Raw genomic sequence first — 287,297 nt, 5'->3', positions numbered from 1 at the left:
GGTTTCCATCCAATTTGCGATAGATTTTCATGTAAATATAATAAAATGTGCATTAAACAATATGCGCATTTTCCCACCAGAGATACTGTATGTTTCCATCAAATGGACTTATTGCGGATAAAAGGCTGTGCGTGATCACGTAGTGCACTTTTACGGATAAAGTCCCAATACCAAATGAAAAATACAAGTTAAATGGGTTTCCATCTCATTATCAACCCTACTGATGGTTTTGTCACAAAAACGGTTGCGTTATTTAGCAAATGTGCCCACTCTGGTCTTGACACGTAAGTTCCTCCCAACAGCTGACAGATACAGTGCGGGTAGGCTACCTACATTGTGAGATTATTATGGATAAGAGCGATATTATTTTGTATTTGTCAAACGACAGCCAAGCATGGATCCAGAATAAGACCCTCAGTATTTATTGGAAAGGAGCATCAAGTCCCTTCCCTTGCACATTCACCAACCTGTGAAGTTCATCATCATTGATCTGTAGCCTAATAAACGGCATGCTTTCCCAAGTTGTACTCCAAGTTTACTCCGATATGATGGTCATTATATCAATATTTGCGTATAAAGACTTTTCCACCGCCATTTCTCGCACAATTCATTTTACAGACACAAAAAGATACCACGATGTCGAATTAACAAATTGCCCTCAGCGTTTATAAAATTGGACTGGCATTTCCTGTTTCCATCAGACCAGACTTTTTCATGCGTTAGGTAATTCATCCGCATGGAATGGATGGATTGAAACGTGGTTTGAGATTTCATTCAAATTAACTCAAATTGCCATTTTACTGTTGTCAGTGTCGTTTTTAATCATTTACATTTTTACATTTAAGTCATTTAGCTGACGCTCTTATCCAGAGCGACTTACAAATTGGAAAGTTCATACATATTCATCCTGGTCCCCCCGTGGGGAATGAACCCACAACCCTGGCGTTGCAAGCGCCATGCTCTACCAACTGAGCCACACGGGACCAAATCAACTCTCTTGTAATTTTACACTTATCTGTGTTGTTTTCAATTAACAATCAACTCCGTCAGAGAAAATAGTTCTGTCGGTTTACTTGCTTTGAGTTATTAGGGTGTAAAGTCTTTGTTGCATATTTCTTAATGTGTCATATTACGGTGGCTTGCAATGTGATATCCAATCTCTGTTGGAATCAAGGAATTTTACATGACCCACAACTTGCATTCAGAATGCCTGTCAAAGTAGGAGAAGGAATTTTTAATGACTCATTTTACTGACTCGAGAGTCACACAAAGAAATGCGTACTAAATTCTCCCTCGCCCTCCATTTGGCAAATCTGATCAGAACTCTATCCTCCTGATTTCTGTTAACAAGCAAAAACTCAAACATGAAGTACCAGTGACGCGCTCAATACGGAAATGGTCAGAGCACAGATAGAATAATGAGACAGATATTTCACGGGACGAATAAATGTGAATCATCCGTTCAGCGTTTCCACTCACTACCAAATATGGTAGTGAGAAGAAGCCCACTGGCCGGCAGTGGGAGAAGATGGAACGAGATGGATTTTAACTGACATTCTGCACATTTTCACGCAGTCTCCTCTGAACAGTTGATGTTGAGATGTGTCTGTTACTTGAACTCTGTGAAGCATTTATTTGGGCTGCAATCTGAGGTGCAGTTAACTCTAATGAACTTATCCTCTGCAGCAGAGGTAACTCTGGGTCTTCCTTTCTTGTGGCAGTCCTCATGAGAGCCAGTTTGATCATAGCACTTGATAGTTTTTGTGACTGCACAACTGATTGTCTCAAAGCGCATTAAGAAGGAAAGAAGTTCCACAAATTAACTGACAACGTGCGAGTTTCAAGTTTGGGGAAGATCATTTTCACCATAACAATGCACCTTTATAATAATAGCATTACTTGCATAATCGCATTTGTGGTCACTTTTGATAATAGTGTGTCACGCCCTGAACTTAGAGAGCCTTTTCTTGTCTCTATTTTGGTTTGGTCAGGGTGTGATTGGGGTGGGCATTCTATGCTTTGTTTTCTATGTTTCTTTATTTCTATGTTTTGGCCGGGTATGGTTCTCAATCAGGGACAGCTGTCTATCGTTGTCTCTGATTGGGAATCATACTTAGGTAGCCCTTTTCCCCTCCTTTCAGTGTGGGTAGTTATCTTTGTTAGTGGCACTATAGCCCTGTAAGCTTCACAGTTGTTTTTCGTTTGTTGTTTTGTTGGCGACATTTACTAAAATAAAAGGAAAATGTACGCTTACCACGCTGCACTTTGGTCCACTTCTTTCGACGGCCGTGACAGAACTACCCACCACCAAAGGACAAAGCAGCGTGGCCAGGAGGAGCAGGGATCCTGGGCCCGGGAGAAGAGAGAATGGAGGACATCTTGGACATGAGAGGAGGTCATGACAGGGAACAAGACCCTGCCATGTAAACGACTTCGCTACCAGGAGGAACGACTTCGCTACCAGGAGTCACGGCAACGAGCAGGCACGAGAGGCAGCCCCCAAAATGTTTTTTTGGGGGGCACACGAGGAGATTGGCTGAGACAGGTTGGAGACCTGAGCCAACTCCCCGTGCTTACCGGAGGGGGAGTGCGCGTTCATAGCCCGGTGCGCTATATTCCAGCTCCCCGCATTGGACGGGCTAGAGTGAGCATCCAGCCAGGACGGATGGTGCCGGCTCAGTGCATCTGGCCTCCAGTGCGTCTCTACGGCCCAGGATATCCTGCGCCTGATATCCCCCACATCTGCAGAGTGAAAATAACCATCCAGCCAGGACGGATTGTGCAGGCTCTACGCTCGAGACCTCCAGTGCGCCTCCACGGCCCAGTGTATCCTGTGCCTGCCCCCAGAACCAGGCCTCCTGTATGTCTCCCCAGCCTGGTGAGTACTGTGCCTGCTCCCAGACCCATAGCCTCCTGTATGTCTTCCCAGCCTGGTAAGCCCAGTGGCAGCTCCACGCACCAGGCTGCCAGTACGTCTCCTCAGTCCGTTGAGACCTGTTCCGGCTCCACGGAGGAAGCCTCCAGTGATGATCCAGGGCACGAAGCCTCCAATGATAATCCATGGCACGAAGCCTCCAGTGATGATCCATGGCACGAAGCCTCCAGTGATGATCTATGGCACGAAGCCTCCAGTGATGATCCATGGCACGAAGCCTCCAGCGATGATCCATGGCACGAAGCCTCCAGCGATGATCCATGGCACGAAGCCTCCAGCGATGATCCATGGCACGAAGCCTCCAGCGATGATCCATGGCACGAAGCCTCCAGCGACGATCCATGGCACGAAGCCTCCAGCGACGATCCATGGCACGAAGCCTCCAACGACGGTCTCCAGTCCGGAGCCTCCAGCGACGGTCCCCATTCGGGGCCCGCTACGTGGGTTCCCAATCCGGGGCCCGCAACTAGGGGGGGGGGGGGGGGGGGGTACTGTCACACCCTGACCTTAGAGAGCCTATTTATGTCTCTATTTTGGTTTGGTCAGGGTGGGATTTCTATGATTCTTTATTTCTATGTTTTGGCCGGGTATGGTTGTTTTTCGTTTGTTGTTTTGTTGGCGACATTTACTAAAATAAAAGGAAAATGTACGCTCACCACGCTGCACTTTGGTCCACTTCTTACGACGGCCGTGACATAGTGTTTTCCCGCTAATGGAACATTTGCGCATAGCCTACTACCATGTGTGCATTGCTGCATTTATAATGTGAAGAAATAGCCTAATAATTTCAATAATTTCATCAACATTTCAAGCTAAACGTTCTGATCTGTTGCATCAGCCTCATTGCGTAAAAAATGTTTTTGATGCTAGTGGTTGTATTAATTTGGGATCTATCGCATCCCACAACTGTCCCAGAGTATGTTTGGAATATTTAGTTCTCGCAGAGAATAGAATAGGTAAACTTTTGTACTATGGGTTTTTGCTGTTCGTTAGGTCTACTCATCTTGTTGGCTGATGAAAAGTAAATGTGGACATTTCTTCCAATATCTTCAACATGCGCCTCGGAATTGGACAAGGATGCGCGCAGTTGCGTCCCGGATGTGTCTGTCTTCACTTGTAGCCTGTGAGAAAGACCTGATCATGTGACGGAGAGCCATGTGAGTGAGAGGTGCTTAGGAGAATGCAGCACGCGGGAGAAGGGAATTATAGTTATTATATTCAGTCCAAGGGCACGTAGGCCACTGGCCTGCAAAAGGCATTGATCTTTTTAGGGGGCATTACGGCCACACAAAGGGAATGCCGCTGGAAAATTCAAGGCATTATCAAATGCTTGTCAAATTGTGAATGAGAGACTGATGCAGTGTGTACAGTCTGCACAAAAAAACAAAGCAGAGCTCATGCCTTTCATGCTACTTTTTTCAAATCATCATTAGAGTCGCATCATGTAGCCTTTGAATGTATTAAAAATCAAACATACAGCCAACATTTGTATCACAACTAAAGTTAAATAAATAACACAAAATTAAGTATATAGGAGTACCTGATTCGTTGTTAACCGCTCAACAAAGAATAGTCCCATGTTCGCACTCCCTCAAATCGTTTGGAGAAAATATCCTTTCTATTTTATTCTGTTTTGTTCAATTGTATTCTTCACACTATAAAATAATACCACAGAATTCTAAGCAAATTGTGTCTGCTAAATGAACTACTGTAGCCTACAGCCATATGGTATAGCCAGATCAGGACCTAACAAAAGGACAACTCAGACTATTCTATGCTGTTCTTCTGAAATAGATTACATTTTCTTCATATCATGTTTCTTAAGACCTCTCTAAAATAAATAATGGATTTATTGTAAAGGTTTAGGCTGTATTACATAGATCTATTAAACTTTTTAAAATGTGTATGTTCCAAAGGTCTGCATCAGTGGCTTGTAGGCTATGTGTGGAAGCCAGAAGATGCTAAATGTGTTTATGTTAGTTTACAGTCAATTACCTTGAGACTGCCAGTTATTTGCTTGGCAATCAGCTGTTGACGAAATTTCGCGACTTCCCCAGCCCCAACAGATCCACAGATGATGCAACCTGTATTGCACTGCCCTTTGTATTCTCAGTGTATATACCTCAATTACCTCGTACCCCTGTACATCAACTCGGTACTGGTACCCCATGTACAGTTGAAGTCAGAAGTTTACATACACCTTAGCCAAATACATTTAAACTCAGTTTCTCACAATTCCTGACATTTAATCCTAGTAAAAATTCCCTGTCTTAGGTCAGTTAGGATCACCACTTTATTTTAAGAATGTGAAATGTCAGAATAATAGTAGAGAGAATGATTTATTTCAGCTTTTATTTCTTTCATCACATTCCCAGTGGGTCAGAAGTTTACATACACTCAATTAGTATTTGGTAGCATTGCCTTTAAATTGTTTAACTTGGGTCAAACGTTTCAGGTAGCCTTCCACAATCTTCCCACAATAAGTTGGGTGAATCTTAGCCCATTCCCACAACAGAGCTGATGTAACTGAGTCAGGTTCGTAGGCCTCCTTGCTCGCACACGCTTTTTCAGTTCTGCCCACAAATTTCCTATAGGATTGAGGTCAGGGCTTTGTGATGGCCATTCCAATACCTTGACTTTGTTGTCCTTAAGCCATTTTGCCACAACTTTGGAAGTATGCTTGGGGTCATTGTCCATTTGGAAGACCCATTTGCGACCAAGATTTATATTCCTCACTGATGTCTTGAGATGTTGCTTCAATATATCCACTTATTTTTCTTTCAGCATGATGCCATCTATTTTGTGAAGTGCACCAGTCCCTCCTGCAGCAAAGCACCCCCACAACATTATGCTGCCACCCCTGTGCTTCAAGGTTGGGATGGTGTTCTTTGGCTTGCAAGCGTTCCCCTTTTTCCTCCAAACATAACAATGGTCATTATGGCCAAATAGTTCTATTTTTGTTTCATCAGACCAGAGGACATTTCTCAAAAAAGTATGATATTTGTCCCCATGTGCAGTTGCAAACCGTAGTCTGGCTTTTTATGGCGGTTTTGGAGCAGTGGCTTCTTCCTTGCTGAGCGGCCTTTCAAGTTATGTCGATATAGGACTCGTTTTACTGTAGATACTTATGTGTCCGTTTCCTCCAGAACCTTCACAAGGTCCTTTGCTGTTGTTCTGGGATTGATTTGCACTTTTCGCACCAAAGTATGTTCATCTCTAGGAGACAGAACGCGTCTCCTTCCTGAGTGGTATGACGGCTGCGTGGTCCCATGGTGTTTATACTTGCGTACTATTGTTTGTACAGATGAACGCGGTACCTTTAGGCATTTGGAAATTGCTCCCAAGGATGAACCAGACTTGTGGATGTCTACAATTTATTTTCTGAGGTCTTGGCTGATTTCTTTTGATTTTCCCATGATGTCAAGCAATGGGGCACTGGGTTTGAAGGTAGGCCTTCCACAGGTACACCTCCAATTGACTCAAATTATGTGAATTACCCCGTCAGAAGCTTCTAAAGCCATGACATAATTTTCTGAAATTTCCAAGCTGTTTAAAGGCACAGTCAACTTAGTGTTTGTAAACTTCTGACCCACTGGAATTGTGATACAGTGAATTATAAGTGAAATAATCTGTCTGTAAACAATTGTTGGAAAAATTACTTGTGTCATGCAGAAAGTAGATGTCCTACCCAAAACTATAGTTTGTTAACAAGTAATTTGTGGAGTGGTTGAAAAACAAGTTTTAATGACTCCAACCTAAGTGTATGTAAACTTCCGACCTCAACTGTATATAGCCAAGTTATTGTTACCCATTGTGTCCTACGGCAGGATTGATACACACTTCTACGACTCAGCGGCTCGAGAGATTTGCTCCGACCAACAACTGTCTGTCATATATTTGCGCAGGAAAATAGATCATGCTGCGGGCAGCATCGAGAAGACAAATACATGTTTAAACCTGATCATTGATTGCATGATGCAAGATTTAATGTAATTAATTGATTGTTGAATGTTGTGATGAACACAGCTCTGTAGAAGCAAAACATACACAGCCTCTGCTCAACAAACTGAAACTCGAATCGTTGGGGGGCTGCAGTTCGCAAACGATATTGTGCTTATCACCCTTATGGCAGTCAATCAATGCATTGTGATAAGAGTCGTTCACAATCTAGACCCCGTTTCTAATGTATCAAGATATAATCTTATTTTCATGCCAAGAAATCAACAAAATGTAGCCTACATTGTTTAAAGACATACACTGGCACTTTGGTGACTAAGAAAGTATTTTTTAAACCTCTCGCTGTGGGCTGGATGTGTCAATGTGTAGTTCATACATGTATAATCTATGAGCAGAATTACTGTTTTACCTCAATTAGCCACAAAATCCCTATTTTGAAGCAGTTTTCTATTTTGAAACAGTTTTCTTGAAGCTGTGCCGTACCATTTTCCCTACATTTCCCCCCATGTGGGCCAGCCCCGTTGCAATTCGAGTTCTAGCCAATGAGCTTCAGCCACTTGCATTTGAGTGACAGCTACAGAAGAGGCCTGCCCAGCATTATCCAATGAGGTTGCAGGGCTGGGCCAATGGCTCAGTGGACACAGCGAGAGAGAGCGGGAGGGAGGGAGGGAGGGCGATGACGTAGTGCACATATCTCCACGTATGTGACATAGTATGCAATTTTCGGGGACCACTTTTGGCTCGTGAATGCTACTTCAGAACTACTGGTTCAAAAGTATACAAAAGTACAGGATAATCTCTTTAAAGCACATTAAGGTAGACTTTTACAAGTCTCAGTCGCAAATGACAGCTCCAATAAGCCCCCTACTGTATGATGAATAAGAAGAGACCGTGAGGCTTGTAGAATCATCTCTTTCGAGTTTTCATTTCATCATTCACCGGTAGGGGGTCCCGCGTGCCCTGGGGGAGGGGAATTAATGAATAACAAAATGAGTTGAAAGGTCTGTTTTTTGACCGAACGAGTCGAAAAGATCCAAGTCAGTAAAAAGAACTGAACTTCCCATCACTAGTAGGAAAATATTATTATTGGAGACTACCTACATCACGTCAACTGGAACTACCATCTCAGTAACGGGTGCAATAAATCCAACCACTTACATATTGGATTAGTTAAGAAAAATGTATGCTACTTAATTATCTTTGTATAGTATAAGATAAAAACAATCAATGTCCTGTACATGTGAAAACATAGATATTCAAAAATTATTCTCAAAATCAACCGACAACAGATCATGCTGGGAAATATGACAATAAGGCCCCTCCTATAGATTTAACTCCCTGTCTCTGGTTACTCTTAACGGAGTAAAAAGTAGTACTCTGTTCCAATCAACACCAGTTATCAACACAAATTATTTTAAAGGTTAAGATAACTCCAGTAGAGTCAATTCAAAACTGACATTTTAAACAATATGATTTCAACTGTCCTTGATGTACTGCGTGGATAGACTGGGGTGCGCTGGACGTGCTGGGTACGCTGGACGTGCTGGGGTGCGCTGGACGTGCTGGGGTGCGCTGGACGTGCTGGGGTGCGCTGGACGTGCTGGGGTGCGCTGGACGTGCTGGGGTGCGCTGGACGTGCTGGGGTGCACTGGACGTGCTGGGGTGCGCTGGACGTGCTGGGGTGCGCCGGACGTGCTGGGTACGCCGGACGTGCTGGGTACGCCGGACGTGCTGGGTACGCCGGACGTGCTGGGTACGCCGGACGTGCTGGGTACGCTGGAGGTGCGCTGGATGTGTTGGATGTGCTGGGGTCTGGTCATGTGTCCCAAATGGGACTGTATTTCCTTTATACTGCACTACTTTACAAACAATGATAGGGAATAGGATACCATTAGTCACTGTCACTAGCCGGCTACCACCCGGCACTCTACCCTGCACCTTAGAGACTGCTGCCCTCCGTACATAGAGTCATTGAACACCGGTCACTTTAATAGTGTTTACTTACTGTTTTATCCACTTTATATGTATACTGTATTCTAGTCAAGGCTCATCCTATATAACTACTGCTGTACACACCTTTTCTATTCACATACTGTCTATACACACAAATCACATACAGTGCCTTCAGAAAGTATTCACACCCCTTTACTTTTTCCACATTTTGTTGAGTTACAGGCTGAATTTCAAATCTATTAACTTTAGATTTTTTTGTCACTGGCCTACGAACAATACCCCATAATGTCAAAGTCAATAAGTATTCAAACCCTTTGTTATGGCAAGCTTAAATAAAATCAGGAGTAAAAATGTGCTTGCATGGACTGTGTGCAGAAATAGGGTTTAACATTATTTTGTAATGACTGCCTCATCTCTGTACCCCACACATACAATTGTCTGAAGGTCCTTCAGTCGAGCAGTGCATTTCAAACACATATTCAACCACAAAGATCAGGGAGGTTTTCCAATGCCTCACAAAGGGTAACTATTGGTAGATGGTAAAACAAAACAAAAGCAGACATTGAATATCCCTTTGAGTATGGTGAAGTTATTAATTACACTTTGGATGGTGTATCAATACACCCAGTCGCTACAAAGATGTCACGCTGGTATAAATTATTCGGGAAACAGGTGCAGGAATGCGTAATAGTTTTTTTTTTACTGTGCCCCAAATTTCGGCGTGCCGTGTATAGGCACGGGGACGAAGACCAAACAAACAAGTAACAAAAACACAGGGTTGAAAACCAAACAAAAGAGCGAGGAGAACCTCGAATAAATAACACGAGCGCACAATGATTATCGCACGGGACGAGACCTGTAGTCATCTGCGCAATCCACAAGCGCACGAAAGCCCAAAACACACAGCACAGGTACTTACACGCACCAATGGACATAGTAACAATAATCGACCGGACAATGGTGAACAAAGGGCACATATATACAAATACAATCAGTGGGAATAGGGGCCAGGTGTGCGCAATGAAAGTTCCAGAGGGATCCGTGACAAAAGATACAAGCGTCCTTCCTAACTCAGTTGCGGCAGAGGAAGGAAATTGCTCAGCGATTTCATCATGAGGCCAATGATGACTTTAAAACAGTTACAGAGTTTAATGGCTGTGACAGGAGAAAACTGAGGATGGATCAACAACATTGTAGTTACTCCAAAATACTAACCTAATTAACAGAGTGAAAATAAGGATCCTGTTTGCAACAAGGCACTAAAGTAATACTGCAAAAAATGTGGTAAAGTAATTAACTTTTTGTTCTAAATACAAAGTGTTATTTTGGGGGGAAATCCAACACAACCCATTACTGAGTACCACTCTCCAAAGTATTGGCTCAGGGGTGTGAATACTTATGTAAATGTTATATTTCTGTATTTCATTTTCAACAGATTTACAAACATTTCTAAAAGCATGTTTTCACTTTGTCATCATGGGGTATTGTGTGTAGATGGGTGAGCACATTTCTTTATGTAATCAATTTTGAAAGGCTGTAAAACAACAAAATGTGGAATAAGTGAAGGAGTATGAATACTTTCTGAAGGCATTGTATGTTGATTATGATATCATTGTGGTGGTGATAACTGTCCACAACTGTTTTACAAGTACCAGCTCTGATACCAGAACTGATAGCAGTATAAGTACAAGACACACATAGTGTCTGAGGTAGTAATAACACGGTCCCACCTGTTATCAAATAAAAAGGATCCAACCGATGCATTCCCCCAAAACACTGCTCCGACACTATCCCAAGAAGAAACCCCAATGAAACAAAGAGAACGAGAACGCAAAGAAAAGTGCAGACGCATCCAGCTCCGGAGCAATTACCCATGAAGCAACTTCTCAGCTCTCTGTGTCAGGCATGTCACAAAGTTATGGCAGGAGCAGAAAATATGCGGATTTAAACAAACGATTTTAATCAAGGCTGCGAGCGGCCGAGCCGGGCTGGGTGTCAGCCTTGATTTATTACCAGTAGACTATTAATGCACCACGAGGTGAGGGGGTCGCTGGCAGAGGAATAAAGGGATGGGGAGAGAGAGGGAGGGGTGGGGTGGGGGTAGAGGAGAGTGGGGGGAGGGAGGAAGGAGAGAAAGAGAGAGAGAGGGAGCGGGAAAGAGAGAGCGCGAGGGAGGGAGCGAGAAAGAGGGAGAGAGAGAGGGAGAGATTTTCAGGCCACAAAGAAACTATTGAACATGTAAACGCTCCTGTCTTTCTTTCTTCCCTTCATTCTCTCTCTCTTTTCCTCCCTCCCTCCCACCACCCACGTCTTCACGGTCTGACAGGGTGAGGAAGGAGGAGAGACAGACGAGAGGGAGGGAGAGGGATGGAAATTAAGGAATGGAGTCTGTTTTGTGTGTGTGTGTGATTTGTCAAGGATTATTGGTGTTCTTGTGTGAGTGTACGTGAATGTGTGTGTGTTCATCTGTCTCTACAATGAACATTAAAGGTAGACCTACTGTATGGGATTTAATACTTTAATACAACTGTGTGTGTGTGTGTGTGTGTGTGTGTGTGTGTGTGTGTGTGTGTGTGTGTGTGTGTGTGTGTGTGTGTGTGTGTGTGTGTGTGTGTGTGTGTGTGTGTGTGTGTGTGTGTGTGTGTGTTTCTGGGAAGTGAGTGCTCCTTTAGCAGGTGTTCCTTACTTGGTTGGATGTGTATGTTGAGCCCTCTGTGTGAGAGAGCTGAATAAGGCTGTTCTTCTCTCACCTCTTTATGGCTCTTTCACTTTATCCCCCCCCCCCCCCCCCCTCTCTCTCTCTCTCTCTTTCCTTCTCCATCTCTCTTTCATTCAGTGTACTATATAGGATTGGGTATAAGTTGCCACAGCCTCAGCCTTTTTGACATGGACACAGTGCTGAGCAGTGATGGAAAAAGTACCCAATTGTCATACTTGAGTAAAAGTAAAGATACCTTATTAGAAAATGACTCAAGTGAAAGGGAAAGTCACCCAGTGAAAAGGTACTTAAGTAAAAGTCTAAAAGTATTTGGTTTTAAATATAAGTATCAAAAGTAAATGTAATTGCTAAAACATACTTAAGTATCAAATGTAAAAGCATAAAAAAATTCTAATTCATATATTAAGCAAACCAGACGCCACCATCTTCTAGTTTTTTTAATTTACCGATAGCCAGGGGCATACTCCAACTCTCAGCAATCATTTACAAACGAAGCATGTGTGTTTAGTGAATCCGCCAGATCAGAGGCAGTAGGGATGACCAGGGATGTTCTCTTGATAAGTGTGTGAATTGGACCATTTTCCTGTCCTGCTAAGCATTCAAAATGTAACGGGTACTTTTGGGTGTCAATGAAAATATATGGAGTAAAAGGTATTTTCAAGGAATGTAGTGAAGTAAACGTAAATGTAGTCAAAAATATAAATAGTAAAGTAAAGTACAAATACCCCCAAAAACTGCTTAATTAGTACTTTATTGTATTTTTACTTAAGTACTTTACACCACTGGTGCTGAGTGAGCGTGATTGTGTTTCAGGCTTTGAGGAGGGAGCTTTTCACTGACCTGACAGGAGGAATCAACCCTCTTTATATATATATATATATATGCACGCACGCACGCACGCACGCACGCACGCACGCACGCACGCACGCACGCACGCACGCACACACACACACACACACACACACACACACACACACACACACACACACACACTTATACTTGAAACATGAAAAGTGTATCATTAAGACATGTACAGTCAGAGTTATCCTACATTCCTCTTTGCATCATTTCTATCTGACAGCTAACATTTGTATAATAAGGATCGGACCCTTTTTTTTCAATTTTCGTCAAAAATGACATACCCAAATCTAAGTGCCTGTAGCTCAGGACCTGATGCAAGGATATGCATATTATTGATACCATTTTAAAGGAAACACGTTGAAGTTTGTGGAAATGTGAAATTAATGTAGGAGAATATAACACATTAGATCTGGTAAAAGATAATACAAAGAAAAAAACATGTGTTTTTGAATTGCAAGAGAAAGGCCAAAATGTAATATTCCGGTTAGGCACAATTTAGATTTTGGCCACTAGATGGCATCAGTGTATGTGCAAAGTTTTAGACTGATTCAATGAACCATTGTATTTCTGTTCAAAATGTTGTATCAAGACTGCTCGCTCCTGTAGAGGATAACCTTTGCTCTGCCTTTCTGCCTGGGATTTCTTTGCTAAAATATGTCTTGAAATGAAATGTTCATCAGGGGGGAATTCCGACCTGAGTTAAGGCATGTAAATGGAAAGTAATTCCCTTTTTATGCACTTTTCTCTCTATGTGTATTCACCCGCTATTCTTTGGGGGTGGAGATCAAAGAAATTAAGGTGTGGCAGAGGTGTGTCTACAGATACACCATATTCTGACCTTGACTTAATTCCTTCATAATTCCAACACCTTTACGCACAATGAATAAGGTCAAGCAACCTGTTGGTTCCAAGTTGAAAAAGCATCTACTTTTCTGGGAGGGGGGATAGAAATAATAGCATTCTGGCTTCCCGAGTGGCGCAGTGGCGGGCAGGGCGCCTGCAGGTTGACTTCGGTCGTCAGTGCTTGAGGCGTCTCTCGGCCCGTCAGGCTCGCCCAGTTGGGACGCCGTGTGGCGCCCCTAGAGGGGGGGTACTGTCACGCCTGCTCCAGTTCTCCCTCTCCTGCGCTCGATTGCGCCATACTGCCTATCATTACGCACACCTATCCCCTTCATTACGCGCACCTGCACCTCATTGGACCCACCTGAACTCTATCGTTATTTGATTGCCTCCACTTTATCTGTCTGTTTCCTCTGTTTGATCCCTGTGTCTGTACTGATGCCGTTACTTTGTCCCCTGTCCAGACGCTGTTCCTGTCCTGTTTCATGTCCGTTATGTATTAAATGTTCTCCCTGTACCTGCTTCCTGTGTCCAGCGTCGATCCTTACAGTAGGCTTATGTATCCACTGTATGATATTCATATTTTATATATACAGTACCAGTCAAAAGTTTGGACACACGTACTCAATCCAAGGGTACTTCTTTATTTTTACTATTTTCTACAGTAAAGTGAAGACATCAAAACTATGAAATAACACATATGGATCATGTAGTAACCAAAAACGTGTTAAACAAATCAAAATATATTTTATATTTGAGATTCTTCAAAGTAGCCACCCTTTGCCTTGATGACAGTTTTGCACACTCTTGGCATTCTCTCAACCAGCTTTACCTGGAATGCTTGGAACAGTCTTGAAGGAGTTCCCACATATGTTGAGCATTTTTTGGCTGCTTTTCCTTTACTCTGCGGTCCAACTCATCCCAAACCATCTCAATTTGGTTGAGGTCGGGTGATTGTGGAGTCCAGGTCGTCTGATGCAGCACTCCATCACTCTCCTTCTTGGTCAAATAGCCCTTACAGAATGAATTAAACCACCATTTTCTTAAATTCTAACTAAAAGGTGCACCGTATTTAATGTTTTCGACAATTTCAGACCACTAAACAGCTATTGATTTAAAACGACAGAGAGCAAGTCGCGAAGAAAACAGGAGCTGCCTCCACTACTTCAACTTCAACATCATCAAATCACCTCTGCTTAGTCTAATACAGGGACAACCAAAAACAATTTAGTCCAATCAATTTAAGCTTAATATGATGTGGCTGTCCATGGTTGTGATTTGTGTGTGTGTGTGTGTGTGTGTGTGTGTGTGTGTGTGTGTGTGTGTGTGTGTGTGTGTGTGTGTGTGTGTGTGTGTGTGTGTGTGTGTGTGTGTGTGTGTGTGTGTGTGTGTGTGTGTGTGTGTGTGTGTGTGTGTGTGTGTGTGTGTGTGTGTGTGTGTGTGTGTGTGTGTGCATGCGCATTTATGCAAGTAAAAAAAAAGACTCACCCTACTTGTAGAGAAATGCCAATGACATCCTCCTCTCTTTCATGTTGACAAAGCCGTCTGTCACTCTGTCCTACAGTACACACTTTTTTTTTTTTGTCCTAGACTACCTGGCTAAAATGCTTGCTCGCTAGCCTAACTTCCACTCATGGGCAACGTTAGCTAGTTAACATTAGCCTTCTACATCTAGCTACATATTGAACTTCCATCCTCTTAGGCCAGGGGCACATCAATGTATGAGTTATTGGTTGGATCAGAATCGCCGTTATAATCATTGGCCAGTACAGAGAATTAAGTAAAACCACAAGTCCAAATCCCTATCTCCATCCATGGCTAATTTAGGAAAGGGACAATTTTAGCTAGCTAGCTAGCCACCGGAGGACAAGAACACAACGAGACGCAACAATTCAAGTTTTTCTGTCAGTGACGCATGCTCTCAACGGGATTTGATAAGAGTGACGTCAAAATCCAGGCTGGCTTCCCTTGACACTTTTTTGTTTTGGTGTGCCAGGACCATTCACAGTTGAGCTCGCTCAGTTTAGCTCAACGCTGATTGGCACATTTTTAATACTTCTTTTAAATCAAGGGAGGCCAGATGCTCGCTGGCTTCCCTTGCCTTTAATGCTACGGACGGAAACCGTGTCACACTCATTTGGACCAGAAAGTATCAGATAGATGGCCTACCCGTAGAGAGACAGAGGGGCGCTATTTTGATCACTCGGATGCTTTCTTCTGTAAAATACATTCAGCCTCTTGCTAATTGAAGGAAAATTATGAAACACAGAGAGACGAAAGATAAAATAATGTTTTTTTTAATGGTACATTTTTGCGGGAAGCCTAGCTTCTCTTGGCATCCATGAATACACTCCACTGCCCACAAAGTAAGTCTGAATACCAAATACTGAAACGTGCGTAGGAAAGGCATGAGTAGGAAAGGCATGAATTCCTAAATCAGGATCGGGCCCTAAGCAGGTAAAGACTCTAAACTTTTTTATTACTATTCACAACCCTAAATAATATACAAGATAAGCACCAATTGGTGCTGAAAGGAGATGAATATGCATGTATTTAGGCCTACATGGCTTTCTTTCATTGATCCCTAATATTCTGAACCGTTCTCTCCATATATTCAAGTCTGACGAGAAAATACAAATTAAGCTTAGATAAATGTACTGAAAACCCTATTGAATGAAAACTCCAAGAGAAAATATTTTGGCCAGCAAGTAGGAGGGTTTTCAGAAGTTGAATGACATTGATTCAGCACCCGCAAGGGAACCACGCCTGGTGGTAAGTCTGAATACCAGCGTAGGAAAGGCGTGCATAAGAAAAGCCCCAGGAGCATAGCAAGAACAGATGAATGGTTGTGTGTGTTTTTGCATGCTTGCGCAGGTGTGTGTGTGTATATCTGTGTCTATAGATAGTAAATTTCAGTGGGTTGGTCCGATGACCATCTTCCCTGAAACCCTCTGCTGAGCGATCAGCCACAGATTCCTGTCACGACGGGAACAAGCCCGGCCCATACCGTGTCTCCATGAGACTGTCAATCATTTGGTCACCTGTCAGGGCACCTGACACCAGCCTGAGCCCAGAATGTCTCCATCAGCCCCTCATCCCCCTCTCCCTCTCTTCCCTCATCTCATCGCCTACTCTCTCCATCCCTCTCTCAGCCCTTGTCTGGCCAATTCCTTACTGGTCAGCAACAGACAAGAAAAATGTGCGGGGTTTCAGTAGTGTGTGTGGCATGCATGTGTGTGTGTGTGTGTGTGTGTACGTGTGTGGTTTGAGCTTGTGTATTTGTGTTTGGGTCAGTGAATGAGGACTGAAGTGAGCTTGTTTTGATCCTCTCTCATCACCAGTTTGGCAGCTCGCTCTGTCTGTCTGTCTCCCTCTCCTTCTTTCTTCTTCTCTCTCTCCCTCTCCATCTCTCTGTCACTTGTCTCTCAAAGACAGATGAGAAGCTGTCATCCTGTGAAGAGGTGTCTGTTGTGTGTGTGTGTGTGTGTGTGTGTGTGTGTGTGTGTGTGTGTGTGTGTGTGTGTGTGTGTGTGTGTGTGTGTGTGTGTGTGTGTGTGTGTGTGTGTGTGTGTGTGTGTGTGTGTGTGTGTGTGTGTGTGTGTGTGTGTGTGCCTGCATGTGTGTCTGTGCATATGTGAGTGTGTTTGTGTGTATGTTTGTGTGTCTGTTCAGCTGTGTGTGGCTGAATCAATCAGAGTTCAAACAAGGTGGAAACATGCATTGATAAGGCAGTTAATGAAGTGATTGACAGGATCAATGCAGACCTCTGGGGGACAATGAGTTCCATTGTGTGTGTGCATGTGTGTGTGCGTGCTGCAGGCATGTGCACAGATAGGGGTCTAGGGGTGCCTGAGCACCTGCCCGTTTGCCTTCCTATGAGAAACGTACCCTTTCAGATTGGTGGGATTTTATAATGAATACATTTTTATTTTGCTTTTAGTCTCTTTTCTCTCCTGTTATTTTACATTTAAATAATTGGCTAACAAATATATTAAAATATATCCCTCCACGCTCCTCTACCCCCATGCGAGCGCACACTGCACTCATCCTGCTGCTGCAGGCAGAAGCTACCGGCGCTGAGCGGTAGTATGATTATTGGCTGCTTTTTGAGTTGCATGTGGTCTTTCACGGTCAGGGACAGGGAAGGGTTTAATTCAACTGTTTGTTCGTAGGCCTACGAGGCAGTTGTTAGCAGCAGAACAAACTCCAATCACAGGTAAAAAGTAGCTCGATTGTTTCAACTGCATAGTTTCCAGTTAGATCGCTAACAAGGATATTTACATCATCTACATTCGCTATGATCCGCTGATAGCCCACCCTTCTTTCCCTTCTCTGTGAGCAAAAGGCTACGTAGTGTTAACTGCTCCCTCCACTCCCTCATCCATCACATCGACAGCACAATGAAACAATGATGTCACCCCACTGCATAGGGCCTTCCAACTTGTTTATGTCTTATAGTCTGAGGAATGTCAAGCAGGAAGAGTAGACTGTAATGTAATGATTGATTTATATATATTTTATATCTGAGTGATTGAAGACTACTACATACTACTCCGACAGTACATATCCACAAACACTCTTCAGCCAGCAATGATATCAGAGAATCATAGTCAATTCTCTGCTGTTTGGTAGGTTAAATGCTGTTTGCAGAATTGTTAGGGGACAAAACATGGATTAGTGTACCTGCAATTTCTTTCAGCAATGGCCACACACACTGTGCTCAGAATTAGGTTTGGCACTGACAAGATACCGTAGACCTTGAATCTCTTGAACTTCTCGTCCCGTAAGGACACAGGGCACGTTATGAATATGTATCACATGTATACATAGCTAGTGGATTATCATCTATCTACCGCTCTCTCTCGACCTCCCCGGCCCTTCGCTCCTAGTCCCTCTGTCTTCCTCTCTTCCCTCTCTCCTCTCAGCTGTTCAAATATTACCCTTCTATTTATACTCTGCTTGGGGAAATATTTACCCATGGCTGTTGGAGCAGAAGGGTATGAATGGGCATCATTTCAGCTTGTCAAATTAGCCGCCCCTCACTGCCTGCTAATGTCTCTGTAATTGGAATGCTGGCAGGGACGGCGGTCTGCTTGCTCTGCTCCGTACCGCGCTGTGTTGTCATGTGGGTCACGTGTTGGTAATGCTGCTAGCTGCTGGGAGGTGGTGGTGCAGAGATAGGCTGCCTGCACCACGGGTGGTGATGTTATGCCATTGTTTTGGGCCACGTTGGTAACTGTTGTCATGTAGCTAGGCCTGTTGTGTTGTGTCGTGTTCTATGGGGCTATTTATGGATATTGAGTTGGATGGTAATCCGGCAAAGACTGACAATGTGTTGTCATCAAAACTTAGCAGGCAGATGTTAGTGCTTATGTGATGAGAAGCTGAAATGCTGGAGTGGGAAGGACATACACGCCATAATATCACAGTCAACAAATATTGAGCCACAACACTGAATCAAGATGGCAACACAATAGAAACACATACTGTAGCATTTCTCCTTAGGTGAGGTATAAAGTGGAGAGAGAGAGCGAGAGACAGGTAGGGAGAGAATAGGGTGAGAGAGAGGGAGGAGAGAAGAAAGGCAGCCGGGCTGATATTGATCTTCTGGCAAAGAGATTGATAGAGCAATAAAGAGCTGCAGAGAGGAGAGGAGAGACGAGAAGAGGGGAGAGGGGAGGAGGGCGGGGAAGACGGGAAGGTGAGAGGGAGGATTGGAGGGCAAGAGATGGATGGATGGACGTCTGGCTCACCGGCATTAATAAGTAAGGGGAGAGAGGGAGGGAAAGAGAGATGGAGGGAGAGAAAGAGACGATACATTACTGTGAAAAATGGAGGTGGTGTTGATGAGGTGGCCAGAGAGTGACATCATTTTAGAGGTTAGAGTGCAGACGCCTCCAGTTCTTAATTGGGTCAAGGAGAGGAGAACGAGAGAGCGAGGGACAGGTCTGAACGATGGATTAGTATGTGGAGGTAGTGAGAAAGGGGAAAGGAGAGAAGGGAGAAGAGAGGGGGGGAGGGAAAGAACAAGAAAGAGAGGGAGAGAGAGGGCTCACTGATTGGATTTTATATCGTGCTTGGTTTTTCTTAGGGTCCATGCGTTACACAGTAGCCAGCTCAGACACCAAAGGTGACCCCCAGCTGCCTAATGGCACAATACATATTCTATAATGAAGTCACCACCAGGGCCCCACCATGCCTGAACTGTGTATCTCTGCTGCTCTTTCTCTCTCTCAAGCACACACACACATGCATACGAACACGCACGCATGCACGCACCCACACACCCACGCACACACCCACACACACAAACCCCAGTACGCAGGGAAACACACACCTAAATTACCTTGGGTGATGCATAAAGCTTTCACGCAACACTGAGTAGGAAAATAGTTACAGTAAGTGATGCAAGAGAAGCGGGTGTTTGGAGGATATATTGGCACAGGTGTTGTTAGGCCCGAGACAAAGTCAAGGCAAACCGTGTCAATATATCCTCCAAACACCGGCTTCGAGGGCATTATCACTTTTATACAACAGGTTACCAAATCATTAAAATAATGATTGACATATTTTCATTAAAAAGTTATTTTGATTAATTTATTAATACCGTTTCAGACTTCCACGAGATATAGTCCCGTTGTCTAAGGTTACCACCCAGTCGTTCGACCCAGTCGTTCGTTATAAATGTTCCATATCCCATATCGTTCTTATCCCTTGCTTGCTAGCTAGCCAACTACGGCTAACTTACAGTCACGTTAAACAGTGTAGCCAGAATAACAGGAAAGTAGCTGCATTTGCATTTGTTTAAGCTGTTTTCTAGTGACATTTATTTGGATACATCCATAACAATGAGCTAATGATGCGTGATTTCGCCTTGCATAGAAAATGTGCTTTCTAGTCAGGACACTGTCGTTCAGAGGAGCTAGCCAACAACACAGCTAACACAATCACTTCAAACTGAAGCGGGAAAAACAGCAAACTAGCTGCACATTTCGTTTGATCTGTTTTCTATTTCTTTGCACATATCCATACAAATGATGCCAGCTGATTCATGATTTCGACTGGCTGAGAAAGGCTGCCTGCCTGTCTGTCTCGTCCTGACTCCCGACATGTTCATTACTATGGGACAACTGGCGATCGAATTTCAATATTGAAACAACGTTGCAAATGTTCGAGAGGCAGACAGCAAGGTTTATACAAATCTCCGCTGTTGAAAATCAAAGTCTAAAAGAAATGTGAGGTTATGTCTAGATGCTTTTTAAAGTGGAGAACAACTTTATACATTTCCTGGCTGGGCTGATGAGACGCGCAGAGGATCAATGTCATAGCTTTAGCCGGTGGTAACTTGTGGAATAGACACCGGCTGGAATGTGATTTTAACCAATCAGCATCCAGGATTAGACCCACAGGACTCATTCAGAGAGAGGCCATTTTACATCTCCTACTCCTATTCAATTAAGATAGTTTTCTACCCCTCACTCTGTCTCTCTCTAGTTTTATCATGTGGAGCAGCAGGTGTAATTTAATAAGAGGTGTGTACAGAGTGAATATGTCAGAGTGTGTGGTGCGTGTGTGTGTGCCTCGTGCGTGTGTATGAGCAGAGGACAGACGCTATCATTACAGAGAGGGTGTGGTGGTGACACATGATGCATTGCCCAGGCAGCATTGATCTGGCCTCTGCAATGGTGAGGTGTCTGGGTAAGCCTTACAGATGGAGTGTTTGTTTGTTTGTTTGTGTGTGTGTGTGTGTGTGTGTGTGTGTGTGTGTGTGTGTGTGTGTGTGTGTGTGTGTGTGTGTGTGTGTGTGTGTGTGTGTGTGTGTGTGTGTGTGTGTGTGTGTGTGTGTGTGTGTGTGTGTGTGTGTGTGTGTGTGTGTGTGTGTGATGTATGGGTGCGTGGCATGGCGGCCGGGCACAGCCATCACTCAGGTACGGAGGACTAATGGAGGGGACGAGGCAGACAGCCGCTGATGGATGGCCTGTCCCAGCACACACAAACACACACACAACGCAACTCCACAGTGGCACTCATCAGATAACAGCACTAATGTCTGACCTCCTTAACTCAGCACATGCCCTTCACCTGGAGAGAGAGAGTGAGGGAGAGGGAGTTAGGGGGAGACAGAGAGGGGGGACAGGGATAGAGAGAGAGAGAGAGAGAGAGAGAGAGAGAGAGAGAGAGAGAGAGAGAGAGAGAGAGAGAGAGAGAGAGAGAGAGAGAGAGAGAGAGAGAGAGAGAGAGAGAGAGAGAGAGAGAGAGAGAGAGAGAGAGAGAGAGAGAGAGAGAGAGAGAGAGAGAGAGAGAGAGAGAGAGAGAGAGAGAGAGGGAGTGACTTTTATTCATGAGAGCTTTACACAGCATCTATGGGTATTAACCCTTTTTGCCTTGTATTTTCCCCTTAGAGTGGAAGCAGTGCAACTAAAATGTGTATTTCTGTGTTGTTGGCACACCTAAAAGTCTGCCAATAGGATCTCAGTTCCCCTTTTGCATCACCACAGATTCTAAACATGATGGACTCACAAGCACACACACAACTAGTATCGCACCAACAGGCATACATACATACACACGATGCATAGAACAAACAGATATACGCACATGCAAAACACACTCTCAAAAAAATAGTCTCACACACACACACACACACACACACACACACACACACACACACACACACACACACACACACACACACACACACACACACACACACACACACACACACACACCCACACACACACACACACACACACACACACACACACACACACACACACACACACACACACACACACACACACACACACCTGCGCACACAGCGAGTGAACCCACATGTGTTTCATATTGCTGTAGCCGCAATACATGGCTTCCTTCACTCTCCATTAGGTTCCATCTGAATGAAATGCTCAGAGACATTAAGGTGATGTTACAGGCCAATAAAGTATTTAAAGACCCCTGGGGCTGGCCGTGCAGGGGGCTGCAGGGAGGGGAGAGGACAGGGGAATGCTGGGGGGAGAGAGGACAGGGGACTGCAGGGAGGGGAGAGGACAGGGGACTGCAGGGAGGGGAGAGGACAGGGGACTGCAGGGAGGGGAGAGGACAGGGGAATGCTGGGGGGAGAGAGGACAGGGGACTGCAGGGAGGGGAGAGGACAGGGGACTGCAGGGAGGGGAGAGGACAGGGAACTGGAGGGAGGGGAGAGGACAGGGGACTGCAGGGAGGGGAGAGGACAGGGGAATGCTGGGGGGAGAGACGACAGGGGAGGCTGGGGGGGAGAGGTGGCACAAAACAGACCTCCCCTCCCTCTGTTATATAGGCACAATAGGCCTTAACACACAACACAGTAGGCCTTAACAACACGACACAGTAGGCCTTAACAACACGACAGAGTAGGCTTAACAACACGACACAGTAGGCCTTAACAACATGACACAGCAGGCCTTAACAACACGACACAGCAGGCCTAAACAACACGACAGAGTAGGCTTAACAACACGACACAGTAGTCCTTAACACACGACACAGTAGGCCTTAACAACACGACAGAGTAGGCTTAACAACACGACACAGTAGGCCTTAACACAAGACACAGTAGTCCTTAACAACACGACACAGTAGGCCTTAACAACACGACACAGTAGAATTCAACAACAAGACACAGTAGACCTACTCAACACAACAAGACACAGTAGACCTTAACAACACGACACAGTAGGCCTTAACAACACGACACAGTAGACCTACTCAACACAACACGACACAGTAGACCTAAACAACACAACATGACACAGCAAGCCTAAACAACGCAACACAACAAAGTAGGCCTACACAACACAACACGACACAGAAGGTCCTACAGAACACAACATGACACAGTAGAGCTTAACAACACGACAGAGTAGGCTTAACAACACGACACAGTAGGCCTTAACATACGACACAGTAGGGCCTTAACATGTGGCACAGTAGGCCTTAACAACACGACACAGTAGGCCTTAACAACACGACAGAGTAGGCTTAACAACTTGACACAGTAGGCCTTAACACACGACACAGTAGGCTTAACAACACGACACAGCAGGCCTTAAAAACACAACAGAGTAGGCTTAAGATAACGACACAGCAGGCCTTAACACACAACACAGTAGGCTTAACAACACGACACAGAAGGCCTTAACAACACGACACAGCAGGCCTTAACAACACGACACAGCAGGCCTTAACAACACGACACAGCAGGCCTTAACAACACGACAGAGTAGGCCTTAACAACACAACACAGTAGGCTTCAACAACAAGACACAGTAAACCTACTCAACACAACAATACACAGTAGACCTTAACAACACCACACGGTAGGCCTTAACACACGACACAACAGGCCTTAACAACACGACAGAGCAGGCCTTAACAACACGACACAGCAGGCCTTAACAACACGACACAGTAGGCCTTAACAACACAACACAGTAGACTTCAACAACACGACACAGTAGGCTTCAACAACAAGACACACTAGACCTACTCAACACAACAAGACACAGTAGACCTTAACAACACGACACAGTAGGCCTTAACAACACGACACAGTAGACCTACTCAACACAACACGACACAGTAGGCCTAAACAACACAACATGACACAGCAGGCCTAAACAACGCAACACAACAAAGTAGGTCTACACAACACAACATGACACAGTAGGCCTTAACAACACGACAGAGTAGGTTTAACAACACGAAACAGTAGGCCTTAACACACAACACAGTAGGCCTTAACAACACAACACAGTAGGCCTTAACACACGACACAGTAGGGACCTAACAACACGACAGAGTAGGCTTAACAACACGACACAGTAGGACCTTAACAACACGACACAGTAGGCTTAACAACACGACACAGTAGGCCTTAATACACAACACAGTAGGCCTTAACAACACGACACAGCAGGGCTTAACAACACGACACAGCAGACCTTAACAACACGACACAGCAGGCCTTAACAACACGACACAGTAGGCCTACTCAACACAACAAGACACAGTAGACCTTAACAACATGACACAGTAGGCCTTAACAACACGATACAGTAGACCTACTCAACACAACACAACACAGTAGGCCTAAACAACACAACATGACACAGTAGACCGAAACAACGCAACACAACCAAGTAGGCCTACACAACACAACACGACACAGAAGGGCCTACAGAACACAACATGACACAGTAGAGCTTAACAACACGACAGAGTAGGCCTTAACAACACAACACAGTAGGCCTTAACATACGACACAGTAGGGCCTTAACACGTGAAACAGTAGGCCTTAACAACACGACACAGTAGGCCTTAACACGCGACAGAGTAGGCTTAACAACATGACACAGTAGGCCTTAACAACACGACACAGTAGGCCTTAACACGCGACAGAGTAGGCTTAACAACATGACACAGTAGGCCTTAACACACGACACAGTAGGCTTAACAACACGACACAGCAGGCCTTAACAACACAACACAGTAGACCTACTCAACACAACAAGACACAGTAGACATACTCAACACAACACGACACAGTAGGCCTACACTACACAACACGACACAAAAGGTCCTACAGAACATAACACGACACAGTAGACCTTAACAACACGACAGAGTAGGCTTAACAACACGACACAGTAGGCCTTAACACACGACACAGTAGGCCTTAACACGTGGCACAGTAGGCCTTAACAACACAACACAGTAGGCCTTAACACACGACACAGTAGTCTTAACAACACGACAGAGTAGGCTTAACAACACGACACAGTAGGCCTTAACACACGACACAGTAGGCCTTAACACGTGGCACAGTAGGCCTTAACAACACGACACAGTAGGCCTTAACACACGACACAGTAGGCTTAACAACACGACACAGTAGGCCTTAACAACACGACACAGTAGGACTTAAAAACACAACAGAGTAGGCTTAACAACACGTCACAGTAGGCCTTAACACACGACACAGCAGGCCTTAACAACACGTCACAGCAGGCCTTAACAACACGACACAGCAGGCCTTAACAACACGACACAGCAGGCCTTAACAACACAACACAGTAGGCTTCAACAACAAGACACAGTAAACCTACTCAACACAACAAGACACAGTAGACCTTAACAACACGACACAGTAGGCCTTAACAACACGACACAGTAGACCTACTCAACACAACACAAAACAGTAGGCCTAAACAACGCATTACGACAAAGTAGGCCTACACAACACAACACAGAAGGTCCCACAGAACACAACACGACACAGTAGGCATAACAACACGCCACAGTAGGCCTTAACACACGACTTGGTAGGCCTTAACACATGACACAGTAGGCCTTAACAACACGACATTAACAACACGACACAGTAGGCCTCAACAACACGACAGAGTTGGCTTAACACACGACACAGTAGACCCTAACAACACAGCAGAGTAGGCTTAACAACACGACACAACACACTAGGTCTACACGACACGACAAAGTAGGCCAACTCAAAACAACACAACACAGTAGGTCTAAACAACACAAGCCCCCTCTTAAAGACATCAACCCTCAGCGCAAGAAGGGGTTTTTACTTTAATGAGTCCAAACACATTAAGAATGTATTGAGGCTTGGTAGACTAGAGGAGTTGGAGGAGAAGGATGGATATTTGTCTGGTGCTATTGATTTCTCACAAGCTTTTATTGCATCTCAGCGACGGGCTAATGCCCCCAGATCCTGCTACACTGTGAATTATTAAACACACTGTTTTGTTTTGTGTCAGCTGCAAAGTAATTCGAGATTTGTGACGCTGATATCTGATGATGTGGTATGGGAGTAAAGTGTTTATTCTCGGGAATTGGACTGACGTAGACGATGATGAGAGGTCGGCATCGCTGGCTGCTAATGTGGTAAGTCAATATCAAGTTTGGGAGAAGTCAGCAGGCCTGCGTCCCAAATGGCACTGTATTCCCTACAGTGCACTACATTTGACCAGATCCTAATAGGTCCTGGTCAAAAGTAGTACACTAAATAGAATAGGGTGTCATTTGGGACACCGATAAGGACAGTGATATTGCTGCTTAGTGGCTGGACACGTTCCAACATTGTCCTGGTGTCGCAGGCTTCATCTATAACCTGACAGATATGAGTAACCTGAGAGAATGTGGGATGACAGATTCACCCCTCATATCGTACAGTATCATGGAGCGCGCGATGGGTGTAAAAAAAGAACACAAAATGAAGCAAGAAACACAACTGAGTGAAATAGAGTGACCGCAAAAAGATATGGAGAAGAAGATAAAAGAGGTAGAGAGAGAGAGAGAGAGAGAGAGAACCGGAGAGGAGTTAAGATTCAGGGCCTCACGGCGGCAGAGGGAGCTATCATTACCATACATCAGGAAAATAAATGAGGCTTTCAGCGGGCCGTAATAAGAGTTTGATAAATCATCAGGCCAGAATTAACTAGACGTCAAAACAATGTGAGCAGGCTGATGGATGGGGGAGGAGGGGCTGATGGCACAGATTAGTCTGGCTGGGACTGGGCAGGACCGACCGGGCGAGGAGGGGAGTGAAGGGGTGAGAGCCTGACAAGGTCGAGTGAGGTGGGGTGAGGATGGATGGGGTGGGTGGGAGCACAAGGACATAGGGGTGTTTTTGGCAGCCATGCAAGCTTTATAGAACAGAATAGGTTGTAAGGAGAGGAATACAGAGCGGGTTAGTAGAATGAGTTCAGAGAGAAATAGAGGAGAGGACATTTGTTTTGAAGCTCTACATTCCAGACTTTTGTCATTCCTTTGTCATCCAGACGATGTAGGTCAGATTTGAGACTCCACGGTGATTGTAGTACACAGCAGCTGATTGTATACTGTAGCACTAGACAACCCCTTGATTATTCCATACTCAATGCTGTTACGTTGTGTCCAAGTGATTTGTCACAGGACAGGAGAGTGATTTGGTGTGTGTGTGTGTGTGTGCGTGTGTGTTGGGGGTTGGTTATCAGGCTTCTGATCATGAGACTGGTTAACACTGTAGTAGCCATTACATGAGGGCGGTGTGTCACAGCTTGTGCCACGTCCTCTCTCTCTCTCGTTCCCTCTCTATCCTTCCCTAGCCGACTGGGGGGAGCTTTAATTGCGCAACGCTGACCTTTCCTGAGTCGCCGTGACAACCCTGTCGCCAGCAACGGGAGGTGACGGTGGCCCGATTAGTGGTGACAGTGCCGGGCGGGCGGCACCCGGGCATGGCTAATTGGGCCCCATCATCCTCAGCGCTAGTTAGAGAGGAGAGGAGACCAGAGCATTGCCAGGCTCCAGGGGGAGCCGTGTCCACTCTCACTCTCCTCAATTCCTGCCTGCTTGCTCTGACTGTGTGTGTGTGGGGGGAGGAGGGGAGTGTGTGTGTGTGTGTGTGTGTGTGTGTGTGTGTGTGTGTGTGTGTGTGTGTGTGTGTGTGTGTGTGTGTGTGTGTGTGTGTGTGTGTGTGTGTGTGTGGGGGGGGGGGGGGGGGAGGGGGGGAGGGGAGTTTGTGTGTGTGTGTGTGTGTGTTAGTGATGCACGGGTTGACTCATAACCGCAGTCCCCGAGGTTATATCCTCAGGGCCGGGCGGGTTTAGAGTCATGAAATACTGTGTGGATGGAGGGCGGGTGGGTAGCGGGTGGGTTGCATAAAGAGAAACAATGCAAAATCCATAAATGTAAAATTCTTGTGCAATTTATATCCACCATATAGGCTACATTGAGGTTTTTTTCTTTCATTATTTGTATCTGCCGTTAGTGCGTCACCTAAGCCTAAGAGAAAAGCTGTGAAACGCTGCGAGTTGAAGTTGAAGTAGTCTAATGTTTGGGAAGGATTTGGTGAAGTGTTAAAAGAGGACGATAGCAGTTCCGGCTATGTTATATGTGATTATTGTGAGGCACTATACCCATTTGACAGTCACAAGACTTCAACATGACACGTCAAGGGAACTGTACTGTTCAGATGGGTTAAATGGAACAGTAGCCGAACTGACATCTGGACACTGGATAACAATAACTCCTGCAGGATGAAGCATTTCTTGCAGTAAAATTATACACCAAATGTACATTTTGACTCGGGAACGGGAGGGGAGAAATATGATTTCTTTATTTGAGAGAATGAATGCTTTCTTTATCAGCATCTTAAAAGCTGATAGTATTTCAGCCATATAAAATATGCATCCAAGCCGAACTGAGAAGCTGCGTGTATCTAATTGTTGACGAACAAATACCCTACCAAAATATCAGAAATTATAAGCAGAAACAAAGGCCTATCTAGAAAGGCCTGTCAAAAAATAGATTCGCTATAGAGCTATAGATTTGACTATAGAGCGCATTTTCTATATTTGCGGGTTACGGTCGGGTGCGGGTCTCAGACTTTCACTTCATCACATACTATAGTCGGGCGGACGCACACAGGTTATTAGCAATTGCGAGGAGGTGCGGGTGAACAAACAGCTGACCCGCTTATCACTAGTGTGTTAGTTCAGTAGGAGAGGGCCTAACTGGAATGGAGCTAGATTGAACAGAACGAGGCACAATGATGACATGACGCTCAGAAGATAATTATGTCCCACACTCTCTCTCCCTGCCCTACCGCCTGGTGACATCTCTCTGTGTGCAGCTGACGGGGACGTGGCCTGGGGCCTGAAGCTGGGCAGGAGGATGGAGAACGGAGGATGTGTACTCAGACCTGCAGTCACTGGGCAGACGGCCCTGCCCCTACACTTTTATTTTAAAAAGGTGCTACCTGGAACCAAAGAGGGTTGTCCCATGGGGACAGCCCAAGAACCCATTTGGAACCATGTTTTCTAAGAGTGTAGGCCTGGATGGGCCCTCAGCCTACCCAAAACTGGAACTGTGTACAACTGTACGATGTCTATCTTTACCATTGTATGTGTACAGCCGGTCTGCACACTGTTTCTACAGACTGTGTGTTGTCTACAGTGAAGACTCAGTCTGTCTTGTACTAGGTTTTCTTGTCATGTCTGTCCATACTGGGATTTACTCTGGGTGGATGTGCTTCAGTGTAAAGCCTTCCTCAGCTTACTTACTTAATGAGCTATGATGAATAATAGTCAGAGTCAGATCTAGCCTGTCCATTCTGTCAGTCTGTACGTCTGTCTATCTGTCTGTCCGTCCATTTGAAGATTATCCAGTCAGTCAATCTGTCTGTCTGTCTGTCCATTTGAAGATTATCCAGTCAGTCAATCTGTCTGTCTGTCTATCTGTCCGTCCATTTGAAGATTATCCAGTCAGTCAATCTGTCTGTCTGTCCGTCCATTTGAACATTATCCAGTCAGTCAATCTGTCTGTCTGTCCATTTGAACATTATCCAGTCAGTCAGTAAGTCCACCTGAGGCCCCCATCTAGGAGAGATGTTTTCTCAAAACATATGTGTCTCCAATTCAGGCTCTTCATTTCAGGCCAAAACAAAGTGTGCTTTGCATTCTGATTTAATCCATACCAACCAACCACGCTGCTGGGGGACTAATCCCTGGAAACCATCTAAACATGTGGTTTAAGGGAATTGGATAAGACCCCCACCCTTGACCTACGGTACATCCCAAATGGCACCTAGTTCTCTATATAGTGCACTACTTCTGATCCAAGCCCGATGGGGTGAAAGTAGTGCACTATAAAAGGGAATAGGGTACCATTTGTGAGGTAACTTTATTATTAGGATAAATAATTAGACTTCAGTATGACGTTTAAGTGGTTGAATGACAAGCGGTGGTTCTAATGGTCCCCATCTGTTGCAGTAATGAAGCCACTCGTCTGAATGAGGTATTTTAATTAAATGTACTGTATTAGCCTTGATATGTTGCTTATCAGCAGTCACAGTCGTTATGCAAATGTAATAAAGATTGGCGTGCAGCTTTGTAATTAACAACAGAGATGTTAGCAACTGGCTTCCAGCTAAGTTCCCTTCAAGTGTTCAAACGAGAGAGAAAGAAAATGAGGTCCCCTCATCTGAAATCCTACCCCCTCTTATGGGCACTCTTCCTCTGAAGTGTTTAGACATGCTACATACTTTTGTACTACATCATTGTACAATCTATGTCTTCTGAGATACAATCTAACTAATACAATTGTACAATCTATGTCTTCTGAGATATAATCTAGCTACTGTTGACCAAACCCATTCCGTACAAATTTGCGCAACCGCAGCATCCAAACGAGGCTGCAATGAAAACTAACGGGACTGTAGTGACTGTGTTGGCATCACAATCTGGGGTGTGAACTACGTTTCTATTCCAGCGTTGATTGACATGATGTTGGCCCAATATTATTGGAGAAAAGTTGAAAAAACGGACCCCTCTGACGCTGTACGTTAAATTGTGACGTGTCATGGCGTAACGTTACAGCAGGCATAATGCAACTCTGTCTGTGTCGTACAGCCTCTCTCCACCAGGTGTAGCGCTTCTCTGCCAGATTAAAAATAAGAAAGGAACAGGGAATAGGTAAGGGGAGGATACCTAGTCAATTGTACAACTGAATGGATTCATTTTTTTGCGTTATCGCTGCAAGCCAACATGACTATCAAAAGCCGCGACAGCCTCTGTTAATTTCTGAAGATAACTTTAGCGCCGCCCTAAAACCCTGAATCAAATTCGATGTAATGACACATTATATAAACTCTTTATAGTTTTTATTTACATTTTAGAGGTGATAAGTTGGACCGATCGGATGAAAAAAGCCATTTCCCCACACGGCTTATCTCCCCCTTACCCTATCATGCAGTAGGTTTCTCTTCCCCAACCGTCATTTAAAAAAAAGACCCGATGGAACTCATTGCCTTCTTCAATCATGCAAAGACGGGCAGCATGAAGGTCTCGTCATTGATTTTGCTGGAAAGTGGAGAAATTGATATTGGAAGTATTACATTTTTTGGGCGCTAAAATAAGGGAAATTGTACGTTACAGCGCGATGTACAAACGTGCGTTTGCTAACTATAATACAATTGTACAATCTTATGTCCCCTTCTCATGTCGTCTTCTATTGTTGTACTCGTCTTATGTTCAGAAGTAGCTAGTGATGTTGAGAGAAATCTAATATGTGGGGGAAAAGCTGGAGTGAAGACAACACAATTCTGCCATCTCTGTTACATCTCTACTCTGACATGCCTTTCTTCAGGGGGGGGGGGGGGGGGGGCAGTATGTGGGCGGGCTGTGTGCCTCTCTCTGACCCTGCGGTCATTAATCTCACTCCCTGTCAGGGTAATAGACACTGATGGACGGGTCAGTGTTTGCCCACTACACGCACGCACGCACACACACACACACACACACACACACTCTGGCACCTCTCGCTGCTGACAGCTTCAAACCCACACACATACTCATTCAGTTACTCATTCACAGCGGCTGACAGACTTAAAAGGACCCATTCAATGAACGGTCCTGAACCTGCCCTGTGTGTGTGCGTGCATGTGTTATACTCTCTGTAGAAGCCGCAGCACTACCCAGTCACCTCTTACCCCCTCTGCTGTTCACTCACAGCATATCTGTCTGTTTGTCAAATTATATACTGCCAGAGACCAGTTACAATGAAGCCATAGAGACTTAAAATGTACCTGAATCTCAGGGATATGCACACAGTTAACGTGCAATTCAGCTGAGATCAAATCCAGTGTATGTTTAGAATGAGTTACAAATTGTGCACACACACGCACACACACACACAGTCTTTCTGTTCAAATTGGGTAAAAACAGCTCCTCTGCTCCCTCTAAGCTGTCCTTCCCTCCCTTCTCCCCCTCTTGTCCAGCCAGCTCAGGCCCTCCACATTTCCAAGCAATTACTTCATGTTGATTTAGCTGTCATTGGGGGCATGTGTTTTAACATGATTTATAGACTGCAGCCCGGTGCCAGTTGACTCGCGATAAATTTAACAATATTGAAAAAGGCTCATTTGCTTAGCATTACATTAGAGGATAGATGATTTCTACACAAAGTCATGTAAATGAGTTTTAAGAGGGCCCATCACTCATCATGTCATGTAGCCAATCCCATTATTATTTATGACTATAATTGCCCCATGTTTCCTCAGGCCAAAGCGTACAACTCGTGTGTGGTGACAGCTCCACTCTGGCACAGGCTGAGGGATAGTGTGTGTATGTGTGTTCCTGCATGCATGTGTGTATTTTCTCTTCATTTTGCAAGCAGTATGGAGCTTTCTGTTGACTGTGTGTGTATGCCAGAACAAAAAAAGAGAACCTTGCTGTGAGTTGAATGTCCACTGTGTTATCTTCAGGCACAGGCTGTCACTTTCAATCTAAACAGCATGGTGACAGTTTCAACCAATTAGAAAATTAACCTCTCTCTGGAGAAAAATACCCATCGACCCAGCAGTCACTGGTGTGTCTGTGTATGTGTGTGTGTGTGCGTTTGTGAGTTTGTGTGTGTTCGCGCATGTGTGTGTGTGCATGAGTGCGTTAGTGTGATTGTGTGTGTTGGCGCATATGTGTGTGTGTGCATGTGTGCATGCTTGTGTGTAGGCCTACGTGTGTGTGTGCGCGTGCGTGCGTATCTGGCTAGGCGGAAGGAGCCAGTGCTCTCTATGTTATCTAATGGAGCTCCATATCAGGAGGTGAAGCTGATTGGACCAACCTCTTTACACAGATACAACCCTTCTCACATACACTGCTGTCATACACACTTAGACCCAACACACACACTAGCACACTTGCAAATCTTAAAATGGTGTTGAACGTAAATTCTTCAGTATACAGTAATGTACTCCATGTCTATGTACCATATACCTCATTCATTCTGAGATCAACTCTGACTATGAGAACACAGCTGAGGCTGGCCCATTGCATCGTGCACTTGCTCAGATATGTCATAACACTGCTACTTACATGTGCCTCTGTCAAACATGTCAGCCCCAAACCATAACAAAGATAAAGGGCTGCTTTTATAGCCCGGCCCAAGTGTGTGTTGACATTGCAGCTGAGGCATTATTTGATTGGCACAGTGATCTGCACGTCTATGCCAATTACATTGTAATCTGGCTTTATAGAGGCCGTGGCTCTATCATGGTCTAGAGCTGGGGGGTAGAGGGGCGAGGGGTAGAGGGATAGAGGGCAGGGCACAGAGATAATGAGAGAAAAGCCTAAGGGATTCAAGCACTGTCTGGCAGAGCTACTAGACCCTAAGGCTGCCTGGTTAACTCTGTGTAAGGGCATTGGAGTTCACCAGTCTTAATAGATCCTTGTATTATTGCAGTTCACAAGTCAAATACATAACTTTTGTATTGTACTGGATATCTGTATGCTTTCATGACAGTACTAAGCCATTGCATTTATCAGGCGCCAAAAACCAAGGGACAAATATTGACAGCACAGTCCCTGCAGAGAGAATACACTATCGGGTATATCCATGGTAAAATGTGTGCAAAACAAAAGCCATTGACTTCAAAGTTTAACTAACCACACAACTCAACGCACAAGGACTAGTTTGAATAATTTACACAGAAAATTTCACAAAAACACATTTACTGGAATAACTGTGCAGATGCAATGTTTGGTAACAGAATAATGGTAAAATCTCCTTCCGTTTTTTATGCTACCACGTTTCCCAAAAACTGTTATATATCTGCTCTGAAATTAAGATTCAAAGATGTCTGCAGAAAGAATGGGGTGTCAGCTATGACATGACACCGTGAGTTTAATTTTTTTTATTTTGGTTATTGAATTGAACTACAGTAGGTGAAGTAAGGATTTTCAATGCGACCCTGTGCATGTGACTAAATGAAAATCTAATCTAATCTAGAGTAGAGATCAGTACAGTAGATATGTTCAGTACATTACATTATACTGTACTCTAGTGTGCTCTATTGCAGGGGTTTGCAAAGGTACTAAGGGAGGGGATATTTTTATGTGAAAATTGATAGCTACAACTAGGGTTGCAAAAGGTTGGAAACTTTGAAATTTTCCATGGGAAGTTAAGCCCGGGAATTTGGGGAATTTTGCTTAAATTCATCCAAAAAGTTAGCTTCTAACAGTGAACCTTTTTTGTGGGATACACATAAGGCAATTCTAGGTCTTGTGGCATATTTTGGTTAAACTATCCCCAATTCAATGGAATTGCAACCCTCTGCATGCACAGTGCATTCTTCCATCACATGTGCAGTGCACTCTTCCATCACATGTACAGCTGATTCTCAAGATCTTGCACACTAATGAGATGCTATTGAGCCCACACTACTACACCGTCTGAGCCAAGGACTACATGCTTTCTGGTAAGTTTTGATTATAATACAGGGTGGGGTGAATATATTTTATATGACATACATTATTTTTTGTTAACTAGTAAATAGTAGCTTACAGCAAAGTGAGTTTAAATAATTTTGAACTTGTTGACAATTTCTGCTAGTTAGTTTAGCTTTTTTGTGGGTTTTAGCTTGCTTGAGCCTGCTAACTGAGGAGTGTTAATTCACCTGTTTCCATACATGTTTCATTTTAAAACATTTATCTTACAAAGGAGTTGTTTAATCTAACTGCTGAACTATTTATCTGTACATGGAATTGTATTAGTTTTTTTTTACTCATTTGTTTCTAATCTTTAGAGGACAATGCCACGGGCACTATCTGATGTGTGGAGACATTTCACTGCAGCTAATGTAGAAGGTGAAGTTGTGTACATTTGCAAATACTGTGCCAAATGATATGTGAAGAATGCAACAAAGATGCAGAATCATCTGGCCAAGTGCATAAAGTTCCCTCAGTGCTCACAACAAGCAACCTCTGACAAGGTCCCTCTACTTCTATTCGAGGTGAAAATGATGAATCAGACACCTTATCGATAGCAACAGCTCATGGTCCTCCTGAAATCAGATTTTATTTTTCCTTAATGGAGGAACGTAGTCAGAGAAATGCTGATGAATGTCTTGCTCGAGCTGTGTATGCAATTGGTTCACCTCTGTTGCTCACAGGCAATGTGTATTGGAAGAGATTTCTGAATATTCGTCGCCCAGCATACACCCCTCCAACCAGACATGCATTATCTACTAATTTACTGGATGCAGAGTTCAACGGAGTTCAAGTGAAGGTCAAGCAAATCATAGAGAAAGCAGACTGTATTGCAATCATCTCTGATGGGTGGTCGAATGTTTGTGGGCAAGGAATAATTAACTATATCATCTCCATCCCTCAACCAGTATTATACAAGAGCACAGACACAAGGGACAACAGACCCACCGGTCTCTACATTGCAGATGAGCTGAAGGCAGTCATCAATGACCTTGGACCACAGAAGGTATTTGCACTGGTGACAGACAATGCTGCGAACATGAAGGCTGCTTGGTCTAAAGTGGAGGAGTCCTACCCTCACATCACACCCATTGGCTGTGCTGCTCATTCATTGACTCTGCTCCTCAAGGACATCATGGCACTGAAAACAATGGATACATTCTACAAGAGAGCCAACGAAATGGTTAGGTATGTGAAGGGTCATCAAGTTATAGCAGCAATCTACCTCACCAAGCAAAGTGAGAAGAATAAGAGCACCACATTGAAGCTGCCCAGCAACGCCCGTTGGGGTGGTGGTGTCATCATGTTTGATGACAACACTGGAGAGGAAGGAGGGGAAGGAGTCTCTCCAAGAAATCATATCACAGTCTGCCGATATAGACAGCCCCATCAAGAGGATCCTCCTGGATGATGTATTTTGGGAGAGAGTGGTAAGCAGCCTGAAACTCCTGAAACCTATAGCAATAGCCATCGCACGGATTGAGGGAGACAGTGCCATCCTGTCTGATGTTCAGACTCTGCTTGCAGATGTAAGAGAAGAAATCCGTACTGCCCTGCCCACTTCGCTGTTACTCCAAGCAGATGAAACTGCAGTTTTGAAATACATCAAAAAGCGTGAAGACCTCTGCCTGAAGCCCATACATGCCACAACATACATGTTGGGCCCCAAGTATGGAAGAGCATCCTGTCTGGTGCAGAGATCAACAAGGCCTATGGTGTCATCACTACCTTGTCCTAGATGAGGGCAAGGTTCTTGGCAGTCTGGCAAAGTACACTTCCAAGCATGGGCTTTGGGATGGAGATGGAATATGGCAGTCATGCCAACATATCTCATCAGCAATGTAACGCTTGTCGTGGTTGGAATGAGGTGAGGACCAAAGCGCAGCGTGGTAAGTGTCCATATTCAATTTAATAACTGAACACTAAGAATACAAAAATAACAACGTGAATGATACAAAACGAAAACGAAACAGTCCCGTATGGTGAAAACACAGACACAGGAAACAACCACCCACAAAACACAAAGGAAAACAGGCTACCTAAATATGGCTCCCAATCAGAGACAACGACTGACACCTGCCTCTGATTGGGAACCATACTAGGCCAAACACATAGAAATATAACCATAGAACAAAACATAGAAAAACAACATAGAATGCCCACCCCAACTCACGCCCTGACCAAACTAAAATAAAGACATAACAAAGGAACTAAGGTCAGAACGTGACAAGCAACCTTTTAATGTTATCTCTATTTAACTAGGCAAGTCAGTTAAGAACAAATTCTTATTTTCAATGACAGCCTAGGAACAGTGGGTTAACTGTCTTGTTCATGGGCAGAACGACAGATTTTTACCTTGTCAGCTCAGGGGTTCGATCTTGCAACCTTTCTGTTACTAGTCCAAAACTCTGTTTCCTCCATCATCCTCCAAATGCCACCAACATCAGCCGCCTCAAAGCGCAATTGGTCCTTGTTTGGGAACACACACACCAAAGCACACAACAGGCTGACCAATACAAGGGTTGAAAAATTGGTGGCCATCTGGGTAAATTTGAGGCTTTTTGAACCTGACAATGAGCCATCTTCAACAAGGTTGGAAAGTGACAGTGAAGATGAAGCCTCAGAGTCTGATGTTCAAGAGGTGGACATTGAGGAGGTCCAGGGAGAAGACATGGAAGCCTGAGAGGAAGACAACCAAAGCTTTCGTTTCTAGACTATCATTTTACAGATCAATGTTGAAAACGTTTTTGGGAGATGCGATGGATTATTGGGGATCATTCAATATTCCCTTTCTTTTGTTGTTCAGTGAAATCATCCCATCTAAAGAGTCAACTCATTTAATTAAAGTTCAATTCGTAACTAAATTGTTTTTTTTATTTCTATTGGAAGGATTGAATCATTTGCAATTATGTCTACTTATGATAAGGTAAAAGGTTTATGTTTCTGTCTCCATATGATATGATAAATATATCCAATGCAAAAAACATCTACATTTAAATGGTATTAATATGAATTTGCATATATTCCCATAATTCCCACGGAAAGTTTCCACCTCTGAATATTCCCCAAAATGTGCAACCCTAGCAAAAACACAATACCATTGTGGAAACCATTTTCATGTGTCTGCGTCCAGTATGAAGGAAGTTAGAGGTAGTTTCATGAGCCAATGCTAACTAGTTTAGCACAATGACTGGAAGTCTACAGGAACAGTTAGCATTCTAGCTGTTCCTGTTAATCCGACTCTGGGGAAGTAGATAAATGGCTTCATTGCCAAAATCTCAAACTATCCCTTTAATAAGGAATATTTTATATACACTGAGTGTACAAAACATTAGGAACACCTTCCCCTTTTCCCCCTCAGAACAGCTTCAATTTGTCGAGGCATGGACTCTACAAGGTGTCGAAAACGTTTCACAGGGATGCTGGCCCATGTTGACTCCTTCCCATAGTTGTGTCAAGTTGGCTGGATGTCCTTTGGGTGTTGGACCATTCTTGATACACATGGGAAACTGTTGAGTGAAAAACCCAGCATCATTGCAGTACTTTACACAAGCCGGTGTGCCTGGCACCTACTACTATACCCCGTTCAAAGGCACTTATGTCTGGGTCGCAAGTTTGCCAGGACAGGGGTCCCTGGGCAAAAAAAGTTTGAAAACCCCTGCTCTACTGTACTGTACTGTACTTTTCTTTACTCTACTGTACTGTACTGTCCAAACTTGTGAAACGAAGTCTATGATTGGTTCAGATTTGGTCCGGCCAGGGCGGACTGACCAAATTTCAACAATCAAATTTTCAACAATGTCCATGGACGTCCGATGTTGGTCGGTGCTCAGTTGGTGAGGATGCAATTTACAGTAAGTGGAAAGAGGGTAGGTGGTAGGTGTCATAGTAGGTGTCAGTAAGAGTCAGAAGAGGCAGCATTAACTGTAGAGAGAGTGGCAGAGAGCGAGAGAGAGAGGGAGAGATAAGGCTGGTCCTGGCCATTCTGCCACCCTAAGCGAGACAAAAAAATACGTATTTTCCAGACGTTGACGTTAGGTTCAATTTAGGTTCTAACTGAAAGGTGGAAATATGTATTTTCCAGACGTTGAAATCAGGTTCATTTTCGGTTCTGAATGAAAGTTGGAAAGATGTCATATTTATAGACATCTATGTTAGGGCCAAATTAAGGCTGGTCCAGACCGGACAAAATCTGAACCACACCTAGACGTCCTATGATTGGTTCAGATTTGTTCTGGATTGGACCAAAAACCAACGTCAATGGACATGGAAATCAAGGCCGGTCCGGACTGCACAAAAAAAAAAACTCCAGTTCGGACAGGACCAAAGAAAGGATGTCCAAAAGACGTCGGCTCGTGCTTACTGGGGTGTAGCCTATCATGTCAGCCGCAATGGCATTTAATGAATGCCCATCCATGTGGTATGCCCACCATTTGTAAAACAGGCCGTTGCATTGGCTTTATTAGTACTGATTCCTGTAACTAATACATTTGGCTACTTAAAGCTCTGAATATCAGCTCCCCAACTTAATCAGCAGGAGTTATCCTGAGCCTATTTGCAATGTGTTTACACATCGGGAAATGCATAGTATGATCAGCTCATAAAAAATGTACAAATACAAACTTGAAACCACTGATTATGAACATTTAGCCCACGGGATGAAACTCCTGGACAGCAGTTGTGAGTAGCCTGATTGTCCATTCCATATTGGTCATTTTACTTTGACCTGTACTGTTTTTAGGTTGTTGTTTGTCAGCATATTTTTTATTTGTTTGGGCGCCATTTAGGTTAGGCTATATGATCAGAGAAACCTGCATGATGTAAAAAGTTTCCATCTCAATACATTGTGATGCATTTTGTCTCCAGCCAGTGGGCTACAGAAAAGGTCACACACTCTTCTACCTTATGCTATATCTGCTACATGATTTACATTAGATAATTTTTTTGACTGAAAAAAAATGTTGGTGGGGTTCCGTAGTGATGCGCCTCTTCAACAGCACCCTGGAGAGGCATGCTGGGAATGGACAAGATACATATTTTGCATCCCTGCCTTTGACAAAGTGGGCACTGCTTATCACAGGGTGGCATCAGCGCTCACTTAAAAAGCCCATATGCCACTGGTTGAGAGAAACTGTCATTGTTTTTGGGCAGAATTATGTGAGGTTTTATGTGTTGTTGGAGGTGCATCTTGGTCAGTTTAGCTAAAAAATTGCCGCCCTCGTCAATCTGCCGCCATAGGCGCCGCATAATCCTGTCAAATAAGTGGGCCGGCCCTGGGGAGAGTGAGAGGTTGTCCAGACTGTTTTTACAGTCAGCAGATGACTTAAAGAGAAAAACAACTGTTACGAGCTGAACATAAAAGTATGCCAGTGGAAGGGAGAACAGTAGCAAGCGACCTAATTGTGGTTTGTTAACTACAATGATTTCCCATTGGAACTAATTAGATTTCAGTAATTAATTACGCTACAGTTTTTTGGGTGATTCCATTACCAATTTGGTAACAGAATTACGAGTTTAATTCACTTAATAATTCATAAACAAACTTGATATCAGTAAAAACACTATAACTAATTGGTAAGTCTATCTTTACTTTTTACTTCTGTGAACTTTCTTTATCCTCCCTCCTCATGAGGGAGAGAGATTAGAAAAATTCTTAAAGACATGTACGTTTTGCCCCATACGGGAAAAAATGATATTTCAAATATAATTTTAGATACATTTTTTATAATACATTTAAAATTGGCCAAATGCATTTAAAAAAAAAATGTATTTAACACATTTTAGATATATTCCAACATACATTTGTCACGAACGGGCTCAAAGCCCGTAACAAAAGGGAGACAACATGGAGATAAGGAATAACAAAATATATTTATTAACTAAGGTAACCTAAATGCAATTAACAATGGTGTGTGTAATCAGTAATCAGTAGTGTAAGTGAGTGTTTTGCTTGCATAAATGTGATAATGCAGGGTGTTGAAAGGTGCTAAAGCAAACAACCAAAAGGCCACAAAAATACCACAACAAAATCTATGAAGGTGTCTGCATGGAGAGAGTCTCCTCGATGATTGTGGAAGAGGTCTATTTATCCTGGGACACACCCGGGCCCAGGTGTTTCCCATGTAGCTGACGACCCTCCCAACTCCGCCTACCGGCATCCTAATAAGGAGGCAAGAGCAAAGAGAGAATATGGCAGACAGAGTGGGAGGGTCGTCACACATTATGGAATGTATTTCAAATGTATATACATGAATATAATTTATTTCAAAATACATTTTGAAATACATAAAAAACTGTATTTTTGAATACATTTTCACATGTAGTTATCAATATATTTGGTAAATATATTTGAAAATGTATTTGGAAAAATTTTGTCAAAAATACTCCAACATGCATTTAATTGTATTTTGTAATAAATATATGTTTTTATTCAAATGTTTCACAAATAGAAAAAGAAATCACAAATTATAATGTAACAAAATAGTCTTAGCAATTTTTATTTATTTTTTATTTCACCTTTATTTAACCAGGTAGGCTAGTTGAGAACAAGTTCTCATTTACAATGGCAACCTGGCCAAGATAAAGCAAAGCAGTGCAACACAAACAACCACAGAGCTACACATGGAATAAACAAACATGCAGTCAATAATACAATAGAAAAAGTCTATATACAGTGTGTGCAAATGAGGTAGGATAACGGAGGTAAGGCAATAAATAGGCCAAAATTATAAACTTGGATTAGCTAACACATCGTGCCATTGGAACACAGGAGTGATGGTTGCTGATAATGGGCCTCTGTACGCCTATGTAGATATTCCATAAAAAAATCTGCCATTTCCAGCTACAATAGTCATTTACAACATTAACAATGTCTACACTGTATTTCTGATCAATTTTATGTTATTTTAATGGACTTTTTTTTTTTTCTTTCAAAAACAAAGACATTTCTAAGTGACCCCAAACTTTTGAACGGAAGTGTATATACAGTGGGGAGAACAAGTATTTGATACACTGCCGATTTTGCAGGTTTTCCTACTTACAAAGCATGTAGAGGTCTGTAATTTTTATCATAGGTACACTTCAACTGTGAGAGACGGAATCTAAAACAAAAATCCAGAAAATCACATTGTATGATTTTTAAGTAAATCATTTGCATTTTATTGCATGACATAAGTATTTGATCACCTACCAACCAGTAAGAATTCCGGCTCTCACAGACCTGTTAGTTTTTCTTTAAGAAGCCCTCCTGTTCTCCACTCATTACCTGTATTAACTGCACCTGTTTGAACTCGTTACCTGTATAAAAGACACCTGTCCACACACTCAATCAAACAGACTCCAACCTCTCCACAATGGCCAAGACCAGAGAGCTGTGTAAGGACATCAAGGCTAAAATTGTAGACCTGCACAAGGCTGGGATGGGCTACAGGACAATAGGCAAGCAGCTTGGTGAGAAGGCAACAACTGTTGGCGCAATTATTAGAAAATAGAAGAAAATAGAAGAAGTTCAAGATGATGGTCAATCACCCTCGGTCTGGGCCTCCATGCAAGATCTCACCTCGTGGGGCATCAATGATCATGAGGAAGGTGAGGGATCAGCCCAGAACTACACGGCAGGACCTGGTCAATGACCTGAAGAGAGCTGGGACCACAGTCTCAAAGAAAACCATTAGTAACACACTACGCCGTCATGGATTAAAATCCTGCAGCGCACACAAGGTCCCCCTGCTCAAGCAGGCGCATGTCCAGGCCCGTCTGAAGTTTGCCAATGACCATCTGGATGATCCAGAGGAGGAATGGGAGAAGGTCATGTGGTCTGATGATTCAAAAATAGAGCTTTTTGGTCTAAACTCCACTCGCCGTGTTTGGAGGAAGAAGAAGGATGAGTACAACCCCAAGAACACCATCCCAACCGTGAAGCATGGAGGTGGAAACATCATTCTTTGGGGATGCTTTTCTGCAAAGGGGACAGGACGACTGCACCGTATTGAGGGGAGGATGGATGGGGCCATGTATTGCGAGATCTTAGCCAACAACCTCCTTCCCTCAGTAAGAGCATTGATGATGGGTCGTGGCTGGGTCTTCCAGCATGACAACGACCCGAAACACACAGCCAGGGCAACTAAGGAGTGGCTCCGTAAGAAGTATCTCAAGGTCCTGGAGTGGCCTAGCCAGTCTCCAGACCTGAACCCAATAGAAAATCTTTGGAGGGAGCTGAAAGTCCGTATTGCCCAGCGACAGCCCCGAAACCTGAAGGATCTGGAGAAGGTCTGTATGGAGGAGTGGGCCAAAATCCCTGCTGCAGTGTGTGCAAACCTGGTCAAGAACTACAGGAAACGTATGATCTCTGTAATTGCAAACAAAGGATTCAGTACCAAATATTAAGTTCTGCTTTTCTGATGTATCAAATACTTATGTCATGCAATAAAATGCTAATTAATTACTTAAAAATCATACAATGTGATTTTCGGGATTTTTGTTTTAGATTCCGTCTCTCACAGTTGAAGTGTACCTATGATAAAAATTACAGACCTCTACATGCTTTGTAAGTAGGAAAACCTGCAAAATCGGCAGTGTATCAAATACTTGTTCTCCCCACTGTATATATATATATATATATATATATAAATATAGGACAAAACACACATCACAACAAGAGAGACAACGCAATACTACACAAAGAGAGACCTAAGACAACAATATAGCAAGGCAGCAACACATGACAACACAGCTTGGTAGCAACACAACATGATAACATCATGGTAGCAACACAACATGGTAGCAACACAAAACATGGTACAAACATTATTGGGCACAGACAACAGCACAAAGGGCAAGAAGGTACAGACAACAATACATCACGCAAAGCAGTCACAACTGTCAGTAAGTGTCCATGATTGAGTCTTCGAAAGAAGATATTGAGATAAAACTGTCCAGTTTGAGTGTTTGTTGCAGCTCGTTCCAGTCGCTAGCTGCATCGAACTGAAAAGACGAGCAACCCAGGGATGTGTGTGCTCTGGGGACCTTTAACAAAATGTAACTGGCAGAACGGGTGTTGTATGTGGAGGATGAGGGTTGCAGTAGATATCTCAGATAGGGGGGAGTGAGGCCTAAGAGGGTTTCATAAATAAGTATCAAACAGTGGGTCTTGCGTCGGGTATACAGAGATGACCAGTTTACAGAGGAGTATAGAGTGCAGTGATGTGTCCTATAAGGAGCATTGGTGGAAAATCTGATGGCCGAATGGTAAAGAACATCTAGCCGTCCGAGAGTGCCCTTACCTGCCGATCTATAAATTATGTCTCCGTAATCTAGCATGGGTAGTATCGTCATCTGATTCAGGGTTAGTTTGGCAGCTGGGGTGAAAGACGAGCAATTACGACAAAGCCTAGATTTAACTTTAGCCTGCAGCTTTCATATGTGCTGAGAGAAGGACAGTGTACCATTTAGCCATACTCCCAGTACTTGTATGAGGTGACTACCTCAAGCTCTAAACCCTCAGAGGTAGTAATCACACCTGTGGGGAGAGGGGCACATATTGAGATAAAACTGTCCAGTTTGAGTGTTTGTTGCAGCTCGTTCCAGTCGCTAGCTGCATCGAACTGAAAAGACGAGCAACCCAGGGATGTGTGTGCTCTGGGGACCTTTAACAAAATGTAACTGGCAGAACGGGTGTTGTATGTGGAGGATGAGGGTTGCAGTAGATATCTCAGATAGGGGGGAGTGAGGCCTAAGAGGGTTTCATAAATAAGTATCAAACAGTGGGTCTTGCGTCGGGTATACAGAGATGACCAGTTTACAGAGGAGTATAGAGTGCAGTGATGTGTCCTATAAGGAGCATTGGTGGAAAATCTGATGGCCGAATGGTAAAGAACATCTAGCCGTCCGAGAGTGCCCTTACCTGCCGATCTATAAATTATGTCTCCGTAATCTAGCATGGGTAGTATCGTCATCTGATTCAGGGTTAGTTTGGCAGCTGGGGTGAAAGACGAGCAATTCAGACAAAGCCTAGATTTAACTTTAGCCTGCAGCTTTCATATGTGCTGAGAGAAGGACAGTGTACCATTTAGCCATACTCCCAGTACTTGTATGAGGTGACTACCTCAAGCTCTAAACCCTCAGAGGTAGTAATCACACCTGTGGGGAGAGGGGCACTCTTCTTACCAAACCACATGACATTTGTTTTGGAGGTGTTCAGAACAAGGTTAAGGGTAGAGAAAGCTTGTTGGACACTAAGAAAGCTTTGTTGTAGAGCATTTAACACAAAATCCGGGGAGGGGCCAGCTGAGTATAAGACTGTATCATCTGCATATAAATGTATGAGAGAGCTTCCTACTGCCTGAGCTATGTTGTTGATGTAAATTGAGAAGAGCATGGGGCCTAGGATTGAGGCTTGGGGTACTCCCATGGTGACAGGCAGTGGCTGAGACAGCATATGTTCTGACTTTATGTCTCTTTGAGACAGGTAATTAGAAAACCAGGCCAAAGTCCCCTCAGAGACACCAATACTTCTTAGCTGGCCGACAAGAATGGAATAGACTACCGTTTCAAAAGCTTTGGCCAAGTCAATTAAAAAAGCAGCACAACATTGCTTAGAATCAAGGGCAATGGTGACATCATTGAGGACATTTAAGGTTGCAGTGACACATCCATAACCTGAGCGGAAACCAGATTGCATACCAGAGAGAATACTATAGACATCAAGAAAGCCAGTCAGTTGATTATTGACAAGTTTTTCCAACACTTTTGATAAACAAGGCAAAAGAGAAATAGGCCTATAACAGTTAGGATCAGCTTGATCTCCCCCTTTAAATAAAGGATGAACCATGGCTGCCTTCCAAGCAATGGGAACCTCCCCAGTGAGGAGAGACAGGTTAAAAAGGTCGGAGATAGGCTTGGCGATGATAGGGGCAGCAACCTTAAAGAAGAAAGGGTCTAAACCAGGGGTGTCAAACATACGGCCCGCGGGCCGGAACCGGCCCCCAAGGAGGTTCGATCAGGCCCGCAGGATAATTTGAAAGTGGAAAAAATGCATAAAAGACATGGAATTAATATTTTTAATTCGCTGCAATTCATGGATTATCCGCTAAGGGGCGCACTCTTTCCATCAGAGTAGAAGACAAGCCGCATCACTGAGACAGACTGAAAACAGCAGACGGTATCAATGCGCCATCTGCTGCTTGTTACGACGTTGTTAATACCTTGGTCTCTACCTCTCCGCTACACCCTCATTAGCCAAAATGTCGTTATCCAAACGGAGAAAAGTAGATAAGGAGTGTAGAATTTTCAAAGAAAAATGGACCACGTCCTATTTATTTACAGAGATGCACGGAAAACCTTCGTGCTTGGTGTGTTTGCAACAAGTTTCGGTATTGAAGGAATATAATATTCGACGCCACTACGAGACTCATCACAGCGAAAAATATGACGGCTTGCAAGGACAACTGAGAAGAGATAAGATTAACGAATTGCTGGCGGGTCTGAGGAAACAGCAGTCAACTTTCATCCAGAGCCGAGAAGTCAGTGAAGCAGCGGTAAAAGCCAGCTACCTAATTGCTAGCGAAATAGCATTAGCATCGAAGCCGTATTCCGACGGTGACTTTGTTAAACGATGCATGATGAAGGTGGCTGAACTTGTGCAAACGAGAGTGTCCAATCAGGCCCGCGTGTGGTTTGAGTAAAAAATAAAATGAACTCAGTATACTTTAAAATGACTCAAATCAAATTGAAACAAACAATTTGTAGATTGTGCCCAGCTCGCTAATAATCACCAGAATGAAAGCTAGACATAGAAAATTCCCAGAACGATGGATAGAGAACAATTCAGTTTCCAATTTTGATGTAGAGGAAATGCAACAAATTTTCAATGCGGCCCTCCGGACCTCACTGAAGACCGAATGCGGCCCCCAGGGCAAGATGAGTTTGACACCCCTGCTCTACAGTCTAAACCCTGTCTAAGACCCTTTAAGCTACACTATGCACATGGACACCCCTTCACATTATTGAATTCGGCTATTTCAGCCACACCCGTTGCTGACACCCGAGTGCGCTCCAAGCTCATCAGTAAGCTCGGGGCCATGGGTTTGAACCCCACCCTGTGAAACTGGGTCTTGGACTTTCTGAAGAGCCGACCTCAGGTGGCAAAGGTAGGCAGCAACACCTCGCCACGCTGATCCTCAACACAGGGGCCCCACAAGGGTCTGTGCTCAGCCCCCTCCTGTACTCCCTGTTCACCCATGACTGCGTGGCCAAACACATCTCCAACTCAATCATTTAGACTCTAAACCATCTGACCCAGATGTTTTTTGCGGATCAAGTTTCAAGGAGCTCCTTTAGCACCTTGGACTCAGTGACTGCCTGCAGGGAGAAACTTTGTAGCAGGCAGGGGTAAAAGAGGGAGAAGCATCAGGGATAGTCGCATTAGAAGGTGTGGGAGATGAGGAAATGTTGGATGGGCAAGGAGGCATGGCTGTGTCAAATAGGAAACCTGACTTAATGAAGTGGTGATCAAAGAGCTCAGCCATGTGCTTCTTGTCAGTAACAACCACATCATGAACATTAAGGGACATGGGCAGCTGTTAGGAGGAGGGTTTATTCTCCAGGTCTTTAACCGTTTTCCAGAACTTCTTGGGCTGAGACCCACAGAGAGAGAACTGCTCCTTAAAGTAACTAACTTTGGCCTTCTGGATAGCCTGAGTGCACTTATTTCTAATTTGCCTGAACGAGAGCCAGTCAGCCTGAGTGTGTGTGCCAAGCCTATTGCCAAATGCAATTCTTGAGGTGGAGTAATTGCAAGGTCACGGTCGAAACAAGGGGCTGAACCTGTTTTTAATTCTCACATGCACTTATGTCAGTCTCATTAAGACTGAAGAAATGGCCTTGTACAAGCTTAACCTTTCATGACAGAACACAACATAATAAATTAACTGGCATGGCAATCCGTCTCATAATCTGCTGCTCGAAAATGAATGTGTTTACATCCCCTGCTATATTGTGGATCAAGAGTTACCGGTCAAACAGAACACATTGGGGGTTCTTTTATGAAAGCATCTCTAACATAATCTAGGTAGAGTCAGGCATTCCCCACGGCAGCGGTCTAGGCTCCTTACTTTTTTCAATCTTTACTAATGACCTGCCACTGGCACTGAGTAAAAGCCTGTGTGTCTATGTATGTTGATGACTCAACACTGTAAACGTCAGCTACCACAGCAAAACTTAACAAAACGTTTACAATACAAAACATACACATACTGTACAAACCACAACATGACAACTCAATGTCAATAAAGACTTGCTAAAGTGCTGAAATTTGGCACCCTCTGTAACTTCTAGGAAGATGTTAACCCACTAACCTCAAAAAATAATCAAAGTTTTCACCATCATTGTAAAGCCCTAGTTATTTTGTTGCTTTGACAAAGTTATTTATGAAGATTATCATTTATTTCATGATTCGTGATTCATTTACGTTGGTCCCTCATTTTAAGGTCAACTCTGTTGCTTGAACGGAACTCTTGTTTTAATATGGTGATCCTAATCCTTTAAAAATATTTATTTCAAAAGAAACATTGGACATCTAATAGTCAAATCATAGTGTAAAAGCAGGTGAGCTGGTTCTACTCTTTTTGGCCATTTTCTGGTGGAAAACTAAGCGCGTCGAGCATAACACGTCTACCCTGTTGACATGGTATAAATAGAAAGGCTAGAAATGTTTCAACAATTGAACAATTACATTCAATTGCCCCTCCCTGTTGCACACAGCAAGCTTCCATTCTCCCTGTCTCAAGGGAGATTCATGGCTGATTTAACTAGTAATTACCAGTTGGAGGGCCATTCAAGTGGATTTTTCACCGATGTGGTAAATTCCGACTTGGTTATGAATGCACCATAAAACCGCTAACCATCCACTGTAGGGCCATGTAATACCACTCCTCACTGGGCACACACAGGTTGAATAAACGTTGTTTCCACATTATTTCAACGAAATTACATTGAACCAACGTGGAATACATTGAATTGACGTCTGTGCCCAGTGGGTCATTGGAAGCACAAGACCTAGACCTACACTTTGACATATTGTGGAGCGTTGTTCGATTGATAGTTTTTGTTTAAATTGATCAAATCAAAAATACAATTCATAAAAACAGCCTAATGCCCACTCTCCCGATTTTTGACATTATTTAATTAAGCTGAAGAGAGCCACTTACTATAGTAAAAATATATAGAGTACCAGTCAAAAGTTTGGACACACCTACTTTATTTTTTACTGTTTTCTACATTGTAGAATAATAGTGAAGACATCAAAACCATGAAATAACACATATGGAATCATGTAGTAACCAAAAAAGTTTTAAACAAATCAAAATATATTTTGGAATTTGGATTCTTCAAAGTAGCCACCCTTTGCCTTGATGACAGTTTTGCACACTGTTGGAATTCTCTCAACCAGCTTCATGAGGTAGTCACCTGGAATGCATTTCAATTAACAGGTGTGCCTTGTTAAAAGCTCATTTGTGGAATTGCTTTCCTTATTAATGCGTTTGAGCCAATCAGTTGTGTTGTGACAAGGTAGGGGTGGTATACAGAAGATAGCCCTATTTGGTAAAAGATCAAGTCCATACGATGGCAAGAACAGCTCGAATAAACAAAGAGAAACGACAGTCCATCATTACTTTAAGACATGATGGTCAGTCAATCCAGAAGTTTTGGCTTGGTGGCCAAAGGAATTATCTCCATGGATCAATAAGTAAAAAGTAATTCAAGAACCCAAATTAGGAACCACTTTGGCCACCCTTGTAATAGCCATGCATTTCTGGAATATTGTCAGGCATTACATGCATTTGAGCAAAGATTAATGTGCATGCATTTTAAGGCATCATATACATTTAGCAAAGATGCAAATGTATCTACATATATATGAAATACATTTTACTTGACATTAAATATATTGAGATTATTTTTCTTTCCGTATGGGTGGTAACGTAATAAGGTAACATTTTACTTGGCACCCAGCGTCATAAAACCTTATGACACAGTCATAACTATATCATAATATGACATAACAGCTGACATAATGTGTCATAACCTGTCATAATATGGTCATAACACTGTCACAGCCCATATATTTACACCTGTTGTGACATATATTGCTTTATTTTATGGCAGGTTATGACACCTACATAGGAGTGTTAAAACTCACATTTATTATTTTTTCCCTGCCAAGAAGTTTCCTTCATTTTAAAGTTTGTTTCTTAAGTCCCTTGTTGTTGTTGTAATTCAGTCTTTACAGTCGTGTTTTTTTTCATCATATTTTAAATAACTTGCAGAAAACACACTTTATGAAACTGTCAAGAAGCATTATGACCATCATAATCATATAAACCAGAAAAGCCAATCACGTACATGCCCTTATGTCAGTCATCAGTCAAAAAGAGGGTGTCTGGTCCTGCTCCTAAAATCTGCTCCCACATTCATCCCAGTTATCAGCTACAGAGCATTGGGGTAGGTGCAAGTCTGATATCAATTTGTGCATAATTACAATGATAATGTAATATAGTCCAAAAAAAATAAAAATTACATAACATAAACATACTGTGACAAGTAGGCTATGGTGTAATGGAATGTTTAGCGTTGTGTGGTAGGTTTTGTGGGTTTTGACACTCTTGTGTAGGTGTCATAACCAGCCATAAAATAACTACCATGGTAGGTTTTGTGGGTTTTCATACTCTTACTGTATGTAGGTATCATAACCAGCCATAAAATAATGCAATATAAATTATGTCACAACAGGTCTAAATATATGTGTCATGACAGTGTTATGACCATATTATGACAGGTTTTGAAAAGTTATGTCAGCTGTTATGACATGGTTATGACTCTGTCATAAGTGTTGACACTGGGTGTCAAGTAAAGTGTTACCCGGAATTACAAGGCACAAGGCAATGTTTCTTAAACTTACAGAATGTAAATCATTTCTCCAAAACTAAATATGTGTTGATATTAGTTGGCAGGGGTCTTCAACATTATTGGTCAGGGATGCAAACTGGTGAGGGCCCAAGAAGGTGACAGTGTTTTGTTTTTGTTGCACTGAAACATGCAAAAAATCCCTGCTAGGGGGAAATGCAGGTTAACTAATTAAACAACAAAGAATATGATCTACATGATCAGTCTCTGTGTGTAAAATAAAATAAGTGGTTAACGTGAACCTACCACACAGCTAAAAATGTAAAGAAAGCAATCCAATGTTATTTGTTGCCTAGACTTTACTGCAAATGACACTCAAGTCTTGAGAGAAAACAATACACTAATATTGCAGTTAGCCATGACAGCCTTTATAATAGAACGCTTGTGACCACACACATATAAATATTGCACTTGGGAAAACAACATCTTAAAGTAGAAATGAATGAAACAAACAGGCATTCTATTTTCCTCTATTATAGTGGCCACTATAGTAGACATCGATCAAGCGCACAAGGCTACATGTGTGCAAAATATATTTCACTGAGTAAAATATTAAATAATCCCCCTCACTCACAAGTGTTTCTGTCAAGTTCAACACAACAAAAGCAATATCTTTGGGCTACACTGCACATTATTACATTGTACACTTTCTGCCTGTGGACATCTCTTCTACAATGTGTCAGCAGAGCATGATACCCTTTGTTGGCATAATTGATCTCTTTCAGGCACCTCAAACTTTCCAAATGCCAGTTGTTTTTCGGTTACAGCTCATGAAGTACCTTCATCACCCTCCGAGGTCAGGCTCTCACCTACCTCTTCATTATCCTCCAGGGGACACACTGCTGTAACTGGCAAACTGCCTTTCCACTCTCTACTGTCCAGAGCACACGCTGATGCTGTAACTAGCAAATTGTTTGTCTCTTCAGTCGCATGCTGCATTCTGTTGTTATGTGAATGATTGGCTGAGCCTTGGATACCCCAGTATTGCTCTAAACGCACATCACTAGTTTGCTTACAGCCAGTAGTGCATCCGTGTATTGGTGTACAGTGATCCCTCGCCACTTCGCGGTTCACTTATCGCGGATTCGCTATTTCGCGGATTTTCATAATGCATTTTTTTTTTTTTTTTGGTGCATTGTGCTCTGCATTCTGATTCGCTAAAAACTCACTCCCGCTTCTTGTATCAAAACATGCTACGAATTGTGCTATCATTTTGTCGTCTCGTGCAGTTATGTGTACGTACATAAAACAGCTTGGCAAATTTACATTAAGTTGGCCAGGAAGGAAGGAAGGACTAACGCTTGGTCGCTTAGCAACCATGGTGCGAATGGCCACTGAACTTAAGCGAGTAGCTGAGGAATGGGACCCTTTGATGAGCCGTTCATTACAGTTCTCCAACGTAATCGATGGTGGCATGTCGGTGTACAAGGATCTTTTTGCAAAGAAGAAAAAAGAGCGACAACAGCTGCCTATCACTATGTTCTTCTCCCGAACAAACACACCTGCACCGCGGGCTTCAGAAGAAGAGAACACTGCAGAGCGCAGTCAGGATGCAGCGGCCCAGTCTGAAGAGCAGTGAAACGGCCTACACGTGAGTCACTGTATTTGTATACATGTAATAGTTGCTAATTGTAAAAAAAAAAAAAGTTTTCTATTTCGCGGATTTCACTTATCGCGGGTCATTTTCGGAACGTAACCCCCGCGATAAACGAGGGATTACTGTATTTCTAATACCTGAAGACTTTTTGATTGAACCTTTATTTAACTAGGCAAGTCAGTTAAGAACAAATTCTTATTTACAATGACGGCCTAGGAACAGTGGGTTAGCTGCCTTGTTCAGGGGCAGAACCACAAATTTTCACCTAGTCAGCTCGGGGATTCGATCTAGCAACCTTTCGGTTACTGGCCCAACGCTCTAACCACTAGGCTACCTGCCGCCCCCTTACACAACATCTAAGACCTCTTTTCCATCTGACCAGAAATCAAAGCCTTGCATATTGAACATTTTTGAAGATTGAAAATAGTAGAAAATGTTTATATGGCTTCATTTTTCAGAAGAATTGACTCTTAGCTTTCATTTGACACCCAATTTGACATGCTCCTATGAACTTCACGTTGGTGCCCGTGGGTCATTTTACATGGAAATACCCTATATCATCCCCATCTATTTTCCTTCCTCCAAATGAAATGTCTCTCTCTCCATCTCTCCACTCCACCTTTATTCTCTCTGTCTCTTTCTCTTTCTCTCTCTTCCTCCAGTTTTTCCTCTCTCCCCTGCTCGCCTCCCTGCCGGAGCTTTTGTTTTTTAACAGATTAATTATTGACTTAAACAGGGCCAATTAATCAGCAAGTAATGGGGCTGCTGGGAGGCCCGTGAGAGAGAGACCATGCACACACAGCCCTCCTCAATCACTCCCACATTAACACCACAGAGATGGGGGAGGGAGGGATGGTGAGGAGAGTAAAAGGAGGGTGAAAAGAGAAAGTGAGGGGTAGGGGACATAAAAAATAGAGAGAGGGATGGAGTCTGGTAAAAGTTGGAAGCTCAGTTGGTAGAGCTTGGCACTTGTAAGCATGGCACACGCATGACGAAATTGCTTTAATGGCGCCGGAGAGGATGGCAGACGTTTCACGGGCTCCTGACCAATTGTGCTATTTTGTGTGTTTTTTTTGCACTGATCCTAACCTTTTATTTTTTACATAATGTTTCGGCCATTGTTTCATATGACCGAAAAGAGCTTCTGGACATCAAAAGAGTAATTACTAACCTCAATTTGGATGAGGAGTTTCGATTTCAAAGAATCGGAGGCGAGGGACATACTGCTCATCCCAGACCAGGCCCAAATCCCTGTCACTCGGTGGAGCCGGCGCTATAGGGATATCTAACGAGAATGCAACAGCGAGTGGATAAGTTGCCATTACCCTCTGTTCTATTGGTGAACGGGCAATCACTGGACAATGAACAGGATGAGCTCCGTTCAAGACTATCCTATCAACGTGATCTGAAGAACTCTCATATCGTATGTTTCACAGAGTCGTGGCTGAACAAGGACATGGAAAATATAAACCTAGTTGGTTTTTCTATACATCGGCAGGACAGAACAGCTCCGTCCAATAAGCAGAGGGGGGTAAATCTAGCTGGTTTTTCTATACATCGGCAGGACAGAACAGCGCCGTCCGATAAGCAGAGGGGGGTAAATCTAGCTGGTTTTTCTATACATCGGCAGGACAGAACAGCGCCGTCCGATAAGCAGAGGGGGGTAAATCTAGCTGGTTTTTCTATACATCGGCAGGACAGAACAGCGCCGTCCGATAAGCAGAGGGGGGTAAATCTAGCTGGTTTTTCTATACATCGGCAGGACAGAACAGCGCCGTCCGATAAGCAGAGGGGGGTAAATCTAGCTGGTTTTTCTATACATCGGCAGGACAGAACAGCGCCGTCCGATAAGCAGAGGGGGGTAAATCTAGCTGGTTTTTCTATACATCGGCAGGACAGAAAAGCTCCGTCCGATAAGTAGAGGTGGGTAAATCTAGCTGGTTTTTCTATACATCGGCAGGACAGAACAGCTCCGTCCGATAAGCAGAGGGGGGTAAATCTAGCTGGTTTTTCAATACATCGGCGGGACAGAACAGCTCCGTCCGATAAGCAGAGGGGGGTAAATCTAGCTGGTTTTTCAATACATCGGCAGGACAGAACAGCTCCGTCCGATAAGCAGAGGGGGGTAAATCTAGCTGGTTTTTCAATACATCGGCAGGACAGAACAGCGCCGTCCGATAAGCAGAGGGGGGTAAATCTAGCTGGTTTTTCTATACATCGGCAGGACAGAAAAGCTCCGTCCGATAAGTAGAGGTGGGTAAATCTAGCTGGTTTTTCTATACATCGGCAGGACAGAACAGCTCCGTCCGATAAGCAGAGGGGGGTAAATCTAGCTGGTTTTTCAATACATCGGCGGGACAGAACAGCTCCGTCCGATAAGCAGAGGGGGGTAAATCTAGCTGGTTTTTCAATACATCGGCAGGACAGAACAGCTCCGTCCGATAAGCAGAGGGGGGTAAATCTAGCTGGTTTTTCTATACATCGGCAGGACAGAACAACTCCGTCCGATAAGCAGAGGGGAGGGGGGTGTGTCTCTTTGACAACAACAGTTGGTGCGCAGTCTCTAACATTAACCCTCTACAGTCTAAACCCTGTCTAAGACCCTTTAAGCTACACTATGCACATGGACACCCCTTCACATTATTGAATTCGGCTATTTCAGCCACACCCGTTGCTGACACCCGAGTGCGCTCCAAGCTCATCAGTAAGCTCGGGGCCATGGGTTTGAACCCCACCCTGTGAAACTGGGTCTTGGACTTTCTGAAGAGCCGACCTCAGGTGGCAAAGGTAGGCAGCAACACCTCGCCACGCTGATCCTCAACACAGGGGCCCCACAAGGGTCTGTGCTCAGCCCCCTCCTGTACTCCCTGTTCACCCATGACTGCGTGGCCAAACACATCTCCAACTCAATCATCAAGTTAGCTGACAACACAACAGTGGTAGGCCTGATTACCAACAGCGATGAGACATTCTACAGGGAGGAGGTGAGAGCCCTGGCAATGTGGTGCCAGTAAAATAACCTCTCCCTCAAAGTCAACAAAACGAAGGAACTAATCGTGGACTTCAGAAGACAGCAGAGACAGCACGCCCCCATCGACATAGACTGGGCTGCAGTGGAGAGGGTGAAAAGCTATACGTTTCCCGGCATGCACATCACTGACAACCTAAAATTGTCTATTCAAACAGACAGTGTGGTTCACAGGTGCAACAGCTTCCAATCTCAAGAGGCTGAATAAATTCAGCTTGTCCCCTAAGACCCTCACATACTTCTACAGATGCACCATTTTTTTATGTATTTATTTATTTAACCTTAATTTAACTAGGCAAATCAGTTAAGAACAAATTCTTATTTACAATGACGGCCTACCGGGGAACAGTGGGTGCAACTGCCTTGTTCAGGGGCAGAATGACCTTGTCAGCTCGGGGATTCGATTCAGAAACTTTCCGGTTACTGGCTCAATGCTCTAACCACTAGGCTACCTGCCGCCCCAGAATTGAGAGTATTGAGAGCATCCTGTCGGTCTGTATCACCCAAGCCACAACCTGTTCACCCCGCTACCATCTAGAAGCCAGAGACAGTAGAGGTGCATCAAAGCGGGGACCGAAAGACTGAAACACAGCTTCAACCTACAGGCCATCAGACTGTTATCAGTCCAATACCCTGCACTGAAACTAATTCACTGTTACTAGCCGGCTATCACCCGGTACTCTACCCTGCACCTTAGAGACTGCTGCCCCATGTACAGTACATGGTCATTGAACACTGGTCAGTTTAATAATGTTTCCATGCTGTTTTACCCACTTCATATGCATTTGTATTCTAGTCAAGGCTCATCCTATATAACTACTGCTGTACACACCTGTTCTATTCATATACTGTCTGTACACACCATTATATACATACAGTTCATTTCAGAAAGTATTCAGACCCTTTAAATTTTCCACATTTTGTTACGTTACAGCCGTATTCTAAAATGTATTAAATTGTTTTCCCCCCCAATCAATCTACACACAATACCCTATAATGACAAAGCAAAAACAGGTTTTTAGATTTTTTTTCAAATATATACAAAATTAAAAACTGAAATATCTTTGGCATCAACTACAGCCTCAAGTCTTCTTGGGTATGACGCTACAAGCTTGGCACACCTGTATTTGGGTAGTTTCTTCCATTCTTCTCTGCAGATCCTCTCAAGCTCTGTCAGGTTAGCTGGGGAGCGTCGCTGCACAGCCATTTTCAGGTCTCTCCAGAGATGTTTGACCGGGTTCAAGTCTGGGCTCTGGCTGGGCCACTCCTGCATTCAGAGACTTGTCCCGAAGCCACTCCTGAATTGTCTTGGCTGTTTGCTTAGGGTCGTTGTCCTGTTTGAAGGTGAACCTTCGCCCCAGTCAGAGATACTGAGCGCTCTGGAGCAGGTTTTCACCAAGGATCTCTCTGTACTTTGCTCCATTCATCTTTCCCTCGATCCTGACTAGTCTCCCAGTCCCTGACGCTGAAAAACATCCCCACGGCATGATGCTGCCACCACCATGCTTCACCCTATGGATGGTGCCAGGTTTCCTCCAGACGTGACGCTTGGCATTCAGGCCAAGGAGTTCAATCTTGGTTTCATCAGAACAGAGAATCTTGTTTCTCATGGTCTGAGAGTCCTTTAGGTGCTTTTTGGCAAACTCCACGCGGGCTGTCATGTGCCTTTTACTGAGAAGTGGCTTCCGTCTGGCCACTCTACCATAAAGGCCTGATTGGTGGAGTGCTGCAGAGTTGGTTGTCCTTCTGGAAGGTTATCTCATCTCCACAGAGGGACTCTGGAGCTCTGTCAGAGTGACCATCAGGTTCATGGTCACCTCCCTGACCAAGGCCCTTCTCCCCCGATTGCTCAGTTTGGCCGGGTGGCCAGCTCTAGCAAGTCTTCGTGGTTCCAAACTTCTTCCATTTAAGAATGATGGAATCCACTGTGTTCTTGGGGATCTTCAATGCTGCAGACATTTTTTTGTACCCTTCCCCAGATCTGTTTCCTTCGACACAATCCTGTCTCGGAGCTCTACTGACAATTCCTTTGACCTCATGGCTCTTTTTTTCTTTAACATTCACTGTCAGCTGTGGGACCTTATATTAACAGGTGTGTGCCTTTCCAAATCATGTCCAATCAATTGAATTAACCACAGATGGACTCCAATCAAGTTGTAGAAACATCTCAAGGATTGTCCATAGCTTATGCCTACCCATACCATAACCTCACCGCCACCATGGGGCACTCTGTTCACAACGTTGACATCAGCAAATCGCTCGCCCACACAACGCCATACACGCTGTCTGCCATCTGCCCGGTACAGTTGAAGCCGGAATTCATCCGTGAAGAGCACACTTCTCCAGCATGCCAGAGACAATCAAAGGTGAGCATTTGCCCACTGAAGTCGGTTACGACGCTGAACTGCAGTCAGTTTTAATCAGCTTCTTGATATGCTACACCTGTCAGGTAGGTGGATTATCTTGACAAAGGAGAAATGCTCACTAACAGGGATGTAAACAATTTTTTTGCACAACATTTGAAAGAAATAAGCTTTTTGTGCATATGGAACATTTCTGGGATGTTTATATTTTTGTTCAGTATATTTAAATTCTGGACTCTTGACATTTTTCGTTCTGATATTTCTTAATATTTGTTTTTTATTCTGGGGGGATTTGTGTGTGTTGTTTTGTATTGTTAGATAATACTGCACTGTTGGAAGTAGAAACATAAGCATTTCGCTGCATCTGCGATAACATCTGCAAAATATGTGTACGCAACCAACAACATTTGATTTGATACATAGACCACACATAACACACATACATAGACCACACATACAGGAAGTGAATTGAAAACTGCCCTTGTTTAATTTTCAGAGAAGTTTCCAATTCTTTCTGAATTGATTGAATTGATAACTGAATTTACCGTAACCCTGATCACATAAATCACATAGGGACCACACAAGACCATGTAGACAGGATGGCTTGTCAGATAACACTGCCAGCCTGTGGCGGAGGGCATTTGTGTGTGTGTGTGGTCTGATCTGATCTGATCTTGTCTGGTGTCCAGTCAGACAGACAGGGTTCTCTCTCTGTGTGTCTGACTGGGTCCCAGTGTTTCGTGTCTGGGTCAGATGAGATCACACACCCGGCTGTGTCAAACACCCAAACACAGCATGCCAGGGATCAGGACGACATCACAACAGCACAGATAACAACTTCCCTGAGCCCTCCACTCAGACTTACACACCAGTCAACACACAGCCCGGAGCAACACGACTTACAGCTAGGCCAGCAGCTTTCCCAAACTAGGGGTCGCGCCTGGTTTGAAAATGGGGTTGCAAGAGAAACTAGCTTGGTTTATAGAACCTGGGTTACGTCAGTAACCTCCGGTAGCCGCTAGATGCGGTTGAAATAAACAGAGAGGTCTCTGTTTTCTTCCAACAAATGTGGCTCTATCTTTTGAACCGTTCAAGATACAAAATGTTATGACCCCATCACTGACCCCTGAATATTATGACCTCATCTGTTTCCCTCTAAAATGTCCATAAGCCTCATTAGAACACAGTGGACAAGACAAGGCACTAAATCAGACTGGGGGGAAAAGAACATCATCAATGATGATGTTCTTTTCTACACAGAAGATCATACAACATTATTGCCTGCGGATCTTCGGAACTTCCCAATAGCTTTCTGCTGCATTTCAGTCACTTCAAAGCATACTTGAAGTACTGTCAGACTGATTTGTAATATACTGTCAAATCAAAATTGTATTAGTCACAAGCGCTGAATACATCAGGTGTTGACCTTACAGTGAAATGCTTACTTACGAGCCCCTAACCAACAATGCAGTTTAAAAGAAAAAGAGAAATATGAATAAGAATAAGAAATAAAAGAAACAAGTAATTAAAGAGCAGCAGTAAAATAACAACAGTAAGACTATATTCTCTCCAAAACTCTTGAACGTGCCGTCCTTGGCCAGCTCTCCTGCTATCTCTCTCAGAATGACCTTCTTGATCCAAATCAGTCAGGTTTCAAGACTAGTCATTCAACTGAGACTGCTCTTCTCTGTGTCACGGAGGCGCTCCGCACTGCTAAAGCTAACTCTCTCTCCTCTGCTCTCATCCTTCTAGACCTATCGGCTGCCTTTGATACTGTGAACCATCAGATCCTCCTCTCCACCCTCTCCGAGCTGGGCATCTCCGGCGCGGCCCACGCTTGGATTGCGTCCTACCTGACAGGTCGCTCCTACCAGGTGGCGTGGCGAGAATCTGTCTCCGCACCACGTGCTCTCACCACTGGTGTCCCCCAGGGCTCTGTTCTAGGCCCTCTCCTATTCTCGCTATACACCAAGTCACTTGGCTCTGTCATATCCTCACATGGTCTCTCCTATCATTGCTATGCAGACGACACACAATTAATCTTCTCCTTTCCCCCCTCTGATAACCAGGTGGTGAATCGCATCTCTGCATGTCTGGCAGACATATCAGTGTGGATGACGGATCACCACCTCAAGCTGAACCTCGGCAAGACGGAGCTGCTCTTCCTCCCGGGGAAGGACTGCCCGTTCCATGATCTCGCCATCACGGTTGACAACTCCATTGTGTCCTCCTCCCAGAGTGCTAAGAACCTTGGCGTGATCCTGGACAACACCCTGTCGTTCTCAACTAACATCAAGGCGGTGACCCGTTCCTGTAGGTTCATGCTCTACAACATTCGCAGAGTACGACCCTGCCTCACGCAGGAAGCGCCGCAGGTCCTAATCCAGGCACTTGTCATCTCCCGTCTGGATTACTGCAACTCGCTGTTGGCTGGGCTCCCTGCCTGTGCCATTAAACCCCTACAACTCATCCAGAACGCCGCAGCCCGTCTGGTGTTCAACTTTCCCAAGTTCTCTCACGTCACCCCGCTCCTCCGCTCTCTCCACTGGCTTCCAGTTGAAGCTCGCATCCGCTACAAGACCATGGTGCTTGCCTACGGAGCTGTGAGGGGAACGGCACCTCCGTACCTTCAGGCTCTGATCAGGCCCTACACCCAAACAAGGGCACTGCGTTCATCCACCTCTGGCCTGCTCGCCTCCCTACCTCTGAGGAAGTACAGTTCCCGCTCAGCCCAGTCAAAACTGTTCGCTGCTCTGGCACCCCAATGGTGGAACAAACTCCCTCACGACGCCAGGTCAGCGGAGTCAATCACCACCTTCCGGAGACACCTGAAACCCCACCTCTTTAAGGAATACCTAGGATAGGATAAAGTAATCCTTCTAACCCCCCCCCCCCCTTAAAAGAGTTAGATGCACTATTGTAAAGTGGTTGTTCCACTGGATATCATAAGGTGAATGCACCAATTTGTAAGTCGCTCTGGATAAGAGCGTCTGCTAAATGACTTAAATGTAAATGTAAATGTATATACAGGGGGGTACCGGTACAGAGTCAATGTGCGAGGGCACCGGTTAGTTGAGGTAATTGAGGTAATATGTACATGTAAGTACAGTTATTAAAGTGACTATGCATAGATGATAACAACAGAGAGTAGCAGGGGGGGGGGGGGGGGGGGCAATGCAAATAGTCTGGGTAGCCATTTGATTAGATGTTCAGGAGTCTTGTGGCTTGGGGGTAGAAGCTGTTAAGAAGCCTCTTGGACCTAGACTGGGCCGCTTGCCGTGCGGTAGCAGGGAGAACAGTCTATGACTTGGGTGGCTGGAGTCTTTGACAATTTTTAGGGCCTTCCTCTGACACCGCCTGGTATAGAGGTCCTGGATGGCAAGAAGCTTTGCCCCAGTGATGTACTGGGCTGTACGCACTACCCTTGGTAGTGCCTTGCGATCGGAGGCCAAGCAGTTGCCATATCAGGCAGTGATGCAACCAGTCAGGATGCGCTCGATGGTGCAGCTGTAGGACATTTTGAGGATCTGAGGACCCTTGCCAAATCTTTTCAGTCTCCTGAGGGGGAATAGGTTTTCTTGTGCCCTCTTCACGACTGTCTTGGTGTGCTTGAACCATGTTAGTTTGTTGGTGATGTGGACACCAAGGAACTTGAAGCTCTCAACCTACTCCACTACAGCCCTCTCAATGAGAATGGGGGTAACTCGGTCCTATTTTTCCTGTAGTCCACAATCATCTCCTTTGTCTTGATCACATTGAGGGAGTGGTTGTTGTCCTGGCACCACATGTCCAGGTCTCTGACCTCCTCCCTGTAAGCTGTCTCGTCGTTGTCGGTGATCAGGCCTACCACTGTTGTGTCATCTGCAAACTTAATGATGGTGTTGGAGTCGTGCCTGGCCGTGCAGTCGTGAGTGAACAGGGAGTACAGGAGGGGACTGAGCACACACCCCTGAGGGGCCCCTGTGTTGAGGATCAGCGTGGCGAATGTGTTGTTGCCTACTCCTACCACCTGGGGGTGGCCTGTCAGGAAGTCCAGGATCCATTTGCATAGGGAGGTGTTTAGTCCCAGGGTCCTTAGCTTAGTGATGAGCTTTGAGGGCACTATGGTGTTGAACGCTAAGCTGTAGTCAATGAATGGACTAAGTGAGCCTGAATTTGGATTTTTGAACTAAACGCGCAAACAAAAAGGAGGTATTTGGACATAAATGATGGACTTTATCGAACAAAACAAACATTTATTGTGGAACTGGGATTCCTGGGAGTGCATTCTGATGAAGATCATCAAAGGTAAGTGAATATTTCTAATACTATTTCTGACTTCTGTTACTTCACAACATGGCGGGTACCTGTATGGCTTGTTTTGGTGTCTGAGCGCCGTACTCAGATTATTGCATGGTGTGCTTTTTCTGTAAAGTTTTTTTGAAATCTGACACAACGGTTGCATTAAGGAGAAGTTTATCTAAAGTTCCATGCATAACACTTGTATTTTCATCAACATTTATGATGAGTATTTCTGTAAATTGATGTGGCTCTCTGCAAAATCATCGGATGTTTTGGAGGCAAAACATTACTGAACATAACGTGCCAATGTAAACTAAGATTTTTGGATATAAATATGAACTTTATCGAACAAAACATACATGTATTGTGTAACATGAAGTCCTATGAGTGTCATCTGATGAAGATCATCAAAGGTTAGTGATTAAGTTTATCTCTAGATCTGCTTTTTGTGACTCCTCTCTTTGGCTGGAAAAATGGCTGTGTTTTTCTGTGACTAGGTACTGACCTAACATAATCAGATGGTGTGCTTTCGTCGTAAAGCCTTTTTGAAATCGGACACTGTGTTGGGATAAACAACAAGTTTATCTTTAAAATGGTGTAAAAAACTTGTATGTTTGAGGAATTTTAATTATGAGATTTCTGTTGTTTGAATTTGGCGCCCTGCACTTTCACTGGCTGTTGTCAAGTCGGTCCCGTTAACGGGATCTCAGCCGATCTCAGCCGGAACAGCTGGTGCTCTCATGCGTGTTTCAGCATTATTTACAGTAGTTTAGCTGGTAGGCTCGTGTCACTGGGCAGCTCTCGGCTGTGCTTCCCTTTGTAGTCTGTAATGGTTTGCAAGCCCTGCCACATCTGTCGAGCGTCAGAGTCAGTGTAGTACGATTCGATCTTAGTCCTGTATTGATGCTTTGCCTGTTTGATGGTTCGTCGGAGGGCATTTCTTATAAGCTTCCGGGTTAGATTCCCGCTCCTTGAAAGAAGCAGCTCTAGCCTTTAGCTCAGTGTGGATGTTGCCTGTAATCCATGGCTTCTGGTTGGGGTATGTACGTACGGTCACTGTGGGGACGACGTCATCGATGCACTTATTGATGAAGCCAATGACTGATATGGTGTACTCCTCAATGCCATCGGAGGAATCCCGGAACATATTCCAGTCTGTGCTAACAAAACAGTCCTGTAGCTTAGCATCTGCTTCATCTGACCACTTTCTTATTGATCGAGTCACTAGTGCTACTCCGGCCCCTTTTCTCTGCCTTCTCTTCACGCAAATGACGGGGATCTGGGCCTGTTCCCGAGAAAGCAGTATGTCATTCACGTCGGGCTCGTCGGACTTGTTAAAAGGAAAAAAAAGGATTCTGACAGTTCGTGGTGAGTAATCGTAGTTCTGATGTCCAGAAGTTATTTTCGGTCATAAGAGACGGTAGCAGCAACATTATGTACAAAATAAGTAAAAAAAAAAAAAGTTACCATCAACGCAAAGAAACGAACAAAAAAAACAATTGGATAGTAACACGTAAAACGTCAACCTTCTTCTCCGGCGCCATTGATTACATCACTTTTTTTGCATGGTGGGGTCGCACAATTGTTTTATATCAAAATGGGGTCAAAAAAGTTTGGGAACCCCTGATCTCGGCCTACTTTATTGTCCCACAAAGAGAAATTGGTTTGCGACAGTTTAAAAAAGACATGACAACAGCAAATACATATCAGAGTGAGTATTTAACAGAACTCATAGCCATGACAGAAAGCTTGAAGGTTAGTATGGCTAAAATCTTAATTTGAGCCGGTTTGCTACAGAAAGAAAATAGTCCTGCAGCAACAGAATATTCAAATTATTATGTAGATTAAAATGAATGGACATTTTTGTAGGGGTTGATAGATTTTTTTGTTAGGGCAAATCAAGACTGAAATTTCAAAGTGCAAATTACAAACTTTTGAAAACTTTTTAAAACTCCCTTTGCAGGAAAATTCTGGGCAACAATAGAGTGATCAAATTAAAATCCTACATCTGTATGCTACTTTTCATGAAAGATAACTTCTAGGATCAGTTTCCTGGAGCCAGATGAAGCCAGGCTATAGAACTGTCAATGGAGCTCCCCATTAAGCATGCTTTTTAGTCCAGGAGTATAGGCCTAATCTCAGCCTGACAAACCGGTCCCTAGTGCCTGATTGCATCTTGCATACTGAATACATGGGATTTTGGGTGAATATGTCAATAATGATCACAGTATCTCATGTATTACTGGGGAAGGGTCATACAAGATGCACCGTTGCTCTCATCTCACTTTGACTATGTCAGGCACACATTATAGTCTCATTCTGTGAGATTGACTTATCTGAGCCACGTTGGTAAAGGCTTTACAAATACCACCGACATGTGTCAATCACTAGAATTGGACTATCAGGCAACTGCATGTCAAATAATAATCCTTCCGCCAAGATACCGTCACGCTGGAGTAAAATAGCCACTTAATATGCTGTCCATCAATCTCTATCTCCGTCTATCCTCTACTCCTCTCATCCTCCTCTCTCTCTCCCAGACAGTCCATGACAACTAGCAGATGAAATAGCCTCTGAAAAGTTTTTATTTTTCCTGCTGATTCAGTCTAAGGACTGCCACAGAAATACAAATAGGCCTAGCTAGTAAGAAGTTCACATCACACACTTTCTCATCACTCACACTCCTAATGCACTTCTGTCAGACTCAGCAGTAACTCTGTCTGTACAAGGGACGATCAACGCCTTGATAATCAATCAAAACCCTGAACCACAACCCAGGACAAGAAAGGGCTGTGAAAACTAGAATACTAAACTCTGTGTATTCAACTGCAGCAAAGCAAGCCTGTCGAGCCTCAGCTACAGTTTATATGCAAAACACCTCCTCTCCAAAACCCAGAGATCTTTGTGTCTGGTGGAGTCTGTCTGTAGTGTTTTGTTATGGACAGGGGCTGGAGACAAGGTTAAACTTGAGAGAGAACTCTAAAGACAAAGAGACACAGAGAGAATGAATGACACAGAGCCTTCGTTCATGGAGCTATTGTCCTTGGTGCAGCTCTCGCTCATGTGCCCTTCCCACTCTCCCTCCTGGCCTCTGTGTGTGTGTGTGTGTGTGTGTGTGTGTGTGTGTGTGTGTGTGTGTGTGTGTGTGTGTGTGTGTGTGTGTGTGTGTGTGTGTGTGTGTGTGTGTGTGTGTGTGTGTGTGTGTAACAGAGTGAGATGTGTGTGTGTGTGGGTGAGCTCTGTGGGTGATACCTTATCTGTCCTCATGCTCAATTATCCATCCGTCCTCTTTCTCCCCGTCCTCTCTTTCTCCCCGTTCTCCCTGTCACCCCCCCCCCCCCTCGCTCTGTGTTCCCTCTATTCTGAGTTATGACAGGGTTGAACGAATATACAGTATCTCTTCATACATCTTCATTAACAGACACACAAACAGCACACTTTCCTTCCCAGTCTGTCCCCCCTCTCTGTGTGTGTCAGTCAGTCAGTCAGGGATTGTTAAGTGAGTACAGACATAGTCTAGATGTGTATATTCATTTCCCCGTTGACAGAATGCTTGACTCAGTGTACTCCTGTCCTGGCTGCCTGGGCCTCATGCCCTCTACGCTGACAGACGTAGGAGGCATGTATCCCAAATGGCACCCTATTCCCTAAATAGTGACTACTTCTGGGCCCTGGTCAAAAGTAGTGTACTAGATAACGAATAGGGTGCCATTTGTGACGCTTCCACAGACCACAGGCAGCGACACGTCTCCTCATCTCTCTATATCTCTCCGTGTCCAGCCAGCCGTCACTCTCTGCCACACACTGTGTGTGTGTGTATGTGTGTGACGTGCCTATGTACACTGTGTGACTGTTTTTTGTTGTGTCACTCACTGCGGCAGTAGGAAATGGAGCTGAGAAGACTGATCCCGTCTCCTGATAGGGGGTGACTGACAGGACAGGACAGGACAGGACGAGGGGGGTAGAGGAGGTGATGTGGCGCCCCTGGCAGACTGATTGGGCAGGTAGCAACATGTGGACTTCATTCCCATAATCCACCTGGAGATCTGAGCTCTGACTGCTCCACTTACACACACACACACACACACACACATGCAGACAAAACCAAGGTCTTCACGTCACTGTGTCCAACCACAAAACACTCAGACACACAGAAAACATCCAGGCAGAGAATATCCATATAAAACACCTAGACAACATCCAATAGAACATTCACTTTAACTAAAGACTACTAGAGGCTCCAGAGAACAGAGCACATAAATGCAATGCTAACATTAAGTATATTGCCTAGAGAACACAGAATACTCAAGAACAGCACTTCATAAGCCAGTGTGGTTTTCTGTAAGGCAGAGAGGCCATGTCCTTCCGACTGCTCCAGTAGTGTTATAACTGAAGGTAGAGAGACTGAAGGTGGAGAGACTGAAGGTGGAAAGAATGATGTGTGCAGGGGAAAGAGGGGGAAGGCAACAGCAGGAAGCAAGCTCCTCTCTAGTCCCCCTGGCCCGCTCCGTTCCCCCCTCTCACAACTGTGTGTGTGGGTAATGTCGAGTGACACGTGTAAGCGGGCGCTGTCAGCCCTGTGTATGTCACCCTGAGTGGCAGTGCTACTGAGGTCCAGCGACAGGCAGGCAGGCAGGCACACACACACACACACACACACACAGAGAGAGAGACACCATTCTATACTATCGTTTCACTGGGATATACACTCTTAGAAAAAAAGGTGCTATCTAGAACCTTAAAGGGTGCTTCAGCTGTCCCCATTAGGGAACCCTTCAAATAAAAATGTTTGGTTCCAGGTAGAACCCTTTTGGGTTCCATATAGAACCATTTCTACAGAAGGGTTCTACCAGGAACCAAAAAGGGTTTCCTATGAGGAAAGCCAAAGAACCTTTTTGGAATCCTGCTATATGTATCTGCTATACATTACACACACCACCAATACATTCACACCCACGCAACCCTATTTTCCTATTCAACATAGACACACACTCCTAGACACACTGCAAATACAAATGAACTCAAAAATGCATAGGCACACTCACAAATGAAAACCCACTGCTCACACAAACAGCACTCTCTCGCAGGTACACACTTGCATGCTACATGGACCCGTAACATAGCTGGGACTGTTCTGTTGCTGCATGGACCTTGCTACATGGACCCGTAACATAGCTGGGACTGTTCTGTTGCTGCATGGCTGAGCAGTGTGTGTCAATGTTTCTTTCTGACGACTGTGTGTTCTGGGAACAGCATCTGTGTTGTCATCGGCCACTCTCTCACACTCTTTTCTCTTTCCCTTTTATCACCGTCCAGCTCTCTCTCTATATATATATCTCAGTCTCTCTGTTTCAGCACAGTACAGCCATAAAACTGTCAACAGCTCATCTAGAGCAGAGTGAGGAAAAACTCAAGCATGAAGCACTGTCAGAAATATCCCCTTTCTGGCATGGATTTGCACATCTCATTTTTCTGAGTGACAAAGTATATAAACATGCTTGGAGGAGCTGGGGCTGGCTTGGCAAGTGATCCTCACTACTCTGGTTTAGTTGGGTGGAGGAGTAGGGATTTGAACATTACTGTTTGATCTACAGGGTCCACAATCTCTTCTGGTGGTGATGAACGATGAGTCAAGTCAGATGGAGGGATTTTCATTTGCAACGCTATACAGTCTATGATAATTTGGGGTTAGCCAGAGGCAGCTTTTGTCCTACATACACGTAAAGTTCTCTGAAGACTGTGTGTGTGTTTTTGCAGACAGACAGGTGTGTGTGTGTGTGAGCCCAGACAGGAAGTGGGTCAGCCTGAGCGGAGCGGCAGACGACTGGTGTCCTTCAGCGTCTCATTTTCTCCTCCTCCTGGGCAGGCAGGCAGTGGTGACAGGTGACTGATGGGGTGACACACACCTGTCAGTGCTTAGTCTCCCCGCACTGACAGACACTGACAGGAACGCCACCACCACAAACACACACACACACTGACTGGGACGCCACGAGACAAACACACACGCGAACTCAGAGACACACACAGCTCTTGAACCAACTCAAGTACAGCACAGTGTGTGTGTAGAAAAACTTGCCGCAGTTCACCGAAGTTTAAATATAGTTCTATTTTTGCATGTTGACTTAAACAAACCATAAACAAACAAACCATTGGGGCGGCAGGTAGCCTAGTGGTTAGAGCGTTGGAATAATAACCGAAAGGTTGCAAGATCAAATCCCCGAGCTGACAAGGTAAAAAACTGTCGTTCTGCCCCTGAACAAGGCAGTTAACCCACTGTTCCTAGGCCGTCATTGAAAATAAGAATTTGTTCTTAACTGACTTGCCTAGTTAAATAAAGGGGTATAATAAACCATACATGTCAACCTAAAGCTACATTATAAAAACATGTCACCATCCCTATGCAAACAATAATAGCCATTATCAAACACTGCCATGTCTCCTACTGTACGGCATTGATATTCATAACCAGTACAGTATAGAAGAAACACTCACAATACAGGTTGTAAATCATCTCTCATCTAAACTACCACCATTGTGCCCTTGAGCAAGGCACTCCCAGTGTGTTTGCTTGTTGGTGTGGTTGGGTACTGTGTCAGCAAAAAGAAGAATTTCCATTCAAAGATGTATAAAGACTTTATTAAGAGATTTACGTAAATCAAATTGATCGTGTTCCGTTTGGAGTAATTCATCTTGTGGTGTCCAAGCAGAGGGCGGGGGTGTAGCGGAGGTTCATAGGCGGTGACTGATGGTCTTGGCTCTCCTCAGGGTGAGCAGGTGACTCTGGTGGAAGGGTACGGAGCAGAAGACTCTGTCTGAAGGCAACAACGGGAGCTCTGCTGACGGGTTGGTGATTACAAACCTGCAGAGACAGTGGTACAGTAAGTGTGTGCCAACAGCAGAGGGAAGAGCAGCAGCATAAGTAGTGTACCTCTTCATGGAGGGGTTGGGAGGGTCCAGCAGGCGATACAGCCCAAAACACAGGATCTCCAACGAGTCCAGAGCCTGGCAGAACAACTCCTTGAAGTCCTCACACTGCAGAGGATATGGATGATAGGGAATCACTAGGACGTTTGTGTAGGTGGGCCTGTTTCTAGAACCGATGCACTGTGGGTTAGTGTGTGTGTGTCTATATGCACTGAGGGTACAAAGCATTAGGAACACCTTCCTAATTTTGAGTTGTCGTCCCCCCCCCCCCCCCCTTTTCCCTCAGAACAGCTTCAATTCGTCGGGGCATGGACTCTACGAGGTGTCGAAAGCATTCCACAGGGATACTGGCCCATGTCGACTCCAATGCTTCCCACAGTTGTGTCAAGTTGGCTGGATGTTCTTTTGGGTGGTGCACCATTCTTGATCCGCACGGGAAACGGTTGAGCCCTCTACTACTAAACCCCAGTTCAAAGGCACTCTTTTGTCTTAGCCATTTTTTATTTAACTAGGCAAGTCATTCCCCCTCTGAATGGCCCACATGCACAAACAATGTCTCCATTGTCTCAAGGCTTACAAAATACTACTTTAACCTGTCTCCTCTCCTTAATCGACACTGATTGAAGTGGATTTAAGTGACATCAATAAGGAATCATAGCTTTCACCTGGATTTACCTGGTCAATCTATGTCAGAGAAAGAGCAACTGTTCCTAATGTTTTGTACACTCAGTGTAGATGTGTGTCCATATAGGTGTATACTGCATGAACAAAAGTATGTGGACCCCTGCTCATTCAACATCTCATTCCAAAATCATGGGCATTAACATGGACTTGGTCCCCCGTTTGCTGCTATAACATCGTCTTCTCTTCTGGGAAGGCTTTCCACTAGATGTTGGAACATTGCTGCGGGGGCTTGCTTCCATTCAGCCACATGAACATTAGTGAGGTCGGGCACTAATGTTGGGCGATTAGGCTTGGCTCACAGTCGGCGTTCCAATTCATCCCAAAGGTGTTCGATGGGGTTGAGGTCAGGGCTCTGTGCAGGCCAGTCAAGTTCTTCCAAACCAATCTCGACAAACCATTTCTGTATGGACCTCGCTTTGTGCAAAGGGGTATTGTCATGCTGAAACAGTAAAGGGCCTTCCCTAAACTGTTGCCACAAAGTTGGAAGCACAGATTCGTCTAGAATGTCATTGTATGCTGAAGCGTTAAGATTTTCCTTCACTGGAACCAAGGGGCCTCATCACGACTCAGGATAAGACCCAGATGTGGATAGTACGATTCTCTGAATATTTATTATAACAAAGGGGGCCGGCAAAAGGCAGGTCGTTGGCAGGCAGAGGTTTGTAAACCAGGTCAGAGTCAGGCAGGTACAGGACGGCAGGCGGGCACAGGGTCAGGACAGGCAGAAGGTCAGAACCGGGAAGACTAAAAAACAACAGGAAAAACAGGAATCACGCTGGTATGACCTGACAAGACAAGACGAACTGCCAACAGACAAACAGAAAATGCAGGTATAAATACAGGAGACAAGGAGACAGGAGACAATGAGGAAAATGGGGGGTACCTGGTGGGGGGTGGAGACAAGCACAAGACAGATCAGGGGGTGACAGGCCTAGCCAAACCATGAACCGAAGCAGTCCTGTTCTCGTGTGAGCTTGTGTGACCTACCACTTTGTGCCTGAGCCGTTGTTGTTCCTAAACGTTTCCACTTCACAATAACAGCACTTACAGTTGACCAGGGCAGCTCTAGCAGGGCACAAATTTGACAAACTTACATGTTGGAAAGGTGGCACGTTGAAAGTCATTGACTTCTTCAGTATGGGCCATTCTACTGCCAATGTTTGGCTATGGATATTGCATGGCTGTGTGCTCGATTTTATACACCTGTCAGCAATGGGTGCAGTTGAAATCGCCAAATCCACAAATTTGAAGTGTCCACATACTTTTGTATATATAGTGTATGTCTGTGTGTGTTAGTAGTAGAAACTCACAGCGAGGCTGCAGAGGGGCTCATCTTGCAGTGCCAGCTGTGCCAGTTTGGAGCGTTGGCGCAGCGCCCACATCTTCATGGACATCTCCCCTCCCCGCAGCTGGTTGTCCTCTGCCAGCTGGGCCTCCAGTAAGGGGGTGTCGCCACCCGTCACCAGCGTACAGATCAGACCAGGCACGTTGGCGTTGAAGTACGTCTACACACCACACAGACAGACAACAGACAGGCAACCACTTAGAGGTAAGGTCAGATCAGGTTAGTTATTGGTTATGTTAGCTAACCCTCAGCTCACAGTGACACTGTGTGTTCTACCCAAGGCCAATAACTAGAAATAGAGTTCCCCCACCCTGTTAAAATATACAGGCAGTTTTTCAGGTTAGTTGACTGGTTAGCTAGCTATCTTGGGGAGGCTATCAATCGTCCACCATCTTTGGTGCTCCAAATGCATGATCTTATAGCATTAAGAAGAGAATAATGGATAAAGTAAAACATAAGTGGTATTACATTTACATTTAAGTCATTTAGCAGACGCTCTTATCCAGAGCGACTTACAAATTGGTGCATTCACCTTATGATATCCAGTGGAACAACCACTTTACAATAGTGCATCTAACTCTTTTAAGGGGGGGGGGGGGGTTAGAAGGATTACTTTATCCTATCCTAGGTATTCCTTAAAGAGGTGGGGTTTCAGGTGTCTCCGGAAGGTGGTGATTGACTCCGCTGACCTGGCGTCGTGAGGGAGTTTGTTCCACCATTGGGGTGCCAGAGCAGCGAACAGTTTTGACTGGGCTGAGCGGGAACTGTACTTCCTCAGAGGTAGGGAGGCGAGCAGGCCAGAGGTGGATGAACGCAGTGCCCTTGTTTGGGTGTAGGGCCTGATCAGAGCCTGAAGGTACGGAGTTGCCGTTCCCCTCACAGCTCCGTAGGCAAGCACCATGGTCTTGTAGCGGATGCGAGCTTCAACTGGAAGCCAGTGGAGAGAGCGGAGGAGCGGGGTGACGTGAGAGAACTTGGGAAAGTTGAACACCAGACGGGCTGCGGCGTTCTGGATGAGTTGTAGGGGTTTAATGGCACAGGCAGGGAGCCCAGCCAACAGCGAGTTGCAGTAATCCAGACGGGAGATGACAAGTGCCTGGATTAGGACCTGCGCCGCTTCCTGCATGAGGCAGGGTCGTACTCTGCGAATGTTGTAGAGCATGAACCTACAGGAACGGGTCACCGCCTTGATGTTAGTTGAGAACGACAGGGTGTTGTCCAGGATCACGCCAAGGTTCTTAGCACTCTGGGAGGAGGACACAATGGAGTTGTCAACCGTGATGGCGAGATCATGGAACGGGCAGTCCTTCCCCGGGAGGAAGAGCAGCTCCGTCTTGCCGAGGTTCAGCTTGAGGTGGTGATCCGTCATCCACACTGATATGTCTGCCAGACATGCAGAGATGCGATTCACCACCTGGTTATCAGAGGGGGGAAAGGAGAAGATTAATTGTGTGTCGTCTGCATAGCAATGATAGGAGAGACCATGTGAGGATATGACAGAGCCAAGTGACTTGGTGTATAGCGAGAATAGGAGAGGGCCTAGAACAGAGCCCTGGGGGACACCAGTGGTGAGAGCACGTGGTGCGGAGACAGATTCTCGCCACGCCACCTGGTAGGAGCGACCTGTCAGGTAGGACGCAATCCAAGCGTGGGCCGCGCCGGAGATGCCCAGCTCGGAGAGGGTGGAGAGGAGGATCTGATGGTTCACAGTATCAAAGGCAGCCGATAGGTCTAGAAGGATGAGAGCAGAGGAGAGAGAGTTAGCTTTAGCAGTGCGGAGCGCCTCCGTGACACAGAGAAGAGCAGTCTCAGTTGAATGACTAGTCTTGAAACCTGACTGATTTGGATCAAGAAGGTCATTCTGAGAGAGATAGCAGGAGAGCTGGCCAAGGACGGCACGTTCAAGAGTTTTGGAGAGAAAAGAAAGAAGGGATACTGGTCTGTAGTTGTTGACATCGGAGGGATCGAGTGTAGGTTTTTTCAGAAGGGGTGCAACTCTCGCTCTCTTGAAGACGGAAGGGACGTAGCCAGCGGTCAAGGATGAGTTGATGAGCGAGGTGAGGTAAGGGAGAAGGTCTCCAGAAATGGTCTGGAGAAGAGAGGAGGGGATAGGGTCAAGCGGGCAGGTTGTTGGGCGGCCGGCCGTCACAAGACGCGAGATTTCATCTGGAGAGAGAGGGGAGAAAGAGGTCAAAGCCAAGGGTCGGGCAGTGTGAGCAGAACCAGCGGTGTCGTTTGACTTAGCCAACGAGGATCGGATGTCGTCGACCTTCTTTTCAAAATGGTTGACGAAGTCATCAGCAGAGAGGGAGGAGGGGGGAGGAGGGGGAGGAGGATTCAGGAGGGAGGAGAAGGTGGCAAAGAGCTTCCTAGGGTTAGAGGCAGATGCTTGGAATTTAGAGTGGTAGAAATTGGCTTTAGCAGCAGAGACAGAAGAGGAGAATGTAGAGAGGAGGGAGTGAAAGGATGCCAGGTCCGCAGGGAGGCGAGTTTTCCTCCATTTCCGCTCGGCTGCCCGGAGCCCTGTTGGTATCATGCGTCCCAATGGTAATAATACTTTCAAGCCATGAATTATAGCACTATTATAAGCAACTAAGTAGTACAACTATTGATGAATTACTATTGCTATGGATTGAATGCTTTCCAAATGGCTATGGCTATGCCTATGGAGAGCTGGTCAAAAATAGTGCACTATATAGGAAATAGGGTGCAACTTAGTACTCGGCCGTTGTGTTCTGTTCTGTCTACTCACGGCTGCCATGAGAGAGTCCAGTAGGTTGACAGAGAATACGGAGCCTACAGAGAAGGCCTGGCTCAGGGTCAGGCTGGAGGAGTCCTCTTGGCTGTCCGCCTCATTCACAAAGCACACGTTAGAGCTGTTCACTGGGGGAGAAAGGGACTAGTTAGTAGCCTAATTACAGTACAGTCAGTATAGAGGTCAGTGAAAGTTTCTGATTGGTCTAAAAGTTTTTGTTTAAACAGGGATCGCTGTGAATAATAATACTGTACTTTAATTATTATTTTTTTAATCAATTGTCACCATTCACCTATAACTACATGGTATTTCCTGGTTTTCTCTGACCATGTGACCAGACCAGGAATGTCAGAAAAATAAATCCTGTCCCTGTTTTGATGTAGCAAAGCACAAGGGATTGAAATAGGCACAATACCCAGCTCTACCAGCAGAGGGACAGTGGTGCCGGCGCTGTGTGCAGGGGTGACCTCAGCCTTCTCGGGTATCGTAGGGACGTGGGAAAAGTCTAGTGTGTCTGCACAACACAACACATAACACACTGTTACAATGGCACACGCTGAACACGGCAACTACAGAAGCATAAATCAGTGATACACATCTATACCCTTTTGACTTTACATTTTGGTCATTTTAGCAGACGCTCTTATAGTCAGTCAGTGTAATCAACTAAGGTAAAACCTTCAAACGAATGGGATTCCCAAAAGCATTTGCATAACATGATTGGTAAAACAGTGATTATTTTGTCACTAAACACGTGAACATTTCAGGTATTAGTGTGTATTACTAGGACATTATGCACCAATGTCCCCTACAAAAAAATAACCCAACCTCAACACACACACACACACACACACACACACACACACACACACACACACACACACACACACACACACACACACACACACACACACACACACACACACACACACACACACACACACACACACACACACACTCCTGTAGTGCAGATAAACAGTCATTGATTGGCAGCCCAGGCGGGTCGGTCCAGCCACTGTATGGCTCCAGTGAGACAGCATGCCTTAATTATGGATTAATTGTGTCATTAACACATTCTGCTGTTGGCGACACATTGAGCCTGTCAAGGTTAATTACTGGAACATGTTTATTTTCTGTCAGCTTCTATGGCAGGCTGTCGCGTACACACACACACACACACACACACACACACACACACACATACACGCACGCGCACACACACACACACACACACAGAAACGCTGAGGTTCACACACATACACGCCATTCGCTCACACAATTCCCGGAACACTTCTGCTCAGCCTTCAGGACTTTCCCTCAGCCCCTGTCTGTCTGTCTGACCACAATCTGTATGGTGCTCATACCACGGACATGACACACACACTCTTCACAGACAATATAAACACACACACACACACAATCTCTCCTCTCACACTGACAGTCCAGCCTCGAGCCAAGCCAACTAATCGAATATTAAAGCAGTCAACAAACATTTAACAGTAACATTCTCCCAGCCCCCTGAACATTCTCCATGAACATCTCTGGTCCCTCTCACTGACCGTGGCTCGGACCACGGTTATGACCACCAAACCCATGACCAAGCTCCAGCCCCTGTCCGTGGCCGTGACTTTGAGTGTGACTGAGTGTGCAGCGTGGGCCTGGCTCGGAGCTGAAGCGGATGTGGTAGAGGTTGACACAGAAGTGGATGGTCTCCTTATCCTGCATGGAGGGCTCAATGTCGCTGGAGCTGGACAGAGAGCTGAGGACCACCACCATGGCACAGCGCTCCACCCTCAACGCACGCAGGTCTGCCCCACACAGAGGAGAGCCCTGGGGGAGAGAGTGGGGAGGGGGGAGACGGAATGAGAATAGGGATGGGGTGAGGGGACAGGGGGAGTCAGGCAAGGCTAGAGGACTGATACGTTCTATAGTCCTAGACACCTCTTCTACCTAGTTAGTCTCTTTACTAGGTCTTCTAGCGAATAGAGTATCCTGACCAGTGGAGGCTGGTGGGAGAAGCTACAGGAGGACGCGCTCATTGTAATGACTGGAATGGAATTAATGGAATGGTATCAAGCACATCAAACATATGGACCCCCCCCCCCCGTTCCATTTATTCCATTCCAGCCATTGCAATAAGCCTGTCCTCCTATAGCTCATACCACCAGCCTCCTCTGATCCTGACCTATGCCTGTCGTGTATGTCAGCAAAAAGTCAAGTTTCTGTAGAATAATGGATAGATTTCAGATCTATGATAGAGTATTCCCACATGTCCAGAGACTCACAGGCAGGAAGTAGATGTTGGGGAAGTATTGTATGTTGGCCCACTCCCTGCTGAAGTAGTGTGGGTCTCCCAGGAAGACGACCGTCCTCAGCTCTGGGGCCGTCAGGCTGCTGGCCCTCAGCGGCATCATGAAGTCCCCCAGGCCCAGCAGGCTGGAGCCCCCGTCCCCAAAGACACACACCACCACGTGGTCCTGCAGTGCCAGGGTACTGGCACTCTGTCTGGTCTGAGGAGGATACACACAGACACAGACAAATGCATGACTGGTGATGTTTATTATGTTATTATTACATGCATGTACTCTAGCTGGATAGGTACAAGTAAGCTAGTGCCAGTGTGTGAGACAGTAAGTGTGTTCCTAATAGTGCTGAGCAATTAGTACTTTTTGAGGACGGTTCGGTTTCGGTTCGATTCTTAGAAAATGATCACGGTTTTTGATTTCGGCTTAAAAAAAAAAAAACATTTTGAAAAATGTACATTCCAAAGCCAAATATAGTGAACATTCAATTGCCAAAACATTGAAAATATTCCATTGTCTCCGTCAGGTCCACATTGTGTAGACATCAACAGAAAAATATGAAATTATTTCATAGTAATTTCAGTTGGGTAAATTACTATTTTATTTGATGACTTGATGATGATTTTTAAAGTGACCATCTCACCTCTGTTCAGTCAGTAGCAGCCATTCAGCCAGCCAGACAACATTATCTCTGTGCACCCCAAACTGTAGTGTCTTCAGTCATCCTATTCAGCTAGTCTAGCCTGCTTAAATATGCTGCAGAGCTGTCTGATCAAATCATTTTGCTAGTAGACAACACACACTTTCAGGAATCAATCAAATCAAATGTATTTATAAAGCCATTTTTACATCAGCAGATGTCACAAAGTCCTATACAGAAACCCAGCCTAAAACCCCAAACTGCAAGCAATGCAGATGTAGAAGCACTGTTTCTATCCCTCTCTCTCTTCTTGTTGTGTTGTGTACGTTCCTCTCTCATGCAGGCTAGTGTCCGAGACAGAAATAACAGGCGCAATGGATTATGGTCATTGTAGTTAATTAACGCGTTTCTGCGCTGAACTAGGTTGAATATTTGCTTAATGAAAACTACAACTCCCTTCAGCCCAGAGTTGCACATAGTTCTTGACTTGATTTCTCTCGTGAATTATTTGATTTCTCTCTAGAGAAACGGCACGTTGGGCTCACACAAAAAATAAACGAAATGGAATTCAAGTAATTGAGCCGACGTCTGTCAATTAGTTGTTTCATAACCGGAAGAAAAAATATATGTTAATCGCTCACCATTAGTGCCTAATTGCCTATCTGTCCATGTCCCAGTCTTACCAGTGAGATGTCCTTCAGGGGAACAGGTGGGCACCAGTGGAACAGTCCTGTAGAGTCCAGCCCCACCTCCTGCTGCTCCTCCTGCTGCTGCTGCTGCTCCCACACACACTCCCTCTCTCGAAGAGTCTCTCCCTCTGGGCTACAGCAGAGGACACACACACACACACAAACAAACACAAGCCTCAGAGAGTGTAGGGAAGAAAGGGTGGAGGGAGAGAAGACAGGAGAGGCACACACAGACTCATGCATAAAGACATATTACATACACACTGTCCAACCACTCTGGATGTCAAGAGCACAAAAGGGAAAATGAAAGGTATTCACTTGGGTAGTGGAATCACAGATAAAAAGGGTGGTGACGAGACCGGATAGACGGAGAGAGATAAAGAAAGAGAGGGAGACAGGAGTGAGAGGGATGGTGGGGAAGAGAGAGGAAAGAGAGACAGAGATATAAAGAGAGAGAGAGCAGGGAACTACAATTTATTTAATCTGTATTCTGCTCACTAACTCACCTTCTGACCGTGCTCTCTCCTCCCCCCTCTCTCCTCCTCCCTCTCTGTCCTCCCTCTCTGTCCTCTGACAGGATCTCCCAATATTAATGCCCAGAATGGGTTGAGTGAGGCGGCTGGGGAGCCGGCCCATTAATCAGCCTGTCAATCCCAGCCTGCTATTCCACTGTGCTCAGCTGTCCAGGACATAGCCTGCCCGCCCGCCCGCACCAGGCAGCCTCCACTAATGACAGTGCGATATATCGTGGTGAGTTTTAAATTAAGTATTTGTCTCAGCATGTTCAAAACAAACATATTCCTGTGTAGAAGGCTGTGATTTCTCACCTGAAGGGCAGAACTCCCAGTGATGGACGTCTGAAGCCTAGACTCATGGCGGAGGTGTTAGATGAGACTGATGGGACACACACACACACACGCACGCACATGACACGCACAGATGAGAAACACACGGGTGAGAGACAGTCTTGCGGGTCAGACACACCCATAGGTGACAGACAGGCTCATAAGAGACATAGAAGGGTGACAGACAGCCATTCTGAGTCTCTGCTCGGCGTGAAAATGTGTAATGAGGCGAACAGGACAGACAGAGGCGCTTGGTGCTTTCTACTAACATAGGTCCTAAAGAAAAGACAGATTTTTCAGCCCAGTGGAGAAAAGTGGGATGAGGACTCCCCCTAGTGGAGGAGTTAGAGACTGCACCATCTCTGCACCTCTCAACATGCCGTCTCAGTTGCTTTGCTTCTTGTGAAACTGAGGTTAGTACTAAAAAGGTCTGCGAGTGTAAAAAGGCTTGTCTTGGTCATTGCATTGTTGCCGTACCATCTTTCTGCTCAGTGCACCTGCAGGGTCTCATCCTGGGCAAATCCTTGATGTCTCTGTGACACACAGAGCAGTACATACTCGCCCTGACAAACACACAGGTACGCAAAAATGACTAAGGTGAATACTCCCACTCCCTACATACAGAAGTATTTGAGTCAAGGCTCTAGTTTATGAACTAATATTAGAGTGGCACAGTACCTTCTGGCATCACTGGCATTGCTGGCTATGAGGAAACCCAGAGTCCACAGCTTTATTTTGATGTGACTGGGAGGATTCACCAACACACTGAGAAACAACAAAACAACTTTAACAGGTAGGCCGCAGCCCATCCACAGAACAACAGTTAATATGTAAAATATTCAAATACCTGTAAGCATTATAAAAATGACTGTCTACTACTACTACTGCCGCCTCTACCACTGCTACAACTACCACAGATAGAACAATGAAACAGATATTTTACTGTATAAATGTGAAGCATCTGCTTGGCATTTCCACTCACTACTAAATATGGTAGTTTTTTTTTTTTTAATTGCGTTGTTAAGAAGGACTGCAAAGGCGAATTGAGTTATTGCACATGCGCACTTCACTAAGTAGGCGTTCCCTAACGGAAATATGCAGATAATGCTAGAACGTGCCAATAGGATCTCGCTAGCTCATGCTTGGCTCTACCCCCCTCCTTGCATGTTCTGCCCACTATGGCTCATTTTCTCCCATTTGAAACAACTGGCTGTGGTCAATCTTGGTTTAGTTCTGAAAATCTTTGCTGCTGCTGCTACTACTACTACTGCTACTGCTGCTGCTGCTACTACAGGAAGAGTGGAGATCCTTAATAAATACAAATACTACTACTACTACTACAGGAAGAGTGGGGACCCCTAATAAATATAAAATACTACTGCTGCTGCTACGACTACTACTACTGTTGCTACTACTACTGTTACTACTACTACTACAGGAAGAGTGGAGATCCTTAATAAATACAAATACTACTGCTGCTGCTACTACTACTACTGTTACTACTGCTGCTACTACTACTGTTACTCCTACTACTACTACTACTACAGGAAGAGTGGAGATCCTTAATAAATACAAATACTACTACTGCTACTAGTTACTTACTTGAAATCTTGGTCTCCGCTCTGATACTCAATCCCAATCAACAGCAACCTCAGCTTCAGGAAACATAGCCTGACACACAGACAGGCAGACAGGCACACAAGCAGACAGGCACACAGGCAGACAGGCACACAGGCAGACAGACAGAGAGAGATCATGTTTGTTTGTAGTAATAGAACACTGATTAGTCTCTCTGTAGCAGACTGACAAACTGACTTGCTGGCCTGAGCGAAGGACATCCCTATGAAGGAGGGGGACAGGTGCTCTGTGTAGATCTCATTGTAGAGGCCCTCTCTGTACAGGTTCTGCCAGGTGTCTCCATCCTGCTGTAAAACAAAATGGCAACAGAGATTCAGTAGCAACAGAGATACCTGATAAAAAGTACAGCACTGTGATGGAGTCTAGTATAACAGTTAAAGCTCCTGACTTCGGACCACATACTCCCTGGCGACAGGGGTTGGCGCCATGTCTCTCGGCCAAGCCTGTCTGTGCCCCCATCTCCCTCTCTGCTCTGCTTTCAAAAATAATTTCAAATACTTAGTAAGGGATCAGAATAGTGCACTTTATTGTTGACGTACCTCGATCTCACTCTGCATGGTGAACAGGTTGGTCAACAGCGTGGAGAGGCCAGGCACCAGGCAGCTCTGAGACATGAAACCCAGTTTGAGCTCTGCCAGGCAGATCACTGCATCACCTCGACTCCAGTCCCAGTTAGGCACGTTCTGCAGGAATGCCTTGGGAGCACACACATAAGTGCATACACACACACATGACACATCATCTAGCAACAATAGCCATACTTGTTTGTAAGATGTATATAGGCATCGGGGACAGGCAGCCTACCTTACTGTTGTGCTTCAGCATCTGAACTATAATCCTGGTGTTGGGACAATACTGTTTGATGGAGATCACCCTGACAGAGGACAAACACACTCTTAAAACATGTTGTTTTGTCTTATTATTTATCTTTAGCTGTGTGTCAGAAAGGATAACAAGGGAGAGAGCAGGTGAACGTGTGTGTGTGCGCGCGTGTGAATGTCTAGCTATGTGTGCATGCACCTGAGCCCTCCCTACCTCATGAGATTGGCAGCGTCCTCCTTATGCTGGTCTGAGGTGAACCTGTCACAGATGATCAGGCAAGCTCCTGCTTTATGCATCTACACACAGAGGATAGCATCAAGCCAGTACTACCATGTACCACAGTCACTAAACCATCATTACTCTGCATCCCTGTGTACCTCCTGTACCCTTCCCAGTTGTACGTGGTAAGCAGAGGCTAGCCAGTAACTTCTAGCCACTGTGGTGACGTGTTACCTTCCTGAGATCTAAGAGCCAACAGTCGCTCCAGGAGGAACAAGCTAGCTTCTTGCTCGAGATTCCACAACTGTGTACAGCTGGCTTGGAGTACAAATGCTAATGTTAGCATCCGACTGCTAGATGGTAGTATGTCCAGTAGCACACTCAGTCAAGTCGAAGAGTTTGTCTGGACAAAAATGATTACAAAACCATTGTGTGGTGTCCCCACTATTGGTGTGTGTTATAATATTTGTGCACACTAACTTGTTGTATCAAAACAGTTGCGTCAAATGTGTTGTACGTCCATTATCCAAACTGAGTTTGTACTTGGCTCCAGTACCTTAACTCTTTCCAGGTCTCTCCTCTGCATCACTGAGCCCTGGTAGAAGGTGACCTTCAGGAACCACCTCAGGAAGAACGCCTCCAGCTCCTGGTTAGGACGGAAGCTGGAAAAGTCAGAGATAGCAGTGTCTGAAACGGGACCCTAATCCCTATGTGGTGCACAACATTTGACGAGGGCCAAGGTTGGGCTCAAAGGTAACGCTGTGACTCACTTTCCCAGGAAGAGCACCTTGACGTCGACCTCTCCCCTGTCCTCATGTAGAAAATCTTTCATGAAGGCAGAGGCGCTGCTCAGAGTGATGTGACCACACACAACCACATGGCTAGCGGGCACGCGCACACACACGCGCACACACACACACACACACACACACACACACACACACACACACACACACACACACACACACACACACACACACACACACACACACACACACACACACACACACACACACACACACACACACACACACACACACACACACACACACACACACACACACACACACACACACACACACAGGGAGGAACATTAACATAGATCGTTCTTGTTCTAAGAAGCATTATATCAGATATACGGAGGATTTAGTCATTTTTGTTTAGGTCCAGTATATATTATCATGTTGTGTGACATAAAGATGTACCTTGTAGCTGCTACTACACCAACTGTTTTATTTTGGTCATCTCCCATAAACTGTAGAAAGATGACTCACGTCTTGCCTGAGACACCCGTGAAGCTACCATCAAACCTCTTCCTGTTGATGATGATCTGAACCACCTCTGGGACAAAGTTGGCAAACAGACCCTGAGAGAGACAGAGAGACATGATGTGTATCTAAATCACATCCTCAATGGACCACTGACAGTGACTGCATCCCAAATGGCACCATATTCCCTATGAAGTGCACTACTTTTGACCAGAACCCTATGGGCCCTGTTCAAAAGTAGTGCACTATATAAGGCAGGGATGGGCAACTTTGAAAAAAATCTGTAGTTTGCGGGTCTGCGTACCTACATCCATACCCAGATATGCAGTCAGAGCCAGACCTAGCCTTTTGGGTGCCCTAAGCAAAATCCCCAAAATGTTAGCTGACATGGGCTAATTTGTTTATTTTTGGAAATTTATCCACAGGCCTACAAAATGGGGGGCCACGGGCCGCATCCCTGATATAGGGGGATTGGGTGCCATTCGGGAAGCAGACAGTAGCTTTCATGGATTGGATTTCCATAGCACTTTCCTATGCTTAAAGACGCTTTACATTGTATGGGGGGAGTCAATACTGTCTTATGAGATTTACCAGTCCAATAAAGATGAAGATGATGACGAAGAGGCGTCCCAGGGTCGTCCTCAACTCCACGTCACCATAGCCCACCGTTGACATGGTAACAACCAGGAAGTAAACACACTCAAAGTAGTGGAGAGGTTGGGGGTTGGAGAAGTCCAGCCAGGGGTCACCTGAGTTCTCCAGCTGCAGCAAGACCAGGTCTCATGAGAGAGATTGGTTAAAGTTGAGATCTGCATAAGGTGAAACAGTGCCACTGGTCGCCCCAGGCCATTTGTTATAGTTTTGTTTATGAAACGGAGGAGATGAGCATCCAGCATTGTGGTAAAAAAAAAAAATCTGAGTACACACTCTACTATTCTATCGCGCGTTCAATGATGTCCAACATAATTTTTGCTGTTGAAGTATTGTCTTTGTTGTTATATCGCAAACAAACATTGCAGTTTCACCGCTACGGATTCCAGCTTTAATGTTAGCAGAATTACTCATTTTAGTATTAGATGAATTACTCATAAAAACACATTTACAACATTAGTGCAATAGTGCCTCAACTGTCTATCAAAATGGTTTGCTTATTTCTCTATGAATGTAAAGAGTGTGGAGAGAACCAAGACATGAATGGAAATGACACAAACACACCAGGTGGATGAAACCAGCTGAGGTCAGCAGTGTGCCTGTTAGGATGGCAACCAGGCGGGAGAGTTTCAGAGTGGTGCTGGGAATACAGAGTGACAGAAAATGTGAGCTGGGGCTGAGAGAATGGGAGTGAGAGAATGTGTGAGAGAGAGAATGTGTGTGAGAGAAAGTTCAATTGTATTAACAGGCAGACATGCATTTAAAACAAGTCACATTGCTTGTATCTCATACATGCTGAAAATGTGAAAGTCAATGGACATCCTACTTTTCATCCCTGTTCCGGCCTCTATTTGATGCACATTTGATGGCAATTGCACATTGTAAATATGGTACTGGAACGGACCCTGTATATAGTATTCTTAATTACTTTATCATTTTCTTCTTATTTATAGATCGTGTGTGTTTTTGTTGTACCTTATTTTTAGTATTACATCGTTATTGATTACTGCATTGTTGGGGTTAGAGCTTGCAAGAAAGACATTTCACTGTACTTGTGCATGTGACATTTAAACTTTAAACTTGATGTAGATGTACCGTATGTGTTGCTGTGTTACCTGTTGCTGTTGAAGACGTTGAGAATCTGCAGAACGACTGGTAACTCCAGTATGTGCAGAGCTCTGATGAACCTCAGACCTGGGCCAGATATACAAAATAATATATTAGCTTATAGGGTTGCAAAATTCCAGTAAATCTTCCAAATGGTGTTTCTGGAAAACCTGGGAATTATAGGAAAGTTACCAAAATCTTGCAACACTAAGCAACACTAACTTTTAGGAAAGTTACCAAAATCTTGCAACACTCAGTTTGAAAAAGAAAAAATACAATAATAATAATAATAATGAAAAGCTTATATTGGTTATTAAAACCAATATTGGGAGAGATTTTGAACATCCCATCCCATGTTGCTTTAAATTACCCATAACTTTGATGGCGTATAAGTGTGTAGGCCAACTGTATGTGGGTCGTTCCACCAATTCGGTGCCTTTAGAGAAGTGTATAAAAAAACAACAACTTTCATTTCAACTAATTTTAACATTTTGTCATAATGCCTATATTCAACAAGTTTTCCCATCTCAAGAGGTTAAATAAAAAATTAAAAATACTATAGTAAGTGCCAAATAAAGTTACAGGGTTGACTGTAACCGGTTGCCGATTTCATCATTAATCAGCCATAAATCCCATTGTGACAGGGCGAATGGAAGCTTGTTGTGTGCAACAGGGAGTGGAAATTGAATTGCAAGCTTCACAAAAAAAAGGTAATTGTAAAAAAAAAAAAAAATCTAGCCTATCTATGGGTAACTGGATTGACATGTTATGCTCGACCAACTCATTATTTTACCACAAAATGGACAAAAAGAGTAGAACCAGCTAACCTCCTTTTACACTATGTTTTGCCTATTAGATGTTCAAAGTTTATTTTGAAAAAAATATTGTAAAAGGAATTATTTCACCAAATTAAAATGAGAGTTCAGTTCACGTAACAGGGTTGACCTTAAAATGAGGGGCCAACGTAAATGAATCACTAATGACATTAAATAAATAATAATCTTCAGAGATTACTTTGTCAAGCAAACAAAATAACTAGGGCTTTACGGCGGTGAAAACTTGGGAGAAATGTTGGGGTTAAGTGGGTTAGAATCTTCCTAGAAGTGACAGAGGGTGCAAAGCGGGAATGGTCAAAATGCTGAATTTTGGCACTTTAGCAAGTATGTCAGAGGAGGCTGGTGGGGGGAGCTATAGGTGGACAGGCTAATGGTGATGGCTGGAATGGAATAATGGAAAGGTATCAAACATAGAGAAACCATATGTTTGATTATATTCCATTGTTCCTTTCCAGCCATTACAATGAGCCTGTCCTCATATAGCTCATCCCACCAGCCTCCTCTGGTCTTTATTTATATAAAAAAAATCTGATTAATTGAATTCTCCATGTGGTCTATTTTAAAAAGCACTTCATTTAATATACAGTAACAGGCTTTCAAAATGCAATATTGGTTAAATACAATTTATAGTTAAAATATCAGAGGCACAAAAGGCACTCTTTGTGGAATGACCCATGTATGAGCGTCTTACCCAGCCAGGCTCGACGGGAAAACAGGGTAACTAAGGAAGGAGTGATGGTGAAAAAATCCACCAGGGATCTCAAGTCAACCCAAACCGTCAGCTTATCCTGGGCCGCCAAAAACTGGTGAACAATGACACACAGGAAAGACAGAGTAATGCACACTGCTTTGTCTAAACCCATAATGTATGACATTATTTTGTATGTGTCCTATTGGCTAACTGCCTCACCCTGAGCCCAAAATACAGAAGGTGGCAGATGTTGAAGCTCAAATCAATGAGGAAAGCTATGCTGTATTCTTTCATGCAGGACTCTACTGGGCTGAGAGGAGCGGGATAAGACATTTTAGTTTCCCTCTGGCTCTTTGTCTTGGACCTTTCTAGTGAACAAACAAAACTTTGTTTTGATCCCATCACCATGATATCATGATGCAACTCACTCAGTAGAGAGGATGATATAGGTCAGGATGGAGCCAATGTTGAAACAGAATATCAGCACCATCTGTTGAGGAAGGAAAGCGTGAGAAACACAATAGCAGGACTGAAGAAGAAAAACATAAGAGTACTCTTCCTGCATGTCTTGTGACTTACTAGGACTTTGCCAGGCAGATGTTGAGCCGATATCACAGAGAACGCCCATTCCTTCAAGGCATTCCTCAGATTGAAATCTGTCTGCACACTAATGCTCTGCAACATCACAATAACAAGACAAGACTCTACCTGTTCATAGGCCGGCACAGTACACACCAGATTGACATGTGGTCACACTGTAGATGTAGGCTTACATAACTCTCCCTTCGTCATCCCTCTACTCTCTTCCTCTCCACCTTTTCCCCTCACCTGTCTGTGTGCCCAGCGCTGTCGTCGGGGTCTGAAAATCCCAATGCTATTGAACCCTCTGTGAGCAACCTTCCAGAGCAGCAGGGCCAGCAGCCCCCCCAGGAAGACAGACAGGGAGGAGAGGAGGAAGGCCCACCACAGCCTGTGCCCCCGGTAGAGGCAGTGGGTGTGGGAAATGGGAGTGTAAGTGTGGGGGATCTTCATGGCCATGGGGATGTGCCAGTGAATGTGCGGGGCAAAGGTGGGCGGGGTGGTGTAGGTGTAAATGGAGGCAGTCACCATCAGTTTTGCATTTCCTTTTGAGGCCAAGAAAAATGTGTTAGTCTAACTTGGCCTGTGTTATAGTGGAATTAATGGTTGTTCCATCTACTAGCTAGCTGTCAGTTACATTGTGGTATCCCTATGATGGCATCACATCATTGGTAAAGAAAATAAACCATTACATTACATACAAGTGTCAGTAAACTCCCTAATCAGCAGATGCCAATTTGTATGTTTTTGTGATCGACATAATGGCTAACTAACGTTACTGTAGGTTACGAACGTTAGCTAGTTAGCTAACGATAGTTAGCTGGCTATTACACAGATAGCTAATTTAGCTAACTCGAATAGGATTCTGTGGTTAAAAGTCTAATTTTAAGGTCCCACATAACTACAAGATATGAAGTATTTAGCTGCAAAATCTGATAACAATCCTAAATTGACAAGAATTGTAATTCAATTTGTGATCATCAGATAGCTAGCTACCTGAAAGGCAAGGCTTGTCTTCATCAAACCAGCCCGCGAGGATCGGTGGGCGTGGTTCATAACAAGGGTTCCGAATGATGATTGGTGGACAGTACAACCAAATATGAATCATAGTATGCAGAACAGGCAATGTGGTTGGTAGATCCAAGCCCGAGCTAGTGAGATCCTTTTGGCGCGTTCTAGCATATTTGCACACGCTTACTTTGTGAAGTGCGTGTGTGAAATAACTCGTTGTCGTTCTTTCGCTCCAAACCTTTGACAGAGTAAAGTCTACAAAACGTAGTCCACTCTGCCAAAGTTTAGGAGAGCAAGAACGACAACGAGTTTTCACATAACATATTTTAGTTTTGGTAACTGAAAACTGTATTGAGATAAGAGAACATTAGCACAATGTCGCCCAAAATCTCTCACGCTCCATCTTGGTTTCACTAGTTACCATGGCCACAAAGGGTGTGTTCGTAAATTCACTCTGGAGTGCGCTCTGGGCGTTCGTGTCCATTCGTACATTCAGGGCGTTTCGCTCTCGGAGCGCACACTGGACGCTCTGGCCAAGGAGTATGGTTGATCCGATGAGAGAACTCACTATTTTGCTCGCCATAGCAGAGCTGGTTAGGCTATTACCATGTAATGTTTGCTGCTGGCAACAATTTAATAACGTTTTTTTTGCCGACGTTTACTGACACTGGTCATATTCGATAGGTGTCGCTGTTTGGTGTTTGTATATTCATCAGTTGTTCTGCGCTCTGGCACACTGATGAGAGTGCTCTGAAATCAGTAGATCGCCTGAGTGAATTTACAAAGCCACCCAGTCTGTCGCTATATCCTAAAAATGTATTTAAACAAAAATGAGCCGTTTTGTCTTCATTTAGGCTTCGGTTAGTCATAAGGTTAGCAGTGTGGCTAAGGTTCGGTTTAAAATCACATTTTATGAATATAAAGTGTATAAATATTTTTCCAATCTTCACTGAATCACATTGGACACAGAAAATTGTTTATTTTGCACATCAGCATTTTAATTGGACAATGCAAGAACAGATATAGTAGCAGAAACATTACCAAACCCCCAGAGGAGAACACTTTTCAAAACTAAAAAGGTCAGAAATTGTCTGTAGACTGCCTAATCTGAATGATATTGTGTCCGTTCAAAGCAATCAATTCTAAGGCAACACAATGGGTCTGGTATTAAAACATGTCCACATTTCTGATTAGCATTTCTGGTTCAGGTTTTTCCATAAAAAATACTGATCTTACTTCATAGAAAATGGCAGAAAACTAAATTTATGCACAGAATTAGTATTCAAAGTCAAAATTGAGTTAATTTATGCACTGCATAGCAATGCCCTTTTCCCTTCCCAGAAGTCCATGCATCACTGTGCCAGTTACCATGGGTATGCAGTTACCATGGGTAGTAGTGTTGCTACTAACAATGTTTCATTTCTTCAGTTAACAAAACAAAAAGCACCAAACTCCCATTGTGAACATTTGCATTTTCCTTTATACAGTTTGAAATATATGTATGGTTATTTACACATGAAGCAAGTTGAGGCCTTCCAAAAGAAATACAGGGGAAAAATTGAATGCAAAAAGAAATTCTTGGAATAATTTTTAAAAAATGGAATACTGTGCAATATGTCTGCCCTTACAGAAAAAAAAGCAGTGGCATCTATCCCTGCAATTGGTTTAATTGAAATCAAAATGAGAGAAGAAAAACAGATCCATTTTGATTACTTCCATTACTTTTTACATGATTCATTGCATCAAACTCAAAATGGAACATTTATCTTAAAAAAAATAAAAATAATCACAACCACGTTATGTTGACTGTTCAAGAGTCCTTATGAAAATGGTAGCAGTTCGAGACACTAAACAAACCAACAAATGCGCAAATCCAAGTGTCTCCTTAACAATTATATTACATTTACAGTTCACTTAAAATGGTACCGTCCTGCCCATGTAGTCTGTCTAACACAAGGGCAGCATAATACCTGTGTAGTTTATTCCAGTTCTCCATGGCTCCCCTTAACCTCCCATGAAATCAGTTTCATTGGCTTTAGTAGAGGTCAACTTCCACTTCAAATTCCATGTACCAACAAGTCTTAGTCTGCCACAAGTGGATGGGATATAACACAGATCCCGGTGATGCTCCAGTAGCCAGTAAAGAGTTGACTATCCCCCTATCAGTGTGTGGGGTATCCAGTGGCTCCCATACCGGCCTGGTTTGCTAACGTACTCCCATTCAATCCCTGTGTAGCTTCCATAACCCCACCGTTACTGAGGGCACTCACACCTGTCCACCCAGCACTGGCCGGTAAGTGACTGCAAACGGGAAAGAGAGAAAACGCCAGCAGGTTAGAAAAGAGGCGGCGACAGGGGCAAGACAGAGGCTTTGTCTCAAATGGTACCCTATTCCCTTTATAGTACACAACATTTGTCCAGGGACCAGGTAAAAAGTAGTGGACTTATATAGGGGATATTGTGCCATTTGGGACACAACCATAGAACACACCAAACTGAGCAAGAGCCAGCTGAGGAGAGGATGAAAGAACAAAGGTCAGGGTGTGTCGGAGGATAAACCAAAATCTAAGACAGCAGAGAATATGGTAGGAATTGAAAATGGTAGGAATTGAAAATGGTAACAGGGCGAAGATATGGTACTTGTGGGTATGCGGACAGAGCATAGGCTCAGTGTATAAAATTTGTCGCAATCCACTGCGGTGGAGATTTACTTAAAATAAATACATGTCTTTTGACTCCTAACATCCCAAACAAAGCTGCTGAAATTGGTTAATGTTGCAGAGCGCGGCTGAAGCAGGACCATCTATCTGCATTTAAATTTGGCCGTGGAGTTGAATTTCACACTTTTTCCCTGAATCCTGAACCACTGCAAAGGGAAAAACATTTATAATTTCATGCCTAAACCCCATTCATGACTTTTGTTATTCCTAGTCAAATCTTTAGCAACATCCATTATGCAACAAATACCTGAATGGAAAAGTTAGCATTTGGTCAGTCAGCACATTGTGTATTGAAAACAGTAACAGATAAGCTCAATATAGTAACAAGTAGGAGAACATGTAGCTCAGGCTGAGATTTATTTTAGGATTAAACTTCAACTATTGTTCATGGTAGCCTACTATATCATAATATTTTCATGGTCTCTCAAACAAAATCAGACATTTACATACAAATAAAATGTAAGTACAGTGCCACTGTAAAATATTCACATCCCTTGATTTATTTCACATTGTTGTTACAACCTTAATTAAAAATTGAATAAATTGATTACTTTTTTACCCATCTACACACAATACACCATAATGACAAGTTGAAAACATGTTTTTAGAATTTTTTGCAAATGTATAGAAAATGAATGAAAATATTGCATTTACATAAGTATTCACACCCCTTTGCTATGACACTTCAAATAGATAGAATTGTGATGAGGCCTATATCTGGGGAAGGGTATAAAGCAATTTCTACAGTGTTGAAAGTTTCCAAGAGCACAGTGGTCTCCATTATTGGGAAATTGAAAAAAACAGACTCTGGCTAGAGTTCGCCGTCTGACCAAATGGTCAAGGACCTTAGTCTGGGAGGTAACCAAGAACCCAATGACGACTGACAGAACTACAGATCTCCTTGGCTGAGATGGAAGAACCTGCCACGACAACAGTCTCCACAGCACTTCCCCAATCTGGGCTTTATGGGAGTAACCCGACAGAAGCCAGTCCCGAGAAAAATGCACGACTGGAGATTGCAAAAAGGCATGTGAAAAGAGATCATAAACCCGACAGAAGACTTTGTGGTCTGAAGAGACAAAAATTGGACTGAATGCAAAACGTCATGTCTGGAGAAAACCAGGCAGAGCTCATTACCCGTCTCACACCATCAATACCGTGAAGGATGGTGGGGGCAGCATCATGCAATGGGGGACACTTTTCAGCAGCAGGACCTGGGAGCAATGTTCCCTCAAAAAGATTTCAGCACTGAGCAAATTTCAGGTCTGTTGAGGGAAAACTTCAAAGTTGTGAAAATTCTGGTGCACGTTTAATGTGAACACAGAGGCTGTAGCCGCTTTAAGTTAAAACTAAGTGTTCAAGTAGGCTTCCGTGGCTATTTGATTATAATGTAAGCCTACCATAAACAATGGAAAATGCATCCCATAACATTTTAACATGGAAATAGCTGTTCTATTGTTCAGCCTATAGTAGCAGCCAGCCTACATTCCATAACTTTGGGGGGGAAAAACATGCACGGCTAGACATTAAACCTGTTCATCCACTATTCCTTCAGACAAGGTGGTGACTGAAAATGTGTTTGATGCAAGAAACCACTTTACAAAATAAAACACATCATTATTTCCATACCATTATTACAGAGAATCAGACAAATTATGCCATCCTCTGCCAAATTGGCAACTTAGCTTATTCAAGCCGGTCTCAAAATACAACACTGTATTTTAAGACAAAAGAAAAGTCCTTTACCTGACTCGTTTTTCAAAGATGACTAAAAACGCACGTTTTGTGCTCTCGTAGGAAGCAATAAATCTCCCATTGCTGACTACATATTATCTAGAACTTGGCTAATAACTCACTAACTAACAAAGGATATGAACAAATGTGCACGTCGCTACATGTAGCTCTCGCTTTGATCTCAAAAAAGGGCATTTACTCACGACCGCACATGCTGTTAACAGTCCAGTTCCAAGAGAACGGCACAGATCCATATATGGCAATAATGTATTTTCATATAGCCCTACTGCAGCAGATTGGTTATGGCGCAGCGGCCTGTGTAGATCACGGGCCTGAGTTGTGCCTGTTAATGCAATAGAATCCTACTCCAATGTGTTCGGCCAACAACAAAATCTCTTGCATAGTTCGCTTTGTTTCAGTATGTTGCATTGAAAGTGGCTAATAGCGTTGATTCGATCACAATTCCCACAGTAAAGGGAAATGTTGAGTGTTAACAGGGAAAACTCCCTAAAGTTGAGTTAAATTTAATCTGGTGCTTTTTTGTGCAGGCAGATATTTTTTCTGTGTGGCAGTCCCGTGGGAGGGAACATCAACTGGAAAGGATAGAGGGAACAATTAATGGAGCCAAATACAGGCAAATCGCCGATGAGAACCTGCTTCAGAGTGCAAACAACTTTTAACTGTGGCGAAGATTTGTTCCAACAGGACAATGACCCTAAGCATATAGCCAAAGCAACTCTGGAATGGTTTCAGAACAAGAATGTTATTGAGTGGCCCAGCCAAAGCCCAGACTTGAATCCCATTGAAAATCTGTTGAATGACTTGAAGATTGCGGTTCACCGCCACTCCCCATCTAACTTAAGCGCTTGAGAAAATCTGCAAGGAATGGGCAAAAGACATACCCAAGACAACTCAGCTGTAATTGATGCCAAAGGTGTTTCTACAAAGTATAGACTCAGGGGTGTGAACACTTATGTAAATTGGATTTCTGTATTTCAATGAATTAGCTTTATTTTTCATATAAAAAAAAAGAAAATGTGCATAAACATTATAGGGTATTTATTGTGTGCAGATGGTTGAGAGAAAAAGCGTATTCAATTTTGAATTCAGGCTGTAACATAATGTGGAATAAGTCAAGGGGTATGAATACTTCATGAAGGCAATATATAATTGCAATTTCTATACAAGGACTTCTATTTCCAAAACTAAAACTTTTAACAAATGAATGGTTCATTAGATTAGATTTAAAAAAAACAATCATATTACATAACTGCTGTGATATACTCTGTTTCTGTTGCTATACAAGCAGTTAAAACAGGATTATTGTCTTATGCAGCACTCAAACCCCATTATCAATTTGAGACAAGAAAATGACTAGTGATATTTCAAATGTAGCTATAATCTAAACAAATTCATACTACACCCCATTTCTAGTAGCAATGTACTTAAACTCTTCAGGAGAAAAAATTATATTCAAATTTGGATGGCAAATGAAAGTTCATACAGCAACAACAAAACAAAAAATATGCATGAACAAACAAAAGATGACATGGCACAACAAAAAAATGAATAAAGTGGATGTAACAATGGCACAATAAAATGATGTATCCCTCTGCACTGGGAGAAGCTTCAGAGGGCAGGAGGTCCCGTTTGTGTTTCAACAATCCCACTTTACTCACTGTCTGGGACTATTTAGTTCATTGAGTAGACACTCATATCGGGGACAAGCCCAATTCAATCCAGAACTGTGGCCATTTTGAAAGTCCAAAAAGGGCATTCATTAGTGCTCTTTTTTTTTTTTTTTTAATGGATGAAAATGCTGTTATCTTGACCAATAAATCAAATCAACTATATTTTTTTAATGTGTTTTGTCATTGTCCTCGTAAGCTGGATACGGTGGAGAGGGGAGGTTGAAAGACATTATGGCTCCTTCCTTCTCCTGGCCAGAGCTGCAGGCAACTGAGCTGGAGCCTAGCTGCCCTTGGGAAGCCCAAGGAAACTCAAAAGACTCAGCTGCAGCCCTGGTTGCTGGAAGAGAAGGGAGCCCTGCTGATGTCCTTATGTACTTACTTAAAACCCTGCTGGTTCCAGGCCTGGGCCTGGCCGTAAACCCCATAGGTGGGTACCTGCCACCCATTGGGGACGTACTGGCCAATCTGCTGGGCATTGCCGTACCACTGGGCATACTGGCCGTAGGGCTGGGCCGCAAAGCCCACTTTGTTCTGTCATAAGGGAGAGATGACAACAGTGTAAGAGTGTGTGTTTAAGTGGTGTCGATAAGGGGGAAGCCTCTGGATGTGGTTTCATACCTGGGGAACTTGTTGCACCTGCTGCATAGGACTCATCATGTCTGTGGTCTCTTTACCCCAATAACACTTCACCATATGGCCCTCTATCGAAGTCCCATTCACAGACACAATGGCATGGGCTGCTCCCTCGTGAGAGGTAAACCTGCACAAAGGAGAGGCGTCAAAATACCGATTGCAAGGTACTGAGAAACATACGCAGAAATTATATTTCAAGGATACTAAATGTTTGTCAGAGGTCTGTTTAGTGATTTGATCATGACATACCGCACAAAAGAGTATCCTTTGTCTGGGAACACACGGATTTCCATGATTTGTCCAAAGGGGGAGAATGTCTGTCTCATCAATTGTTCTAGAAAAAAGGAGGGAGACATGTCAAAGACCTGTGTTTGTTTCTCTCACACACTAGAAAGTGACCACTTCAATAACAGACTACTGACCTGTTAGACCGGTGCCGACTCCTCCACAGTACACAGTGCAGTTACTGGGGCTGGACTGGTTCACAACCTCATCAAAGGACAGATGCTTCGTGTTTGCTTTTGGAAACAGGGGAATTTAGAGTGACTAAATGCATTGCCATTCAACAAAAGAGGATCCGAGGGACATAAAATATAGTAAAATGTATATAATTTTTATCTGCACTTAACCAGTTTTAGAGGACAAAATAGATGTAAAAAAAATTATGGTAAGATAAAACCAACCATTTCTACTCAATGGCTGGAAAGCCTATCTTGTCTGGACTCACTTTCATAGGTGGTTTTAGGAGCAGGGGGCTTTCTAGTGGCCCAGTTGGTCCTGATCTGTCTTCCGCCTAGCCATTGACCACCCATCTGCTGAATGGCGTTCTCTGCATCCTGTTGGTTGCAACAGATATATTAAATCACATGACCCAGCGACACACCCAAATACAAAAGGATAATGTTATGACTACATATACAGGAACCCCTTCAGTTATGAGTTATGACTAAATCCTCTATGGAAGTGATTTCATCCAGCTATAACGCTTACCCACTTGTTGAAGAAAGAGACAAAGCCATAGCCTTTAGACTTCCCTGTCGCCACATCTTTGACCACGCGAGCATCCCTGAGGAGAAACACACTATTTACTCAATATGAAGAAGGAGTAATGTAACCATACAAACTACTGTCTGATATGTCCTAAAGAGTAATGTGTTATATCAAGCCATCCAATGTATTATTATTATTAACTCATGAGTGACTTACTAATCTTGTGAGATCGACAGAGCACATAAACATTAATGAGGTACTTACGATATCCTCCCAAATGGACCAAAGGCCGCTTTTACATCATCTGTGGTGATTTCGGGGCTGAGGTCTCCGACAAAGACATGGAAATGATCTGTTGGGAGGACAGGAGATACGACTACTGTGACTCCTTGCTGAAAGCAGCACTTTCTGAAGAAATCAAGAATTGCCTTGTTTTTATTTCGAGGGGGGAGGGGCTTTATGGTCTTCCACACCATAGAGATATGGAAGTCTCCGGATAACAGCATCTGCTAATTGACTAAAATGTCAATTTAAAATTACCACATTCTCAGAGGAACCCTCACTAAGGTTTTCTATGGAACTGACTGAAAAGGTAGCTAGGCACTTACTGCTTGTGTCTTTTTTCTGACTGCTTGGCGTTGTGGCCCAGTTGACTTTAACCTCCTAAAGAGAGAAGGGAAGAGAGAAAACAAGCCAGGTAGGGTACGTTTATGTCATTTAGATACAGTATTACTACCTCAGTTTGTGTGGTGCTTTGTGTGTGAAAGAAATGAGCCAGCCATGACCAAACACAGTGTGAATCTCTGAATGCAGTGATGAGCAGAAAACAGAACACCTGAGCACTCAAACTGGAACATAAACGGAATAAAAGGTCCAAGTAACAAAGGACTTACAAACCAGTGACATTATCAACTTGTATTACTCTTCAAATGGTCCTTCATTACCTGTTGAGGATAACATAATTTGCACTGAATATATTTCTGCTGAGGTTAGGACCTATATTTGTTGTGAAGCTGTGGGTCTGGAAAAGGTACAGAAATTGTTTTAGTTGGCTATTGCACAGCTACTGTGGATTCCTTTGGATAAGGAAAGGGCCCATTTCCCTTGAAAAGATAGTGGTTTTCCAAAATAAAACAGTGATCGGTCAAGAACATATTTTAAATCTCTAAGCTATAGTCAAATCAACCACTAAGAGAGAATGCACTTGATGTCCATACAACAGACCTAGCCCACTCCATATCTGAAGAAACGGAATCAGACATTATACATGGACATGTCAGGTAATCAGCATTGCAACCAACTATGCAGGTTAGGTCATTATTTTAAATCAGATCACACATCTATTAGTCTCATTTACTCTGGGGATGTACTTACTGCTGGACGGGAAATCGAAATAAGCCATCCTCACTTTACAAAGCAATTCATAACTTTGCCATTTCAACTTCGGTGAGATAGTCGCTGCCGACTCAGATAATGCTCTCATAATTTAGGCCTACTGGTTGGTCAAACTTCTGCAACAACCCACCCATCTCAACTCACCCTTTAGATACGATAGCTTACCTTACCCATAATTTTACGTCCATTCATGGCAGCCAGTGATGCGGCAGCATGCCTGTGCTCATAGAACTCCACAAAGCAGTATGGGTCATTGCCTGCAGTCTGTAAGAGGACAACAAGAGTTAGGCTACAAAGAGTCCAAAGCATTGTCTGTCAACCACATGTACATATCAGACAGTTAACATCACCATAAACATCTTTCGATTAAGAGTGAACGTTTTAACAAAATTGGGATAGTTAACAAAAAATCCCTAACCGAAAACAAATGCTGTAAGGTTAGATATACACCTTTCAAATTATTTTCCACAAATATAAAGCACTCTGCACGTCCGATGTTAAGTTGGGAAAATGCCCTGTATGGCAATACATTTAGGCGGTGAAATGTAAACTTTGTGACGTGGAACAGAGGCACAGCAATGGTAGTACAGGTGCAATATTTAACCATCTGAAAAGGGTGAGTGCCAAACATTTGCTGACAGCAGCACAGGCCCCGAACAGACAAGACAGCTTCGCACAAAATAAGTGCAATAAGGTACGGAGTGAGAATATCACAGCTCTGACTACATAAATGATTGCAGTTCAAATGCAGCCATTGTCAATGGTTGAGGGTGTTGGCTTCAATAACCGATGGCATATCTAGAACAAGACCACAACATGGAATGTGGAAAAACCATGATGGCCTGGGTAGAGAAATCGTATCACGATTGCTCTGCAAGAACAAAGCGTGAGCTCTCAAACCCCATAGGTGGCGTTAAGAAGAGATTGTTGGACATCTGAACATGCTGTCATACATCATTGCAATGAGTCAATTACATTGATGATCAATTATATTGATGAGAAGTGGGACATGAATTCGCTTGTACTGACCACTAAAAACATTGAGAAGCACACAGCCATAGAGATTAAGGACACATCTGTGCCATTCTAGCATCTGTAAAATCATGGGCAGTGCCATTGAGGCTATAGCCCATAGGAAACCCCACCCAGTTGACTACTTTGCAGGGGTTGGAACCTTCCCCCCCCATTACACTGTTACGACCAGCAAAAAATAAAAATTCTGAACTAGTTCGAACCCAAAAAAAGCACTGGTTTATATCATTCCCTTGTAAACATGTTTGTTTTCTTTACATTTAGTTCGACATTAAATTACTTCAATCAGTGAGGATAGAACAGCTTGCTATATAGCAGGTAAGCTATTTTATCTGTGTAGGAAAAGTAGTTAAAAGCTAAATTGTATTTTGCCAAAAGAGAATGGTTTAATCGTATTGAAAGACAAATGCACTGTGCTGCCAGTCACTATAGACAGACCAGTTTAGGGCGTGATATGAGACATTTTATGGGTGGAAAGAAAGCGAGAGGGTGGAGGAGGCTTGGCGAGCTGGGCATCTTGTTATGAGATGCTTGTTATGAGATGCCTGGGCATCTTGTTATGAGATGCCTGGGCATCTTGTTATGAGATGCCTGGGCATCTTGTTATGAGATGCCTGGGCATCTTGTTATGAGGCCCATAGAATTATACCTAAGGAGGAGCGGCTTGTATGGGAGAACATTGAATGTCTGATGGCTTAACGTTGGACCAGACAAACAATAGGTAGCTAACAAGCTTGTGTGTGCCGAGCAACACGAGGTAAAAACACATCTTACCTTCTTGTAGTTAGTAAATCCAATGTGAAACGTGATATAGTATGATTAACTAGGATTAAACATTTTAAACAATTCTCTAATTAAACATCTCCCTAATTTCTGGATCACACTTGTAACATAAGTAGGGAAAGTAGCCTACAAACACACTGACAAAGATCGAGCTGGAAGGCAGGTGCTGGAATATGTTTGAGTGACGGAGTGAAGGCTTTGCATAGGTGCTTTGTTGCGATTTTTGTGGGACTGGGAGGAGAAAAGAAATGCCCGAAACCATAGAAGAACGTTATTAACCGGTTCCCATACTTTTAAAATAACAGTTCTGTTCCGGGAACAGTATAGATCACACTTTCGTTTGATTCTGTCCCTAAAATGATTGTTATTTTCTGGTATTCGGTCTGGTTCCGTGAACCAGTTCCAAACCCTGTTACTTTGACTACTTTAAAATGGAGGAAGCATGGTGGAAGCCCTCCATAGAGCCCCACGGTGGAGGGAGGTGTCATAACACCCATAAAACCTAGCAGTCAAACAGGGAAATATTTCCAATCGTTTTCCCACCACTCATTTTTCCCATAGATTTAATAAACGCTTAAAATAAGGACTGTGTTTTGAGTAGGCTTACCCTGGCGTGACGTTTTGATAATCATGTAAATCTCAGACAAGGTGACTTATCAATATATTTGGCTCTATTTACTTTGATGCTAATTAGCATTTTGGGATCTAAGTAGACATCATGCAAGACTACAAATCCCTGCAAGCTCCTGCATGTCATCTCTAGCTGGCACCTTTGCTAACAGGTACATTTAAAGAAATGTAACCAATTTAATAATTACTATTACCTTTGCCTTGTTCGGAAGTCTCGTCCATATCATTTGTAGTTCTTTACGATAGCCACATTAGCAGCTAATTAGCCTTTAATTTGTTGGGAGGTAAATACAGGTGAGTATATTGATAAGTCACCTTGTCCGGAGAAAGATGTACATAAACTCAGCAAAAGAAACGTCCCCTTTTCAGGACCCTGTCATTCAACGATAATTTGTAAAACCCAAATATCTTCACAGATCTTCATTGTAAAGGGTTTAAACACTGTTTCCCATGCTTGTTCAGGGTTTATGAACCATACACCATTAATGAACATGCACCTGTGGAACGGTCGTTAAGACACTAACAGCTGACAGAAGGTAGGCAATTAAGGTCACAGTTATGAAAACTTAGGGCACTAAAGAGGCCTTTCTAAGGACTCTGAAAAACACCAAAAAGAAAGATACCCAGGGTCCCTGCTCATCTGCGTGAACATGCCTTAGGCATGCTGCAAGGAGGCATGAGGTCTGCAGATGTGGCCAGGGCAATAAATTGCATTGTACGCCTAAGACAACGCTACAAGGAGACAGGACGGACAGCTGATCGTCCTCGCAGTGGCAGACCACGTGTAACACCACCTGCACAGGATCGGAACATCCGAACATCACACCTGCGGGACAAGTACAGGATGGCAACAGTTACACCAGGAACTGCCCGAGTTACACCAGGAACGCACAATCCCTCCATCGGTGCTCAAGCCACAATAGGCTGAGAGAGGCTGAACTGAGGGCTTGTAGGCTTGTTGTAAGGCAGGTCCTCACCAGACATCACCGGCAACAACGTAGGCACAAACCCACCGTCGCTGGACCAGACAGGACTGGCAAAAAGTGCTCTTCACTGACGAGTCGCGGTTTTGTCTCACCAGAGGTGATGGTCGGATTCGCGTTTATCGCCGAAGGAATGAGCATTAGACTGAGGCCTGTACTCTGGAGCGGGATCGATTTGGAGGGTCCGTCATGGTCTGGGGCGGTGTCTCACAGCATCATCGGACTGAGCTTGTTGTCATTGCAGGGAATCTCAACGCTGTGCGTTACAGGGAAGACATCCTCCTCCCTCGTGGCACCCTTCCTGCAGGCTCATCCTGACATGACCCTCCAGCATGACAATGCCACCAGCCATACTGCTCATTCTGTGCATGATATCCTGCAAGACAAGAATGTCAGTGTTCTGCCATGGCCAGCGAAGTGCCTGTATCTCAATCCCATTGAGCATGTCTGGGACCTGTTGGATAGGAGGGTGAGGGCCAGGGCCATTCCCCCCAGAAATGTCCGGGAACTTGCAGGTGCCTTGGTGGAAGAGTGGGGTAACATCTCACAGCAAGAACTGGCATGAGGAGATGCACTGCAGTACTTATGGCAGCTGGTGGCCACACCAGATACTGACGTTTACTTTTGATTTTGACCCCCCTTTGTTCAGGGACACATTATTCAATCTGTTAGTCACATGTCTGCGGAACTTGTTCAGTTTGTGTCTTAGTTGTTCAATCTTGTTATGTTCATACAAATATTTACACGTTAAGATTACTGAAAATAAACGCCGTTGACAGTGAGGACGTTTTTTGTTGTTGCTGAGTTTAGTCATCAAAACATCACGCCAGGGTAAGCCTAGACAAAACACAGCCCTTAAGTGTTTCTAAAATCCCGTATTGGAAAAATTAAATGGTTGAAAAACTATTGTAATCATTTCCCTGTTTGACTGCTAGGTTATGGGTATCATGACTCACACTGTCATACTTATGGCACTGCCCATGCCAAAACAGCCTTTTGGCCACTAGAGGCCTCTATCATTCTCTAAGCACACAGCAGAGAACCTAAAACGGAATAACCTTTTAACGTGCAAGTCGTCCCCAGGTCAAGTATGCAGACATTTGCACACCTCCAGTTAGAACCAGCACAAAACTCTTTCCCCCTGGCGCATTTTCCGATTAGTGCATGCATTGCTTTCATTGTCATTTTCCTTACTAATAACTTTGGACATGATTGCGTTCCTAGCTAAGTGCCTAATTATGCTATCATTAGTGTATATCGTGTTGTTTCTTCTGTAGCACACCGTATGTATGGAGCATAATGTATTCTGCATGCACTTCTTTATAGCCACGTACACATATGGTACTAATTTCATAACCTATATGGTGTTATACTCAATTGCGCTCATGTAGCTAGCAACATTCTATAAACTCTGTAAAACAATGCTAACGGCATCAGAGAAGTATTAAGTTTGTGTTGTATCCTTTGAAGCTGCCCTGGCCTTATGACCATGGCATGGGTTTTCTGCCCTGCCCCCTTGTGGAGCTCTTCGGTTACAGTTTCTTACGGTTATATTATTCATAATTGTAATTGTCAATGCAACTTATTTTTTATAGCAGTTACCTTACTTAAAATGGTTTTGTTATATCCTGATATTGTATCCTAGTAATTCCTCTTTATTCTGTACTTTCAGAAACCACACACAGTATTGAACATAATTTGCCAACATCATAACTGGAGTTGGACATCTGTCTTGCCTGAAGAATGAGGACATTTTGTATTCTAGCAACATACTGTTTGGAGAGGGAGTAAAGAGGATGAGGAGTGGGGAGGTGGGGGAGATATTTTAAATATAATTGCAGAACAGCATTTGATTCATTTGTGAACTGTATGTCCCCAGTTCACCTGGCCGTGCTGCTGTAAACTGACATTTACTCCTGAGGTGCTGACCTGTTGCACCCTCGACAACTACTATGATTGTTATTATTTGACCATGCAGGTCATTTATGAACATCTTAGCCATGTCCTATTATAATCTCCACCTGGCACAGCCAGAAGAGGACTGCCCCCCCCTCATAGCCTGGTTCCTCTCTAGGTTTCATCCTAGGTTTTGGCCTTCCTAGGGAGTTTTTCCTAACCACCGTGCTTCTACACCTGCATTGCTTGCTGTTTGGGCTTTTAGGCTGGGTTTCTGTAGAGAATTTTGAGATATCAGCTGATGTAAGAAGGGCTATATAAATACATTTGATTTGAAAAAAACATGTTCAATAATCTTCTCACTTGTTAGCTGGTGGTGAACTATGTGGCCATTGAAAATAGCAGTGTCGATCAGATGGAAATTCTCATACCAATTGGGGGGTTTTAAGAGTGCATGCCACAAAGCTGTTTATCATATCCACCTTATCCAGTACCCCCGTTTTGCAATTATAGTCAAGCACATTGTCTGGTTTGATCTTTCTCTCTCCCATCAGGTGGTCCACCTTCGCTGTGGCTCCCTCTTCCCCTGTAACTCCAAGGCCTAGCGATTGGTGTCCTCCACTATGTCCCTGTCAGAAACAGCTTGAAGCACTCTGCTTCAGAGGGAGATGGCAAGAGACTTTGCACTCCAGACTGGGACTCAACGCCAACAGCAGGGACAGGAGGGGTGAAATGGCTGGTAGCCTTCCAACTACCGCAGACCTCTAATACTTCACCACTACCAGCATCTTAAGAGGGACCTGGGACTTTGTCGGTGGTCAGGGTTCTCAATGGCCACAAGGTTGGGGGCAGCTCCTCACTGTCAGAATCTGATACCTCAGAATAACTGTCAGAATTTACAAAAATCTCCTGAGTTTCCACATTTGTGAGTTGTCTCCTTTTGAAAGGCATTGCTAATGCTACAGCTTAGCCCACTAGGTACATACATAACACTGAATGGTGTCACGTGAGTGTCGGGGGTGATGTGATTGGTTGCCAGTGTGGTGAAACTGATGACTTATTTACACAGATTGACTGTTTACATAATATGGTTAGAATTATTAACATGGCAAGATAGAACTAACACAGTAGGTTATGAAAATTAACGTAGGAAGTTAAGAGAACAAGGTTAAGGAAAGAGTTAGGCTTAGTTACAGTCAACAACTGTTGCCCCCGACGCGACCACTAGATAGAGATGTTTGTCGGCCTAACTATTCTATCTAGCCACAGTGGTAGAAACGTAAACAAACCATCTGTGACAACAAATCAACACTATCATAATACAGGCACAGACCATTTGTATCAATTAATCACTATCAGAAAAAGGTTTGTGTGGTAATAATTTATTTACTGTTTTATTCACATTTTGAAGTACTGGTGACATATCATACATTATGCAAGAATCAGAATGCAATGGACACATACTCACTGGTCAGTTTATTAGGTACACCCATTAGTAAGGGGTCAGACCCCCATTTGGTCGTCTGCTGCAATAGCCCATCAGTGACAAGGATCGACGAGTTGTGCGTTCCGAGATGCTTTTTCTGCACCGTTCCTTGTCTGTTCGTGGCCCACCTGTTAGCTCGTACGATTCTTGCCATTCTCCTGCGACCAATCATCAACGAGTTGTTTTCGCCCACAGGACTGCCGCTGGCGATGTTTTGTTTGTCACAACATTCTCAGTAAACTATAGACACTGTCGTTCGTGAAAAGCCCAGTAGAGGGCATACGTTTCTGAGATACTGGATCAAGCGCATCTGGTACAGACGATCAAACCACGCTTAGGTCACTTGTTTTTCCCCATTCTAACATTCAATTGAACAGTAACTGAATGCCTCTGCCTGCTTTATATAGCAAGCCATGGCCATGTGACTGTCTGCAGGAGCGATCCGTTTTCGTGAACGGGGTGGTGTACCTGATAAACCGTCCAGTGAGTGTATGATTTGTGCAAAATATTTTTGGGAAGGTTGGACTGATTATGATGAGCTAATGCTAAACTATTTGCTGGCTGTGTGTGGAACAATGTTTGTTTACATCATTCAATCCATTCTGGGTGTCACGTAAACGTCTGTCAGACCAAAGATGCTACGTTAATGGAAGTAACTGATGGTAGACCACACCCCCCCCTTCAATACGCATTCTGAAAACAGACCCAACTCATCACCTCTCATCTTTGGTTGACGCAGAAAAAACAAACATTGCGGCACACACAAACTACCCGCCGTCGGATTACTTTCGATGTTTAGAAAGTCTTTTACTCAATTATTTAAGTCACTGGTGAGCTCACCCGTGATGTGATGAATTGTAAATAGTAACTGGTTTCTATCAGCCGAAAGCTGCTAAATATGACCGCTTCTGTTAGCTCACTACTCAGAGATAGTACTACATTTCCAGATTTGGATGAGAATTTTGTTATGCTGCTTCTACTTCTGTGGATGTCTGAACATTGCATCCAAAAATAAACTGCTCACATTGAGGACATAACGTTGTAAAGACTTTGTGCTAAATATGTCAGTAAGAAAAACATTATGGCCAGCTCGAACGCTAACTGTTGAGTTAATCGTAACTAACTTTCTAATGAAGTGTTCTAATTACACTGGTTTGAGTATATGCTGCAGGGACTACTGTAGAATGATCACACCTGTGTGTTCATACACATCAAAGGGATAACTACGTTACTGAGTGGGTGGGGGACAGCAGGAGATATAACTTCATTGCCTCCCTAGTGGTCATATGGAATAGGATGCAATCTGACCATATTGTTGATTGTTAATTCACATGGAATTTAATACATTTTTCATATCATTTTAATGGAAAAAAACAAAAATTGCATTTTAAACATTAAATTTGTCACATCCATAATATCAAAATCATACAAATCGCAATCTCTCACTTGGGTCCAGGACCCAGGGATACTCACATCAACAATCATTTTACAGCTCTTGCAGGGGCCGATCTGTGTGAAAACCTGTAGGATGAGGGGCTCAGTGACATCCCTGGACAGGTTCCCTACATACCTGGAGTAGAGGGGAAAAGACAAGCACTTGTGACCAGAAAACTACAACTTCCAGCAAGTTTACTTTGTCCAGGGAAGCAAAGGTTTAGGGTGATATGCAGTGGTGTACAGTACTTAAGTAAAAATACTTTAAAAAGTACTACTTAAGTAGTTTTAGAAATCTGCACCTTACCATTTGACAACTTTTACTCCACTACATTCACTAAAGAAAAGAATGTACTTTTTACTCCTTACATTTTCGCTGACACCCAAAAGTACTCGTTAGATTTTGAATGCTTAGCAGGATGTGAAAATTGTCTAATTCAAGCACTTAACAAGACAACATCCCTGGTTATCCCTACTGCCTCTGACCTGGCAGATGCACTGCACACAAATGCTTCATTTGTAAATGATGTCTGACTTGTGTGCCGTTGGCTATCCGTAAATTAAAAAAATAAGAAAGTTGTGCCTTCTGGGTTGCTTAATATAAGGAATTTGAAATGATTAGAATACTTTGAATTTTACTTAAGTACTATTTTACTGGGTGACTTTCACTTTTACTTGAGTAAAAGTATAAATACCTTAATATAAAGTTACTCAAGTATGACAATTGGGTAATTTGGTGGTATGGCTGCACTTAGCTACACTAGCTAGACAGTTACACTGAGTTATATAAGTTAACCTTCTCTAACACTTGTGTTTGAAGCATGGTTTTTCAAGTTCTGGCCTTCCCACTAAACTGAAAGCTACTTGTTGTCTGACTGTCGTTGACGTGGCCATCTTCCTCCCCAGAGGCTGGTAGAAAGGCATGCATTTTATTTTATAAAATAACAGTGGCGGCCTTGATTTAGCAGCGGCAGTACACCACTGCTAAATGCATATAGGGGAAACCCTTCGCTAGATAGGCCACCTAGCTAGCCATCATATTAAACTAATAATCAGTTCATAACATACGGATAAAACGCAATACTAGGAAAATTGACTAACGTCACAGGTTCGTGGATGAGACGTCTGTCTCTGCATACTGTACTTGTAATTTGCCACTCTGTTAGCCAACAATGCTTGCTTCTCTGCCAAACCGGTACATGTAACTAGTAACACAGTAGTTCGTAGCTAGCTAGAATTTCTGAAATGGACAAGTGAACCATGGCTACACTTAACTCACTACCACGTTATTTTTATGATCAAGTAATGAACTAACTAGTTAACACAATATCTAGCTAACCAATGTATTTGGTGAGACAACGTAACGTTAGCTAGCAGCTAACGTTACCTAGCTTGTTTGCCTAGCTATGTGTTCTGAGAAGGCTCGAGCGATGGACTGACATGATTGATTTGTACCATCAACTTTCTCTTAGTTAATGGTCACACCGTGACAGTCGACAAGACATGAGTACATAGACGTTTTTAAATGCTGGAGTATACTTTCTTTGTAGTCCCATTTGAAGTAGCTAGCTAACGTTACTGGATTGATATGGCTAACTAGCCCGTGTTAGCTACTTACAGGGTTTTGGGCTGTTCGTCGTCCATCATCATCATCATGTTTTCGTAGGTCGTGCCCTGGGTGAGTAATCCGTGTAGCTATGGTATTTTGAGTAATGCGCACACACTTTCAAAATATGTGACCTTTTGGATAATGCTCATGTAGACTTAAACAAGTTGTTATAAAAGGCGCACAAATCAACCCAGTCGCTGACCGCACACTAACAATTAGCTTGTATGAACAATGGTTGTACAACCGAAGAGGAAGATGGCGGAAAATCAGGGGATGTCCACCACCGTCGCATGCGCAATGAATGGACCATAATTAAATAATTTGTTTCACATTTCAGCAGCAGCAGACGTCAGTCAATAAACCACTAATACTAATCATATTTCAAAACAATCTCTGCGATTAATCTTTAGTTTTAGAATAATGACGACATTTTAATGAACAAAAAGAACACACGTCTGGGAAACCCACGTGACTGATCACAATTTGGCAACGTTTAGCTCGGACCTTTGGAAATGTTTGCTTTGCTTTCGTGCGGAATAAAAGCAAACACATAGGTAACGGTTGACAAATTACTCAATCCATACCTTTTTCAAAAGGATAAGGAGTTTGGCGAGAGAAAAAAATGTGCGCCGCCCGGGAATCGAACCCGGGTCGAAAGAATGGGAATCTTCCATGATACCATTACACCAGCGGCGCAGATGATTTGTTATGAACATCCAAGGATCATAATGATGAGATACATGATTTCATAATTCAAATGATCACTTATGTGTTTGTTGCATATTAGCTTTTATTTATTGTAAAACATTGTAGAAAAAACAAATAGGAAGGAATATACCTATACTTCAGAATAAATAGGCCTACCCCATGTAAAAACGTACAGAATGGTTACCTGGAGGGTCATGCTTTTTTAATTTCAGTCAATCTAGTCTAGTTAAATAAAGGTTAAATAACAAATAAAAATAAATTGATAAGTGTGTGAATTGGACAATTCTCCTGTCCTGTTAAGCATAAAAAATGTAACGAATACTTTTGGGTGTCATGGAAAATGTATGGAGTAAAAACTAAATTATTTTCTTTAGGAATGTAGTGAAGTAGAAGTAGTCAAAAATATAAATAGTAAAGTAAAGTACAGTTACTATCACGTTTGAAGGTAAGACCCAGGTGCAGACAATGTCAAAGTAACAAAAGTTTATTAATTAGAACACGGGCAGGCAAAGGTCAGGCAGAGGTCAGTAATCCAGAGTAATGGGGCAAAAGTACCGGAGGGCAGGCTCAGGTCAGGCAGAGGTCGGTAATTCAGAGTAGAGGGTAAAGGTACAGGACGGCAGGCAGGCAGAAAGGACAAAACCGGGAAAACTAGAAAACAGGAATATAGACAAGGCAGGAGCAAGGGGGAAAACGCTGGTAGGTTTGAGGAACAAAACGAACTGGCAACAGACATACAGATAACACAGATATATATATATACACAGGGGATAATGGGGAAGATGGGCGATACCTGGAGGAGGGTGGAGACAATCACAAAGACAGGTGAAACAGATCAGGGCGTGACAGATGTCCCTAGCGGAGACCCAGCACCTCTCCTTCGGGCCATAACCCTCCTAGTCAACCAGGTACTGGAATCCCCTGCCCCGGGGTCGAACCTTCAGGAGACGCCTCACCATGTACGCCGGTTGGCCGTCGAAGAGATGGGGGAGAGGGGTGGGCCTGGAAACAGGTAGGAAGTAGAAGGAGGGTACGGGGCAACAGAGGACAAACAGCAGAGGGGCTAATGATCTTGGAGCAGAGGGGAAAAGTCTCGGCTACCGGAGGTGTAGCCGCGTGGCTATAGCAGCATGCCAGCGCATCTGGCTTGACCTTCTTTGATACCAGTCAGGGCTGCGGAAGCGAAGTGGTCCGGGACTTACTGAACCCCTCCCAGAGGTCCTGGTACTCCGCGGGGCTGGCGGAGAGATCCGGGGGAAATTCCAAGCACCCAGGAAGACATCCCGAGGCAGGCAGAGCTAACTTCAGGCAATGAGTGTGGCAGAACGGACTCCAGCCCACGATGGCACCAGTAGACCAGTCAATAGAGGGATTGTGTCACCGGAGCCAAGAGAATCCCAATACCACGGAAACCTGTGGACACTCAACCAGCAGGAATTGGATTGTCTCGCTGTGGTTCCCCGACACTCGTAGGTTGACTTGGTGGTCTGGTGGGTGAGCCGGCCTATAGAGCGCCCGTCCAGTGCTTTAACACCCATGGGAATGGAGAGGGGTTGAGTGGGGATGCCCAGCTCGGATGCCAGAGTAACGTCCATAAGACTCACATCTGACATTATGGAGAACATTCCTCTGTCTTAAGAATCATGGCATTGGAACAACTGTCCATTACACCTTACTATTGCATAAGCTTTGGGGAGGGGTTATCTTTAGAGAAAAGTTGTCTCTTATGACTGCCTTAAGTGATTTGGTTCTGGGTGCTGAGATTAGAGAAAAGGGAAGAGCATGCAGAAGCAACTAACCAATATTTATATTGTATTGTATATGGTGTCCGAATGTAATACTCAGAGGCAGCACCATGGTGTCCGAAATACTTCCTGTGCATGACTTTTGTTGTGTTTATTATAATATTGAGGCCCTGTACGTTAACACCATCACAAGTTCGTAAAGTTTGTGTGGAAGAGGAGGAAAAATGGTTGTTATTCATCCATAATGATAAGCCACCAAGTTTAGATAACCTAGATGGGAAACTATTGAGAATAGCAGCGGACTGTATTGCCACCCCTATTTACTATGTCTTTAACCAAAGCCTAAAGGAGTGTGTGTGTCCACAGGCGTGGAAGGAAACTAAAGTAATTCTACTGTCTAAAAATAGTAAAGCACTCTTAGCTGGCTCTTACAGACGCCAAATCAGTTTGCTCTTAGTAACTGATGGAGTGAATTGTGTTTGAACAAATGCAATGCTATTTTTTAAAGAACAAGTTAATAACTGACTTTCAGCATGCATATAGGGAAGGGCACTCAACTTGTACTGCACTGACTCAGATAACTAATGATTGGCTAAAATAATGGATAATAAGATGATAGGTGGAGCTGTACTGTTTCAGTGTAGCCTTGCTGTTATTGATCATCATTTGTTATTGAAAACACTCACTTGTTATGGGTTTACATCACCTGCCATCACATGGTTGGAGAGTTACTTTTCCATTATAACTCAGAGAGTATTCTTCAATGGAAGCTTTTCTAACATCAGATATGTACATTGCGGTATTCCTCAGGGCAGTTTCCTTGGGCTGTTACTCTTCTCTATTTTTACAAATTATTTGCCACCAGAAATTAAAATTACTATGTATGCTGATGATTGCACACTCTACACATCAGCACCTACAGCCGGTGAGCTCACTGAGACTCTTAGCAAGGAGTTACAGTCAGTGTCAGAATGGGTAATTAACAATAAACTGGTCTTAAATACAGTACCAGTCAAAAGTTTGGACGCACCTACTCATTCCAGGGTTTTTCTTTATTTTTACTATTTCCTACATTGTAGAATAATAGTGAAGACATCAAAACTATGACATAACACATATGGAATCATGTAGTAACCAAAAAAGTGTGAAACAAATCAAAATATATTTTAGATTCTATATTGTGCACTACTTTTAACGAAAGCCCTATCAACATTTGTGACTGTAAAGGAAATAGGGTGCCATTCGGGATGCATCCTAATTGTAAGGTAGTTCCCGACCAAGTGCATAGTAGAGAACAGTGAGAGTACAAAGGAAAATAATGTAATATTGGTTAGTCTTACATTTCCCACAATGTAAGGGATTTGGTAGTGGAGTGTGTGGCTCAAACTTTTCATGGTTTTGTCTACATTAACATAGTGTGAGAGAAATGAGCTGTTAATAGAGGGATCATCATATTCAAATAATCACATTTAAGGCTGTTAAAAACTGTTTTTAATGCAATTTAATAGTGGAATTGAAAACCTACCTGATCTTGTACTTGAATCTGTGCCTGAAATTCACTACTCGATTAAGGTACCTTACAGATAATTGTATGTGTGGGGTACAGAGATTGGATACTCATTCCAGAATTATGTCTATAAAAAATGTCTATAAACCAAATTCCCAAATTGATATTATGGGGTATTGTGTCTAGATCAGACACAAAATCAAAATTTAGTCGATTTTAAATTCAGGCTGTAACACAACAAAATTTGGAAAAAGTTAAGGCGTGTGAATACTTTCTGAAGGCACTGTACCTGACCAATATTGAAAACTCAATGCCCCTTTTGCAAAAAATATTTGCTGAATACTCAAATGTCAGGAAGTAAAATTATTGTGAATAATAATAATAGGAAAAATACAAAAATAACTTACGGATCTACAGCAATCCTTTAAGTGAACCAATAAAAATATTTAAAACTTAGGATGCTTAATAAGTGACAAAACAACAAATAGATAAACAACTTCATGCATTGCAACTTATAAAATAAAGGTTAAATAAAATGTAAAAAAATAGAAAAGTACAGTACATTGTTCATTGTCCTACGGTTCTTCAATACAAAAACATACAGTATATTGTTCATTGTGCTATGGGTCTTCAATAGACTTACTGTATATTGTTCATTGTGTTATGGTTCTTCACTAAAAACATACAGTATATTGTTTATTGTGCTATGGTTCTTCAATGGAGACTTACCGTATATTGTTTATTGTGCTATGGTTCTTCGAGACTTACTGTATATTGTTCGTTGTGCTATGGTTATTCAATAGAAACTCACAGTATATTGTTCATTGTGCTTTGGTTCCAAGCTGTTTAATGGCACAGTCAACTTAGTGTATGTAAACTCCTGACCCACTGGAATTGTGAGACAGTGAATTATAAGTGAAATAATCTGTTATCAATTGTTGGAAAAATGATTTGTCATGCACAAAGTAGATGTCCTAACCGACTTGCCAAAACTATAGTTTGTTAACAAGAAATTTGTGGAGTGGTTGAAAAACAAGTTTTAATGACTCCAACCTAAGTGTATGTAAACTTCCGACTTCAACTGTATAGTCACCCTTTCAAGCTGCTACTAGCTTTCACGGTTCCTAAGGCCAAAACTGAAATAGGATAAATATAATTTTCCTATAACGCTCCTTGGTCTGGGAACGAGCTGCAAAAGACTTTAAAACTGGAGGAGAGGGTATCAATTGTTGAGTTTAAAGCTCTGATAGAGAAATGTTTTTGAATTGTATTTTGCCCTTTGTATATACTGTACACACTGACTACTTCCTGCAGACCTCTTGGCCAGGTTCCTCTCGCAAAAGAGGTTTCTAACCACAAATGGTATTTTCCTGGTTAAATTAAGGTAAAAAAATACAAAATAACACACACACAGATTTGCTGCTCCTATATATTATATACCAGCAGTAATTGCCCATCGTAGTTGAAGTTCAGCAGGCCCCGTCTGCCATTGTCAGGTATTATTTCAAGCCATTTAGGTTAACTGACCAATTCTGAGCACTCTGATTGAATCCATCCAAGAACTACAATAAATGAGAGAAGCACACAGGCACATAAATAACGGTCATAGGCAGTATAGTTCATTCAATGCCAATATACTGTAATGAAAGGTAGGCTACAGTAGTAACAGTGCCTTAGATATAAAAAAATCCCCCAGTGTATTTTTTACAGAAAACAAAATATGACACAATGTCAAATTGAGCAACACTGCTAGCATTGAGGAAGTCCTCCAGATCAAATTGCTGCTCCATGCGCATGCTAGGGAACAACGACTGTCATCTCGTACAGCCACTGAAACAAAGAGCACAGACAGGGAGGTATGCATGAGTACACCCAGAAACAGTGTACAAAAGCTGTAATCCAGTTTAAAGGGCTGAGACACCTTGTGACTGTGACTGAATATCATTGTGGAATGTGGGGGCAGTAAAACAGAAAAGTACAGATGCTCTTAGAGCAGCAATAGAGAGGTCACTGGTATATTGCTGAGGTGCTGGGCTGAATTTAGTGGGTATTAAAGCTGGTCTCTTCAACTGCTGTTGAAGTTTTGACTGATGTTGAGGCTGCTGAAAATATCCTTCTGCTGGTCTAAGAACTGTGATAGAAACAACAGCAGGGGACAGAATCATTTGAATTAGTTGGGATGTGTATTTATTAATTTACCTATGGGTAAATAGGTTTTTACAATAGCCAAGTCCCTAAAGATTCCCTATGCACAGATATTTCCCATTCGCCATCACTCACCTCAAAGATCTGTCCATGGGTCCAGCTCTGGCAGCCCAGGGTGTGGGCCTTCCCCCCATAAAACAACCAGGCTGATGAAGGGCCAGCAGAACATGAAGCTCACCACCACAGCACTGTGGAATGATGTCAGAAAACAGCATCAGTCAATACTGTCAGGAGATGTAATGAAATACAGGGCCATGTCAGAAGAGGACAGGATATGTAACCTGTGGGAAGATGCAGAACAGGGCCCGTACTCCTAAAGCATCTCATATTAGGAATGCTGACCTAGGATCCGTTTTTCATCACAATGAATATGATTACATGGACGGGGGACTTGATCCAATATCAGCACTCCTGCTTTTTGGCGCTTTATGAATACGTGCCCCGATTTTCTAAATCAGTTATACTTTGCTTATGCTTTGAACAGGCCAATTGCTGTGTGTTCCAGTTGAGCATCTGGGTACGTGGAGTAAATGGTAGGGTAGAAGATCGCATTCCCAGAGAGTGAGCAGCCACCAACAGAAGCACCATGACCAGCATCACCATGCTGTGTCACCACTACTGCCCACCTGCAGAGCACGCCAGAGAGCACACAGACGTCAATCCACATCGTTGATATGTAGCAAAAAGTATGTCAACATCATTATTTTATAAGTGATGGAAAAATGTGTGCCACTATAGGGAAAGACAAGGGAGACAGATGTATACAGAAGTCTGTGGGTAAACACTATCATAATTGTTTTTGTTTGTTTAAGTGACACTCATGAAAAAGTGCTACTGAATTACTAGGCTACTCATCACTACAACACAAAACCTGTTGGTTTTACTACTTGATTGCTATTGAGATGTGTAGTAAACCAGTAGTGATTTATGTAGTCATTTAAGTAGTAAGTGATAAATTGGGACGTTTCACTACTGGTGAACACTACATATTTCCTATTCAAATCACTACATAATTCTCCCTTAAATGACTACTGTGTAACTGAGCTTTTGGGTATATACACCACATAAAACCTACACAATTCTTACATGTTCACTATTGAATTACTACACAATGCTTACATTACTGCTGAATGCCTACTCAATCCCTATTAAATTACTACTGTAGTGTTCTGTCGCTACTGAATTGCTCCTGATCCTTTTTCCATTTCATACATAAACCCCTTTGATTTACTATTGGAAACTGAAATATTTACAACTGTTTGCCTATTCAAAATCACTATTGAAATCTTGTTTCAATACTGCGTCACTACTAGACAAGTGCACATGTCATTTCCTCATGTTTTCTAACTGTAGTTATATCAACAAACAATAAGCTTGTACAAACTTATTTGGAATTTTTGTATTTATAAAAGTATTCACATATTAAATTACCAATTTACACATTTTTGTTAATCCCATTGAGGTCTTCATTCAGCTTTGACTAAACTATCTTCAGAATCTATTTTTTGTTGCAGCCACATTTCTCCACAACATAACCTTTTAGAAAATAAAGACAAACACAAGAGACAACCAATTATAAGCCATTATCATGCATCTGCTAACAGAGGTCACATAAGACAAGACAGATAAGATGAACGTTGTTTAACAGCAATGGCCTCCAGGTTTCTTAATTGGAGGGCCTCCTTGGCAACAGGTAGGTAACTATTGCATTTTATCAATGGCAATTTGAATTCAGAGCTACGATAAGATCCTGAGGCCCATTGTCGTGCCATTCATCCACCGCCGTTCACCTTATGTTTCAGTATGATAATGCACGGCCCCATGTCGCAAGGGTCTGTACACAATTCCTGGAAGCTGAAAATGTCCCAGTTCTTCCATGGCTGCATAATCAGACATGTCACCCATTGAGCATGTTTGGGATGCTCTGGATTGACATGTACGACAGCGTGTTCCAGTTCCCGTCAATATCCAGCAACTTCGCACAGCTATTGAAGAGGAACAGGACAACATTTCACAGGCCACAAACAGCCTGATCAACTCTATGCGAGGGAGATGTGTCACACTGAATGAGGCAAATGCTGGTCACACCAGATACTGACTGGTTTTCTGATCAACACCCCTACCTTAAAAAAAAAAAAAAGGTATCTTTGACCAACAGATGCATATGTGTATTCCCAGTCATGTGAAATCCATAGATTAGGGACTAAGGAATTTATTTACATTGACAGATTTATTTTTATGAGTTGTAAAGCTGTCAAATCTTTGAAATTGTTACATGTTGTTTAATTTTGTTCAGTATACATTTCAATGGGACTAGCAAACAGCTAGGTTTAAAACAAAACATCTATGACAATGGCTAACAGCTAAGACCATTTTGGATAGCAATCTTCTTGATGTTGTAAAAAGTTATATAAAAACAGATTTACAATGACATGGGAGTATTCATAAAACAAAGGAAAGTTAAACTTAAAAATGGGCTATGAAAGACAGGATGACGAAGAATGAAAGATGATTAGTCGGGATTGTCAAAAACTAGCTAACAACCAACTACTTCCTATTTTGTCTTCTGCCTTTGTAAAAAGCCAGTTTAGTTTGGCTGTAGTGTTGTGACTACTTATTTAGTACCAACATCAAGTAGTAAAATCTCTACCTGATAACTATTGAAGAGCCTGAAAGGTAAAGGAGTAGTGTTGTGACTACTTATATACTACCAACTTCAAGTAGTAAATACAGTTGAAGTCGAAAGTTACCAAACACTTAGGTTGGAGTCATTAAAACTCGTTTTTCAACCACTCCACAATTATCTTGTTAACAAACTATATTTTGGCAAGTCGGTTAGGACATCTACTTTGTGCATGGCACAAGTAATTTTTCCAACAATTGTTTACAGACAGATTATTTCACTTATAACTCATTGTATCACAATTCCAGTGGGTCAGAAGTTTACATACACTAAGTTGACTGTGCCATTAAACAGCTTGGAAAACTCCAGAAAATTATGTCATAGATTTAGAAGCTTCCGATAGGCTAATTGACATCATTTGAGTCAATTGGAGGTGTACCTGTGGATGTATTTCAAGGCCTACCTTCAAACTCAGCGCCTCTTTGCTTGTCATGGGAAAATCAAAAGAAATCGGTCAAGACCTCAGAAATAAAATTGCAGACCTCAACAAGTCTGGTTCATCCTTGGGAGCAATTTCCAAACGTCTGAAGGTACCACGTTCATCTGTACAAACAATAGTATGAAAGTACAAACACCATGGGACCACACAGCCGTCATACCGCTCAGGAAGGAGACGCGTTCCGTCTCCTAGAGATGAACGTACTTTGGTGCTTAAAGTGCAAATCAATCCCAGAACAACAGCAAAGGACCTTGTGAAGATGCTGGAGGAAACAGGTACAAAAGTATCTATCCACAGTAAAACGAGTCCTATATCAACATAACCTGAAAGGCCGCTCAGCAAGGAAGAAGCCACTGCTCCAAAACCACCATTAAAAAAAACAGACTACGGTTTGCAACTGCACATGGGGACAAAGATCGTACTTTTTGGAGAAATGTTCTCTGGTCTGATGAAACAAAAATAGAACCGTTTGGTCATAATGACCATCATTATGTTTGGAGGAAAAAGGGGGATGCTTGCAAGCCGAAGAACACCATCCCAACCGTGAAGCACGGGTGTGGCAGCATCATGTTGTGGGCGTGCTTTGCTGCAGGAGGGTCTGGTGCACTTCACAAAAGATGGCATCATGAGGAAGGAAAAGTATGTGGATATATTGAAGCAACATCAAGACATCAGTCAGGAAGTTAAAGCTTGGTCGCAAATGGGTCTTCCAAATGGACAATGACCCCAAGCATACTTCCAAAGTTGTGGCAAAACAGCTTAAGGACATCAAAGTCAAGGTATTGGAGGGACCATCACAAAGCCCTGACCTCAATCCTATAGAAAATGTGTGGGCAGAACTGGAAAAGCGTGTGTGAAAAGGAGGCCTACAAACCTGACTGTTACACCAGCTCTGTCGGGAGGAATGGGACAAAATTCACCCAACTTATTGTGGGAAGCTGTGGAAGGCTACCTGAAACGTTTGACCCAAGTTAAACAATTTAAAGGCAATGCTGCCAAACTAATTTAGTGTATGTAAACTTCTGACCCACTGGGAATGTGATGAAAGAAATAAAAGTTGAAAAATCACTATCATTCTGACATTTCATTCTTAAAATAAAGTGATCCTAACTGACCTAAGACAGGTAATTTTTACTAGGTTTAAATGTCAGGAATTGTGAAACTGAGTTTAAATGTATTTGGCTAAGGTGTATGTAAACTTCTGACTTCAACTGTATACCAAATAATGAAGCGGAAGGTCACTCTCACCTGCTATTGTGGTTGGAAGGTTAGGTTCCCCTAGATTAGAAGACACCCACTGGGCAAAAACGTCAATTCAACATCTATTCAAAGTTGGTTGAACGTAATTTAATTTAAATAACATTGATTCAACCAGTGTGTGCCCAGTGGGCAGCCGATAAACATGGATTTCAGTTTGATTTCATCCATTCCAATGCAACAACATATCAAGAAGAGTTTTGCAAACATTTCCATTCTGGTATGGTTAAAACTAATCCTGTTTGTGTGCTCACCTGTTCAACAAGGCCTGCAAGGCTGGATACAGGTGGCACGTCATTCAACTTTTCAGCCATACTGGGAATCTACAATAAAAACACAAATGGATACTGTAACATTATTTAATACCAGTGTAACGAGTGCGCTGAGAGTCGGGAAGCAAGTTCAGGGAGTGAGGGTTTTAGTAAATAAAATAAACAATTAACACAAAACACACACAACGCAAAACAGAGTCAATAATACCTGAGGAAAGAACCAAGGGGAGAGACAGATACAGGGAAGATAATCAAGGAGGTGATGGAGTCCAGGTGAGTGTCATGAGGCGCAGGTGCGCGAGACGATGGTGACAGGTGTGCGGGATAATCAGCAGTCTGATGACCTAGAGGCCGGAGAGGGAGTGTACGTGACATAACAGACACATGACACAAAAAACAAAATTTTCATTTTCCTAGATCAGTCTCCGTCATATCCTTGGTTTTCGACAGACAAGAAAACTAGATTAGAGAAAGAAAGACCTGGCCTGTCCCCCAATGGCACCCTATTCCCTATAAGGGTTATTCGGCTGGCCCCATAGGAGGACCCTTTGAAGAACCATTTTAGGTTCCAGGTAGAACTGTTTTGGGTTCCATGTAGAACCTTTTCCACAGAGGGCTCTACATGGAACGCAAAAGGGTTCTACCTGGAACCAAAAAAAGGTTATACTTGGAACCAAAAATGGTTCTCATATGGGGACAGCTGAAGAACCCATAGGAGAACCCTTTTGGAACCCTTTTTTCTATGAATGTAGGGTCAGCATCCCCTAGAAGGCCAGCATCCCGGATTTGCCTCTTCGCTGTTGATGTTGAGACTGATGTTTTGTGGGTACTATTTAATGAAGCTGTCAGTTGAGGACTTGTGAGGTGTCTATTTCTCAAAGGATATTAAAAAAGAATCCAGAACAAAACTGGCAAGATTACATCATAACCAGTGTAAATTTCAAATAGCAAATACTTCATAACGGTCAGACTGGTTTTATCAATTGATGAAAATCTGAATGAGGAAAGAATGATCCCTTAGTCAGGGGAGACAGGTTCACCTCTTTGAAAAGCATGCGTTGCATACTGTTACCCCCAATGTTACCAGTGTGGGACAGAAGTTATGAAATTATCTGTTGAGCTGATATGATTGTAAAAGCTGGCCATTTGTCTTCATGTATTCATGTATCCTTGACACTGACTAAACAGTTACCAGTTAAGAATGGTCCCTACAAAAGGGATGTCATGCAATTGGACTCAATGGGCATAATGGGTATAACAGCAACATATGAATCAATATATCTGAGGGCAAGGGAACATCATGGAGACAGACAATTTTATCTCCATGAGAAACACAAGCACATACTTGTAGAATGTCTAATTGTTCAGTCTTTAAAGCTGTACATATGATATCTGAAAATAGAAATCATATCATACTAGTGTCATTGTTTGTCTCTTGAATCTGCCACTAAAACATACCTTCTATAGGAGGGGATTGAGAACTAGTTGTACAGGGTTATATATGTTTGTTCCATGCAACATCTGAGTTGATTAATTGGCTTTATAGACTCTAAAATAAAGTATTCAGTTTAGAGTGATTAACACAATGCTTAGCATATGTATATATTTTCCCTGACTGTAGCTAGGTTTCGATCCAATTGGCGACAGATTGTCATGATAATATTCTAAAATCTGCATACAAACAATATGAGCATTTTCCCACCAGAGATGTGTTTCAGTGAAATTGACTTGTTTTGCAGATAAAAGTTTGTGCGTGATGACGTAGGGCACATAAAACTACCTTTCGCGGTAAAATTTCCATGTACCGAATTAAAAAAAAACACAAGTGGGTTTCCATCCCATTGTCAACTCTTCTGATGGTTCCCACAAAAAAAAGTGCATTATATAGTGAGTGCCCACTCTCTTATGGGCACGTGCGCTCTAGGCAACAGCTTGCAGATACAGTGCAGATGGCCTATGATGAGATCATTATGGACAAAAAAGAGAGAGAGAGAGAGAGAGAAAGAGAGATTGTGTGTGTCAAGTCAAATCGAAATCAAATGAAAGTTTATTTGTCACATGACAGAACACAACAGGTATAAACCATACAGTGAATATTTTATATATATACTTACAAACTCTTCCTCAACAATGCAGGGTTCAATATCAGAGGTAAGATATTGTGTGTGTGTGTGTGTTAAAGGTATTACATTTTATTTGGGGTATTATCATTTAACTATTTTTCTCTTTTAGCATGTGATGTCTAGGGAAATAAACGTTTCATTGGTCAGGTGTATGCACAGTCGTCCTGGACAATATAGTGAGTGGCGAGGAGGAGCTCCACAGACCTGAAGTTATTTAGCCATTCATTGTTGCCATTGCGATCTGTAGATTGTTATTTTCTAGAGTTATCGTGTCAATTAATTCGTAATATTCCTGGATTACTCATTATATTAATAAATGCTGATTTAATCAACAAATACGATAGGCAGTTGAAAATGTTTTAATGGTACAACAGTGTCACAGGAGGTTGGTGGCGCCTTAATTGGTGAGAACTGGCTCGTGTTAATCACTGGAGCGGTATTAGTGGAATGACATAAAATATATCAAAACATGGTTTCCAGGTGTTTGATGCTATTCCATGTGCTCCATTCCGGCCATTATTATGAGCAGTTCTCCCCTTAGCAGCCTCCTGTGATTACAGTGTACATATCTGCCTGTGTTGGCAAAATCCCTACATATCCTATTGAATCATGCGTGGAGAGGCTGCCTGTTGTCACAGTTCCAAGACCAGTCAGAAACGTCCAGTAAATGCCGCGTTCATGTACCAGTCGGACCTACGAAATTTGCTAACAGCTACCTGGTTTCACGCGGACGTGTATAACTACAACCAGTTAGCAAGTCTACAATGTCCGAGTTTCTTAGTTCCGACTAGAACATGAACGCGGCATACCCCAAGCCAATGACGCCGGTGGAGCTGATGTCGCATTCACAACAACTGGAAACTCGGAAAATACGAGATCAAATCATGACATCAGTGAAGAGGCCCGAGTTGGATGGCCTTTCAAATCAATTTTCCCAGTCGGATCTCGTTTTTTCGAGTTCCTAAATGGATTGAACGCACCGAAGTCGGAGATTTTCGAATTCCCCGTTGTTTTGAACGCAGCAAATTATATCCTTCGCCACGGTGGTTTTATGGCAGACATGTCGAACCATGAGTATTCAACAAAACAATACATACTTTAAGTTTCTTTCCAGCGAATTTCTTAGTTAAATGATTGTATAACTAGCAAAGGAGTTTTGAAGTTGAGGGAGCAGTATTTATGAAGTTTGGCAATGAGGACTAGCCAAGGTTTAGCCATAGAAAACCGGAGAAAACGAGCTCACGATACAGTTCTTATGCCCTGATATTAGGAGCTGGTGGCGAAAAGTTTGATTAAATAATTTAGAGACTGAAACAAATAAATCAGATGACTTATGTTTAAGGACAGCAGATCGATATACAATCCTGAAGTCAGCTGTAACCGTCGATAATAAAACAAAGTTTAAAACGATATTTGAGTGACCCTGAATAATGGTGACTCCTCATCACTATCTATGGCCAAGGCCCGGCCATTGATAGTGATGTTGATGGTTAATGTAGTCCATTACTCGTTGTCCTTCGTCCATTGTCGCGCAAAAAAACTACAGTTACAGTGTCGGCGCTTGAGTGGCACGCACGATCGCGTGGGGCCCGAAATATTGTAGTTTTAAAGGGAAACCAAGGTTGTTGAGGTCCGTGGTGGGAGTAGCAGGATCTGGGGTATGTAAATAGGGATTTTCATTATATATATATATTTTACAGATACAACGTTGTGGACGTTTAACGAGCATGTGTAAACGTACTGTTCTTTTCAAAAGCTAACTAGCATAAAATAGCTTGGTGGGTCAAAACTAGCCAGCCAGGCAATATAGCCCCTCTTTTGTTCGATTGCCAGCCCGTCGCCAGCTAGCGGTCTAACTAGCTAATTGCTGTGTGGAAATTTGAGAAAAATGGCCACCTAACCGTTGTGCCATCTGAAACAATCTGGCTGTCTGAACACATTTTTACATGTACTACCGCTCTAAAGTGTACCGGTGTCTTGTTAGCAGCGCTGAATGTTGGCTAACTAACAACTAGTTAGCCCTTGGTTAGCTTAGCTAGCGTGTGTTGGTCTATACACAATCAGTTTGAGATGTCGTTAGCTAGGAGGAAAGACGCACTGGGATAAAATGCATGAGCTAGCTAGCTAGTTTACTTGTCACATTTGCAGGGTGTACTAAAATGTAAACAATTTTAGAATATAGCTTTAATTAGCTAGCTAACACAGCCGGTGTTCTGACAATCTGCCGATGGTGAGTTGATAATCCATGCCAGCCACAGTTCAACAATGCATCATACATACATCAATTGGAGGTACCCCAAACCTTTTTGCTTGCTGCAGGTGGACCTCAAATAAACTACCACTAGTTAGCTTGATAGAGAGAGACCCCCGCCATAGCCTTACAAAGTCAGATGCTGCAGTGGAGGGGTTGGTCATTGTGAGACTTGAGAAGAGAGAGCCAGTTAAATGGGGAAATTGCCTAGACAGGAAATAGGCCTAAACTGGCTTAGTATCATCAACCTCTCCCTGTATCTGTTCCCTGTGTAATTGTATAAGGAAACAATTGTCTCTCATTTGAGATGTGTTCACTGCACAGCCCCCAACATTGTAGGAAATCCTATTGCATACCTCTTCACCTGTTGTTATTTCTCAATGTGGTTATGGAAAACAAGAGCTTGTTTTATTTGGAGCATTACAGTGGGATTTCCTCTGAAACGGTCATTTTTAGTTCATTCTAGTCTGAGCAAAGGTCAGAGTTCTAAACTGCACATTGTGCAAAATCACCACTTTATGATGGCCTCTGCTTTTGGCCTCATTCAACACACTCATTTGACCAATTACCTGTTGTCAGATTGTTTGTCTTCTGTAGGTAGGCCAACCTTTGTGAAAAAGGCTTATTTTATTGTGTTTGTTCGTAGGCCTAGGCCATCTGATTTTAGAATTCCTGAGGTGTCTGATATTATTTATTATAATGAAGGAATCTCAAAAAGTCAAGTCACCCTACTGAAAAATAAAACTAAATGTTAATCTTTGTCTCTTTTTTTCCTCCCTCTCTCTCTGCTCCCCTCCACCTCACATTTGGCCTTTTTGTTCAACTCTTTCTTCCTGCTCTGTGGTAAAGACAGCTGCTGGTTGCAGGCACTGAGCGGTGCAACAGAAGCAGTGTGCCGTCCCCCTGTCCTACTCTCATGCCCCCCCTCCATGTATGTCCTCCCTGCCTGTTAGTGTCCCCATCTGGTCCCCACATTGTCTCGCTACCTTCTCCAGCCTGAAGCCCTCCTTTCCCTCATGCTTTGGACAAAGCCGGCACACTGCCAGCCCAATGACTGCCTGGATCATCCTGCCTGTCAGCCTCTCTGCCTTCTCCATCACAGGGATATGGATAGTGTGAGTCCTGGCGGCCATGCATGTATCACAAAGTGATTGAAAGAGAAATATTCATAAGAAATTCATGATTGTGGGTTTGAATCATTGTTGATTTGTGTTTGTTTTTCCCCGCAGCTACGCCATGGCTGTGATGAACCATCACGTTTGTCCGGTGGAGAACTGGTGAGTGCTTCACTGAGAGTTTCATTAAAAGCAGTGGTAGTAAAGAAGACCCAGTTTTGTCTTTGGATTTATAGCCTACATTGACTTGATATACTGCAGTATATCACCTGCTTGAAAAGAATAATAGCTAATTTAATTGTTTTTCTGTCTTATCTGCAGGTCCTACAATGTTACATGTACAGAGGAGATAGCCAGGCCAGGCTCCCCAAAGACATGCTGCACCATACAGGACATCCCCCTCATCAGGTGTTACATTCATTTATACTCTCTCTCTCTCTCTCTCTCATTCATTTATATTATCTCTCTCTCTTTGCGCCCTCTGTCTTTCAATTACATTTCAATTTATGTTTTTTTTTGGCATGGGGAACATATGTTTACATTGCCAAAGCAATACAAAAATGAACAGTAAACATTACATGCACAAAAGTTCCAAAAGAATAAAGACATTTCAAATGTCATATTATGTGAAAATAGTTCCAAGTACAAAATGCAAAATAAATAAACATAAATATGGGTTGTATTTACAATGGTATTTACAACAATAAAATGACTGATGCATTCATCTACAAAGTCTTAGCCTTGTAACCAGACCAGAAGAGAAATAGTAACAACCTTGTAATAAACCAGTGACATGAAGGCCTTTTCCTAACATTTGAATCATGGGCATATATAGGCCTAGTCAATGTCATTCAATGAATTAAGTCTAGTGAGTGGATTTCTTATTCGTTTTCGGTGACATGTTGTTTCCTCCCCCATCTTGTGTCTTGTACAGTAAGTGTGGCTCCTTCCCCCCTGAGAGCTGCCTGTTCAGTCTGATCGGGAATGTTGGAGCCTTCATGGGTAAGTAAGGCCTCTTCTCCATTTCAAATGGCATCCATATGGCTCTGGTTAAAAGTAGTGCACTATGTAGGGAACAATAGGGTGCCATTTGTGACGCAGACCTCTTCTCTCATCACTCCACAGCCCACTCACTCACACTGACAATAAACTGTGTCCTTTGTCTCACTCATCACTGATGTAGTGAAGAGCAAACTCCGTTTACGCACCTTTTTTATTTTGTGAAAAGGGTTTACCCAGCCATTACGCTAAAGTGTTTTTTTTGCATTAGTGTTTAAAGCTGAAATCCTTAATGTTGGAACTGCTATGTCCACTTGCGATATTACAACAACAAAGAAGTTACTGCAAACAATAACAAAAAATGTCTCTCCTTCTGACGTTATTGCATGCACGATAGAGCAGCAGATTGTGAATTTTTTTACCACATTGGCCGATGCTCCTCACCTCCGCTTCGTCAACAAAACAAAAACAATAACAACGGCCGTTTGGCGGACAGTGGCGCTGTTTACCCTACTGTGGATTCCATCTTTAAAGGGATAGTTCACCCAAATTACAAAACGACACATTGGTTTCCTTGCCATATAAGCAGTCTATGGACAAGGTATGACAGCAATCTGTGCTTTGATTTTGTTTCCCTGCTATTTTTGTGCTACAAAAGGATTTGGAAACAGTGCCAGGGAAATTAAACCAAAGCATGGATTGGTGTCATACCTTGTCCATAGACTGCTTACAAGGTAAGGAAACCAATATGTATTTTGTAGTTACTTGACGCTCAGGGTTTACACACCTATTTTATAGACCTGTAAATATAGACTCTATCAGCTTTTTGCTGATTGGTTTCAAGAATATATCACCTCACAGAATCTTCTTTTCAGTACTGTAGTCAATTGTGTGCTAGGTTAATCTGAATAGTTTACAGAATTTCCTATACAACTGATATTGTACACATTGTCTCAGCTATATATATAGTGGCTTACGAAAGTATTTCCTAGAGGTCGACCGATTAATCGGAATGGCCGATTAATTAGGTCCGATTTCAAGTTTTCATAACAATCGGTAATCGTCATTTTTGAACACCGATTATGGCCGATTACATTGCACTCCATGAGGAGACTGCCTGGCAGGCTGACTACCTGTAATATGAGTGCAGCAAGGAGCCACGGTAAGGTGCTAGCTAGCATTAAACTTATCTTATAAAAAACAATCAATCTTAACATAATCACTAGTTGGTTGATGATATTACTAGTTTATCTAGCTTGTCCTGCGTTGCATATAATCGTTACGGTGCCTGTTAATTTATCATTTAATCACAGCCTACTTCGCCAAACGGGTGATTTAACAAGCGTATTCGCGAAAAAAGCACTGTCGTTGCACCAATGTGTACCTAACCATAAACATCAACGCCTTTCTTAAAATCAATACACAAGTATATCTTTTTAAACCTGCATATTTAGTGAAAAGAAATTCATGTTAGCAGGCAATATTAACGAGGAAAATTGTGTCACTTCTCTTGCGTTCATTGCAAGCAGAGTCAGGGTATATGCAACAGTTTGGGCCGCCTGGCTCGTTGCGAGCTATTTTGCCCGAATTTTCCATAATTATGACATAACATTGACGTTTGTGCAATGTAACAGCAATATTTAGACTTATGGATGCCACCCGTTAGATAAAATAGGGAACGGTTCTGTATTTCACTGAAAGAATAAATGTTTTGTTTTCGAAATTATAGTTTCCGGATTTGACCATATTAATGACTTAAGGCTCATATTTCTGTGTGTTATTATATTATAATTAAGTCTATGATTTGATAGCGCAGTCTGACTGAGCGGTGGTAGGCAGCAGCAGGCTCGTAAGCATTCATTCAAACAGCACTTTCCTGCGTTTGCCAGCAGCTCTTCTGCTGTTAATGACTTCAAGCCTATCAACTCTCGAGATTAGGCTGGCAATACTAAAGTACCTATTAGAACATCCAATAGTCAAAGGTATATGAAATACAAATGGTATAGAGAGAAATAGTCCTATAATAACTACAACCTAAAACTTCTTACCTGGGAATATTGAAGACTCATCTTGAAAGGAACCACCAGCTTTCATATGTAATGAGCAAGGAACTTAAACGTTAGATTTTTAACATGGCACATATTGCACTTTTACTTTCTTCTCCAACACTTTTTTTGCATTATTTAAACCAAATTGAACATGTTTCATTATTTATTTGAGACTAAATTGATTTTATTGATGTTTTATATTAAGTTAAAATAAGTGTTCATTCAGTATTGTTGTAATTGTCATTATTACAAATATATAAAAAATCGTCCGATTAATCGGTATCGGCGTTGAAAAATCATAATCGTCCGACCTCTAGTATTTACCCCCCCCAGCATTTTTCCTATTTTGTTGCCTTAAAACCTGGAATTAAAATAGATTTTTTGGGGGGGGGTGCAATTCTTTTGATTTACACAACATGCCTACCACTTTGAAGATGCAAAATAAAAACATTTGTGAAACAAACAAGAAATAAGACAAAAAACTGAACTTGAGCGTGTATAACTATTCACCCCCCCCCCCCCCAAAGTTAATACTTTGTAGAGCCACCTTTTGCAGCAATTACAGTTGCAAGTCTCTTGGGGTATGTCTCTATAAAGCTTGGCACATCTAGCCACTGGGATTTTTGCCCATTCTCTAAGGCAAATCTCCTCCAGCTCCTTCTAGTTGGATGATCTTTTTAATCATACCACCAATTCTCAATTGGATTGAGGTCTGGGCTTTGACAAGGCCATTCCAAGATATTTAAATATTTCCCCTTAAACCACTTGAGTGTTGCTTTAGCATTATGCTTAGGGTCATTGTTCTGCTGGAAGGTGAACCTCCTGTCTCAAATCTCTTGAAGACTGAAACAGGTTTCCCTCAAGAATTTCCCTGTATTTAGCGCCATCCATCATTCCTTCAATTCTGACTAGTATCCCAGTCCCTGCCGATGAAAAACATACCCACAGCAAGATGCTGCTACCACCCTGCTTCACTGTGGGATGATGTTTTTAGGGTGATGAGAGGTGTTGGGTTTGTGTCAGACATAGCGTTTTCCTTGATGGCCTAAAAGCTCCATTTTAGTCACATCTGACCAGAGTACCTTCTTCCATATGTTTGGGGAGTCTCCCACATGCCTTTTGGCGAACACCAAACGTGTTTGCTTATTTTGATCTTTAAGCAATGGCTTTTTTCTGGACACTCTTCTGTAAAGCCCAGCTCTGTGGAGTTTATGGCTTAAAGTGGTCCTATGGACAGATACTCCAATCTCCGCTGTGGAGCTTTGCAGCTCCTTCAGGGTTGTCTTTGGTCTCTTTGCTGCCTCTCTGATTAATGCCCTCCTTGCCTGGTCTGTGAGTTTTGGTGGGTGGCCCTCTCTTGGCAGGTTTGTTGTGGTGCCATATTCTTTCCATTTTTTAATAATGGATTTAATGGTGCTCCGTGAGATGTTCAAAGTTTCTGATATTTTTTTTATAACCCAACCCTGATCTGTACTTCTCCACAACTTTGTCCCTGACCTGTTTGGAGAGCTCCTTGGTCTTCATGGTGCCGCTTGCTTGGTGGTGCCCCTTGCTTAGTGGTGTTGTAGACTCTGGGGCCTTTCAGAACAGATGTGTATATATTCTGAGATCATGTGACACTTAGATTGCACACAGGTGCACTTTATTTAACTAATTATGTAACTTCTGAAAGTAATTGGTTGCACCGGATCTTATTTAGGGGCTTCATAGCAAAGGGGGTGAATACATACACGCACCACTTTTCCGTTATTTATTTTTTGAATTTTTTAAACAAGTAGTTTTTTTCCCATTTCACTTCACCAATTTTGTGTATGTCCATTACATGAAATCCAAATAAAAATCAATTTAAATTACAGGTTGTAATGCAACAATATATGAAAAATGCCAAGGGGGATGAATACTTTTGCAAGGCACACATAAATACTAGTGTGTATGTTAGCCATTAGTTAGCAGCACGTGCAGCAGGGCTTCAAATAGGCTCTGCGATCAATAATGGATGTGGCCTTTCCTCCACTCCTCCCCCTCATCATCCATCACCTTCCTCCATTACTTCCATTTCTGTCTTATATATCACCCTCACTCTGACCCCTTTCCCCTGTGCTCCTCTTCACCCATCTCTCTGCCCTCCCCCCTCTCTCACCATCCCTTCTTCCTCTACTCCTTCCTGCTCCTATCTCTCTTTCGCTCTCTGTCTCTCCAGTGGTGATGGTGTGCCTTCTGCGCTATGCCCAGGTGATTGAGCACAGCCACCGTTGCTGGATTAACACCAGCGCTCTGGTGTCTGGCTGCACCAACGCTCTAGGACTGGTCATGGTGGGCAACTTCCAGGTGATTCTTCTCACTTCATTACTCTACGTAAAGGCTGATTCCATGGGTGTGTCCAAAATGGTCTCATATCTGTCACTCTTGGCTAGAGTGACAATTACTAAGTGATGGTAGATTATATATTCTATATTTTCCTCATTTGTTATCTCCACTTGGTGATTCCCTGTGTTTTCTAACATGTCTCCATCAGTTAAAAAACAAGGGGTATGGGCGGATGTGGGTGGCCATGTGCATAGGAGTGGGAGGGTTCAGGGGGACGTCAATAGGATTTGGGTATTCGGAGTGGGTTCACTTGTGCATTAAATGTATGTTTTCAATCACAGTAAAAAAATACATGAATAGATAAATAAGATGTTTCCCTCCTTGGGCAGGTTGACCATGCCAAGTCTCTCCACTACGTTGGCGCGGGCGTGACGTTCCCCGCCGGTCTGCTCTTTGTGTGCCTGCAGTGTGTGCTCACCTACCGGGTGGCCGTCACCGCACTTGACTACTGGATGGCACACGTACGTGTGGCGCTGGCCGCAGGAGCCCTCGTCTCACTGGTCCTCAGTATCCTTCCTGACTCACTGGGATTGGTTAAGGGAATGGTTGAGCGGCTGGGATTGGATGAGGGAAAGGGGTGGGGGCTGGGCATTAGACTGGTCGTGTTATTGGTCCTGATGGGCTCCACCAGTTAGTAAAAGGTGACTGATAATTTATCCTTAGCGTTATTTAATTTCAATCAGGCACAGTTAAAGATGGAATCCGCAGTAGGGGAAAACGGCGCCACTGGCCGCCCCACCACAGTTCAAATAGTTTTTGTTGCTGAGCTGAGGAGCGTAAAATTGCAGGATATATTGTGCTCTTCCATCACGCAACGATGTCTGAGGGGAATAAACAGTGTTTGTTGTTTGCAGTAACTTCTTTGTTGTTGTATCACAAACGGACAACATCAACATTAAGGATTCCAGCGTTAATGTGGGATGTAGTATTGTAATTTCTCTTCTGTAATGAAACCTTGCAATGGCTAGTCTGTGATACCACCAAACAACTAGTAGGCCCCATGTGCTCCATATATATTTGGTAAGTCTAATTCCTTTCAGTGGTCTGTGATAAATAGGCAGATTTATAGTGGCTGTAGGAAAGGAGGGGCTGGGGGTCTGAAGAGGATGTGTGTGTCTGTAGAGGCCAGGGAGGCTGTTGGGGGACGGTTGTTTGGATAGGTAGCTAGGGTTCTGTGGTTGGCTAGCTAATACATATGTGTCTGTACAGGGAGGCTGTTGGGGGAGGGTTGTGAGTGTGACCAGTTGTTGGGCTAGATGGGTAGCTACGGTCATGGCTAGATACTCCTAACCTGCAGGAGATGGCGCCAAAGAACATGGCTGACGTTTTACATTCTCTCAACCAATTGTGCAATATTTTTATTTTTTTTTGCGTTTTGTGTAACTTATTTTTTAACTTATTGTGTACACAATGTTGCTGCCACCGTCTCTTATGACTGAAAATAACTTCTGGACATCAGAAAAGCGATTACTCACGCGGACTGGAATAATTTTTTTCCTTTAACGAGTCCGACGAGAAGGATATCCTACTTTCACTGTAACAGGCCCAGATCCACACCTTTTGCGTGAAGAAAAGACGCTGGAAAAGGGGACACAGAATGGGGATCCTTCTGAGAATCCGTAGGCAAGCGAGTAAACTCCCAATGCCTTCCATTCTTCTTGCTAACGTGCAATTGTTTGAAAACAAAATTGATGACCTACTATTAAGATTATCCTACCAACGGGACATTAAAAACTGTAACATCATATGTTTCACCGAGACGTGGCTGAACAAAGAAACGGACAATATAGAGCTGGCGGGATTTTCCATGCACCGGCAGAACAGAAACGCTACCTCTGGTAAGACGAGGGGTGGGGGGCTGTGTCTTTTTGTCAATAACAGCTGGTGCGCGATGTCTAATGTTAAAGAAGTCTCGAGGTATTGCTCGCCTGAGGTAGAGTACCTTATGATAAGCTGTCGACCACACAATGTACCAAGAGAGTTCTCTGTATTATTTGTAGCCGTCTATTTACCACCAAAAAGCGAAGCTGGCACTAAGACCGCTCTCAACCAACTCTATAAGGCCAAAAGCAAAGAAGAAAATGCTCACCCAGAAGCGGCGCTCCTAGTGGCCGGGGACTTTAAATGCAGGCAAACTTAAATCAGTTTTACAAACATTTTACCAGCATGCCAACTTTACTCCACACACAGAGATGCATACAAAGCTCTCCCCCGCCCTCCATTTGGCAAATTTGACCACAATTCTATCCTCCTGATTCCTGCTTACAAGCAAAAACTAAAGCAGGAAGTACCAGTGTCTAGCTCAATACGGATGTGGTCAGATGACACGGATGCTACACTACAGGATTGTTTTGGTAGCACAGACTGGAATATGTTCCGGGATTCATCCAATGTCATTGAGGAATACACCACCTCAGTCATCGGCTTCATCAATAAGTGCATCGATGACGTCGTCCCCACAGTGACTCAGAAGCTATGGATTACAGGCAACATCCGCATCGAGCTAAAGGCTAGATCTGCCGCTTTCAAGGAGCGGGAGACTAATCCGGACGCTTATAAGAAATCCCGCTATGCCCTCAGACGAACCATCAAACAAGCAAAGCGTCAATACAGGATTAATATTGAGTCCTACTACATCGGCTCTGATGCTCGTCGGATGTGGCAGGGCTTGAAAACTATTACGGACTACAAAGGGAAACACAGACGCGAGCTTCACAGTGATGCAAGCCTACCAGACGAGCTAAATGTCTTTCATGCTCGCTTTGAGGCAAGCAACACTAAAGCATGCACGAAGGCACCAGCTGTTCTGGATGACTGTGTGAACTGCGTGAACAAAACCTTTAACTTCTTAGTGATCCCTTCGCGCGCCAATCCAGTTAACAGGATTGATTTGACAACACCCAGTGAAATAGCAGCGCGCCAAATTCAAAAACAGAAATACTCATAATAATAATTCATAAATCATGCAAGTGTTATACATCGGTTTAAAAATGAACTTCTTGTTAATCCAGCCACAGTGTCAGATTTCAAAAAGGCTTTACGGCGAAAGCAAACCATGCTATTATCTGAGGACAGCGCCCCATCAAACAAACACATGAAAATCATAATTCAACCCACCAGGCACGACACAAAAGTCAGAAATAACGATATAATTCATGCCTTACCTTTGAAGATCTTCTTCTGTTAGCACTCCAATATGTCCATTGAACATCACAAATGGTCCTTTTGTTCAATTAATTCTGTCGTTATATCCCCAAAATGTCCATTTATTTGGCGCGTTTGATTCTGAAAATACACCGGTTCCAACTCGCGGAACATGACCACAAAGTATCTAATAAGTTACCTGTAAACTTGATCCAAACATTTCAAACAACTTTCCTAATCCAACTTTAGGTATTTTTAAACGTAAATAATCGATACAATTTAAGACGGAATAAACTGTTCAATACCGGACAAAAACAAAGTGGAGCGAGCTTTCAGGTCGTGCGCCCCAACCACAACAGTACACTAGACTCGACCCTCGTTCTGAACAGCTCTACTTATTCATTTCTCAAAGGAAAAACATCAACCAAGAAGTTAAACAGGTCAACATTCACAAAGCCGCTGGGCCAGACGGATTACCAGGACGTGTACTCAAAGCATGCGCGGACCAACTGTCAAGTGTCTTCATTGACATCTTCAACCTCTCCCTGACTGAGTCTGTAATACTTACATGTTTCAAGCAGACCACCATAGTCCCTGTGCCCAAGGAAGCGAAGGTAACCTGCCTAAATGATTACGGCCCCGCGGCTCATATCAACAGCATCCTCCCGAACACCCTAGACCCACTCCAATTCGCATACCGCCCCAACAGATCCACAGATGACGCAATCTCAATCGCACTCCACAATGCCCTTTCTCACCTGGACGAAAGGAACACCTATGTGAGAATGCTGTTCATCGACTCCAGCTCAGTGTTCAACACCATAGTGCCCACGAAGCTCATCACTAAGCTAAGGACTCTGGGACTAAACACCTCCCTCTGCAACTGGATCCTGGACTTCCTGACGGGCCGCCCCCCAGGTGGTAAGAGTAGGCAACAATACATCTGCCACGCTGATCCTTAACTTCTCTGGGATAGGTGGCCAAAATCCAGAAACAATGTTGTACGCCAAATTCAAATATATTACTATAAAAATCAATCTTTCATGAAATCGCACATGAAAGTCACCAAATTAAAGCTAATGTTGTGAATCCAGCCAACATTTCTGATTTCAAAAAGGATTTACGGGGAAAGCACACCAAACAATTATGTTAGCTCAGTACATAGCCACAGAAAAACACAGCCATTTTCCCAGCAAAAGATAGTAGTCACAAAAAGCAGAAATAGAGATAAAATGAATCACTAACCTTTAATGATCTTCATCAGATGACACTCATAGGACATCATGTTACACAATACATTTATGTTTTGTTCGATAATGTGCATATTTTTATCCACAAATCTCGGTTTACATTGGCGCCATGTTCAGAAATGCCTCTAAAATATCCGGAGTAATTGCAGAGAGCCACGTCAAATAACAGAAATACTCATACTCAAATACTCAAAAAAAAAACTTTACGTAAAAAGCACACCATGCATTAATCTGAGACAGCGCTCTGATTTAACAACATTTCTCCACCATGTTGGAGTCAACAGAAATACGAAATTACATCATAAATATTCCCTTACCTTTGATTATGTTCATCAGAATGCACTGCCAGGAATCCTAGTTCCACAATAAATCGTTGTTTTGTTCGATAATGTCCATTACTTATGTCCAATTAGCTACTTTTGCTAGCATGTGTAGTACACGTGTCCAAACGCTCGCGCAGATGCAGGCAAACGTCGGACGAAAACTTCAAAAAGTTATATTACAAGTCGAATAAACTGGTCAAACTTAGTAGAGAATCAATCTTCAGGATGTTGTTATCATATATATCCAATAACGTTCCAACCGGAGCATTCCTTCATGTCTGTATAAGTTATGGAACGCAAGGCGATATCATGAGGAAAGCGCGTGAGCAAGAACTGGCAATCTGCCAGACCAATGACTGAAACACCTCCCATCAGGCCCCACATCACACTAGAGGCTTCATTCAGCGTTCTACAGACTGTTGACATCTAGTGGAAGGCGTAGGAAGTGCAAACAGATCCATATATTACAGGGATTTGAATAGGCGATGACTTTAACATCGACCAGTCTCAGAATTCTCACTTCCTGTTTGGATTTTTTCTCAGGTTTTTGCCTGCCATATGAGTTCTGTTATACTCACAGACATCATTCAAACAGTTTTAGAAACTTCAGAGTGTTTTCTATCCAATAGTAATAATAATAATATGCATATATTAGCATCTGGGACAGAGTAGGAGGCAGTTCACTATGGGCATGCAATTCATCCAAAAGTGAAAATGCTGCCCCCTATATCAAAGAAGTTAACACTGGGGCCCCTCAGGGGTGTGTACTTAGTCCCCTCCTGTATTCCCTGTTCACCCACGACTGCGTGGCCAAACACGACACATTCATTAAGTTTGCTGACGACACAACAGTGGTAGGCCGGATCACCGACAACAATGAGACGGCCTATAGGGAGGAGGTCAGAGAACTGGCAGTGTAGTGCCAGGACATCAACCTCTCCCTCAAGTGAGCAAGACAAAGGAGCTGTTCGTGGACTACAGGAAAAGGCGGGCCGAATAGGCCCCAATTAACATCGACAGGGCTGTAGTGGAGCGGGTCAAGAGTTTCAAGTTCCTTGGTGTCTACATCACCAACGAACTATCATGGTCCAAACATACCAAGACAGTCGTGAAGAGGGCACGACAAAACCTTTTCCCCCTCAGAAGACTGAAAAGATTTGGCATGGGTCCCCAGATCTCAAAAGGTTCTACAGCTGCACCATCGAGAGCATCCTGACCGGTTGCATCACCGCCTGGTATGGCAACTGCTCGGCATCTGACCGTAAGGTGCTACAGAGGGTAGTGCCTAGTTCATCACTGGGGCCAAGCTTCTTGCCATCCAGGACCAATATAATAGGCGGTGTCAGAGGAAAGCCCATAAAATTGTCAGAGACTCCAGTCACCCAAGTTAAAGACTGTTTTCTCTGCTACTGCACGGCAAGCGGTACCGGAGCGCCAAGTCTAGGACCAAAAGGCTCCTCAACAGCTTCTACCCCAAAGCCATTAGACTGCTGAACAATTCATAAAAATCGCCACCAGACAATTTACATTGTACACTGCTGCTACTCGCTGTTTGTTTGTTACCTATGCATAGTCACTTCGCCCCCACCTACAGTTGAAGACGGAAGTTTACATACACCTTAGCCAAATACACTTAAACTTAGTATTTCACAATTCCTGACGTTTAATCCTTGTAATAATTCCCTGTCTTAGGTCAGTTAGGATCACCACTTTATTTTAAGAATGTGAAATGTCAGAATAATAGTAGAGAGAATGAATTATTTCAGCTTTTATTTCTTTCATCACATTCCCAGTGGGTCAGAAGTTTACATACACTCAGTTAGTATTTGGTAGCATTGCCTTTAAATTGTTTAACTTGAATCAAATGTTTTGGGTAGCCCTCCACAAGCTTCCCACAATAAGTTGGGTGAATTTTGGCCCATTCCTCCTGACAGAGCTGGTGTAACTGAGTCAGGTTTGTAGGCCTCCTTGCTCGCACACGCTTTTTCAGTTCTGCCCACAAATTTTCTATAGGATTGAGGTCATGGCTTTGTGATGGCCACTCCAATACCTTGACTTTGTTGTTCTTAAGCCATTTTGCCACAACTTTGGGAGTATGCTTGGGTCATTGTCCATTTGGAAGACCCATTTGCAACCAAGCTTTAACTTCCTGACTGATGTCTTGAGATGTTGCTTCAATATATACCACATCATTTTCTTTCCTCATGATACTATCTATTTTGTGAAGTGCACCAGTCCCTCCTGCAGCAAAGCACCCCCACAACATGATGCTGCCACCCCCGTGCTTCACGGTTGGGATGGTGTTCTTTGGCTTGTAAGCCTCCCCCTTTTTCCTCCAAACATACAATGGACATTATGGCCAAACAGTTCTATTTTTGTTTCATCATACCAGAGGACATTTCTCCAAAAAGTACGATCTTTGTCCCCATGTGCAGTTGCAAACCGTAGTCTGGCTTTTTATGGCGGTTTTGGAGTAGTGGCTTCTTCCTTGCTGAGCGGCCATGTCGATATAGGACTCGTTTTACTGTGGCTATAGATACTTTTGTACCGGTTGCCTCCAGCACCTTCACATGGTCCTTTTCTGTTGTTCTGGGATTGATTTGCACTTTTCGCACCAAAGTACGTTCATCTCTAGGAGACAGAACTCGTCTCCTTCCTGAGCGGTATGACGGCTGCGTGGTCCCATGGTGTTTATACTTGCGTACTATTGTTTGTACAGATGAACGTAGATGAACGTGAGGTCTTGGCTGATTTCTTTAGATTTTCCCATGATGTCAAGCAAAGAGGCACTGAGTTTGAAGGTGGGCCTTGAAATACATCCACAGGTACACTTCCAATTGACTCAAATTATGTCAATTAGCCTATCAGAAGCTTCTAAATCCATGACATCGTTTTCTGGAATTTTCCATGCTGTTTAAAGGCACAGTCAACATAGTGTATATAAACTTCTGACCCACTGGAATTGTGATACAGTGAAATAATCTGTCTGTAAACAATTGCTGGGAAAATGACTTGTGTCATGCACAACTTAGATGTCCTAACCGACTTGCCAAAACTATAGTTTGTTAACAAGAAATTTGTTTAGTGGTTGAAAAACGAGTTTTAATGACTCCAACCTAAGTGTATGTAAACGTCCGACTTCAACTGTACATGTACAGACTACCTCAACTAGCCTGTACACTGACTCTGTACCGGTGCCCCCTTTATATAGCCTCGTTATTCTTATTGTGTTACTTTTTATTCTAACTTTTTATTTTAGCCTACTTGGTAAATATTTTCTTCTTGAACTGCACTGTTGATTAAGGGCTTGTAAGTAAGCATTTCACGGTCAAGTCTACACTTGTTGTATTCAGCGCTTGTGGCAAATAATGTTTGATTTGATGTTAATTCTCCTAACCTTCTACAAAAAGTCAAATCTGATGTTAATTTGACAAAAGCTGGATCCCTTCTAGCCATTACCAGTAGCTACAAGCTAGGGTTCTTAAAACATGATGACTGTCCTCAGAATTGTGAGAAGTTCTCAGGGACAAGGCTGATCTTTCTCCTGCTGGAACTAAGTAGGGGTGAAGACTAAGAACAGATGTTTTCCTATCTATCTGCCTGGCAGGCTCAGCCGTACTCTGAAGCTCTCATTAACATATTGATGGATGAAGAAGCATATTGATATATCCCTGCCTAAATATTTCCACAGCAACAGTACTGCACTCTGTGAACCGTGCACTCATTAATGACCATAGCATATGTTGCGTCCCAAATGGCATCCTATTCCCTTTAAAGTAGTGCACTATATAGGGAATCGAGTGCCATTTGGGACGTAACCATAGATTTCTTAATGTTGCCCTTCCTCCTCCATCGATGTGGCTGTTGCTTCTCCTTAACCGTCTTTCCCCAGGTGGTATTTTCTTCATCCACGAGAGCTTTGTCCTCCAGCATGCGGCGGCCATCTGCGAGTGGGTCTTCACCGTGGACATCCTGGTCTTTTATGGCACTTTCACCTATGAGTTTGGCACAGTCACCAACGACACCATGATGGTCGGCCTGCAGCAGACCCACCACCACTCGGGGGTCATGATGGGCGGCGCGGCCATGACGCTGGGCATGGGAGCCAAGGGCCTCAAGTCCCCTGGAGGAAGTAGCACATCCACCCATCTTAACTGCACCCCTGAGAGTATAGCCATGTTGTAGCTTTGTGGGGATCACAGGAGGTCACCACGCTGCTGCAGAGGGGAATCACCACACAGGCAGCAGAAGTTAGGGCTCAGTGATAGTACTGGCCGCCAGGGGAAGGAGAAAAGACAAGACATTGAAAATCACAAGATATGATTGACACACCGGGTCGGTATTGCTGTATTGGCTTTTCGTGTTGTAATAAGCCGTCCGTTTCTCCACTACGGTCTAATTTTCTTTGCTTCATCAGCAGGAAGGAAGACTTACAGGAAGGGTAAATATGTGGGATGATGATGTTCTGAGTGTTTCCAAGATGACAGCTGGCACATGGGCCTCCCAGCACACTGACCCGATGATACCTTTTTTCTTTCTTAAAGATCAGTGTTTGACCGGTCACTGAGGCTTTTGCCAGTGTTCATCCTTGTCATGTCGGGATGGCAGACACAAACGGTTTCTTTTATATTATATTTTTTTTGTGGCACATTTTACAGACTTCCTCTACCTGGTGAATGAGAGAGTAGAGTACGTTGTTGGATTGATCAGACTTGGTTTGAGTTTTTCTTTTGTGTATACTCTGCCAATGTTAAAGCATCGTAGTAAAAACTATTGAATGTTTGAGAAGTGGAACTATTTATAGTATACTGTTATGTACATGACAGGTTGTATGCACACGCCTTTTTACTTATCAAATCAAGTATAAATGAACTGTAAAACGATTTGTGAACTCAGAAACATAATTTGACGAGACAATTTACACATTCTGTGCACAATATCTGCCCAATATCTCGAATAGCTGCCTCGAGGGCAAGTGATAAACAACTTTATTTTTTAAATATTGTTTAAAATGATATCTCTGTATGTTTAGTTATTCCCTAGATAACATTTTATAGATGTATGAAATTCTATACATCTAGATGACATGATATGAGCATAGAATGCTCACACAAACCTGCTGGTCTGTTCTGCCCCTCTGTTACTGGGACAACCTCTGCGTCTCAATCACTCTTGCTTGATTTGTTTTATATTTCCCATGTTGCCACTGAATTTCCCTCACCTGTTAGCCACTGGTAACATGGCTTATTGTGTTGTTTTTTTATGAGGTCACCTTATTGTTTTCCATCTTTGTTGGTGAAATAATGGCCATTTTATCTGCCAAAGTAAAGTACACTACAGAGTATGTGTTTGAAGCCTTGCTTTGGAGAGTTTTGAACACATTGCTCTTTGTTATATGTCATAGTACAACATGTAATTAAATATATGGTTATAAATATGTCAACCGATAGGCTACGATCCATTTTAAAAGGTGCAAATATGAGTAATTGAACAACAGCTGTCTTATCTGAAAAAAATAAAGGGGTATCTACTATTTGGATTCCAGGCTGGTTCCTTGGAAGCCTTATTTGGAGACTGTGGGCAACACAATCTCTGTAAGAAACGTCTCGTCAAAGCCTGTCATTAATGTTCTGAGTGAGATACTGTGTCGAGAACAGTGCTCGTATTTATAAAGCATCTCAGAGTAGGAGTCCTCTTTAGTCCCCCAACGTCCATGTAACCTTGTTCATTATGATAAAAGTGATTCAGCACTCCTACTCTGAGATGCTTTATGAATACAGGCCCAGTTGTATCGACAGTAGGGACTAAAGAGGATGATGCCTATTTAGACCTTGATCGTTTCTTGATAATGACGAGTGTCTGATGTGTGTCAACAGGTTGTGAGTATTGTTGAAATCCTTTCTGTCGTGCCTCTGATGTGGAAATGCATGAGGACATTTGTCGTTTAGAGTTGAGATGCTGCATGCATGTACTGTGTGGGTGACGGGGTGCAAAATTGTTAGACTGAAATAGATGTGTATGATGATATGACGACCATGACTTATGAATGACTTATTCAATTGTCTTTCTCATTGCCAAACATCTATAACTGAAATGGTACAGAATAAACCTCTCAACATTGTGACTGACAACCAACCAAATATACCCCAGGTGAGAGTCACCAGGAAACAAATGTATTTCTTTAACCAACCAGCGCCACCTTGAGGCCAATGATTGTCTCCACGTGGAGAAATCAAATGCAAGTCAGGAGTTTGTATGCTATGCTTTCTCTCTCTCTGTCTCTTTAGTAGGCCCCAGGGGCGGACTTTGCTATGTTGAAGGGGTTTCAATTAATTGAAACTGTCCCCAGCTGCCCATGGGAACCCCACTGACTGTTATTTAACAACTTTATATGGCCTATATATTCTGTGAAATAAATCTTTTCAATTGTGGGATAATAATCATATACGGTCATTTTCCATGGAAGAATTTCAATTTAAGTCCGCCCCTGGTTGGCACTTTTAACATTAGTGATCTATGATATTATCACTTCCACAGTATTCTCTATTGGGTCATTGTGTTCCTGGTAGAGTATATATTAAACTGTACAGTACAGCCACTGGATGGTTTTTCAGCCAACAAAACTATTTTAAACCGTGTTTTATAGTTTTCTTCATGTCAGCTACCTCTGTGATTGCGAGTGGACTTGATGTTATTCCAGAGAAGATGCATAGATTGTATTTCCTATTCCTATAGCTGGAAAAGATGAGAATCTACACTGGAATTTGATGGGTTGGCTCTGTTGCTATAAAACAGGCCACACAGAAAAGACAAGAAAATGAAAGCACACTGGTGGTTTCTGATGCAAAAATTCTGTAGCTCCTGTGTATGTTCACTTTGTTTGATCTTTTGGCATTTTCCCCCCTTATCCCGTACCAGCCAAAAAGTTTTTCCAAATATTTGATTTCAAATAACCTTATTCTCTGATGTATTTCACCACACTGTAATTTAGTATCAAGGTTAGACTTCAACAGGCAGCTTTGATGAAAATGTACCTACATGGGATTGGAACTATTCTGTGTAAACATTTGTGTTCTCTTACAGTGGACATGGCCAAAACATGACAAAATGGCATTTCTATACATGATTGTTTTTGTTAAAAAAATTAAAAAAAATAGATTCCTGCACTCTTTCAAGACGTGAGAGAATAACAATTCCAGTAGCAGAAGACAGCCTGTATGTTAAATGATGTCTTGAAATCTAAATAACAGCAATGCACATCAAATGTCTTGAAAGATGTAATAGTCATTTTATAATTTTTGAAAACTATGTAAAACGGATGGTATGGGAGGGAAGTCGATTACCCCCTTCTGTAAATGTGTGATGTATCTATCATTTAGCTATTTTTCTTTTGTCAGAGATTTATATTCAAATATTAAATAAAATTGATGAATTATAAGCAAATTCTTTGCTCTTCGTATTGTTTATTCGTGGGCAGAAGATGGGTAAATCATGTTTTATTACACAAGCTGAAGGTTTGTTTCGACATGACTGATATGGGATGAGTCTCAGCTGTATCCCCTCAGAGAAGGGAGTAGACTGGCTTGGCAGACATTAGCCTACCCGCTAAAATTATATTTCCTCAATATTGCATAAATCAACATTAGGCGCCTACCTTTGAGCCCAGAACATCAACTTCTCTCTTCCGCTCCTCTGCTCTAGCCTTGTGAAACCACACTAACTGCAATGTGAGATATTGCAAGATTATTCAGGGTTCATGAGGCCTTTACTATAATTAAACGTATCATGTGCTCTCTACAAGACAGACCTTCGTTGTAGAGAGAGAAATATGGCAGAACAATTATCACTGCCTTGAAATAGTGTCTGTTCAGTACTGTCCACATTTCACAGCAACTGTTTATTTTAAGGACTCACCGGACTCAGCAGTTGGGGGTTATTTTGTCATATGCCAACTGAGATACACATTGACATGAAGCACAAACCAGTTATGCCAGCCAGACCAACAACTGAATGCTATACATGCTTTATAATCACCCATTGGACTTAGTCTGTGTGTTAACAATGCTGGGTCATTCAACAAACTATTTAGTATTTGAGGAAATGCGATTGAGTTGACCTGAGAAAAACTACAGTTGTGAGATTGGTCCTTAATCTACAATGCCTTCAGAAATTATTAACACCCCTTTACTCTTTCCTAATTTTGTTGTGTTATAGCCTGAATTAAAAATAGTTTAAATTGAGATTTTATGTCACTGATCTACACAATACCCCAAAATGTCAAAGTGGAATTTCGTTTGTAGAATGTTTTTTTAATTAATACAAAATGTAAAGCTGAAATGTCTTGAGTGAATAAGTATTCGACCCCTTTGTTATGGCAAGCCTATATAAATTCAGGAGTAAAATGTGCTAAACAAATCGCATAATATTTAGCATGGACTCGTGTTCAATAATAGTGGTTAACACACATTTTTTATGATTACCCCATCTCTGTACCTCACACATACAGATAATTGTAAGGTCCCTCAATCGAGTAGTGAATTTCAAGCACAGATTAAACCACAAAGACCAGAGAGGTTTTTCAATGCCTCGCAAAGAAGGGCCCCGATTGTTAGGTGTAAAAATATCCTTTTGAGCATGATGACGTTATTAATTAGTCTTTGGATGGTGTATCAATACACAGAGTCACTACAAAGATACAGGCATCCTTCTTAACACAGTTGCCGGAGAGGAAGGAAAATGCTCAGGGATTTTACCATGAGGCCAATGGTGATTTTAAAACAGTTACAGAGTTTAATGGTTGTGATATGAGAAAACTGAGGATGGATCAACAATATTGTAGTTACGCCAGAATACTAACCTAAATTATATATTTTTTCATTTTACTAGGCAAGTCAGTTAAGAACAAATTCTTAATTTTACAATGATGACCTACCCCGGCCAAACCCTCCCCTAACCCGGACGACACTGGGCCAATTGTGTGCTACTCGATGGGATAAAGTGAAAAGATGCCTGTACAGAATAAAAATATTCCAAAACATGTATCCTGATTGCTACAAGGCACTTAAATAATACTGCAAAAAATGTGGGATTTTTAAAAACTTTTTGTCCTAAATACAAAGCGTTATGTTTAGGGCAAATCCAACACATCACTGAGTGCCACTCTTCATATTTTTAAGTATCGTGGTGGCTGCATCATGTTATGGGTATGCTTGTCATTGGGAAGGACTAGGGAGTTTTTTTTTAAATAAACAGAATACAGCTATAAGCACAGGCCAAATTCTAGAGGAAAACCTGTTTCAGTCTGCTTTCCAACAGACACTGGGAGATGAATTCACCTTTAAAGCAGGACAATAACCTATTAAACAAGGCCACATCTATACTGGAGTTGCTTATCAAGATGACATTCAATGTTCTTGAGTGGCATAGTTACAGTTTTGACATAATTCGGCTTGAAAATCTATGGCAAGACTTGAAAAAGGCTGTCTAGCAATGATCAACAAATCAACTTGACAGATCTTGAAGAATTTCTAAAAGAATAATGGGAAAATATTGTACAATCCAAGCATGCAAAGCTCTTTCTTTGAGACTTTTTTAGGCTCTTTGAGACTCTTTGAGACCCTAAAATACTTACAGCTGTAATCACAACCAAAGGTGCTTCTACAAAGAATTGACTCAAGGGTGATTACTTAAGTAAATTAGATATTTCTGTATTTCATTTTGAATACATTTGATACATTTTCTGAAAAACATGTTTACACTTCGTCATTATGGGGTATTGTGTATTTTTATATTTAATCTATTTTGAATTCAAGCTGTAACAGAAAAAAATGTGGAATAAGTCAAGGGATATGAATAGACTATGTTCACAGGTTTTTTTCTGTGCACTGAGTGGTGTTCATTGAACTTTCTTCAATATCCTATACCAGGGTAGGGAGTTACTGCTGGTGCCAAAGCAATCAACACTATAAACAGATTGTTTTTCAAATCTGACAAATGTGAGGCCAGCAAAACATATGCCATTTAAAAATCTGCTTTGGTCATTATATTGCATCTTGGGGGGAAAGGAAAAGGAAGAGACATGGTATGACATGTTAACGCAGGGAATGTAGAGAGAGTTCAAACTGACTGAACTGCCTCAGTATTCCTTTCATATTGTATAATGATCATCCATCATTTACAGTGGGGAGAACAAGTATTTGATACACTGCCGATTTTGCAGGTTTTCCTACTTACAAAGCATATAGAGGTCTGTAATTTTTATCATAGGTACACTTCAACTGTGAGAGACGGAATCTAAAACAAAAATACAGAAAATCACATTGTATGATTTTTAAGTAATGAATTTGCATTTTATTGCATGACATAAGTATTTGATACATCAGAAAAGCAGAACTTAATATTTGGTACAGAAACCTTTGTTTGCAATTACAGAGATCATACGTTTCCTGTAGTTCTTGACCAGGTTTGCACACACTGCAGCAGGGATTTTGGCCCACTCCTCTATACAGACCTTCTCCAGATCCTTCAGGTTTTGGGGCTGTCGCTGGGCAATACGGACTTTCAGCTCCCTCCAAAGATTTTCTATTGGGTTCAGGTCTGGAGACTGGCTAGGCCACTCCAGGACCTTGAGATGCTTCTTACGGAGCCACTCCTTAGTTGCCCTGGCTGTGTGTTTCGGGTCGTTGTCATGCTGGAAGACCCAGCCACGACCCATCTTCAATGCTCTTACTGAGGGAAGGAGGTTGTTGGCCAAGATCTCGCGATACATGGCCCCATCCATCCTCCCCTCAATACGGTGCAGTCGTCCTGTCCCCTTTGCAGAAAAGCATCCCCAAAGAATGATGTTTCCACCTCCATGCTTCACGGTTGGGATGGTGTTCTTGGGGTTGTACTCATCCTTCTTCTTCCTCCAAACACGGCGAGTGGAGTTTAGACCAAAAAGCTCTATTTTTGTCTCATCAGACCACATGACCTTCTCCCATTCCTCCTCTGGATCATCCAGATAGTCATTGGCAAACTTCAGACGGGCCTGGACATGCGCTGGCTTGAGCAGGGGGACCTTGCGTGCGCTGCAGGATTTTAATCCATGACGGCGTAGTGTGTTACTAATGAATTTCTTTGAGACTGTGGTCCCAGCTCTCTTCAGGTCATTGACCAGGTCCTGCCGTGTAGTTCTGGGCTCATCCCTCACCTTCCTCATGATCATTGATACCCCACGAGGTGAGATCTTGCATGGAGCCCCAGACCGAGGGTGATTGACCGTCATCTTGAACTTCTTCCATTTTCTAATAATTGCACCAACAGTTGTTGCCTTCTCACCAAGCTGCTTGCCTATTGTCCTGTAGCACATCCCAGCCTTGTGCAGGTCTACAATTGTATCCCTGATGTCCTTACACAGCTCTCTGGTCTTGGCCATTGTGGAGAGGTTGGAGTCTGTTGGATTGAGTGTGTGGACAGGTGTCTTTTATACAGGTAACGAGTTCAAACTGGTGCAGTTAATACAGGTAATGAGTGGAGAACAGGAGGGCTTCTTAAAGAAAAACTAACAGGTCTGTGAGAGCCGGAATTCTTACTGGTTGGTAGGTGATCAAATACTTATGTCATGCAATAAAATGCAAATTAATTACTTAAAAATCATACAATGTGATTTTCTGGATTTTTGTTTTACATTCCGTCTCTCACAGTTGAAGTGTACCTATGATAAAAATTACAGACCTCTACATGCTTTGTAAGTAGGAAAACCTGCAAAATCGGCAGTGTATCAAATACTTGTTCTCCCCACTGTATATCTGTATCAAAAAACAGGTCTTTGTACAATTGACTGTATATAAAACTGACATATTTACAATACACACGATAAAACATAATAGCTAAACAATATTTTTTTGCATCTTTTGTCAATTGTCAATTCTATTGCGACCCAATGCAATAAATGTGAAATAAGCAATAAGTGTGCTCTGAGCCACTGTGTACATGGCTACATGTAGATACTCCAGTCTATGTTCCCTCTGTTTTCTCTTATCCTTTAACAGGTTTCGTAACAGGCTGACGCTGACCATTTCTGTGTCCCAAATCAGCCAAATGGCACCCTATTCCCTATACAGTTTTGACCAGGGCCCATAGGACACTAAATAGGAAAGAGGGTGTCATTTGGGACACATCCAAAGTCTCAACTCTAAATGGGACAAGCATTATGATTATGATTTCCCATGCCAGAGTTCCACACACACCTTGTCCGTCTTAAACTCCTCATACTCTGGATTGTCGGTTGGTAGCTCGAGTCGGCATAGCGGACAAGAATTGGCCTATAAAGATACACAGCAAAGGTTAGGATTCTCCAAGGGTTATATATTGTTCAGGTAAATAGTAAATTCACATCATAATCGACAGAATTGATCCGTGTGTGTGTGTCGATTCAGTGGCCAGGCCCTCAACTTCCTTAACCAGGGCAGGATACAACCAGAGTGAAAGAGGTCTTTGCAGGGCATCTCCCGCACTGTCTCCTGCTCCTCAAACTCCAGCAAACACACAGGACACTTCAGCCCTTTGCTGGATGATGGGAGAGAGGGAGTTCAATCACAGACAATAGACTACACTTACAGACTACATTGGTTGTCGTGCGAGCAATTATAATGAATTCCACAGAATTTTTTTTTAAATAATCAAATATTTTTTAACGGGGTGGATCAGCTTCAACATTGCAAATAGATTGCTTCTTCTATGAATGTAATATTCTGAATCATTTCCAATCCCACATATTTAAAAAAAAATATATATATTATTTTAAATATATATATTTAAAATGTTGATATTTAATGCAGGGCCGACAGACAAGTTCCTTACTTTCTCCCCCTTCCACTTGCCTCTTCCATTTTTGCGGTAATGCTGCAATTAGTTGGTTGTAATTTTGGATAGAGCAGACATTTCCATATATTTTTGTTAGCTGCATGTGTGACATAACTCCACCAGTCCTATATATGATATAACTTACCAAGATTACACTGTACATTTTTTTTTCAACCCATTTGTATATTTGAGTTAAACCATAATATATGTTGTAATATTTGTTGTGTCTTTTCTGGTGGATTGATCCGAAATTGCAACCGACTTTCTATGGCTTGTTTTAAAAACAGCAATATTTTGGAGAGGATATCATTTTCAAATAACCGAAAGTGAGAGGTTGTAATCTGAATAAAGGGAAAAAGGCCATTCTTGAACACGGGTTGAGCCATTCTTACTAATCTGCTAGATAACTAATTTGGATGTAAGTATATCTTTTGTATGACTGAAGCCTTTAGTGAGAGGTCTAATGCTATAATATTTAATAATTTCTGCCCTCCAAATTCATATTCATTATATAAATAGGCCCATTTAATTTTGTCTGGTTTGCCATGCCAAATAGACTGGAATATGTTTTGCTCATATCATTTAAAAAACAAGTAATTAGGTGTAGGCAGGGCCATAAGCAAATAAGTAAACTGGGATATAAATAAAGAGTTAATCAGGGTGATTTTTTTTCACAATAGACAACTATTTTCCACTCCATGGTAGCCAGATATGATCTATTTTTGCTAACTTTCTATAAAAATGTATTGTAGTGAGATAATTTCTTTCTTTCGGAAGATAAATACTGAGTATGTCCACCATTTTATTGGTAATGTACACAGTAATGTAACAGTTGAATTTGTTTGTGATCCAATACCCAACACTTATCATCATTTGGTTGTAATCCAGAGAGGTTAGAAAAATTATCTAGATCCTCTATGAGCCTATGGAGGGATCCAAATTGTTGATTTAAAATAAAACATGAATCATCTGCGTACAATGACACCTTTGTTTTAAGCCCTAGATTTCTAGCCCCTTGATATTATTGTTGTATCTGATTTGAATAGCTAACATTTCGATGGCCATAATAAAAAGATATGCCGATAGTGGACAACCTTGTTTTACTCCTTTTGACAGTTTAATACTTTCTGAGAAGTAGCCAACTGAAATGTATTACCACATACGAGAACACATTATTGTTGTCTCATTTTTGAAGAGACAGTAGCCTATAATTCCCAAAGGTTGTTCACAGCTAAAGAGGGTAGTTTATGCAGGCAGCAGGATTCACCTGCTTGCTCTGGGGATATGACAACCACAGGTAAGGTTTGGACTGCTGTTTTAGCAGCTGGGGGAGGAAGATGCTGGTCCCAGTCTGATAGGTGAAATGCTCCTGAGTCAATGTCCAGGCCCTGCATCAAAGACCTACACAGAGGTCAACAGGCATTCAGTGGCAGTGATGCAAAATACAGACTGGATTGTGTTTTGCCAGAAGATACAGACCCTACACATGTATACACTGCACTATGGGTCGGAACACAATCATGGTTACATTAAGACACTGTGGAGCCGGCGCGAGATATGTGTCGGAAAACTTACCTCAATGCAGGGATGGGATGTGCCACTATACTCTGAATGTAACCTTTATCCACACTGTTCCATCAGGAAGATTGAAATACTTCTAGTTTTCCTGGAAAAGTGCCCTTTTAGTCCTCATTCAAGCCAATAACATTAACCACTGCAGCCATTTTGGAATGTTAGTGTCAGCCAATCGGCCCATTTGTTGTTCTAGGTGATGTGCCATTCGATAATGGCTGCTGTGGCTCCTGCTAGCTAGCACGAAAAGGGCAATTTTCCAGGAAAACTAGCAGTATTTCAATATTCTCGTTGGAGCAGTGTGGATAAAGGTCAAATTTGGGGTACAGTGACATATCCCATCACTGCATAGAAGTACGTTTTCCGACCCATATCTTGCGCATTCTCCACTGGTGTCTTCTTATTAATGTACCCATGATTGAGTTCTGACCCCAGTGTAGATCAGTGTAAACAAGCGTAGGGTCGGTATCTTCTGGCAAGATTGTGTTGTGTCTCCCTTGAGCTGGCAGCTAGCTAGCTAGATTATTTTATTCTCACCTGGCCAGCTCTGGCAGTGCATTCTTGCGGTACTGTTCTTCAGGATTCGTTGGTTCACAGTCATGTTCATCAAAGTAAATAGCCATCTTCTGTTTACAAATCTGTGTAACATCAAACTACTGTATTTTCCTTAGTTAGCGACATTAGCTAGCTACTAGCTAGGCATGAAACTAAGCGCATTTGACTAATTTTGACCTGGCTAAAACGAGATTTAGCAGAATTACACTCAAAGCACAAGTTACCTTCCCATTTTCAGTTGATTCAATAATGTTAGCTAACTAGTTAACGTTACACATTTAGCTAGATATAGTGGCTAGTTAGCTAACCCCTATGCTGCTCAATCACTCTTTATTGAGCTGTTTTAGCCAAATTCTTGAATACAAAGACACGACAGTGAATATACTGTGCTATACTGAGAAATCTAATTAAAGTTATACAAAAGTTGGCTTATATTACCTGTGTTTTGGCATAACCTGAAACATGCAGCAACTAGCCAGCTAGCTACACCCAAAGATATTTGACCAAGGTAAAGTTGGTTTTATATTCACACATTCGAACATTCAACAGACATTCATCAGACATTCAACAGACATTTGCCAAAAGCCATTTCAATTGTAAAAAAATCAATAACTAATTCATTGATTGTCACATAACATTTGATTTATAATATATGATTTATTCTATAAATGTCTAGCATACTTTTACAACCTTTGTTTTGAATAAAAAAATCCAGTTTTGATTTTATGGAAATACATAACATCTTTAAAATGCAATTTAAAGCTGTATAAATCAATAACTAATTCACAGTTTGTCACAGAATCATCAAACTAGATATGATTTATTCTATAAATGTGTATCATATTTTTACAACCTTTGTTTTGAATACAAATTCCAGTTTTGATTTGTTATAAATACATAAAATCTATAAGATGCCGTTAAAAGCGGTATAAATCATATGTATGGGAGGGGTTTAGGATAACAAGATATGGTACAGGGTTGGTTTGGGATTATTATTGATAGTAGTTGAAATAGGGGTTTGGTTATCGAGGACTGATCCAGTTTGCAGCTGTTAACCTGTCAGCTCTCTTTCTCTCTGTCTCTCACTCTCTGTCTATTTAACTTGTCAGCAGCTCTCTCTCTCTGTAATACAAAGTCACTTTATGATGTGTAAATTTGTCACACCCTGGCCTTAGTTATCTTTGTTCTCTTTATTATTTTGGTTAGGTCAGGGTGTGACGAGGGTGGTTTGTGTGTTTTTGTCTCGTCTAGGGTGTTTGTACTGTCTAGGGTTTTTTTGTAGAGTTATGGGGTTGTGTTCATTATAGGTGTTTATGTAAGTCTATGGTTGCCTAGATTGGTTCTCAATTAGAGGCAGGTGTTTATCGTTGTCTCTGATTGGGAACCATATTTAGGCAGCCATGTTCTTTGGGTATTTTGTGGGTGATTGTTTCCTGTGTCAGTGTTTGTGCCACACGGGACTGTTACGGTTTGTTCACGTTTATTGTTTTGTATTGGTGTTCATAGTTCAGTATTCTATATTAAAACAATATGGGGCTACTTCATGATAACTTCCGTAACCCTGTCAAATGCTTTTTATGTACATTGCATTGGACCCCTTGACTTCCTCATTTTGTTTTGTAAAAGCCTTATTCTAAAATGGATCAAATAAAACATGTTCCTCATCAATCTACACACAATACCCTATAATGAAAAAGTGAAAACAGGTTTTTAGAATTTTGGGTAAATTTATTACAAATAAAAAACAGAAATACCTTATTTACATAAGTATTCAGACCCTTCGCTATGAGACTCGAAATTGAGCTCAGGTGTATCCTGTTTCCATTGATCATTGTTGAGATGTTTGTACAACTTGATTGGAGTCCACCTGTGGTAAATTCAATTGATTGGACATGATTTGTAAAGGCACGCACCTGTCTATATATGGTCCCACTGTTGACAGTGCATGTCAGAGCAAAAACCAAGCCACGAGGTCGAAGGAATTGAGTTCCGAGACAGGATTGTGTCGAGGCAGACATCTGGGGAAGGGTACCAAAACATTTCTGCAGCATTGAAGGTCCCCAAGAACACAGTGGCCTCCATCATTCTTAAATGGAAGACATTTTGAACCACCTAGACTCTTCCTAGAGCTGGCCAAACTGAGCAATTGGAATTGGGGTCAGGGAGTTGACCAAGATCCCGATTGCCACTCTGACAGAGCTCCAGAGTTCCTCTGTGGGGATGAGAGAAGGACAATCATCTCTGCAGCACTCCACCAATCAGGCCTTTATGGTAGAGTGGCCATACAGAAGCCACTCCTCAGTAAAAGGCGCATAACAGCCCGCTTGGAGTTTGCCAAAAGGCAACTAGAGGACTCTCAGACCATGAGAAACAAGATTTTCTGGTCTGATGAAACCAAGATTGAACTCTTTGGCCTGAATGCCAAGCGTCACGCCTGGAGGAAACCTGGCACCATCCCTACGGTGAAGCATGGTGGTGGCAGCATCATGCTGTGGGGATGTTTTTCAGGGACTGGGAGATGAACGGACCAAAGTACAGAGAGATCCTTGATGAAAACCTGCTCCAGAGTGCTCAGGACCTCAGACTGGGGCGAAGATTCAACTTCCAACAGGACAGCGACCCTAAGCACACAGCCAAGACAACGCAGGACTGGCTTCGGTACACGTCTGAATGTCCTTGAGTGGCCCAACGAGAGCCCAGACTTGAACCCGATCAAACATTTCTGGAGAACTGAAAATATCAGTGCAGGAAAGCTCCCCATCCAACCTGACAGAGCTTGAGAGGATCTGCAAAGAAGAATGGGAGAAACTCCCCAAATACAGGTGTGCCAAGCTTGTAGTGTCATACCCAAGAAGACTCGACGCTGTAATCGCTGCCAAAGGTGCTTCAACAAAGTACTGAGTGAAGTCTGAATACTTAAGTAAGTCTGAATACTTATGTAAATGTAATATTTCAGTTTTTTATTTTGAATAAATTTGCAAAAATGTCTAAACCTGTTTTTGCTTTGTCATTATGGGGTATTGTGTGCAGATTGAAGAAGGAAAAATACAATTAAATCCATTATAAAATTAGGCTATAACATAACAAAATGTGGAAAAAGTCAAGGGGTCTGAATACTTTCCGAATGCATTGTACAAACTCAATCAAAATGCTCCACAGAGATAACTTATCAATTTATTTTTTATTTTACAAATTGTGCACTACAGTTTTACATGTATTTGAGATGGTAATAGCTCAAGGGTAAAAAAAACAATTGGGAAAGGAAAGTCAGTAACAAATAGGGTAATCTCATCCACCAGCCGGCTAACAATTGAGCATGGGGATGCGGTTACAAATAGAGAGGACACCAAAATGACAAACTCATATGTTAAGAAGATAAGTGAAGACATGATGCAATTTCTCTGCAGCGGTTTTTGATACTGTACACATTGCTTACCTGTAGGCTAATGAATGACACATGTAACATAAATACTCACATTGCATTGCCCACAGAAACAAGCTGTCCTCAAACACAAGTGTTTTGTATATAAATAAAATTATGTTCCTTTTCTTATGTTTCTTTTGCCCAGAAAAAAGGGAAGAATGACATGAAATGACTTACTCATAAAATGTCATGGCAATTATAATTTTGTGATGTCCCTTTTACAGCTTACATGGAATACTGAAAAAAAAAGGATACACAATTCATCCAACATACCAAAGGCACAATATTTTTGATTTGAATTGACCAAACATTCACATATACCAAATCCTATGGTAAGGCTGAAGCATTTCTGAGTATGAATGTGAAACTAGTGAGCCTGACCAACTACGGCCAGTTGAAGGCGATACTGAATTGGGAAGCAGCTGAGCTAGTGATGGTACCATTTCATTCAACGATCTACACACTGAGCACGGAGCCTAAAATGCCTCTAAAAATAAACAATATCACAGATTAAAAAGTTAAGAAAAGCCAACCCACAAAACCTATATTGGGCTCAGGTGGAAAGCATGTTTGTGCTATCATCATACCAACTCCTTGTTGCTCAATGTCATGCCAAATGTTTGGTCCCAGATCTGGGACCAGGTTAATAAAACTATATATTCATCTACATCCACTATTCTTGTCTGATTGACTCCTTATTTCCCGGGGAGGCCTCGCTTGCCCCTGTCTCCATCTTCATCTTCCATCTTAATTTCCTCCATGGCCTTTGCTCTGACAGACAGTCTATGGTCCTAAGGCCCTGAGGTGGGCTGCTCTACAGCAGTGGAGCTGTTGTTTGAGCTGAGGCCGTCATATCTAAACACTGACCATAAAACAATCGCAATGATGATGGCTGCCACGACAACCCCTATACCGGTCAGCAACACTTTCATTTTCATGTGTTCCCACCACTTCTGTTGTTTAACTTTTCCAGCAGACTTTGAGAAAGCCTTACTCTGAAAACACATAATTATAAGATGTTAATATCAAGATAGTAGGATGTTAATACCAAGACTCTATGCATCTATATCTGTCAGAATATGGGGGAAGGGGGATCTGCTTTATCCGTGCAATTGAGGTTATGGTGCATTGTACATATTTTAAAATCCAGAAAGAACTATTCTGTCATGAAACTTGCCATTTCTTGACAATTTGCTAGACAGAAGCCTTTAGTTACAGTGCACTCTACTTTCCCAATGATCTTCCAATGAATCGAGACTGGTGTTTTAGTTTTTCTTGACACTTCTGTTTTATTTTTCCCAGTAACCCAGTCAGCCAGCCAGTCCTCAGAGAACTATGGCTGTGTCCCATGTGGGCTCTAGTCAAAAGTAGTGCACTATATAGGGAATAATGTGCTATTTGGGATGCAACCCCAGTCAGCCACCTAGCGAGTCCTCAGAGAACTATGTGGTTGTTGTGATGTAAGCCTGGCTGGGGAGAAATGTGGGAAAGCTGTGACCTGGTTGGTTGACCCCAGGATGGACCAGGACGGACATGCACCCTGTGGCACATCCTGGACACCCCTCTCTCTATACCGAGGGAGACTAGTGGGTTTAATTCATCTTACAACAATAGGAAATACCTTTCTAAAAATATCACCTTAAACCACAACCAGGATGTAAATTGTACATTATTTCCCCTCTCCAATTCCACCTAAAGTATATTTATAAACACCAATATGACATTTCCTGCCTATTCCCAGGACTTGTTTTGAACCATGGAACATTGGAAAACACTTTCATGAGACACCAAAGCTGGAGAATCCAAAGGAGAACCCTATTGTGCTATTTGTGTATGATAGCATTGGAATCATCAAAGTAAGACCTTCAAAGTCAGTGTCTTCATATTACGAATGCTTTGTTTTAAGTCATGATTTGGTTCCATTAAAGACATCTATTATTACATCTAGGGTACATCCCAAATGGCACCTTATTCCCGATATAGTGCACCATTTTTGACCAGAGCTCTCTGAGAATAGGGCTCCATTTGGGACACACCCATAAACTTCAATCACCTTCTCCAGAAGTTCATCGGCCCTGTTCTCCAGTTCTCCCAGCTTGCCTGACCTCTCGTCAGCCTTGTTGAGATTATCTAGCATGATCACCTTCACCTCTTCCACCTCCTTCTGGGCCTGCTGCAGGCGGTTCTTCCCATTCTCCTGAACACACAACAAACAGTTTGGGGTTAATGGAAGATAAATCATGGAACCACTTCCGATTTGGTGTATATTTCATTAATGGTTTATTTGAATAGGGGTTGGTTTGAACAAATTGATTGACACAATGATTGAACAATCATCATAAGCACCATAGTGTGTGTACAGATGTAGGATCTTAACTTGAGCTAGTTTCCTACAGCAGGAAAATAATCCTGCAGCAACAGTAAATGTGAATAATTATGTGGATTATAATTCATGGACATTTTTGTAGAGATTGATGCATTTCTCGTAAAAGGAATTTCAAAGTGGAAATTATAAACTTTAAAAGCCTTTTTAAACCTCTTAATACACTAAATGTTTTAAATTTCCTGCGTTGCAGGAAGGTTATCCTGCAAAAGGGTGATCAAATTAAGATAATTACAACTGTAGCTCACACATTTTTCTTTATAGATTTGTCCCTATCTTTGTGTCACCATGTTAAAGGTAATATTTTGTATTTCTTATGTTGTGTAACCTATGCAATGGTTAACAATAGTGCATTGTTAACACAGTAACATTAATCATTAGTCATATTGGCTGAGAGATTACGTTTCCATAGAGCAAACAAGACAGAACAGGAATATGACAGCCAACAACTGAAGTGGGGCAGGTTTTCCTGGACATCTGGATTACTCTGTTTTCTGTAACCTCAGAGTCTGTCTGGAGGAACATGGCAGCACCCTACAGCTCTCCAAACAAATAAACCACTTTAGCCTGGGGCAACGAAGGTTGAACAACCCACTGTGACAATGACACTCTTGGAGGCCACCAAAATCTACTATAAACTATAAGGGCCGAATCCTAACTGAGATGTGCACACTTAGATCATGTATTGATATCAACAGAAGACGCAAATCTCAAGTTACTAAAAACGTAAACAGGATATTTAATAATAGGTTGTGCAGAGCTTGATTTATATCCTGATGGGACTGTCCTTGACCGATTGCCCTCTGAGCCGGACAGGGAAGTGAGTGATTCAGGAGTCAAGGATGCTGAGTGCTCTAACACTAAAGCTCAGACACACCGGTAGGATTGTCAAACGTTTTCCCGCCGACAGTACTTAGCACTTCTGAACAGAATGTAGGCAGTCAATCTCTTTTGTGTTCACACAGCAGAGACCTTGACATCGTTAGCCACTCAGCCTTGTTAAAATACTCAAACCAGACGGTGGCAGTAGCATTGTTTGGCAATGCATGTCTGTGTGTGTTGCTTAGTTTATGGTCTAGATTCCAATGTTAGCTAGCTAGCTAATATTGCTATTTTGTAAAAAGCCATTGTTGAAACGTTCCAGGTGGCTATAGCTAGATAACGACCTAGCAAGATAACAAAGAAACAATTCAATTCCCTCTCCATAATCCCAAACTTGTGATTTAAATATAATGTCAATACTAGCTAGAGTGGTTAGCTAGCTTTGAGGAAGTATTTAGGTTTGTGTGCATTGCGGATTTATATTTATATTATATTTTTTATTTATATTGGAGAAGCAGTTACTGCCTATCTTCATACTGTACTGTCTTTGGTACCACTTTTGTTCTAGCAAGAGAAGGAATGGCCTCCCACTGTGAGTACTTTTCATGCAGGAAACCAAGAGACTGAACAAAACAAGTGCAATCTCAGCGACTCTGATGATTTCATATTTCACTGTCATTACTTCTTTGACACCCTTTCATACACACAAACATAGTGGGATATGATGAGGTTAGAACACTAGTTCAGTGCCCTCGTAGTGACAAGTTAGGACTAGCTGTTATAAGTTACCGGTCAATGCATCATGAGTTATACAAGCTTTAGTAAAAGCTGCATTTCTTTCCCATTTATATTCGCTATTACAGCTGTCATATGGTGAATAAGACTACATCTGGATTGCTGTAGTTAAATTGGACTGAGACATAAAGTTTGAGGATATGCATGGCACTGATTTAGTTCGCACCACCAGTTAAGTTTTAATAGCTGAACAATAGTCTGTTTAAAAATCAACTGGCGACAAAGTCTTCACACAGGAACTGCTGCCCCTTCCAGGAAATAGGACATTTTAAGTCTTATTACATACAGCCGGGAAGAACTAATGGATATAAGAGCAACGTCAACTTACCAACATTACGACTAAGAATACGACTTTCCCGAAGCGGATCCTCTGTTCGGACCATCACCCAGGACAATGGATCTAATCCCAGTAGCCAACCCAAAACAACGTCGCCGCAGAAGGGGCAGACGGAGCGGCCTCCTGGTCAGGCTCCATGGACGTGCACATCGCTCATCGCTCCAGAGTATACTACTCGCCAATGTCCAGTCTCTTAACAACAAGGTAGACGAAATTCGAGCAAGGGTTGCCTTCCAGAGAGACATCAGAGATTGTATCATTCTCTGTTTCACAGAAACATGGCTCTCTCGGGATATGTTGTCAGAATCGGTTCAGCCACCCGGCTTCTCCATGCATCGCACCGACAGAGATAAACATCTCTCTGGGAAGAAGAAGGGCGAGGGTGTATGCTTTATGATTAACGGCTCATGGTGTAATCATAACAACATACAGGAACTCAAGTCCTTCTGCTTACCCGACCTAGAATTCCTTACAATCAAATGCCGACCATTTTACCTACCAAGAGAATTCTCGTCAGTTATTGTCACAGCTGTGTACAATCCCCCTCAAGCAGACACCAAGACAGCCCTCAAGGAACTTCACTGGACTCTATGTAAACTGTAAACTACAGTGGGGAGAACAAGTATTTGATACACTGCCGATTTTGCAGGTTTTCCTACTTACAAAGCATGTAGAGGTCTGTCATTTTTATCATAGGTACACTTCAACTGTGAGAGACGGAATCTAAAACAAAAATCCAGAAAATCACATTGTATGATTTTTAAGTAATTAATTTGCATTTTATTGCATGACATAAGTATTTGATCACCTACCAACCAGTAAGAATTCCGGCTCTCACAGACCTGTTAGTTTTTCTTTAAGAAGCCCTCCTGTTCTCCACTCATTACCTGTATTAACTGCACCTGTTTGAACTCGTTACCTGTATAAAAGACACCTGTCCACACACTCAATCAAACAGACTCCAACCTCTCCACAATGGCCAAGACCAGAGAGCTGTGTAAGCACATCAGGGATAAATTGTAGACCTGTACAAGGCTGGGATGGGCTACAGGACAATAGGCAAGCAGCTTGGTGAGAAGGCAACAACTGTTGGCGCAATTATTAGAAAATAGAAGAAAATAGAAGAAGTTCAAGATGATGGTCAATCACCCTCGGTCTGGGGCTCCATGCAAGATCTCACCTCGTGGGGCATCAATGATCATGAGGAAGGTGAGGGATCAGCCCAGAACTACACGGCAGGACCTGGTCAATGACCTGAAGAGAGCTGGGACCACAGTCTCAAAGAAAACCATTAGTAACACACTACGCCGTCATGGATTAAAATCCTGCAGCGCACACAAGGTCCCCCTGCTCAAGCAGGCGCATGTCCAGGCCCGTCTGAAGTTTGCCAATGACCATCTGGATGATCCAGAGGAGGAATGGGAGAAGGTCATGTGGTCTGATGATTCAAAAATAGAGCTTTTTGGTCTAAACTCCACTCGCCGTGTTTGGAGGAAGAAGAAGGATGAGTACAACCCCAAGAACACCATCCCAACCGTGAAGCATGGAGGTGGAAACATCATTCTTTGGGGATGCTTTTCTGCAAAGGGGACAGGACGACTGCACCGTATTGAGGGGAGGATGGATGGGGCCATGTATTGCGAGATCTTAGCCAACAACCTCCTTCCCTCAGTAAGAGCATTGATGATGGGTCGTGGCTGGGTCTTCCAGCATGACAACGACCCGAAACACACAGCCAGGGCAACTAAGGAGTGGCTCCGTAAGAAGTATCTCAAGGTCCTGGAGTGGCCTAGCCAGTCTCCAGACCTGAACCCAATAGAAAATCTTTGGAGGGAGCTGAAAGTCCGTATTGCCCAGCGACAGCCCCGAAACCTGAAGGATCTGGAGAAGGTCTGTATGAAGGAGTGGGCCAAAATCCCTGCTGCAGTGTGTGCAAACCTGGTCAAGAACTACAGGAAACGTATGATCTCTGTAATTGCAAACAAAGGATTCTGTACCAAATATTAAGTTCTGCTTTTCTGATGTATCAAATACTTATGTCATGCAATAAAATGCGAATTAATTACTTAAAAATCATACAATGTGATTTTCGGGATTTTTGTTTTAGATTCCGTCTCTCACAGTTGAAGTGTACCTATGATAAAAATTACAGACCTCTACATGCTTTGTAAGTAGGAAAATCGGCAAAATCGGCAGTGTATCAAATACTTGTTCTCCCCACTGTATATATCCGGAGGCTGCATTTATTGTAGCTGGGGATTTTAACAAAGCAAATTTGAGAACAAGGCTACCTAAATTCTATCAGCATATTGATTGCATGACACGCAGGGCTAATAATCTCGAACACTGCTACTCTAACTTCCGCGATGCATACAAAGCCCTCCCCCGCCTTCCCTTCGGCAAATCCGACCATGACACCATCTTGCTCGTTCCGTCTTATAGGCAGAAACTCAACCAGGATGTACCAGTGACGAGAACCATTCAACGCTGGTCTGACCAGTTGGAAGCCACGCTTAAAGATTGTTTTGATCACGCGGACTGGAATATGTTCCGATCAGCCTCAGAGAACAACATTGACCTATACGCTGACTCGATGAGTGTGTTTATAAAGAAGTGCATTGGAGATGTTGTACCCTCTGTGACTATTAAAACCTACCCTAACCAGAAACCGTGGATGGATGGCGGCATTCGCTCAAAATTGAAAGCGCGATCCACCGCATTTAACCATGGAAATAGGTCTGGAAATATGGCTGAATATTAACAGTGTAATTATTCCCTCCGCAAAGCAATCAAACAAGCGAAATTCCAGTACAGGGACAAGGTGGAGTCGCAGTTCAACGGCTCAGAGACGAGACGTATGTGGCAGGGTTTACAGGAAATCCCTGAGTACAAAAACAGCCACGTCACGGACACTGACGTCACACTTCCAGACAAACTAAACACCTTCTTTGCCCGCTTTGAGGATAATACAGTGCCACTGTCGCGACTCGCTAACAAAGACTGCGCCCCCCCTTCTCCGTGGCTGAGGTGAGTAAAACATTTAAACTTCTTAACTCTCGCAAGGCTGCTGGCACAGACGGCATCCATTGCCGCGTCCTCAGAGCATGCGCAGACCAGCTGGCTGGTGTGTTTACGGACATATTCAATCGCTCCCTATCCCAGGCTGTTGTCCCCACATGCTTCAAGATGGCTACCATTGTTCCTATACCCAAGAAGGCAAAGATAACTGAACTAAATGACTACCGCCCCAAAGCACTCACTTCTGTCATCATGAAGTGCTTTGAGAGGCTAGTCAAGGATCATATCACCGCCACTTTACCGGCCACCCTAGACCCACTTCAGTTTGCATACCGCCCAAACAGGTCCACCGATGACGCAATCGCCATCACACTGCATACTGCCCTATCCCATCTGGTCAAAAATAATACCTATGTAAGAATGCTCTTCATTGACTAGAGCTCAGCATTCAACACCATAGTACCCTCCAAGCTCATCATTACATTTACATTTAAGTCATTTAGCAGACGCTCTTATCCAGAGCGACTTACAAATTGGAAAGTTCATACATATTCATCCTGGTCCCCCCGTGGGGAATGAACCCACAACCCTGGCGTTGCAAGCGCCATGCTCTACCAACTGAGCCACACGGGATCATCAAGCTGGAGGCCCTGGATCTCAACCCCGCCCTGTGCAACTGGGTCCTGGACTTTCTGACGGTCCGCCCCCAGGTGGTGAAGGTAGGAAACAACATCTCTGCTTTGCTGACCCTCAACACTGGGGCCCCTCCTGTACTCCCTGTTCACCCACGACTGCGTGGCCATGCACTCCTCTACCTCAATCATCAAGTTTGCAGACGACACAATGGTAGTGGGCTTGATCCCCAACAACGACGAGACAGCCTACAGGGAGGAAGTGAGGGCACTTGGAGTGTGGTGTCAGGAAAACAACCTCTCATTCAACGTCAACAAAACAAAGGAGATGATTGTGGACTTCAGGAAACAGCAGAGGGAGCATCCCCCTATCCACATCGAAGGGACAGCAGTGGGGAAGGTAGAAAGTTTTATGTTCCTGGGCCACACAGACAGCGTGGTGAAGAAGGCGCAACAGCGCCTCTTCAATCTCAGGAGGCTGAAGAAATTTGGCTTGTCACCAAAAGCACTCACAAACATTTACAGATGCACAATTGAGAGCATCCTGTCGGGCTGTATCACAGCCTGGTACAGCAACAGCACCGCCCTCAACCGCAAAGCTCTCCAGAGGGTGGTGCGGTCTGCACAACGCATCACCGGGGGCAAACTACCTGCCCTCCATGACATCTACAGCACCAGATGTCACAGGAAGGCCAAAAAGATCATCAAGGACAACAACCACCCGAGCCACTGCCTGTTCACACCGCTATCATCCAGAAGGCGAGGTCAGTACAGGTGCATCAAAGCTGAGACCGAGAGATTGAAAAACAGCTTCATTCCTCAAGGCCATCAGACTGCTAAATAGCAATCACTAACTCAGAGAGGCTGCTGCCTACATTGAGACCCAATCACTGGACACTTTAATAAATGGATCACTAGTCACTTTAAACAATGCCACTTTAAATAATTGGAAAATCATTCCAGGTGAAGCTGGTTGAGAGAATGCCAAGAGTGAATGGAATGAAATAACACATATGGAATCATGTAGTAACCAAAAAAGTGTTAAACAAATCAAAATATATTTTATATTTGAGAATCTTCAAATAGCCACTCTTTGCCTTGATGACAGCTTTGCACACTCTTGGCATTCTCTCAACCAGCTTCACCTGGAATGATTTTCCAACCGTCTTGAAGGAGTTCCCACATATGCTGAGCACTTGTTGGATGCTTTTCCTTCACTCTGCGGTCCGACTCATCCCAAACCATCTCAATTTGGTTGAGGTCGGAGGATTGTGGAGGCCAGGTCAACTGATGCAGCACTTCGTCACTCTCCTTCTTGGTAAAATAGCCCTTACACAGCCTGGAGGTGTGTTTGGGTCATTGTCCTGTTGAAAAACAAATGATAGTCCCACTAAGCCCAAACCAGATGGGATGGCTTATCGCTGCAGAATTCTGTGGTAGCCATGCTGGTTAAATGTGCCTTGAATTCTAAATAAATCACAGACAGTGTCATCAGCAAAGCACCCCCACACCATAACACCTCCTCCTCCATGCTTTATGGTGGGAACCCCACATGCGAAGATCATCCGTTCACCCAGACTGCATCTCACAAAGACACAGCGGTTGGAACCAAAAATCTCAAATTTGGACTCCAGACCAAAGGACAAATTTCCACCGGTCTAATGTCCATTGCTCGTGTTTCTTGGCCCAAGCAAGTCTCTTCTTCTTATTGGTGTCCTTTAGTAGTGGTTTCTTTGCAGCAATTTGACAATGAAGGCCTGATACACAGTCTACTCTGAACAGTTGATGTTGAGATGTCTGTTACTTGAACTCTGTGAAGCATTATTTGGGCTGGTAACTCGTATGAATTTATCCTCTGCAGAAGAGGTAACTCTGGGTCTTCCATTCCTGTGGCGGTCCTCATGAGAGCCAGTTTCATCATAGCACTTGATGGTTTTTGTGACTGCACTTTTAACAAGGCAGACCTGTTAATTGAAATGCATTCCATGTGACTACCTCATGAAGCTGGTTGAGAGAATGCCAAGAGTGTGCAAAGCTGTCATCAAGGCAAAGGGTGGCTACTTTGAAGAATCTAAAATATAAAATATATTTTTGGTTACTACATGATTCCATATGTGTTAATTCATAGTTTTGATGTCTTCACTATTATTATACAATGTAGAAAATAGTACAAATAAAGAAAAACACTTGAATGAGTAGGTGTTCTAAAACTTTTGACCGGTAATGTATATCCATTGATTCTTGAAGAATGTAACTTATAAATGCCTCATGAGCTTAGTTCAACTGTCACACTCCATGAGAAACCAAAATATACGTTTGTTTTTCTCCAATGTTTGTAAACATTGTAAATGTAAACAAACACCGTATAGCCTCATAACATGGTTAAAACATACATTTTCATATCATGGATGGTCAGTCATTGCATCTACAGCTCTGTCTATTAATCTGAGAGTGGCTACATTTCTCCAGGCCCATCCCTCAGCTTTTTACCAAAACAAAGGCGGGGTGACAGTTTTGTTATTGTTTCATCTGCATATTATCAAGATATCAAAGTGTCACCAACAAAAAGGTAAACAATAGGCCTATAGCAAATGCAGAATATGGCATACATTTATCACATGTAAACAGCACTTTTCAATATGGCTCAAAGCATGCCATTCCATGAGCGCAGCATTATTTTTCAACTCAAATCAATGAGCCCAATCAGTCCGCCATGACAACAAAATCATAAACAACAGAGTAGGGCTGGGGCCTGTTGCACAAAAGTAGAATTAAGACATCCGGGATAAATGACTCAGCTGAGCTCAATGAAGCCAAAACATGTGCGTCCAGGCTTAATTGGTTGCACAAAGACCAAGCCAGGATGAGCAGACACGGATTCATTAAGCCAGGTGAAACCAATCCTGGATAGGTGCGCGCTCACGGCTCACTCAAATAGACCCGCCACAGATCACAGATTAACTGATTTACCATGGCAACTAGAGCCGCGTACTTTTCCCCGTCGGAAGCACAAATCCTCATGGAGGCATACGAGGAGGTAAAAGATATAATTAAGAAGAAAGGCAACACCGCCACAGTGATAAAGCAAAGAGAAAAAGCGTGGCAAAGTATTGCAGACCGCCTGAATGCGTAAGTAGTGCACAATTACACACTCACCGCTCCGCTGAAACATCACAATTACAATTCAAATATTTAATTCACATCTCCAAAAATGCAGTTGTACTGTAATTATGAAACGGTTAAATTTTTAATTGAAATGCACTGCAGATATGAGTGAAATTGTGTAAAGTAACTCCATCACACTGTATAAAGCTATGATAAATTTTTTGATATTTTTACTGAAAACAAGACAAAAATACCAAGTAATTTTTTGCAGTGTGACTCCATTAAATGTGTGTGTGTGTGTGTGTGTGTGTAGATTAAACATGAACGGGCCAAAACGGACATGGCAGCAGGTCAAAATCAAATACAAGAACATTCTGCAGAATGGTATGGTCCCTGACTAATATTTAACAAAGCACAAGCATATATTGTACCCAGAAGGTGCCTGCTCACACATTGTCTGTACTGTTTTAGCAGTGAAAAAGAATACCCACAGACAAGGCACGGGTGGTGGGTCACCAAAGGCTGACCTTACCCCAGCAGAGGACATGGCCTTGGAGCTAAATAAAGGCAGGCCCGTCTTAGAGGGGATCCCTGGGGGGAAAGAGACGAGCATAGGTTCCTCCCAAGATGCCACCCGCTTCATTCAAGGTATGTCCTTCCATCTCTACATGGGATACAACCACATTCATATTGAATCAATTTGGACTGTCTGACTTTGGTTTACCTATTGCCTTGCAGTGTCTGGCAGCACTGTGTTCCTGTTAGAGCCACCAGCACAAGCACCAGACGATGCTGATCCAGTGAGTACTCCATCAAAGGCATACTGTAGGCCTGGCATGTCTTGTCTACTAGCTTCAATATGAATCCGATTAAATGTGATAGGGTGAAGGCCCCAGTGCAGCAGCAACAGCACATGATGGAGACGATGATGAGGAGGAGACCATCTCTCTGGATTCCAGAAGGCATGAGGTATCATGTTAAGACTGTGAAAGTACTATTTACTCTACAATGGTGAGGAGTCCTCATCAAAATCAAAAAATCTAATTTCTTTTACAGGACCCAGATGCTATACAGTGGGAAAACCAGCCTGGCAACATAGTGCGTATTAATAAAAGGACACCACATCCTGCCAAATTCCAGCTGCGCTAATTGTATTGTGTTCACAGAGCTCACAAGCCTTTAGAAAGTTGTATGGCAACCACCTCCGGCGCCAAATAGAACTGGCAGACATAGACATTCAGTACAAGAAGAAAAAGATGGAAAATCTTGCACTGGAGTCCGAAATAAAAAAGAGGACAATTAGGAAACTGGACCTTGAAATAAAAAAACTTGAGAGGGAGGTGAGATATGCCTTCAATGTACACTGTATGCTAACTGTAACACAAATGTATTATTCATTATTTTTCTTTCCTCCCCCAGCTCCAAGAAGATGACACAGCTCAAAATAAAAATTAGGTATATTCTCGTAAAGTCAAGTGAGCCATGACATATGAGCTCTTATTGTGAGCACACAGGACGGTGGCATCTTTCTAAGGTTTTTTTTATTTTCCCAGCAATCAGTACAACCAAGTCATTGTTATAAGGCATCGCCCTCTTTTGCCCACCCCCCCAGCACCAGGTGTGGCCACTAGCCTATATGAAGGCCCAAAATTGTGTGTTCCTTTCTGCTCTGACAATGGCATGCCCATTCGTGCGAGATGTGGTGGATGAAGAAGCACTTGTGCTGAGGAGAGCCTTCAGGCGAGAAAGGGTCTTCAGGGACCGGTTGGACCCACTGGCCTTCCCTGATGACCATCTATATGAAAGATACAGGTTTTCTGCAGATGGCATCAGGTATCTATGCAGACTACTGGGTCCCAGGATTAAGCACCGCACTGCACGGAGCCATGCACTGAGTGTGGAGCAAATGGTTTGTGTGGCCTTGCGCTTTTTTGCTAGTGGAGCCTTCCTGTACTCAGTGGGGGATGCAGAACAGCTGAACAAGGCCACAATTTGCCGCACAATAAGGAGTGTGTGTCTGGCTATCAAAGCATTAGCAGATGTCTTCATCTCCTTCCCTGGCCACAGAAGACTCTGTGACATCAAAGAGGAGTTCTATAGGATTGCAGGTAAGAGGATCTACAAATTACAGGACAACTGTTAACACATAGTAGGATACTCATTACTTTGTGTGACAGGTTTCCCCAATGTCATTGGTGCAGTGGACTGCACACACATAAGGATAAAAGCCCCCTCAGGTGCCCATGAGGCCGATTTTGTGAATAGGAAATCCTTTCACAGCATTAATGTTCAGGTGAACATAACTTTTTGATATTGTCCATTGACGAACACTATGCTGTAACAGTCCTGACCTGTTTTATGTTGTTTTTTATGTGTTTATGGTCAGGGCATGTGTTTTGGGTGGGCAGTCTATGTTATCTGTTTCTATGTTGGTTTTGGGTGACCTGGTATGGCTCTTGATTAGAGGCAGGTGGTTTGCGTTTTCCTCTAATTAAGAGTCATATTTAGGTAGGCGTTGTCACAGTGTTCGTTGTGGGTGATTGTCTTCCGTGTCTGTGTCTGTACACCACGCGGGACTGTTTACGGTTTGTTCGTTTTGTGTAGCCTATGTTTCCTATTCGTGCGTTCTTCTTGTTTTATGTAAGTTCGTCGTATAGGTCTGTCTACACCGTTTGTTGTTTTGTTAGTTTAGTTAAGTTCGTGTTTTCGTTTAATAAATATGTGTTCAAACTCCACTGCGCCTTGGTTCGATCAATACTCCTCCTTTTCGGTAGAAGAGGAGGAGGACCGCCGTTACAGAATCACCCACCATACCAGAGCCAAGCAGCGGAGTCAACGGAGGAAGGGACAGGAAAAGAAGGAGCAATGGACATGGGACGATATATTGGACGGAAAGGGTTGCTACACTTGGGAGGAGATCCTGGCTGGTAGGGATCGCCTCCCATGGGAACAGCTGGAGGCACTGAGGAGAGCAGAGGCTACCGGAGAGAGGAACCGGAGCTATGAGGGAACGCGTCTGGCACGGAAGCCCAAAAAGCCCGTAAGTAATTCCCAAAAATTTCTTGGGGGGGGGGCTAGAAGGTAGTGGGCCAAGGGCAGGTAGGAGACCTGCGCCCACTTCCCAGGCTTACCGTGGAGAGCGGGAGTACGGGCAGGCGCCGTGTTACGCAGTAGAGCGCACGGTGTCTCCTGTACGAGTGCATAGCCCAGTGCGGGTTATTCCACCTCCCCGCACTGGTAGGGCTAGATTGGGTATTGAGCCAGGTGTCATGAGGCCGGCTCAACGCGTCTGGTCTCCAGTGCGTCTCCTCGGGCCGGCATACATGGCACCGGCCTTACGCATGGTTTCCCCGGTTCGCCTACATAGGCCGGTGCGGGTTATTCCACCTCCCCCCACTGGTCGGGCGACCGGGAGCATTCAACCAGGTAAGGTTGGGCAGGCTCAATGCTCAAGAGTGCCAGTACGCCTCCACGGTCCGGTATTTCCGGCGCCACCTCCCCGCCCCAGCCTAGTACCTACAGTGTATACACTACGCACTAGGCTACCAGTGCGTATCCTGAGCCCTGTTCCTCCTCCACGCACTCTCCCTGTAGTGCGTGTATCTAGCCCGGTGCCTCCAGTTCCGGCACCACGCACTAAGCCACCTGTGCGTCTCCAGAGCCCTGAACACACTGTATCTTCTCCCCCTACTAATCCTGATGTGCTTGTCCTCAGCCCGGTGTCACCAGTGCCGGTACCTCGCATCAGGGATAGAGTAGGCTTTGAGAGTACAGTGTGCCCTGTTCCTGCTCCCCGCACTAGTAGGAAGGTGCTTATCATTAGCACGGTGCCTCCAGTTCCGGCACCACGCACCAGGTCTACAGTGCGCCGTATCCGGCCAGAGCCATCCGTCTCCCCAGCGCCATCTGAGCCATCCGTCTCCCCAGCGCCATCTGAGCCATCCGTCTCCCCAGCGCCATCTGAGTCATCCGTCTGCCAGGAGCCTGCAAAGCCGCCCGTCTGCCATGAGCCTGCAAAGCCGCCCGTCTGCCATGAGCCTACAGAGCCATCCGCCAGACAGGAGCCGCTAGAGCCGTCAGCCAGACAGGAGCCGCTAGAGCCGCCCGCCAGACAGGATCTGCCAGAGCCGCCAACCAGACAGGATCTGCCAGAGCCGCCAACCAGACAGGATCTGCCAGAGCCGCCAACCAGACAGGATCTGCCAGAGCCGCCAACCAGACAGGATCTGCCAGAGCCGCCAACCAGACAGGATCTGCCAGAGCCGCCAGCGAGCCATGAGCAGCCAGAGCCGTCAGAGAGCCATGAGCAGCCAGAGCCGTCAGAGAGCCATGAGCAGCCAGAGCCGTCAGAGAGCCATGAGCAGCCAGAGCCGTCAGAGAGCCATGAGCAGCCAGAGCCGTCAGAGAGCCATGAGCAGCCAGAGCCGTCAGAGAGCCATGAGCAGCCAGAGCCGTCAGAGAGCCATGAGCGTCGAGAGCCGTCAGCCTGCCATGAGCGTAGAGAGCCGTCAGCCTGCCATGAGCGTAGAGAGCCGTCAGTCTGCCATGAGCGTCGAGAGCCGTCAGCCTGCATGGACCTGCCAGAGCCGTCCAGCCAGGACCTGCCAGAGCCGTCCAAACAGGACCTGCCAGAGTCCTTCAGCCGGGATCTGCCCCTTGTCCCGGTGCTGCCCCTTGTCCCGGTGCTGCCCCTTGTCCCGGTGCTGCCCCTTGTTCCGGTGCTGCCCCTTGTCCCGGTGCTGCCCCTTGTCCCGGTGCTGACCCTTATTCCGGTGCTGGTCCTTATCCTGGTGCTGCCCCTTGTTCCGGTGCTGCCCCTTGTCCCGGTGCTGCCCCTTGTCCCGGTGCTGGCCGTTTATTTAGGGGAAGGTAGTTTTAGGGTGGTCAGTGGAAGGGGTAGACAGAAGAGGGGAGTGACTATGGTGGTGTGGGGAGAGCGTCCTGAGCCGGAGCCACCACCGTGGTCAACTGCCCACCCAGACCCTCCCCTGGACTTTGTGCTGGTGCGCCCGGCGTTCGCACCTTGAGGGGGGGGTTCTGTAACAGTCCTGACCTGTTTTATGTTGTTTTTTATGTGTTTATGGTCAGGGCATGTGTTTTGGGTGGGCAGTCTATGTTATCTGTTTCTATGTTGGTTTTGGGTGACCTGGTATGGCTCTTGATTAGAGGCAGGTGGTTTGCGTTTTCCTCTAATTAAGAGTCATATTTAGGTAGGCGTTGTCACAGTGTTCGTTGTGGGTGATTGTCTTCCGTGTCTGTGTCTGTACACCACGCGGGACTGTTTACGGTTTGTTCGTTTTGTGTAGCCTATGTTTCCTATTCGTGCGTTCTTCTTGTTTTATGTAAGTTCGTCGTATAGGTCTGTCTACACCGTTTGTTGTTTTGTTAGTTTAGTTAAGTTCGTGTTTTCGTTTAATAAATATGTGTTCAAACTCCACTGCGCCTTGGTTCGATCAATACTCCTCCTTTTCGGTAGAAGAGGAGGAGGACCGCCGTTACATATGCATTGCCAGTGATGTGCATTGATTGGTGTAATATTCCTCATCTTATGATTTCAGATGGTCTGCAATGCTGACTGTGTGATCAGCAATGTTGTGGCAAAATGGCCTGGCTCAGTCCATGACTCCAGAATCTTTCGGGCCTCTGAAATCTATCAGTGCCTATCACAAGGTAAGCCACACAACCCCTATTTATAACCATCATGGCTGTGTCAAGAATATCACTGTGTTTATGAGGTAGTAATGATGAGATTTTGTGTTGACAGGTGAATTCTCTGGTGTGTTGCTGGGAGACAGGGGGTATGGCTGCCAGCCTTTTCTCCTGACACCTTTCACAGACCCCCAGGAAGCACAGCAGGCCTACAACCATGCCCATGCCAGGACCAGGGCCAGAGTTGAAATGACCTTTGGCCTCCTGAAGGCACGCTTTCACTGCCTTCACAAATTAAGGGTCAGCCCTGTTAGGGCATGTGATATTACTGTGGCTTGTGCTGTCCTCCACAATGTGGCCTGCCTGAGGAAGGAGAGGGCCCCCAGAGTGCCACCAGCCATGGACTGGGACAATCCGGCAATCTTCCCTGATGACGACAGTGGTCGGCTGCTGAGGGACCAATATGTGTTGAATTATTTTAGTTAGTATGTGTGCTTTCAATTTTGGTTAAATATGTCCTGCGGTGGCAGAGGAATTTGGGTTTTTTTGGGTTCGTTTTTTGACGAATTTGGCCTCTTATGATGTTTGTGCGGTATACTGTGTGTAATACAAGGCTGCAGGGAGGCTACTGCATCCATTCATTTGTCTGTTCAGTTGATGTGTATGGATTTGTCCTGCATTTATTTTAGTGTGCAGACATGCAGGGTGTGTTATATACAGACCTTTGAATGTGTATGTATCATTTTGTATAATATGCTTGGATTCTGTGCTTTCCATCTTGTAGAGTCACTGTGACTTCAGTTTCGAAAGGAGCTGATGGTTTACCTGCTTTGTTTTGTCCTTATTCAATAAAGGAACATAATGTTACACATTGTGTTTTTATATTCATATGGAATGTGTATTTGTTTATATGACAGAGTACTAGGGCCACACTGAAGAAAAAGGATAAAGTCATACATTTATGAGGCTGGTTCTTTCTGCAGAAAAGCTACATATTGTTTTTACAGTTTTGATACTTATGACAATGTGATACTTAATATTCTGGCACATCAGCATGTCTTTGTTTATGAAACCATACTGAAGTACAATTTCACGAAATGCCCCACATCTGTCATTTTAACAACTGTCCTCCTTTAAAACAACTGGTTACAATATTATGACTTGTGTTTTTTTCCCCTCTGTGGCCCTAATATTCTATCATTTTATATATAGCCTTATAGTCTATGGGAAACTGTAAATTATCTAATGATAGCAACATCATCTAAAAATCATTTTTTATCCAAAATCATTGAAATTAATGATCACAAACGTTTAAATAATAACAGTGGGTCTAGTTATATGTGATAACAATGTATAGTGAGCAGTGAAATAACTATTGGTTTCCATTTGTGGTGACTGCTGACTGACATTAGGGATGAGATTAAATAGATCCTGGAATTTAGCCTGGTCTGGAGCAGGCTAGCTCCACAGAATAAATCTCCATGGTAATTTATACCATAACATATCCTCCTGCCCCCTATCCATCTTTAGTGCAACCGGATTACGGATCAATTGAGCCAGGATCACCAAGATATCCTGGCTTAATCCCTTATCCTAGTTTTGTGCAACAGGCCCCTGGTGGCTAATAAGTCCTTGATTTTGGGGTTATGCTCAGGTGAAACAATTTGGCTAATCTATATTTCCATAATTCCAAATCCTGTTCTTGAAGATCAAGGGGTATAATTTTTTTTGGAATGACTGGAATTCTGATAGACTTTGGTTTTTATTAATGTAAAGATATAACTTATAACTTAATCGTTTTATTATATGAAGTAGAAGGCGATGGGTTAGAAGAAGCCTAAATAACCAACCCATAAAGTAAAATTAACATCCATATATGGCCAGCTATGTAAACTTCAACAAGTTAAGTTACCGATTACAATTGTGGACATGTAACTAGTAACTGTAACGGATTACATTTAGAAAGTAACCTACCCAACCCTGTCTATATGAAATAATCTATTTGCATGAATTTGTTTGAATTGTGTATGATCTCTCATAAGTCAAATCCAAATCAAATAAAAACTATAAAAGGGAATATTTTTAAGTAAAGGTAACTGTATCACACGATGAAGGTTACATAACAGTCAAGTTCAATGTAGGAAAACGGTCTATCGCAATTCAAAGCCAGGCTGTAGCCTAATGTAGGCTATACACATACAGTGATAAAGAAACGCTTCTTACAGGTCTGTGCAATATTGAGGTTAATAAACAAAATGATGAATACATAAACATATATAAATATAGTATTTCTTAATCCTTTATTTGTCAAAAAAAATCATAGAAACTTACCATTGCTTTCACGTTACTATCTCTATTCCCGTCGTAAACTGTCACTGAACACAATGCATTGCGTCTTGGCGTAAACTTTTGTTTTCAAACAAATGTTGTCTTTATCCAAGATGATTTTCCGATATCACAAACTTGTATTTTAACCTTATCTCATTTGCAGTTGGCTACAGTTCGTTGCAATCTTTATTTTAGTCGATATTCTTTATATTTCCTGATCTACTCTCGCCCACTTTCACTGAAGTCTGCTGGTCGGGTCGGGTGACACCCACCCCTTTTCTGGAAGTCAGCAGAACAGACACTGTGACGTCGCGGCCGTAATGTCACGGAATTTAAATACTGGTCCGTAATATTAGATGCGTGATCATACTACATAAGTGAAAGGGCAAAACCTTACACCTTCCCTATCATTTGAAAATCTACAGATTTTACAGGCTTTTGACGAGTGTTATAAAGCCTTCATTATATATTCATATTCAGCCGTTGCCTTTTACTTTCACCTAGGCTTACTATCCAGTGGTGTAAAGTACTTAAGTAAAAATACTTTAAAGTATTACTTAAGTCATTTTTTGGTCATCCCTACTGCCTCTGATCTGGCGGAATCACTAAACACAAATGCTTTGTTTGTGAATTAATGTCAGAGTGTTGTAGTGTGCCCCTGGATCTCCGTAAATAATAAAATAAAAAATAAAAAATTTGCTGTCTGGTTTGCATAAAATATTGAATATTGAATATTACTTTTACTTTTGATAGTTAAGTTCATTTTAGCAATTCCATTTACTTTTGATACTTAATTATACTTAAAACCAAATACTTTTAGACTTTTACTCAAGTAATATTTTACTGGATGACTTTCACTTTTACTTGAGTCATTTTCTATTAAGGTATCTTTACTTTTACTCAATTATGACTTTGAGTACTTTTTCCACCACCGCTACTATAACAGTAGCTAGTCTAATGAGTGGGCTATATGACCATGGTTTGCCTTTTGATAAAGCATCAAACACATTAGTAGAGGGGATTGAAAACAAAAACTGCATTTTATGACAATTTGGCCAACATTCAACAGGCTCCAAAACTCAAACAATGGGTCCTTGTCTGTGTTCACTGTCAGCAACGGTCAGTAGCGTGGCTCTGAAACAATTTAGTTATGGGCTACCAACTTCCATCCCAAATTCCTTGTGCTTCTAGTGTACACCCTGTTCTGTTAATACTGTATTTCAATTCTAGTTTAACTCACAGCCTTAGTCTGTATTAATTCAGTTATAATACATAATAAATAACGCTCACCATAAGAGTTACAGTTGATGTAAACCTACATTCCACTTATGATAACTGACATAGCACAGTCATAATATGAAACTTTCATGCAGGACATCTAGGAAAGGAAGGGAGGAGTGGGGTGAGAGAGCACAAACCCCACTTACAAAATAAATCAGGAAATTGAAAGTGAAGTAACACATGTGAGAGGAAGTAAAACTTTTCTCACAGTTAAACAAACTTAAAAATGTATATTCCATTTGGTAGGGAATTCACAAGTTTTCAGTAGGAAAATACAGTCTGAGTAATTTGATCACTGAGCTGAATGCACATTCTTACATTATTTCATCATTACAACTATTTCCATCAAGGTTTTGTGACATGAAACCAAAACAGAAACATGCATGTGAACGGAAACCACACTTTTTGTCTGAGTGCACTGTGTACCTGTATGCTTAGTATGTTTGTAATTAAGGTCATGCAGAAATATCTGTTGTCCTCCATCTTACCAATATGACATTAAACCAAACAACACTAACGTCATGTTTTCATACATTTTCATTAACTGTCCTTCAACTGTAATAAAGAAATCATAAATGGGTTACCTGGGAAGGCAGGATTTTCTCTTTATCGCCATCATCTGTCAACATTGACTTAATGATAAACATGAATAAGAAGTAAGCTATAACCCTGGTTGCCTGCCTTGGCTTTATCAGAGCATACTAGAGCTGTGCCCAGTGTTGGGGCCCTTAATTGTGTATGGGGGCAGGGATGGACTGGGACCACAAATCGGCTAACACATTGCCGATTTTTTTCCCTTGAAGCCCCTATATTAGGCAAATATTGATCATTCTGCACAAAACCCCCAATTTAGAACGGTCCACTGGGTTAAAGAGGGACAGGCCCATCCGGCATTTACCCAAACTGCCCTATGGCCAATCCATTTCTGTATGGGGGCAGATGACAGCAACCATGTGAGGCTGTGTCAGGTCGTGTGGTACTAACCAGACTTTCTCAGGCCTGGTTAACAATGGGTCACGTCTGGGTCCGTTCCACACCAACACAAAGAACATATTCAGTCCACTCGGTCCTCCCTCATCATTATGTAATATGGAGGAATGAGGACTCACATCCACATGACTTCCAATCAGAATCCGGACAGAATGCCTAGACACCATTTCCTGTCCAGTATAAATGGGCTCTTTTAGTTTCTTACATTGGAATCTGTTGTTTCAGAAACACATGATTGGTCATAAGGATTGCAAATGTAAATGTAAAATGTCATGTGAGAAATACCTTGGTAATATAAGATATATTATATATAAGATATTATAATATATTTTTCATGCTTTGTTAAAAACAATCACATTCATTCTTTGGGATAAACCAGAACTACTCTACTCTGTTTACTGTTTACCATATATCCTGATTCCTAGTCACCTTACCCATATACATTTACCTTATATACCTTAACCCCTATACCACAGGAGGTTGGTGGCACCTTCATTGGGGAGGGTGGGCTGGTAGTAATGGCTGGAGCAGAATCAGTGGAATAGTATCAAATACATCAAACACACGGTTTCCATATATTTTGATGCCATTCCATTTGCGCTGTTCCAGCCATTATTATGAGCCATCCTCCCCTCAGCAGCCTCCACTGCCCTATACATATCTACCTCTATCGATCCAGTATCCCTTCCAATTAGTGGAAAAAATATCAGAATGGGATTGCCTGTGTTAAGGAGATCAGATCCAAACAACCTGGACCACCTTCCCGTCTGTGAGATCTGTGCTGTGAGATATCACACATGGATGGAGATTTTGGGATGTCCTTGAGGTCTTTGCATGGCGAGTAAAAATTGCAAGATGTTAACACTGTTTATGCCCACTGTAAAACCTAATATACAGTCCAAGTAAATACTGTTAATGGTTCCAAAGATATTAAATATTAGATTAAAACTCTGGGAACCTCGACTGTTCTGGTAATGGCTCAACTGTTCTTTTCTGTTGATTCAAGATAACACCTTCACAAAGTAAACACTTAATCAAGACCCCCCCCCCCTCCCCCTTTAGCTTATTGAGAGATCCCGGCAGTTAGAACACAGTAAAAACAACCTAAGGTTTTTCCCCATGATCCTTTGAGCAACTATACCAACCTTTTTGTGTTAGTGTACTGTGTCTCCCTCTTGTGACTTTATGATCAAGCAAATATAATTTGAGACAATAGGAAAGAACAAAACAAAATCACTGCGTAAGGTAATACTATTTATTATATAACTAATCAGAAACAACATGATTGAACTCGATCAATTAATGAAAAACAAATAATTCTCCAGCAATTGTAACTGGCCCAATTTCCCAATACATCCTACTGGTCTAAAATATCATTATATCTCTGGCCCGGAGCCCCATGGCTACACATATCTGACCTTTATGATCGGACTGTAGCAAGGCACATTATGGTGGCAGCCTTATAAAAAAACATATATTTGTATATTTATATATAACATATATGTGCTCATACTTTTAACTAAGGGATTAAGGCAAAATTGTATTTCAATAATTTCCCATTATAAAAGTGTCAGGAATTTTCTAAGTATGTAGACACTTTTTAATCCAAGCATGTCATATCATACTCCTTCATTGGTATTGTTGATTAAAAATAACATTAATACAGTAATATGAAAAACAAAAGATGTTCAGAAGGGACGACAAATAGCCTTAAATGAACCTCAATGTTACACTACTTGGATGGTTTACAAATGTACTAACAGGTGAAAAAAATAAACATGAACTATATACACGCATGGGGGTTAACCCCTTGACCTCTCCAAAGCTCAGATGGTATTGCACCATTGGAGTGGGCAGTGGGATAAGTTCAAAGGCAAAAGTAGCTAAAGAATACATGTACCAAAAGCTACTCTGCAATTTATCGTTTTAACGGAGTCAAGATTACATTATCAGAATTAATACATTTTGGGGGAATTAAGACTAAAGTGGGCAAAGAAATAAAGGGGAAGAAATAGGTAAGCAATTACTGAATTACAGTACATTACAATTGAAAGATAGTGTCTTCCTAAAACAAGGCAGTAACTAAGCCATGTCATGACAGCAGTCATAGGAGCTTTAGACATTAGTTTAGACCAGCAGGGGAGTTGTTAGCTGTTCAATCATCCCTCTCTCACAGCAGCTTGACTGGAGTTAGCCAGGGTTTCCAAGACCTGGGTACATGGAACATGATAACAAGCATAGGTCCTGACAAGAGTTCCAGCAGGTTATGTATGATGGAGTATCAGAAGGTCATGGATAGAGGTGTAAAGACCGTTCACTTCTCCAGAGTCTCCCACCATTCTCTCTCTTTCCCTCTCAGTTCCCAACAACCTATGTCTCGTCTGTGGCCTCCGATGGTTCCTTTAACTGTAACATTGCAAGTCAGAAAATCTGTTCTCCCATCTTTCAAAACAAAAACACTGTGACAACCGTTATAGTAACCAGCTCAGCTAAAAACCCATTCAAATACGGTGGAAAAAGTGAGAAAAGACTAACTATACAAACAATTTAAAATAAATATCAGCAACAATGACCATGACAAACACACATCTCTACAGCACAAATCTTTTCATATCTCCCATGTTCACCCATTCAAATCTGTCCTGACCTTTGACCTCTTGGAGGCTTAACTCCTTACCCCTGACTGTGTGTGGATCACATTACATACCCTCAAAACACCAAATGGATAGAAACCATAAATGCCAGCATGAATTTAGAAATGTGTCACAAATAACATTATATAGGCTACAATGACAATATCTACCCCTTAATTAGTACTTTGGTCTTCCCTGAAAAACATTTGCGGCACAGCATTAACAAAGAGAGCAGGGGAGTTAGTCGTTTTTTTTCTTCAAATGAACCATATGGTGTTTGAATGGCCAAAGACTGGTTAGACGGAGGGTGTGAAGCTGTACAAGAGTTAAGACAGTGATGTATTTAAGAAAAAAGGGAGAAAATGTGCAAATAAGTTAGGGTTATTCATAAAAGCCAACACGCATAATTTCAAAGTGATGACGCATTGTTGAACTGTAGAGTCAACAGTAGCTATTGATCATCAGCCAAGTTGGTCTCGAAGTTGGGCTTCTCTTGAAAGAAATTGCTCAGGTGGTAAGTAAGCTAACAAGTATGTGAGTGTGTATGTGCGTGATGTACTGTAAATGTGTGTCTCCGCCATGGGGGGTTATTGCGCTTTCGTGGGTGTGGGAAGAGGGGGAGCAGGCGAGGTAGTAGGGATGACTCCAGTGGCGAGCAGTACGATGATGAGGATTATGACGAGGACGATGACCACTATCACCACCCACAGCTTCATGTTCTTCCACCAGTAGGAACGAGCCACCTTCTGAGACGTGTGCTTGAAGTTCTGAGCCTGAGGGAGAGATGGGATGCTATTAGAAATATGCTAACAAAAATCATACCATTTGCATTGTTTTGCAGTAACCAATGCTTTGCAAACTGTGTATGTGTATAATGCATTTTGTTTTACTGTAAAGTGTATTGCGAATTTTAAATGCAAGTTTGATTTGATTTAATTAGATTTAAACTGAAGTACACTACACAAACCCAAACTGTGGGTCACAAACTCTTCAAGTCCACAGACTACTTTAAATCCAATTATGGATACCTAATTTGGATTAACTATGAAATAAAATTAAAAAACAGTAGAAGAGCACACAAGAGGGGAAGAACAGTGTTGTAGGACTGACCCCAGCCTGCAGGTCCTCTGACTTGCCCATCAGGTCGTCCAGCCTCTCACCCCGGGCCAGGATCCGGTCCACATTCTGGGTCATTATGTCCTTCACCCCATCCACCTGAGATTGCAGGGTCTTCACCTTGTCCTGCTCCACCACCTCACCCTGCTCCTGGAGAAAAACAGAGACAGACAGTGATAGAACATGAGAGAAAGAAAGTAATAGAACAAGAGAGAGAGAGCATGAGAGAAAGAGAGGTCAATGAGGATAATACGCTTCCGCACATGTTTTCGGAAACTGGTGATATCTGTGTGAGTTATTTTGTATTCTCTCACAAAAGCTTTATCAAAAATCTATTTACAACAGTAAGCAGGGGACCCTGTGCAGCAGTTTTACACCTGTATGTACTGTATCATTAGGTCATATCTGCCTTTTAATGACGACGTAAGATCTGCACACAAAAACAGGTGTAATCATTGGTCCAAAAAGTTTTGCAACAACATACGTTTACTCCAAACGGAGAACGTTTTGCAACGAAAACGAGAGTTTCCATTGGACAAATTCAGGTAGGTCCCTCCCCGCTTCTTTCCATTTGCTTCCGTTTGGAATACACCCAACGATCCAAGTCAGAATCAGGAACATATGTATCTTTCAACTAGGCCTATTTTATTGCCAGGAGGCGTACATGAAAGAAAGGCCCCTGTAACTGTTCATCACTCCCCATGTTTTTTTATTTGCATAGTAGATTGTGCATATGTAATTTTCGTTCATATTTCAGACAGCTTGCTGTGTGAACTTCGACACCTTGAAGTGTAAAAGATGCTATAAGATGTTGCTGTAAGCCGTTGAAGTGTTATGCCAATACTATATGTATGTGACAGAAAGGGGGGGGGGGGGGTGTGTGTTGAACATTTTTTCCAAACCCCGTGAGCCCTCTGCCTCACAAACACAGGAATCTCTTCTTTCTTTCTTTCTTTCCACTCGGTGAGTCTCCTCGCTCTCTCCTTCACAACCTGCTCTCTCCCGGCACAGGACTCGGCACAGGATACTGAATGGCAGACTGCTATCAAATGACAAGTCCCACTGAGAGCAAAACATTACATACTGACGAACAAAGGAAGTTCACTGATGTTAGAGACACTAGTAGGCTACATACAGTATTACACAGAATCTTACTCAAATATACTTGAGAAGCAAGCCCTTTTGAAGCTCGTTGAACATCTCATTCCAAAATTATGGGCATTAATATGGAGTTGGTCCCCCCTTTGCTGCTATAACAGCCTCCATTCTTCTGGGAAGGCTTTCCACTAGATGTTGGAGCGGGGACTTGCTTCCATTCAACCACAAGAGCATTATAAAGGTTGGACACTGATGTTGGGCAATTAGGCCTGGCTCGCAGTCGGCGTTCCAATTCATCCCAAAGGTGTTCGATGTGGTTGAGGTCGGGCTCTGTGTAGGCCAGTCAAGTTATTCCACTCCAATCTCAACAAACCATTTCTGTATAGACTTCCCTTTGTGCACAGGGGCATTGTCATGCTGAAACAGGAAAGGGCTTTCCCCAAACTGTTACCATAAAAGTTGGAAGCACAGAATCGTCTAGAATGTCACTGTATGCTGTAGCGTTAAGATTTACCTTCACTGGAACTAAGGGGCCAAGTCCGAACCATGAATAACAGCCCCAGACCATTATTCCACCTCCACCAAATGTTAAGGTTGGCACTATGCAGTCGGGCAAGCAGCGTTCACCTGGGATCTGCCAAACCCAGATTTGTCCGTTGGACTGCCAGATGGTGAAGTGTGATTCATCACTCCAGAGAACTTGTTTCCACTGCTCCAGAGTCCAATGGCGGCGAGCTTTACACCACTCCAGCCGACGCTTGGCATTGCACATGGTGATCTTAGGCTTGTGTGCAGCTGTTCGGTCATGGAAAACCAGTTCATAAAACTGCCGACGGACAGTTCTTGTGCCGACGTTGCTTCCAGAGACAGTTTGGAACTAGGTAGTGAGTGTTGCAACCAAGAACAGACGGTTTTCACACGCATCAGGACTCGGCGGTCCCGTTCTGTGAACTTGTGTGGCCTACCACTTCGCGGCTGAGCCGTTGTTGCTCCTAGACGTTTCCACTTCACATAACAGCACTTATAATTGACCAGGGCGGCTCTAGCAGGGCAGAAATTGTTGGAAAGGTGGCATCCTATGACGGTGTCACATTGAACATCACTGAGCTCTTCAGTAAGGCCATTCTACTGCCAATGTTTGTCTGTGGAGATTGCATGGCGGTGTGCTCGATTTTATACACCTGCCAGCAACGGTGTGGCTGAAATAGCCAAATCCACTGATTTTAAGTGGTGTCCACATACTTTTGAATATATAGTGCATGTCTGTCGGCCCTGATAGAGAAAGTACATCCAACAGATAATCCCTTCGCTAACATAAATGAGGAAATTATTGAGATGAATTATGGATCTTAGGTCAGTAAATAAGTGCCAGTCTGTGCTATCATGCCAAACATGTTTGACAATTACAGCAACAAACAGATCTGGGACGAGGGCAAGCTATAGATAATAATGATGTTTGACAGCAAACTAGGTCCAGTTTCCTTTCTCAGATAACCTTCACTAAATGAATCCCAGTCTGGTCAGAGGTTGCCATCAAATCATAGTCAATCTGTTTCAGAGTAGCTCATGTGTACATGAACCTGAATGAACAGTTGTTCATCTGGGATAACTACTGTGAATTAAGAATAAATTACTTTTTGTGTGAGAGTATAGGCTTGAACAGGGCTGAAGAATGTTCTGTTCCATTGAACCTCTATCATAGATTGCTCTAAAATGTACTTCTAAATGCCAGGTCATTTCCCTAACATGTTGGTCAGTGACATTGTAGCCTATCAGGTTTTAATTTCCCAACCATCACTAAGTATTCTGTTTTATTTTGTTCTAAAATACATCTCAGGGACGTTGTGGATTTATGGAGCTACTGTAAGACATTGATGTTGAGCCTATCGAGTGGTCCGTCTACAATGTACCCTTCACGACCATACAGCCCTGGTAACTAACACAGTAAAAGTACCTACCAACCTGTCAGCTTCCTAAACTCCGGCCTAGATTAGACCGCTTGACTTTTCCCACATTTTGTTAGGTTACAGCCTTACCCCCCCCCCCCTAATTAATCTACACACACAATACCCCAAAAGCAAAAACATGTTGACATTTTAGTAAATATATATATAAAAAAATATAAAAAATATCACATTTACATACGTATTCAGACCTTTTACTCAGTACTTTGTTGAAGCACCTTTGGCAGTGATTACAGCATTGAGTCATCTTGGGTATCTCCCAGTCCCTGCCACTGAAAAACATCCCCACAGCATGATGCTGCCACCAGTATGCTTCACAGTAGGGATGGTGCCATGTTTCCTCCAGACATGCCGCTTGACATTCAGGCCAAAGAGTTCAATCTTGGTTTCATCAGACCAGAGAATCTTATTTCTCATTGTCTGAGAGTACTTTAGGTGCCCTTAGGAAACTCCAAGCGGGCTGTCATGTGCCTTTTACTGAGGAGTGGCTTCCGTCTGGCCACTCTACCATAAAAGGCCTGATTGGTGGAGTGCTGCAGAGATAGTTGTCCTTCTGGAAGGTTCTCCCATCTCCACAGAGGAACTCTGGAGCTCTGTCAGAGTGACCCTCGGGTTCTTGGCCATCTCCCTGACCAAAGCCCTTCTTCCCTTATTGCTCAGTTTGGCCGGGCAGCCAGCTGTAGGAAGAGTCTTGGTGGTTCCAAACTTCTTCCATTTCTGAATGCTAGAGGCCACTGTGTTCTTGGGGACCTTCAATGCTGCAGAAATGTTTTGGTACCCTTCCCCAGATCTGTGCCTCGACACAATTCAGACTCGGAGCTCTACGGGCAATTCCTTCAACCTCGTGGCTTGGTTTTTGCTCTGACATGCACTGTCAACTGTGGAAACTTATATAGACAGGTGTGTGTCTTTCCAAATAATGTCCAATCAATTAAATTGACCACAGGTGGAATCCAATCAAGTTGTAGAAACATCTCAAGGATGATCAATGGAAAGAAGATGCACCTTAGCTCAATTTCTAGTCTCATAGCAAAGGGTCTGAATACTTATGTAAATAAGGTATTTCTGTTTTTAATTTTAAATTGATTTGCAAACATTTCAAAAAACCTGTTTTCACTTTGTCATTATGGGGTATTGTGTGTAGATTTTAGAATAAGGCTATAATGTTACAACCATCAAGCGCTATGGTGAAACTGGCTCTCATGAGGACTGTCACAGGAAAGGAAGACCCAAAGTTACTGCTGCTGCAGAGGATAAGGTCATTAGAGTTAACTACACCTCATATTGCAGCCCAAATAAATGTTCAAAGAGTTTAAGTAACAGACATCTCAAAATTAACTGTTCAGAGGAGACTGCGTGAATCAGGCCTTCATGGTCGAATTGCTGCAAAGAAACCACTACTAAAGGACACCAATAATAAGAAGAGACTTGCTTGGGCCAAGAAACACAAGCAATGGGACATTAGACTGGTGGAAATCTGTCTTTGGTCTGATGAGTCCAAATATGAGATTTTTGGTTCCAACCACTGTGTCTTTGTGAGACGCAGAGTAGGTGAACGGATAATCTCCGCATGTGTGGTTCCCACCGTGAAGCCTGGAGGAGGTGTGATGGAGGATTGTGCTTTGCTGGTGACACTGTCTGTGATTTATTTAGAATTCAAGGCACATTTAACCAGCATGGCTACCACAGCATTCTGCAGCGATACGCCATCCCATCTGGTTTGCACTTAGTGGGACTATCATTTGTTTTTCAAAAGGACAATGACCCAACACAACTCCAGGCTGTGTAAGGGCTATTTGACCAAGAAGGAGTGATGGAGTGCTGCATCAGATGACCTGGCCTCCACAAATCACCAGACCTCAACCCAATTGAGATGGTTTGGGATGAGTCGGACCGCAGAGTGAAGGAAAAGCATCCAATAAATACTCAGCATATGTGGGAACTCCTTCAAGACTTTTGGAAAAGCATTCCAGGTGAAGCTGGTTGAGTGAATGCCAAGAGTGTGCAAAGCTGTCATCAAGGCAGTGGCTACTTTGAAGAATCTAAAATATATTTTGATTTGAACACTTTTTGGTTACTACATGATTCCATATGTGTTATTTCATAGTTGAGGTCTTCACTATTATTCTACAATGTTGAAAATAGTCAAAATAAAGAAAAACCTTTGAATGAGTAGGTGTGTCCAAACTTTTGACTGGTACTGCATATTTGACATTTGTATCTTAAAGCTTAATTGAGGAATAATCAATTGAAGTTGGAACATTTGTGACATTTTGGTCTTACCCAGACATTCTCTAAAGCTGAGATCCGCGATAGGCGAAACAGCACCACTGGCCACCCCAAGCGCATTTGTTATTGTTTTGAGGGAATGATCATTCAGCATCATGGTAAAAAAAATTACTGTGTACATACTCTGATGTTCTATTATAGGTGCAATGATGTCCGAAAGAAAAAAACAGTGTTTGTTGTTTGAAGTAGCATCTTTGTTGTTGTCATATCGCAAACGAACGTGGCAGTTTCAACGCTATGAATTACAGATCTAATGTTTCATCTGTAGGTGCTACAAAGCAAAAATTGTTGTCATTTGAATCTTTACTGCTTGCTCTGTAATAGGAGTAGTATTTTCATTTCAATAACAATTGTCTTACATTAATTTATGAATACTGAAAAATATAAACGTGCATATTGTTTAACATAATAAATTGATCTATGGGCATATCAAAGTTCCAGTGGGATCTCTGCTAGTTTTAAGGTTATGGCCCGTTTTATACAGAGAAATTGGCATAGTAAGCAATGTAACCAATCACAGCACTTCTTTTACTTGTACCATTGCACACCCTGCAAATAACCAGCAGAGAGCTACCATTTTGAATCCATGTATACATTGACTATGTTGGTAACGCTTACAAATTGGACCATAAGCCTAAAAGTAGCAGAAATACCACTCAGGAACTTGGATATGCCTGTAGAGTATATTATGTTAAACAATATGTAGAACATTTGCCATATCATATTTTATCCATTAATATATTTTCAATATTCAATATACTACTAATATTACAGAGTCAGCGGTAAAGCTTCATATGACACACATTTTCGCTTTGTAGCACCTACAGACGAAAAATTATGTAGTCTTAAAGGGTAAAGCCAAAATGTCACAAATATACCTCTTCAATTTATTATTTTTTCCAATTATGCTTTAAGATACAAATGTCAAATATGTCAACAATCTTTCTTCCAAAGGACCCTTCTATGGATTATATTTAATGAAAATACAAATAAAATATTTTTTTTCCTTTTAGGAATCATCCCTTTAGTCAATTGTACACTGAACAAAAATATAAATGCAACATGCAACAATTTCAAATATTTTACTGAGTTACAGTTCATATAAAGAAAATCAGTCAATTTCACATGACTGGGAATACAGATATGCATCTGTTGGTCACACATACCTTAAAAAAAGGGTCATGGATCAGAAAGCCAGTCAGTAGCTGGTGTGACCACCATTTGCCTCATGCTGCCCGACACATCTCCTTCGCATAGAGTTGATCGGGTTGTTGATTGTGGCCTGTGGAATGTTGTCCCACTCCTCTTCAATGGCTGTGCGAAGATGCTGGAAATTGACAGGAAACGGAACACGCTGTCGTACACGATGATCGAGAGCAACCCAAACATGCTCAATTGGTGACATGTCTGGTGAGTATGCAGGCCATGGAAGAACTGGAACATTTTCAGCTTCCAGGAATTGTGTACAGATCCTTGTGACATGGGGCCGTGCATTATCATGCTGAAACATGAGGTGATGGCGGCAGTTGAAAGGCACGACAATGGGCCTCAGGATCTGGTCACTGTGTCTCTGCGCATTCAAATTGCCATCGATAAAATGCAATTGTGTTCGTTGTCCATAGCTTATGCCTGCCCATACCATAACCCCACTTCCACCATGGGACACTGCTCACAACGTTGACATCAACAAACGGCTCGCCCACACAACGCCATACACGCTGTCTGTCTGCCATCTGCCTGGTACATATGAAACCAGGATTCATCTGTGAAGAGTACACTTCTCCAGTGTGCCAGTGGCCATCGAAGGTGAGAATTTGCCCACTGAAGTCGGTTAGGATGCCCAACTGCAGTCAAGACCCTGGTGAACACAATGAAACAGTTTCTGACAGTTTGTGCATAAATTCTTTGGTTGTGCAAACCCACAGTTTCATTAGCTGTCCAGGTGGCTGGTCTCAGACGATCCCACAGGTGAAGAAGCTGGATGTGGAGGTCCTGGGCTGGCGTGGTTACATGTGTTCTGCGGTTGTGAGGCCAGTTGGATGTACTGCCAAATTTTCTAAAATGACATTGGAAGTGGCTTATGGTAGAAAAATGAACATTCAATTCTCTGGCAACAGCTCTGGTGGACATTCCTGCAGTCAACATGCCAATTGCACGCTCTCTCAAAACATGAGACATCTGTGGCATTGTGTTGTGTGTTAACACTGCACATTTTAGTGGCCTTCTATTATTCCCAGCACAAGGTGCACATGTGTAATGATCATCATGTTTAATCAGCTTCTTGATATGCCACACCTGTCACCTTATCTTGGCAAAGGAGAAATGCTCACAAACAGGGATGTAAACAAATGTCTGCACATAATAAGAGAAATAAGCTTGTTGTGCGCATGGAACATTTCTGGGATCTTTTTTTTAATCTCATGTAACCGACACTTTACATGTTGCGTTTATATTTTTGTTCAGTAAACTTCAAGACTTTATTACATCCTCTCCTGAGGAGGAAGCACAGTACAGTATTCCACAGTAAGTTCATACGGGGTTTTCCAGTATTCTCCCATAGAGCCCATAAAGAGTAAGGTGTAGTATTTAAGTTAGCCTTGTATATTTGACTATCATCTCCTTCAAATTTACACAGTTGAAGCTTCATGTCGAGGTTGTCTTTGAGGTGTTAACTAATTACAGTTTTACATTTACATTTACATTTAAGTCATTTAGCAGACGCTCTTATCCAGAGCGACTTACAAGTTGGTGCATTCACCTTATGATGTCCAGTGGAACAACCACTTTACAATAGTGCATCTAACTCTAAGGGGGGGGGGGGGGGGGGGGGGGGGGTTAGAAGGATTACTTTATCCTATCCTAGGTTTTCTTGTAATATTGTTCAAGATATTGTTTCAAGCTTTATTGTTGTTATCTAATAAATAGATTTGGCTACATTCAAGTGTGATTATCAAATCAAACTATACTACCCAAAAGCAACAACTGTTGCGCAGGCGCCAGTAGAGAAATGTACAATTTCAACACTTTGGTCCATTTCCTCAAAAGCGACATTGCCGCGACATCTTGGTCAGAAAGAATTTGCGGTGAGGGCAAAACAGAACTTTTTCATAACATAATATGAAGCCCAAACAGGAGACGAAATGATCAACCTGTTGCATTTAGATTCTCAAGTGAGAAAGATAGACGGTGTGGACTCGACTGAGACTGGTTATAACGCTGTAATGTTTTGTTTTCTAATCAAAATATTTCAAGCACATCAGAAAATAACGATTGTTCCAGCACCTACCAGATCATTATACATGTTGTTGGAAAATGGAGTCCTTTGCCACCGGAGTGATAACTTCTTTAATCCTGATGCATCAAATGTGTCGAACTTTTGTATTGAGTTTGTGGTCCCCGTTCAACAGCCGATTACGTTACCTCCTACCTACTTCCTGGTTTGTTGTTTTCTCCTTCAAAGTGAATCGCTTCGCTTTGACCCTGCTCGAATGTTTTGCTTCTACTTGCCTCCTCGTGAGGGCGTCAAAGCGCGGGGTTCTAACGTCCACCTGCAGCAAGTAAGAAAAAGTAGACCCAACTCAGGAGAATGTCGTTGATGCTGGTTGTCCCACACACTTTAACATCAGCATTCTTGATAATAGTTATGTGTTCATATGCTGGGGCCTGGAGATTACAGTAAAGAACATTTTCCTTTTTATCTGTGTGCAATTTATCTGTGTGCATGCACTGTAGAACATACAGCAGCAGGTGGATTGACATCTCACCCCTATCAGCTGGCATGCCCGTAGGGGGCACGTGCTCCATAAGATTTGTCCTGTTTCAAAAATAAAATATATACCGTATTTAAAAAAATATATACATTTTTGTCTGTTTCTCTCAGGGTTTGGAACCAAAATATTTTTGGGGTTTTGTTCCACTGTTCCAACTAGCAAAAATAAAGTTCTGAACTGGTTCCCGAACCCCAAAAAAGTACTGGTTTATATCCTTCCTTTCTGTTCCTTTTTTAACCTGTGAAATCAACAGTTTTTACATTTAGTTCATTAAATTGCTTCACCAGTCAGTGAGGATGGAGCAGGCAAGTTGGTTGTTACATGCGTAAACAAAAATGTTGTAGGTGTGGAGAGTGAGAGTGTTGAGAAGAAAGCTTGGAGCTCTGGGCATCTTGTTATGACATGCATTAAATGAATTACAGTCAGTGGAGGAAAAAGTACTAAATTGCCATACTTGAGTAAAAGTAAAGATACCTTAATAGAAAATGACTCAAGTAAAAGTGAGTTACCCATTAAAATACTACTTGAGTAAAAGTCTAAAAGTATTTGTTTTTAAATATACTTAAGGATCAAAAGTAAATAGAATTGCTAAAATGTTCTTATGTATCAAAAGTTAAAGTATAAACCATTTCAAATTCCTTATATTATGCAAACCAGACGGCATAATTTTTTTTATTGGCGGATAGCCAGGGGCACACTCCAACACTCAGACATAATTTACAAACGAAGCATTTGTGTTTAGTGAGTCCGCCAGATCAGAGGGAGTAGGGACGACCAGAGATGTTCTCTTGATAAGTGTGTGAATTGGACCATTTTCCTGTCAAAATGAGTACTTTTTTGGGTGTCAGGGAAAATGTATGGAGTAAAAAGTACATTATTTTCCAGTGAAGTAAAAGTTGGCAAAAATATGAATAGTAAGGTAAAGTACAAATACCCCCCAAAAAACTACTTAAACAAAAATACTTTTAAGTACTACTTAAGTACTTTACACCACTGATTACAGTGCATTCGGATAAGTATTCAGACCCCTTCACTTTTTCAACATTTTGTTACATTACAGCCCTATGGATTAAATAGTTTCCCCCCTAATCAAACGACACACAATACCCCATAATGACAGAGAAAAAAACGGATTTGTTGAAATTTTAGCAAATGTATAAAAATACTAAACTGAAATATCACATTTACTAAGTATTCAGACATTTTACTCAGTACTTTGTACCTTTAGAAGCTATTACAGCCTCGATTCTTCTTGGGTATGACACAAGCTTGGCACACCTGTATTTGGGGAGTTTCTCCCATTCTTCTCTGCAGATCCTCTCAAGCTCTGTCAGGTTGGATGGGGAGCGTCGCTGCACCGCTATTTTCAGGTCTCTCCAGAGATGTTCGATTGGGTTCAAGTCCGTGCTCTGCCTGAGCCACTCAAGGACATTCAGAGACTTGTCCCGAAGCCACTCGTCCTTTGCTCTGTTAATTTTTCCCTCGATCCTGACTACTCTCTCAGTCCCTGCCGCTGAAAAACATCCACACAGCATGATGCTGCAACCACCATGCTTCACCGTAGGGATAGTGCCAGGTTTCCTCCAGACGTGACGCTTAGCATTCAGGCCAAAGAGTTCAATCTTGGTTTCATCAGACCAGAGAATCTTGTTTATCATGGTCTGAGTCCTTTAGGTGCCTTTTGCAAACTCCAAGTGGGCTGTCATGTGCCTTTTACTGAGGAGTGGCTTCTGTCTACCCTCTACCATAAAGGCCTGATTTGTTGGAGTACTGCAGAGATGGTTGTCCTACTGGAAGGTTCTCCCTTCTCCACATAGGAACTCTGGAGCTCTGTCAGAGTGACCATCCGGTTCTTGGTCATCTCCCTGACCAAGGCCCTTCTTCCTTGATTGCTCAGTTTGGCCGGGCGGCCAGCTCTAGGAAGAGTATTGGTGGTTCCAAACTTCTATTTAAGAATGATGTTTTGGTACCCTTCCCTAGATCTGTGCCTTGACACAATCCTGTCTCAGAGCTCTATGGACAAGTCCTTTGACCTCATGGCTTGGTTTTTGTTCTGACATGCATTGTCAACTGTGGAACCTTCGACAGGTGTGTGCCTTTCCAAATCATGTCCAATCAATTGAATTTACCACAGGTGGACTCCAAGTTGTAGAAACATCTCAAGGATGATCAGTGGTAACAGGATGCACCCGAGCTTAATTTCGAGTGTCATAGCAAAGGGTCTGAATATTTATGTAAATAAGGTATTTGTTTTTTATTTCTAATACATTTACAAAATTTTCTAAAAACATGTTTTCACTTTCACTATGCGGTATTGTGTGTAGATTGATGAGAAAAGTGTAATCTATTTTAGAATTAGGCTGTAACGTAACAAAATATGGAAAAAGTGAAGGTCTGAATACTTTCCGAATGCACTGTAAGTCCACAGAATTATACCTTGGAGGAGCGGTTTCTATGGAGGAACTTTTAATGTCCTTTGAGCAAGCTAGCTAACAAGCTTGAGCTAGCTAGCCGACAAGCTTGTGTGTGCAGAGCGGCACCAGAATTAAAAACAGGGGTGGCAGGTAGCCTAGTGGTTAGAGCGTTGGACTAGTAACCGAAAGGTTGCAAGATCGAATCCCCGAGCTGACAAGGTAAAAAAATCTGTCCTTCTGAACAAGGTAGTTAACCCACTGTTCCTAGGCCGTTATTGAAAATAAGAATTTGTTCTTAACGGACTTGCCTAAAGGTCAAATTAAAAACATACATTTTTGTAGTTACGTGATACCTAGGCCTATAGTATCCTTAACTAGCATTGAAAAAGTTATTCCATTCTTCTATAGCTAATGAAAAATCTCTCCCTATCTTCTGAATCAAGCGTAAATGTAATGTCAGTGGCCTATGCTTCAGAGGGGTGAGGGGCAGGTAGCCTAAACACATACAGGCATAGATTTTCAGCTTGCAGGCAGAGACTGGAATACATTTTTGAGTGACAGAGTGATGGCTTTGCATAGGCGCTTTGTTTGCCTGGAATGTAAAATACAATTATTAACTGTTTGCCATACTTTTAAAATAAAGTTTCTGTTCCGGAACAGTATGGATCCCTTTCGTTCAAGGTTCCGTTTCTGTTCCTTGAATTAAACATTTCTATATTTTTCAGATTTTCAGTTCTGTTCCCTGAACTGGCTTCAACCCCTGGTTTCTCTGTAATACTACTAGCCACCTAGCAATTGTATGATATTAGCTTTAGCTAGCCTAGATAGGTTCCCAACCTCCAAACTAGCTACCAAGGAGCTATTTCAGGCCATCAATCAAGTTAGAGTAGCTAGCTTGTCTAACTATTAGCTGGCAAGGTTGGTATATTTCAGAAAAGTAAGCAATTACTAAATGTACTAAATAAGACTCACATTCCTTTCAATCTTTTACCAAGATTTTTAGCAGATGCAGAGAAGCATATTTAGTCAAAAATAAAACAAAAACACCAGTCAGGAGTATACAGACAGCTCAAGAGGTATGCTTAGATATGCAGGTACATTTACATAATATATACTGTATATATATATATCTTTTTTTTATACATACAATTGATTATGTATAATGATAATCTAAAGCCATAATGATTATGGCTTTAGATTGCAGTTAAACACTTTCAGGTGTTTGAAAAAAAGCTAAATTCTCCAATTTACAGACAGGGGGGGGGCTAGCCCTCTGGACCACCCCCCAGTTATACCCACATATGTGCCCCCTCTGATTTTCTGGGGTGCATGACTCCTCCTAACATCCCAGTGATAAGGATGGATCTCACATGCTGAGATAGGCTACTATATCTGATGGCGGTTCAGACAAGCTTTTAGGTCGACAGTCTTGTGCTGGTACTGGTAGGCTGTTTGCTGTAAGCTTTTGATGCTTACAGACAAGTGTCAAGCTAAATCTCCTCATACAGCACATTATGTGATACCCTGTTAATGCTGAGTGGGTCTATGGAAAGCAATTATTGCATTTACATTTGTCATTTAGCAGAGGCTCTTATCTAGAGTGATTTTATAGTAGTCAGTGCATACATTTTTGCAATGCACTTTGTCATGATCTGCTTTTAAATTCCAAATGTAGTGTGTCAGTCAAGGTAAGGAATGGGGTGTGCGATGCACTGCATTCATCATTCCATATAGAATCATGTTGAATAGTTTGAGGCAGTGTAACATGTATACAAAATATTCTCAGACTAGCCAGAATATAACCTTGCAAACCTCCCTCTACAGCCAGCCATGTGTGCGTGATTGGACCCAGCCCAGTCGCGCCTGCTGTACCAGTCATGCTGATGCAGTATCACCCAGCCCATCTGCACTGCTAACCCTGACCAACCGGTTTTAACCATGTGTCTGCGTACCAAATGGCACTCTATTGCCTTAAGGCTCTGGTAAAAGGTAGTGCACTATGTAGGGAAAAGGGTGCCATTTGGAACACAACCTCTCTGTGACAAGGCTGCAGGGAGTTCGCTACGATCCAATGACGTCTGTTTACTGTAGAATAAGGTACAGCATAAATAACCATTCACAAAAAAATTGCTACCCTGCAGTTTGCTTTTGTTTGTACACAGGAACCAGGTAATTTAGAAAACAAATGTTTTATTTGTTTTGGTATGTATGTACATTCCACCGTTGTGAGGAAGGCAGGAGTGAAGGATTTAAATTATCTACACACAATAGATGTAGAGGAGAAAAAAGGACAGATTAAACAAAGTACAGGTAAATGTTTAAAACACTTCAGGTAATAAAATAGATGAGTCATTTTAAAAAGGGCCACTTATTATACATTTGAGAAATAACATCTTTCACAGGCTCAAAATCTAAATGTGAGGGTGCCTTTGCTTGACATGAATGGCCCATAATTCATCGTATACATAGAAAAGGTGAAATTAAACAGATTGAAAAGGAAATAACTCTGTCCCATTGTCTATCCCTTTTCATTGACCTTGCTTGATGATGATATCTGACATGTCGTCCACCTTGATGAGCTCCAAATTCTGTTGAATGAAACAATGAATGAGTGAGTGCTGTGATTAACTCTTCCGTCACACTCAACCACCAAGTGAAAACAGTTGATACCGAAGACTATCTGAAATTAAAGACTAATTTCAAGTTTATTTGGCTGTGTTTACACAGGCAGCCCAATAATGATATTTGTTTGACCAATCAGATACTCTGAAAAAGATCTGATATGACCAATCACATGAGATTTTCATAAGACCAATTTAGTGAATATCAGAATTGGGTTGCCTGTGTAAACGCAGCCTCTTTGGCACAGCCAAGATCAATTAAAGTACACCATGATTCCTTGCACAAACCCTCTCAACTAATAAAACCTCAAAATAATTGGTTTGTTTGTTAATAATGTAGCTTTGTACAACTACATGTTATATGTCAACATAATAACCATGTCTAGAACCAACTTATTTTAGGAATGCTATGATGCTGGCAGTCAGAGGAGTAGCTACTCACCTTCTCATTGGCCAAGTGCAGCAGGGCGACGAACGCCAGGGGCACGGACAGGTTCTGAGCCATGTTGGGGGGCAAGCTTAAGTGACAGGAGAGGAAGGAGAAGACATGGAGTTTATTACATTATTTATCAGCATGTATGTCCTAACTACATCAATTTGAGCAAATGAATGTTTGGACCATCCAAAGGCCCTCAGTTGGCAGCAGTGTAAATCAATTATTCATGTCTATCTAGCTACCAGTTTAAGAAAAAAAAAGAAGAAGCAAATCCACCACAATTTCCAAATTGTTCTCCAATGGCAGCTGAGAAAGAACACTAGAGCCATTTGAGAATGGGCCCAGTGCTGATATTAAGGCTTGGTACCTTTGACGCAGGGTCTGTGTGGTCTGGCTGAAGACCTTCTCCCCAGACACTTCTGAAGTCTCCACATTTTCAACCTCCTGCTGAGAACACAACACTGTTAATCACAAGGAAGCAGTCCTGGGTTCAAATACTTTATCTGAGCTTGATTGCGCCTGCCCGTTACAATCGTACCAATAGTAAAATGCAAACACTGCCCACCTGGCACTCCAGGCAGACTTAAGCAAACGCTTAAAGTATTTGAACGATTTTAAATAGTATTTGAACCCAGGTCTGTAAGGAAGAGGCACGGAGAAAAAAAAAAAAACATTTGCAGACCACAGAATACAATCAATGAGACCTGGGGGGAAGAAACCTGGAAAGACTTAAAATTGACCTTGGCTGTTTTTTCCAGACTGTCAGTCAGAAGATTCCACATGGTGTTCTTGAGTCTCTTCATGTCCATCTTCTTGGCTGTCTTGGCGTAGTTTATCTCAATCTTGTTCACCTGAAATGAAAAGTAAAGCTAGGCTTAACATTTAAAGGGATAATTCAGCCAAATTAGAAAACGAGATGTTGGTTTCCTTGCCATGTAAGCAGTCTATGGACAAGGTAAGACAGCAAGACATGCTTTGGTCTTGTTTATCTGGCCACGGTCTTCAAAAACACACTTGCTTAACATTGGCTTCCCCTTCCCTCCAGTCTTACCCTGTATGGCTCTGGCACCAGGTCATCCTCCCCATAGGTGGACACGTCATCATGGTCTTGTGAGGAGGCGGGGTTACCATCCACAGAAGGCTGGGTGTCACCTGTACCCCCACTGAACCCTTCACCATCATCATCACTTTCACCACCCTTATATATATATATAGATTGACAGAGATGTAGAGAGATTACCCCATTATTTGAAGCAGCTACTAAACAATTGAGGGTCCAAAATGTGGCATTGATGAGAAAAAAAAAATGCTGTTATAATGGCTACTTATTACAAGGTGAAAAAAAGGTATCCGAGGGAAATGAAACGTTGAAAAAGACAGTGTGAGATTGACAGTAGGGTGGTTTCAGACCTGCAGTCCGGGGCAGAAGTTGGCTGTGTCATTGGCATTGTTGTAGTCGTAGTCTCCGATGCCTTCCCCCAGCTCTCCAGACAACCTCTTCTGGCCCTCTTTACATAACTGATGTAGAACACACAAGTTAACTGACATAGAGCACATCACGTGTGTGAGTGGCATCACAATTCTCACTTCTAATTAGTCAATGTTTACCATCAAGGTTCCACATTAAATGTGTCATTTTCCCCTCCATTTGTGTGTGTGTGTGTGTGTGTGTAAGAACAGTGAGAGAAAGATAATAGGATTGAGGGGGATAGGTCAGAGGGGTAATAAATAGGGCAGAGAGAAAAAGAGAGAGACGGCGTGCAAATCAAAGATGTTAATAGTACAATGGACAACATTGTAGCAGCATATCAGTTCCAGTCAGCTACGGCGATGAAGGTCTGATTGTATCCGGTGGCGGCTGCACATTGTTTTAGCACACCACTGTCCCTCTGTATCGCCATAGACACGCAGGACAGGGTCAACTGGTGTGCGGTACGTTTATTTCTAGGCCGTTTATTCCACGCTGGTTGTTGGGATAAAGAGTAAGGGAGACCTTACTGTGCTGGCGGGCTTAAGGCTGAGTTGGGACAGGGTCTCAGGGGGGAACTGGAAGTCTGCAGCCAGAGTGGTCTTCTTGTTTCTTGTGCTGAGGGCTGACTTGGTGTTAGTGGTAGCGGCCTGGGAGAACAGAAAGGAACATAATAGACAGAAGTGAGAGAACTGTTTGAGTTCATATGAATGGTTGGAAAACTCCATCAGCAACTAAAAATCACACTTCCTCTGTTGCAGTGGCTAACATGAAACTGCACAACTGCCTCACACACAGCCTGGGATTGTTAAAACACTTGACCCACGTATTAGCATCAAAACAAATTTACACAAGTGAATAATACAGTAATTGTCACAATGGCAATGCTTCAGAAAACTGGCACTTAGTGAGTGATGCTCTTGGTTACGGATCAAACAATGAGGATGAATTGAGAGGGATTGCATCAGCGAACTAGAGGGGCAACCAAGGGCTTACTCTAGTGGTGCGGAAGTAGGTGTCAAAGTTGACATCGTCATTAAAGTCGATTTCAAAAGCCTTCTTTGGCTTTCTCTTGCGACCCTCCTTCTCAGGCACGTTGTCCTCTAAACACACAAAGCGAGACAGAGAGCAAGAAGGGAAGAATTAAGATATATTTGGAGGGCAATGCTGTTAAGGGAATATCCCAAACATAGGTAAACAACATATACAACAACTCTGTGTACAACCACCACTCACTTTTGTGCAGAGGCTTGAAGCGCCAGTAGCCAGGGCCTGCCCAGGTAGCCATGGTCCTGGGGCTGAAGTAGGAGTACTCTCTGGGCTGGTCGGACAGCTGCAGACACATGGTGGCTATGTCCCCCTCTCCGATGGGAATCACATCCCTGTGAACAGACATAACATCACAGAACCATGTTCAAATTCATTTGAGATTAATTATAAAAAGACAAAACATCAGTTCTTATTAAGTCTAGGCCGAAAAAAAATAATGACCCAATTTTTGTGTAAAATAACGAATTGACTTACTAACACGTCATCAGTTCTGTAAGACAAATTACTTCTGCTCTGATAAGTAACTCAATTCTAAAGCTTTATGTCTGGACTGAAGTTAAGTAGCTCATAGTCAGTCGTAGATCTGTTTCTATCCAGAGTCAAATGGTGTCTCTTCCTTCATCCTGACATCTAAACTGGATATTTAAAAGGGGCAACTGTTTTTTCTTCGTATAAATGAATGATATACACTGAGTGCACAAAACATTAGGAACACTTGCTCTTTTCATGACAGACAGACCAGGTGAAAGCTATGATCCATTATTGATGGATCTATACAGCACTTTGAGATATCAGCTGATGTAAGAAGGGCTATATAAATAAATTTGATTTGATTGATGTCACTTGTTAAATCCACTTCAAATCAGTGTAGATGAAGGGGAGGAGACGGGTCAACAACAAAAAAGTTCAGCCTTGAGACATGGATTGTGTGTGTGCCATTCAGAGGGTGAATGGGCAAGACAAAATATTTAAGTGCCTTTGAACAGGGTCAGTAATAGGTTCCAGGCGGACCGGTTTGTGTCAAGAACTCCAAAGTTGTCTTCAAAGCAGTTTTCATGCTCAACAGTTTTCAGTGTGTATCAAGAATGGTCCCACCACCCCAAGGACCTCCAGACAACTTAACACAACTGTGGGAAGCATTGGAGTCAACATGGGCCAGCATCCCTGTGGAACGGGCTGCAACGCAATATTAGGAAGGTGTTCCTAATGCTTTGTACACCCAGTGTATACCCATTGAATCTTGAAGAACGTAACTTAATAAATGCCTCATGAGCTAAGTTCAACTGTCATAGCCCATCAGAACATTAAATATACGCTTGTTTAACTCCAATGTCTGTAAACAAAATAGCCTCAAAACATGGTTAAAACAAATGTTTCTGGTCAGTCCCTGCATCCATAGCTCTCTCTATGAATTTCAGAGTGGTTCCATTTCTCCAGCCTCATCCCTCAGCTTTTTGTTATCGTTTCAACTGCTGATAGACGCTTTACTGGGTCTGAGTGTCATAAAAAATGTTTTAACACTCAGGAGATCATGGTAAAAACTCAAGACAGATCAAAGTCACTTCAAGCTACCTGACCCATTTAGAAATGGAATACCCCTTGGTGCCTCATGAAACATCCCTGGGATCCTCTACAGGGATAGACACGCAGAGTACCAAAACAAATTCAAAAATACTCAGTACATTACCCCTAGGTTGTTAACACCCTGTAAAAAAAAAAAAAAAAAAAAAAACTCAATATCCTCACCTTCCTCTCCCGGGCCCTCCAGCCTCACAGCGATCCTTGTGTTCCTTGGAGCCTTCGCCACCATGGTCCCCCTGACCCTCCTCATAGTCTCCATCAAAATCATCCCCAAAGTCCTGACACTCCTCCTCGTCTGCCTCCGCGTTCACGTCAAACACGTGATCCCCCTGCTTTATCTTCTCCAGCATCTGGTTCATGGTCTGTATAGGACAAGAGTTTATATAGAGACTGTGGTTAAGATACTCTGAAGCTGTATAGCTACCATTTCAAACTATACATCCAATCTGACCATCTGTATCATTTCCAAACAATAATAAAGACATGTGTGTCCCTATTCCCTATATAGTGCACCCTATACAGTGCTCTATAGGCCTTGGTCAAAAGTGGTGCACCATATAGGGAAAAGGATGCCATTTGAGACACAGGCTGTGTATATTGCCAGTGTATATGTTGCTCTGACCTGGTCAGGGTTCCAGCTGGTGAAAGAGAAGTCTGCCAGGGAAGGGCAGATAGAGCTCTTCTCCTGGATCTGCTGGAGACCACCTGTCAATCACACAATCAACATCTTTACATGCTTGATACTATTATCGGAACATGTAGGCCAACTGCCAATACTCAATGATCAGTAGAACCAGATGTGTCTGCTAAAATCAAGAGATACTATGCTAGTCCATTAGGGGTTAGTACAGAACAAAAACAGCCCAGGGGCTGTATTTATCATGCATCTAAGATTAGAAGTGCTGATGATATCAGGCTCCCCTTATTCATATAATATTATTTAAAAGGAAAAACTGATCCTAAATCAGCACTTCTACCCTGAGACGCTTGCTACATATGGCTCAAAGTGTGATAACACAGTCAGTGTTACCTGTGAAGGGCGTTGCAGGGACGTGCTGCGGTGGAGGCTGGGAGTAAGAGGAGCTGGAGTGCAGCAGGGTCATGTGGGAGGGAAAGAGGAGCTCACAGCGACTGTCCTCACTGAACAACACTGACAGGAAGACGCCTGCCGTGCTGCTCTCATCGAAGGACGACGCCATGCGCTGGAACATGGGGTCCACCTGGAGTTGGAGGGACAATAACAAGGAGGGGGATAATATGTGTGAGTTTACCATGAATGAGCTTTGTAGAAACTCACACAACCCAGGCTGGATCCATACTCTCAGGAAATATGATAATAAGTCCTCACATTAAATCAAGGCATTCCTAATCAATTCCATCTCTATTCAGTGTCTGGCTATCAGTCTCAAAGATTTCCAGGTGAATCCACAAGTGTAGCCTGGGGTGAATCCACAAGTGTAGCCTGGGTTGCATCCCAAAGAGCACCCTATTCCGTAAATAGTGCACTACTGTTGACCAGATCCTTCCCTATATTGCGGGTGTAGCATTTCGCTACACCAGCAATATATGTGTATGTGACCAATCAAATTTGATATAGGGAAGAGGGTGCCATTTGGGACCTCAAGCACTGTTTGGCTACCAGTCTCGAAGATTTCCAACTGAATACACAATGAACACAACAAACACAGGCATAGCCTGGTCCTTTAACTCAGGCCAGTCCTGGAGCAGGAAACCATCCCTTACCTCACACTTCATCTCAGACTCAGAGCTGTTGATGTTGCTCAGGTTCTGCTCCACAGTCTTCTTGGGAGGCCTCTTCTTCTTCACCACCTGCTTAGCAGCCAGCTCACCTTCAGCCCCCTCCTCCATCTCTCCTCCTACCCCTGCTCCATGCTCTATACACAGACAGGCACACAGACAGACAAGGTTCAAACAGAAGCTGTTGATCTTTTATTAAATTACAGAAAGTCAGTGTTGCACCCTATTCCCTATATAGTGCACTATCCTATGGACCCTGGTTAAATGTAGTGCACTATAGGGGGAATAGTTTGTCATTTGGGAAAAACGGGACAGTTTATAGATGTTATAGTTAAGAGGCGCTCACCTTCCCCAGGCTTGGTCTCAGCACCCAGTCCTCCCAGCACTCTGTAGGCATCAGCATGGACAGCATCCACTCTGACCGCGTAAATCTTGGTGCTGGCGTCCAAGGTACCTGCTGCCACCTTGGCAGGGACAGAGAGAAACAGTATTAGATGGTTGCTCTCTCATACAACCAACAGACGCTAGGCCAGTAAAGTGAAATTAATAGTCTATCATAAGCTTCATTATTTGGAGTAGGCCTATAAAAACAATGAATATCTTAAGTGGTTGGGCTATAAGTGCATTTCTTCTCCCTCCATTACCAGATTATACTTTCATCTCCTCAACAGTGACTTAAATGTAAATGTAAACAGTAGCACAAATCTGAAGAAATCCTTGTGTAAAGAGGAAATTCAAAGAGACAAATAAACAGAAACTACAACAATGGAATAATTTGTGTCTAAAGCCATACCTTGAAATTTGTGAGCTCAGAATCCTTCTGTTTGAGGATGTCAGCCATGTAGTCAATCAGGTGGAGACCAAAGGCATTCTTGGTGGTAATTTTCTACAAAAATAGAACAACAACAAGGCTTTGTACATCTGAGATGCCAGTTTCTAATAACTTGCATGGTTGGAGATATGATGCAATAAGAAATGAGGAGGGAGAGCAACAACATTTCCTTGGGATGGATTCTGCCCCTCTTAGAAGTGGCTGTTAAAGATAGTAAATATGTGAATGGACATTCTGCTTACATTTTCAGTGGAGAGTTTGATGCAGGTGGAGTAATGCTCTGAGATCTGTGCATTTGACAGTTTAGGCACAGCGGCAGGGGTCCCGGTGGTGCTGAATACAAACACAGATTGTATCTTATACAAAGGTCTAAAAATCAATATGATACCTGTCAAGATTTCGTTAACTTGATTACTAGCAAAAATAGGGTTTGGGGTGCCCTACCTATGAGAGGTAGATTCATTAAATGAAGAGTCAGCGGCGGCTTGCAGATCAATGACCCGGGATCTGCGCCTCTGACGCCGCTCCAGCTCATCATCGTTGCCGGGGAAAGATGCGAGGAGCGGTGTGCTGATGGCGGCAGGAGAGGCGCCCTTGTGCTTCAGGGACGGTGAGGCCCACTGACGCACCCGGGAGATAGGTGTGGAGGATGCGCTCATCGTGACTGACCGGGGGAGAAACAGACACAGTGATGCACAGTTCTCTATTCCTCTCTGCTTCCAAAAGTTGCATTTAGACAAGTTATACTGTAACTAGCTACCGTTGCCATTATCTGTTAAATCCAACAGTTGGATATAGGAACCTAGCTAACACTACACAGGCAAAGAAGGCTTGATTTGACAATCAGATCAGTAATAACATTTTGTTTTTGGCAAGTAACCGTAGCTAGTTAGCAGGGCTGCACAAGCTAAATCCAGCCTAGCTAGCTAATGTTAGCTTGATAGAGCAAGGTATCGTTTGTTATTGTTGTTACGGTTAGCAGTGATACCATCGTTAACTAACCAACGATGTAGCTTAAAGACATGACACGCTGGATTAGTTTGCTAAATTGCTATAGGTATCTGACATCAGTGAGTGAACTAGCTAACGTTAGCTAACTTGCTATCCTACAGAACATGTTTAGCTTACGCTAGCTAGCTACGAATGCTGGATGAAAACAAAAAAGCTGTAGATCGATTTCATACATTACCTCGATTATATCCAACAGTGAACGTATCTTTCTTTATATAAAGATGAAACTGCCTAAATTAACATGAAGCGTGTTTTACTTTGTACTGATGCACTTTTCTTCCTGATAACATTTGAATTTTTGCGCCGAACGGTTTACGTAACGAGAGTATGCGTCACCACGTGGAATCAAAAACGTAAACACCCAACTCCGCCCATACCCAAATGGGAATGAAAAACAGAAACAAACAGTAATAGAAACAAAAACAATGGGGGAAAAAGTTAAATAAAAATGCTTATCTGCACAAATGGCCACTAGAACAGACATTACTGCTTACCAAACTATGCAAGTTACACTAAGTAAAAGACAGGCTCTCCATGTATTGTATTAATGGTGACCAGGTTAAGCCAACTCTACGGCATGAGAGGACCTTAGTGAGAAAGTTCTAATCGCAGCACAAAAGGCTTATAGGGTGATATGAGCCACAGTCTAGGGGATTCCTGTCTTTTTTAAGCAAAACCGAAATAGTTGCCTGGGTAAGTGTCTGTGACAGTTTCTGACTAGAAAGGATTTCATTGTACATTGAGCTGAGGATAGGGGATAATTTAGAGGAGAATGCTATATAAAATGTAATAGGGAAGCCATCAGGCCCAGGGGCTTTACCGCTCTGCATGGCCTCAATTGCCAGAGTAGCTTCATCATCACTTATTGAGGCATCCATGTTGGTTTGTTCATCTGAATTGAGACAGGGGATGTCCAGATTGTCTAGAAATGCATGCATGCAAGATGTGTCAGGAAGAGCCTCTGACAAGTAAAGAGCAAAATAGAATTGCTTAAATTAATTGTTTTTAAATTTTATTTAACCAGGTAGGCCAGTTGAGAACAAGTTCTCATTTACAACTGCGAACTGGCCAAGATAAAGCAAAGCAGTGCGACACAAACAACAACACAGAGTTACACATGGAACAGTCAATAACACAATATGGTTCTGCTATCGTCCGAGATCCCTAAAAATTGGAAAGCTGCCGCGGTCATCCTCCTCTTCAAAGGGGGTGACACTCAAGACCCAAAATGTTACTGACCTACAGTTGAAGTCGGAAGTTTACATACACCTTAGTCAAATACATTTCAACTCCGTTTATCACAATTCCTGACGTTTAATCCGAGTAAAAATTCCCTGTCTTAGGTCAGTTAGGAACACCAGTTTATTTTAAGAATTTGAAATGTCAGAATAATAGTAGAGAGAATGATTTATTTCAGCTTTCATTTCTTTCATCACATTCCCAGTGGGTCAGAAGTTTACATACGCTCAATTAGAATTTGGTAGCATTGCCTTTAAATTGATTCACTTGGGTCAAACGTTTTGGGTAGCCTTCCACAACTTCCCACAATAAGTTGGGGGAATTTTGGCCCATTCACCCTGACAGAGCTGGTGTAACTGAGTCAGGTTTGTAGGCCTCCTTGCTCGCACACACTTTTTCAGTACTGCCCTCAAATATTCTATAGGACTGAGGTCAGGGCTTTGTGATGGTCACTCCAATACCTTGACTTTGTTGTCCTGAAGCCATTTTGCCACAACTTTGGAAGTATGCTTGAGGTCACTGTCCATTTGGAAGACCCATTTGTGACCAAGCTTTAACTTCTTGACTGATGTCTTGAGATGTTGCTTCAATATATCAACATAATTTCCTTCCTCATGTTGCCATCTATTTTGTGAAGTGCACCAGTCCCTCCTGCAGCAAAGCACCCCCACAACATGATGCTGCCACCCCCGTGCTTCATGGTTGGGATGGTGTTCTTCGGCTTGCAAGCATCCCCCTTTTTCCTCCAAACATAACAATTGTCATTATGGCCAAACAGTTCTATTTTTTCATCAGACCAGAAGACATTTCTCCAAACAGTACGATCTTTGTCCCCATGTGCAGTTGCAAACCGTAGTCTGGCTTTTTATGGAGGTTTTGGAGCAGTGGCTTCTTCCTTGTTGAGCGGCCTTTCAGGTTATGTTGATATAGGACGCGTTTTACTGTGGATAATGATACTTTTGTACCCGTTTCCTCCAGAATCTTCACAAGGTCCTTTGCTGTTGTTCTGGGATTGATTTGCACTTTTCGCACCAAAGTACTTCATCTCTAGGAGACAGAATGCGTCTCCTTCCTGAGCGGTATGACGGCTGCGTGGTCCCATGGTGTTTGTACTTGCGTACTATTGTTTGTACAAATGACAAATTCACGCGTTTGGAAATTGCTCCCAAGGATGAACCAGACTACAATCTTTTTTTTCCTGAGGTCTTGACTGATTTATTTTGATTTTTCCATGATGTCAAGCAAAGAGGCACTGAGTTTGAAGGTAGGCCATGAAATACATCCACAGGTCAGTGGTGGGCCGTCAGGGCCTGCAAGGCCTTCTCTGCTGGCCTAAACATCATCAGAATATTTATATATTTTTTAAATATATTTTCCCACAAATATGTATTAAATTATTCCCCAGAGTAAGAGTTATACTCTTCATTTCATAGCTTTCCTCTTGGTTGCACTGCTTCCAGCCCCAGGTTGAGATTTGGAGGGCTGGTCTTTATGTTAGATCTTTTATCCAATCATATTCAGCCATCATGTGTTGCCAGGGGTCTAAAATCTGCCCTCAGGCCTTCAGAATCAACAGTGCGGGCGCTTGTAGCTTATAGTGAATGGAAATGAAAATTTTGTGTCAACCAATCAGCTTTAGAGTTGGCTATTGTACGCCTGCTAGCTGGCTCCAGTGTTACACAGGAGCCAGCTAGCAGGCGTAGTGCGTGCACGTCTTTTGATTGGATTACCAATATTGAGAGGCAGGTCCTATGGGCAGGTCTATGCAGATCTAGGAAACTGAATTTGATAAACGAATTAATTCACGTACTACTAAGCTGTTTTTTCAACCCACAATGGCGGAAGGAGGAGAAGATATCGATTTGGTCGAGGATATAATTATAACGCCATTCTCAAGACGAACTTTTCAAGAAAAGTTAGACATTGTAAGGAGAGATCGCCCGACGCCACAAAGCCTGTCACAGGCGGGAAAGCCACTTTCAAAGTTTCAACTACGAGCGCTGTCAATGGCTCACAGGCTCCGAGAAGCACTGCAAACTGTACTGCTGGGAATGCCTATTATTTGCAAGTGATCGATTTGGTGTTTGGAGCCACACTGGCTTTGCAAACTTGAGTTGTCTAACCAAGGTATCGATTTGGTCGAGGATATAATTATAACGCCATTCTCAAGACTAACTTTTCAAGAAAAGTTAGACATTGTAAGGAGAGGTCTCCGAGAAGCACTGCTACGAATTAATTCACGTACTACTAAGCTGTTTTTTCAACCCACAATGGCGGAAGGAGGAGAAGATATCGATTTGGTCGAGGATATAATTATAACGCCATTCTCAAGACTAACTTTTCAAGAAAAGTTAGACATTGTAAGGAGAGGTTGCCCGACGCCACAAAGCCTGTCACAGGCGGGAAAGCCACTTTCAAAGTTTCAACTACGAGCGCTGTCAATGGCTCACAGGCTCCGAGAAGCACTGCAAACTGTACTGCTGGGAATGCCTATTATTTGCAAGTGATCGATTTGGTGTTTGGAGCCACACTGGCTTTGCAAACTTGAGTTGTCTAACCAAGGCAGCAACGAGACTCCAAAGTACGGCTGGGCACTTACAAGCAATTGTGCTTTTGAAAACTTTTGGGGACACCGGAGTGGATCTACAGCTCAAAAAACAAGCGCACAGGGCAACGGAGCTGCACAATGAAAAGGTGAAGGGAAATATTGAAAAGACTCATTGATTGTGTCATGTTTTTGGGTAAACACTGTTTACCCAAAAATGTCAATTTGTCAATTTCAAGGTGACGCAACGCCTGGTTATACTGCGTTTCTGTCTAAATGTATAGTGTCTAGAGTCATGGCATCATAATGATGGTAATAAGAGGTGGATTAATTCGGGCGGGACTGTGTAGTACCTCACTGAAGGCCCAGGCCCCAGGCCCACGGCACGCCACTGCCACAGGTACACCTCCAATTGACTCAAATGGTGTCAATTAGCCCATGAGAAGCTTCTAAAGCCATGACATCATTTTCTGGAATTTTCCAAGCTGTTTAAAGGCACAGTCAACTTAGTGTATGTACACTTCTGAACCACTGGAATTGTGATACAGTGAATTATTGTAATGTTCATCGTGAGGAGAAAGAGAGGAGGACCAAGATGCAGCGTGGTGAGTATTCATATTCCTTTTAATGAAAACCGAATACTCGAACAAAACAACAAAATAACTATAAGGGAGAATAACACAAAACAAAACAGTCCTGTCTGGTGACATACACAAAGACACAAGAAACAGGAACAATCACCCACAACCCACAATGACAAAACAGGCTACCTAAATATGGCTCCGAATCAGAGACAACGACTGACACCTGCCTCTGATTGAGAACCATATCAGGCCAAACACATAGAAACAGACAAACTAGACATACAACATAGAATGCCCACTCACATCACACCCTGACCAAACAAAACATAGAACCATACAAAGCAAACTCTGGTCAGGGTGTGACAATTATAAGGGAAAAATTACTTGTGTCACGCACAAAGTAGATGTCCTAATCGACTTGCCAAAACTATAGTTTTTTAACAAGAAATTGGTGGAGTGGTTGAAAAACAAGTTTGAATGACTCCAACCTATGTGTATGTAAACTTCCGACTTCAACTGTAGGTCAGTGTAGGTCCACCTTAGCCAGGACAGTCTGTTCAGATTTAATGATAGCCGCCATTACTGTGGCTAGTTCGGAGGGATCAGAGTCCGTGTCAGGTGAGCCCGAAGCTTCAGCAGAGACCTGCTCCTTTGTGGCCCGCGGCCATTGTTGTCTCGACATTTTACGATTAAAAGGCCAAAAATTTCAGATTAGTAAATTGGGTTTGTAAATTGAAATGTTACAAAATTAACACGTGGGGAGGTGTTGGTCAAGTATTAATATTAAATTGTTTGCCCTGGATCAGAGCACCGAGAAAACGCGGCTTCACATGTTGATGCTCACCAGCGTCCCCGTCAACAACCATTTCTACAGTAACATCTGTTATTCCCAATATCTATTTTGCCATCTCCACAATAACCTTCAACCTGGCATTTCTGCTTTCCACAACCCGAGTCGTATTGATAACCTTACCAATAAAAGTTATGAAGTCAACTTTATGCATTATCAAAGTGTCCTTTGAAACCGCACCTTCATGAGCACAAGATTTCTGAACAGGCCTCGAAACTATGCCAGGACCATCAGAAGCACCACCCCCGACAGTAGGTCCACTTACTACAGGTACATCTATGTAAGCTCCTCGCTCCCTGCAAACTCCTGAGAACTTCCTTTGTCTGTCACCTAAGGACATCCTTTGCTTTCCCACATCGTCTGGTGTTGCCTTCTTTTGACTTGAATTCTATGGTTGAGAGAGCTGGTTAAGTTTTCCTTTTTCATTGGCAATCTGAAGGGCTGCTGTGTTTAGGAAAAAGGCAACAAATCCTCATAAAAAGTTGTGAATGGATGAAAACCTTGAGATATCACAAATAAAAAGGGACACTTTACAGTTCTCTAAAGGAAGAGGACTAAAACATTTCCCATTGGTCAATGGGAGGGGCAGGTCCATCCTGGCTGTTCTTAATGTTCTTAAAGTGGAAGTTGACCTAAAATGAAAACATTTCCCAAGTGATTCCATACATTGAAACTAGTTAGGTGGAATTAGCCTTTTCCCCCTCTCTCTCCCTTTAGTCTAGAACTGGAAAGCTGCAAAAACAGAGTCACGTGACTCGTGACGTTTCTTTGTGCACTGCTAGCTCTGCTCCATTGTCAGTCAAAGAGTGATTGGAAAATATGCTAATTAGAGCCAAATTCTTTGTGTTAATGGCGTACGGCCAAATTCGCTATTTTAATCAAAAGTACTATAGGTCAGGATTTTTTTATCTTTTCCACATAAAACAAATGCAATTATTTTATAACATAATTTTATGTGGCCAACCGCAACAACAGCAGAGATATGTAACAACTGTGCATGTGCAAGCTCGTGGGGAAATCCCTTTACGTAAAAAACTGCACGTAAGGCCCTTATTCGAACCATAGGTCGGCTGACGTTGACGGCAAGTCAGAGGAAAAGGCAACTGTGCTTGAATTACGAAAGTGCGGCAAGTGAGATGTGTGATAATGAATGGAAAATAGTGAAATCAAAGAATGGAACAAAACAAGCAAAAGTTGTAGTAGAAGACAAGGGTCGGTCCAATAATGCATTTCTTATTGGGGTGCGTTTTTTGGACAAGGAGATTCAATTGGGAAATGCATTTGTAATATCGAGGACTGTGAAGAAAGCAGTGGGAAAGGTGGATTCAATCAAGGTGACGGGCTTGTTTTGGTTAATTGTGTTGATGAAGAACAGAAGAAGCGTGCACTGGATCTGGCAAAATTGTTCACGTCAGAAATAACATGTATTGATTTTCGGAGCAGGGTGCCTGCTAAAGCAGTTGTTGCTGGAGTCTCGTTGGATATAGATGATGAGAACCTTAATCAGAAAATCCCATTAGTGGTCAGTGTACGTCGCCTGACTGTATAGCAAATGGAAGAAAGGAGAAAAGCATGTCGATATTATTGTTGTTTGAAGAGACTCTACCTGTGAGGTATGTGGTGAGAGCATTTGTGTCCAAACCATTACAGTGTGGAAATTTTAAAGGATATGGTCACATGTCAAATGTTTGCAGACGGGAGAAGTATAATATTGAAGAATCTGTGAATGGAAAATTTTGCAACTGTGGTGGGGATCATCCTTCGGACTTCCTTGAGTGCCCTGTTAGGGTGAAGGAGGTCGAGGTGTCAAGGATCAGGGCCACACAGTGGATCTCTTATGTGGAGGCGGTGAAGAGAGTTGAAGGGGCAAGAGGCAACAGTGTTGAAGATATGTTGGTGGATGGATTGCAACCAGTTGATAGTGTTTTAAGTCAATCGGGTGATCTGGATACACTCATTACTTATTGAAAACATATAAATATTTTTTTACACTCATTGTGAAGGTGGATTTTGTGGCATTTATAGCCACAGTGATTCATTGTACAGCACAAGTGTCTAAGTCAAAGAATCTGGATATCATTATATCTGCAGCCGAGAAGTTTTTTGGGCCCCAAGACCTCACGGCAGAAGCACTACAAGGACTTTTGTCAATAGGAAATGGCTTCTGAGACTATTTTGGGACCTGATTAGAATGAGGTTTTTACAGAAAAGCAGGTTGATTTAATATTTTTTTTATATGATTTATTTTTACCCAAATGTTTTTTCCTTTTTTGGGATCCTTATTATCCACCCGCACAGTAGGTGGTGGAATGCACATTTAATTGTTGCGAACGCCAAGAAGAAGGCCCTTATTCACAATCGCAGATGCACATTTCTTTCGGGGGATAACTGAAGACAGTAGCCTAGTGTTTCAGATTAGTAACACTAGGCAATATTTGCCAGTGATAAAGAAAACTACTGGAGGGGCGCCGGTGGTGTCGTCGAACCGTATTTGAACCTTGAGTATTCTGACAAAGAATTTAGGCAAATTGAGCTTCAGATGGCAGCCACTGCTGTAGCCACCGAGACCCCAGCCCCAGGATGAACACAGATCGGTGGTGCAGTTGTGCTAACTGGGCTCCAATACCGACAGAGAATTTAATTACATGACAGGAACTTATTGATGATGAAGAGCAGTTTGTTTGCTTTCACGACCACAGGGATTTGCCCACATCAACTCTGGTGTCCTGTAAAGAAAATTCTGTATCCCAAAAAGAAATTGGAGACGTTACCCAATTCCACCTGGGCCAAATGGACAATTATCAGACGACTAAGTATCTGAACTTTACTTTATTGAATGATCGCTTATCATAAACCTCCATGAGCTGGACCGTTGTGGGTTTATGTTTTTAGATTAGCCCAAACACTGCCCTGATATGTTTTTGGCATATTTTACTTCAGTAGGATATAGAAAACATAGGCCTACACACTGAACTTGAAATAACAGCAAAATCTAATAACAGAAAATAAGAACCTTATATTGTCAAAAAATAAAATGTAAATCTGCTGCTCCAGATTCTCAAATCTTTAATCTACACTGAACAAAATAAAAACGCAACTAAAATAATCCCAGAATTTTTCCACCAAAAGTATTTATCTGAAATTTTGTTTACATCCCTGTTATTGAGCATTTCTCCTTTGTCAAGATCATGTATCCACTTGACAGGTGTGGCATATCAAGAAGCTGATTAAATAGCATGATCATTACACAGTTGTAATAAAGGCTACTAAAATGTCACACAACACAATGCCACAGATGTCTCAAGTTTTGAGGAAGTGTGCAATTGGCATGCTAACTGCAGAAATATCCACCAGAGCTGTTGCCAGAGAATTTAATGTTAATTTGTTTACCATAAGCCGCATCCAATGTCGTTAGATAATTTGGTAGTACATCCAACCTGCTACACAACCCCAGACCACGTGTAACCAAGCCAGCACAGGACCTCTATATCCGGCTTCTTCACCTGTGGGATCGTCTGTGACCAGCCACCCGGACAGCTGATGAAGCTGTGGGTTTGCACAACTGAAGAATTTCTGCACAAACTGTCAGAAACAGTCTCAGGGAAGCTTATCTGCGTGCTCAATGTCCTCACCAGGGTTTTGACCTGACTGCAGTACGGCGTCGTAACCGACTTCAGTGGGAAAATTCTCACCTTCGTTGGCCACTGGCATGCTAGAGAAGTGTGGTCTTCACGGATGAATCCTAGTTTCAACTATACCGGGCAGATGGCAGCGTGTATGGCGTTATGTGAGCAAGTGGTTTGCTGATGTCAACGTTGTGAACAGAGTGCCCCATGGTGGGGTTATGGTATGGGCAGGCATAAGCTATGGACAACGAAGACAAATGCATTTTATCTATGGCAATTTGAATGCACAGAGATACCGTGACGAGATCCTGAGGCCAATTTTCGGGCCTTCATCCGCTGCCATCACCTCATGTTTCAACATGATAATGCACGGCCCTATGTCGCAAAGATCTGTACACAATTCCTGGAAGCTGAAAATGTTCCAGTTCTTCCATGGCCTGCATACTCACCAGACATGTTTGGGATGCTCTGGATCGATGTGTACGATAGCATGTTCCAGTTCCTGACAATTTCCAGCAACTTCACACAGCCATTGAAGAGTGGAACAACATTCCACAGACCACAATCAACAGCTTGATCAACTTTATGCGCTGCATAAGGCAAATGGCGGTCACACCAGACACTGACTGGTTTTCTGATACACACCCCTACCTTTTCTTTTAAGGTATCTGTGACAAACAGATGCATATCTGTATTTCCAGTCATGTGAAATCCATAGATTAGGGCCAAATTAATTCATTTCAATTGACTGATTTCCTTAACAAGTGAAACGAAAGGGAGATACCTAGTCAGTTATATATTAACTGTAACTTGGTGAAATCTTTGAAATTGTTGCATTTATTTTTATGTTCAGTGTATAATTGTCATTCCAGACAGTTCTTATACCTCATAATTTTGGAGTGGGTCCTCCGCGGTGAGACACTGGGTCTAGGAGTCAGGATTATTTCCCCATCCTACATGGTAAACACCATCTGAGCCAAATATCCATCATCTACAATGGTTTTCAGGAAGTGGAAGACTCCCAGCACTTGTGAATAGTCAAAGTTACAGATTTATGCTGCTTCCAGCCTGTGATGTGTCAGTTTAGGTACTGCGACTGCAAAAATAATTAATTCAGAGTGCAGTTAGACATGTTTACATGGCAGACACACACACTTATTCTCAAATTACAGTTAGTTTATGTTGTAACAGGAAAGGTGGTTCTTTATATTATGATAGACATAATGTATTCAAAGTGTGATGTACAGGTGTGATACAGTGCCTTCAGAAAGTATTCACACCCCTTGACTTTAAAAAAATGTGTTACAGCCTGAATTTAAAATGGACTAAATTGAGATTTTGTGTCACTGGCCTACACACAATACCCCATAATGTCAAAATTTATTTGACAAATTCATATAAAAAAATATATAAGTATTCAACCCCTTTATTATGGCATGCCTAAATATATTCAAGAGTAAAGATGTGCTTAACACATAGTATAAAAATATTTTTCATGTGCTTTATGCTATTTACCTCATGACTCCTGCGGGCTTTGTTGACTATGAACTTGCTTGTTTACCCGACCGTGGGACAGACTATGTTTGTTCCCACACTCGGGACTCTTCTCTATTGGTTTCACGGACACTTGGCCTCTCATCCTATTCTAACCACCTCTCGCCGGCTTTGCATTCATGTTACCTGATGAAATTGCTGTACAATATGATCTTGTTGCCATCTAATGCACATTCAAATGTCATAAATCAACACTGCAGAGCTCTACCTGTCCTCTGCCGTGCCCTGATTGTTTTACTGCTGATGATACCTGTAGCTCAGGACCTGAAGCAAGGATATACATATTCTTGATACCATTTGAAAGGAAACACTTTGAAGTTTGTGGAAATGTGAAATTAATGTAGGAGAATATAACACATTAGATCTGGTAAAAGATAATACATAGAGAAAAACATGTTTTTTTTGTAATTTTTTTGTGCCATTATCTTTGAAATTCAAGAGTAAGGCCATAATATATTATTCCAGTACAGGCACATTATTTAGACTTTGGCCACTAGATGGCAGCAGTATATGTGCAAAGTTTGACTGATCCAATGAACCATTACAAAATTTGGAACATATATGCATCAAGACTGCATAAATGTGCCTAATTGGTTTATTCATACATTTAAGTTTATAACTGTGCACTCTCCTCAAACAATAGCATGGTATTATTTTACTGTAATAGCTACTGTAAATTGGACAGTGCAGTTAGATTAACAAGAATTTAAGCTTTCTGCCCATATCAGATATGTCTATGTCCTGGGAAATTTTCTTGTTTCTTACAACCTCATGCTAATCACATTAGCATACACTTTTTTTTTTCTCCGTCCAAGATGGCATAGCAGTTAGACGTCTTTTTGTCCTCGTCTTGTCCCGTATATATATATATATATATTTACACCTTTCTTCGCATATCTTTTATATATTTTATTTTCCAAAAACTCAACTTCAAAACACTTTCCTGCAACCCGCCTCACCAATTAAAAAAAAAATATATATATATTATTTACCTCAAATCTGAAATCCACAATTGAAGCTAGCCAGAAGCTAGCCAGTTTACTGGCTAACGTTAGTATTTCAACTAACCACGGTTTGTGGTCATCAGCTATTCCTTTAGCTCGAAAATCTATCGCCACTTTTGTACAACGCAACTCAGACCAGAACATACCGGACCTATTTTTCTCCATATCCCCGGATTTCAACCACAAGCTCTGGACATTTACACCTGTATTTCGCAGCTAGTTAGCTGCTACCCGTGTGTCTATTGGCTTATGCCGATCCCGGAGCATTCATCAATTATTCCGGAGCTAGCCAGCTGAAGAGTTCCATCAGCCACTCCTGGGCTACAATCACCTATCCGGACCCGTTTTACTGCCAATGCGGAGCCCCACCGGGCCTTCACGACTGGACTACTGATGTTATCTGCCCGAGGGAGTTATCCAACTGGCACCTCCGTGCGACGTTACCTGAACGCCAATCTGCGGCCCGCTAATCGTTAGCTGTCTTATCGGCTGCTATCTGAATAAGTCTATCGGACAATTATTTTTAAATATTTTTATTTATTTTTCTTTTCTTGGGTCACTATAACTATATCTATTTTGCCAATTGGATTGATCCCCTCTACCACACGGAACCCCACTAATCTACCGACGGAAACGCACGAGGTGGCTAAAAACAGACCTCCATCCTATGCTACCTTGCTACCGATGGCCCGGCTAGCTGTCTGAATCGCCGTGACCCCAACCAACCTCTACTCACTGGACCCTTATGATCACTCGACTAAGCATGCCTCTCCTTAATGTCAATATGCCTTGTCCATTGCTTTTCTGGTTAGTGTTTATTGGCTTATTTCACTGTAGATCTTCTAGCCCTGCTCACTATACCTTATCCAACCTTTCAGTTCCACCACCCACGCATGCGATGACATCACCTGGTTTCAATGATGTTTCTAGAGACAATATCTCTCTCATCATCACTCAATACCTAGGTTTACCTCCACTGTATTCACATCCTACCATACCTTTGTCTGTACATTATACCTTAACTATTTTATCGCCCCCAGAAACGTCCTTTTACTCTCTGTTCTAGACGACCAATTCTCATAGCTTTTAGCCGTACTCTTATCCTACTCCTCCTCTGTTCCTCTGGTGATGTAGAGGTGAATCCAGGCCCTGCAGTGCCTAGCTCCACTCCTATTCCCCAGGCGCTCTCTTTTGATGACTTCTGTAACCGTAATAGCCTTGGTTTCATGCATGTTAACATTAGAAGCCTCCAGTTTGTTTTATTCACTCCTTTAGCACACTCTGCAAACCCGGATGTTCTAGCCGTGTCTGAATCCTGGCTTAGGAAGACCACCAAAAATTCTGAAATGTTCATCCCTAACTACAACATTTTCAGACAAGATAGAACGGCCAAAGGGGGCAGTGTTGCAATCTACTGCAAAGATAGTAGGACAGAACTCTGCAGGCTATCCAGGTCTGTACCCAAACAATTTGAACTTCTACTTTTAAAAATCCAACTCTCTAAAAACAAGTCTCACCGTTGCAGCCTGCTATAGACCACCCTCTGCCCCCAGCTGTGCTCTGGACACCATATGTGAACTGATTGCCCCCCATCTATCTTCAGAGCTCGTGCTGCTAGGCGACCTAAACTGGAACATGCTTAACACCCCAGCCATCCTACAATCTAAGCTTGATGCCCTCAATCTCACACAAATTATCAATGAACCTACCAGGTACCACCCCAATTCCGTAAACACGGGTACCCTCATGGATATCATCCTAACCAACTTGCCCTCTAAATACACCTCTGCTGTTTTCAACCAAGATCTCAGCGGTCACTGCCTCATTGCCTGCATCCGTAATGGGTCAGCGGTCAAACGACATCCACTCATCACTGTCAAACGCTCCCTGAAACACTTCAGCGAGCAGGCCTTTCTAATCGACCTGGCCAGGGTATCCTGGAAGGATATTGATCTCATCCCGTCAGTAGAGGATGCCTGGTTATTTTTTTAAGAATGCCTTCCTCACCATCTTAAATAAGCATGCCCCATTCAAGAAATGTAGAACCAGGAACAGATATAGCCCTTGGTTCTCTCCAGACCTGACTGCCCTTAACCAACACAAAAACATCCTATGGCGTTCTGCATTAGCATCGAACAGCCCCCGTGATATGCAACTTTTCAGGGAAGCTAGAAACCAATATACACAGGCAGTTAGAAAAGCCAAGGCTAGCTTTTTCAAGCAGAAATGTGCTTCCTGCAACACAAATTCAAAAAAGTTCTGGGACACTGTAAAGTCCATGGAGAATAAGAACATCTCCTCCCAGCTGCCCACTGCACTGAAGATCGGAAACACTGTCACCACCGATAAATCCACTATAATTGAGAATTTCAATAAGCATTTTTCTACGGCTGGCCATGCTTTCCACCTGGCTACCCCTACCCCGGTCAACAGCACTGCACCCCCCCACAGCAACTCGCCCAAGCCTTCCCCATTTCTCCTTCTCCCAAATTCAGTCAGCTGATGTTCTGAAAGAGCTGCAAAATCTGGACCCCTACAAATCAGCCGGGCTAGATAATCTGGACCCTTTCTTTCTAAAATTATCTGATGAAATTGTTGCCACCCCTATTACTAGCCTGGTCAACCTCTCTTTCGTGTCGTCTGAGATTCCCAAAGATTGGAAAGCAGCTGCGGTCATCCCCCTCTTCAAAGGGGGGGACACTCTTGACCCAAACTGCTACAGACCTATATCTATCCTACCCTGCCTTTCTAAGGTCTTCGAAAGCCAAGTCAACAAACAGATTACCGACCATTTCGAATCCCACCATACCTTATCCACTATGCAATCTGGTTTCAGAGCTGGTCATGGGTGCACCTCAGCCACGCTCAAGGTCCTAAACGATATCTTAACCGCCATCGATAAGAAACAATACTGAGCAGCCGTATTCATTGACCTGGCCAAGGCTTTCAATCACCACATCCTCCTTGGTTTCTCAAATGATTGCCTTGCCTGGTTCACCAACTACTTCTCTGATAGAGTTCAGTGTGTCAAATCGGAGGGTCTGTTGTCCGGGCCTCTGGCAGTCTCTATGAGGGTGCCACAGGGTTCAATTTTTGGACCGACTCTCTTCTCTGTATACATCAATGATGTTGTTCTTGCTGCTGGTGAGTCTCTGATCCACCTCTACGCAGACAACACCATTCTGTATACTTCTGGCCCTTCTTTGGACACTGTGTTAACCCTCCAGGCAAGCTTCAATGCCATACAACTCTCCTTCCGTGGCCTCCAATTGCTCTTAAATACAAGTAAAACTAAATGCATGCTCTTCAACCGATCGCTGCCTGCACCTGCCCAACATCACTACTCTGGATGGCTCTGACTTAGAATATGTGTACAACTACACATTTCTAGGTGTCTGGTTAGATTGTAAACTCTCCTTCCAGACTCACATCAAACATCTTCAATCCAAAATTAATTTGGTCCTGTAGAGGTTAATAAGTGTTCAACAGGAATCTGTGTGTGTGGCCTCACCTGGTGTCCACACTAAGTAGCTGAAAAACATGAACGGACACATGAGGACAAACAATATAGCGTAGTTATAGAAATAATGAAGTGTTTTACTATTCTCCATGGTTGGCCCTCTTGCCTGTTCTTTGAAGGTGGAAGGAGTCATAGTTATACACCTGAGCCTGCTTACTGCACAACACAACACAATCCATCAATCAGATTGATACATGGGTGTGTAGGTGTGGGTTATAGGGTGTCTAATTGTTCTACATTTTTTCAATATGGGTGACTTAAAATCGCCTGTTTTGTTTTTGTACAGACATCACACCCTTATCTAAACAGCACCCTCACCTGAGAAGTAGAAATCAAAGGGAGAGAAACGGGGAATTTAATAACTGCAGTTGACATAGCTAAGTAAATGGAAGAATACTCTTATTGCAATGTGGATGGCTCTTAAAATAGCCTTTGGTTGTGCATAGTGTAGTCTATGGTGTTGCCTGGGAACAGCACTCTCTTTGAAGAAGTAGGAGGTGAAGATCCCCAGCACACGGATTGCCTCTCATGCTGCGTTGCTGGACCCCAACCTTGAAACATCCTGCAGAGCAACAGACTTCTCCTCTGGCACACGTCGGCTGCATATCCCCTCCTGGCCCCCGTGTCCATCCTCATGAAGTTATGCAGGACACAGGTAGCCTTCACATGCCGGAATTTCTCCAGGAGGCAATCCCAGATGGCCCTGGTCACCCAACCTTGCTGTGCCCTACGCGGTAACTGTAGGCAATCGTTTTGAAGGAATCTCCAGTTACAAGGTATCTAGGAATATGGAAGATAATGTTATTATTAGACTTTTACATCACCAGGTCATTGTGGATTACTAAAGTGTAATATCCCTTATAACAAATCATAATAACATTGGATTGATAGATGCATGGGCACACACGTGCATGTGTAGCATGTGACAATAACAGGATCATTTCAAGGATAGCATCACAAATGAATACATAAATACCACTTGAAGCTTGATGATGAGTTGATCATTTGAATCAGCAGTGCAGTGCTAAGGCAAAAACAAAAATGTGCACCCCTTTGAGTCCCCAGGACCAGGACAGAGAACCACTGCTCTTCATTGGGACCTCTTCATATGTAGACTGGCTTTCATAGCTCTCTTAATCTGAGGACAGAAAACCTCACAAACAGACTTCATTATACTGAAATTACACTGCACTGAATATTATGTTACTATTATCTTCCTCACTTCTAGGGACTGGAACTACACAAAAGTACCTGCCCTATTTAGAATAGCCTACTCTCTCACTTTGAAAGTTGGGGCTGCTAACATTATCCTTTCACCTTCCTCCATGGCTGTTAGCTAGCTACCTATAAACACATCAAGATAGTTAGCTAAAATTAAGTTAGGTAGCTGGTGCTATTTAATTCCCTTAGCTAGCTATACAGTATGTAAAGTTGACTAGCTAGTTCATTTAGCTGCTCATTTGAGTTAGCCTGCACTGTAGCTAGTTAGCTAATAATACATTTAAAAAAATAAATTTTCAAAATGTATTTACTTACTTGAATAGGTTCTCCCAGCCATATGGACAATTGGAAACAGGGCAGCAAAGTTTGTTTGTCACCAGAGCGTTTTAGAGCATATTACTATTGAACTATTTACCCATTTAATAACCAGACCTTCATACAAACTTGCTATGCGGAATTCTTGACGCACAATCGAACATGCTGGCACAAGCGAACATGCTGGCACAAGCGAGTCACAACGGGCGGCCTAAGTGGCACGCGGCAATTTACCGCTTGCTAGTGAACATGCCACGTCACCCGCACTCTCCGCTCCTCCACCCTTTCCTCCATTGAAAATGAATGGGAAGCAGTGTTTCACCGCGCGGCACCGCGTGCTAGTGTACACGGGGCATCAAAAGGCAAACTCCAACTACCTAGTTTCGATGTATGGAATCGCTTGGTAAATTTTGGTAAACTTCCATTTTAACTAACGTCCTCATCAGTCAGATCCTCTGAAGACAGGGGATCTGACTGTTTTATTTGAACAGGTCGATTACCGTAGCACACGCCTAAATATCCTCCTCCTCGTATTATCAAGCAATAATTGGATGACATGTTTCGGCTCAGCAGGCAACATAACGTAACACTGCTCTTAGCAACATGCTACTGAATGTGGGGATAAATGTCATACCGAGTCATCTGCTCCAGTTCCTTTCTGACAGGTGCCTTTGTCTGGGTGGCAGAATATTTTTTTCTGTGGGACAGGTGCCTTTTTTGGAGGGGCAGAATATTTTTTCTGGGAGGCAGAAGACCCACTCTGATCTTCTGTTAAATCCTATTTTCCTGCTCCCTTTTCACAATATCTATTATAAAATAATATAATTGTTGCCTATGTCATGATTAAATGCACTGTACCCTCTCTTTATTTAAACTGAATGAAAGTAAAACCTATTGTAGTTTCTTGTCAGAAAGACAAAGCAGAGAGGCTTCCCTGGCCCCTACCACAGGAAATAATCTGGAAATCCAAGAGCCATGAGTCTGCTCCTCTCTGCAGTCACGCGTCTTATCTGAGGCCACACACTGCATGCAGAGTGTGTGGCCTCAGATAAGATGTGAGACTGCAGAGACGAGCAGGCCATTATGCTGCCCATCATATATTGGATAATGACATTATAGTTTTGAATAACCCATGGTATGTTAGATTTTCATACAGAATACTGAATCAGGCATTCATGGTTGATGACAACCTTTACAGACCAGTATTTTCTTTAGAAGTGAAAGATTTGGCAACCATTTTACATTTTAGGCATTTAGCAGACAATCCAGAGCGATGTACAGGAGCAATTAGGGTTAAGTACGTTGCTCAAGGGCACATCGACAGAGCCTTGCCGATGTGCCCTCAGTTACTGGCCCAACACTCTAACCGCTAGGCTATCTGCCGCCATACAACATCACATTGGTCTTATAAGAATTTTCTCGTTAGTTATTTCACAATGTTGTGGGAGACATTATCTTGCACCACCAGACTGTAACATTTAAAAAAAATTACTTACAGTACCTGTTAAAAGTTTGTACACACCTACTCATTCAATGGTTTTTCTTTATTTTTACTATTTTCTACATTGTAGAATAATAGTGAAGACATCAAAACTATGAAATAACACACATGGAATCATGTAGTAACCAAAAAAGTGTTGAACAAATCAAAATATATTTTTGCGTGTGCAAATCAGTCATTAAGGCAAAGGTTGGCTACTTTGAAGAATCTCAAATATATTTTAATCTGTTTAACACGATTTTGATTAATACATAATTCCATATGTGTTATTTCAGTGTTGATGTCCTCACTATTATTCTACAATGTTGAATATAGTACAAATAAAGAAAAACCCTGGAATGAGTAAGTGTGTCCAAATTTTTGACTGGTACTGTATATATTTATTAAAATCCCATTCACAGAAATGTTTGGTTTCTTGGAAAATAATAGGATAACAATTGAATCAAGGATAAAAGCTAGTTTATTCAAGTTTATATTTCATGTAGTAAGCTATTTGAATGTACAATGTGCAAATGAAAAAAACAAACCATCCCACAGGTAAGACAGTTATCATTTCTAAAAAGACATGGCACATTTTTCAATAGTTTTAAAGCCTGAGTGATTGATTCATTACATTATTGCTATCTGAAAGCGTGTTTCATATTGCATAATCGTTGCTTAATGCCTGCCTTCCCCCATTAAAAATGCATTCTCTTTGGTCCAACATCATGCCTTTTAGGCCTCCGAGTCCAAGGTAAATCGAATCAAACCTTTAGCTTTCTCTTTAAGACTTAACCCAAAAAGAATACAAGTATTTAAATTTGTATCCACTTAGAAGTAGTGCTGAGCGATTAGTGCTTTTTGAGGTCGGTTCGGTTTCATTTCAATTCTTAAAAAATAATCCCGGTTTTCGATAATACATTAATGCATTATGTGGGTTGAATGCGGTAACACAAAATAAAACAATCATTAAAAGTCCCATGATGGTAGTGACTGCCCATAACTGCTCATCACTTATTAACCATCATTTATTCACATTACTTAAAAAAAATATTTGAGTTGTGTATATTACATTTGTTTTATTTTGATTACTTTTTAGTTTTTTTATTTGATGACAATTTAAAAAATATATATTAGTCATCCTCTCTACAGAGCTTCTGCCTATGCTGTCTGACAAAATAACAATTTTAGTAGTTCTTCAAAGTAAATAAGGCATACTTTTGTAGCTGCTGAATACCAGTCACTTAGATAATGTATTATCAGATAGATCCCTCGCGAAGCAACTGCTCTCTATCCCTCTCGATTGCATGTTCTTCTTTCTCAAGTAGGATTTTGGTCATGGTAGTTAATTACCACGTTTTCTGCACTAAACCATGTAGAATATTGTCCTGTTGGAAACTACAACTCCCTCCTACGTTGCAGTTCGGGCTTGATCTGGTTTATCTCTAGAGAAAATGTGCATAAAGGGAATTCAAATATTGAACCGACATTGGTCAATTGGTCATTTAGAAATGTTGTTTAATTGCTCAGCACTACTTAGAAGTCCAGTAAACATTGTGCACATACCTAAAAAGGTGCCACAGGATACACAATCAAGTCATAGTAATGTCTAGACAACAATATCAAATCAATGTGGAAAGTAGAGATCTTTGGTCAACATAGACACAATGCAAGGGATCTGCTTTTTGGCAGTAAAGCCGGGCATGTTGGAGAAAGACTCGAAGTCAAGTGCCACCATGTGGTTGACACGTGTCATGATCTGCATGATCTCCAGCTGTTTGCCATACCTTTGTAACATCTCACAGAGGGCCTGCATGAACCAGGAGCCCTTCTGGGTGTTCCTCCAGGAGTAGTAGCCTATGGAGAGGCATGGACGTCACAAACCAATCAATCACTGTAGCAATGTTGTACATTGCTACAACCTCTCTAAAGCACATACAGTGGTACATGGTCGTTTTTGTACATGGTACAGTGCAATTACCATACAAGTATACATGGCTATAGTAGTAGGCTTATAGTCTACTGTCATACCCGTTTGCAGTTTGTATGTAAAAGTTATAACATATATCAGTTGTAAGTACTATGTAACATACCAATGTACCATGTAAATGTAACATATGTAGTATGCACGACTGCAGACGTTTTTTTTAATCTCAATACCAAATAATTTCTTGGTAACAATTAAGTAACTTACTGCAATTGTTTTCAATTAAAATGGTGATGTCACTAGGCTGGCAAAACTCTATCCACCAAAACGTTTCAAACAGCTCTTACACTAAAAAGGCATTATCATTTCCACAATTTCAGTTATTACAACCTCAGTGTGGAAATAAATATTAAAAAATCACGTTTTTGACTGCCATGGGCCTTTAAAGTGTGTCAAAGTGGGGCATTAATAAAACAGGGTTTATTACCTGGGGCTGTAGAATAAGCGTAGAGAAAGTCTGCCTCAACAGGAATCCTCTCTGGAGAGTCATCAGCAACGGCGTCTGTCTCTATGCCACCATCCAGGTCATTGCCACGGCACGCCTACTCACCAGGTCCACAGGAAGGATCAGGGGTTAAGGGTCAGGGGAAGATAGGCTACACTTAGCAATGTACCACTGAATATCAGTCATGCAAATACATGTTCATCACTTCAGTACAGAAATGTGGAACAGGCAGCTAAAACCTTACAGTACCTGGATGAAGAAGAGTTTGGGCTTGCCCACCAGCGTTTTGCAGCGGTCCCCCCTAAAGAGGCCAGTGAGCTTCTTGAGTTCTACGTTGCCATCTGTGCCATAAAACACCCCCTCGTCTCCATGGCTCAGCATCACACACACAAAGGAGGCCGACTGGCTGTGGTCGTCTTGAGACACTGAAAATGTCACACGCACGCACACACACAGTGGCTCTTGAAGTCAATCAAACTTAACATTAAAAAGAGATTTCCTTCAGTTGATCAAATTTTGCCAGATGTCACATCACTACTACCAATACTAGTGCAACTTATTTGTAGACAATCAGAAAGAAACTTCTCAAATGACTCCACAAAAAAAGACAATCTAACTCGGACACTCACATCACAACTGCTGAGCTTACCTTTGTAAAGCAGCTGTTGTATCTGTTGCACAGTCTGGTCATTGGCAACCTTCACTTTGTACCCCAAACTCGAGAACACTTTGATCGCATGTCCTGCATCCACGTCTGTTCCATTGCGAAGGCTCATTCCTTTAAAGGGAAATAACCAATGAAGTGTATATAACAAAAATCGGACATACCATTATAACCTGAACAAGTGAAATGGACAAAAATACATCGTACAAACTTAGGGCTACCTGTGTGCTTGTCAAAGTTCTTGTTGTTGATGATGACACACTGTCCAAGGCTGGGGTAGTTCATCTTATATGTGTACATGTCAGCCGGAGGCTTAGCGTCTACTTCAGGATTCTTTGTCGTAAACCTTTGCACTGAGGGACTGCCCAGCCTGGAGCAAAAGGAAAAAGTTCCTTTTAACACTGAATCGGCTGCGGCACAGTGGGCGGACAATAACACATTGCAGAAGTCCTCGCAGAGTGATTAAAATGTCTACACGCACTTTTCACTGTCCATGTTAAACTGGCTGCACAGGTACGTTGAAAATGCATGTTGTTTGGCTAATGAAGCCAGCTGACATGCTTGAAGGCACAATGACAGCAGGTTTTGGCTTATGATCAGACACGCAATGTCACATTGCATTCTAATGCAGCTGAGAGAATACTTTGTCCGACACTATTCAAGGATAAAATGACGTTAAAAGATGCTTTCACAGAATGTGACAGCTGATAGAACTATGTAAAAAGAGGCTCACTCGCCCAGTGCATGCCACCCAAATGGGTATCTAAATAAAAAATCAGAGTGCAAACTAATATAATAAAATACAGTGCCTTCAGAAACTATTCGCACCCCTTGACCTTTTCCACGTTTTGTTGGGTTACAGCATGAATTTAAAATAGATTGAACTGAGATGTTTTGTCACTGGCCTACACACAATACCCAATAATGTCAAAATTGTATGATGTTTTTCAAAACGTGTACAAATTAATCAAATATGAAAAGCTGAAATGTCTTGAGTCAATAAGTATTCAAAAATGTTCCTTAACAAGTCACATAAGTTGCATGGACTTACTGTGTGCAATAATAGTGTTTAACATGATTTTTTTTTAAATGACTGCCTCATCTCTGTACCCCACACATACAATTATCTGTAAGGTCCCTCAGTCGAGCAGTACATTTAAAACACAGATTCAATCACAAAGACCAGGGAGGTTTTCCAATGCCTTGCAAAGGGCACCTATTGGTAGATGGGTAAAAAAAAAAAAAAAAAAAAAGCAGACGTTGAATATCCCTTTGAGCATGGTGAAGTTATTAATTACACTTTAGATGGTGTATCAATACACCCTTTCACTACAAAGATACAGGCGTCCTTCCTAACTCATTTGCCAGAGAGGTAGGAAACTGCTTAGGGATTTCACCATGAGGGATGAGGGCAATGGCTGTGATGGGAAAAAACTGAGGATGGATCAAAAACATTGGTAGCTACTCCACAATACTGACCTAATTGACAGAGTGAAAAGAAGGAAGTCTGTACTGAATACAAATATTTACAAAACATGCTTCCTGTTTGCAACAAGGCAAAAAAGTAATATTGCAAAAAATGTAGCAAAGCAATTCACTTTTTGTCCTGAATATAAAGTGTTATGTTTGGGGAAAATCCAATACAACACATTACTGAGTATCACTCTCCATATCTTCAATCATAGTGGTGGCTGCATCATGTTATCGGTATGGTTGTAACGTTAAGGACGCGGGAGGTTTTCAGGATAAAAAATAAATGGAATGTAGCTAAGCACAGGCAAAATCCTAGAGGAAAACCTGGTTCATTCTGCTTTCCACCAGACACTGGGAGAAAAATTCACAAAATCTACAGTGGAGTTACTTACCAAGAAGTCAGTGAATGTTCCTGAGTGGCTGAGTTACACTTGACTAAAATCTGCTTGAAAATCTATGGTAAGACCTGCAAATTGTTGTCTAGCAATTATCATCAACCAATTTGACAGATCTTGAAGAATTTTGAAAATAATAATAGGCAAATGTTGCACAATCCAGGTGTGGAAAGTTCTTAAGATGTAGCCAGAAAGATTCACAGCTGTATTCGCTGCTAAAGGTGCTTCTACAAAGTATTGACTCAGGGATGTGAATACATATGTAAATTAGATATTTCTGTATTTCATTTTCAGTAAATTTGCAAACATAAAATTAAAAATAAAGTTTTCATTGTCATTTTTGGGGCATTGTGTGTAGATGGGTGACAAAAAATAATACATTTTGAATTCGGCCTGTAATACAACAAAATGTGGAATAAGTCAAGGTGTATTAATACTTTCTGAAGGTACTGTACATTTGATTTTGATGCCCACCCTCTATTCTTTGGGTAGCTGATAGGGTTGACATGAGAAATGCATTGCCTTACCCATGTGCAGCTATCCCTTTGGCATCCACCAAATCAGACATGGCATCAGTCTCAGTAGCGCAATCACTCTTACAACACCTAACTGTTATAGTTGTACTGAAAGAGAAAATAAGAAGTTAATCACACACACACAAGTTCCAAAGTTGAATCCACACAGGAGACAAGCCATAATCTAAGTCAACTAAATTAGTTAACCTGCTATCAACTGTGGTTCAATAGTGAATGTAGCTAGCCATTTCTTTTTACAGTAGTACTGTTAGATATTATGACATGTAACACCAGCTAAATAACTAGCTAGTATGCTAACGTTAATAGCCAGCTAACGTTAGTACGTTAGTTACCAAAGTCTGTGTAGCTAACTTTCAGTTAGCTAGCTAGCTACTCTTATCAAATTTACAATTTACGGTAGCTATATATATATATATATATATATATATATATATATATATATATATATATATAACGTTATGTAGAGGTAACCTCGTAAATTAATGTTAACGTTACCAATTTGAATTTGAAAGTGAAACGTCTCCTGTTCTTGTGTATATTACAGTACATTACATAAGGTATCAATGAAAGGTGTAAAATCTTTAAACATAATTACTTTGCATTAAGGCGTTGAAATACACCGGCGAGGGAGTAAAGGTGAAGACTTCTCCGCAACTAAACGAGGTTATCTGATACTTGTTCATATGGTGTCAAAGAAAAAACGTAGTTTACGCGTCATTGTGCAAAGCAGCCAATCAAACACCTTAGTTTATTTCCTGTGTGGGCGGCATAAAGGACACACCTTGACCAAAGCCGGTCATAACGTTTCCAGAGTTGTGTGACTTTCCTGAGAATGAGGCAGACAGGTAAAGACAAGCGCAAGATGGCGGAAGCGGATGAGTAGGTTCAGAATACAATGGCAGTAGAATCAAGGAGAATTGGAGTATTGTCCAAAAGAATGGAAAACGGAGCAAAGTAGTGTACAGTGATGAGAATGACCTTTCGTATCTAGTAGGAGGACGATTTGTTAATGAGTAGCGATTGAGCAGAGTACCAATCTTGAAAAAACCCATTTGAGTTATCTAACTGATGGAGAGAGTGCTGGGTAAAGTGAAGTCTGTAAGGATCTTGAGAGGCGGGCTTGTTTTGATTTTTGTTGAACTTCTGCGGATCAGAAGGAACGTGCGTTGTGTATTTTGATACGTTTGAAGTGTCGTGTGTGTCTCTTCGGAACAGGGCACCCCTCAAGGGTGTTATATCTGGCGTCTCGTGGTCAGTCGATTTTGAAGAGTTTAAAAATATTCCTGGAGTGATTGAAGCACGTCGGGCGAATCGTGTGGTGAATGGTGAAGAGTCTATCGTTCTTTTGTTTTTTGATATGGAGTCTCTCTACTCAAGTGAAGTTAGTATATATTAACTACAGAGTCCGAGCATTTATCCAAAGACCAATGCAGTGTGATCAGTGTAAAGCTGTTGGTCATGTAGCAAATGTTTACAGAAGGGAGAAGCAGAGAAGTCCAGGTTGTGGAAAGGAACATATTATGTGTTATAAAAGTGATGGATATGTGACTTGTTGCCATGTCTTCTGAATGCCGCATAAGGGTGAAAGAGAATCAGGTGGCCAAAGTCAAGGTTTTACAGAGCATTTCATATGCAGCAGCTGTGAAAAAGGTTGAGGGTTTGAATGGCGCACCAGAAGAGTCCATGGTAGTGGATAGGCCTACACTGTAGGATACAGTGGTTGCCTTTCACCAGCAGGATCCTGACATTTTAAAGGTTAAGAAGGTGGACTTTGTGGCATTTATAGCTATGGTAATTAATGGCACTGCCAAGGTGGAGAGAAGGTCCAGGAAGATAGAAATCATCGTGATTGCGGCAGAGCGTTTCCTGGAGCTGAAAGATTTATCAGCGAAGGACTTGCATGCAATATTGGCACACGCCGAACCACCCTCTCAGGTCCTACAGCCTGAGAAGGGAGATATGGGGAACTAAAAGTAGGAAGAAGTGGTAGTTTTTTCTTTTTGGCAATGTACTATTTTATTATGGTGGATTAAGTTAGTTTCACTATTACGTATGGATTTATTTATATACCTAATGTAACCGATGTGAAATGGCTAGCTAGTTAGTGGTGGTGCGCGCTAATAGCTGTTCAATCGGTGCTTCGAGGGTGGCTGTTGTTGATGTGTGCAGAGGGTCCCTGGTTCGAGCCCAGGTAGGGGCGAGGAGAGGGACGGAAGCTATACTGTTACACTAACAGCTAATCAAAGGGCTTCCCAGACCCCTCTTTTACACTGCTGCTACTCTCTGTTTATTATCTACCTACATGTACATATTACATCAATTATCTCGACTAACCGGTGCCCCCGCACATTGACTCTGTACTGGTACCCTCTGTATATAGTTTTGCCATTGTTATTTTACTGCTGCTGTTTAATTATTTAATTTAATTTTTTTAACTTATCTATTTTGTACTTTTTCTTAAAACTACATTGTTGGTTAAGGGCTTGTAAGTAAGCATTTCACTGTAAGGTTGTATTTGGCTCATGTGACAAATCACATTTGATTTGATTGTAGGGAAGAAAAATTAAAGTACAGATACCCCAAAAAACAACTTTAAAGTATTTTTACTTAAGTACTTTACACCACTGGATAAGGTACTCATTACTCAAACATATATTTAAAAAAAAAAACATAGGCTGACCTTACTTGAGAAATGTTATATACATCCTCAAAAGGACCATTTATAAATAGTGCATAATCAACATGTTAAACAACTGTAGCATAATTCATATCTGATACTTTATTGGTTGTATCTTAAACTTTTATGAACATACAGTATAACTGGAGAACATAGAGTATCAAACTACTGTACTTGATAAGAGCATTTATATCTCCCCTCTCAAAGTTTCATTGCCAGGATTATTAATTTACACCAGGAATGGACAACTTTGAGGGTGGTGGCACAAAAAACTCTGAACTCATGAGGGGCTGCAGTGGCCGTAGGATCTGCATTAGAGGTCGAACATTATGCTTTTACAACGCCGATACCGATTATTGGAGGACCAAAAAAAGTCGATGCCGATTTTTATTTATTTATTTGTAATAATGACAATTACAACAATACTGAATGAACACTTATTTTAACATAATATAATACATAAATAAAAATCAATTTAGCCTCAAATAAATAATGAAACATGTTCAATTTGGTTTAAATAATGCAAAAACAAAGTGTTGGAGAAGAAAGTAAAAGTGCAATATGTGCCATGTAAAAAATCTAACGTTTAAGTTCCTTGCTCAGAACATGAGAACATATGAAAGCTGGTGGTTCCTTTTAACATGAGACTTCAATAGTCAAAGGTATATGGAATACATATGGTATAGAGAGAAATAGTCCTATAAATACTATATTAACTACAACCTGAAACCTCTTACCTTGGAATATTGAAGTCTCATGTTAAAAGGAACCATCAGCTTTCATATGTTCTCATGTTCTGAGCAAGGAACTTAAATGTTAGCTTCACAGTCCCAGCTGTTTTTAAGGTGTATTTTTATCTGTTTTTTAAATCTGATTTTAAATCTGCCTGCATGAGTTACTTGATGTGCAATAGAGTTCCATGAAGTCATTGCTTTATGTAGTACTATGTGCCTCCCATAGTCTCTTCTGGACTTGGGGACTGTTAAGAGGCCTCTGGTGGCATGTCTTGTGAGGTATGCATGGGTGTTTGAGCTGTGTGCTAGAAGTTTAAACGGACAGCTCCGTGCATTCAACATGTCAATACTTCTCACAAATACAAGTATTGACGAAGTCACTCTCCTCTACTTGGAGCCAGGAGAGATTGACATGCATATTGTTATTATTATTATTGTTATCATCTCTGTGTACATTTAGGGGCTAGCCATGCTGCCCTGTTCTGGGCCAATTGTAATTTTCCCAAGTCCCTCTTTGTGACACCTGACCACACGACTGGACAGTAGTCCAAGTGCAACAATACTAGGGCCTGTAGGACCTGCCTTGTTGATTGGCAGAGCACGGCTTTATTATGGACAGACATCTTCCTATCTTAGCTACTGTTGCGTCAATATGTTTTGACCATGACAGGGTAGCTCCAAGCAATTTAGCATCCTCAACTTGCTCAATTTCCACATTATTCTTTACAAGATTTAGATGAGGTTTAGGGTTTAGTGAATGATTTGTTCTGTAACGACAGTCTTCGTCCTCCTCATCTGACGAGGAGAAACGAGAAGGATCGGAGGACCAATGCGCAGCGTGATACGTATCCATATTTATTTGAATACTTTTCAATTATGAACAATAAACAGACGAAAACCAACGAAGCTACAGTCCCGAACTAGTGAACACAGACAAAACAGGAACACACGAACAGGAACAATCACCCACCAAACACACTACAAAACAGGCTACCTAATATGGTTCCCAATCAGAGACAATGACTAACACCTGCCTCTGATTGAGAACCATGTCAGGCCAAACAAGAAACCCCACATAGAAACAGAAAACATAGACTGCCCACCCCAACTGACGCCCTGACCATACTAAAACAAAGAAAACCCAAAAGAACTATGGTCAGAACGTGACATGTTCCAAATACAACGTTTTGAGTTTTTGAAATATTTAGGACTAAGTTATTTATTGCCACCCATTCTTAAACTGACTGCATCTCTTTGTTAAGTGTTTCAGTGATTTCTGTGGATGCCAAAGGGGTTGCTGTGGTAGCTGGCCTGGATATTGTTGAGTCATCAGCATACATAGACACACAGAGCCAGAGGCAGGTCATTAGTAAATATTGAAAACAGTAAGGAGCCGAGACTCTGACTCTACCCGATTATGTTTGAGAGGCTTCCATTAAAGCACACTCTCTGTGTTTTGTTAGACAGGTAACTTTCGGTCCACAATATAGCAAGGGATGTAAAGCCATAACACATAACACAGCAGCAGATTATGATTCATACTGTCAAAAGCTGCACTGAAGTCTAATAAAACAGCTCCCACAATATTTGTATTATACATTTCTCTCAGCCAATCATCAGTCATTTGTGTAAGTGCCGTACATGTCGAATGCCCTTCTCTATAAGCGTGCTGAAAATCTGTTAATTTATTTAGTGTGAAATAGCATTGTATCTGGTCAAACACTATTTCTTCCTAAAGTTTACTAACTTTTTTACGAGTAAGTTCCAAATATCTCTAACTGTCGCCCCTGCTTGAGTTTTTTTCATGCCCGTGATGTCAGAATGCTCTCACTGTTCCAAAGTATGATTGTTATGCAACTGGACAGTTACCCACGCTGCCCTCAAACCAAGGCACGCTGCCTGCTAATTATCTATATGCTATGTTTCAACTTGTCAATTTCAAATTATTTTCTAACAAGTTGTATTTTCTAACAACAGTTTGAATTGAGGTGTGTTCTGCCTCCTCGTTAATTCACATAAGAAGTAGCCCATTTCACTGTTGCGGATCATTTATGTTTGAAGCTTTACTGAGCCAGACAAACTTCGAGAGCCCAAGCACTTCCCTAGTTTTTCCCGAGATCAAGATTGACGACATTGCGCATCTCTAGTCAGAACAGGCCTTGTACAAAGGTTTTCCCCCAGCACATTTTCTGGCTGGCGCCCGCATTGCCTTCATTGTTATTTTCCTTACAAATTGGACTTTGGATATGTGTGCGTTCCTATCAAAGTAAGTGGCTTATTTTCTGTATATTGTGTTGTCGTTTCTGCTGTAGCACACCGTATGTATGTATGGATCATAATGTCACGTTCTGTGGCACTCCGCAGAAGGAGCAGACATCCATGGGAATTAATGGAATTCTACAATATTTCAATGAAATGTTTCAAGGACAAAATTACATATAATATAATATTTTTTTGTTCTAGAGGGGAAAGTAACTTAAGTACTCTAACAATTCTACTTTATGAAAAATGTTATTGTTATGTTTACCTCACACAATATAATATAATAAGTATGCATTCATGGGTATGTAGTAGAATAAATGTGGCATAAACAAATGTAGACATTAGTAAATGCATTTCTATAGCTTCCAAAATCTTTTATACAATGGAGGAGTAGTACAAAATGGAGGTGCAATGGCTTTAAAACAGTGCCTCTTGACAGTCATCTAGTGTATCATTGGGTTCATCAAAGGTTTTCACTCAAGGTGATGCATTTGTTTTGCTGTGAACTATCTAAATGCTCTGTTGTGAAGTCGTGGTTAGTTTTACCCACATTCATATATGAAGTAAATGTTCATAGAAAACATGAGCTGGCCCAGAGTAATAGCCTATTTTTGAAAATACAAGGTTATGGCCTCTACCCAGGGACCTAACCTATCCTTTGTAGCTAATTGAATTTAGGTTAGGCTATTAAAATAATTTCTCTATTTCCATCATACAAACATATGGTGGTAACCTGTGAAAGAATTGCTCAATTAATTCAAACATCCTCAAATACAGTACTGATATTAAATATTTTATCCATATCTTACACTAGATGGCAGTATTATAAGAGAACAGAATCCATGCATTGCATTGGGTAAGTTTGTGGCCCATTCCAATATGTGTATTTTAGCGTTCCGTATTAAATGGTGATCAGGACTGTGTATTAGGATGCCGTAAGTATTGTTTGACAGTGAAATTGTCTGCACAGATATTTGGTTTGAACTTTTCTCCACTTATGAATAAACATACAACCATTTCATATATGTACTCTTTCAAAAAACTCTATTTCCTGTCTTTGGGTCTCACCATTATGTAGTCTATTCTCATTTAAATTGTATCTATGCTGACCTGGCCTAGTGCCCTCTCTTTATGTTTTTCTTTCTCTGCTAAAGCTTACCTATTCCTTAAATACCTGCGTTGAGGACTCTGTTTTTCACTCCCATGTTCAGTCTAAATGCCCTGGCCTGCACTACTTCCCTCCTGTCCTTGCTCCTGTAGTGATGTGATGTATCATCTGGCTAATGCTTCTGCAGAGAAGTGCCCCAATGATATATGGTTATGGTCTATAGAGGAAACCGGAAAATAAACACACACACACACACCATGAGTAGAAAACAGAAAGAGTGCCTGGGAGGATGGATTGAGGGGGGAGAAAATAAACCATTTATCTTTCTGACAGGAGGCCCACCATATTTGAGTCTACCCCTGTTATTATTATGTGTTGTTGTTCTTTGTTGGGAGTTCGTATAGTGATTACAAGCACCGATAGGTCTGTCGACCATCCCTGTCTCTGTACAACTCTTTCATCACAGTAGTTCATCATTTTGACATCGTTCACTGACTGCCCCCCAAACAGGTTAACCAACAGCAACGGGGACGCTGGCACTTTACTCTATTACTTCCAATCAAATTTCAAAATTGGCCTGGACTATGAATTGGTAATGACTTTGTACTGTGTATGTATTGTAAGTTGAAGGTCTGGGATCTGTTGTGGGTGTTGTGAGGGCAGCCATAGGAGCAACAGTTTGTTGCTTCCCAAATGTGCACAAATTTTATGGGCCCTGGTAAAAAGTAATGCAAAATATAGGGAATAGGGTGCCATATGGCATCTCAGAAATCAAACTGGATAAACATCAGAAATAGAGGAAGGCCAGGACTAAAAACAAACAAAATATAACTGTTTTAAAATAGATTGTGTCTGTGAAATGTATTAAGTAGGTATAAGCTGGAAGTAGAAGCCTAAGTGTTATTGTTTATTAGTTTACTCCAATTAAGGGAGGGGTTGTAGAGTTTGCGGGGAATAATAAAGGAAATTCTGTTTAAAAAACGTGTGTATATATATATATATATGTGTATATTTGTATGTATATGTATATATATACAGTGGGGCAAAAAAGTATTTAGTCAGCCACCAATTGTGCAAGTTCTCCCACTTAAAAAGATGAGAGAGGCCTGTAATTTTCATCATAGGTACACTTCAACTATGACAGACAAAATGAGAAACAAAAATCCAGACAATCACATTGTAGGATTTTTAATGAATTTATTTGCAAATTATGGTGGAAAATAAGTATTTGGTCAATAACAAAAGTTTATCTCAATACTTTGTTATATACCCTTTGTTGGCAATGACAGAGGTCAAACGTTTTCTGTAAGTCTTCACAAGCTTTTCACACACTGTTGCTGGTATTTTGGCCCATTCCTCCATGCAGATCTCCTCTAGAGCAGTGATGTTTTGGGGCTGTTGCTGGGCAACACGGACTTTCAACTCCCTCCAAAAATTTTCTATGGGGTTGAGATCTGGAGACTGGCTAGGCCACTCCAGGACCTTGAAATGCTTCTTACGAAGCCACTACTTCGTTGCCCGGGCGGTGTGTTTGGGATCATTGTCATGCTGAAAGACCCAGCCACGTTTCACCTTCAATGCCCTTGCTGATGGAAGGAGGTTTTCACTCAAAATCTCACGATACATGGCCCCATTCATTCTTTCCTTTACACGGATCAGTCGTCCTGGTCCCTTTGCAGAAAAACAGCCCCAAAGCATGATGTTTCCAACCCCATGCTTCACAGTAGGTATGGTGTTCTTTGGATGCAACTCAGCATTCTTTGTCCTCCAAACACGACGAGTTGAGTTTTTACCAAAAAGTTATATTTTGGTTTCATCTGACCATATGACATTCTCCCAATCTTCTTCTGGATAGTCCAAATGCTCTCTAGCAAACTTCAGACGGGCCTGGACATGTACTGGCTTAAGCAGGGGGACACGTCTGGCACTGCAGGATTTGAGTCCCTGGCGGCGTAGTGTGTTACTGATGGTAGGCTTTGTTACTTTGGTCCCAGCTCTCTGCAGGTCATTCACTAGGTCCCCCCGTGTGGTTCTGGGATTTTTGCTCACCGTTCTTGTGATCATTTTGACCCCACGGGGTGAGATCTTGCGTGGAGCCCCAGATCGAAGGAGATTATCAGTGGTCTTGTATGTCTTCCATTTCCTAATAATTGCTCCCACAGTTGATTTCTTCAAACCAAGCTGCTTACCTATTGCAGATTCAGTCTTCCCAGCCTGGTGCAGGTCTACAATTTTGTTTCTGGTGTCCTTTGACAGCTCTTTGGTCTTGGCCATAGTGGAGTTTGGAGTGTGACTGTTTGAGGTTGTGGACAGGTGTCTTTTATACTGATAACAAGTTCAAACAGGTGCCATTAATACAGGTAAAGAGTGGAGGACAGAGGAGCCTCTTAAATAAGAAGTTACATGTATGTGAGAGCCAGAAATCTTGCTTGTTTGTAGGTGACCAAATACTTATTTTCCACCATAATTTGCAAATAAATTCATAAAAAATCCTACAATGTGATTTTCTGGATTTTTTTTATCATTTTGTCTGTCAAAGTTGAATTGTACCTATGATGAAAATTACAGGCCTCTCTCATCTTTTTAAGTGGGAGAACTTGCACAATTGGTGGCTGACTAAATACTTTTTTGCCCCACTGTATAGAACAGTTGCAGTCGGAAGTTTACATACACTTAGGTTGGAGTCATTAAAACTAGTTTTTCAACCACCACAAATTTCTTGTTAACAAACTATAATTTTGGCAAGTCGGTTAGAAGCTTCTGATATGCTAATTGACATCATTTGAGTCAATTGGAGGTGTACCTGTGGATGTATTTCAAGGCCTACCTTCAAACTGTTCCAAGATGGCTTAGCAGTTCAGACGTCATTTTTGTCCTCGTACTGTCTTGTCCTGTATATATATATATTTACACCTTCTTCGCATATCTTTTATATATTTTATTATCCAAGAACTCAACTACAAAAGCTTTCCTGCAAAAGCTTTCCTGCAACCCGCCTCACCAATTACAAAAAAAAAGTATTATTTACCTCAAATCTGAAAATCCACAGTGGAAGCTAGCCAGGGGCTAATCAGAAGCTAGCCAGAAAGCTAACCAGAAGCTAGCCGAAAGCTAATCTGAAGCTGCCCAGAAGTTAGCCGGTTTGCTGGCTAGCGTTGGTGTTTCAGCTGCCCACGTTTTGTGGTCATCAGCTATTCCTTTAGCTCGATAATCTACCGGCACTTTTGTGCAACGCGACTCGGACCGGAGCATACCGGGCCTTTTTTTTTTTTTTTTCTCTCTCAGTTTCCCCGGATTTCAGCCGCAGGCTCTGGACATTTGCACCTTGATTTCGCAGCTAGCTAGCTGCAAACCGTGTGACTATTGGCTTACGTCGATCCCGGAGCAAACTTAAATTATTCCGGAGCTAGCCAGCTGAGGAGTTCCATCAACCATTCCTGGGCTACAGTCACCTATCCGGACCCGGTTTTATTTTAAATTTTTATTTTTTATATTTTTTTTGCTGCAGATACGGAGCCCCACCGGGCCTTCACGACTGACTGCCGACGTTATCTGCCCGAGGGAGTTATCCAACTGGCACCTCCGTCGCAACGTTACCTGCGGCTACCTGCGGCTACCTTACTTATCGGCTGCTATCTGAATAAGTATATCGGACAATTTATTTTCTTGGGTCACTATATCTTTTTTGCCAATTGGATTGATCCCCTCTACCACACGGAACCCCACTAATCTACCGACGGAAACGCACGAGGTGTCTAAAAATAGACCTCCATCCTATGCTATCTTGCTACCGATAGCCATCTACCCGGCCAGCTGTCTGGATCGCCGTGACCCCAACCAACCTCTACTCACTGGACCCTTATTGATCACTCGATTAAGCATGCCTCTCCTTAATGTAAATATGCCTTGTCCATTGCTGTTCTGGTTAGTGTTTATTGGCTTATTTCACTGTAGGGCCTCTAGCCCTGCTCACTATACCATATCCAACCTTTCAGTTCCACCACCCACATATGCGATGACATCACCTGGTTTCAATGATGTTTCTAGAGACAATATCTCTCTCATCATCACTCAATACCTAGGTTTACCTCCACTGTATTCACATCCTACCATACCTTTGTCTGTACATTATTCCTTGAAGCTATTTTATCGCCCCATGAAACATCCTTTTACTCTCTGTTCTAGACGTTCTAGACGACCAATTCTCATAGCTTTTAGCCGTACCCTTATCCTACTCCTCCTCTGTTCCTCTGGTGATGTAGAGGTGAATCCAGGCCCTGCAGTACCTAGCTCCACTCCTATTCCCCAGGCGCTCTCTTTTGATGACTTCTGTAACCGTAATAGCCTTGGTTTCATGCATGTTAACATTAGAAGCCTCCTCCCTAAGTTTGTTTTGTTCACTGCTTTAGCACACTCTGCCAACCCGGATGTTTTAGCCGTGTCTGAATCCTGGCTTAGAAAGACCACCAAAAATTCTGACATTTTCATCCCCAACTACAAGATTTTCTAACAAGATAGAACGGCCAAAGGGGGCGGTGTTGCAATCTACTGCAAAGATTGCCTGCAGAGTTCTGTTTTACTATCCAGGTCTGTTCCCAAACAATTTGAACTTCTACTTTTAAAAATCCACCTCTCTAAAAACAAGTCTCTCACCGTTGCCGCCTGCTATAGACCACCCTCTGCCCCCAGCTGTGCTCTGGACACCATATGTGAACTGATTGCCCCCCATCTATCTTCAGAGCTCGTGCTGCTAGGCGACCTAAATTGGAACATGCTTAACACCCCAGCCATCCTACAATCTAAGCTTGATGCCCTCAATCTCACACAAATTATCAATGAACCTACCAGGTACCACCCCAATTCCGTAAACACGGGTACCCTCATAGATATCATCCTAACCAACTTGCCCTCCAAATACACCTCTGCTGTTTTCAACCAAGATCTCAGCGATCACTGCCTCATTGCCTGCATCCGTAATGGGTCAGCGGTCAAACGACCTCCACTCATCACTGTCAAACGCTCCCTGAAACACTTCAGCGAGCAGGCCTTTCTAATCGACCTGGCCGAGGTATCCTGGAAGGATATTGATCTCATCCCGTCAGTAGAGGATGCCTGGATATTTTTTTTAAATGCCTTCCTCACCATCTTGAATAAGCATGCCCCATTCAAGAAATTTAGAACCAGGAACAGATATAGCCCTTGGTTCTCTCCTGACCTGACTGCCCTTAACCAACAGAAAAACATCCTATGGCGTTCTGCATTAGCATCGAACAGCCCCCGTGATATGCAACTTTTCAGGGAAGCTAGAAACCAATATACACAGGCAGTTAGAAAAGCCAAGGCTAGCTTTTTCAAGCAGAAATTTGCTTCCTGCAACACAAATTCAAAAAAGTTCTGGGACACTGTAAAGTCCATGGAGAATAAGAACACCTCCTCCCAGCTTCCAACTGCACTGAAGATAGGAAACACTGTCACCACCGACAAATCCACTATAATTGAGAATTTCAATAAGCATTTTTCTACGGCTGGCCATGCTTACCACCTGGCTACCCCTACCCCGGTCAACAGCACTGCCCTCCCCTCTGCTACTCGCCCAAGCCTTCCCCATTTCTCTTTCTCCCAAATACAGTCAGCTGATGTTCTGAAAGAGCTGCAAAATCTGGACCCTTACAAATCAGCCGGGCTAGATATTCTGGACCCTTTCTTTCTAAAACTATCTGCTGAAATTGTTGCCACCCCTATTACTAGCCTTTTCAACCTCTCTTTCGTGTCGTCTGAGATTCCCAAAGATTGGAAAGCAGCTGCGGTTATCCCCCTCTTCAAAGGGGGGGACACTCTTGACCCTAACAGCTACAGACCTATATCTATCCTACCCTGCCTTTCTAAGGTCTTCGAAAGCCAAGTCAACAAACAGATTACCGACCTTTTCGAATCCCACCATACCTTCTCCGCTATGCAATCTGGTTTCAGAGCTGGTCATGGGTGCACCTCAGCCACGCTCAAGGTCATAAACGATATCTTAACCGCCATCGATAGGAAACAATACTGTGCAGCCGTATTCATTGACCTGGCCAAGGCTTTTGACTCTGTCAATCACCACATCCTCATCGGCAGACTCGACAGCCTTGGTTTCTCTAATGATTGCCTCGCCTGGTTCACCAACTACTTCTCTGATCGAGTTCAGTGTGTCAAATCGGAGGGTCTGTTGTCCGGGCCTCTGGCAGTCTCTATGGGGGTGCCGCAGCGTTCAATTCTTGGACCGACTCTCTTCTCTGTATACATCAATGATGTCGCTCTTGCTGCTGGTGATTCTCTGATCCATCTCTACGCAGACGACACTATTCTGTATACTTCTGGCCCTTCTTTTGACACTGTGTTAACAACCCTCCAGGCGAGCTTCAATGCCATACAACTCTCCTTCCGTGGCCTCCATTTGCTCTTAAATACAAGTAAAACTAAATGCATGCTCTTCAACCGATCGCTGCCTGCACCTGCCCGCCTGTCCAACATCACTACTCTGGACGGCTCTGACTTAGAATATGTGGATAACTACAAATACCTAGGTGTCTGGTTAGACTGTAAACTCTCCTTCCAGACTCACATCAAACATCTCCAATCCAAAGTTAAATCTAGAATTGGCTTCCTATTCCGCAACAAAGCATCCTTCACTCATGCTGCCAAACATACCCTTGTAAAACTGACCATCCTACCAATCCTCGACTTCAGTGATGTCATTTACAAAATAGCCTCCAAAACCCTACTCAATAAATTGGATGCAGTCTATCACAGTGCCATCCGTTTTGTCACCAAAGCCCCATATACTACCCACCACTGCGACCTGTACACTCTCGTTGGCTGGCCCTCGCTTCATACTCGTCGCCAAACCCACTGGCTCCAGGTCATCTACAAGACCCTGCTAGGTAAAGTCCCCCCTTATCTCAGCTCGCTGGTCACCATAGCAGCACCTACCTGTAGCACGCGCTCCAGGAGGTATATCTCTCTGGTCACCCCCAAAACCAATTCTTCCTTTGGCCGCCTCTCCTTCCAGTTCTCTGCTGCCAATGACTGGAACGAACTACAAAAATCTCTGAAACTGGAAACACTTATCTCCCTCACTAGCTTTAAGCACCAGCTGTCAGAGCAGCTCATAGATTACTGCACCTGTACATAGCCCATCTATAATTTAGCCCAAACAACTACCTCTTTACCTACTGTATTTATTTATTTATTTTGCTCCTTTGCACCCCATTATTTCTATCTCTACTTTTTCTATCTCTACTATCTCTACTCTACTTTTTTTTTTAACTTGCTATATTGTATTTACTTCGCCACCATGGCCTTTTTATATTTTTATTTATTTATATATATATTTTGTTTGCCTTCATCTCCCTTATCTCACCTCACTTGCTCATATTGTATATAGACTTATTTTTCACTGTATTATTGACTGTATGTTTGTTTTACTCCATGTGTAACTATGTGTTGTTGTATGTGTCGAACTGCTTTGCTTTATCTTGGCCAGGTCGCAATTGTAAATGAGAACGTGTTCTCAATTTGCCTACCTGGTTAAATAAAGGTGAAATAAAAAATAAATAAAAACTCAGTGCCTCTTTGCTTGACATCATGGGAAAATCAAAAGAAATCAGCCAAGACCTCAGATTTTTTTTTTTAGACCTCCACAAGTCTGGTTCATCCTTGGGAGCAATTTCCAAATGCCTGAGGGTACCACGTTCATCTGTACAAACAATAGTACGCAAGTACAAACACCATGGGACCACGCAGCCGTTAAACCGCTCAGGAATGAGACGCGTTCTGTCTCCTAGAGATTAATGTACTTTGGTGCGAAAAGTGCAAATCAATCCCAGAACAACAGCAAAGGACCTTGTGAAGATGCTGGAGGAAACAGGTACAAAAGTATCTATATCCACAGTAAAACGAGTTCTATATCGACATAACCTGAAAGGCTGCTCAGCAAGGAAGAAGTCACTGCTCCAAAACCGCCATAAAAAGCCAGACTACAGTTTGCAACTGCACACGTGGACAAAGATCATACTTTTTGGAGAAATGTCCTCTGGTCTGATGAAACAAAAATAGAACTGTTTGGCCGTAATGACCATCATTATGTTTGGAGGGGGTGCTTTGCTGCAGGAGGGACTGGTGCACTTCACAAAATAGATTGCTTATTGAGGAAGGAAATTATGTGGATATATTGAAGCAACATCTCAAGACATCAGTTAGGAAGTTAAAGCTTGGTCGCAAATGGGTCTTCCAAATGGACAATGACCTCAAGCATACTTCCAAAGTTGTGGCAAAATGGCTTAAGGACAACAAAGTCAAGGTATTAGAGTGGCCATCACAAAGCCCTGACCTCAATCCTATAGAAGATTTGTGGGCAGAACTGAGAACTTGGCACCAGAGTGCCAGGTCTTGGACAAAAATGCTTCTCAACAGTTTTTACCCCCAAGCCATAAGACTCCTGAACAGGTAATCAAATGGCTACCCGGACTATTTGCATTGTGCCCCCCCAACCCCTCTTTTTACGCTGCTGCTACTCTCTGTTTATCATATATGCATAGTCACTTTAACTACACATTCATGTACATATTACCTCAATTGGGCCGACCAACCAGTGCTCCCGCACATTGGCTAACCTGCATTGTGTCCCGCCACCCGCCACCCACCACCCACCCACCACCACCCACCACCCACCAACCCCTATTTTACGCTACTGCTACTCTCTGTTCATCATATATGCATAGTCACTTTAACCATATCTACATGTACAAATTACCTAAATCAGTCTGACTAACCGGTGTCTGTATGTAGCCTCACTACTTTTATAGCCTCGCTACTGTATATAGACTCGCTACTGTTATTTTTCACTGTCTTTTTACTGTTGTTTTATTTCTTTACTTACCTATTGATCACCTAATACCTTTTTTGCACTATTGGTTAGAGCCTGTAAGTAACCATTTCACTGTAAACCTGTTGTATTCGGAGCACATGACAAATAAACATTGATTTGATTTGAAAAAGCGTGTGCGAGCTAGGAGTCCGACAAACCTGACTCAGTTACACCTGCTCTGTCAGGAGGAATGGGCCAAAATTCACCCAACTTATTGTGGGAAGCTTGTGGAAGGCTACCCAAAATGTTTGACCCAAGTTAAACAATTTAAAGGCAATGCTACCAAATACTAATTGAGTGTATGTAAACTTCTGACCCACTGGGAATGTGATGAAAGAAATAAAAGCTGAAATAAATCATTCTCTCTACTATTATTCTGACATTTCACATTCTTAAAATAAATTGGTGATCCTAACTGACCTAAAACAGGGAATTTTTACTCAGATTAAATGTCAGGAATTGTGAAACTGAGTTTAAATGTATTTGGCTAAGGTGTATGTAAACTTCTGACTTCAACTGTATATATATTTATTTATATTTACCCCAAGTATATAGGAGATAAGAAATGATGCAGACAATTACATTGATGGAAGCTACAATCTATCTGCAATATTAAAGCTGATCCACCCCCTATACATATACAAAAAAAGGTCACAGTGGAGCTCGGTGAAAACCATGAATTGACTACCAGATACTTGTTATCTCCATTATATCAATTTTTATCCTCTTCTCTCCTGTCATTGTTTCATCTGTAACAAATGACCTGTGGAACACTCCAATCACCTTTGTTGACCGTGTAAAGGTTGACACACAGATAATATTGGGTCTTTTTGTGGCAAATATATGAATGCTGATAGCTTTTACTGAGCAGGTGGGACTTGAAATATTGATTTAATTGACAGATTAGTTAAGAAATGTGTGATTAGCAAGACTGACATCCACTTATTTACTATGGGAGCCCAGGAGAGCACACTAGATCTTCCTTATTGGCTAGCTCCAGGCTAGAAGATATGGGCCTTCAGGGTGTCAGAGTTGTTGATTTTATGACAGACGTGATAGAAATCAATACTCTATATGGGATATAAAGCCTGTGTCTGTACTCTGTGTGAGGCTAAATCCTTTTTTAGCCGGAAAGTCACCAACGTCAATTGCCTCCAGACCACTCCATCCACACTGATGTGTTTAGATTATCATCGATGTTGTCATGTCAACATAATCATGTAGTATCAAAGATAAACAGCTGGTTTACTTAACACTCACATAAGAATGTAGCCTAGCTGTCCTGCTACTCTATGTTGCTTTGCTAAGATCCATAATTGCACACTAGGAATCTGACTCCCCTGCCTGTTGGTTTTGGAATTTAACAATGATTGAATGTATTTCACAGCTGAAGAGGAGGTGAAGAGAGAGAGCGAGAGAGAGATAAGGAGGAGAGAGTGAGAGAGAGAGAGAGCGAGAGAGAGATAAGGAGGAGAGAGTGAGAGAGAGAGAGAGCGAGAGAGAGATAAGGAGGAGAGACAGTGAGAGAGAGGGAGAGTGAGCGAGTGAGCAAGCGAGGGAGAGAGAGAGAGAAGATAGGGAGGAGAGAGCAAGAGAGAGAGAGGAGATAAGAGGGGAGGGAGGGAGAGAGAGAGACACAATGGAACAGCTGGCTTGTGTGGAGCCACAGCCATGGACAAAAACAATGCCTTTGTCTTGTTCGCCAGAGAGCAGTTTTAATCACAAAAGGGCTTGCATGCATTGTTGTGTTGCTACCATTACAACTTTTATCCTGTGTTTTATTTCCGTAGAGCGGGCTGCAACCACCAAAAACGTGCTCTGTCTAGGCTACCTGCACTCACCTGCGCTGTCTAGACTGCCCCAATAATTACTGTTGTTGTCACGTTCTGTTGCATAATTAAACAAGTGTGTCAACAGCAGGATACCCTCGGATTAAAATTCAACACGCCTGGCGCCTAGATTACACCTATCTATACATACTTTGCATTGTTTGTCAGATCAGACATAATATCACTATTTCAGCCATTACCCAGTGGTGTAAAGTACTTAAGTAAAAATACTTAAAATGACTACTTAAATCGTTTTTGGGGGTATCTGTACTTTAGTATTTATATTTTTGACAACTTTTACTAAAGAAAATAATGTACTTTTTACTCCATACATTTTCCCTGACACCCAAAAGTGTTGATTACATTTTGAATGCTTAGCAGGACAGGAAAATTGTAATATTCACACACTTATTAAGAGAACACAACCCTGGTCATCCTTACTGCCTGTGATCTGGCAGACTCACTAAACACACATGCTTCGTTTGTAAATTATGTGTTTAAGTGGCTATACGTAAAAAATAAACATTTGTGCTTTCTAGTTTGCTTAATATAAGGAATTTGAAATGATTTATACTTTATGTTACTTTTGATACTTACAGTGCCTTCAGAAAGTATTCACACCCCTTGACTTTTTCCACATTTTGTTGTGTTACAAAGTGGGATTAAAATGGACCTAATTGTCATTTGTTTGTCAAAGATCTACACAAAATACTTGAATATATATATCTAAGTGTTAGAATTTTTCTTTCATTTTGACATTCAAGTATTTTGTGTAGATCTTTGACAAACAAATGACAATTAGATCCATTTATATATAAATATATATATATTTTACATCTTGATTAGATAAGTATTCAACTCCCTGATACATTGCCCTTGTGTTTTAGGTTATTGACCTGGTGAAAGGTGAATTCATCTCCCGTTACGCTTTGTATTCAGGACATAAAGTTAATTTCTTTGCCACATTTTTTGTATTATTAGTTTGTGCTTTGTTGCAAACAGGATGTATGTTTTGGAATATTTGTATTCTGTACAGGCTTCCTTCTTTTCACTCTGTCAATTAGGTTAGTATTGTGGAGTAACTACAATGTTGTTGATCCATCCTCAGTTTTCTCCTATCACAGCCATTAAACTCTGTAACTGTTTTAAAGTCACCATTGGCCTCATAGTGAAATCCCTGAGCGGTTTCCTTCCTCTCCGGCCACCGAGTTAGGAAGGACGCCTGTATCTTTGTAGTGACTGGGTGTATTGATATACCATCAAAAGATAATTGTATGTGTGGGGCACAGAGATGAGGTAGTCATTCAAAAATCCTGTTAAAATTCCACGTAAACTATTATATGACTTGTAAAGCACATTTTTACTCTTGAACTTTTTTTATACTTATTGACTCATTTCAGATTTTCATTTTTAATTAATTTGTACAAATTTGTGAACATATTTCCACTTTGACGATTTGGATTATTGTGTGTAGACCAGTGACAAAACATCTAAATGTAATCAATTTAAAATTCAGGCTGTAACACAACAAAAAAATGTGGAAAAAGTCAAGGGGTGTGTTTACTTTCTAAAGGCACTGTAAGTATACTTTAGCAATTACATTTACTTTTGATACAAAGTATATTTTAGACATTTACTCAAGTAGTATTTTACTGGGTGACTTTCATTTTTACTTTTACTCAAGTATGACAATTGGGTACTTTTTCCACCACTGCCATTACCAGGGTGTGTTTGACAGGTCATTACTAACATTTCTGTGGTCGTAACGTTAACAGGAAAAAACAACAGGCAAGAGTATGAGAGAGTCTCAGGAGTAAAATGAAAGCAATCGATCCAGTGAGATTTAAGTTACAAGTGGATTTTGCACCCCTCAAACACAGGAAATGGATGGCTGAAAAAGACAGATCCTCAGGTGGTCGGAGCATGCACGTTACTACATAAGGAGGGAATAAATCAAAATGGCAGATGTTAAAAGGACTTTGGTGGTGATATGGAAAACCTCTGGGTGTAGTGTCCTTATCATTGTCATGGTGTTTATGGTACAGGTTTGTATAACCAGTTACCAGGGAACATATACCCAAAGCCTCCAATGGCAGTTTTGTTTCCATTTAGGTAGTACACCCAGAGAGATTGACAGTCAGGGATGGACTGGCCATCTGGCATTTCAGACTTATGCCAGATGGCCTGGTCCAGTTTTAGCCCAGTGATCCTGTCTCACTTGTGTATTTTATGCAAAATGACCATTATCTAGCTAATAATGGGGGCCTCAGGGGGAAAAATCGGCGGTGTGTGGGCCTCGAGGGAAAAAATGGGCCCGGTGTGTTAGAAAAGCCAGGGCCATTTTTGATCCCAGTCCGCTCCTGTTGACAGTGGTTGATTAAGCTGTGTGTGTGTGTGTATGTGTGTGTGTATGTGGTTCATCAAGTATGGTTTCCTCAAGAGAATAAATTACAGCACAAATTGCCTCGTAAATAAGAGTAAATAAGCAGCAGCCTCTGTCAGCAGCATCAGCATTCAGTGGGTGTCAGATTAATTCAAAGTGGGATTTCAGGTCTTGATCTTTTAATGGTGCCTTCCCTCCTCAAACAATACGTTTCAACAAATCAAAGGAGCTTTTGCTACTGACATGTTTAACTATGCCATCATAGCTGTATTGAGCTAGGTTATGTCTCAAATGGCACCCTATTCCCTAGTGCACCACTTTTGACCAGGACCCATAAGGTTTTATTTATTTAGTCAACCTCTCGTATTAACTTTGCGACGCAACCAAACAAAGCAGTTATTTACAGCGGAGATTCTCTTTGGTCTGTTGTGTAGGTAGGCGACCGTCGGTTTAATGTTCTGCCTGCCATGTATTCATGAAAGAACGTGTCATGTTGTATGTAGCCTATGTGCTATGTCCGCTTGCCTGCGATTCTGTTTTGGAAGAACAGGAAGCCTAGTATGAATATCCCATCCTTCACCTCTAGATCTCAGGCCGTGGTTAATGAATGGATAGACAAACCAGAGGAAATCCTTTATACTGTAGAGAGGTGTATTGCTTATAGTTTGAGAGAGGATGAGGATGTTAAATCAAATCAAATCAAATTTGATTGGTCACACACATATTTAGCAGATGTTATTGCGGGTGTAGCGAAATGCTTGTGCTTCTAGTTCCGACAGTGCAGCAATATCTAACAAGTAATCTAACAATTCCACAGCAACTACCTAATACACACAAATCTAAGTAAAGGAATGGAGTAAGAATATATCATGTACATATAAATACAGTGGGGAGAACAAGTATTTGATACACTGCCGATTTTGCAGGTTTTCCTACTTACAAAGCATGTAGAGGTCTGTAATTTTTATCATAGGTACACTTCAACTGTGAGAGACGGAATCTAAAACAAAAATCCAGAAAATCACATTGTATGATTTTTAAATAATTAATTAGCATTTTATTGCATGACATAAGTATTTGATCACCTACCAACCAGTAAGAATTCCGGCTCTCACAGACCTGTTAGTTTTTCTTTAAGAAGCCCTCCTGTTCTCCACTCATTACCTGTATTAACTGCACCTGTTTGAACTCGTTACCTGTATAAAAGACACCTGTCCACACACTCAATCAAACAGATTCCAACCTCTCCACAATGGCCAAGACCAGAGAGCTGTGTAAGGACATCAGGGATACAATTGTAGACCTGCACAAGGCTGGGATGGGCTACAGGACAATAGGCAAGCAGCTTGGTGAGAAGGAAACAACTGTTGGCGCAATTATTAGAAAATGGAAGAAGTTCAAGATGACGGTCAATCACCCTCGGTCTGGGGCTCCATGCAAGATTTCACCTCGTGGGGCATCAATGATCATGAGGAAGGTGAGGGATCAGCCCAGAACTACACGGCAGGACCTGGTCAATGACCTGAAGAGAGCTGGGACCACAGTCTCAAAGAAAACCATTAGTAACACACTACGCCGTCATGGATTAAAATCCTGCAGCGCACGCAAGGTCCCCCTGCTTAAGCCAGTGCATGTCCAGGCCTGTCTGAAGTTTGCCAATGACCATCTGGATGATCCAGAGGAGGAATGGGAGAAGGTCATGTGGTCTGATGAGACAAAAATAGAGCTTTTTGGTCTAACTCCACTCACCGTGTTTGGAGGAAGAAGAAGTATGAGTACAACCCCAAGAACACCATCCCAACCGTGAAGCATGGAGGTGGAAACATCATTCTTTGGGGATGCTTTTCTGCAAAGGGGACAGGACGACTGCACCGTATTGAGGGGAGGATGGATTTGGCCATGTATCGCGAGATCTTGGCCAACAACCTCCTTCCCTCAGTAAGAGCATTGAAGATGGGTCGTGGCTGGGTCTTCCAGCATGACAACGACACGAAGCACACAGCCATGGCAACTAAGGAGTGGCTCCGTAAGAAGCATCTCAAGGTCCTGGAGTGGCCTAGCCAGTCTCCAGACCTGAACCCAATAGAAAATCTTTGGAGGGAGCTGAACGTCCGTATTGCCCAGCGACAGCCCCGAAACCTGAAGGATCTGGAGAAGATCTGTAGGGAGGAGTGGGCCAAAATCCCTGCTGCAGTGTGTGCAAACCTAGTCAAGAACTACAGGAAACGTATGATCTCTGTAATTGCAAACAAAGGTTTCTGTACCAAATATTAAGTTCTGCTTTTCTGATGTATCAAATACTTATGTCATGCAATAAAATGCAAATTAATTACTTAAAAATCATACAATGTGATTTTATGGATTTTTGTTTTAGATTCCGTCTCTCATAGTTGAAGTGTACCTATGATAAAAATTACAGACCTCTACATGCTTTGTAAGTAGGAAAACCTGCAAAATCGGCAGTGTATCAAATACTTGTTCTCCCCACTGTATATGGATGAGCAATGACCGAGCGGCATAGGCAAAATGCAGTAGATGGTATAAAATACAGTATAAACATATGAGATGAGTAATGAAAGATATGTAAACATTATTCAAGTGGCATTATTAAAGTGACTTGTGATCCATTTATTTAAGTGGCCAATGACTTCAAGGCTGTATGTACAGGCAGCAGCCTCTCTGTGTTAGTGATGGCTGTTTAACAGTCTGATGGCCTTGAAATAGAAGCTATTTTGATGCACCTGTACTGCTTTGTACCTGTACTGATGCACATGTGCTGCTAGCTTTGATGCACCTGTACTGACCTCGCCTTCTGTGGCTCAGGTGGTTGAGGGCAGGTAGTTTGCCCCCGGTGATGCGTTGTGCAGACAGCACCACCCTTTGGAGAGCCCTGCGGTTATGGGCGGTGCAGTTGCCGTACCAGGCGGTGATGCAGCCCGACAGGATGCTCTCAATTGTGCATCTGTAAAAGTTTGTGAGGGTTGCGCCTTCTTCACCACACTGTCTGTGTGGGTGGACCAATTCAGTTTGTCCGTGATGTGTACGCAAAGGAACTTGCTGTCCCGTTGATGTGGATAGGGGGATGTTCCCTCTGCTGTTTCCTGAAGTCCACGATCATCTCATTTGTTTTGTTGACGTTGAGTGAGAGGTTGTTTTCCTGACACCACACTCCGAGTGCCGTCACCTCCTCCCTATAGGCTGTCTCGTCGTTGTTGGTAATTAAGCCTACTACTGTTGTGTCGTCTACAAACTTGATGATTGAGTTGGAGGCGTGCATGGCCACGCAGTCATGGGTGAACAGGAAGTACAGGAGGGGGCTGAGCACGCACCCTTGTGAAGCCCCAGTGTTGAGGATCAGCGAATTGGAGATGTTGTTTCATACCTTCACCAACTGGGGGCGGCCCGTCAGAAGGTCCAGGACCAAATTGCACAGGGCGGGGTTGAGACCCAGGGCCTCAAGCTTTATGATGAGCTTGGAGGGTGCTATGGCGTTGAATGCTGAGCTGAGTCAATGAACAGCATTCAACATAGGTATTCCTCTTGTCCAGATGGGTTGGGCAGTGTGCGGTGTGATGGCGATTGCATTGTCTGTGGACCTATTGGGGCGGTATGCAAATTGAAGTGGGTCTAGGGTGACAGGTAAGGTGGAGGTGATATGATCCTTGACTAGTCTCTCAATGCACTTCATGATGACAGAAGTGAGTGCTACGGGGCGGTAGTCATTTAGTTAGGTTACCTTTGCCTTCTTGGGTACAGGAACAATGGTGGCCATCTTGAAGCATTTGGGGACAGCAGACTGGGATAGGGAGAGATTGACTCTGTCCGTAAAAACACCAGCCAGCTGGTCTGCACATTCTCTGAGGATGCAGCAAGGGATGTGGTCTGGGCCGGCAGCCTTGCGAGGGTTAACACATTTAAATGACTTACTCATGTCGGTCACGGAGAAGGAGAGCCCACAGTCCTTGGTAGCGGGCCGCGTCGGTGGCACTGTATTATCCTCAAGCAGGCAAAGCAGGTGTTTAGTTTGTCTAGAAGCAAGACGTCGGTGTCCGTGGCATGGCTGGTTTTCTTTTTGTAGTCCGTGATTGTCTGTAGACGCCGCCACATACGTCTCGTGTCTGAGCTGTTGATTTGCGACTCCACTTTGTCTCTATACTGACATTTCGCTTGTTTGATTGCCTTGAGGAGGGAATAACTACACTGTTTGTATTCTGCCATATTCCCAGTCACCTTTCCATGCTTAAATGCGGTTGTTCGCACGTTCAGTTTTGTGCGAATTCCGCCATCTATCCACGGTTTCTGGTTAGGGTAGGTTTTAATAGTCACAGTGGGTACAACATCTCCTATGTACTTCCTTATAAACTCACTCACCGAATAAGCGTATAAATCAATATTATTCGCTGAGGCTACCCGGAACATGTCCTAGTCCGCGTAATCAAAACAATCTTGAAGCGTGGATTCCGATTGGTCAGACCAGCGTTTAATAGTCCTTATCACGGGTACATCCTGTTTGAGTTTCTGCCTGTAGGAAGAAAGAAGCAAATGGAGTTGTGGTCAGATTTGCCAAAGGGATTGTGGAGGAGGGCCTTGTATGCATAGCGGAAGTTATAGTAGCAGTGATCCAGTGTTTTGCCAGCGCGAGTGCTACAATCAATATGCAGATAGAATTTAGGTTGCCTTGTTCTCAAATTTGCTTTGTTAAAATCCCCAGCTAAAATAAATGCAGCCTCAGGATATATGGTTTGCATAAAGTCCAGTGAAGTTCCTTGAGGGCCGTTGTGGTATCGGCTTGAGGGGGGATATACACGGCTGTGAGAATAACCAACGAGAATTATCTTGGGAGATAATACGGTCGGTATTTGATTGTGAGGAATTCTAGGTTAGGTTAACAAAGGGACTTGAGTTCCTGTATGTTGTTACAATTACATGATGAGTCGTTAATCATGAAACATACACCCCCGCCCTTCTTCTTCACGGAGAGATGCTTACTTCTGTCGGCGCGACGCACAAAGAATCCTGGTGGCTGTACTGACTCCGACAGCATATACCGAGAGAGCCATGTTTCAGTGAAACAGAGTATGTTATAGTCCCTGATGTCTCTCTGGAAAGCAACCCTTGCCCTAATTTTGTCTATCTTGTTATCTAGAGAATGGACATTAGCGAGTAATATACTCAGAAGCGGTGGGTGGTGTGCGCGCCTCCAAAGTCAGAGCAGATGGCCGCTCTGTCTACCTCTTCTGTGGCGACGTTGTTTTGGGTCAGCCTCTGGAATCAGTTCAAATGCCTTGGGTGGTTCGGACACAGGATCTGCTTCGTGAAAGTTGTATTCCCGGTCGCAGTGCTGGTAAGTTGACGTCGCTCTGATATCCAATAGTTCTTCCCGGCTGTGTGTAATAACACTTAAGATTTTCTGGGCTAACAATGTAAGAAATAACACATAAAAAAACAAAATACTGCAAAGTTTCCTGAGGACTAGAAGCGCCATTACACCATAAATGTAATACACACTAATCTAAAAGTAAAATAATGGAATTAAGAAATATATAAATATTAGATTGAGCAATGTCAGAGTGGCATTGACTAAAATACAGTAGAATAGAATACAGTATATACATACTGTATGAGATGAGTAAAGCAGTATGTAAACATTATTTAAACATTATTAAAGTGACTCGTGTTCCATTATTAAAGTGGGTAGTGATTCCAAGTCTATGTATATAGGGGAGCAGCCTCTAAGGTGCAGGGTTACGTAACCGGGTGGAAGCCGGCTAGTGATGGCTATTTTAACAGTCTGATGGCCTTGAGATAGAAGCTGTTTTTCAGTCTCTCTGTCCCAGCTTTGATGCACCTGTACTGACCCTCGGGTGGTTGATGTCCATGATTATCTTTTTGGCCTTCCTGTGACATCGGGTGCTGTAGCTGTCCTGGAGGGCAGGTAGTTTGCCCCCGGTGACTCGTTGGGCAGACTGCACCAACCTCTGGAGAGCCCTGCGGTTGTGGCAGTGCAGTTGGTCTCAATTGTGCATCTGTAAAAGTTTGTGAGGGTTTTAGGGGCCAAGCCTTCTTCACCACACTATCTGTGTGGGTGGACCATTTCAGATCGTCAGTGATATGTACGCCGAGGAACTTGAAGTTTTCCACCTTCTCCACTGTGGTCCCATCGATGTGGATAGGGGGCGTGCTCCCTCTGCTGTTTCATGAAGTCCATGATCAGCTCCTTTGTTTTGTTGACAATGAGTGAGAGGTTATTTTCCTGGCACCAATCTCCCAGGGCCCTCACCTCCTCCTTGTAGGCTGTCTTGTCATTGTTGGTAATCTGTTGTGTGGTTTGCTTTCCTATGGTGCCTGGCTGGAGGGGAGCTTTATGTGAAGCAGCTGATCAAATCAAATCAAAGTTTATTTGTCACGTGCGCCGAATACAACAGGACGTACAGTAAAATGCTTACTTACATGCTCTAACAGGGCAATTTTAAAGTAAAAAATATGTAAGTAATTAGATAAGTAAAGACAATAGATAAGTAAAGACATAAAAGGCAAATAAATAAGAGGCTATAACAGTAGCGAGGCTGTAAACAGGCACTGGTTAGTTGGGCTAATTGAGGTAGTATGTACATGTAGGTATGGTTAAAGAGACTATGCATATACAATAAACAGAGAGCAGCAGTAGCGTAAAAGATGGGTTGGCGGGTGTTAGGTGGCGGGACACAATACAGATAGTCCGGGTAGCCAATGTGCGGGGGCACCAGTTAGTCGGGCTAATTGAGGTAGTATGTACATGAATGTATTGTGAAAGTGACTATGCTTATATGATAAACAGAGAGTAGCAGCAGTGTAAAAGAGGGACACACACACACACAATGCAAATAGTCTGGGTAGCCATTTGATTACCTGTTCAGGAGTCTTATGGCTTGGGGTTAAAAGCTGTTGAAAAGCCTTTTGGTCCTAGACTTGGCGCTCCGGTACCGCTTGCCATGCGGTAGTAGAGAGAACAGTCTATGACTGGGGTGGCTGGGGTCTTTGACAATATTTAGGGCCTTCCTCTCACACCGCCTGGTATAGAGGTCCTGGAGGGCAGGCAGCTTGGCCCCAGTGATGTACTGGGCCATACCCACTACCCTCTGTAGTGCCTTGCGGTTGAGACCGAGCAGTTGCCGTACCAGGCAGTGATGCAACCAGTCAGGATGCTCTTGATGTTGCAGCTGTAGAACCTTTTGAGGATCTGAGGACCCATGCGAAATCTTTTTAGTTTCCTGAGGGGGAATATGCTTTATCGTGCCCTCTTTACGACTGTCTTGGTGTGTTTGGACCATCCTAGTTTGTTGGTGATGTGGACACCAAGGAACTTGAAGCTCTCAACCTGCTCCACTACAGCCCCGTCGATGAGAATGGGGGTGTGCTTGATCCTCCTTTTCCTGTAGTCCACAATCATCTCCTTAGTCTTGGTTACATTGAGGGATAGGTCGTTATTCTGGCACCACCAGGCCAGGTCTCTGACCTCCTCCCTATAGGCTGTCTTGTCGTTGTCGGTGATCAGGCCTGCCACTGTTGTGTCGTCTGCAAACTTAATGATGGTGTTGGAGTCATGCCTGGCCACGTAGTCGTGGGTGAACAGGGAGTACAGGAGGGGGACTGAGCACGTGCCCCTGAGGGGCTCCAGTGTTGAGGATCAGCGTGGCAGATGTGTTGCTTCCTACCCTCACGACCTAGGGGCGGCCCGTCAGGAAGTCCAGGATCCAGTTGCAGAGGGAGGTGTTTAGTCCCAGGATCCTTAACTTAGTGATGAGCTTTGAGGGTACTATGATGTTGAACACTGAGCTGTAGTCAATGAATAGCATACTCACGTAGGTGTTCCTTTTGTCCAGGTGGGAAAGGGCAGTGTGGAGTGCAATAGAGATTGCATCATCTGTGGATCTGTTTGGGCAGTATGCAAATTGGAGTGGGTTTACGGTTTCTGGGATAATGGTGTTGATGTGAGCCATTAGCAACCTTTCAAAGCACTTCATGTCTGACGTGAGTGCTACGGGTCTGTAGTCATTTAGGAAGGTTGCCTTTGTGTTCTTGGGCACAGGGACTATGGTGGTCTGCTTAAAACCTGTTGGTATTACAGACTCAATCAGGGACATGTTGAAAATGTCAGTGAAGACACCTGCCAGTTGGTCAGCACATTCCCGGAGCACATGTCCTGGTAATCCGTCTGGCCCCGCGGCCTTGTGAATGTTGACCTGTTTAAAGGTCTTACTCACGTCGGCTACGGAGAGCATGATCACACAGTCGTCCGGAACAGCTGATGCTCTCATGCATGCCTCAGTGTTGCTTGCCTTGAAGCGAGCATAGAAGTGATTTAGCTCATCTGGTAGGCTCGTGTCACTGGCCTTTGTAGTCTGTAATAGTTTGTAAGCCCTGCTACATAAGGCGAGCGTCGGAGCCGGTGTAGTACGATTCAATCTTAGCCCTATATTGACGCTTTGCCTGTTTGATGGTTCGTCGGAGGGCATAGCAGGATTTCTTATAAGCTTCCAGGTTAGAGTCCCGCACCTTGAAAGCGGCAGCTCTACCCTTTAGCACAGTGCGAATTTTGCCTGTAATCCATGGCTTCTGGTTGGGGTATGTACGTACAGTCACTGTGGGGACGACGTCCTCGATGCACTTAATGATAAAGCCAGGAGTACACTGATGGTCTTGCTCTATAAGAGTTGAGGGTTTCAATGAATGAAGATCAGTCAGTCTCTAGACACTACTCGGAAATGGCAGTAAAAATCCTTAATCGACAGGTCTGTTACAGTCTGCTCTGTGTGGAGCACCAGACATTTTCTCAGCTCCTTAACCTTTCAATGAGAGATCTGTACTGTCCCAAATGGCATCATATGTCCTATATAGTACACTACTTTTAACCAGGGCCCATAGAGTGCTCATGTGCTGATTAATTAATTTGTGGGAAAGAAAATAGTGTGTGTCTCATTCTTTTTGCTAGCAGCAGGGTTTAATTTGTGTAAATCATCCTCTCTGTTAATAATAAGACTCTGTAAGGGAAGACAGATGGTCGGTCAGAGGACTGTTGTTGCTCTGTACTTTCTGAAACATTCACCTTTGCTTTCTCCTCCAACATACTGAGGAGTCTCTCCGTCTCCACATCGGTGTCCCAAGTGGCACCCTATTCCCTATATAGTGCACTAGTTTTGACCACAGCCCTATGGGCTCTGGTCAAAAGTAGTGCACTACATAGGGAATAGGGTGCCATTTGGGATGCATCCCATACCTGCTCATGTAGTTTTCTTTCCAGTTGTGCCTGGCTGGAGGGGAGCTTTTTCAATGTTCTTTGATTACAGTGGGTGTGTGGAAAGGCTTCTCACCTCAATCACTCCCAGAGTCAGACCAGTGGAATTCTCCAGAATGTGAGCAAATCGAGTGGCAGAGCAGACTGCATTTAGGCCAGAGGTTAGGTATAGAGGGATCCTCATGCGTGCACCCATCAAGCTCTCCCTACTGCTGAACTGACCAGTAGATTAGACTTTAGTATGCAGTTCTTGAACCTTGGGGTTGCGGGAGCACACACAGAAATCAAGAGAAGGAACAAAGTCCTTCATCAAAGGTACATGAGAGCTTTTCTTAATAGATCTGAGCTACTTAATGGAGGGCAATGAGTTGAAAAAGACCCTGATTTGAGCTCCAGAGAGCAGACGTGATGAGAGATGTGATTATAGAGAGTTGGGGGCTTGTTTGGGTTATTGACCTATAGCTAATCACATGATCTGCTCATAATAACACCACTGCCCCCTCTTTATGTATCTCTCTTACCATAAGGTGCATCCTAATGATGGCTGCATTTGTCTGTCTCATCCTTCTCTCTCTCTCTCTCTCTCGCTCTCTCTTATCCCTCTCTTGCCCACTACCTACTTATCAGGTCTTGGATTCATATTGCGGTCTGGTTATTAATGTGAGAATATTGCGGCCCACCTTCTCGACATTTGTGCTGGCTGCTTGTGAATGCAATCGCTCAATCTCTCATTATCCATCACCCTCTTTTTTACTCCCTTTACTCCCTGCGCCCCGGGCACTGTGGCTGGTTTGTCTTGCCTGATGCATTTATTTGTCAGCGGCCCTACTTTTCATTTGTGAAGGCTGCTCTGTCAGACTGGAGATGGCAGGACAGAGACACCTCACCCTGCTATAATCTCAAGTTGACAGCTCCTGGAAGCTGTCAACTTGATCACACAGAAGGAAGATTGTTCTGTCAAAAAGGAAAGATGAGGAGAATTCCACCACTTTTCCCCTGCAGTGATGCCAAATGTTGCCCACTGGGTTTGGATTATTGGCTAATGTGAGTTCACTTCGCAGGGTTACCCTGCTTTGAGGGGAACCATGGCTGTTGCTGTGATAAAGAAAGCTATTGACATGGTTCTTTATACACATAAACTGCAGAAACTCTGATTAGGCAAACTGTTGTACTCTAATCAGAAATTGGCTTGGTTCCCAACAACTACAACAAACAAATTCACACACTGGCACTCAAATTCTCCAATGAATTGACAACCACATATAGTCACTGTGCTGGTCCACTGAATCCTATATCCCTGGATTCCCTGCTTTCCCTTCAGCCTAAAGTGCATGTTAAGCCTGATATTTTCTCTGAGCTATCCTACTATCTTACCATTCGTTCTCATGCTGAGTGTAATTTTTCCCATCCCTTCTGGGCGCTGATGAAATCCGGAGTGGGGTCAGAGGTGCATCCCAAATTGCACTCTATTCCCTACATAGTGCACTATTTTTGACCAGAGCCTTGGTCAAAGGTAATGCACTACATAGAAAATAGGTTGCTATTTTGGACATTCACGGGAAGAGTGTATTACACAGATAACGGGGAGAGCCCGTTGAAGTCGGAGGATTAGCCTCTTCACCTGCATCATGACTGACAGGTGCTAAGTGTTATGGATGGCCAAGGCTGATAGAGTCTGATGGATGGCCAGGCTCACGTCAGGCTCATGGAAGAGATAATCTGAAAACAAATTTACCGTTCTCATTCTCGCTCTCTCTCTGTTTTTCTCTCTTCTCTCAATATCTGTCATTATGTCACTCACTGTTTCCCTGCCTCTTCTTTCTTTTTCTCTCTCTCTCTCTCTCTCTCTCTCTCTCTCTCTCTCTCTCTCTCTCGCTCTCGCTCTCTCTCGCTCTCTCTCGCTCTCTCTCGCTCTCTCTCTCGCTCTCTCTCTTTATCTGTCTCGCTCTCGCTCTCTCTCTTTATCTGTCTCTCTCCCTTTCTCTCTCTCTCTCGCTCGCTCTCACTAATTTGCTCTCCCTCCCACTCATCTTCCACCAGTTCATCTCTGCTGCCCAGACAGCCAGTCCATAACAACATCAAGATTCTAATCTAGTCATCTTCAGCATCTTGACTGACCCAGCTCACAATAAGAGGCGAATAGCCCATCTCCCAAAGGCAAAGCACATCCATCTTCTCACCAATTTTTGTTTTACCCTACCTGCCCATGTCATGAAGCAACCAGTGGTGTCATTAGGCCTCCGGGGCTTCAGTCCCGGGTGTTTTTGGTCCAGCCCAAACATTTTCATGGTCCCCTCAAAAAGAACATTATTATTACTTTTATCAAGGCACTACCGAGGGTAGTGCGAACGGCTCAGTACATCACTGGGGCCAAGCTTCCTGCCATCCAGGACCTCTATACCAGGCGGTGTCAGAGGAAGAACCTAAAAATAGTCAAAGACTCCAGCCACCCTATTCATAGACTGTTCTCTCTGCTACCGCACGGCAAGTGGTACCGGAGCGCCAAGTCTCGGTCCAAGAGGCTTCTAAACAGCTTCTACCCCCAAGCCATAAGACTCCTGAACATCTAGTTAAATGGCTACCCAGACTATTTGCATTGCCCCACCTCTCTCTTTACACCACTGCTACTCTCTGCTGTCATCTATGCATAGTCCCTTTAATAACTCTACCTATATGTACATACTACCTCAACTAACCGGTGCCCCCGCACATTGACTCTGTATCGATACCCCCCTGTATATAGTCTTGCTATTGTTATTTTACTTGTTACTTTTATCTCTTATTCTCATCCGTATTTTTTTGGAACTGCGTTGTTGGTTAAGGGCTCGTAGGTAAGCATTTCACTGTAAGGTCTACACCTGTTGTATTCGTGGTATGTGACTAATAAAATTTGATTTGATTTGGCTGGACAATAATCAAGATAAGACAAAACATGAGCCTGCAGGTGTGGTGTCAAGAAAGCTGATCATCTCTTTATTATGGACAGACCTCTCCCCATCTTTACAACCATTGAATCTACACAGAACGAAAATATGAACACAACATGTAAAGTGTTGGTCCCAAGTTTCATGAGCTGAAATAAAAGATCCCAGAAATGTTCCATATACACAAAAAGCTTATTTCTCACAGTTTTTGTGCACAAATTTGTTAACATCCCTGTTAGTGAGCATGTGTCCTTTGCCAAGATAATCCACCCACCTGACAGGTGTGGCATATCAATAAGCTGATTTAAACAGCATGATCATTACACAGGTGCACCTTGTGCTGGGGACAATAAAAGGCCACTCAAAATGTGCAGTTTTGTCACACAACACAATGCCACAGATGTCTGTGGTGGACAAATGTCAGATGTCTGTGGCGGACAAACATCTGGGCAGTAGGTACGCCGACCTCTTCCTCCTGCTCGGGGAAGAGCGGGGACTGATACCCCAGGGAACACTCAAACGGAGATAGGCCCGTGGCAGAGCAGGGAAGGGTGTTGCGGGCGTATTCGACCCACACCATCTGCTGGCTCCAGGAGGTGGGGTTGGCAGAGACCAGGCAGCGCAGAGTAGTTTCAAGATCCTGGTTGGCTCGCTTCGACTGGCCATTGGAACCCAGAGGACAGGCTGGCTGATGACCCAATGAGGGCGCAGAACAACTTCTAGAACCGGGACGAGAACCGAGGCCTCCGGTTGGAGACCATGTCCACGGGCAGTCCATGGATCCGGAAGACGTGCTGCACCATGAGCTGGGCCGTCTCCTTGGCCGAGGGTAGTTTGGGGAGAGGAATGAAGTGAGTGGCCTTGGAAAACCGGTCGACCACAGTCAGGACGGCAGTGTTGCCCTCAGACGAGGGAAGATCCGTGACGAAATCCTGGGATATGTGGGACGGTGAGGGACAGGCAGTGGTTGCAGAAGACCAGCTGGAGCTTGCCGAGGAGTCTTATTCTGAGCACAGACCGTGCAGGCGGAGACAATCGGGGGCCCGATTATCAGGGCCCCCCCAGGGTTCGGCTGGGACCGCTGCGCCTCCTGGACCTGTTTCCCTATACCCCAGTTGAGTGTCGTCACCAGGCACGAGGTGGGAAGGATGGTCTCGGGCTCCGGGGTGGTACCCGTGGGGCTATAGCGGCAGGACAGTGCATCCGGCTTGACATTCTTGGATCCCAGCCAGTACGAGAGGGGGAAGTTGAACCGTGTGAACAGCAGGGCCCATCTGGCTTGCCTGGAGTTGAAGCGCTTGGCGGGGGGAGATACTGCAGGTTCTTGTGGTCGGTTCACACAATGAATGGATGTTCCGCCCCCTCCAGCCAGTGCCTCCATTCACCGCAAGAAGCTCATGATTCCCCACATCGTAGTTCTTTTCTGGTTGAGGCGGTGGGAGAAGAAGGCACAGGGATGTAGCTTGAGGCCCAGGGCAGAACGCTGGGACAGGACCACCCCTACTCCGACATTCAAAGCATCGGCCTCCACCACGAACTGATGGGAAGGGTCCAGATGAACCAAGATGGGAGCTGTGGTGAAGTGATGTTTGAGGTCCCGGAACGCCCGGTCAGCAGCTGGAGACCACATGAACGGAACCTTGGGCGAGGTGAGTGAGGACAGGGGGGGAATCCAGGGTGCTGTAACCCCGGATTAAGCGGCGATAGAAGTTGACGAACCCCAGGAAGCATTGCAGCTGTACACTGGAAGTAGGCTGGGGCCAATCCACCACCGCTCTCACCTTCCCGGGATCCATTCACTCCCTGCCGCGATGATGAAACCCAGAAAAAGAATGGTAGAACAATGGAACTTGCACTTCTCTGCTTCTCGGCCAGGAGGCGTTGGCGTTGGACGTGGCGCACATGTTCTTGGGTGGAATGAGAGAAGATGAGGATGTCATCTAGGTAGACAAAGATGAACCGGTTCAACATGTCACGGAGAACATCATTGACCAGAGCCTGGAACACAGCAGGGGCATTGGTAAGGCCAAATGGCATGTCCAGATACTCGTAGTGACCGCTGTCCGTGATGAAGGCGGTCTTCCACTCGTCCCCTTCCCGTATCCTCACCAGGTGGTAGGCGTTCCGTAGATCCTGCTTGGAAAACACGGTGGCCCCCTGGAGCGGCTCGAAGGCCGAGGAGATGAGTGGTAGCAGGTAGCGGTTCTTCAGCATTATGCCGTTGAAACCTCAGTAGTCGATGCATGGGCGCAGGGTCTTGTCCTTCTTCTCCACAAAGAACAACCCTGTGCCGGTGGGAGAAGAAGAAGGACGGATGAATCCTGCAGGAAGGGAGTCCCCAATATAGGTCTCCATCGGCCTTGGTCTCTGGTCTCGACAGAGTGTACAGTCGTGCTAGAGAGAAGGTCAATCGTGCAGGCATAAGGTCAGTGCGGCGGGAGCAAAGTGCCCTGGGCCTTGCTGAACACCTCCCGGAGGTCCTGGTACTCCGCGAGAATGGCTAAGAGGTCCATGGCACCTTCTGAGCCCCTAGGTTGTGCTGACTTCAGGCAATGGGCGTGGCAGAACGGGCTCCAGCCCATGATGGCACCAGTAGACCAGTGAATGAGGGGATTGTGTCGCTGGAGCCAGGAGAATCCCAATACCATGGGAATCTGAGGGGACATGATGAGCAGGAACTGGATAGCCTCGCTGTGGTTCCCTGACACACGCAGGTTGATGGGAGTGGTGTTGTGGGTGACCGTCGGGAGCTGACTCGGAGGCAAGGTGGGATCCCTGGGCGTGCGAGCGAAATCCAATTTTCTCTCCCACTGTCGTTTACGTAATCGCCCATCGATACGGATGGTCAAAGCAATGAGAGAATCGAGCTCCGTAGGTAACTCCCGGGAAGCGAGCTCGTCCTTGACCTCCTCCGAGACGCCGTGCAGGAACATATTTTGGTTCCAAGCACTCTCTGCTGCCAACGTGCGGAAATCCACCGCATAATCAGCTACACTGCGGAAGTCCTGCCAAACCTGGATTAGCTTCCGGGCAGCCTCTCTCCCAGAGAATGGGGCATCAAAAATCTTCCTCACTTCTCCCACGAACCCCTCCAGACTAGAGCATATGGTCGGCTGTTGTTCCCACACGGCAGTAGCCCAGGTGAAAGTCCTCCCGGACATCAGTGTGATGAGGTAAGCCATCTTGGAGCAATCTGACGGGAAGGAGGAGGGCTGAAGCTCGAAGGAACGTCCGACAGGTGCTCGGCTCGCCATTGAAGTGTACCGGAGGAGGTAAGTGGGTCTCACAAGAAGATGAAGTGACCGATGAGACGGCGCTGCTAGCAGCTGAGGGGTTATCACCATGGTAGGCGGCCTCCCAGACAACCCGTGGAATTGCTCCAGCAAACTGTCAATCATCCGGTCATGGCATTCAGCAAACGTTTGGACCCCCTCCACAAGTCCACGAAGCAATTCCTCGTGCCTACCTATGGTGGCTCCTTGGGTCGAGATGGCGTTACGCAGCTGGCCCGGGTCTGCTGGGTCAGTCATGGTTTGTACTATCAGGAATCAAGGTAAGACCCAGATGCAGACACGTCAAATTAACAATGGTTTAATAATCCAACAGGGGCAGGCAATAGACAGGTCAAGGCAGGCAGGGGTCAGTAAACCAGAGGTGGGGCAACAGTAACGGATGGCAGGCAGGCTGTGACAGCTTCAGAATTATTTATTGTGTTTTATTGTGATAAGACACTCAATGGTCAGACTTTTGCAGAACAGTTTATCAAAATATTGTCATTTCATGGAATTATTTAAAAAACACTATTCACATGTATGACGGATGCATATTTTGCATATATTTACAGATAAAATGACACTTAAAATCAAAACGACACAAGACATAAAAAAAAGTATCTGTAAAAGTCTGACTATAAGACCTAATAACCTGTGTGTGGAATAATGTGAATGTACGTCCTTTGAAGACTGAGAAAAATGTATTGGTGCACGGGAAACATGTCATTTTGAGAAAATGGCCGATAAAGACAGGCTAATGAAATTAAAATGTATTTTCCATAAATATGACCATTTAAGTCACATTAATGAATATCTTATTCACATATCACTTCTAAACTGACAAATAAACATCAAATATACCTTTTACAAATACATTAGCACATTCAATAAATGTGTTTCATGCAATAGAGCATATGCTTTATATACCGGTCTGTTAGGCAAATCTGCTGTTTTGGGCAAATTATCATATAATTTGCTACATTTTTCACATACAAGGCTTTTGTATGTTGTTGAAATGTGCTGAACATTAATCAGCTATGCCTGTCCCATATGTAAGGCCCTCTTTGAGTTGTTGCTGGTGCCTCTTTACTTTCTTTTGACTGTGTCATGGGACCTGCGCCTACGCTTGGCACACCCCATTGAAGCAGCATCAGGTCTCACAACACGCCTCGCATCCTCCTCTCTGATTGCTTCCAGTGTTACCAAAGTGGTGTCAAACCACAATTTGTCCATCACATTTGATATAGCAGTGGCTCCCTCATTGAACGTGGCTACTGCCATACTGACTGCTGCGTCAATGCAGCTTCTGCCCACAAAGACAGTTTTGGGTGTCAGGGAAAATGTATGGAGTAAAAAGTGCATAATATTCTTTAGGAATGTAGTGAAGTAAAAGTTGTCAAAAATATAAATAGTGAAGTACAGATACCTCCCAAAACTACTTAAGTAGCACTTTTTTGGTAACTTGCAACCTAACCGTGGCCCTGATATGCAATGTCTCCAAACCCCCTCTGATTTTAAATCTAGATCTGGTTTTGGTATTTTTCATTTAAATGGACGCAGCCTGTTGTCAAAAATTGATGGGGTTAGGATTTGGGCTAAATCAACAGATGCTGATGTAATTGTGTTTTCTGAAACATGGCTCAGCAAGTCTGATCTTGATAAGGATATTTGTATAAATGGTTACAATGTGTATCGCACTGATCGAGTTAAGAAAGGTGGGGGTGTGGCTATATATGTAAAGACTAAATTCCTTGTAAGTGTGGCAAAGTCTGAAACTATTTGTAAACAGTTGGAATTTCTTGCTTTGAATATTAAGGTTTCAAAGGGTCTCTCTATACCTGTGATTGGCTGCTTTAGACCCCCCTCTGCTCTCTGTGATGCATTTTCTTCTCTGATGCACCTTATGTCTAAACTTCTTTACAGTGAAACGATCTTGATTGGGGGATCTCAACTGGTGTTGGTTAAAGCCGGTGTCTGATGATTTTAAAATGTTTTGTAATTCTATGAATCTTACCCAGTTGATTAACTCACTCACTCGCCCAAATCTCAAATGTCCAGATAAATCTACCCTGATTGATTTGATATTGACAAATGTTCCACATAAATATTCTGCTGTTGGTGTTTTTTGTAATGATTTACAGTGGGGCAAAAAAGTATTTAGTCAGCCACCAATTGTGCAAGTTCTCCCACTTAAAAAGATGAGAGAGGCCTGTAATTTTCATCATAGGTACACTTCAACTATGACAGACAAAATGAGAAAAGAAAATCCAGAAAATCACATTGTAGGATTTTTAATGAATTTATTTGCAAAATATGGTGGAAAATAAGTATTTGGTCAATAACAAAAGTTTATCTCAATACTTTGTTATTTACCCTTTGTTGGCAATGACAGAGGTCAAACGTTTTCTGTAAGTCTTCACAAGGTTTTCACACACTGTTGCTGGTATTTTGGCCCATTCCTCCATGCAGATCTCCTCTAGAGCAGTGATGTTTTGGGGCTGTTGCTGGGCAACACGGACTTTCAACTCCCTCCAAAGATTTTCTATGGGGTTGAGATCTGGAGACTGGCTAGGCTACTCCAGGACCTTGAAATGCTTCTTACGAAGCCACTCCTTCATTGCCCGGGCGGTGTGTTTGGGATCATTGTCATGCTGAAAGACCCAGCCACGTTTCATCTTCAATGCCCTTGCTGATGGAAGGAGGTTTTCACTCAAAATCTTACGATACATGGCCCCATTCATTCTTTCCTTTACACGGATCAGTCTTCCTGGTCCCTTTGCAGAAAAACAGCCCCAAAGCATGATGTTTCCACCCCCATGCTTCACAGTAGGTATGGTGTTCTTTGGATGCAACTCAGCATTCTTTGTCCTCCAAACACGACGAGTTGAGTTTTTACCAAAAAGTTATATTTTGGTTTCATCTGACCATATGACATTCTCCAAATTTTCTTCTGGATCATCCAAATGCTCTCTAGCAAACTTCAGACGGGCCTGGACATGTACTGGCTTAAGCAAGGGGACACGTCTGGCACTGCAGGATTTGAGTCCCTGGCGGCGTAGTGTGTTACTGATGGTAGGCTTTGTTTCTTTGGTCCCAGCTCTCTGCAGGTCATTCACTAGGTCCCCCCGTGTGGTTCTGGGATTTTTGCTCACCGTTCTTGTGATCATTTTGACCCCACGGGGTGAGATCTTGCGTGGAGCCCCAGATCGAGGGAGATTATCAGTGGTCTTGTATGTCTTCCATTTCCTAATAATTGCTCCCACAGTTGATTTCTTCAAACCAAGCTGCTTACCTATTGCAGATTCAGTCTTACCAGCCTGGTGCAGGTCTACAATTTTGTTTCTGGTGTCCTTTGACAGCTCTTTGGTCTTGGCCATAGTGGAGTTTGGAGTGTGACTGTTTGAGGTTGTGGACAGGTGTCTTTTATACTGATAACAAGTTCAAACAGGTGCCATTAATACAGGTAACGAGTGGAGGACAGAGGAGCCTCTTAAAGAAGAAGTTACAGGTCTGTGAGAGCCAGAAATCTTGCTTGTTTGTAGGTGACCAAATACTTATTTTCCACCATAATTTGCAAATAAATTCATTAAAAATCCTACAATGTGATTTTCTGGATTTTTTTTCTCATTTTGTCTGTCATAGTTGAAGTGTACCTATGATGAAAATTACAGGCCTCTCTCATCTTTTTAAGTGGGAGAACTTGCACAATTGGTGGCTGACTAAATACTTTTTTGCCCCACTGTAAGTGACCATTGTGCTATTGTTGCTGTTAGAAATATTAAGGTTCTTAATTAATACAAACCCACCCTTTATCTGTAAGAGAAATTTGAAGAGTTTCAATGAGCAGGCTTTCTTTCATGATTTGATTTATTTTGACTGGAGCAAGGTTGAGCTTATTCCTGATGTGGAAACTGCCTGGAAATTCTTTCATGATGTTTTTTTCCGAATAGTCAACAAACATGCCCCATTCCGCAGGTTCAGAGTTAAAGGGCGGGATAATCAATGGTTTTCTTCTGAGCTGTCTTGTATTATTCACGAACGTAATCTAGCCTGGGCTAAAGCAAGGAAATCATGTTCTGATGCTGATTGGCTTCTTTTTAGGCAGTTACGAAGCAAGTGTTCTTTTCTTCTCAGGAAGGCCAAGTCTGAATATTTTATGTCTGTTACCACTGATAACCTGAATGACCCTAGAAAGTTTTGGAAGGCTATTAAGTCTATGTCTGGAAACAGTAATGTTAATGAATTACCGTTGGGTGTATTGAAGGACTTTGACGCTGTGTATGACAAAACTGAAATGCTGAATTGTTTCAATGAGCACTTTGTATCATCTGGTAGGCTGTTTGATTCAGTGTCTTCTGTCTCTGTACAACCCTGTGTGGATGAACCAGTGAGAGCTGGTCAAACTTTTAGCTTTTGCCATTCTCAGTGCAGGAGGCACATAAAGCCCTAAAATCCTTAGATCAGAGAAAGCCTACAGGTCCGGATTTTCTTGATCCCTGCTTTTTAAATCTGGCAGCTGATTTCATAGCTGAACCACTTACATATCTGTTCAATCTAACCCTGGAATGTAATGAAATTCCAAAGATCTGGAAATCAGCATTTGTCCTACCACTTTTAAAAGGGGGACATCCAACTCTTTTAAATAATTATAGGCCAATCTCAAAGCTGTCACCCCTGATAAAAATACTTGAAACCCTTGTGAGTGAACAGCTAAAATAGTTTTTATATACTAACTCTATTTTATCAATGTACCAATCGGGCTTCAGGAAGAAGCATAGCACAATTACAGCAGCCATGAAGGTTTTAAATGATATCACTGAAGCCCTTGACAAAAAACAGCACTGTGTCTCACTTTTTATTGATCTCTCTAAGGCTTTTGATACAGTTGATCATGCTATACTTAGGCAGAGATTGTCGAGTGTAGGTCTTTCGGAGCATGCAGTTGCATGGTTTGCTAACTAATTGTCTGATAGAACTCAGTGCACTCAATTTGATGGGCTCATATCTGTTAAATTGTCTGTCTGTAATGGTGTGCACCATGGCTCTGTACTTGGTCCCCTCTTATTCACTATTTATATAAATAATTTAGACAAAAATGTGCAAAATGCGCAACTTCACTTTTATGCTGATGATACTGTTATTTATTGTTGTGCCTCGTCTCTCACAAAAGCTTTCCAGAACTTGCAAACTGCTTTTTATACTGTTCAACATACCTTGTGTCAATTGAAGCTGATCCTCAATACTGATAAAACTAAACTAATGGTGTTTTCTAAAGCAAGAAATAGACCTCTGAACCTTTCACCTATTACTACCTGTCAGGGCAATGAGATTGAGACTGTAACCTCATATAAATATCTTGGAATTTTAATTGATGACAGCCTCTCTTTTAAATTGCATATTCAACAACTTACAAAAAAATGTAAGCTGAAGTTTGGATTTTATTTTAGGAATAAGGCCTGTTTTTATTTTGAAGCCAGAAGGAGGCTAGTATCACCTACAGTCATGGCCAAATGTTTTGAGAATGACACAAATATTAATTTCCACAAAGTTTGCTGCTTCAGTGTCATTAGATATTTTTGTCAGATGTTACTATGGAATACTGAAGTGTAATTACAAGCATTTTCTAACTGTCAAAGGCTTTTTGATGTTGATGTTGAGAGTTGATGCAAAGAGTCAATATTTGTAGTGTTGACCCTTCTTTTTCAAGACTTCTGCAATCCGCCCTGGCATGCTGTCAATGAACTTCTGGGCCACATCCTGACTGATGGAAGCCAATTCTTGCATAATCAATGCTTGGAGTTTGTCAGAATTTGTGGGTTTTTGTTTTTGTGGGTTTTTGTTTGTCCACCCGCATTTTGAGGATTGACCACAAGTTCTCAATGGGATTAAAGTCTGGGGAGTTTCCTGGCCATGGACCCAAAATGTCGATGTTTTGTTCCCCGAGCCACTTAATTATCACTTTTGCCTTATGGCAAGGTGCTCCATTATGATGGAAAAGGCATTGTTCGTCACCAAACTGTTCCTGGATGGTTGGGAGAAGTTGCTCTCAGAGGATGTGTTGGTACCATTCTTTATTCATGGCTGTGTTCTTAGGCAAAATTGTGAGTGAGCCCACTACCTTGGCTGAGAAGCAACCCCACACATGAATGGTCTCAGGATACTTTACTGTTGGCATGACACAGGACTGATGGTAGCGCTCACCTTGTCTTCTCCGGACAAGCTTTTTTCCAGATGCCCCAAACAATCGGAAAGGGGATTCATCAGAGAAAATGACTTTACCCCAGTCCTCAGCAGTCCAATCCCTGTACCTTTTGCAGAATATCAGTTAGTCCCTGATGTTTTTCCTGGAGAGAAGTGACTTCTTTGCTGCCCTTCTTGACACCAAGGCATCCACCAAAAGTCTTTGCCTCACTGTGCGTGCAGATGCACTCACACCTGCCTGCTGCTATTCCTGAGCAAGCTCTGTACTGGTGGTGCCCCGATCCCGCAGCTGAATCAACTTTAGGAGACGGTCCTGGTGCTTGCTGGACTTTCTTGGGCACCCTGAAGCCTTCTTCACAACAATTGAACCGCTCTCCTTGAAGTTCTTGATGATCCGATAAATGGTTGATTTAGGTGCAATCTTACTGGCAGCAATATCCTTGCCTGTGAAGCCCTTTTTGTGCAAAGCAATGATGACGGCACGTGTTTCCTTGCAGGTAGCCATGGTCGACAGAGGAAGAACAATGATTCCAAGCACCACCCTCCTTTTGAAGCTTCCAGTCTGCTATTCGAACTCAATCAGCATGACAGTGTGATCTCCAGCCTTTTCCTCGTCAACACTCACACCTGTGTTAACGAGGGAATCACTGACATGATGTCAGCTGGTCCTTTTGTGGCAGGGCTGAAATGCAGTGGAAATGTTTTTGTGGGATTCAGTTCATTTGCATGGCAAATAGGGACTTTGCAATTAATTACAATTCATCTGATCACTCTTCATAACATTCTGGAGTATATGCAAATTGCCATCATACAAACTGAGGCAGCAGACTTTGTGAAAATGTATATTTGTGTCATTCTCAAAACTTTTGGCCACGACTGTACATTTATGCCTTTACTAGACTATGGGGATATTTTATATATGAATGCTTCCGCTCAGTGTGTGAGATCAATTGACACCCTTTACCATGGAGAATTGACATTTAGTGTTAACTGCAAAACCCTTACGCAACACTGCACTTTATATACCAGGGTTGGCTGGCCTTCTCTAATCACTCGTAGGCTCAGTCACTGGTATACTTTTATTTACAAAGCCATTTTGGGTTTACTACCATTTTATTTGGGCATTTTTATTGTTCATAAATGTAGTGGGTTCGCAGGACTCCTTGTTCGCAAGACTTTATCCTGTTAACTGTTCCAACTGTCCGAACTGAATTTGGTAAAAGGGCTTACATGTACTCTGCGCTATCGGCTTGGAACGCCTTACAAAATACTTGTAAACTGGAAGAACTTGTCCCGATTGGTGTTTTTAAATTACTGATGATGGATTTTGAGTCTGATTCCCTGACCTGTCAATGTTATTTTTTTGCTGTTTAATGATTTTGTTATACTCTTGTGAATTCTATGGTTTTTACTAGATTACTTGTAGTTTTTCATGTTGTCTGTCTGTAATTGTCACGCCCTGACCTTAGAGTTCCTTATTATTTTCTATGTTTGGTTAGGTCAGGGTGTGACTCGGGTGGGAAAGTCTATGTTTTCTATTTTTATTGTTTTTTGGCCGTCTGTTTCCCAATCAGAGGCAGCTGTCTATCGTTGTCTCTGATTGGGGATCATACGTAAGTTGTCATTTTCCTTTTGGGTTTTGTGGGATCTTGTTTTCTGTCTGACAGAACTGTGCGCTTTCACGTTTGTTATTTTGTTTGAGTGTTTTTGAAATAAAGGAATCATGAACACTTTCCACGCTGCGCTTTGGTCCACTCTTCCTTCGACAAACGAGAGCCGTAATTGTATAATGACTTGATGCTGCCTATCTTGGCCAGGATTCTCTTGAAAAAGGGATTTCAAATCTCAACGAGCCCTTCCTGGTTAAATAAAGGATTAATAAAAAAAGTACTTTATACCACTGACAGTAGGCTACAGCGCTATGATACTGTACTGTATGCCTATGAGACAGTCTCATTATATAGTTACATTTTCCTATCACTCTTTTTATTCACTTTGAATACATTTTCTGAAGCAAGGAAATAAATATTATTTATACACAGCAAGTCACCAGACAATAATGGGCTACTTTCCCTTTTTATTTATCTGATATTAATTACGTGATATACGCTGAGAAGCACATAAGCAAGAAAGGAATCCCTAGGACTTTGACTTGGTTATGCAGCTCTAAAGAAAATAAGCAATCAATCAATCAACCAAATGTATTTATAAAGCCCTTTTTACATCAGCAGATGTCACAAAGTGCTATACAGAATGTCAGGGCACAAGGCGAGACCCAGATGCAGACACAGGAGGCAGATGGTAGAGTCTTTGTAGTTTATTTATAATCCAAAAGGAGTAGGCAAAAGAATGGTTGTGGACAGGCAAAAGGTCAAAACCAGATTCTGAGTCCAAGAGGTAAAGAGTGGCAGGCTCGATGTCAGGGCAGGCAGAAGGGTCGGGCAGGCGGGTACAGAGTCCAGAAAAAACAGGCAAGGGTCAAAACCAGGAAGACTAGAAAAAAATAAAATAGGAGCACGGGAAAACACGCTGGTTGACTTGAAAACATACAAGACGAACTGGCACAGAGAGACAGGAAACACTGGGATAAATACACTGGGGAAAATAAGTGACACCTGGAGGAGGTGGAGACAATCACAAGAACAGGTGAAACAGATCAGGGCGTGACACAGAAACCCAGCGAAAAACCTCAAACAGCAAGCAATGCAGATGTAGAAGCACTGTGGCTAGCAAAAGCTCTCTAGGAAGGCAGGAACCTAGGAAGAAACTGAGAAAGGAACCAGGCTGTGAGGGGTGGCCAGTCCTCTTTTGGCTGTGCCGGGTGTAGATTATAAGAGTACATGGCCATTTAAGGCCAGATTGTTCTTCAAGATGTTCAAACGTTCATAGATGACCAGCAGGGTCAAATAATAATAATTGGTTGTAGAGGGTACAACAGGTCAGTACCTCAGGAGTAAATGTCAGTTGGCTTTTCATAGCCGAGCATTCAAAGGTCGAGACAGAAGGTGCGGTAGAGAGAATCAAAAACAGCAGGTCCGGGACAAGGTAGCACGCCCGGTGAACAGGTCAGGGTTCCCTAGCTGCAGGCAGAATTGTTGCTACTGGAGCAGCAGCACGATCAGGTGGACTGGGGACAGACAGGAGTCATCAGGCCATGTAGTCCTGAGGTATGATCCTAGGGCTCAGGTCCTCTGGGAGGGGCGAGAGAGAGGGAATTAGAGGGAGCATACTTAAATTCACACAGGACACCAGATATGACAGGAGAATTACACCACATGGACTATTGTAGCATAGATAGTGGAGACTGAGACAGGGGTGGGTCTGGGGACACTGTGGCCACGTCCGACAATACCCCCGGACAGGGCCAACCAGGCAGGATATAACCCCACCCACTTTGCCAAAGCACAGCCCCCACACCACTAGAGGGATATCAACAGACCACCAACTTACTACCCTGACACAAAGATCTCCTCCACCGCAAAACCGGACAGGAATATCAAGTCTGACTCAACCCACTCAAGTAACGCATGGAAGAGCACTAGTAAGCCAGTGACTCGGCCCCCGTAATACGGTCAGAGGCAAAGAATCACAGTGGAGAGAGGGGAGCCAGCCAGGCAGAGACAGCAAGGGCGGTTCGTCGCTCCAGTGCCTTGCCGTTTGCCTTCACAACTCTGAGCCAGACAACACTCAATCATAGGACCTACTGAAGAGATGAGTCTTCAGTAATGACTTAATGAAGGTTGAGACCGAGTCTGTGTCTCTTACATCGATAGGCAGGCCATTCCATAAAAATGGAGCTCTATAGGAGAAAGCCCTGCCTCCAGCTGTTTGCTTAAACATTCTAGGGACATTGAAGAGGCCTGTGTCTTGTGACCGTAGCGTACATGTAGGTATGTACAGCAGGACCAAATCGGAGAGACAGGTAGGAGCAAGCCCATGTAATGCTTTGTACTGTAGGTTAGCAGTTAAACCTTGAAATCAGGACTTAACCGGAAGCCAATTTTTAAAACTTTTTTTATTTAACCTTTATTTAACCAGGAAGGGCTCATTGAGATTTGAAATCTCTTTTTCAAGAGCGTCCTGGCCAAGATAGGCAGCACCAAATCATTACACAATTACTGACAGACAACATGAAAAACTACAAGTAATCTAGTAAAAACCATAGAATTCACAAGAGTATAACAAAATCATTAAACAGCAAATTAAAAACATTGACAGGTCAGGGAATCAGTCTCAAAATCCTTCATCAGTGATTTAAAAACACCAATCCGAACAAGTTCTTCCAGTTTAAAAGTATCTTGTAAGGTGTTCAGAAAACACAATTACATCAGCATCTGTTGATTTAGCCCAAATCCTAACCCCATCAATTTTTGACAACAGGCTGCGTCCATTTAAATACCAAATCCAGATGTAGATTTAAAATCAGAGGGGGTTTGGAGACATTGCATATCAGGGCCAGGGTTAGGTTGCACGTTACCTGATATCAACAAAAGAAGAATAACAAGGCACCTCTGTTTAATAACCTTGCACGACTTCTCTATTTTAAGATTCTACAAGTGAGTTTCCAGACCATACAAACAGTCATTTAAAGCCATTAGACATTGGTAGTGCACAAGTTCGTACTGTTCACATCATACCACAAATGCATCAGCCCTTGGACGAGTGGACCGAGTGAAAAAGAGCGAGTTCCTGCAGACAAAATGTCTAATGGACGGGAGAGCACATTGTCAGATGTACTCACCCAGCGACAATGTTCGTTTTCTCCAGAGTTCAGTAAAGTCAGTGCACAAAGCAAAACCACGAAAATTGTCATTTTCTCTGAGAGATGTAAGAAATAGAGTCCAAGGAAAGATAAGGGGAGAGAGGGACCGTGTCTATGTATGAGTCTGTATGTGAGTGTGTACGCATGTGATTAGATTGGGTGTTGGGGTCGATTGAGAGAACTGGTTGGGGATCGTTGAGCTGCCTCTGACAGCCAGGCGGAGAGCGAAGAGGAGCAGCTTGGACGAGACACTCCGTGGAGGGAAAGCTGAAGAAAGAACTCAGGCCAACCAGAGATAGGGTTACTTTGGTAAACTTCAAGTAAAGAAGTGCAAATAGAGAGATTTTTTTTTTTAACGAGTTGAGGGAGACCCGTGATCTTTACACCCGCAAAACAAAATAGTTTGCACTACACAACAAGGAAATTGTGGATTTACTCAACCATAAATGAATAGGTTATTAGTAGGTTAAAATCTACTAGACTTGACATGCTGCCATCTTGGATTTTGCAATCATGTGACAGCAAGGCTCAGCTGAGTAATGTCAACAGCTGCTGTCTGGATGATCGCTGCTAGCTCTCATCTTCATCTCAACTAATTTGCATCTCGACGCGCTGCTGCCAGCTACCTCATTTTCCTCCTCAACCTGTACTGCCACTGGCTGCCTTGATCAGTAGATCAAGCAAAAAAAAATATTTCATTCACTGCTTTTCTCACATTGGATAACTGAGTTTGCTTATTTTTATTCACATACTGTAGGTATATTCTTCAAGATTTTTCATTTTGTCTCTCTTTACGGGAATTCTTCACAGGAGATATTTTCAAACAAGGAAGTGCATTTTAACCAATCAGGTTGCCGGAAAGGGCCTTTAAATGCCAGTAACCAATCAGATGTCAGGAAATTACTCATCTTTCAGCACGAAGCACTACGTCTACAAATAGCCATGTATGGACTAGCTAACAATATGCTCTGGAAAACAAGCTTTGAATGAAATATGATTCAACATGGAGAGTTTTAAAAATAGAGGTTGAAGTTCTACATTAAACATGCTATCAAGAACAAAATGTATGACAGGTGTAGCTGACAGAGCTGGGATAAAATTATACAAATCAAGTATTTATATACATTATTGACGATTTATTTGTACATTTTATGAAAATAGGGAAGTTATTTTTGCAAAATATCCCAAAATCGAAAAAATTGACAGATGGAAGCAAAAGCAAAATTTTTGCATGTGGTGTCTGGCCTTAAAATAAATGGTTACATCAAATGGTTTTGTATTGAATAAGCCATCTGATTCGATGAAAGATGGAGTTGAATGTGTGTTTCTGCCCATAATTTAATTTAAAGTACTCCAAAGTTTTTTTCCCATCATTCTTTATATCATTGATCTTGGCTTCATAATACAGTTGCTTCTTCTTTTTGTAGAGCCAGTCAGATGTGTAGCCAGACTTATTAGCCACTCCTTTTGCCCCATCTCTTTCAACCGTACAGTTGTTCAATTCCTCCTCAATCTATGGAGCCTTAACAATTCTGACACAATTTCTTTACAGGTGCATGTTTATCAATAATTGGAAAAAGCAATTTCATGAATTCATCAAGTGCAGCGTCTAGATTGCTCCTTATTAATCACATCAGACCCAAAAATATTTGAAACATCAACATAAGAGTCACAGCAAAATCTTTTTATACTCTATTTTAGGCCCAGATATATCCACTATATTGTGATCACTGCATCCAATGGATACAGCTTTATAACAAAGATCTACAGTATTAGTAAAAATGTGATCAATATATGTGTATGATCTTGTTCCTGTAGTGTTTGCAAACACCCTGGTAGGTTGATTAATAGCCTGAACCAGATTACAGGCACTGGTTACAGTGAGATGCTGTCAAGGTGTGGGTGTAGCTGGTGCATTGGAAGTCAGGCGCAGGAAAGCATAGATGAGTGGACAAGGCACTTTACTGAGGCAATATATGAATAGAACGCAACCGCGTCACAAAAACAAATGTCCTCAGAACAAGTGAGGCAGCACCAAGTACAAAAATAACAAGGTACAAAGTACAGGCTGTCAAAAAGCACGGGTGTAAAATATAACCCGGCGCAAACCAGCCGGAAGAGTGCCAACCTGACAATTACACACACAGACATGGGGGGAACAGAGGGTTAAATACACGACATGTAATGAGGGAATGAATACCAGGTGTGTAGGAAAACAAGACAAAACAAATGGAAAATGAAAGGTGGATCGGCGATGGCTAGAAGACCGGTGACGTCGACCGCCAAACGCTGCCCGCTGCCCGCACAAGGAGAGGGACCGACTTCGGCGAAGGTCGCGACAGATGCTTCCTCTTGAGAGGACAGCTTTATGAGAATCAGTCAATATTCAGGTCCCAAAGAAAGAATAACTCTCTGTTTACATCACATACATTATCAAGCTTTTCACACACATTATTTAGATACTGACTGTTAGCACTTGGTGGCCTATAGCAACACCCCAAATAATAGGCTTTAGATGAGGCAGGTGAACCTGGAACCACAGCGCTTCAATAACACTTGACATGAGATCTTCTCTAAGCATTACAGGGATATGGCTATGAATATCTATAGCAACACCTCTCCTATAAGCAGTCCTGTCTCTTCCATAGATGTTAATTAATCATTATCATCATTAATCAGTTGGTGTGTGTAAGTGTGTGTGAGTGTGCTGCGGGGTTGAAGCTACGAACCCATAGGCTTGGCTTGCTCATCCCTTCCAGGCTTTTGGGCGGGAGGGTGGACAATGAGCCTGGCATAGCGGATGTAAGCAATGTCCCCATGCGCTCTGGCAGTTTCATTGCCGGGATAAGTTATTTTCTCTTCTGGCACACAGCTTCAGGATAGTCCTTGTTGAGGAAAATGTACGTTCCTTTCAAGTTCTTTGCTTTTTCCATAACAGCTACCTTGTTCTTGAACCTCAGGAACTTGACCACTATTGGTCTGGGCATGTCACCTGGGCCGGTGGTTGGTTTTCCAGTCCTGTGGACACGTTCCACCTCAATCTTCCTGTGGTCCATCTTTAGTTTTTCCGAGATCATTTCCCTAATTTTGTCCTCAGACTCCGTCCAGGTATCATGTGGAGATTCTGCAATTCCGTCCACAGCAATGTTGTTCCGCCTTGATTGTCCCTCAAGATAATTGGATTCCTTCGTCATTCCTATCATGGTTTCACATACAGAACTGATGTCCTCTCTCAATGACCTACAGATTGTAAGCTTATCAGACCTTTGGTCGGCAGCATCCCTGGACAGATAGCAGCGGTCCCAGCAACTGATGCCAACCGCGTCACATGATCCAAATTTAAAAGTAACCAAACTTTTTCAATAGAACACTTTTTCAGAGGCTTTCAAAACTTTCCAAAACAATAAACCGAGCTCTCGCGCAGTGGTCTAAGGCACTGCATCTCAGTGCTTGAGGCGTCACTACAGCCCCTCGTTCGATTCCAGGCTGCCGGCCGTGATTGGGAGTCCCATAGGGCGGCACACAATTGGCCCAGCATCGTCCGGTTTAGGGTTTGGCCTTAACTGAATTTCCTTGTTAAATAAAGATATGACAAATAAACAAACCTGAACTTGAACCTAGAAGGGAACACCAGCCAGAAAGAGAGGAGAAAAGATGGCCAGCTTTGTGGTTAGATTGTTATGTGATCTAAAAATATACCATTAGCTGGTAGAACTGACAAAATGAAATTAATCATAGAAGTCTTATAAATTTATTCCATTCTACAGGTCCATTTTTTGGGCTCTTGCATCTTCATTTTCATATAGGCTAGAGGCTATGTAACTTCTTATCTGTGGAGTTGTGTTGCTGTGGAGTTGGATTTTTCTTTACAGTTAAGTTGCCCTGGTCGTGTCAGTGAACAGTAACTTTCAAACGAACTAATGACATGTTGCTGTCACGTTCGTCGTACGAACTGGAAATATACTCAGACCAATGTGCAGCGTGATTTGGGTTGCACATGTTTAATAAAGGAAACTCACAAAAACAATAAACAGGAAACGAAACGTGAAGTCCAAGCAGTGCTCACAGGTAACTACAAAAAAACAAAAACAAGATCCCACAAAAACCAGTGGGGAAATGGCTGCCTAAATATGATCCCCAATCAGAGACAACGATAAACAGCTGCCTCTGATTGGGAACCATACCAGGCCAACATAGAAATACTTAACCTAGATAGGAACACCCCCCCTAGTCACACCCCGACCTAACCAAAAGAGAGAATAACAAGGCTCTCTATGGTGAGGGCGTGACAGTTGCATGACGACCCTGCACCAGAACCTGTGTTTGTATAGTTCATTGTGTTATCCTGTGTACTCCTTGTCCTTTGACCAGGCTTAAAAGAGATAAGTCTGAGGTTTTGACTACTTTTGGTCTGAAGTAGTGCACTATGTAGAGAATTGGGTTCCATTTGGGACATAGATCAGCATAGATCTGCAGAGGACAGTTATGATTTGAAAGTCCTGTTTGATTGTTTGAACATTCATTTTATGAGGCTATTTGCATTCTTATTCACCGCTCTAAGCTACTTTGACTTTATCCCCTCGTCACTCATCTTTTATTTCTCACTCTGTATTACACACATTCTCACTCTTGCTCTCTCTCTCTCTCTCTCTCTCTCTCTCTCTCTCTCTCTCTCTTTCTCTCTCTCTCTCTCTCTCTCTCTCTCTCTCTCTCTCTCTCTCTCTCTCTCTCTCTCTCTCTCTCTCTCACTCACTCACTCACTCACTCACTCACTCACTCACTCACTCACTCTCTCTCTCTCTCTCTCTCTCTCTCTCTCTCTGCCTCTCTCTCACACACACACACACTCTCGCTCTCTCTCTCCACACAGATATACACAAACACACACCCACATATTCATACTAATACGTAATCCAGTTGAGGTTTTGACAATGCAGTCTTTTAAACCGAAGAGTAATTGAGCAAAATCTGTTTAATCCATTTTCACTGCCCCATTGTGTCAGAGCTAAAACATTGTCAAGGGTGTTAAGCCTCATATCTATAAGAGAGCACACAGACAGCAAGACATACACACAGGGGCGGCAGGTATCCTAGCGGTTAGAGCATTGGGCCAGTAACAGTCGCTAGTTCGAATCCCCGAGCCGACAAAGTGACAAATTGGTCGATGTGCCCTTGGGCAAGGGACTTAACTCTTATTGCTCCATGGTCGCAGTTGATAATGGCAGACCCTGGCCGTGTCCCAACTCTCTGAGGGTGTCTCAGGGGGGGTTCACACATGCTGTCACGTTCCTGACCTTATTTCCTTTGTTTAGTCTTTGTTTAGTTGGTCAGGACGTGAGCTGGGTGGGTGTAGTCTATGTTTTGTGTTTCTATGTTGGGTTTGTTGTTTGGCCTAATATGGTTCTCAATCAGAGGCAGGTGTTTTGCATTGTCTCTGATTGGGAACCATATTAAGGTAGCCTGTTTGCACTGTTGGTTTGTGGGTGATTGTTTTCTGTCTTTGTGTTCTGCACCAGATAGGACTGTTTTCGGTTTTCACATTTATTGTTTTGTAGCTTGTAGTGTTCACGTTATTATTCTTTATTAAACATGTTGAACACTAGCCGCGCTGCGTTTTGGTCCTCTCCTTCAGCCCAGGAAGAAAGCCGTTACACATGCGTATAAACCACACTTGTACATGTGTGAAATAGAACAAATATAAGCACACACTAAATTATTGTTATTATTATTATTATTTATTTATTACAAACACTTGAATCCTTACCTGACTCTTTCGTCTCTGATTAGCAGCTTTTCTTTGCCGCCAAATCTATCTAATCTAAAATAAGAATGACTTCATCAGGGGTGGTGTGTATTATTTGGAAATTAGGAGGAGAATACTGTGTACAAATCACCCCCAGCCGTCAACACAGGACACCAGGACACCCACCCTGCTGCTCCGCCAGTTCACACCTGCTGCATAGACCACTGAGCAGGCAACATACCAATTTCCCACCTGTCAGTCTAAGAGCAGTACACTGAGTATGGAAATGGTGAGGGACCAGCAGTTACCAAAACCCATTGTCCCCTTTGCCCCCACACACTGCTTCTCTTCCCAATCTGTCTCCTATACATACTATGAAGACAGCAGATGGCACCATTTATAGTGCACTATAGGCCCTGGTCAAAGTAGTAAACTACTGTATGTAGGGAATAGGGTGCCATGTGGAATGCAACCGGTGATGACAGGCTGTATCCTTGTGTAAATTAATCTATGTGCCATAAGTGTTGTGTTATGAGGTGGTGAGTGAGTGGCACAGGTAGATATGGGTTGGAGGGAGGGAGGGTTAGTGAGAAATGTCCAACCTACTATGAACTGAGTGAGAGACCTCCTGCGGCTCCCTGACATCTGCACTCCCAATCAAGACCTTTCTCCCCTTCTCCCCTTTCTGCCCCTCTCTCTCTCCACCCACACACTCTCTCTCTCTCTCTCTCTCTCTCTCTCTCTCTCTCTCTCTACCCAACACATGATCTCTCCCTTCTCTCTCCCTCCACCAACACACTCTCTCCCCCCCCCCTCTCTCTCTCTCTCTCCACCCAATACACTCTCCCTTCTCTCTCTCCACCCAACACACTCTCTCTCCCTACTCTTTCTCTCTCCACCCAACAAACTCTCTCTCCCCTCTCTCTCTCTCTCCACCCAATACACTCTCCATTCTCTCCCTCTCTCTCTCCACCCAACACACTCTTTCTCCCTTCTGTCTCTCTCTCTCCACCCAACACACTCTCTTTTCCTTCTCTCTCTTTCCCACATCCCCATTCTCTCCCTATCGCTTATTTATTTTTTTAGCTCTCTCTTTCCCTCTCTCTGACACAAACACACACAACCATTCTTCTGCATACAAACATTCTCCGTCTCTTGATTCCTCTTTGTGCTCACACTAGTCCAACAACAATTACACTAACCCATACACAAATTCATAGCTTTTGTTTGGATGCATCCTCAATACAAATATGCTCAGCCTGTGATTGATGCGATCCTGTTGTTCCAACCCATCTCCCCGTCAGAGTGTAATTGGCTGTGTGACTGATGTTGATGCCTTCCTCTGGCTGGTCACCTAAACCACCGTGCTCTCCATGTGAGCCTGTTGAGCCTGTCATTATTCTGAGACCCACAGAGCCGGGGACAATTCATCTGAGGCCAGTAATGGATAATGACTGGGGCTGCTATGACATTCAATCTGCGTCCCATATTTCATCCTATTCCCTATATAGTGCACTACCTTTGACCAGAACCCATTGGGTTGAATGATTGATCCTGTAATTTCAATGGCTTACTGATTCTTTCAATACTGTCTCTTTTTTGTTTAAGGCGCGGCTGCCCAGGGGAAGGTGCAGGTAAGAAGGAAGTTGCCATGTGCTGGTTGGTAGTGTTTGACTGTCTGACTAAGTTGAGAGAATATATTTTATTTATCTTGATTTGAAAATGAAATAATGTCTTCCTTCGACCCTGCACCAGAACCTGTGTTTGTATATTTCATTGTGTTCTCCTGTGTGCTCCTTGTCTTTTGACCAGGCTTAAAAGAGATAAGTCTGAGGTTTTGACTAATGGTGGAGAAGGAGAAAATAAAACGTGTAAACTTGCAACCTGTTGTTGACTTCTTTATTTTGCCACTCAACCTAAACTTTAGGAAACTGTATGTTAGGCAGAGCTCCTCATGCTCTTGTTTAAACCTGGGGTGGCGTAGGATTTGCTACACTTATTTCTCTCCTGCCTTACAATAACCACAAACCTCTAACTGGGAAAATGACTGATTACTGCGAGACACAACAGCAAATGATCCGCCAACAAAATGATGATATTAATTCTATATAGTTATTGTCACTGCATGGGGCATAGCCTTTATCTATTTAGCTGCCGTCCCGGAACCCGTATGTCATGTTGAGATAGAGATGGAAAATTGCTTAGCAAACAGACTTACAGTTCCTCTATTTATACAATACTGTGTATATATGTGTGTGTGTATACGTTTGTGCGTGAGTTTACATTGCAAACAGACTTACAGTTCCTCTATTTATACAACACTGTGTGTATATGTGTGTGTGTATACGTTTGTGCGTGAGTTTACACAGTATGTTCTGACCTGTAGTTAGTTGGCATTGGAGATGTGGGGATGGAAGTTTGTGGGGTTTGCAAAGTTTTCTTAGTAATAGGAGGTCTATTTAATTTAGGTCCTGGGTCATTCCAAATCAAAAGCACAAGAAAGAGAACATTTATCTCAGATTGTTTTGAAATCATTTCTGTTTTTCAAAAATAGATAAGATTAGTATTCCTGCAACATTATTTTGTTTAACTATAATTTGATCTCTGCGGAATTAAGCTAATTGATTGCACCCAAATTGGCCATTTTAATGTGTAGGATTCATATAATATTCAATAAATATAGCACCTAACATCTGATTTGGGAATTCTTAAAAAATAATCACCTAATAGCAGGAACAGCACCATCTACTGGTCAGAACCTGGTAATATCAGGATGCAGGATGGAACATAAACCTAACAACATCAATCACTAATTTCTTTGACAGGGGGAAAAAACATCACCAAATTCAATGAGAAGACATTACATAGGATAAAGAAACAACACTCCAAGCTCCATAATATTTCTGAAACATAGAGAACTGATACTATATACTTGTTGTTGGGGTTGGATTGTCGTGGGGTGTGGGAGGTTTGTGGATGGATTTTGACCCCTTCTTTGGATTCCTTATGTCTTACTCATTGTTAGAAAAAAGTTTGGTCTAAATCGAATGTTAGGTACTATAATTATTGCATATTATATGAATCCTGTAAATTAAAATGGCCAATTTAGGCACAGTCATTTCTCAGATAATGTTTCCGGAATGCTTATCTTATCTGTTTCTAACTACAGAAACGTTTTCATATTCATCTGAGATGGTGGTTGTAATGGCATGCTGAAATGACATGGAATGACCCTCCTATGTCACTATCCATTAGATTTTGATGAGTCAGCACCGGGAGAAAACACATACAAAACATGACATTGACTTAGTGCTGCCCTGCCGATGCTGTGCCAGTGCCTTGCAGGGCAGAAATAAACTTCTTGGATAGAGCCTGCAGCTGCAGCAGCAGCCATGAACACACAGCACAGCAGCACCAGGCCCTGTCGCTTTCAGGTTGCTCAGACAGACAGACATATTGTAGCCCACAATGCTTTTGTAACTTAATGGATGCATCGCAAATTGCACCCTAATCCCTATTTAATGTAATACTTTTATCCAGGGCCTATATGGCACTGTATAGGGAATAGGGTTCCATTTGTGAAGCATCCTTTGTGATTCATAAGTCAATGGGTCTTTCTTGGGAAGAAGTGCAAAGAACGAACAGCTCTGCTCTGTAGCATGGCTGCTCTGCTCTGCTCTGTAGCATGGCTGTTCTGCAGAGCATGGCTGCTCTGTAGCATGGCTGCTCTGCTCTGCTCTGTAGCATGGCTAATCTGCTCTGCTGCGCATGGCTGCTCTGCTCTGTAGCATGGCTGCTCTGCTCTGTAGCATGGCTGCTCTGCTCTGTAGCATGGCTGCTCTGCTCTGTAGCATGGCTGCTCTGTAGCATGACTGCTCTGCTCTGTAGCATGGCTGTTCTGCTCTGTAGCATGGCTGCTCTGCTCTGTAGCATGGCTGCTCTGCTTTGTAGCATGGCTGCTCTGCTCTATAGCATGGCTGCTCTGTAGCATGGCTGCTCTGCTCTGTAGCATGGCTGCTCTGTAGCATGGCAGCTCTGCTTTGTAGCATGGCTGCTCTGCTCTGTAGCATGGCTGGTCTGCTCTGTAGCATGGCTGCTCTGTAGCATGGCTGTTCTGCTCTGTAGCATGGCTGCTCTGCTCTGTAGCATGGCTGCTCTGTAGCATGGCAGCTCTGCTTTGTAGCATGGCTGCTCTGCTCTGTAGCATGGCTGCTCTGCTTTGTAGCATGGCTGCTCTGCTTTGTAGCATGGCTGCTCTGCTATGTAGCATAGCTGCTCTGTAGCATGGCTGCTCTGCTCTGTAACATGAGCATGGCTACTCTGCTCTGCTGAGCATGGCTGATCTGCTCTGTAGCATGGCTGCTCTGCTCTGTAGCATGGGCCAATTCATCTAGTAGCTATCTCTCTAGGTCCCTGAGGTAATTTATCAGGAGACAAGTATGAGAGGGTACTGGAGAAATTACTTTAAACAGAGAATAAAATGGTTGTAATATGTAATAAGGAAAACTAGTCCCCGGCCTGAAAAGCTAGTTGCTGACAGTGATGGATGTAGATGGGGATAATAAGATACAATGATTCCTAATTAGAGGGTATTACCGTGTTGTAAAAATAGTTTGGAGTGAGGCTGGTGTATGGATACTGATTATGGATACTGACAGCTCCAAGCTGAAGTGGGATATGCTGTTATTTGTATACTGATCTCCATCTCTGTATAGAACCTGATTGGTTGCATCCCAAATGGCACCCTATTCTCTATTATAGAGGGCCCTGGTCAAAAGTAGTGCACTATATAGAGAATCAAGGTTGGGTAGATTGCTTTCTAAATGTAATCCGTTACTGAACATTGGGATTACCCAAAAGTTAAACTTTCTGTTACTTTTGGATTACTTCCCCTTTAAGGAGGCATTAGAAGACAAACGGATCAATCAAACATGTTTGGTGTTTCATCATAGGGTTCAGACTTGCTCAGGCAGAACTCATTTAAGATTGTGCCTTTTTTCAATGCTGAATATTATGTCATTGAGAAAACAGAAAGGTGTTCATTTCTTTTTTCCTCAAAATCCTTTCTAAATTTTAAAGTAATTCATTTAGTAATCATCTAGTTTTTCAAAAGTGTCTGTACTCTGATGAAAAAATCTGATGAATCAGTTACTCCCTAACCCTGTAGGGAATAGGATGCCATTTGGGATGCATACTCTATTTCTGTATGGATAATGATCTGTCTCTGGGATGATGACTTGGAATATGCTAGACCGTTAGGAGATTTTATGACGTCAACTTGCTCTGGCAAAACTCTGGCATTGCCATACTAGATTCCAGCAATCCAGTAATTTAATCATAACTATGATTGTGGCTCTTTGTGTAATAGGCAAAATATCTTAAGGGAAGGTGGATTATTGGCAGCATGTGGACTCACTACGCTCATTGAATTATCCTCTCACCAGGGTTTGTTTCTTTCTTTGTTTGTTTGCTTCATAGCTTTGATGAAGTTCTTTTGAATGGTTTGATTGAGATTCTGGTCACCGTTGTCTGAATGGAGGAGAACATTGGCTGATGGCTATTCTGTGAAATGTTGATTGTGTTTACTTAGTCTGAAAGAAAGAACTTCACTTGACATCGTATTACAAAGCCCTACACACACCCAGCAAGAGAAGTCCAAGTTTTACTCTGAATAGTTAACTGCTGTATAATTTGTGTGTGTGTGAGTACATGCACGTGTGTGTGCAAGCGACCCTGTTAGTTTTAATGAGATAGATGCTTCTGCTGGTGTTTGCTTGTTCATAAAATTTGTGCAAGTTTACATTAAGGTATATTTACTTTGCTGTTTCTGTACTTCTTGTGTATGCATGTGTTTGTTTAAACACATTTAAACTGCTTTATTACAGACAGGAATACTCCTCAATTTCATCAGCTGTCCTGGTGGCTGTCCGGGTGGCGTGGTAACACGTGGTCTGTGGTTGTGAGGCCAAATTTTCTAAAATGACGCTGAAAGCGGCTTATGGTAGAGAAATGAACATACAATTATCTGGCAACAGCTCTGGTGGACATTCCTACAGTCTGCATGCCAATTGCACGCTCCCTCTAAACTTGAGACATCTGTGGCATTGTGATGTGTGACAAAACTGCACATTTTAGAGTAGCCCTTTATTTTTCCCAGCACCTGTGTAATGGTCATGCTGTTTAATTAGCTTCTTGTTATGCCACACCTATCAGGTGGATGGATTATCTTGGCAAAGGAGATATGTTCACTAACAGGGATGTAAACAAAATTGTGCACAAAATTTGAGAGAAATCAGCTTTTTGTGCATATGGTACATTTCTTGGATTTTTTATTTCAGCTCGTTTACTATAAATATAGTAAATTACCTTGGCTGGCAGTGTTTGATCTCTCACTCCCATTTACCATTTAACTTGAAGGAGCTGGTGGGCAGGAATAGTTGATTTTCCACTTCTTAATTGAATGCTTTTGTTTTGAATTGGTAGAAGAAAATATAGAATAGCTGAAGGGTGAAGGACGCCTACACTCAATTCCAATCCAGAGAGAGGAAATGATTGATTGTCTAAATACAATTGTTTCAAAGGCAGCTCCTAGCTTCACAGCCCTGTTTGTGTTCTTTCTGATCTCATCCGAATAAATTGACAGAGGGAAAGGCGGCGGAGATGAACAGGGAAACACAATATAATATTTGTCTCCACTTTACCTCAGCTTAGCATTCACTCTTACTCAGTACTAATACTGCCAGGTGTCTCGGTTTCTTTGTAACTCAAACTGTAGAAGTACCAGAGAGGTAAGAAATAGCATTAATTAACATGATTAGGTTTAATTAACTCTAATATGAATTACATTTAAATGGAGTTGCTTGAAAAACACTTTCTCTTCCAACATAATGTGGGCGAGTTCTCCTGCAAATGTATCTTTAAAGTATGTAATCTGTCAAATTTGAGATGCAGTAGGTCTACACTGTCAGATGTATCAGGCAGACCATTATAGCGGATAAAATACTCCCACAGCCTTGCAGAGAAGCAAGTATCAAAATGTTTTATAGCACTAAAACACTAAATACAATTCTTAATTTCACCAGTGATGGTCGTTGTGAAAATTGGGGCCCTTCTCACGTATTTTACTCCCACTCTCTGATGGTCAAGCTACGAGAATAGATATCTAATTTCGTTAGAAAAGGAAGTAGAACTGAGAGAGTGGAGGAGGAATAGAGAGAGAGAGAGAGAGAGAGAGAGAGAGAGAGAGAGAGAGAGGGAGAGTACAGAAAGTCAGAGGATAGAGAGAGAGGATGACAGAGAGGGAAAGGAGGACAGAGAGGTGGACAGAAAGAGAGAGAGAGGTGTGCAGAGACAAAGAGAGAGGGGTGGACAGAGAGAGAAGAGGACAGAAAGAGAGAAAGAGGAAGCTTTTTATCTTGGCCTGTTCATGGCGTGCTTATGAATTCTGTAATTACTTTGACTCAGTGTCTGCCTCAGTAGCCCACATTTGAACTATTTCTCTATACAATGGGACGTGCCTCCACACTCAAATACTTGGTCTTATTCACCAAGCCACAGGCCCCAATTGAGGAGCCAGCCACGTCCTGCTCTCTGCCTGGTGTGATGTGTTAAGCCCATGGTTAACCCTCCCTCCTTCCCTGCCTCTGTGGCAGGAGCGCAATCTCATGTCCTTGCACAACTGACACAATCATCAACACCTGCCTGTGACTCGGAGAGAGAGAGAGATCCCTCATGGTATGGCTGGTATTGATCTGTTTCTCTCTCTCTCCTTCTGAGACAATCCCAGCTAACCACCACCATAGCAATTGGACATTTAGCTGACTCCACCGTATAGTGGCGGTCCCTCTGACTCCTCTACTCCTGGTTGCCAGATTGCGCATCGGCGAGGTCACTCACCTCCATAGCTTAAGACAGACTTTCGTTCTCTTGCTCGCTTTCTCTCTTGTCCTCTCTCTCTCTCCATAGTTCAAGTGAATGTCACAAGGAGGGAGCTCTAGATTCCGTTTCGATGACAGTTAGCAAGCTGGACAGAGTAATGAGGCTATAAATGTGGGCCAATTATAACTTCTGCAGTTTCTATTCGTTTTTTTGTCATTTCAAAATCGATTGAGATAGTTTTTCGTCGGAAACAATATATATTTGTTTTTACTCAAACCACCTTGCAGGCTGTTGTGGAGGGGCTCGTGGTCCGGATCCGGCCCGTATGTTTGACACCCCTGCTCTAGAGCATCATACATACTATTGTATTTCAAAGGAAAACAGCATTGTATATCAAACTGCATCCCTTTGGTGGCAGAGAGAATACACATCACAAACCGCGACCACAAACTCTTATTTTCCTGACAAACATCCCTCATGACCTAAGACTCATTCTGCTTCAAGATGTCTGTCTAAAACACTGCAACTCTGTTGGAATCTGAATATGGGGGAAACAGAGATGAAGGAGTCACACAATATCAACAGACACAGACAGACAGAAACCCTCTAAGACAGAACAAAGAGAGGGCAAAATGAGAAATTCCAGAAGAGTAGATCAAGGAGGATGTACAGATGTCGGATATTAATATGACCCATTTCGTCGTCGTCGGGAAAATAATGCTGCAGCAGGAGGATTCTAATAAATATTTAATCACCACCAGGGGGCAGCTGGAAGCGGTGTTTGTAGGCTATACAATGCAGTACCGTACCTAGGGGCCTATGGTTTGGGGAAGGGTCTGCAAACCAACCGGCCTCATACCATCAAGCAGTGGCGATCCGTCATTCAGGGCCGGTGGGGCACCTGTTTTGAGCCCCACACTTTTAGGTTAATTTATTTATTTATTTATTAATTTTAAAAAATTGGGGGGGGGCTTGCCTGTTTTGCATTAATACATGTCACTCATATCAGTTTGCAAACAATGTAAAAAAAATAAAAAATAAAGCCGCATACAAACATGGTCTCTTTTTTGCTTTCTTGAGTAAGGCAGCTGAACACGCAGGTGTTTCAGTGTTTCAGCCTAGCTCAGTGCTTTCTGTGGTGGTGGGGCTAGCCAACAGAAAATACGGAGCATTGCGCCTGATTGGCTACGTTTTCTGTCATGATTGGCTCAGTTTTCTGTCACTCATGGGACAGTATGTCATCCCCAATTCTAAGGTTAGAGCTCTAACATTTTAGCCCTTCGGGTTCTACAATAGAATTATTTTAGAAATGCCCATCCAAGAAGGCTCAAGGTCATTGGCCACAGATAGAATGACATCAAATCATGTTATATCTACAGTAGCTTTGATTGGACTGACATTGGTCAACATCATACTTCAAAATCTTAGCTAGCAAGCTAGCAGTCGTCACCATGAATCAAGTCGACAATCAAATCCTTTTCAATCCTTGTCATATGAAGAGAAATGATAGATAAAACGTCTCTGTGCTCATCGGCCATTGGACATAAACATTACACAACAAGTTGGAAATCGCAAAATTCAACAATGAGTGGTTTGGCTAACTGTGGCTAACTGTGAGTTCAAGACAACTGGGAACGACTGGGAAAATACGTTTTGAGCGGTCTTCAACTTGGAATTGTAAATCCGGCATCTTTCTCTTTGATGACAAAATTTGCCCACGAAGGACCGCCACGCCACTTTCCTGTTCAAGCACATCACAACGAGTCCAAAAATGTCTTATGCTGCTTCATAAATTATATAGGATGCCAGAGAGATATGTATACTGTAGCTAAAGTAATACTAAGTGTATGTTGTGTAGTAAGCTGTTAGTTGCCCATGTGCCTCACCCTAATAATTTGGTTTATTTTTACCAATTCGGTATTGTAAGCACATCGTTCGTGGCCGGCGTGTGCTTGTTTGCCTATAACCTGTTTTAGAGAAATGTAATCATCGAATATTGTAAGAACTTTCATTGTCTGTTTATATGTAGGAACGGCCTGTGTTCTGAATTCTGTTGCTGTACATTTCAAAAGTGCTGAACAAATAGTTATATTGACTACGTCCGTCGTCTCTCATGCATTAATGTCTTAATCAAAATTACGGATTGCCTCTTATCCGCTTGTCGTTGTCACACCCTGACCGTAGAGAGCCATTGTTTCTCTATGGTGTAGTAGGTCAGGGCGTGACTAGGGGGTGATCTAGTATATCGATGTCTATGTTGTGTTCTAGTTTCTTTTCTATGTTGGTGTTTTGTATGATTCCCAATTAGAGGCAGCTGGTAATCGTTGTCTCTAATTGGGGATCATATTTAAGTAGTTATTTTTCCCACCTGTGTTGGTGGGATCTTGTTTATGTTTAGTTGCCTGTGAGCACTTCATTGACTTCACGTTTCGTTCATTCTTTGTTGTTTTGTGCGTTTCAGTTAATAAACATGTGGAAACCATATCACGCTGCGTCTTGGTCCGATAATTCTTACGACGGACGTGACAGTCGTCCCCTTATGCCATAGTTTGTACATCTCAATTGTTAGTAGAAACCACATTTGTTTAAGCAAGTCAGCCATATTAAAAAAAAAAAAGGCAGTACATGAGGATGAATGAACTGTAGCAGTGGTAAGGTGTTGGGACTGCTGTTGGGCCCTAACAGTTTGTGGGCTCCGTTTGTCACCGTTGTAGTGCAATTAAAGTATTGTTTAGTGTTGTGTTGTTGCTTTGCTGGCATGCATCCCACATTATTTTTGTTTGCTCCACTAAGATTTACATGTTAGAATCGCCACTGCCATCAAGTATCATCAAGTATTCTCACGGCTTGTGAGAGCATTGTGAACTGCTGTAGCACAGTTGTCTGAGTTCGCACCCAGTGTTGGGCAATCGTTTTGTATGAATGGAAACTAATGTTGGTGTAGCATACTGTTTTTATTTAACCAATCCAAAGGCTGCTGCCTACCTGCCTCCAAAGGCGCCTAGCTTAGTAGGATGGGATTTGAAAGCAGCATCATGTGATAACGCATTGACATTCCACCGGCACGAGACATTTGAAGTCGCATTATAGCCACTGTAGCAGTGTGAGAAACTAGTGCTAGCAATTCAGTGAACAGCTATCCCAAATGGAAATATCTGACATGAATAACAAGTAACAGAATCGATCTCCTCAGTACCTTTAATTGAATGAAGTTGACACCGACCAGAAAAATGATTGGTCGCTGCTTCATCATTGTGGACATGACAGGTAAGCTTGTATGCATGACATCATACAGTCTACGATTTATTCAGATAGCTAAATAAGCTAGTTTACTAACTGTTTAAGAATGAATAATATCAAATCAAATCAAATGTTCTTTGTCACATGCGCCGAATACAACATGACTGGAGTCTCTTTGACAATTTTTTGGGCTTTCCTCTGACACCGCCTAGTATATAGATCCTGGATGGCAGGAAGCTTGGCCCCAGTGATGTACTGGGCCGTACGCACTATCCTCTGTAGCGCCTTACGGTCAGATGCCGAGCAGTTACCATACCAGGCGGTGATGCAACCGGTCAGGATGTTCTCGACGGTGCAGCTGTAGAACCTTTTGAGGATCTGGGGACCCATGCCAAATCTTTTCAGTCTCCTGAGGGGGAAAAGGTGTTGTCGTGCCCTCTTCACGACTGTCTTAGTGTGTTTGGACCATGATTGTTCATTGGTGATGTGGACACCAAGGAACTTGAAACTCTCGAACCCGCTCTACTACAGCCCTGTCGATGTTAATGGGGGTTAGGCCCACCTTTTTCTGTAGTCCACAATCAGCTCCTTTGTCTTGCTCACATTGAGGCAGAGGTTGTTGTCCTGGCACAACTCTGCCAGGTATTTGACCTCCTCCCTATAGGCTGTCTCATCATTTTCAGTGATCAGGCCTAACACTGTTGTGTTGTCAGCAAACTTAATGATGGTGTTAGAGTTGTGTTTGGCCACGCAGTCATGGGTGAACAGGGAGTACAGGAGGGGACTAAGCACATACCCCTGAGGGGCCCCAGTGTTGAGGATCAGCGTAGCAGACATGTTGTTGCCTACCCTTACCACCTGGGGGTGGCCCGTCAGGAAGTCCAGGATCCAGTTGCGGAGGGAGGTGTTTAGTCCCAGAGTCCTTAGCTTAGTGATGAGCTTTGAGGGCACTATGGTGTTTAATGCTGAACTGTAGTCAATGAATAGCATTCTCACATAGGTGTTCCTTTTGTCCAGGTGGGAAAGGACAGTGTGGAGTGCGATTGAGATTGCGTCATCTGTGGATCTGTTGTGGCGGTATGCAAATTGAAGTGGGTCTAGGGTATCCGGGAGGATGCTGTTGATGTGAGCCATGACTAGCCTTTCAAAGTACTTCATTGCTGCAGACGTGAGTGCCGTGGGGCGGTAATAATTTAGGCAGGTTACCTTCGCTTCCTTGGGCACAGGGACTATGGTGGTCTGCTTGAAACATGTAGGTATTGCAGACTCAGTCAGGGAGAAGTTGAGTACACATCCTGGTAATGCTTTGAGAACCCGTCCTGGTACTCCGTCTAGCCCCGCGGCTTTGTGAATGTTGACCTGTTTAACATGTTGACCTGTTGTGATGCTAATATTGCGTTTGTAATGAGTAGGCTTGCATTGGGATTAATTCATAAAACGATCACACCTGTGCATTTCTTATCAAGGTCGGGGGTAAAATAACCCTGGACATATTTGAAATGGGTAACTACATCAAGTCCATTGGAAGATTGAGTTATTTGTGCCAGAAGTCCATGGGTTAGAATCAAACCCATGTCAACACGATAGGCCTATATATGCACACTGAAGGCAGCGGCCCTAACTGCTAGACCACGCCAGGCCACGATTGAACTACATTTTTAGTTAATTCGTAACCTTAGGATACACTAGAAACTTGTATGTCCTAGCCTAGTGCAGACCAATATCTATCTTGCATTATTAAGCTGTATGAAATGACGAGTGAGTTAAGAGTTAAATAATGGTTGAAGAGACAAAGAACAGACAGAGAAGCACCAGAGAGAGAGGAGAGTACACTTTATTATTCTGCGGGCTTTGCCTACAAGAGGCAATTTAATCTGTCATGTTGAGCATGTTTGCTGTTGGCAGAGAAGAATGCATCATTGTTTTTATTATTTAAGCAGGTCTGCAGAGCTGCTGCTGTTGGAGGAGTGTGTGTGTGTGTGTGTGTGTGTGTGTGTGTGTGTGTGTGTGTGTGTGTGTGTGTGTGTGTGTGTGTGTGTGTGTGTGTGTGTGTGTGTGTGTGTGTGTGTGTGTGTGTGTGTGTGTGTGTGTGTGTGTGTGTGTGTGTGTGTGAAGGAGCAGGGGGATGCACGCTCAGTTAAAAAAGAGCAACGGGAGGCTTCGCTTCCCATGCCTCTTCACACTTGACTCCATCTTTGTTTCTGACATCCACTCTCCCTAGAGCAGAGTTTGGAGGACAGTTCCCAAATAGACATTCTTAAACAGTCACTCTCTCTCTGCACCAGTGCCACTCATGGGGTTAGTTCCTCCTAACTTACTTCTGCTGAGAACAACTCAGCACTCCTCTTTCTCTTTGCACTGTAGTAGCTAATTGTCTCCACTGCATAGTATATGTGACCCAACACCTCCATGTAAGCACATTGTCATTTTTGGATTTTATGTGAGAAGAATCTGACAGCGTAGGGATTGTTAAGTTTGTCAGTCCTTTACCCATTCAGAGACAGGTGACTGATACATATAGTGTATTATTATGGTGTTACAAATAATAATGTAACCGTTATTTAACTAGGCAAGTCAGTTCAGAACAAATTCTTATTTACAATGACAGCCTACACCAACCAAACCCGGACG

The 287,297-nt window shown here is 42.8% G+C and overlaps 9 protein-coding genes, 3 long non-coding RNA genes and 1 other non-coding gene across 21 annotated transcripts; 3 read left to right on the top strand and 10 right to left on the bottom strand.

Moving 5' to 3' along the window:
• Positions 1-68,413: 68,413 nt before the first annotated feature.
• On the bottom strand, positions 68,414-85,915 carry LOC139576547 (calcium-activated potassium channel subunit alpha-1a-like). The gene is made up of 26 exons (XM_071402760.1): positions 85,796-85,915; positions 85,645-85,706; positions 85,436-85,526; positions 85,217-85,328; positions 83,698-83,776; positions 83,147-83,222; positions 82,523-82,693; positions 81,938-82,029; positions 81,434-81,544; positions 81,220-81,325; positions 80,658-80,740; positions 80,427-80,496; positions 80,162-80,317; positions 79,800-79,909; positions 79,587-79,655; positions 78,663-78,749; positions 78,462-78,547; positions 77,967-78,033; positions 77,134-77,272; positions 75,793-76,017; positions 75,067-75,337; positions 73,923-74,021; positions 73,505-73,635; positions 70,718-70,912; positions 68,728-68,831; positions 68,414-68,658 (listed from the first exon to the last, which is right to left on the bottom strand). Exons 1-26 carry the CDS (start codon positions 85,898-85,900, stop codon positions 68,529-68,531), a joined length of 3,027 nt encoding a protein of 1,008 aa, XP_071258861.1. The 5' UTR covers positions 85,901-85,915; the 3' UTR covers positions 68,414-68,528.
• Positions 85,916-87,760: 1,845 nt separating this feature from the next.
• LOC139576546 (cytotoxic granule associated RNA binding protein TIA1-like) lies at positions 87,761-106,110 on the bottom strand. The gene is made up of 12 exons (XM_071402759.1): positions 105,832-106,110; positions 104,253-104,349; positions 96,135-96,233; positions 95,183-95,237; positions 94,839-94,926; positions 94,575-94,650; positions 94,312-94,420; positions 94,007-94,102; positions 93,834-93,918; positions 93,570-93,711; positions 93,331-93,482; positions 87,761-89,107 (listed from the first exon to the last, which is right to left on the bottom strand). The coding sequence occupies exons 1-12, from the start codon at positions 105,867-105,869 to the stop codon at positions 88,969-88,971; spliced, it is 1,176 nt and encodes a 391-aa protein (XP_071258860.1). The 5' UTR covers positions 105,870-106,110; the 3' UTR covers positions 87,761-88,968.
• Positions 106,111-106,447: 337 nt separating this feature from the next.
• Positions 106,448-106,518, bottom strand: trnag-ccc (transfer RNA glycine (anticodon CCC)). The gene has a single exon. It is a non-coding gene; the product is annotated as a tRNA-Gly (tRNA).
• A 4,861-nt stretch (positions 106,519-111,379) lies between these two features.
• Positions 111,380-116,945, bottom strand: LOC139576545 (uncharacterized). The gene is made up of 5 exons (XR_011675139.1): positions 116,847-116,945; positions 116,621-116,689; positions 112,063-112,175; positions 111,794-111,913; positions 111,380-111,612 (listed from the first exon to the last, which is right to left on the bottom strand). It is a non-coding gene; the product is annotated as an uncharacterized lncRNA (long non-coding RNA).
• Positions 116,946-119,784: 2,839 nt separating this feature from the next.
• Positions 119,785-139,701, top strand: LOC139576543 (transmembrane protein 150A-like). 2 transcript variants are annotated; one of them, XM_071402757.1, is made up of 8 exons: positions 119,785-120,419; positions 121,866-122,127; positions 122,242-122,289; positions 122,449-122,535; positions 123,062-123,129; positions 127,375-127,502; positions 127,871-128,048; positions 136,151-139,701. In XM_071402757.1, the coding sequence occupies exons 2-8, from the start codon at positions 121,946-121,948 to the stop codon at positions 136,441-136,443; spliced, it is 984 nt and encodes a 327-aa protein (XP_071258858.1). In that variant the 5' UTR covers positions 119,785-120,419; positions 121,866-121,945; the 3' UTR covers positions 136,444-139,701. The 2 variants fall into 2 exon arrangements, with proteins under 2 accessions (XP_071258858.1, XP_071258857.1); XM_071402756.1 differs by having other exon boundaries at positions 121,862-122,127.
• Positions 139,702-143,565: 3,864 nt separating this feature from the next.
• Positions 143,566-147,745, bottom strand: LOC139576542 (E3 ubiquitin-protein ligase RNF181-like). The gene is made up of 5 exons (XM_071402755.1): positions 147,670-147,745; positions 147,214-147,314; positions 146,372-146,505; positions 144,489-144,802; positions 143,566-143,691 (listed from the first exon to the last, which is right to left on the bottom strand). The coding sequence occupies exons 2-4, from the start codon at positions 147,297-147,299 to the stop codon at positions 144,636-144,638; spliced, it is 387 nt and encodes a 128-aa protein (XP_071258856.1). The 5' UTR covers positions 147,300-147,314; positions 147,670-147,745; the 3' UTR covers positions 143,566-143,691; positions 144,489-144,635.
• Positions 147,746-150,393: 2,648 nt separating this feature from the next.
• LOC139576540 (vesicle-associated membrane protein 5-like) lies at positions 150,394-170,008 on the bottom strand. The gene is made up of 3 exons (XM_071402754.1): positions 169,728-170,008; positions 152,709-152,852; positions 150,394-151,650 (listed from the first exon to the last, which is right to left on the bottom strand). Exons 1-3 carry the CDS (start codon positions 169,728-169,730, stop codon positions 151,447-151,449), a joined length of 351 nt encoding a protein of 116 aa, XP_071258855.1. The 5' UTR covers positions 169,731-170,008; the 3' UTR covers positions 150,394-151,446.
• LOC139576539 (myb/SANT-like DNA-binding domain-containing protein 4) lies at positions 161,393-167,246 on the top strand. Of its 3 annotated transcripts, none has more exons than XM_071402753.1 (7): positions 161,393-161,771; positions 162,061-162,131; positions 162,222-162,395; positions 162,486-162,547; positions 162,630-162,716; positions 162,804-163,087; positions 163,167-167,246. In XM_071402753.1, the coding sequence occupies exons 1-6, from the start codon at positions 161,614-161,616 to the stop codon at positions 162,894-162,896; spliced, it is 645 nt and encodes a 214-aa protein (XP_071258854.1). In that variant the 5' UTR covers positions 161,393-161,613; the 3' UTR covers positions 162,897-163,087; positions 163,167-167,246. The 3 variants fall into 3 exon arrangements, 2 of the variants coding, with proteins under 2 accessions (XP_071258854.1, XP_071258853.1); XM_071402752.1 differs by having other exon boundaries at positions 162,219-162,395; XR_011675137.1 differs by having other exon boundaries at positions 161,393-162,131; positions 162,219-162,395; positions 162,630-163,087; positions 163,167-163,855; positions 163,925-167,246.
• Positions 167,292-168,263, top strand: LOC139576541 (uncharacterized). Its single transcript, XR_011675138.1, has 2 exons — positions 167,292-167,417; positions 167,512-168,263. It is a non-coding gene; the product is annotated as an uncharacterized lncRNA (long non-coding RNA).
• Positions 170,009-173,236: 3,228 nt separating the features above from the next.
• On the bottom strand, positions 173,237-184,576 carry LOC139576538 (vesicle-associated membrane protein 8-like). Of its 2 annotated transcripts, none has more exons than XM_071402749.1 (3): positions 184,382-184,576; positions 175,739-175,894; positions 173,237-175,401 (listed from the first exon to the last, which is right to left on the bottom strand). In XM_071402749.1, the coding sequence occupies exons 1-3, from the start codon at positions 184,394-184,396 to the stop codon at positions 175,216-175,218; spliced, it is 357 nt and encodes a 118-aa protein (XP_071258850.1). In that variant the 5' UTR covers positions 184,397-184,576; the 3' UTR covers positions 173,237-175,215. The 2 variants fall into 2 exon arrangements, with proteins under 2 accessions (XP_071258850.1, XP_071258851.1); XM_071402750.1 differs by having other exon boundaries at positions 175,739-175,888; positions 184,382-184,534.
• A 4,876-nt stretch (positions 184,577-189,452) lies between these two features.
• LOC139576536 (condensin complex subunit 2-like) lies at positions 189,453-206,813 on the bottom strand. Of its 4 annotated transcripts, none has more exons than XM_071402748.1 (18): positions 206,645-206,813; positions 197,470-197,689; positions 197,268-197,358; positions 196,987-197,079; positions 196,540-196,657; positions 196,179-196,330; positions 195,466-195,655; positions 195,058-195,140; positions 194,601-194,797; positions 193,041-193,186; positions 192,801-192,907; positions 192,335-192,454; positions 191,747-191,854; positions 191,388-191,534; positions 191,077-191,187; positions 190,704-190,780; positions 190,343-190,418; positions 189,453-189,867 (listed from the first exon to the last, which is right to left on the bottom strand). In XM_071402748.1, exons 2-18 carry the CDS (start codon positions 197,682-197,684, stop codon positions 189,808-189,810), a joined length of 2,091 nt encoding a protein of 696 aa, XP_071258849.1. In that variant the 5' UTR covers positions 197,685-197,689; positions 206,645-206,813; the 3' UTR covers positions 189,453-189,807. The 4 variants fall into 4 exon arrangements, with proteins under 4 accessions (XP_071258849.1, XP_071258847.1, XP_071258846.1 ...); XM_071402746.1 differs by having other exon boundaries at positions 190,704-190,783; positions 206,645-206,669; XM_071402745.1 differs by lacking the exon at positions 206,645-206,813 and adding an exon at positions 198,215-198,353 and having other exon boundaries at positions 190,704-190,783.
• A 6,484-nt stretch (positions 206,814-213,297) lies between these two features.
• LOC139576537 (uncharacterized) lies at positions 213,298-214,658 on the bottom strand. Of its 2 annotated transcripts, none has more exons than XR_011675135.1 (3): positions 214,495-214,658; positions 213,935-214,111; positions 213,298-213,738 (listed from the first exon to the last, which is right to left on the bottom strand). It is a non-coding gene; the product is annotated as an uncharacterized lncRNA (long non-coding RNA). The 2 variants fall into 2 exon arrangements; XR_011675136.1 differs by having other exon boundaries at positions 213,935-214,096; positions 214,495-214,652.
• A 1,779-nt stretch (positions 214,659-216,437) lies between these two features.
• LOC139576535 (caspase-3-like) lies at positions 216,438-222,186 on the bottom strand. Its single transcript, XM_071402744.1, has 7 exons — positions 222,070-222,186; positions 221,466-221,561; positions 219,292-219,440; positions 219,056-219,184; positions 218,656-218,831; positions 218,389-218,503; positions 216,438-217,831 (listed from the first exon to the last, which is right to left on the bottom strand). The coding sequence occupies exons 2-7, from the start codon at positions 221,504-221,506 to the stop codon at positions 217,602-217,604; spliced, it is 840 nt and encodes a 279-aa protein (XP_071258845.1). The 5' UTR covers positions 221,507-221,561; positions 222,070-222,186; the 3' UTR covers positions 216,438-217,601.
• Positions 222,187-287,297: the final 65,111 nt, after the last annotated feature.

Source organism: Salvelinus alpinus, chromosome 5 (assembly GCF_045679555.1).
Source record: "Salvelinus alpinus chromosome 5, SLU_Salpinus.1, whole genome shotgun sequence".
Taxonomy (NCBI): Eukaryota; Metazoa; Chordata; class Actinopteri; order Salmoniformes; family Salmonidae; genus Salvelinus; species Salvelinus alpinus.
Note: the sequence above shows the minus strand (reverse complement) of the source record. Positions and strands in the feature narration are given on the sequence as shown.

Coding starts and splice junctions, on each gene's coding strand:
- LOC139576547 (XM_071402760.1), bottom strand. CDS start 85,900: ATGTTGCAGAGCATTAGTGTGCAGACAGATTTCAATCTGAGGAATGCC. Junction 77,273..77,966: donor CTGGGAGTTCTGCCCTTCAG/GTGAGAAATCAC, acceptor CCTCTGCTGTAG/CCCAGAGGGAGAGACTCTTC. Junction 74,022..75,066: donor TAACCGTGGTCCGAGCCACG/GTCAGTGAGAGG, acceptor TGTGTTGTGCAG/ACACACTAGACTTTTCCCAC.
- LOC139576546 (XM_071402759.1), bottom strand. CDS start 105,869: ATGATGATGATGATGGACGACGAACAGCCCAAAACCCT. Junction 96,234..104,252: donor GCTGTAAAATGATTGTTGAT/GTGAGTATCCCT, acceptor GTCCTCTTACAG/ACTGCAGGCAATGACCCATA. Junction 95,238..96,134: donor GACGTAAAATTATGGGTAAG/GTAAGCTATCGT, acceptor TTCTCTCTTTAG/GAGGTTAAAGTCAACTGGGC.
- LOC139576543 (XM_071402757.1), top strand. CDS start 121,946: ATGTCCTCCCTGCCTGTTAGTGTCCCCATCTGGTCCCCACATTGTCTC. Junction 122,128..122,241: donor ATCACAGGGATATGGATAGT/GTGAGTCCTGGC, acceptor TTTTCCCCGCAG/CTACGCCATGGCTGTGATGA. Junction 122,290..122,448: donor GTTTGTCCGGTGGAGAACTG/GTGAGTGCTTCA, acceptor TCTTATCTGCAG/GTCCTACAATGTTACATGTA.
- LOC139576542 (XM_071402755.1), bottom strand. CDS start 147,299: ATGGCTATTTACTTTGATGAACATGACTGTGAACCAACGAATCCTGAA. Junction 146,506..147,213: donor GCACTGCCAGAGCTGGCCAG/GTGAGAATAAAA, acceptor ACCTCTGTGTAG/GTCTTTGATGCAGGGCCTGG. Junction 144,803..146,371: donor CATATCCCCAGAGCAAGCAG/GTGAATCCTGCT, acceptor CATCCAGCAAAG/GGCTGAAGTGTCCTGTGTGT.
- LOC139576539 (XM_071402752.1), top strand. CDS start 161,614: ATGGCAACTAGAGCCGCGTACTTTTCCCCGTCGGAAGCACAAATCCTC. Junction 161,772..162,060: donor ATTGCAGACCGCCTGAATGC/GTAAGTAGTGCA, acceptor GTGTGTGTGTAG/ATTAAACATGAACGGGCCAA. Junction 162,132..162,218: donor CAAGAACATTCTGCAGAATG/GTATGGTCCCTG, acceptor GTACTGTTTTAG/CAGTGAAAAAGAATACCCAC.
- LOC139576540 (XM_071402754.1), bottom strand. Junction 151,651..152,708: donor CCGATGAACTTCTGGAGAAG/GTGATTGAAGTT, acceptor ATGTGTTTTCAG/AGTAAGGCTTTCTCAAAGTC.
- LOC139576538 (XM_071402749.1), bottom strand. Junction 175,402..175,738: donor CAGAGGACCTGCAGGCTGGG/GTCAGTCCTACA, acceptor TCTCTCCCTCAG/GCTCAGAACTTCAAGCACAC.
- LOC139576536 (XM_071402746.1), bottom strand. CDS start 197,684: ATGAGCGCATCCTCCACACCTATCTCCCGGGTGCGTCAGTGGGCCTCA. Junction 197,359..197,469: donor AATGAATCTACCTCTCATAG/GTAGGGCACCCC, acceptor GTTTGTATTCAG/CACCACCGGGACCCCTGCCG. Junction 193,187..194,600: donor GGAGGGCCCGGGAGAGGAAG/GTGAGGATATTG, acceptor GTCTGTTCACAG/GGATGTGATTCCCATCGGAG.
- LOC139576535 (XM_071402744.1), bottom strand. CDS start 221,506: ATGTCTGATTTGGTGGATGCCAAAGGGATAGCTGCACATGG. Junction 219,185..219,291: donor GAACTTTGACAAGCACACAG/GTAGCCCTAAGT, acceptor TTCCCTTTAAAG/GAATGAGCCTTCGCAATGGA. Junction 217,832..218,388: donor CGCTTATTCTACAGCCCCAG/GTAATAAACCCT, acceptor GCCTCTCCATAG/GCTACTACTCCTGGAGGAAC.